Source organism: Hyperolius riggenbachi, chromosome 1 (genome assembly GCF_040937935.1).
Source record: "Hyperolius riggenbachi isolate aHypRig1 chromosome 1, aHypRig1.pri, whole genome shotgun sequence".
Lineage (NCBI taxonomy): Eukaryota > Metazoa > Chordata > Amphibia > Anura > Hyperoliidae > Hyperolius > Hyperolius riggenbachi.
Window position 1 is genome coordinate 112,467,136 of NC_090646.1, and position 288,358 is coordinate 112,755,493.

The window sequence follows — 288,358 nt, forward strand, 5'->3', positions numbered from 1 at the left end:
TGGACTTCAGTTCTGCCATGCTATGCACAGAGGGGGATACTGGTTGCTTGACTGTCGGGTAAAAGGCCTTATTTCCCACAATGCAATGAGTTTCACAGACAGCAAACTGTCAGGACCTTGGTCATGACATTACACTGTGGGAGGGGTTTCAACTTAATATCAGCCATACAATCTATTTGAGAAAAGGTAAAGATTTCTCATTGGAAAGGGAGTATTAGCTACTGATTGGGATGAAGTTGAATTCTGGGTGTAACATTCCTCTTTAAATATGCTTTTTGTGTGTGTGGCCACGAAAGAAAAAAAGAAAGAAAGAAAGAAAGAAAGAAAGAACTCGGTGGCCCTTATTCAATTCACCTTTTCTCCTAGGGTATTTATTAATATTATTATTATTTAGTATTTATATTGTATAGCGCCAACATCTTCCACAGCACTGTACCGAGTATATATAGTCTTCTCACTAACTATCCCTCAAAGGAGCTCACAATCTAGTCCCTACCATAGTCATATGTCTAGAGCCAATTTAGGGGGAAGCCAATTAAAGGGGCACTATGGTGAAACATTTTAAAATTTAAAATATGTGCAAACATAGACAAATAAGAAGTACGATTTTTCCAGAGTAAAATGAGCTATAAATTACTTTTCTCCTATGCTGCTGTCACTCACAGTAGTAGAGATGGACTAGTCCAAAACCTGTTGCTTCTGTCAGATTTATACTACCTACTGTAAGTGACAGCAAATTAGGGGAGAAGTAATTTATGGCTCATTTTACTCTGGAAAAAACGTACTTCTTATTTGTCTATGATTGCACATATTTTTTTTTAAAAAATCCGCCATAGTGCCCCTTTAACTTATATGTATGTTTTTGGGATGTGGGAGGAAACTGGAATGCCTGAAGGAAACTGACGCAGACACGGGGATAACATACAAACTCCTTGAAGATGTTGACCTGGCTGGGATTGGAACCGGGGACCCAGCGAGAGCGCTAACCACTACGCCACCAATATCATTATCCAGCTTCTGTTTTAAATAACTTTTCAGCACTCTGCAATTGAAAACGTACCAAAAAGCAGGTAAAAGGTACCGTTAAAAGTATTTTCTTGCTTGCTGGTTGCATAAAAGGCATTTTATTGATTAGGTGTAAAAATATCACAAAGGAGAAAAATTAGGAGAAAAAGTGAATTGAAAAAGAACCACTGTGTTCAGTTCATCTCTTCATATTGTAAGGATTAACTACAAACATTATTTCAGTATGATTACTTTATGATGTGTGCATAAATTATCACAGTCAATTCACAGTGTAAATATCACTAGGAGCAATATAGAGCAATTTATACATACAGTGGTGTGAAAAACTATTTGCCCCCTTCCTGATTTCTTATTCTTTTGCATGTTTGTCACGCTTAAATGTTTCTGCTCATCAAAAACCGTTAACTATTAGTCAAAGATATCACAATTGAACACAAAATGCAGTTTTAAATGATGGTTTTTATTATTTAGTGAGAAAAAAAAACTCAAAACCTACATGGCGCTGTGTGAAAAAGAAGTTGCCCCCTGAACCTAATAACTGGTTGGGCCACCCTTAGCAGCAATAACTGCAATCAAGCGTTTGCGATAACTTGCAACGAGTCTTTTACAGCGCTCTGGAGGAATTTTGGCCCACTCATCTTTGCAGAATTGTTGTAAATCAGCTTTATTTGAGGGTTTTCTAGCATAAGCCTCCTTAAGGTCATGCCACAACATCTCAATAGGATTCAGGTCAGGACTGACTAGGCCACTCCAAAGTCTTCATTTTGTTTTTCTTCAGCCATTCAGAGGTGGATTTGCTGGTGTGTATTGGGTCATTGTCCTGCTGCAGCACCCAAGGTCGCTTCAGCTTGAGTTGACGAACAGATGGCCGGACATTCTCCTTCAGGATTTTTTGGTAGACAGTAGAATTCATGGTTCCATCTATCACAGCAAGCCTTCCAGGTCCTGAAGCAGCAAAACAACCCCAGACCATCACACTACCACCACCATATTTTACTGTTGGTATGAGGTTCTTTTGCTGAAATGCTGTGTTACTTCTACGCCAGATGTAACGGGACACGTACCTTCCAAAAAGTTCAACTTTTGTCTCGTCGGTCCACAAGGTATTTTCCCAAAAGTCTTGGCAATCATTGAGATGTTTTTTAGCAAAATTGAGACGAGCCTTAATGTTCTTTCTGCTTAAAAGTGGTTTGCGCCTTGGATATCTGCCATGCAGACCGTTTTTGCCCAGTCTCTTTCTTATGGTGAAGTCGTAAACACTGACCTTAATTGAGGCAAGTGAGGCCTGCAGTTCTTTAGATGTTGTCCTGGAGTCTTTTGTGGCCTCTCGAATGAGTTTTCTCTGCGCTCTTGGGGTAATTTTGGTTGGCCGGCCACTCCTGAGAAGGTTCATCACTGTTCCATGTTTTTGCCATTTGTGGATAATGGCTCTCACTGTGGTTCGCTGGAGTCCCAAAGCTTTAGAAATGGCTTTATAACCTTTACCAGACTGATAGATCTCAATTACAGTACTTTTGTTCCTATGTGTTCCTGAATTTCTTTGGATCTTGGCATGATGTCTAGCTTTTGAGGTGCTTTTGGTCTACTTCTCTGTGTCAGATAGCTCCTATTTAAGTGATTTCTTGATTTAAACAGGTGTGGCAGTAATCAGGCCTGGGGGTGACAACAGCAATTGAACTCAGGTGTGATAAACCACAGTTAAGTTATTTTTTAACAAGGGGGGCAATCACTTTTTCACACAGGGACATAACCTTTTTGGAGTTTTTTTTCTCACTAAATAATAAAAACCATCATTTAAAACTGCATTTTGTGTTCAATTATGTTATCTTTGACTAATAGTTAACGGTTTTTGATGAGCAGAAACATTTAAGTGTGACAAACATGCAAAAGAATAAGAAATCAGGAAGGGGCAAATAGTTTTTCACACCACTGTATAATAAGTACTTATGATTCTGAAATCAGGATAATTAATGTTGGGTATCCTAAATAATGTAGTGCATTTTACTATATATCGTTGCAGTGCCTCTTTAACCATTTCCACACTGGGCGCCGTTTTTAAACGTCCTGTTGGTCCCTCTTAACAGATCAACAGATGTTTTAAAACGCCTGTGCCGCTTCTGCCGTGCACGTGTGCACGCCTCCGCCACACGTACCCATGAGAACCAGGAGAGCTGTGATTGGTAAAAGGGAAGAAGTGTTATCTGAACCAATCAAAGTGTCTGTAAGAGAAAGATCATGGCTTCAACGAGAAAGCCAATGATCTTTGCTGTAACAACAGTATCTGTGTGTTTGTTTAAAGCACATAGACTAGTGCCATCCAGTGGTAAACAATAAAATACATACAAAAATAAAAATACACATTTTACACTTCATCTTACACTTACTACATTAAATAAAAATAAATGAATACCTCCTTCTTCTGCCATAGTTATTAAATTAAAACACTTGTAAACAAAAAAGACAGCATTTAAAAAAAGATACATAAATAGTTACGTTAGGGACTATGCTTTTTTACTTATGTAGGGCATGAGGGTATATTATTGTTATTTTTGCATATATGGGCTTGTAAATAGTGATGAAAGGAAAAAAAATGCACCTTTATTTCCAAATAAACTATTGTTGCCATACATTGTAACAGGGACATAACTTAAAAGTTGTAATAACTGGGACAAATGTGCAAATAAAATATATGGATTTTATTCACAGTAGCATGTTTTATTTTAACCTGTTTCCGACCGCGTCACGCCGATGAGCGTGGCCGTGGCAACAGCCCCAGGACCGCCTAACGCCAATTGGCGGAAAGTCCTGGGGCTGTAATTTGCATGAGATCGCGAGCATGCTGCGCGCGCATCTCATGCTCGGAGGGCGGAGCTCCGCCCCCTCTTCAGTCTCCGAGCGGCTATTGCCGCTCGGGAGACTGTTAAACGGCGTGATCACCGTCTATTTACACTGTGCAGCGCTGCGATCAGCAGCAGCGCTGCACTGGGGACAAGAGAGCGATCGGCTCTCATAGGCAGAAGCCTATGACAGCCGATCGCCGTAATTGGCTGGCTGTGGGGAGGGAGGGAGGGGTTTTAAAGACACAGTTTTTTTTTTAAGGCAGGAACAATAATATTTATTAATAAAAAAATAAACATGGGGGGAGCGATCAGACCCCACCAACAGAGAGCTCTGTTGGTGGGGATAAAAGGGGGGTGAATCACTTCTGTGTTGTGTTGTGCGGCCCTGCAGCTTGGCCTTAAAGAAAACCTGAACTGAAAATTAAAAGTCAAAATAAGCATACACAGGTCACACTTACCTTCCATGTAGTCTACATCTCAGTGTCTTTCTCCTGTCCCGCGTCCTATTTGTTCACTGTGATCAAGGGAATTTTCCGTCCTCCATTTTGAAAATGGCCATTACCCATAACAGCTTTCTGATCAGCACACAGTTAAACTGTAACATCGCCCACTTGAGCCATAGGGAAACATGGACATTACCTGGTACATCAGTTTTCCTCTCAGCTATAACTGACAGCAACTGATATTTTACTGACAGCAACTGATATATTTCAGATCTGACAAAATATTTTCAGAACTGGAAGGGATCATTGTCAGAAGAAAATGGTGAGCTTCTGAGAGGAACTGATGGCAAGGTAAATATGCAATGTTCATTTGAAGTTACCTCATGTGTTTGTTTTAAATATTTTTACTCAGTACAGTTTCTCTTTAAAGCTGCAGTGGCCAATTTTACCAAAAATGGCCTGGTCACTAGGGGGGTTTAGCCCTGCAGTCTTCAAGAGGTTAAAAAATAAAAAATTGAGAAAAAAATAATATTTTCATTTTTTTTCTCATTATTCCTGTTAAAATGCATTTCAAATAAAATAATTCATAGCAAAATGTACCACCTGGAGAAACCTTAATTGGTGGCAAAAAAACCCCCCAAGATATAGATCATTTCATTGTGACAAGTAGTGATGAGGTTATTGGCAAATGAAAGGGAGGAGCGCTAACAGGTTAAAATTGCTCTGGTCCGTTAGGGTAAAAACCTTTCGGGGTGAAGTGGTTAAACACATCAGTCACTAATTAAGGAAGACATTAGAAATGCTCTTCTCTGACACCTTTGGATTATAGTGCCAGTTACAGGTAGTCCCTGGTTAATTAATGAGATAGGGACTGTAGGCCCATTCTTAACCTGACTCTGTTCTTAAAGTGTACCAGAGAGAATAACTATAAAGAATTGATACTTACCCGGGGTTTCCTCCAGCCCCATAAGCACGTGTGAGTCCCTCGCCGTCCTCCCACGGTCTGCCATTCAGTGGCAATCAGCCCCCGTAACTGGCTCGGGCGGGTCCAGTCTCGGTCTTCTGCGCATGCGTGGACCTCCCAAGCATGCGCAGAACACCTAGACTGACGTGACTGAAGATGTAACCAGGGCTGATCGCAGCTGAACAGCAGACCGTGGGAGGACAGCGAGGGACTCAGACGTGCTTACGGGGCAGGAGGAAGCCCCAGGTAAGTACTGATTCTTTATATTTATTAGTCTCTGGTTTACTTTAAGTTGGAACAGGTATAGTTAATTAATAAATGAGAAAGGGACTGTACATTTGTTCTAGTTTTCCCCCTTCCTCCCTGGTTCCTCCTAGCTTCCCTGGTGCCTAGTGCTTCTTCCCCTCCCTACCCAATATAGCTTCCTTGGTGGTCTAGTGCCCCCTCCCCTATAGCATCCCTTGTAGTCTAGTGTTACCCCCAAATATAGCTTTCCTGGTGATCTTATGCTTCACCCTTCCAGGGCTGTATTTAGGGTTTGGGCTCCCCTAGGCACCCCAAACCTATGGCGCCCCCCCCCCCCCCCCTTCCCGAGGAGGGCGTTGGCGGCGCGTGAAAAATGGGCATGGTCACGGTCTGCAGTGGGCATGTCCATAACATACAGTGGGTGTGGCCAATTAAAATTTCCTAGTAAGAGTGCAGCCCAAAGTCGGTGGGGCCATGTTTTCTCCCTGGGTATAAGTAAAGTGACCCTAAAAAAGCAAGTAGGAAATGTCCCCCCCCCCAAAAAAAACCCCCACACATTAGCCAGTGTTCTCTCGCACAAAATAGTGGTAGGTATTAGATTGTGAGCTCCCCTGAGAAGTCAGTAACAGAACTATGTTCTCTGCAAAGTGCTGCAGAAGATGTCAGTGCTATATAAATACATAATAATATGGTAGGACATTAGAATATGGTAGGATTAGATTGTAAGCTCCTTAGAGGATAGTCAGTGACATGATGACTACATACTCTGTGAAGTACTGCTGAAGATGGCAGTACAATATAGTACAGTAGTTTGGCAGCACGGTGGCGTAGTGGGTAACGCTCTCGCCTTGCAGCGCTGGGTTCCCGGTTCAGATCCCAGCCAGGTCTAAATCTGCAAAGAGTTTGTATGTTCTCCCTGTGTCTGTGTGGGTTTCCTTCAGACACTCTGGTTTCCTCCCACATCCCAATACCATACGATACAGATAAGTTAATTGGCCCTAGACTACGATACATACATAGACGTATGACTATGGTAGGGATCAGATTGTAAGCCCCTCTGAAGGACAGTTAGTGACAAGACAATACATACTCTGTACAGCGCTGCGTTATATGTTGGCGCTATATAAATTAGTATAAGTACAGTATAAGTAGCCAGGTCTATAGGTGTCCCCAGTATAGATAGCCAGGTCTATAGGTATCCTCAGTTTAGATAGTAGTCATGAGCATAACTAGAAATCACTGGGCCCCCTTGCAAAAATTTGGATGCTCCCCCCCCCCCCCCTATAGGTGCCAAATAATCGTAAAGGGGCAGCGTTTTACTATAAAATAACTGTAATGGGGCAGCATTTCACCATAAAATAATCGTAAAGCAGCAATGTTTCACCAGAGAATAATCGCAATGAGGGCCACATTTCACCAGAGAATAAGCGCAATGAGGGCCACATTTCACCAGAGAATAATCGCAATCAGTGCAACATTTCAGCAGAGAATGATCGCAATGAGAGCCACATTTCACCAGAGAATAATCACTATCAGAGCAACATTTCAGCAGAAAATGATCGCAATGAGAGCTACATTTCACCAGAGAATAATCGCAATGAGTGCAACATTTCACAAGAAAATAAACGCAATGAGTGCAACATTTCAATAGAGAATAATCGCAATGAGTGCAAATTTCACCAGAAAATAATCGTACAGTGGGCAGCATTTCGGTGAGAGTTGGAAGGAGGGTTAGAGAGGGTGGGAAGAGAGAGACATAGGGTAAGCAGATAGACAGGTACAGAAAGTGTTAGGGCTGGTTCAGACGGACGATTGCGGAACGCTTACCTCAAGCATTCGGAACGTCTTGTTAAACGTTTGCACCGAGCTTTTACACGCATTTACACGAACCCGGCGTTCGGGTCTCGATTTTCGCTTGCGTTCGCGGCCGCCCTGGAAGCTACATGTAGCTTCCAGGGGCTGCCAAACGCGCCGGGTAATGTCCCCCTTGGGAGATACAAACGCCGACCGCATCCAGACGCGACGGCTGTTGAAAGCCTGACCGCGCAGCAGCCACCGCACGTCATCAAACGCGACGCCGCGCAGACGTCCGTGTGAACCAGCCCTAACAGTATTCAAGAGAAGAGTATGGGCAAAAGGAACACAACAGAGCATTGTACATTACCTCCTCCCCTTCTGTCATGTGTCTGGCTGGCAGGCTCTGTCTCTGTGCACTCTGCTGGGCTGGCTATGGCAGCTATGTCCTTCTGGGTGTCTGTGAGGCAGGCTAGAGGCTGTCACTGGCAGGCTTGGGCTGCAGCTCCTCTCTCTGCTGTCATGGCTGGCTGCTCAATCATTCACTCGCTCTGTCTCCTCGTCTCTGTCCAGCTCTGGTATTTCCCACCGGTGCCACACATGGTGAAGATGCAGAGACGTCAGGCCAGCGTGAATACGCCTGACGTCTCTCTCAGCATCAGGGAGCTGTAGGGGGAGCCGGGGAGGAGGCCAAAGCCTCAGAATTTCGGCTGCTCTTTGAGCCTCAGGGTCTTTCTCAGTTATGTGGTTGGCAGCGAGTGGAGTTCTAGGAGCCTCTGTGACCTGGGCTGGGTAGCTGGTGGCCTGCTGCCTAGGCTGGGTGGCTGGGGCCTGCTGCCTGTGGCCTGCTGCCTGGGCTGGGCGGCTGGGGCCTGCTATCTGTGACCCTGGGGTAGCTGGTGGCCTGCTGCCTGTGACCCTGGGCTGGGATAGCTGGTGGTGGCCTGCTGGCTGCTGCCTGGGGCCTACTGCCTGTGACCCTGGGCTGGGATAGCTGGTGGTGGCCTGCTGGCTGCTGCCTGTGACCCTGGGCTGGAGTAGCTGGTGGTGGCCTGCTGCCTGGGCAGCTGGGGCCTGCTGCCTGTGACCCTGGGCTGGGGTAACTAGTAGGTAGCTGGTGGCCTACTGCCTGGGCGGCTGGGGCCTGCTGCCTGTGACCCTGGGCTGGGTAGCTGCTGGTGGTCTGCTGCCTGAGCGGCTGGGGCCTGCGACCCTGGGCTGGGGTAGCTGGTGGCCTGCTGTGCTGCCTGTGACCCTGGTCTAGGGTAGCTGGTGGTGGCCTGCTGCCTGGGCTGGGCGGCTGGGGCCTGCGACCCTGGGCTAGGGTAGCTGGTGGTGGCCTGCTGTGCTGCCTGGGCCTGCTGCCTGTGACCCTGGGCTGGGTAGCTGCTGGTGGCTTGCTGTGCTGCCTGGGCAGCTGGGGCCTGCTGCCTGTGACCCTGGGCTGGGGTAGCTGGTGGTGGCCTGCTGTGCTGCCTGGGCCTGCTGCCTGTGACTCTGGGCTGGGGTAGCTGGTGATGGACTGCTGTGCTGCCTGGGTGGCTGGGGCCTGCTGCCTGTAACCCTGGGCTGGGTAGCTGCTGGTGGCCTGCTGTGCTGCCTGGGCGGCTGGGGCCTGCTGCCTGTAACCCTGGGCTGGGTAGCTGCTGGTGGCTTGCTGTGCTGCCTGGGCGGCTGGGGCCTGCTGCCTGTGACCCTGGGCTGGGTAGCTGCTGGTGGCCTGCTGTGCTGCCTGGGCGGCTGGGGCCTGCTGCCTGTGACCCTGGGCTGGGGGTAGCTGGTGGTGGCCTGCTGCCTGGGCAGCTGGGGCCTGCGACCCTGGGCTGGGGTAGCTGGTGGCCTGCTGTGCTGCCTGTGACCCTGGGCTGGGGTAGCTGGTGGTGGCCTGCTGCCTGGGCTGGGCGGCTGGGGCCTGCGAGTGACCCTGGGCTGGGGTAGCTGTTGGTGGCCTGCTGTGGTGCCTGGGAACTGGGGTCTGTGACCCTGGGCTGGGGTAGCTGGTGGTGGCCTGCTGTGCTGCCTGGGCGGCTGGGGCCTGCTGCCTGTGACCCTGGGCTAGCTGGTGGTGGCCTGCTGTGCTGTCTGTGACCCTGGGCTGAGCGAGGGTGCTTGCTGGGTACCTGTCTGCCTGGGTGAGTGGGCAGGCTGCCACCGAGAACTAGCTGGCTGGGCTAGGTAGCTGGGGCTGGGCTGCTGCAGCAGCTGCTTCACGTGGCTCCCGACCGAGTCCCGACCCGACCATCTCATGCGTTGCTGTCCTCCTCCTGCGTGATCTAAAATGGCACCGAGGAGGAGGCGGAGTCACTTTTCCAGGGCTCGGCTAGTCCAATCAAATGGGTGGGGCGGAGCATAGGAGGCCAATGTATTTCATAGCCTGCCCTGCTGCCTCAGACTCAATTTCAAGCCACGCCCCCGCCCCCCCCTCCCCGTACGTGCAAGTGGCTCCCTCTGCGCTGGCTGGCTCATCACTGTGCAATGAGAATCAGTCAGAGCGCACAGAGACGAGACCAGAGGAAACCATTGTGGATGGTGGCGGCGGGGGGGAGCGCTTGCAAACTGTAAGAACTGTAAGTAACTGCTGCCCCCCCCCCCCCCCCCCCGCCCCCCAAAAAAAATTAACTAAAAAAAAATAAAAAAATAAAAGTCAGAAGGGGGAAAAAAAAATTATTATTTGAAACAGTGCCCACGGGTGCCTCTTAATAGATACGGCCCTGCACCCTTCATCCCTAATATATATTCCATTGTGCTTATATAGTTTCCCTGGTGGTCTAGTGCTTTCTCCCTTCATCCTCAATATAGATTCCCTTGGTGGTCTAGTGCCCCCCTCCCCAATATAGCTTCCTTGGTAGTCTAGTGCTAGCTCCCTGGTGGTCTGAAGCTTCCCACCTCCTCCCCAATATAGATTCTCTAATGGTCTAGTGCCCCCCCCCCCCCCTCCCAATATATATTTCCTGGTGGTCTAGTACTTCCCCCCTTCCTCCCCATTATAAATCCCCTGGTGGTGCTAACCCCCCCCCCCCCCCCCCGTGCCCCTGCAACCCCAGCCCAAAGTATAAGCACAGTTAGAAGCTGTGCTTATCTCATCTGCTTCAGAGACCAGCACTGTGCATCTATTCACAATATCCACTTCTTGCTTTAGTGCCCGGCATCTCCTCCTGAATACTGCGCAATTACACAGGTCATGGGGAGAGTGAGAAGCAGCACTAGGGCGAGAGGTGAGCAACACGTATAGATGCACCATGCTGGACATCAGCTGGGAGGTGAGAGAAGCATGGCTTCCAATGACGCCTAAGCTCAGCATTATACACTGGGCTGGGAAAGCATGCTGGCCCGGAGTTTCCTTCCGCCTTTTCTCAGCAATGGCCCCCGAAAGAAGAAGTCATCGCGATGGGATCAGTGGGCTGTTCGTATTGGTGGGGCATTTGTATCTTGGGCGTTTGTAAGTCAGGGTCAGAGGAATCTTCTCCAAATAGGACGCAAACAGTGATAAAAGCAATAGAGGGATTCTAACCCTTCCCCACTTTAATACATAAGTATTTTTATTTCAGTCTGCTCCACAGTTTGAAATGTTCTCTTTACTCTCTACCTTAAGGACACCTGTCACTGGAAAGAGAGAAAAACCAGCACCTGTGTCTCACACAGCAATAAAAGAAAAACAAACTGGACAGAGGCTCTGGCCTTTCTCTGTGAAAAAAAATGCTCTTGGAAGCTTCGAGGGGCTCAGAAAACTAACAATGCACCATAAAAGGTTTATTTGATTGTCAAACAAATTAATGGCCAAAAAATGATCACACTGCTCCACAATGTTGTTTGCTCTGCATGCGGATACCGAGTCTCGGCCACATTTGTTTCTGATTAAAACTTTACTAAAAATGGATTACAGTATCCCAAAACTGCTACATTTCTGCGCTCATCCCCAGGAAAATGTGAGGCTTTTTTAGTTTTTTTCCTTATAACACTTGGCAGCAGCAAACCAAGTGTAGCAAATTTTGCTAATAATTGGGCCCCAGTCCCAGAGAACAATAGGCAAAGCAATAAAAGTGTGGATTGGAGAGCAGTAATCCATTTTAGTTCTAAGGATCATGTTGACTTAACTCTAAAATGAAAATTGTATAGCGAAAAATGTGCTTCTTGTCTTCCTTCCTAGAGACGTGGTTAACCGATATGTATCCTGTGTTTATAAAATTCCTGAAGGTTTGTATCACTCACTGCAACTGTAGTAGCAGAATTAAAGCCAGGAGAAGAGGGAAGAAATTCTCTGAATGCTGAACTGGATCCACTCCCTGAATCCAGAGACACGACAATCCCATGGAGCCAACAGAGTGGAGGGGGAGGGGGGCAAACCTGGGATATCCAAGGGGGGATTCCTGAAAGGTCTCTCACAGCCACACACAATATAATAATATGGTAGGACATTATTATTATTATTATTGATTTATAAAGTGCCAACATATTCCGTGACGCTGTACAAAGTAACATTAAACTATGACTGTGGTAGGGATTAGAGTGTGGGCTCCTCTGAGGACAGTCAGTGACATGACTATGTAGTCTGTAAAGTGCTGCAGAGGATGTCAGTGCTATATAAATACATAATAATAATAATAATATGTTAGGGCATTAGAGAATGACTATGGCAGGATTAGATTGTGAGCTCCTCTGAGCACAGTCAGTGACATGACTATGTACTCTGTAAAGTGCTGCAGAAGATGTCAGTGCTATAAATACATAATAATATGATAGGACATTAGACTATGACTATGGTAGGATTAGATTGTGAGCTCCTCTGAGGACAGTCAGTGACATGACTATGTAGTCCGTAAAGTGTTGCAGAGGATGTCAGTGCTATATAAATACATAATAATAATAATAATAATAATATTTTAGGGCATTAGAGAATGACTATGGCAGGATTAGAGTGTGAGCTCCTCTAAAGACAGTCAGTGACATGACTATGTACTCTGTAAAGTGCTGCAGAAGATCTCAGTGCTATAAATACATAATAATATGATAAGACATTAGACTATGACTATGGTAGGATTAGATTGGGAGCTCCTCTGAGAACAGTCAGTGACATGACTATGTACTGTGTTAAGCGCTGCTGAAGATGTCAGTGCTATATAAATACATAATAATAATAATATGTTAGGGCATTCGAGAATGACTATGGCAGGATTAGATTGTGAGCTCCTCTGAGGACAGTCAGTGACATGACTATGTACTCTGTAAAGTGCTGCAGAAGATGTCACTGCTATAAATACATAATAATATGATGGGACATTAGACTATGACTATGGTAGGATTAGATTGTGAGCTCCTCTGAGGACAGTCAGTGACATGACTATGTACTCTGTAAAGCGCTGCAGAAGATGTCAGTGCTACATAAATACATAATAGTCTTTAGAATGAGACAATGTTGAATTCAGTATTTATTTTGAGGGGTGGAAGCATGGGAGAGAGATGGTGACACAGAGACAGGAGAGTGGGAGAAAGAGAGAAGAGAATGGGGGAAAGGCAGAGAGAGGAATGCGAGAGACAGTAAAGGGGAAGAGACATGAGTGAGTGTCCGTGGGGAAGTAGAGAATGGGGAAAAGAGTGGAGAGGGAAAGAACAAGAGACAGGAGTGGGGGAGGCAACACAGACACATACAGGACAGACTGAGTGGGGGATTTGGGCAGCGATAATCCCCCCCCCCCCCCCCCCAACTTTCCTATGGAGGAGGAGACTTCTATCTGCAGCTCATACACAAAACCAGTTTCCTAGATAATGTTTTTCTTTGGAAGTGATTTTTCAACTTTGTTCAGTAGCAAAGCAGCCCTAGCATTTCAAATTATATATTACGAAAGGGTTTTTTTGGCAAATATTATTTCAGACTTCTTAGATTGGCTTTATAGGACATGCCATTCCACATTATTGCTAACAGTAAAATGCCAGATGAGGTCTAGGAAGAATCGGAACGTTTACTTCTCTGTGTAGATAATTATTCATGCAGGCAGAGGAGACTTACTGGGCAGTCCACACTTTACAGAGTATATTAAAAGAGTTCTGACTTTGAGGGGCATTTTAAGGAATATCTTAAGGAATACCTGCATAAAGGTGGCCACACACCATACAATGCTTTAAATATCTGTTCAATTTAAGAATTGCAATCAATTTTTCTGACTGATCGTAACATTTCAAAAATATGACCAATGTGCCACACACATATGTTTAATTTTTCCCCAATTATGATAAAAAATGATTGGAAACTCTGACAAAATTGCTAGGGTGTTTATATAAATAAAATGACAATCTAACACACACCATACAATCCTTAAGGAGGCCACACACGATACAATAAAATGATCCGATTTTACGACAATTCGATAAAAACGATCGTATCTCCCGAAAAATCGAAAGCTTTTTTTCATTCGACTGAAAAAATCCGATCGGATTTCCCGTTTTTTCCCCCGAATTTTATTGATCCGGAATGCCAGATATTATTCTTTAATCCTTCAAAAGATTGTATGGTGTGTGTTAGATTGTGAATTTATTAATATACATAACCTAGCAATTTTGTCAGAGTTTTCAATCATTTTTATCATAATTGGGGAAATATTGAACATAGGTGTGTTGTACATTGGTCATATTTTTGAAATGTTACAATCAGTCAGAAAAATGTATTGCAATTCTTAAATTGAACAGATATTTAAAAAATTGTATGGTGTGTGGCCACCTTTAGTAAGATTGAAGAACAATATCTGGCATTCCGGATCGATAAAAATCAAAGAAAACGGGAAATCCGATTAGATTTTTCAGTCGAATGAAAAAAAAGCGTTCGATGTTTTCGGGAGATACGATCGTTTTTATCAAATTTCCGTAAAATCGGATCATTTTATTGTATCGTGTGTGGCCACCTTTACCCTGCCCCTCCCCAGGGAGCACACCACTGAGTGGGGGAGGTGCTATGTATATGACCTGTCGGCGCACTCTGCTGCAGGGTCATATGTTGGTCATTTTTTTGCATTGCGGTGGGATGCAGCAAAAGCATTCCCAACGCAACAGAAAAAATACGCGTAAGACTGACCTCAGGTGTCCTTTTAGTTAGACAACAAAACAGAGACATCCCAGAAAAAACAGGACACTTGGAAGTGTTCAGTATGCAATAGCTTGTCTAATGTATGCATGGGTGGAGCAGTTCTTTTCTATATTAAATTCATGTACGGTTCTACCAGTTCAGCGATCGCACAGTTGTTATTTAGTCTATTAAATGAACCATGATTATAAGGTGAGTGCTCTGCCACATAGTAAACAACTACACCTTATACACATACTGCACAGTGCTATACTGCCCAACCACAGTTCATTACAGAACCTCGACTTTTCTCTATGTGACCTCTGCCAAGTTTAACAAACCTAAATAAACTCATGCTGGGAACACACCATACAATTTTCTGTAAGATTCTCTGTAAGGCAAGTAGAATGACATACAATAAAATCCTGTCTCCCAGCTCCTTATTGCCTGTACAGATATCTGCCTTTGTCACACAATCTAATGTCACCTGGATAAGGAATAAAATGTAGCCCCAGGTTATTGCAGAGCAAGCACTGGCGGCAACCGTGTTTAAATGTGCTGTCATATATAGTTCAGACAGAGGAGTGCTAAGTAAGGAAAAATATAGCAGTCTACTGCTTGCAATCAGTGTAGCTATCAAACTGTTTGTCCTCTGCTTGAAGAAAACAGCCTTATATCCTGCACTTGGTAGATAAAAATACAAATTCTCATCAAGGGAGAGAACTAGCTGCAGCAGTTTTCCAGAGAAAAGTGAAAGTGTGCCTATTAAGTACACCTGAAGTGGGGCGGGGGGAGTAAGATACTTACATCAATAGTTGTAAGACTAGTATCCCAGATCCTCATAGAGCCCACTGTTCCAGCACAGAGTTCCTCTATACCTGTTTCACTCAAGACAGAGTCAAACAGGTTTATTGTGGCTGCCCTGACGGCCGACGATGAGCAAATGCAGACTGAGCATGTGCTAGGAAGGTTTGTGCATGTCCAATAGAATGAAGCTGTTCATGCATAACTTTCTTCCTAAATGCATGCACTGTCTGTTCTCATAGGCCTCCCATGATTCTGTCAGCATCCGCAATCAGTATCTGGAATTATAATGCACACCACACAACCCATTGCTACGAATAGGATCCGTTCGTGATAACTTATTTTTACGGGAGTGTGAAACCAGCCTCAAGTGGCTGGATAGTGTACTGGTTAAGGGCTCTGTCTCTGACACACAGGGCCGGCGCTACCATAGAGGCAAAGTAGGCAATTGCCCCAGGGCCCCAGAGCCTGTAGGGGCCCCCAGTGGCTACAAAAGGAAAAAAATTTCAAAAAGACCTTATAGTTTTTGAGAAAATTTTAAAGTTTCAAAGGAAAAAAAATACACATTTAAAAACCCGCCAACTTTAACGGTTAGTAGCAAATCCACCTTAAATGCTAGAAACCCTAAATTTGCAGGATATGTTAAGAAGATCATTGGGAATAAGAAGAAAAAACAATTTTTTAAAAAGACCTTATAGTTTTTGAGAAAATTGATTTTAAAGTTTCGAAGGAAAAAAGTATACTTTTAAATGCGGTAAATGTCACTTTTAGTAGCAAATGGTAGTGTAATTTTACATGTATCAAAAGTAAGAGCAATGAATTTCCTGACGGGGTTTCCAGGGGGTCCATACGCAGTACGTAGCCGCAGCGCTTTGGCCAGGGATCGCTATACAGCCGCAATATGGCTGTATGAAGATACCTGGCATTTTTTCCTATTTTCCCAATTTTTTTTTTTTATCTTTAGAGTGTGAGAAATTTAAAAAAAAAATTATGTGCAGTCCCCCCTCCTGAAACTTTTTAACCCCTTGTCCCCCATGCAGGCTGGGATAGCCAGAATGTGGAGCTCCAACCAACTGGGGCTTCACACCCTGACTATAGCAGCTGCAAAAAAAGGTCCTTTAATGACGATTTTTGTTCCAAGGTATCTGTTGGGGGGCACCCCAGGTTTATTTTGCCCTGGGGCCCCATTGTTGCTAAAGGCAACCTGGGTTCAAATTTCAGCTATTCAAAAAACACCTATTCAATAAGGAATCCTTGGGCAAGACTCCCTAACACTGTTACTGCCTACTGAGCATGCCCTAGTGTCTGCAAGTCAAGCGCTTTGAGTCCACCAGGAGAAAAGTGCAATGTAAATGTTATTTGTCTTGACATTGTTTATTCCTTATTTAACCTTCCTGTCGGTAACCCCGAACGTAGTTCGGGGTAAGCCACGCAGGAGGTTTTCTCAGGCCCTGCTGGGCCGATTTGAGTAAAAATTTTTTTGCTGAACGCAGCTAGCACTTTGCTAGCTGCGTCAGCACTTCGATCGGCGCCGCCCCGCGCTCGATCGCCGCTATCCGCGTCGCAACACAGCCCCCCCCCCCCTAGACCCCTGCGCTGCCTGGCCTATCAGCGCCAGGCAGCGGCAAGGGGTGGATCGGGACTCCCTTAGACGTCACGACGTCCATAACGTCGGTGACGTCATCCCGCCCCGTCGTCATGGCGACGGGGGAAGCCCTCCAGGAAATCCCGTTCTTTGAACGGGATTTCCTGATCGCCTATCGCCGGAGGCGATCGGCGGGGCTGGGGGGATGCCGCTGAGCAGCGGCTATCATGTAGCGAGCCCTAGGCTCGCTACATGATTTAAAAAAAAAAAATAAAAAAAACGGCTGCGCTGCCCCCTGGCGGTTTTTAATATACCGCCAGGAGGGTTAACTAAAAACAGATTTTGAATTAGTGTTTATTCAATAGAATATTTTAAATAATAACATGAATGAAAATGGCATGGACACACCCCTACCTAGTATTTAGTTACACAGTCACTGCAAACAAGTGATAACTGTGACTCAATGAGTAAAATAATGTGGAGCTAATGTGACTTGTCAGAAAGCTCATCTTGTCTCATTTGTCCGAAGGATATTTTTACAAACGCATTGTGTTTTGTCAATATACATTTTAGCAAATTCTTTGGCGTTCCACTTATTTTTAAAAGTTATGCATAGTGCTTTGTTTACGTTTCTCCATATCCTTCTGCTCTTTCTGGGGTGGATTGTCCACTTATAGTAGTGGTCATGGGGGTTGACAACAGTCCCGTGTACCTTAACCTCCTAGGCGGTAACCTCGAGTTAGGCTCAGGGTGGAAAAAAGAAGAAGCTAGGAGCGGTAATCCCGAGCCTGACTTTGGGTAGCCACCAGCAGGAGGTTTGTGCAGAGCCTGCAGCGCAGCGAGTGTTTCAATTCACCTCCCCTGGGATCCAGACGCTAGCATCCATTCTCCTTCCGGTCCTCAGAGGCTCTGAAACTCTCAGGTGAGATCGCTGTTTGTCCGCATGATGACAGACAGCGAACTCACTATAGGGGTACAGCGCCACCCAGAGGATGCAGGGAGAATTACAGCACTGAATCCCTGGAGTAAGTGCAGGGGCTGCTGCAGATCTCTCTGAGGTTTTTTTCCGGTTTTAAGTTCCAAAATAGTGTTAAAACATTTCACCACTTTTAGACCCTAAAATCCATAAATAATCAAACCGCCAGGACCACTATCATGAAAAACTTTAAAATGTAAGGTACATACGGTACATATAAAATGTACATTTCTCACAGAGTAAAATGCACTGTAAATTATTTTTTGTATGTTGCTGTCCTTTACATTAAGTAGTAGAAAACCGACAAATCTGACAGAATTTGGATTAGTCCATCTTCTCATGGGAGATTCTCAGTATTACCTTTATTCTGTACAAAAGCTCTCCCTGGAAAGGATATACTGTATTCAGAGATGTTAGCCAGCTTCCCTACTTATTTGCACACTATGTTGGCAGTAGGACTGAGCCACCTCAATTCAGGAAGTTAATCCACAAGAGGTAGCGCTCTCAGTATTAAAGACTATTTTGCAGAAACACCTGTTCGCCTCCTCTTAACTCCAGAAAACTTTAATTCCAAGAGGTGGCGCTCACGGCATATATTGACACTGTTAAACCTGTTACAAATCACAATTCAGGTTAATATTCAGATAACATAAATGCATGCCAGAGAGACCACTTCCTAAAAAATCCCTTAAAGAGAACCCGAGGTGTGTTTAAAGAATGTTATCTGCATGCAGAGGCTGGATCTGCCTATACAGCCCAGCCTCTGTTGCTATCCCAAACCCCACTAAGGTCCCCCTGCACTCTGCAATCCCTCATAAATCACAGACTTGCTGTGAGGCTGTGTTTACATCTGTAGTGTCAGTCTCAGCTGCTCCCCCGCCTCCTGCATAGCTCCGGTCCCTGCCCCCATCCCTTCCCTCCAATCAGCAGGGAGGGAATGGATGCAGGCGGGGACTGGAGTTCTGCAGGAGGCGGGGAGAGCAGCAGACTGACACTATAGAGATAAATACAGCCAGCTCTGACAAGCTGTTTGTCAGCAGCGTGGCTGTGATTTATGAGGGATTGCAGAGTGCAGGGGGACCTTAGGGGGGTTTGGGATAGCAACAGAGGCTGGGCTGTATAGGCAGATCCAGCCTCTGTATGCAGATGATATTCTTCAAACCCATCTCGGGTTCTCTTTAAAAAAGTCCACAGAATAAACTTCAACGTTCCTTCAGCTCCCATAAATTGGCTTCAGCAGATATATTGCTTCAAAAGACAGAGATGGCCACCAGCAGCACCCTTTGTGTGCCACTCACCACATCCACTGACCAGAATGGCCAGTATGAGCCTTGGGACAGTTCCTGGGTCGTCCCCCACCTCTCAGATCAAACCAGCAGTACCTCCTCACAGGGAATATTCTTCTATGTTAAGCCACCTCAAAGGAAAACTCCACATAGTATAATACCGTTTAAAAACTGTTTATTAAAACATCCAGTTACACTCACATGGTCCAGCAGGGTAAAGTAGCTCAGGGTTTTACAACGGGCTCTCCCCCGTATAGTTGGCCTAGGCTGGCAGGCTTTCGTCCCGTCGGGCTCACTCCTAACACCACCGTGCGCTCGGTGCACTGAGGATTCCCTTCCTAGGTCCGTCTCGCCGCCTCCACGCCACTTCGTAGTGTGCTAGTCCCGCTTCCGCATCAGGCTCCGCTCTATCGATTTCGTCACACAGTGACTTATCAGGGGCATGATGCGGTGAGTGGCACACAAAGGGTGCTGGTGGTGGCCATCTCTGTCTTTTGGAGCAATATATCTGCTGAAGCCAATTTATGGGAGCTGAAGGAACGTTGAAGTTTATTCTGTGGACTTTTTTAAGGTATTTTTTAGGAAGTGGTCTCTCTGGCATGCATTTATGTTATCTGAATATCAACCTGAATTGTGATTTGTAACAGGTTTAACAGTGTCAATATACGCCGTGAGCGCCACCTCTTGGACTTAAAATCAATTCAGGAAGTGCTTTTGTAAATAAAGAAATAATCCCCCAAGGGGAGATGCACTATTTCAAAGCCTGGCAGATCATTTAGATTTTCACTACCTACTGTGACAGAAACATAGGTTAAAGAAAAAATAACTTACAGTACATTTTACTTTTGTTGATCCTTTAAGTGCTCACAGTAGCATCAAGCTGGTCCACATTCAGTGTGAAACACATGATGACAGCAAACAGTAGTGACTATTTTTCTGCATTTAAAACAACTGAATGGCGGATTGCACTAATGGAGACATTTGTAATACTAATTAAAGAAATAAATAGGTTGATATATCGCTCCAATACATAATCCCTATGGAAGCATTGGCCCTTTATTTCCCTGTCATACACCACCTAGCTACTTTTTTATGCCACCTGCCTGTAAAAAACAATCCAAAGAACACTGTGCATACAGGAATAATGGGACAATTGCTTTTCTGTTAATTGTTTCTCAGGCAGCATATAGAACTTTTTCAGGTACCTGTAAGCTGGGTTTTGATAAAAAGTTCCTCTTCTGACTTCTTATCTGTCCATAAAACATTACCTCAAATGGGATAATCCAGTTCAGGTGCGTTTTTAGGCATAGGCATTCCAGGCCACTGCCGGGAGTGCCAATGGTCCTGGGGAGCGCCATGCCTCTGATTAAACCCCACCACTGAAATAAGACACACCCAACCCAAACTAAGCCGTGCCTCTTGAATGAAGCCACACCCCCACAAGTTTTTGTACTTCTTCAGTCCCCCTGTGCCATCTCTGCCCTCCCCCATGTGTCCCTCTGTCCCCCCTTCTGTCTGCCTTTGTGACTCCTTCTGTTTCCTTGTGCACCTTCAGTCCCCCTGTGCCACCTCTGCCCCCATGTGCATCCAGAGATGGCTTAAGGTAAAATGGTGCCCTAGGAAAGCAACGACTATGGGCTCACCCTTGAGGGTCACCTTGCTTTTTGACAAGATCCCTATTTTTTCCCGTCCCCCTCCTACGCTCCCCCAGCTTAGTGTGTAATTGCAGAGTATAGTGCAGCAGAAGCTGTGTGCTAATATCCCCTTTGGAGTCCAGTGCTGTGCCTGTGCAACCATCCTGTCTGTTTTCTGCTCCCTCTAATGCCGGCTCTCCTCATGTAGCGTATAATCACACTACATGCGTTAGGAGATGCTGGGCACTAGGGTGAGTGGCGAGCAGACTGGTGGAAGCACAGCACTGGACTTCAGCAGAGAGGTGAGAGCATAGTTTCTGCTGCGCTATACAGTACTCTGCTAGGCTAGAAACGGCACTGATCCAGGTTTTTTCTGGGGGGGGGGATGTGAGGCAAGAACGTATGTTAGGAGACCTGAGTTCAAATCTCGGCTCTTCCTGTTCAGTAAGGAGTCCTTGGGCAAGACTCCCTAACACTGATAATGCCTACTGTGCGCACCCTAGTGGCTGTAGCTCAAGGGCTTTCAGCCCGCCAGGAGAAAAGTACAATATGAATGTTATTTGTCTTGTCTTGTCCTTCTCTCCTGTGAATACAATGTTGGCCCATCTTCTTTCTTATTGTGGAGTTGGCTGAGGGTGTGGGAGGACTGCTGTTCTTTGAATGTTTTTTTGCAATGTCTTGTGACTTGCTGGATAAGTTGTCACTGCACCCCTGCAGTCATTTTGGCAGGATGGCTTCTCCTGTGAAGATGCAAAGCTGTTCCAAGTGTTCTACTTTTGGAGATAACAGCTTTCACTCTAGTTTTGTGGATTGGCTTTCTAACCTATTCCAGACTGATATACAGTAGTTCTACAATAGTTTATAATTTAATCTCATCATGGTATCTTTGTAGAAATGTTATGCTTCATTGTAAGGTTTACTGTATAGTAAAGTTTAGATTCAACATGGATAGTGGCATTTCAGCCGCATACCAATAAAAATGGCCCATGATAGAAATCGTAGTAGAATGTTGGTAAAATTACTGATATTCTACTATTTAATTCCTATGGTAATCTTTGCCAATATTTTATTATGTCCTATCCTAACTCTTAAGCAGCGTACACACGCCGGACTGTCGCTGGCACGCCCACCCAGCGGGAGGCAACGACGGACCCGTCGTTGCCTAAAGTCCGGCGTGTGTACGGACCTTTACACAGAACCCTCCCTCTACATATGCCTACCCCCTTGGTGCTTCCTAATCTTAACCACCCCCCCACTGGTTCCTAATCTTAACCAATCACCACTGGAGCCAAACCTAAAAGTGGATCCGAGATGAACTTTTACTCATTGCATAATAGTGTTCCTTTCCTATTGTTTATAGGGCATTCCTCAAGCCAAATACTTTTTTTGTTTTTGTTTTAATACTCTAATTCCCTATAAACTAAACAAGACACGCCCGCAGGTTTTCAGAGAGCCAAGGCACTTTCAGACAGTAGCAAGGGCTCTTGGGAGATCAGTCTGGGCAGGAGGAGGGGGAGGTATTACTAGCCAGAGATTTCAGAGGCAGAGGGCAGGAGGGAGGAGGAGGGGGGATTAGGTTTTTTGCTCAAGATGCAGATAAGCCTGCCTCTGTGTAATGTTTACAAACAACATGGCTGCTGTCATTGTATCACAGGAAGAAATAATCCTTTTCTATTAAAGCTGTTTGCAGCTAGATTTGCTGTGTAAACTATCTAAACTTTAAATAAGATATATAGACAAGTTACTCGTTATAGTTAGTTTTTCATCTCGGATCCACTTAAACTACCCTCTTCCCTCATATCTAAACTTAAAGGGTTACTGTAGGGGGGTCGGAGGAAAATGAGCTGAACTTACCTGGGGCTTCTAATGGTCCCCCGCAGACATCCTGTGTTGGCGCAGCCACTCACCGATGCTCCGGCCCCGCCTCCAGTTCACTTCTGGAATTTCTGTCTTTAAAGTCAGAAAACCACTGCGCCTGCGTTGCCGTGTCCTCGCTCCCGCTGATGTCACCAGGAGTGTACTGCGCAGACACAGACCATACTGGGCCTGCGCTGTGCGCTCTTGATGACATTAGTGGGATCGAGGACACGGCAACGCAGGCGCAGTGGTTTTTAGACTTTAAAGTCTGAAATTCCAGAAGTGAACCGGAGGCGGGGCCGGAGCATCGGTGAGTGGCTGCGCCAACACAGGATGTCTGCGGGGGACCGTTAGAAGCCCCGGGTAAGTTCAACTCATTTTACCCTGACCCCCCTACAGTATCCCTTTAACTACCCCGTGCCTGATCTTAACTTACCCCTTCAACCCTGCCTAACCATAACCCTCTAAACTACACAATTTGCGGCAATGAACAGTAATTATGGAGCCCGTATAAATAGCGCGTGCTACTACTTGTGGCTTTTACTATTGCCGCCTATGGCTGCTCCATATTTAGCAGTGCTGCTCCTGTGCCATTTCTTCTTGATCCGATTCCAGCTTAGCTACATTCAAACAACTGGTTATGAATTCAATTTGTTCACATGACTGTTTTGTGTAACGAACAGGAGGTAACTAAGGTGGCACGCTCTTCCCATGGAAGATATGCATGTTGGAATATTTAAAGGGATACTCCAAGCTTTGAGAGAACCTCATATATACAATACTCTCTGACTAGGTCCACTTTCAAACTATTTAAAAAGTAAATCTTATAGATACCATAGAATAGTTTTGAATATCCTGATATTATTATTGTAGCTTTGCTGTGCTTTCTTGCAACTCGGCTACTGGAAGGAATCAATGTGCTGTCTTCCTATGATCCCTCTCTAGTATGGACTGTTAGCTGCTACAACTGAGCAGTGGTGCTGAGTGGATAATTTAAGTGAGAATCCAAAGTGACAACTGGACACTGTGGGGCTGATGATCCAATTCACTTTTTTTTCCTACGTTTTTTCTCCTGGGAGACAATGTTTCATCTTCTGTTTAAAATACCTTTTCAGTACTTTGCAATTGAAAAAGTACCAAAAAGTAGGTGAAAAAGTACTGTCAAAATTATTCTGAGTATTTTCTTGCTTGCTGTTGGCTTAAAAGGCTTTTTATATTTATAATGTGAAAATATTACCTAGGAGAAAACGCAGGAGAAAAAGTGAATTGGATCGGACCCTGTAAGACTATGGAAGGAGTGGAGGAGGCACAGTGTGGCAACCTCATTTATTTCTCCATTGTTTTGTAACCCATAACTCAATAGAGACATTTTCTCTTTGCCTATTATCAGCTCAAACACCTAATCAGACTGAGAGAAATATCTATTTTCTTAAACCCTCTTGAACCTCATTCAGTATTGGAAGTCAATAAAGGCAAAGTCATACTTGTTTTCTGTTACAGCAGCCAGAAAATATTTGGTACATTTTCTCCTCTGTTGCATTATATGCTGTGTTTAAAGTGCATTCTCTATATATTCCCATATCTTGTACGTACAATTATTTTTGGCACTTGGTGTTTTCAGTAAACTTCAGGACATATTAGTATTATTGCTTTCGTACAAGTTTTCATGCTGACACAGTCATCCATTTTTATTGATCTCCTTCTTCATGCTAATTCACTGCTGCTTCTGGGGAATAACAGTTGCTTATTTCTGTATACATGCTGGTTTTTTTGTTTTTTGTTTTTTTACAGGCTTTATTGAGACAAATTGGTCAGTTGACCATGATAGAAAAAAAGAAAACAAAACTTTTGCTTATTTCTGTATAGATGCTGGTATTTAACATGTTTTATTTGGATTTTTCATATTTTAACAAGAAGACTAAACGATCCAAGTAGTCAGCCAAGACATAAAATCACACTGATATTAGGGAACATTGCCCACTTTGTGCAACATGCAGGCTGAGTCCTTGGGACTGGGAGGTGCTATTCTAGGAGCAGCTACTTGATAAGAGTCAAGGTCAAGTCCAGGTAACAAGAGAACTATAAAAAAAGGCAGCTGCATTGGGATCAGAGTTCCTTTAAGGTGCCCCATACAGAACCAGGGATTACCTATTTGAAGGGATCAACCAAAAGTTGAATTTACTCCCGAGAAAAGACGAGTTGAATGAAAAGGTTTCCGTTTTTTTTAAACGTTTGTTCTTTTTTATTTGTTTAAAGGAGTACTATTAAACTTAACCACTTTCTGTCCGTAGCATAAATCAAAATTGCAACAGCAGTCGGTGCGAAAACAGCATATCTTTCTGCTGTGCAGTGTAGCTTTTTTTTTTTAATTTACCTTATAGACGGCATCTGACACACTGACGGCGACGGGGAATGGGGCAGCTCATTACGTGAGAGGGGATTCCTTTTTTACAGTGCGGCAGTGCATTATCCTACTTTCATGTTCCCCCACATGAGTGATTCTTCGCGTTCCCAGCCAGAATATCGCCCCCTATGCTGCTATTGCAGCATAGGGAGGCCGCAATAGCAGCATAGGGGGCGCTATTCTGGCTGGGAACGCGAAGAATCACTCGCGTTTCCAGTCTGTCGGCCGGTGACGGCGAAACCGGAAGTCACTGCCGGCCGGTTCAGGGACATCTGATGGAGTCAGCGTGGGCACCGATCAGCTTCAGGGGGCTGAGGGAAGCCCCAGGTGAGTTAAACTCATTTTTTCTTCCTGACTTTAGGGTCACTTTAAGGAGCAGTGACGCGCCCTCCTCCAGCTTATGCTTGCCGTTGCGTAGCATAGGCAGCCCGACACACAGAAGTCTCCCTCTGGGGCGGATTGGCTGGGCAGAATAGGAGCGGGAGCGGTTGTCTCTCGCTCCTCATAGCAGGCTTCGGCGGGTCACTCGCTGTATAGTGCGCTCTGATGTGGGGGAACATGAAAGTAGGATAATGCACTGCCGCACTGTAAAAAAAGAATCCCCTCTCACGTAATGAGCTGCCCCATTCCCCGTCTCCGTCAGTGTGTCAGATGCCGTCTATAAGGTATATTTAAAAAAAAAAAAAGCTACACTGCACAGCAGAAAGATATGCTGTTTTCGCACAGACTGTTGTTGCAATTTTGATTTATGCTACAGACAGAAATTGGTAAAGTTTGATAGTACTCCTTTAATAAAAAATAAGTTTTATCCGTAACAAAGAGGTCAAGCAGTCCTTCTTTAATATCTTATATAGTGGGGGCTGTGGGGTATATCGAACCTATTAAAGATGGCTTTTTTGGCTACTGCCAGGGCCAGGTGCAAGATGTCAGGTGTTTTAGTACCAGAGGATCCTGTGAGAGCTTCAGCAGCAGCAGGAAGTAGATACAAAAGTGGATCTCTCTGATGGCCTCCACAATTCAGTCAATAAAAGAGACACTGAAATGAAAAAAAAATTATGAAATAATGATTAGTATGTGTAGTACAGCTAAGAAATAAAACATTAGGAGCCGAGGCATAAGTCTAATATTGTTTCCAGTACAGGAAGAGTTAAGAAACTCCAGTTGTTATCTATGCAAAAGAGCCATTGAGCTCCACGACTTTCAAAGTTGCAGAGAGCCCTGTCTTCTGAAGCTTGTTATCTCAAGTGTCAGTCATTGTAATGTTTTATTTTTCAGCAAAGGACAGGTCAATAGTTCACTGGCCTGATCTGTAAAATCATTTAGAATGCTGAGTAGTGTGTAAACTGCAAATATTAGAGAATGATGCAATGTTATAAAAATACCATATAACTGAAAATAAAAATGAGAATATTTTCTTTGCTACTAATGTTCTAGTAATTATCCGTACTACACAACCAATTCATTATCTCATAATTTATTTATTTTTTGCTTCAGTGTCTCTTTAAGAAACCAAGAGACGTGGTCCCATTTTTCTCTATTTTGGAGCAGTACCATGCACAGTAAATCATATCTGCATTGGGATGTTTGCATTTGGGGCATTCGGCTTGATAATTTGGGGGAGAGTGATTACATTTTATCTTAAACACATATTTGCTGTGATAAATAAAGAACAGGTGGGATTCCCTCCAGGATTCATAAATAATAATCTTAGGATACGTACATAGACCCTCTAGGATCTATTCTGGTAATTGGGTGTTCGAGAAGTTCTTTCTCCACCATTGCATGCTATGGGAAGCCATTTCTTGGGCCTTATGGCTCTGTGTAGCATGGATAAGGATAGTCTCTCAGTTTCAGGTTGAATAAAATAATCAAAAGGGATGGGGCCTATTATACTTGAGATATCAGGAAGATTTAAAAAAAACATGATTTTAAAAACGCAAACGCTATGCAAAACGCTGGCCTCTTTCAGACTGATGGCTGAACTGTGCTCGTGTCAAGCAGTTAAGCATCCGGTCTGCCACCCTCAAGTGGCAGCGTTTAGAACACTTTGTGTGTCATTACCTGGCAGCAAGAACCCATAGCCATGACATGTCACATCTAAGCACAGCTGCGGCCACGCTCATATGCTACTCCATGGCGGGGCCATCCGTTCAGCGCTGGTACAGAGCGCTAACAAGCACGCGACCGCTGCAGGACAGCGGCCAAATGGCTGTGAATTAACTTCCTGTCAGAGGCCTTAGGAGAAAACTCAGGAGAAAATGGTATTTGCTTATTGGCCTATGATTATAATTGTGTGTTTCATCATGTCATATACATGTTCTGAAAATAAAGTGTATTGCTTTTAATAATGTTATGATTGTTGAACTATCAGGTGGCATCTACTTAATGCCCGGTGAAATCCCTGGGTTCCTTTTTACTTCTCTACCTCTATAATATGATTATTTAAAATGAACAAAAATCTATTCTGTCTGCCTGGGTGGTATAAATGTGTGCATGACATCATGGCTCCACAAGCGCAATGACCTTATTGTCTCTTCTTGCCCACAGCTGCAATGAGAGTAATATTTGGCAGGACATTGAGGTAGCATGTCCCCATGCTAGGTGTTACTAATTACCTCGTGTTGTACTTTCTAATTTTGGCCTCACTTGAAAGGAAAGCGGTATTGGCTGAGATGAACAATGACCATAGAGATCAGCCCTCTGTGACAGAGTTGGAGAGATGGATGCAGTCCACCTAGTCAACTGGGAAATAAAAGATTTTACGGCGAGCCTGGCGGGGCTGTAAAATAAGCTGCTGGAGGTGTCTTCACTTCACACAAATATTCACAGTTCATTTTATTTGGCTTTGCTCAGTGGCAATATCAGCTACATTTTCCTGCCTTGTAAATGTATTTGTTAAATGCATAATTCATGAATTTTACCTCAAGGTGTTTACAGCAATCTACCTACTTCAGTAGTGCTTGGTATAGTGTTTATTTTGGTAACAGCTTAGTCATGACTGCTGACAACTTCCTGTAACCATGGATCTAATGCGAATTTTCGGGCAAATAATGCGAAAATTCGCATTGCCTATACAAAGCATTGTACGCGAATACGCGATGTCCGAAAAAATTATACAGGACTTCAGATTTTTTTCACGCATACGAAAATTCACATTGAGTGGAAACAGCCCCACTCACTAACATTAGTTGCAAAATCAATGCAAATTTTCTCAGACAAAAATATGACACAAAACGCACAAGTGGAAACTTAGCCTTAAACAGGAACTGAGCTAAAAAAGCAACAGCTTTGAATATACAGGTAGTCCCCAGGTAACAAAGGAGACAGGGACTGTAGCATGGGCGTAACAATAGACCCTGCAAGGGATGCATCCGCAGGGGGGCCCAGAAGCTGCAGGGGGCCCAGTGGGGGGTGACGTTTTTTTCCCCTGACAACTAAGAGCATAGGGAGAAAAAAGCTTTCTGCTCTCTGCACAATTGCTCTGACTGCATCTGCTCAGCCACTGATAATGAATCATACAAAGTTTTGTACACAAAGATTTGTAGACAGTCCCTATTCACTGTGCAGTAGGCTCTTGTATACAGTGCCCAGCCCCCCAACCTCTTCACCCCCTCCCCAAGTGCTCTGTACTGTGTGATGCTGGAGGAGTCTGCAGAGCCAGTTCTGCTCCATCAGAGATGGACAGAGTAGTGTAATAAGCTGAAGCTGTTACCACACTTGTCTGTTGGTTTTCTGTATGTGTTTTCTGCACACCATGGGCTTGATTCGATACTTCACTTGCGGCCGCTACTGTATTAATTTACATAGCAATGTAAATGTGTGCAGAGCATCACTGCTGTCTGTGTTTATCTGCACGGGGAAAACACATTCAAGTGTGCACTAGCCAACTGAATAACATTGGTTCTCAGTTTACCTGTGCAGAAAGCAAGGAAGGGGTGGGGGTAGGAATTAGGGGGCCAATCCAAAGTTCCGCAGGGGGGCCCTGTGATTTCTAGTTACACCCCTGGGCTGTAGGTTTGTTCTTAACCTGAATCCGTTTTGAAGTCAGAATGAATATAGTCCTTCCTGGTTAATGAACGAGATAGGTACTGTACGTTTGTTCTAGTTTCCTCCTCTCCCTCCCCATATAGATTCTGTGGTGGTGATAAATAACGTTTTACAAGCGGTGCCCGGAGACTTTTAACCATCTTAGCGGTATGGACGAGCTCAGCTCGTCCATCACCGCCGATGGCTGCCGCTCAGGCCCTGCAGGGCCGATTTTGATGAAATAAAGAGCAGCACACGCAGCCGGCACTTTGCCAGCCGCGTGTGCTGCCCGATCCCGCCGCGAGCAGCGGCGAAAGAGGGTCCCCCCAGCCGCCTGAGCCCTGCGCAGCCGGAACAAATAGTTCCGGCCAGCGCTAAGGGCTGGATCGGAGGCGGCGGACGTCAGGACGTCGGCTGACGTCCATGACGTCACTCCGCTCGTCGCCATGGCGACAGGAGAACCCAAACACGGAAGGCTGCTCATTGCGGCCTTCCGTGTTAATTTTGGCCGCCGGAGGCGATCAGAAGAACGCCTCCGGAGCGCCATCTAGTGGGCTTTCATGCAGCCAACTTTCAGTTGGCTGCATGAAATAGTTTTTTTTTTATTTACAAAAAACCCTCATGCAGCCGCCCTGGCGATCTTAATAGAACGCCAGGGTGGTTAATGTTTTATAACTGCTTCTCATGGTTACACATTATTTAATGATTTATAATTTTTTAAACATTATTTTTAAACGAAAAACAGCACAATATTTTTTTAAAACGTTATTAATGCTTATCACAGGGAGGTCTTAGGTTTAGGCACCACCAGGGGGGGGTCTTAGGTTTATGCACCACTAGGGGGGTCTTAGGTTTAGCCACCACCAGGGGGGTCTTAGGGTTAGGTACCACCAGGGGGGTCTTAGGTTTAGGCACCACCAGGGGGGGGGGGGTCTTAAGGTTAGGCACCACCAGGGGGGGGTCTTAGGTTTAGGCACCACCAGGGGGGTCTTAGGTTTAGGCACCACCAGGGGGGTCTTAGGTTTAGGCACCACCAGGGGGGTCTTAGGTTTAGGCACCACCAGGGGGGTCTAGGGGTTTGGGGTAGGTACAGGGAGGGTTCTGTGTGAGAGTAGGGTTAGGTATAGTTTTAGTAAAATTCTTATTAATCTTTTATAAAATGTTATTATACATTTCACTTTTTAAACAGGGAAGATTAAAGTTTTTACAATTGCCGATTTCATACACATTATTTAATGATTTATAACTTTATAAAACATTATTTTTAAACGAAATATAGCACTTTTTTTTTTTTACGTTATTCATGCTTATCGTTTAAAACCCTGCGCCCTTTTTTCCCGACGCCCTTTTTTAACGTACGCAGGGTTGCTGGCAGTGGAGAAGATCCTTTAGGTCCTAGTGATGGAAGTCTTGGAGGCCCAGTGGTTTCTCTTTGTGGATGTGTTCTGCCCCTCTGTGATGAAGGGGCAGGTGGGGGAAGTTGTGCAAAACGTTTGTGCAGTTCTGTCTGACCAGACAAAGATGATAAAGTAAAAGAATGCAGTATATAGTACAGAAGTAGTGATTGATGCTATTGGATTAAGCTCAAGTGATTTTATTGGCCAGCTTTATATCCAGTATCGTTGGATCATAGAACACCTATAGCTAAACAATAAACTAAACACTACCTTTACTTGTCTGAACAGGAATAGGCGGGGTTGAAGATCTGTATTATTTAAAAATCCTCAAGATCTACTTTTAGAGAAGAATGAAACTCCCACTAGAAAACATTTGTACCTATTACAATGTAATACAATTAGAATAAAATGGTTTCAACTCACCAAAAATGTTTGTGTTTTTTTATATATTAATATCATTATCTAGCTGACCAGGCAGGCTAAAGCATATCCTCACACTGTGCCCCGCCATCTTCCTTTTTAATGACGTTTTGCTGCGCCACAGACAGTGTGTTCTGGCCAGTGAAAGCAACGCAGTTTGGTCCACTTATAAGTGACATATCGGCAGTTGCCAAACAGGCATAACACCTTTACATCAACAGTAGAGAGAGCCTTCTGTAGATCCCATGATGACATTTTAGGGTTTTTGGAGACTGCTTGTAGCATGTTGCCGACTGCTCTCAGGGTTAACTTGCTTAGAAAATTAGACCTGAGCATGCTGGTAGTGGTTTTGAATATTCTTCACTTTTTTCCAGACAGTAAAATGGCTGATTTTAAAGTCTTTTGGGATCTTTTTCTTTCTAAAGGCCACAGCTCTTTTGATCTCACCTCAACAATCAGGAGCACACCAAACTGCGTACATTTGAAAAGGGCGCCAAGGCATTTTGGGCACCTAGTGAAGCCGTTAATAGATTATCAGTAAAATTACCGATATTCTACTACTGGACAGTGATAATTCCAATAATAAAATATTGGTACATTTTACAGATATACTACAGTATCACGAAACCTCACCATATTATCACACAAGCCCTTCTTCAACTGATGCCAAACCTTAACCGACCCCCAACCCTAATGGTTTCCACCCCCCCCCTCCCAGCTGCAAAATATTATATTTAACATGAAACCTAACCGTATCCTCACACAAGCCTTCCCGCTATCATTGTCTAACCCTTACTGATCTACCCAGCCAATGCCTAACACTAAACAACCCCCCGATGCCTAAACCTAACCACGCCCCCACAGCAATCCCCACTGATCTTCACACCACCTGAGCTGCTAAATACACCCTCCCCTCTGCTATTTATCGGGTGTGTGTCACAATGCCAATATTTTTATCAGGTGGGCCCCATTATAGCCGCAATTAATATTTCCATCTATGCAGCACCCATTTTTGCCATAGCGCAACTAGTGCCCAAATGACCTGCTTTTTACCAAACTAAATATCTGAAGTTTAAAGAGGGAAAATCTTCAAAATCTAAAGTTACGATTTTCAAAACATGTGCACCTGATAGGCTACACTTGTGTGTGATTCGTGCTATTTTAAGTGCGAACAAATGTGGGCTTGTCCTGACTTTATTATTCCCAGAAATGGCAATTTTGTAGAATTACATATCACAAATGATTTTGAAAAGTCTTTTCTGCAGTTTGAATTGTTTAGCTATATTACTTGGATCTCCCAGTCAGGGTCGGACTGGGACAATAAGGGCCCACCAGGAAAGCTTCAGCCTGGTCCCCCCCCCCACCCCTCGATTTAGGTAGGCAGGTATATAGGTGTTCTCAGTTTAGGTAGCCAGGTCTATAGGTGTCGCCAGTTTAGTCAGGTCTATAGGTGTCCCCAGTGTACTTAGCCAGGTCTATCAGTGTCCCCAGTGTACTTAGCAAGGTCTATAGGTGCCCCCAGTTTAGCCAGGTCTATAGGTGCCCCCAGTTTAGCCAGGTCTATAGGTGTCCCCAGTTTAGTCAGGTCTATAGGTGCTTTCAGTTTAGTCAAGTCTATAGGTGTCCCCAGTTTAGCCAGGTCTATAGGTGTCACCAGTTTAGCCATGTCTATAGGTGTCCCCAGTTTAGCCATGTCTATAGGTGTCCCCAGTTTAGCCAGGTCTATAGGTGTCCCCAGTTTAGCCATGTCTATAGGTGTCCCCAGTTTAGTCAAGTCTATAGGTGTCCCCAGTTTAGCCAGGTCTATAGGTGTCCCCAGTTTAGCCAGGTCTATAGGTGTCACCAGTTTACCCATGTCTATAGGTGCCCCCAGTTTAGTCAGGTCTATAGGTGTCCCCAGTTTAGCCAGGTCTATAGGTGCCCCCAGTTTAGCCAGGTCTATAGGTGTCTCCAGTTTAGCCATGTCTATAGGTGTCCCCAGTTTAGTCAGGTCTATAGGTGTCTCCAGTTTAGCCATGTCTATAGGTGTCCCCAGTTTAGCCAGGTCTATAGGTGCCCCCAGTTTAGCCAGGTCTATAGGTGTCCCCAGTTTAGCCATGTCTATAGGTGTCCCCAGTTTAGTCAGGTCTATAGGTGTCTCCAGTTTAGCCATGTCTATAGGTGTCCCCGGGTCTACATGAAAAGGGCGCCGGTAAAAAAGGGCGCCTGGTGGAGCCCATATATACCAACTTCGGCTACAAAAAAGGCGCCTGGTGTAGCCCATATAACAACTTCGGCTACAAAAAAGACGCTTGGTGTAGCCCATATAAAAACTTCGGCTACAAAAAAAAGGTGCCTGGTGTAGCTTATATAAAAACTTCGGCTACAAAAATACTCCGGGATGTGTTAATTACTATTCCCCCTCCAGGCCGCCATGGGTAGTGGGGGAATTAAATAATTCGGCTTCCAGCACTTGTAGCCCATATAAAAACTTAGGCTAGAAAAAAAGGCAATAATATGGGCTACAAAGGGGCACCTTACTGTAGCCGAAAACCTTGTAGCCGAAAAAAATACAGGCTACAAAGGGGAGCCCGCTTGTAGCCGAAAACCTTGTAGCCGAAAAAATATGGGCTACAAAGGGGAGCCCGCTTGTAGCCTATATCAAAACTCGGGCGCCCTTTTCTACACCTTGTAGCCCATTTTACCAGAAATAACATTGATGTCTATGGCGGCGCCCTTTTCATACAGGCAGCTCAGGCGCCCTTTTCAACCGATACCGGTGTCCCCAGTTTAGTCAGGTCTATAGGTGTCCCCAGGCTAGAATGCGCAACAGCAGAGAGCGGGCAAAAACTTTCTACTTACTATTTCCAGCATCCCGCTCTGCCTGCCGCTGCTCTAGTCTTCTCTGCTGTGCTGTCCAATCACGCTCTCACAGGAAGCATAGTGAGAGCGTGATTGGACAGTACAACAGAGAAGACCAGAGCAGTGGCATGCAGAGCGGGAACCAGGAAGTAGTAAGTTGATCGATTCCCCGCTCGCTGCCGCTCTGGTCTACCACATTGTAGCTTGGAGGGGGAAGTGCAGAAGGGGGGGCTCCCAGGTGAGGGAGGGGGGGAGACTGCCCCCCTCCCCACTGCTCTGTGCCCACCGCTGCTCCTCCTTCCTGCACTGTGCCCCCTCCTGCAGTGCTTGGGGCCCACGGGGGCCACTAAAAGGGAGGCCTACTGGGCAAAATCCGGGCCTGCTCCCAGTATTGTTGCATATCCATTTGCCGAAGAATGTTACAAAACCGCACAGTACTACTTTACACAGGGGCGTAGCAATAGGGGTTGCAGCGGTAGCGACCGCATCGGGGCCCTTGGGCCAGAGGGGCCCCGAAGGGCCCTCCCTCAACTGCAGTATTAGCTTTCTATTGGTCCTGTGCTCATAATAATCATTTCTATAGATACATTGAATAGTGGTAATCAATAACACACTGTTCCCCATCCTTTTCTTGCACCTCAGACACTGTGGTTGCCATTGGCAGGTTTTGGAGCGCCGTATCAATTGTTATGTATAGAGTGCTGGGGGGGGGGGGGGGCATGTAAAACTTGCATCGGGGCCCACAACTCCTTAGCTACGCCACTGCCTTTACAGATGATATTTCCCACAGTATTACTGTACAGCTGATGTAAAGTAAGATCATTGCAATTGACATAATGTCTTTTGTAATTCAATGACACAACACTCTTCACTTAGTCTTATTTTTTAGAAACTACAACAGGTAGATAGCCATTGTCCTGTGCTGCACACTCTTAGGACTTGAGGTAGTCTATGAGAAATAAATTGCAGGCAGTTAGATGGAGGATTCTTGCAGCCGTGGTATGTGCCTTAAAGGAGTTATAAGCCTTTTATAAGTAAAATAAGGGCTACTTACCCGGGGCTTCGTCCAGCCCCAAGCTCCCAGCATGTCCTTCGCCGCAGCTCTGCACGCAGCCGTTCGCCGTCGCTGCTTCCCGGTCCGCGGTGATGACATCAGGCCAAGCTGGAGGTCGGCCTTTACTGCGCCTGCGCGAGCGGCGCTGTCAATCACCGCCACGTGGACCGGAGCGTACTGCGCAGGGAGCTTGGTGGTGAGAGCTGTACTGCGCAAGTACCAGGCTATGGAGTCGGTACAAAAATCATCCGACTTCTACTCCTCAGTTTATGAAATCACCAACTCCGACTCCAGGAATTCTCCCCCTCAGCTTTCCTGCAGGCTCTGTATCAAACACTGCCCCACTGCTGTGACTGGTTGTCACGGGAGACAGGATGGGAACAAACTGGGCCTCCAACTGCTCTTGGGCCTATGGCAACTACTGTGGCTGCTATGGTTACTGCTATGACCTTAAACATCACCAAATAAGCTTATAAGCTTTCAAGTAGAGAAAGGTATTCTTTACTGTATGTTTGTATCGTTCTTTTCTATTTGTTAAACTATTCATTATTACAATTTTTATTCCATTACAAACATATTTCACCTATTCTTACTCGGGATTACTATTTCCATGAAACAGTCTTCGTTTTAGTTATACTTGATTAATGACCTACCTGGCCTTTTTGTTAGTACTGTGGAAATAATACAAAAAATGTAAACAGTCTACAAGCCGTCATACTCTATGAATAGAAAGTGATTTCACAAAGAATGTTTATGCAGAAAATTGGGTGGAACAGTCCTTAGCGGGTGTCAAAGGCTGATAACATGAATCTTCAGCCAAGAAATTAAACCCCCTGCAGGGATGGGAAAGCGAAGCGACTATGGGAGATGCGCAGTTCATAGGAAAGCAGTCGTGCTGGATATTTTTGCACACATTTTGTCCTTAGGCTCTTAGGTTCCATTTAAATGATCCACATTGTAGGCTTTTGCTGACACAAGGCCTAAATGCAGAGTCAGAGCTTGCAGACATGAATATATTGCACCGTGTACACAAGCGAAGCACTACCCCAGGCACCTGGAGCTATGTCCTCACTTGCTTAACTTCTCTGCTACATTACAGCAAGTCTCAATAATATCAGCCTTTACTTGAGGCCACAGGACATCATTTAGCAAATCTCTGTAGCTCAGATGTTTTCCCGGTGTACAGTATAGGGTAGATCATCGTAATATAAAAGAAAGTTTCTTCTAACTCAAATATGTATCATGTAATATGTCAGCATATGTGTAGTGGGAATGATATAAATAGATAATAAATACTATTTTACGATGCTAAAAATGAACCTTTGTATGATTTTACAAAAATCCAGCAAGTTAACTGAAACTAGGAGTGTCCTGAACTCTCTCCAGAATCCCGTCAAGACTTATGCTACGTACACACTTGCGATAACGATTGTTTTCAAGGAACGATAGTTACCAGACAAACAATATTGGAACGATTGGAATGCAACGATGGGATGCAGCAATCATCATACACATATTAACGATCATTCTCGCAGAAAAGAACAATCAGAGCGAAATGTTGCATACATATTTATTGGAAATTTAAAAAAAGAATCAAACATGGCGTTACAATAGATAAGAATATATGATAGTTAACTTGCAAACAAAGTTTGATTGAAATTTATATTGTAACAATCGTTACCGGCCGTGCTACGCAGGAAGTACGGAAGCTGGGCAAAATCCAATGCAGGCGCATTGACTCTTGTAACGATCGTGCTCGGCAGAGAACTGTACACACTATAGTTTTATAACGATTGTCGTTCAATATGATCTGTCCTGTTGGATTTTCTCATTGTGCCAATATCATTCGTTTGTCGTTGTACTTAATGATCGTTTGGTAAAGTTCTTTTCCCGATTATCGTCAGACTGATCGTTAAGCTGCTGTTTCAAACGACCATAGTCGCAAGTGTGTACGTAGCATTATTTGCAATCTGATTTCAAATAAACCATAGCTCCCAACTGTCCCTCTTTCGGAGACAGTCCCTCTTTGGGAACCAAATCCCTCAGTCTCTCTTTCTTCCTCATTTGTCCCTCTTTCAAGACTGATGTACAGATCTGTGTAAATAGACAGTATGTATTTAACTGACTCTTAACTTTATTCCCATCAATTATATTTATGTATTTCTTGTTATTTTCAAATGTTAAAATGGAGGAAAACTAAAGACTAGAAACTAAAGACGAATGGTGAGGGGTGCAGAGGGGGCGTGGTTAGAGTTTGGGCAGGAATGTCTTAAAGTATCCCTCTTTCTTATCTCAAAAAGTTTGGAGGTATGATAAATATCTGTTGATTAATCCGTTATATCTGCCAGTTCACAACAAGGAATGAAGTTAAAGCCACTCCATACTCATGGCAAGTAGAAAACAGCATAATGTTGATAACAGGCATAAGCTTAATGGGGACTTTTACCATCTACAAAAATGTGAATACAATTATTGTGTTTTATAATAGGTACAATATATAATTATATATAGGTACAATATATTTTATTAGTTTAGGTTGTGCATCGTCCTTAAAGAGAACCTGAACTGAAAATAAAAAGTCAAAATAACCATACACAGGTCATACTTACCTCCTTTGTAGTCTACTCCTCAATCTCTTTCTCCTCTCCTGCGTCTCATTTGTCCTCTGTGATCAATGGAATTCTCTGTTGTCTAGTTTAAAAATGGCTGCTACCCATAACAGCTTCCTGGTCAGCACACTGTTAAACTGTAATATCACCCACTTGAGCTATAGGGAAACATGGACATTACCTTGCACATTCAGTTGTAACTGACAGCTGCTGATATATAACTGACAGCAACTGGTATATTGCAGTTCTGACAAAATATTGTCAGAACTGGAAGGGATCACTGTAAGAAGAAAATGGTGAGCTTCTGAGAGGAACTGACGGTGAGGTTAGTATGTAATGTTCATTTGCAGCTACAGCTTGTGTTTATTTTCAATAATTTTACTCGCTTCAGGTTCCCTTTAAGACATGTTACAAATGAAAGGTTTTAAAAACTGCAGATATGAATATATCGCACTTTGGGCTTGATTCAGAAAAGGGTGCTAAGTGTTAGCACGCCAGTGAAAAGCCACTTTGCATGTGCTAACATGCTTTGCACGTGCTAAGTAGTTAGCACATGCAAACTACTTAGCACCATAGTTAGCACATGTAAACTACTTAGCACCCTAGTTTTTTTAAAAAAAAATCAGTGTTTATTCAACAAAGAAAAGGAACATATGACAGAATATGCAGTGTAGCAGTGCGCCTCCTAACTTTTCCAACAGTAGCTTCAGCATCAATTATCACTGTGGAAGATGAGAGGTATTGTTAACAATAATATAATGATCGTCACATAATATATAGAGCTCAGAATGAATTTAAATTTCCAAATATTCTATCTTTTACAAGATCATAATTAGCAAGACCAGGGGTATCTAACCATGGAGCTTACCACCCTAGTTAGCACGGTGCTAAGTAGTAGTTTGCATGTCCTAACTACGGTGCTAAGTACTTTGCATGTGCTAACTACGGTGCTAAGTAGTTTGTATGTGCTAACTACTTAGCACCCTAGTTAGCACGCTCAAAGCCTTTAGGCATGCTAACTGGGTTAGCACCGTTTACTGAATCGAGCCCTTTGTGTCTCAAACAGTACCTCAGGCATCTGCAGATGTATTAACCAGGTAACACATTTGTTTACAGTGGCAGTGAAGCATACTTTCATAGTACTGTATGCCTTACCGTATGGTCATACGGCAACACTACCCCAGGACAAAAGGGCTGTATCAGGTGACACTGAGTGTAGCGTTTTAATAGATTTTCATTGATTGAGCATGGAGTAGCAAGCTACACTGATTGTAAGCTGCACACTGCTTTTTTCCCGATGGCAAAGCTTTCTGTTTCAACTGGATAATAACAGTCCCTTTCTTACAAATGACTTCAGTCTCCAGAAATGGAACCAATTTCTAATTAAAAGATGTATTCAATCATTATGTAAAATGGCTGCTTCAAGCACTAGCTTGTGACCAGGGGATACTGTGATTTTTTTTATCCAGATTAAATTACATTGGACCAAACTGCTTGTGCTATTGCAGTCTCACGGCCACACAAACCCAACCACCTAGGCCAGGGGTAGGGAACCTATGGCTCGGGAGCCATATGTGGCTCTTTTGATGGCTGCATCTGGCTCACAGACAAATCAGTAGGGGTTGATTCACTAAGCTACATTGCTCAAACAGTGCAGCTTAGTGTAAAATTGTAAAAGTAGGCACGCTACTGCTGTAACGTGCACTGCTAACTTACTCGCGCTCCTCCAAAAGGAACGGCTGCTCCAATTGTCCCACTCTGTACCCTGTCAGGGCCAGTGACTTTGTAGGACGAGATCCCTGCAGTTTGATTGGCCCAATTGGCTACCTTTCACTTGACAGGCAGCCTATTGGGCCAAAGTGCGGGGATCTTGTCCTACAAAAGTGAATCAACCCCCAAGTCAGCTAGCTAATTAGACAGCAGAAATACCGACTAACAGCTTGTACAACTCTCTGGGAAATTGCTGATGTTGCTGAAACCCAAGAGAAACTGAAGACGTGTTTGACACTTCTGCTGCCCTGGCGGATCAACTGTATACACATCACCATGGCAACAGGCACGTGAGCCCTTTGCTGCGCATGCGCACTTTACCAGTTTGAAACATATTGTATGGCTCTCATGAAAATACATTTTAAATATGTGGCGTTTATGGCTCTCTCAGCGAAAAAGGTTCCTGACCCCTGACCTAGACTATTCCCTAATAAATCCATAATAAAATCAGGAAGTCTTATATTTACAGGAAAAAAATAACTATGGTTTCTCACTGCACTTGCACATAGCTGCAGTCATACAACTGCCAATATTGTATCATTTTAACAGTCCTTGCAATGTTCTGATGTGACCCAGGCAAGCATTAAAAATCTTTGTCACCTAACAGCAATTTGTGAAACCTGCAATCCAGGTTTGCAGGATCCCACATGTTCTAACAGCTTTGTAAATCAACATAATAATTTGCAGGACTGCCGGGCCAGAAAACCGTTCCAGTCCTTATACAACACGTTCCCCTCCTTATATAACACAGGAAAGCAGGGAAAGTGGATCAAAACTGTGCATGCATTACTTGACCAAGCATTCAAATATATAGTTAGCAGGTTTGTAGTTTAAACAAAAGGTTTAAAATCTTAGAGAGGTCACAAAGCCCTGTACGGAGGTATTTGTGGGTGTTCTGTAAAGCTTCCGACAAGGGACATTAACTAACAGCCGTAGAGCTGGAATATTAGCAGGAGATAGTGAGGTGTGGTTGTATTCAACAGTAGCACAAATACACTGGGGTTTCTATGGTGATAATTGAAAACAAAACATAACAACCAGCGCTGTACCTCAGTTTCAGAGGTTACACTGAGATAGCATTTTATTTGATCTGAAAAAAAGAAAGCTACTATCTGGAGGCCCTCTTGAGTGATATGGTTATGTAGGTCATGACCATCCACAACAGGGGTGCTTTGCCAGCACCATATTACCTTACAGCACCCCTCACTCCTGAGGTCGGCTACAATGAGTGTAAATAGAAATGATGAGGACCACCCTATCCGTAACAGCCCCCTACCTTACTGCAACAAGTTCAGTCATCAAAACCACCCTTCTCCCCATAACAAGTGTGGCCAACACTCCTCTGTCCCATCACAAATGCGGTCAGTGGTCACCTTGACCCCCTTCTCACCAGTGGCAGCTCTAGCTTTATTTTTTTTTTTGAGGGGGGCACGATGGCAGACTGGTGTGGCCCATTTGGGTGATGAAAATCGATGCTTGTGTGAGATGCTTTTTAGATATTTTTTGCCTAACTTCAGTGATAAAATTAAGTTTAAAGTAGATCCGAGATGAAAAACTAACTACAACAAGTAACTTGACTTATATCTAGCTGCAAACAGCTTCAACAGTATATGATTATTTATTCCTGTGATACAATGAGAGCGTCCATGTTGTTTGTCACATTACACACAGGCAAGCTGATCTGCATCTCCAGCCCTCAGCCTGTGAAAACTTCACTCCCCTCTCCTCCTCCTGCCCAGACTGAGCTCCCATAGGCCCTTGCTACTAAGAAGTGAGTGATCCAAGCTACAAAAAAAAAAAGATCCACTTACTTGGGGTTTCCTCCAGCCCATGGCAGCCGTCCTGTGCCATCGCCGCAGCTCCGGTGGCTCCCGGTCTTCTCCGCTGGCGCAGCTGACCTCTGCACTCCACCGCGCAGGTCACGTGGTCTCTCCAAAGTCATCAGGACGGTACTGCGCAGGCGCAGAACTACTGCGCAGTACCGTCCTGATGACGTCGGAGAGACCATGTGACCCGCGTGGTGGAGCGCAGAAGAAGCCGACCCGGAACCCGATCTGGCGAGGTCGGCAGCGCCAGCGGAGAAGACCGGGAGCCACCGGAGCTGCGGCGAGGGTACAGGACGGCTGCCACGAGCTGGAGGAAGCCCCAGGTAAGTGGATATTTATTATTTTTTCGTAGCTTGGATGTATGCTTTAAAACAAAAAAGTATTTGGCTTGAGGAATGCCCTATAAACTAGATATAGCTTAGGTTTGCGCGCGTAAAGATTTATGCGTGTGCGCTAACTCGGCAAAGTGTGTGTATTACTGCAAACCTTTGTACGCGTCACATTGCATGCTAAATGCATAGCACGGTCATGCTAAGCATTAGCACGGCTTTGTGAATCAACCCCAATGTGTGATGCTTTTCCAATTCTGTTGCATTCCAGTTTTTGCAGGCAACACAATGCAGCTCCAGCCGCGGCCCGCCCATGAGGCAGGGTGAGGAAGGTTCCTCAGGCTGTGGAAGTGGAGGGGGCGGAGCCCACCTGGCCATGGGTTGGGGAAGTCGCTGATCTGCAGGGAGTAGCAGCCAGGAAGGGGGAGCAGTGTGCACAGCGGTTGGGAGAGGGGTCAGACCCCCCCCCCCCTCACCTGGGGCACCCCCATCCGCAATCCCCCTCCAGCTACATTTAAATCAGCCAGCAGCGAGCGGGCAAGCAATCACTTACTTCCTTACTTGTGTTCCACCACTTGCCGTGTCACTTCCTGCAATGCTGCCCACTGCTGGCTGCTGCCCCCACTTGCTGCTGGCTGATTTAAATTTTGCAAAAATAGCTGGAGTAGGAGCGCGGACGAGGGAGCCCCAGGTGAGGGGGAGGAGTCTGACCCCCCACCACCACAACTGTACCCGCTGCTCCCCCTTCTTGGCTGCTACTTCCTCCAGGCTACCTATCAGGGGAGGGGGGGGGGGGCATCCTAACAAGTTTGCCTCGGGCGGCAAAAGGTCTAGACCGGCCCTGTGCAGCTCCTTACTGGGAACTTAGCCTATCGGCCGATAATGAGCACCGGAGCCGAAAGTCAGACATGTGTACAGCGGCCGCTGACCCCCAAGCGATTCACCCGGCATATCAACTCACCCCCACGCATTGTCTCTGCCGCTCCCTCGCCTGCCATCATGCACACACCCCTCAGTCGCCCCTCCGCATAGCAACAGAACGTGCCGTCAGCTACATGGGCCACCGTCAGCGATGTCGCCCAGGGGGATCGGGTCCTGATCCACGACGGGTGACCTATCAAAACGTGTGTACGCACCTTGAGGAGAAAAATGTGCTATAAAATTGTATTAATAACAGTAATAATCTATTCATGGAGACATGTATAAATCATATTATTACTGATAATAATAGAGACATGTATAAAATATATAATTACTACTAGTACTAGAGACATGTATAAATCATACTATCACTACAATGATTGTTAATGATCACATGTGTATAAATGTGGCCAGCCAGTTGAACTAAACTTGGGTTACAAAAGACGTAAAATGCCAGGCATTACTGCGATGTTTGTACACTGTAGCCAGCCTGCCTTCGAGCTATGAGCCTACTACAGTACACTACAGTACTCTGCAGTTCTAGTCTCTGTCTCGCCATAATCTCGCGAGATGTTCTCAGTCTGCAGTGCAAAGCCGAAGTTCTCGCGTGATGGTATAAAGTTCCCACGCCTGTTGTGTCTGAGACTGTGAGAACTCTGCAGCCCTTCCCCCTCTCATGTCCTGGAGAGCTGGCTGCAGGCAGGCAGGGCTCTGGTGCTCGCCTGTCTGTGATCTGCAGGCTAGAGTCAGGGGCTCTGCTATGGGGAAACTCACTGTGTAGTGCCTCACTGATTTCCCAATGCAGGAATGCCTTGATAGACAAGCACACTGGAGTGGATTGCATATTACATCATCAAGATTATAAAATGATGAAGCAACACTCTAGGCTACTTTCGCACTGGGAAATTGTGTTGCATTCCCTGGAAAAGCAGGATTGGCATGGAAGGGACGTGTCGCATCACATGTTATGCCTGCATGTTATGCATACAGTGAAACATAGTACATATAAAGTATACTTCACTGCCATTATCAATGCATGCAGAGCGGGCGCCCCAGGCCCCCAACCACTGGTGGGCCCTCGACTTTCCCCTTAACTGTTATGCGCTCCCTGGGGCCCCTGCACAATAGCCGTATTGGTATCTCACCTGTCCCAGCAGCCAGCATGCTGTTCTGTGCCTTCGTGCTCCTGGTCTTCTTCCTGCTGCCTGCCTCTTGTGAGCTGGTCTTCTTCCTGCCTCTTGTGACCGGTGCATGTCATTACACATATGCATAACATGCGCTTCCTGGTCTTCTTCCTGCCTCTTGTGACCGGTGCATGTCATTACACTTATGCATAACATGCGCTTCCTGGTCTTCTTCCTGCCTCTTGTGACCGATGCATGTCATTACACTTATGCATAACATGCGCTTCATGGTCTTCTTCCTGCTAGTGTTGTGCGAACAGTGTTCGCCACTGTTCGGGTTCTGCAGAACATCACCCTTTTCGGGTGATGTTCGAGTTCGGCCGAACACCTGATGGTGTTCGGCCAAACTGTTCGGCCATATGGCCGAACTAAGAGCGCATGGCCGAACGTTACCCGAACATTCGGCTAGCGCTGTGATTGACCGAACGGGTCACGTGGTTCGGACCCGAACGCGCTCTGATTGGCCAAACGGGTCACGTGGTTCGGGTAAATAAATACCCGATCCACGTCATTTCTCCGCCATTTGTCTGTGGGTTTAGCTTTGGGTAGGCAGGCAGGGTAGTTCTCTCTCCAGCCAGGCTAGCCAGGGTTCCCCGGTCATTGTGTCGCTGCTGGGAATAGTAGTACACCGCTCACCCACACTATATAGCATTGTGTTTACTGCCACTCTGTGTGTCTGCTGCGAACAGTAGTACACCGCTCACCCTGTATAGCATTGTGCTCTGTGTCGCTGCTGGGAATAGTAGTACACTGCTCACCCACACTATATAGCATTGTGTTTACTGCCACTCTGTGTGTCTGCTGGGAACAGTAGTACACCGCTCACCCTGTATAGCATTGTGCTCTGTGTCGCTGCTGGGAATAGTAGTACACCGCTCACCCACACTATATAGCATTGTGTTTACTGCCACTCTGTGTGTCTGCTGGGAACAGTAGTACACCGCTCACCCTGTATAGCATTGTGCTCTGTGTCGCTGCTGGGAATAGTAGTACACCACTCACCCACACTATATAGCATTGTGTTTACTGCCACTCTCTGTGTCTGCTGGGAACAGTAGTACACCGCTCACCCTGTATAGCATTGTGCTCTGTGTCGCTGCTGGGAATAGTAGTACACCGCTCACCCACACTATATAGCATTGTGTTTACTGCCACTCTGTGTCTCTTCTGGAAACAGTAGTACACCGCTCACCCTGTATAGCATTGTGCTCTGTGTCGCTGCTGGGAATAGTAGTACACCGCTCACCCACACTATATAGCATTGTGTTTACTGCCACTCTGTGTGTCTGCTGGGAACAGTAGTACATCGCTCACCCTGTATAGCATTGTGCTCTGTGTCGCTGCTGGGAATAGTAGTACACCGCTCACCCACACTATATAGCATTGTGTTTACTGCCACTCTGTGTCTCTGCTGGGAACAGTAGTACACCGCTCACCCACCACTGTATAGCATTGTGCTCTGTGTCGCTGCTGGGAATAGTAGTACACCGCTCACCCACACTATATAGCATTGTGTTTACTGCCACTCTGTGTGTCTGCTGGGAACAGTAGTACACCGCTCACCCTGTATAGCATTGTGCTCTGTGTCGCTGCTGGAAAAAGTAGTACACCGCTCACCCACACTATATAGCATTGTGTTTACTGCCACTCTGTGTCTCTGCTGGGAACAGTAGTACACCGCTCACCCTGTATAGCATTGTGCTCTGTGTCGCTGCTGGGAATAGTAGTACACCGCTCACCCACACTATATAGCATTGTGTTTACTGCCACTCTGTGTGTCTGCTGGGAACAGTAGTACACCGCTCACCCTGTATAGCATTGTGCTCTGTGTCGCTGCTGGGAATAGTAGTACACCGCTCACCCACACTATATAGCATTGTGTTTACTGCCACTCTGTGTCTCTGCTGGGAACAGTAGTACACCGCTCAGCCACCACTGTATAGCATTGTGTTTACTGCCACTCTGTGTCTCTGCTGGGAACAGTAGCACACCGCTCACCCACCACTGTATAGCATTGTGCTCTGTGTCGCTGCTGGGAATAGTAGTACACCGCTCACCCACCACTGTATAGCATTGTGCTCTGTGTCGCTGCTGGGAATAGTAGTACACCGCTCACCCACCACTGTATAGCATTGTGCTCTGTGTCGCTGCTGGGAACAGTAGTACACCGCTCACCCACCACTGTATAGCATTGTGCTCTGTGTCGCTGCTGGGAACAGTAGTACACCGCTCAGCCACACTATATAGCATTGTGTTTACTGCCACTCTGTGTCTCTGCTGGGAACAGTAGTACACCGCTCACCCACCACTGTATAGCATTGTGCTCTGTGTCGCTGCTGGGAACAGCAGTACACCGCTCAGCCACACTATATAGCATTGTGTTTACTGCCACTCTGTGTCTCTGCTGGGAACAGTAGTACACCGCTCACCCACCACTGTATAGCATTGTGCTCTGTGTCGCTGCTGGGAATAGTAGTACACCGCTCACCCACCACTGTATAGCATTGTGCTCTGTGTTGCTGCTGGGAATAGTAGTACACCACTCACCCACCACTGTATAGCATTGTGCTCTGTGTCGCTGCTGGGAATAGTAGTACACCGCTCACCTGTCACTGTATAGCATTTCTGTACTGCCACTGTACTGCTGCCAGTCAGCGTGTACTTTAAGGATAAGTGAAATGAAGAAGAAATCCTGTGAAAGAGGGAGGGGCAAGGGAAGAGTTGTTCCCCCTGACGGTTCACGTACAGGCCACAGTGGAGCACCGAAGAAAACCCACTCAATACCGCCCATGTTGTCCAGGAAATCAACCCTCACAAATCCAAAAGAACAGGACCAGATAATTAATTGGATGACCTCTCAAGCGTACAGCAGTGGGTTAAGCAGCACCAGCACATCACGCACGAGGTCCGAGTCCTCAGCCAGTTACAAGGAGCCAGTGGGCACAAAGCTGACACAACCGGCAGCGACACCACGCACACAACTGCCAAATAACCAGTCCGAAGAATTTCCTCAGGACACAATGGGGTATTCGCAGGAGCTATTCCCAGCCCAACAAACTTCCACCTTTCAAAGGTCAATGGAACAGCCAGAAATTTTGTGCCCGGATTCACAACCATTGACTGTGGGAAATGCACCGCGCACTGAAATGCAAGGCGAGTCCGAGGAGGACTTTGAAACCCAAATCCCAGAGCAAGTTGGGCAGGAGGGGTTTCAATTGCAGGAGGTCGGCCGAGAAGATCTTGAAGACGACGTTGGAGTGTGCTGCGCAGAGGTTGTTGTGGGGAGCTCTACTCCACGGCGGCGGCCCACAATCACATATGACGAGTTTGAGGAGATGGAAGAGGAGGAGGGTATGGACAATGTTGACAGAGACCCAGATTTTGTATGTGAAGGAGAACATCGCCGTCGTAGCAGCACAGATGAGTCTGTTGAAGAACCCACTGCTGCACGAGTTCGCCTTGTGCCACAAGGTAGGCGGCGCGAAATTTCAGGCACCACAAGCGTGGAAGTTCAAGTGAGACGCAAAAGAGGCGCAAACAGAAATCGCCAGCAAGGCAGGTGCTCCAAAGTCTGGCCTTTCTTTGAAGACTGCAGTGAGGATGGTACCATGGTGATTTGCAAGGTGTGCAAGACCCGCCTGAGCAGGGGGAAACATATTAACAACCTCTCCACCACCAGCATGACCCGCCACATGGTATCCAAACATCCCACTCTGTGGCCGCCAGGACAGGGTACCAGCAACACTGCCTCCCTTGGGGTCACCAGACTCACCACCAGACCCTCCTCAGCAGCAGCAGTAGCCCAGCCATTGCGTGGTTCACAACAACATTCACAAACATCAGACGACGCTGACACTGTCACTTTCCGGAATAGTGCTCTTGAGGTCTCCCAGTCTTCATCAAACACAACAACCAACAGCCGTTCAGTGTGCAGCCCTACGGTTCAGTTGTCTGTCTCGGAGATGCTTGAGCGCAAGAGGAAATTGCCAGCAAATGACCCCCGGGCCGTGGCACTAACAGCCAGCATAGCCAAGCTTCTGGCCTGCGAAATGCTGCCATATCGAGTGGTGGAGACAAACAGCTTCAAGGGCATGATGTCAGTGGCCATCCCACGTTACGTGGTTCCCAGCCGCTACCACTTTGCGCGCTCTGCAGTGCCTGAGTTGCATAAGCACGTGGTCAGCAAAATAACCCGAAGCTTGAAGAATGCCGTTGCCTGCAAGGTTCACCTCACCATGACACCTGGACGAGTGCGTTCGGCCAGGGTCGATACATCTCCCTTCCCACGCACTGGGTGAACCTTGTGGAGCCTGGCAGCGATTCCTCACCTGCTACGGCACGGGTGTTGCCCACGCCGCAAACAGCTGCACCGCCATCCCTCCCACTGGATAACAACAGCAGCACCTACCTCTCTGACTCCTTCTCCTCCAACGCATCTCAAAGCTGTACCTCATCCGGAAACGCTAACCCAGCAGCAGTAGGATCGTGGAAGCAGTGCAGCACAGCTGTTGGCATGCGTCAGCAAGCGTTGCTGAAGCTGATCTGCCTTGGGGATAAACAGCACACGGGAGGAAATTTGGAGGGGAATAAAGGAACAGACGGATTTGTGGCTGGCACCGCTGGACCTGAAACCGGGCATGGTTGTGTGTGATAATGGGAGTAATCTCATTCGCGCTTTAAGGTTGGCTAAGCTGACACACATCCCTTGCCTGGCGCACGTGATGAACCTAGTAGTTCAGCAGTTCCTGAGGACATACCCAGGCATGGCCGATCTTCTGTTGAAGGTGCGACGAGTGGCCAAACATTGTAGAAATTCCAGTACTGCTTCGGAGGCACTCGCCAAGATGCAGGAGCGCTTCAATCTCCCCCACCATCGCTTGCTGTGTGATGTCCCTACGCGCTGGAATTCTACGCTGCACATGCTAGCCCGCTTTTGCAAGCAGAAGAGTGCAGTGGTCCAGTACATGACGGCGCAGTACCGAGGCGCATCCGGACAGCTGCCAAGCTTCTGTGGATCCGATTGGGCCAACATGTTGGACCTCTGCCAAGTCCTCCAAAATTTTCAGCAATCCACGTTGCTTGTGAGCAGTGACAACTCTTCAGTCAGCATTACCATACCACTGCTGTGTTTACTGAAGAAGTCAATGTTGAAAATCAAGGAAACAGCTGTCATGATGCAACTGGGGGAATCTGAAGGAGAAAACGATCAGCATGATGATACCAACATCAGGCCATCTGCCTCAGGAAACGCTGGCCCCAGCAGCTATGACGAAGAAGAGGAGGAGGAACAGCTGGAGTTGGAGCAGGAATTTCATGCCACCACTGACGAGGGCCAGAGCGGTGCACGTTGGACTTCCACAATTCAGCGCGAATGGTCAGCAGAAGCAGACCAGGAAGAAGGTGACGACTATGATGCATCACAACTATCACAACGCTCACAAGAGGATGATGAGGATTCTGGCAGGACTCTGGCACACATGGCTCAATTCATGCTAGACTGCATTGAACGCGACCCACGCATTGTGCGCATTCTGGACAACACCAATTACTGGGTTTATACCCTTCTGGATCCACGGTACAAACACAATGTTCCAAAACTGCTTGAAGAAAGAGTCAGACAGGTCAAAATGGAAGAATACCAGCAGGCCCTTGTGGAGACTTTAGAGAGGAGATTGACATCCTCCCCCTCCTCTAGCCAGTTGTACGCCGACAGACTGACTTCCGCAAACCCAGGACGACCAGGAGGGCAGCAAATAACACAAGCCGCAGCTAGTGCCCAAAAGGGAATGGTATCGGCAGTGTCTTTGGAGTGGGAAAATTTTCTGACACCCATGCAGCAGCCCACAGAACAGCAAGCGTGCAGATCCACCTCCAACACTGATCGCCTGGAGAAGATGGTCAAGGACTACATGTCAGATGGCGTAGCTGTGTTGAACAATCCATCTGCACCCTTCAACTATTGGGTATCGAAGCTAGACACCTGGCACGAACTGGCAATGTACGCAATAGAGGTGCTGGCTTGCCCGGCAGCCAGCGTTATGTCGGAACGCTGTTTCAGTGCTGCCGGAGGCATCGTCACAGATCGGCGTATCCGCCTCTCCACAGAAAATGCAGACCGTCTGACTCAAATTAAAATGAATCAATCCTGGATTGGAAACGACTATGCAACACTCCTGGACCCCAACCAAGTAACATGAACAATGACCATCTGTGATGGGTTAGCGTTTCCGGTCCCTGTTTATTGAACCTCTTATCTGTATTACATTTATGACTGCATGGCGGCAAAAAGCATGCTATCTGCACGCTTCTTGTCCTCATGCAAGGCCTGGGTTGTTGTGTCTCAAAGCGTGGCCTTCTCCTCCTGCGCCTCCTCCTGTTCCATCACGTGTGCTGCTGCTGGGTTAGCGTTGCCGGTCCCTGGTTAAGGAACCTCTTATCTTTATTACATTTATGACTGCATGGCGGCAAAAAGCATGCTATCCGCACGCTTCTTGTCCTCATGCAAGGCCTGGGTTGTTGTGTCTGAAAGCGTGGCCTTCTCCTCCTGCGCCTCCTCCTGTTCCATCACGTGTGCTGCTGCTGGGTTAGCGTTGCCGGTCCCTGTTTATGAAACCTCTTATCTTTATTACATTTATGACTGCATGGCGGCAAAATGCATGCTATCCGCACGCTTCTTGTCCTCATGCAAGGCCTGGGTTGTTGTGTCTCAAAGCGTGGCCTTCTCCTCCTGCGCCTCCTCCTGTTCCATCACGTGTGCTGCTGCTGGGTTAGCGTTGCCGGTCCCTGTTTATGGAACCTCTTATCTTTATTACATTTATGACTGCATGGTGGCAAAATGCATGCTATCCGCACGCTTCTTGTCCTGATGCAAGGCCTGGGTTGTTGTGTCTCAAAGCGTGGCCTTCTCCTCCTGTGCCTCCTCCTGTTCCATCACGTGTGCTGCTGCTGGGTTAGCGTTGCCGGTCCCTGTTTATGGAACCTCTTATCTTTATTACATTTATGACTGCATGGCGGCAAAAAGCATGCTATCCGCACTCTTCTTGTCCTCATGCAAGGCCTGGGTTGTTGTGTCTGAAAGCGTGGCCTTCTCCTCCTGCGCCTCCTCCTGTTCCATCACGTGTGCTGCTGCTGGGTTAGCGTTGCCGGTCCCTGTTTATGGAACCTCTTATCTTTATTGCATTTATGACTGCATGGCGGCAAAATGCATGCTATCCGCACGCTTCTTGTCCTCATGCAAGGCCTGGGTGGTTGTGTCTCAAAGCGTGGCCTTCTCCTCCTGTGCCTCCTCCTGTTCCATCACGTGTGCTGCTGCTGGGTTAGCGTTGCCGGTCCCTGTTTATGGAACCTCTTATCTTTATTACATTTATGACTGCATGGCGGCAAAAAGCATGCTATCCGCACTCTTCTTGTCCTCATGCAAGGCCTGGGTTGTTGTGTCTGAAAGCGTGGCCTTCTCCTCCTGCGCCTCCTCCTGTTCCATCACGTGTGCTGCTGCTGGGTTAGCGTTGCCGGTCCCTGTATATGGAACCTCTTATCTTTATTGCATTTATGACTGCATGGCGGCAAAATGCATGCTATCCGCACGCTTCTTGTCCTGATGCAAGGCCTGGGTTGTTGTGTCTCAAAGCGTGGCCTTCTCCTCCTGCGCCTCCTCCTGTTCCATCACGTGTGCTGCTGCCGGGTTAGCGTTGCCGGTCCCTGTTTATGGAACCTCTTATCTTTATTACATTTATGACTGCATGGCGGCAAAAAGCATGCTATCCGCACGCTTCTTGTCCTCATGCAAGGCCTGGGTTGTTGTGTCTGAAAGCGTGGCCTTCTCCTCCTGCGCCTCCTCCTGTTCCATCACGTGTGCTGCTGCTGGGTTAGCGTTGCCGGTCCCTGTTTATGGAACCTCTTATCTTTATTGCATTTATGACTGCATGGCGGCAAAATGCATGCTATCCGCACGCTTCTTGTCCTCATGCAAGGCCTGGGTTGTTGTGTCTCAAAGCGTGGCCTTCTCCTCCTGCGCCTCCTCCTGTTCCATCACGTGTGCTGCTGCTGGGGTAGCGTTGCCGGTCCCTGTTTATGGAACCTCTTATCTTTATTACATTTATGACTGCATGGCGGCAAAATGCATGCTACCTGTGCAAAGAAAACAGACATTTCCCGCATTTAAAAGACAGTTTTCCCTTTGAAAGTTTAAAATCGATTTTCTCAAAAACTATAAGCTCTTTTTGCTAAAAAAAAATTTCCTCTTGTACCCACTCCCAAGGTGCACAAACCCTGTAAATTTGGGGTATGTAGCATGTAAGGAGGCTTTACAAAGCACGAAAGTTCAGGTCCCTATTGACTTCCAATATGTTCGGAGTTCGGCGCGAACACCCGAACATCGCGGCCATGTTCGGCGAACGTTCGCGAACCCGAACATCCAGGTGTTCACCCAACACTACTTCCTGCCTCTTGTGACCGATTCATGTCATTACACTTATGCATAACATGCACTTCCTGGTCTTCTTCCTGCCTCTTGTGACCGGTGCATGTCATTACACTTATGCATAACATGCGCCTCCTGGTCTTCTTCCTGCCTCTTGTGACCAATGCATGTCATTACACTTATGCATAACAAGCCCCTCCTGGTCTTCTTCCTGCCTCTTGTGATCGATGCATGTCATTACACTTATGCATAACATGCGCCTCCTGGTCTTCTTCCTGCCTCCTGTGACTGGTGCATGTTATTACACTTATGCATAACATGCGCTTCCTGGTCTTCTTCCTGCCTCTTCTGATCGATGCATGTCATTACACTTATGTATAACATGCCCCTCCTGGTCTTCTTCCTGCCTCTTGTGACCGATTCATGTCATTACACTTATGCATAACATGTGCCTCTTGGTTTTTTTCCTGCCTCTTGTGATGATGCATGTCATTACACTTATGCATAACATGCACTTCCTGGTCTTCTTCTTGCCTCTTGTGACCGGTGCATGTCATTACACTTATGCATAACATGCACCTCCTGGTCTTCTTCCTGCCTCTTGTGACCAATGCATGTCATTACACTTATGCATAACAAGCCCCTCCTGGTCTTCTTCCTGCCTCTTGTGATCGATGCATGTCATTACACTTATGCATAACATGCGCCTCCTGGTCTTCTTCCTGCCTCCTGTGACCGATGCATGTCTTTACACTTATGCATAACATGCGCCTCCTGGTCTTCTTCCTGCCTCCTGTGACCGATGCATGTCATTACACTTATGCATAACATGCCCCTCCTAGTCTTCTTCCTGCCTCTTGTGATTGATGCATGTCATTACACTTATACATAACATGCGCTTCCTGGTCTTCTTCCTGTTACACTTATGCATAACATGCACCTCCTGGTCTTCCTGTCTCTTATGACCGATGCATGTCATTACACTTATGCATTACATGCGCCTCCTGGTCTTCTTCATGCCTCTTGTGACCGATGCATGTCATTACACTTGTGCATAACATTCGCCTCCTGGTCTTCTTCCTGCCTCTTGTGACCGAGGCATGTCATTACACTTATGCATAACATGCCTCTCCTGGTCTTCTTCATGCCTCTTGTGACCGATGCATGTCATTACACTTATGCATGACATGCGCCTCCTGGTCTTCTTCCTGCCTCTTGTGACCGATGCATGTCAATACACTTATGCATAACATGCGCTTCCTGGTCTTCTTCCTGCCTCTTGTGACCGATGCATGTCATTACACTTATGCATAACATGCGCCTCCTAGTCTTCCTGCCTCTTGTGACCGATGTATGTCATTACATTTATGCATAACATGCCCCTCCTGGTCTTTTTCCTGCCTCCTGTGACCGATTCATAACATGCGCCTCCTAGTCTTCCTGCCTCTTGTGACCGATGTATGTCATTACACTTATGCATAACATGCACCTCCTGGTTAGAGTTGGGCCGAACGGTTCGCCTGCGAACGGTTCCATGCGAATTTCCGTGGTTCGCGTTCGCGTCCCGCAGGCGAACGTTTGCGGAAGTTCGGTTCGCCCCATAATGCACCATGGAGGGTCAACTTTGACCCTCTACGTCACAGTCAGCAGGCCCAGTGTAGCCAATTAGGCTACACTAGCCCCTATAGCCCCACCCCCCTTATATAAGGCAGGCAGCGGCGGCCATTACGGTCACTCGTGTGCCTGCATTAGTGAGAGTAGGGCGAGCTGCTGCAGACTGTCTCTCATAGGGAAAGATTAGTTAGGCTTAGCTTGTTCCTGGCTGCATACCTGTTCTGTAAACCCACCACTGCATACCTGTTCATTGAACCCACCACTGCATACCTGTTCATTGAACCCGCTACTGCATACCTGTTCTGTGAACCCACCACTGCATACCTGTTCAGTGAACCTGCCAGGCTGCCACTGCATACCTGTTCTGTGAACCCACCACTGCATACCTGTTCAGTGAACCTGCCAGGCTGCCACTGCATACCTGTTCTGTGAACTCAACACTGCATACCTGTTCTGTGAACCCACCACTGCATACCTGTTCAGTGAACCCACCACTGCATACCTGTTGTGTTCAGTGAACCCGCCACTGCATACCTGTTGTGTTCAGTGAACCTGCCACTGCATACCTGTTCTGTGAACCCACCACTGCATACCTGTTCTTTGAACCCACCACTGCATACCTGTTCAGTGAACCCACCACTGCATACCTGTTGTGTTCAGTGAACCCGCCACTGCATACCTGTTCTGTTCAGTGGACCCGCCACTGTATACCTGTTCAGTGAACCCGCCACTGCATACCTGTTGTGTTCAGTGAACCTGCCACTGCATACCTGTTCTGTGAACCCGCCACTGCATACCTGTTCTGTGAACCCACCACTGCATACCTGTACTGTGAACCCACCACTGCATACCTGTTCTGTGAACCCACCACTGCATACCTGTACTGTGAACCCACCACTGCATACCTGTTCAGTGAACCCACCACTGCATACCTGTTCAGTGAACCCACCACTGCATACCTGTTCAGTGAACCTGCCACTGCATACCTGTTCTGTGAACCCACCACTGCATACCTGTTCTGTGTACCCACCACTGCATACCTGTTCAGTGAACCCACCACTGCATACCTGTTGTGTTCAGTGAACCCGCCACTGCATACCTGTTCTGTTCAGTGGACCCGCCACTGTATACCTGTTCAGTGAACCCGCCACTGCATACCTGTTGTGTTCAGTGAACCTGCCACTGCATACCTGTTCTGTGAACCCGCCACTGCATACCTGTTGTGTTCAGTGAACCCGCCACTGTATACCTGTTCTGTTCAGTGAACCCGCCACTGTATACCTGTTCAGTGAACCCGCCACTGCATACCTGTTGTGTTCAGTGAACCCACCACTGTATACCTGTTCTGTTCAGTGAACCCGCCACTGTATACCTGTTGTGTTCAGTGAACCCGCCACTGTATACCTGTACTGTTCAGTGAACCCGCCACTGTATACTTGTTCTGTTCAGTGAACCCGCCACTGCATACCTGTTGTGTTCAGTGAACCTGCCACTGCATACCTGTTCTGTGAACCCGCCACTGCATACCTGTTCTGTGAACCCACCACTGCATACCTGTTCTGTGAACCCACCACTGCATACCTGTTCAGTGAACCCACCACTGCATACCTGTTCAGTGAACCCACCACTGCATACCTGTTCAGTGAACCTGCCACTGCATACCTGTTTTGTGAACCCACCACTGCATACCTATTCTGTGAACCCACCACTGCATACCTGTTCAGTGAACCCACCACTGCATACCTGTTGTGTTCAGTGAACCCGCCACTGCATACCTGTTCTGTTCAGTGGACCCGCCACTGTAAACCTGTTCAGTGAACCCGCCACTGCATACCTGTTGTGTTCAGTGAACCTGCCACTGCATACCTGTTCTGTTCAGTGGACCCGCCACTGTATACCTGTTCAGTGAACCCGCCACTGCATACCTGTTGTGTTCAGTGAACCTGCCACTGCATACCTGTTCTGTTCAGTGAACCCGCCACTGCATACCTGTTGTGTTCAGTGAACCCGCCACTGTATACCTGTACTGTTCAGTGAACCCGCCACTGTATACCTGTTCTGTTCAGTGAACCCGCCACTGCATACCTGTTGTGTTCAGTGAACCTGCCACTGCATACCTGTTCTGTTCAGTGGACCCGCCACTGTATACCTGTTCAGTGAACCCGCCACTGCATACCTGTTGTGTTCAGTGAACCTGCCACTGCATACCTGTTCTGTGAACCCGCCACTGCATACCTGTTCTGTTCAGTGAACCCGCCACTGTATACCTGTTCTGTTCAGTGAACCCGCCACTGCATACCTGTTGTGTTCAGTGAACCTGCCACTGCATACCTGTTCTGTGAACCCGCCACTGCATACCTGTTCTGTTCAGTGAACCCGCCACTGTATACCTGTTCTGTTCAGTGAACCCGCCACTGCATACCTGTTGTGTTCAGTGAACCCGCCACTGTATACCTGTTCTGTTCAGTGAACCCACCGCATCAGTGCACATACCTGTGCAGTTAAGTGAACCCACCTACCTACGTGAGTGCACGCAGTGTGATATACCACTCCGTGCATACCCGATATGGACAAAACAGGTAGAGGAAGAGGTAGTGCCAGAGCCAGAGGAAGGCCACCCGGCAGGTCTGCGCGAGGTCGTGTAAATGTAATTTCGTGTGGACCTGGCCCACAGTACAGTGCTCGGAAGAAGGCACGTCCCATCACCTCCCAAGATTGTCAGGACGTGGTTGAGTATTTAGCGACACAGAACACCTCATCTTGCTCAGCCACCAGCGCTACTACTAGCACCACTTCCGCTGCATTTGACACTGCGCAAGAATAATTTAGTGTTGAAATCACTGATGCACAGCCATTGTTGTTACAGCCAGATGAATTTTCACCAGCTCATATGTCTGAGTTACGCGGCAACACTATGGATGTAACGTGTAAGGAGGATGAAGGACCTACTGATGGTGCATGTTTGGATTTTTCTGAGGCAAGAGAAGCTGGGCAGGATGATTACGATGATGACGATGATAGGGATCCTCTGTATGTTCCCAATAGAGGAGATGAAGAGGGGGACAGTTCAGAGGGGAAGTCAGAGAGTAGTAGGAGGAGAGAAGTTGCTGAAAGAAGCTGGGGCAGCTCTTCGTCAGAAACAGCTGGTGGCAGTGTCCGGCACCATGTATCGCCACCTATGTACAGCCAGCCAACTTGCCCTTCAGCATCAGCTGCTGAGGTCTCCATAGTGCCCACATCCCAGGGTGGCTCAGCGGTGTGGAAATTTTTTAATGTGTGTGCCTCAGATCGGACCAAAGCCATCTGTTCGCTCTGCCAACAAAAATTGAGCCGTGGAAAGGCCAACACTCACGTAGGGACAAGTGCCTTACGAAGGCACCTGGAGAAAAGGCACAAACAGCAATGGGATGGCCACCTGAGCAAAAGCAGCAGCAGCACACAAAAGAAAAGTCACCCTCCTTCTCCTCTTCCTCCTTCAGGTGCATCATCTGCTTTTGCCGCTTTCTCCCTTCCACCTTCACAGGCACCCTCCTCCACTCCGCCTCTGCCCTTGAGCGCTTCCTGCTCCTCTGCCCACAGCAGCAGTCAGGTGTCCGTGAAGGAAATGTTTGAGCGGAAGAAGCCAATTTCGGCCAGTTGCCCCCTTGCCCGGCGTCTGACAGCTGGCGTGGCGGAACTGTTAGCTCGCCAGCTGTTACCATACCGGCTGGTGGACTCTGAGGCCTTCCGTAAATTTGTGGCCATCAGAACACCGCAGTGGAAGATGCCAGGCCGCACTTATTTTTCGAGAAAGGCCATACCCCAACTGCACCGTGAAGTTGAGAGGCAAGTGGTGTCATCTCTTGCGAAGAGCGTTGGGTCAAGGGTCCACCTGACCACGGATGCCTGGTCTGCCAAGCACGGGCAGGGCCGCTACATTACGTACACAGCCCATTGGGTCAACCTGGTGGTGAACGATGGCAAGCAGGGCGCAGCGGACCAAATTGTGACACCTCCACGGCTTGCAGGCAGGCCTCCTGCCACCTCCTCTCCTCCTGCTACATGCTCTTTGCTGTCCTCCTCCTCCTTGGCTGAGTGGCAGTTCTCCTCTCCAGCTACACAGCCCCAGCTCCGCAGGGCCTATGCTACATGCCAGGTACGACGGTGTCACGCCATCTTAGACATGTCTTGTCTCAAAGCGGAGAGTCACACTGGAGCAGCTCTCCTGGCTGCTCTTAAGAAACAGGTGAATGAGTGGCTGACCCCGCACCACCTGGAGATAGGCAACGTGGTGTGCGACAACGGCAGCAATCTGCTTGCCGCTTTGCATATGGGGAAGCTGACACACATACCCTGCATGGCACATGTCATGAATCTAGTTGTTCAAAGATTTGTGGCAAAGTACCCTGGCTTAGCGGATGTCCTGAAGCAGGCCAGGAAGTTCTGTGGGCATTTGAGGCGGTCTTACACAGCCATGGCACGCTTTGCGGAAATTCAGCGGAAAAACAACATGCCGGTGAGACGCTTGATTTGCGATAGCCCGACTCGCTGGAATTCGACCCTGCTCATGTTCTCCCGCCTGCTAGAACAGAAGAAAGCCGTCACCCAGTACCTCTACAACTACAGTAGAATGAAACAGTCTGGGAAGATGGGGATGTTCTGGCCCGACAACTGGACACTGATGAAAAATGCATGCAGGCTCATGCGGCCGTTTGAGGAGGTGACCAACCTGGTGAGCCGCAGTGAGGGCACCATCAGCGACTTAATTCTCTACGCTTACTTCTTGGAGCATGCTGTGCGTAGAGTGGCGGATGAAGTTGCGAATGAGCGTGACCAGGAACCGTTACGGCAGGAACAGGCATGGGACCAATTTTCATCAGACCCAGCTGTTTCCTCAACACCTGCGGCAGCACAGAGGGGGGAGGAGGAGGAAGAAGAGAAGTCGTGTGCAGAAGACGAGTCAGACTCAGAGGATGATGAGCAAGGTGTTTCTTTGGGGGAGGAGGAGGAGGAGGGGACGGCGGCAGGAGAACAACCGCAGCAGGCGTCGAAGGGGGCTTGTGCTGCTCAACCTTCCCGTGGTATTGTTCGCGGCTGGGGGGAGGAGGTTGACTTACGTGACGTCACTGAGGAAGAGCAAGAGGAGATGGAGGGTACTGGATCCGACTTTGTGCAGATGTCGTCTTTTATGCTGTCCTGCCTGTTGAGGGACCCCCGTATAAAAAACCTCAAGGGGAATGAGCTATACTGGGTGGCCACACTACTAGACCCTCGGTACAGGCACAAAGTGGCGGACCTGTTACCAACTCACCTGAAGGTGGAAAGGATGCAGCACATGCAGAACCAGCTGTCAACTATGCTTTACAATGCCTTTAAGGGTGATGTGACAGCACAACGCCAGCAAGGTACCACTGCCACTAATCCTCCTCCCGTGTCCACGCAGTCAAAGACAGGACGCTCCAGCGATCTCATGGTGATGTCGGACATGCGGACGTTCTTTAGTCCAACGCCTCGCCGTAGCCCTTCCGGATCCACCCTCCAACAATGCCTGGAACGGCAGGTAGCCGACTACCTGGCCTTAAGTGTGGATGTAGACACTGCTGTGAACAGCGATGAGGAACCCTTGAACTACTGGGTGCGCAGGCTTGACCTGTGGCCAGAGCTGTCCCAATTTGCCATCCAACTTCTCTCCTGCCCTGCCGCAAGCGTCCTGTCAGAAAGGACCTTCAGCGCAGCTGGAGGCATTGTCACTGAGAAGAGAAGTCGCCTAAGTCACAAAAGTGTTAAGTACCTCACCTTTATCAAAATGAATGAGACATGGATCCCGGAGGGCTGCTGCCCGCCCCAAGACTAAGTCAGTCCCCGCGCACACAGCATCTCTGCCTGCACGCCGTGTGACTGGCTACCTGGCCTGCCCCAAGAAGACTAAGTCGCTCCCAGTCCCTCCACACAGCATGTCTGCCTGCAGGCCGCTTGACTACCTTCTCCGCCACCACCAACAGGGTCCGGGACTCCAGGCGGATTGCTGAATTTTTTAGGCCGATGCTAGCAGCGGCCGCTGTAATAATTTTTCTGGTGCGTGTACATGACTGCCTAATTTTTCTGGCTGCACTGCGGGCAGCTGCAACAACAAAAGAAAAGGCATGTACATGCGCCCATTCCCCTTCGTGATCATTACCTTGCCGTGGTGAAGGGGCTTGCGTATCACAATGAAGCAATGACCGGCGCCTAGATGAGTGTCTCGGGGGGCACACAAAAGATAATAAGGTCGTTGCTTCATTGTGGTCAGACCAAATTTGATCAGCTGGACAGTCACTGTTCTGTCATTCAGCTACATCAGCCAGGCGACCATATGGGCTGTAAAGCCACCAAAACCTGCACTCTCGCCATGGTGCGCACCAGTCCAGCACGGCCGTCACTACACAAACAGCTGTTTGCGGTGCGTTACACTGTGAGTTTGGTGTGTCAGTGTGAAGCAGTACCTTAATTACACTACCTGATTGATGTATACACATGCAAGATGTTTTAAAGCACTTTAGGCCTGTCATTTAGCATTCAATGTGATTTCTGCCCTTAAAACGCTGCTTTGCGTCAAATCCAGATTTTTCCCGGGGACTTTTGGCGTGTATCCCACTCCGCCATGCCCCCCTCCAGGTGTTAGACCCCTTGAAACATCTTTTCCATCACTTTTGTGGCCAGCATAAATTTTTTTTTTCAAAGTTCGCATCCCCATTGAAGTCTATTGCGGTTCGCGAACTTTAACGCGAACCGAACTTTCCGTGGAAGTTTGCGAACCCGGTTCGCGAACCTAAAATCGGAGGTTCGGCCCAACTCTACTCCTGGTCTTCTTCCTGCCTCTTCTGACGATCCATGTCATTACACTTGTGCATAACATGCCCCTCCTGGTCTTCTTCCTGCCTCTTGTGACGATGCATGTCATTACATTTATGCATAACATGCGATTCCTGGTCTTCTTCCTGCCTTTTCTGATCGATGCATGTCATTACACTTTTGCATAACATGTTCTTCCTGGTCTTCTTCCTGCCTCTTGTGGCCGATGCATGTCATTACACTTATGCATAACATGCGCATCCTGGTCTTCTTCCTGCCTCTTGTGACCGATGCATGTCATTAAAGTGTACTTCACTGCTATTATCAATGCATGCAGAGCGGGCGCCCCAGGCCCCCAACCACTGGTGGGCCCCCGACTTTCCCCTTAACTGTTATATGCTCCCTGGGGCCCCTGCACAATAGCCGTATTGGTATCTCACCTGTCCCAGCAGCCAGCATGCTGTTCCGTGCCTTCGTGCTCCTGGTCTTCTTCCTGCTGCCTGCCTCTTGTGAGCTGGTCTTCTTCCTGCCTCTTGTGACCGGTGCATGTCATTACACTTATGCATAACATGCGCTTCCTGGTCTTCTTCCTGCCTCTTGTGACCGATGCATGTCATTACACTTATGCATAACATGCGCTTCCTGGTCTTCTTCCTGCCTCCTGTGACCGGTGCATGTCATTACACTTATGCATAACATGCACTTCCTGGTCTTCTTCCTGCCTCTTGTGACCAGTGCATGTCATTACACTTGCATAACATGCGCTTCCTGGTCTTCTTCCTGCCTCTTCTGATCGATGCATGTCATTACACTTATGCATAACATGCCCCTCCTGGTCTTCTTCCTGCCTCTTATGACCGATGCATGTATTTACACTTATGCATAACATGCACTTCCTGGTCTTCTTCTTGCCTCTTGTGACCGGTGCATGTCATTACACTTATGCATAACATGCGCCTCCTGGTCTTCTTCCTGCCTCTTGTGACCAATGCATGTCATTACGCTTATGCATAACAAGCCCCTCCTGGTCTTCTTCCTGCCTCTTGTGATCGATGCATGTCATTACACTTATGCATAACATGCGCCTCCTGGTCTTCTTCCTGCCTCCTGTGACCGATGCATGTCTTTACACTTATGCATAACATGCGCCTCCTGGTCTTCTTCCTGCCTCTTGTGATCGATGCATGTCATTACACTTATGCATAACATGCGCCTCCTGGTCTTCTTCCTGCCTCCTGTGACCGATGCATGTCTTTACACTTATGCATAACATGCGCCTCCTGGTCTTCTTCCTGCCTCCTGTGACCGGTGCATGTCATTACACTTATGCATAACATGCGCCTCCTGGTCTTCTTCCTGCCTCTTGTGACCGATGCATGTCATTACTTTTATGCATAACATGCCCCTCCTAGTCTTCTTCCTGCCTCTTGTGATCGATGCATGTCATTACACTTATGCATAACATGCGTATCCTGGTCTTCTTCCTGCCTCTTTTGACCGATGCATGGCATTACACTTATGCATAACATGCGCTTCCTGGTCTTATTCCTGCCTCTTGTGACTGGTACATGTCATTACACTTATGCATACCATGCCCCTCCTGGTCTTCTTCCTGCCTCTTGTGATCGATGCATGTCATTACACTTATGCAAAACATGCCCCTCCTGGTCTTCCTGCCTCTTGTGATCGATGCATGTCATTACACTTATGCATTACATGCGCCTCCTGGTCTTTTTCATGCCTCTTGTGACCGATGCATGTCATTACACTTGTGCATAACATTCGCCTCCTGGTCTTCTTCCTGCCTCTTGTGACCGATGCATGTCATTACACTTATGCATAACATGCCCCTCCTGGTCTTCTTCCTGCCTCTTGTGACCGATGCATGTCATTACACTTATGCATGACATGCGCCTCCTGGTCTTCTTCCTGCCTCTTGTGACCGATGCATGTCATTACACTTATGCATAACATGCACCTCCTGGTCTTCTTCCTGCCTCTTGTGACCGATGCATGTCAGTACACTTATGCATAACATGCGCCTCCTAGTCTTCCTGCCTCTTGTGACCGATGTATGTCATTACACTTATGCATAACATGCCCCTCCTGGTCTTTTTCCTGCCTCCTGTGACCGATGCATGTCATTACACTTATGCAAAACATGCCCCTCCTGGTCTTCCTGCCTCTTGTGATCAATGCATGTCATTACGCTTATGCATAACATGCACTTCCTGGTCTTCTTCCTGTTACACTTATGCATAACATGCACCTCCTGGTCTTCCTGTCTCTTATGACCGATGCATGTCATTACACTTATGCATTACATGCGCCTCCTGGTCTTCTTCATGCCTCTTGTGACCGATGCATGTCATTACACTCGTGCATAACATTCGCCTCCTGGTCTTCTTCCTGCCTCTTGTGACCGATGCATGTCATTACACTTATGCATAACATGCCCCTCCTGGTCTTCTTCCTGCCTCTTGTGACCGATGCATGTCATTACACTTATGCATGACATGCGCTTCCTGGTCTTCTTCCTGCCTCTTGTGACCGATGCATGTCATTACACTTATGCATAACATGCACTTCCTGGTCTTCTTCCTGCCTCTTGTGACCGATGCATGTCATTACACTTATGCATAACATGCACCTCCTGGTCTTCTTCCTGCCTCTTGTGACCGATGCATGTCAGTACACTTATGCATAACATGCGCCTCCTAGTCTTCCTGCCTCTTGTGACCGATGTATGTCATTACACTTATGCATAACATGCGCCTCCTGGTCTTCTTCCTGCCTCTTGCGACCGATGCATGTCATTACACTTATGCATAACATGCGCTTCCTGGTCTTCTTCCTGCCTCTTGTCACCGATGCATGTCAGTACACTTATGCATAACATGCGCCTCCTAGTCTTCCTGCCTCTTGTGACCGATGTATGTCATTACACTTATGCATAACATGCCCCTCCTGGTCTTTTTCCTGCCTCCTGTGACCGATTCATGTCATTACACTTATGCATAACATGCACCTCCTGGTCTTCTTCCTGCCTCTTCTGACGATGCATGTCATTACACTTGTGCATAACATGCCCCTCCTGGTCTTCTTCCTGCCTCTTATGACGATGCATGTCATTACACTTATGCATAACATGCACTTTCTGGTCTTCTTCCTGCCTCTTGTGACCGATGCACGTCATTACACTTATGCATAACATGCGCTTCATGGTCTTCTTCCTGCCTCTTGTCACCGGTGCATGTCATTACACCTGTGCATAACATTCGCCTCCTGGTCTTCTTCCTGCCTCTTGTGACTGATGCATGTCATTACACTTATGCATAACATGCCCCTCCTGGTCTTCTTCCTGCCTCTTGTGACCGATGCATGTCATTACACTTATGTATAACATGCACTTCCTGGTCTTCTTCCTGCCTCTTGTGACTGATGCATGTCATTACACTTATGCATAACATGCCCCTCCTGGTCTTCTTCCTGCCTCTTGTGACCGATGCATGTCATTACACTTATGTATAACATGCACTTCCTGGTCTTCTTCCTGCCTCTTGTGACCGATGCATGTCATTACACTTATGCATAACGTGCCCCTCCTGGTCTTCTTCCTGCCTCTTGTGACCGATGCATTTCATTACACTTATGCATAACGTGCTGGTCACAAGGCAGATAGTAGGAAGAAGACAAAAAGTGCAATATACAAATGGTGGTAATGTGCAAGGGCCCTGGGGAGCACTTAGGAGTTGAGGGGAGATCTGGGGGCTGAGTTTGCTGGAGGAGGGGTAGGTTACTTTTGCTTCGGGGCCCCATTAAAGCTTAAAGGAAACCAGAGCTGTTGAGACACAAAAGTTTTATACATACCTTGTTTCTTCCTCCAGCCCCATAAGTTCGGATCGCTCCAACGTCACCATCCTCCAGATGCAATACTGGGTCCCGTAACTTCAACCAGTCACGGCCAGTCTGGCGTAAGAGAAGTGCGCTCTTTGCATATCTCTCCAGCAGCCTCTAGAGAGATACGTAGAATGTGCACTTCTCATGCATAGACTGGCCCCGACTGGCTCAAGTGACGGGACCCGGTACTGGAGCAGCGGGCAGCGGAGGACGGTGGCGTGAGAGCGATCCGTGCGGATGGGGCTGGAGGAAGCCCCAGGTATGTATAAAACTTTTGTGTTTCATCAGCTCTGGTACACTTTAAACCGTTCCTAAACGCATGTGTTATGTAGTACTATACTGCATATAGTGTGTTATTGACAATGGATCAGTTGGACCGCACTTCTAACGAGCTGATGTGAGGATTACCATTACAATATAATTGCATCACAATAGCTGAAGTGAATTAAGAAAAAGCAAACAAAAAAACAAGATACCTCAGTACTGGGAAGCTGTGGCTAGTCCACCCCTCCGATCCTGCGCTGGGACCAATCTGATCCACATGTCTGATTTTTCCAAACGACCGGTCATTCAGAGCGGTTGTTTGGACCTCAAGTCAGACGTGTGTACAAAGGATCGTTCAGATGATAAGATTGATGGATATGCTTGGCGGATCGGTCTTATCAGCGGAACGATCGTTTGTACACACGCCTGACTTGACGTCCAAACGACCGGTCTGAACGACCGGTTGTTTGGAAAATTCAGACGTGTGTATGTACCTTTAGACATTACTGTTGGATGCTCGCAGCTGCTCTCTGCTCTGTCTATGAGCACAGCCAACTGTGCAGCTGTGAACACTATTGGCGCCTGCGCAGTGCAGCTGCACTTGAACATGGAAGGGAGCGCGGCTGCAAAGAAAAGGGTCCCGATGAACATCAGAGGAGTGGAGAAAAGGGTGAAAGTGCATAAAAACACATCTTAACTGATTAGATGTTCTGAGCCTTCATTTTCAGTTGCTAAACATTTTCATGCGCTTTTTTTATGTTGCAGGTCCACAATGTTCGAAGGTGTTCAGAGTTTGAAAAAGCTTTTGGGTTAAACACATGCATGGTACAATTAGAACTGCGCAAGCGCAGAATGCTTGCAGAGGCGGGAGTGCAAATGAGGACGCGCGCGGATGGGACCATGCATGCGCAGTAGCTGCGACTACAGCTCCAGTTGCAGATCTTTGCAGCAGCACAACAAAAGTGACTGGAAGGTCACAAAGGGACTTTTACATGTAGCGTCCACTGTCAGCTGCAGTTTTGTGTCCTCCTAGGGGCTTAAAGCAAGGGATGTTGGGAAACAAATCAAACTGATGCCAAACGCTTCTCTGGGTGGTAGCAGAAAAGGGTTCAGCATTAGCTAAGCAAGATACCAAATGTCCCTGAGTGCTCTCAAAGACTGGTTTACAGGTGTAGTGAAGGATACTCTATGTCAGGGGTCCCCAAACGTTTTGGGTCAAGGGCCGGGTCAACATACTTCAGACTGCTGGGGGGCCGGAGTATACATAAAATGATGTACAAGTCTTTGTGTGCCAGACAGTGAAGCATACCCAGGTGACAACCTGCAGCCCAATTGGACAGCAGTGTCACCTGATGTGGACTTTGATTGGAAACCAGCGAATTACTGCTTTCTGGCTTCCATGTGGCTGTCTGGCTATTCTGTATGTGGACAACCAATATTTAAAGATATAGCTGACCGCATCTATAAGTAATACATTTTGTGTGTGGGGGCCGGTAAAAAAGCCTCAGGGGGCCACATTCAGCCCGCGGGCCTTAGTTTGAGGACCACTGCTCTATGTACTGTGTGGTTCACTGTGTGCATAGCAGTGCATTTGTACCGCTTGGTGTGAGCACCCCAGTGTAAAGCTGGCCTAAAACCAATACTCTGGTTTCAGTTTTCAAATGAAAGGTTGTGTGGTTATCATACTTTATTTTGAGTGGACGCATTTTTCATATCTTGGCCTCGATTCACAAAAGCGTGCTAACTTAGTTAGCACACCTAAAAGCTTTGGGCGTGCTAACTACAGTGCTAAGTAGTTAGCGCGCCCACAGCTTTTACTCATTTTGTGCAAAGTTTAGCGGAGTGCGCGGAACGTCGTACCGGGTGCCCCTATAGCGTCGCACCGGGTGCGCCCGAATCGTTGCACCGTGCGATGTTTCGGGCGCACCTGGTGCGACGTTATAGATGCACCCAGTGCGCACTTTTCGTCGCACCCGGTGCGCCATTCCACGCGCACCGCGTGGCACTAAACCTTGTGTGCGCTAACGTAGTGCGCGAAACTTAGCGCGACCTAAAGCCCTTTAACTAACACTTAGCACGCTTTTGTGAATCGAGCCCCTTTTGTGTTAGAGTCCCATTGCAATACTTTTCTGGTTGTTCAGGGATAGGGTTTACAACTGGGATTGACTTAGAAAGCTTGTTGCTAATGATCTCGTTTTCAAACACTTGACATTTACGTTTACATGTGTTAAACCGTTTGCATCTACTTGTAATACATTCACATTGTAAACTGGCGGCAACGATGCGGTGCGTTGCTCCCGCCGCTTTGCACCGCCAGAAACAGGTCTTCGAGGAGTACCACGTTACTACGCGGTATTCTCCATCTGGCATTGGGCCAAGCGGGAAGTTATGAGCGCTTGCGGTCACTTCCTGCTTTGGGGTATGCGGAAGTGCATGTAAGCGTATTGTAAAAATACGCTTCTGCGCATGCGCCCCGCGTCGTTGGGTCAGTAATTTTTTTTAATCCCAGCGTCGCCATAGACTAACTTGACTTCCGGACGAACGCAGATCGCCACAGAAGATGCAGATCGCCACAGAAGTTCTTGTGAAATGAAAAATAAAGGAAAATACCAGCTGGCTGCGCCACTTTTTCCTCCTGAGCAGGTCTAGCTCCCTAATCAGTCCTCTCCCAGTTAGGGCTGGTGCACACCAAGAGCACTTCTGAGCCCTTTTAAAAATGCCAGCGCTGTGAAAAGCGATTGGCTAATGTATATGAATAGGATGGATCACAACAGAGCAATGTGATTTTTCCCAAATGTAAACGCGGGTCCTGCAGCATTTCTGCTGATTTCTGAGGTGATTAAGCCTCAATGTTAAGTATGGAAAAGTGGAAAATTGCTCTGAAAAGCGCTAGATCACAGCGATTTTTGTTACAGAAGCTGTTCAGTTACAGCTCTACTGTAATAAAAAATTAAAAAACGCTACACAAAAACACTCCTGAAATTACTAGGCATGATTAGAAAATCGCTAGGCACATGCCTAGGATCGCCTGGAAAAATCACTTCAAAAAGCGATGAGTGTTTGCGATTACGCTAGTGTTTTTTGGTGTGCACTGGCCCTTTAGCTGGGTACAAACACAAGACTACTGTTGCTCGACAGGGAACGGGACACAGTCTCTTGAGCGACGGTTGGTGGCTGAGGCTGTACAAGCATGTCAATAGCCAGCAGGCTAGTGACATGTTCTGTCACTATGGAGAGCAGCAGACAGATGATCTGCGGAGGAGACAAAGCGCAGGAGAGAACAGCTGTCTTCTGGCAAAATGATCAGACATGCTGAATCTCTCGATGATGTATTGTCAAGGGTCTATGGCTGCTATAAGACACAGTAGATTCTTGGCTGAGGCAGTCTTTAGCAGCCACCTTGGCCAAGGTTAATCTGTTTGTACAAACCTTGGTTAGTAGAGTATGGTCAATGAGATGCAAATAATTTTGAGTTGATGCAGCATTATGCAAATTTAAGCTGTTTGAAAATGGATTTATCAGAATCAGAATACTTTATTTCGCCAAGCACAACTGGGTCGTGCCCGGAATTGGATTTGGCAAATACAGGGCTAGTGTGCAAAGAAACAAGACATACAATACAAATACATAGTAAGCAGCAAGACAATATAAAGGATACGAGTTACGTCGATTGGATACATTTGAACACGTATACATGTAGTGTGCAGCCATGCAGTACCAGTAGAGAGACCTAAGAGTTCAGATAGTTTAAGGCTGAGGGGAAGAAACTGTTCCTGTGCCTTGTGGTCCTGGTGTAGATGGATCGGAATCTCTGGCCTAAGGGAAGTCTACTGAAGAAGCGAAAGCCTGGGTGGGATGGATCATTAGCGATTTTATGAGCTCTGGAGTGCAGTCTAGAGATGAAGATTTGGTCTAGAGAGGGGAGTGGTTTCCCAATGATTCTCTCCGCTGATCTGATGACCCTCTGCAGTTTGTGTCTGTCGCTGGCGGAGGAGTCGGCATACCAGACCAGGATGGAGGAGCAGAGGACAGATTCAATTGTGGCAGTGTAAAAGCTCGTCAGAAGCTCGCGGACCATACCGAACTTCTTTAGTTGGCGTAGGAAAAATAGTCTCTGCTGGGCTTTTTTCTGGGTGAAGGTTGTGTTGGCTTTCCAAGTCAGGTCCTTAGAGATTGTCGTGCCGAGGAGCCGTGCGCAGGGAACGTTCTCAACTACTGTGCCATCAATGCTGATCGGGGGTGGAGTGGTAGCATGTTTCCTAAAGTCAATGGTCATCTCAACAGTTTTTGCAGTGTTGAGGACCAGCCCATTCTCCCTGCACCAGTGGCAAATTCTGTCAACCTGGTGGCGATACTCCTGCTCATCGTTCCCAGTGATGAGGCCAACTATGGTGGTGTCGTCAGCGAACTTAATGACTTTGACGGAGTTCGCAGTGGACCTGCAATTGTTAGTGTATAGGGAGAATAGGAACGGCGACAGTACACATCCTTGAGGGGCCCCTGTGTTGGTGGTCCTTGGTTGAGACATGATCGTATCCAGCTTGACGGCCTGGGTTCTGTTACTTAGGAAGTCTGTGATCCAGAGGCGGAGAGTAGGGTGGACCCCAAGGGCAGCCAGATTCTCTTGAAGTATTTGGGGGCTGATGGTGTTGAAAGCCGAGCTAAAGTCGAGTAGAAGGATCCTGGCGTATGAGTCAGGTCTATCCAGGTGTTCATTTACGAGTTCCAGGCAGATGTTTAAGGCGTCGTCAGTAGAGCTGTTTGCTCTATACGCAAACTGAAACGGGTCCAGCCGAGACTCAGTGGATAGCTTGAGGAGAGGCAAAACCAGGCTTTCAAAGGATTTCATGATGACCGATGTGAGAGCCACCGGCCTGAAATTGTTGAGGTCTGAGACACCGTGTTTTTTGGGGACAGGGATAATTGTGGACCTCTTGAAGCAAGCAGGGACCCTGCCTTCCTGGATGGATTTGGTGAAGATGGATGAGAGAACTGGAGCAAGCTGCTGCGCGCAGGTCTTCAGACAGGCTGGTGACACTCCATCTGGGCCTGAGGCTTTCCTTGCATTTATCCCTGACAGGTGTTTCCGGACATCGTCCTCCTCCACCGCTAGAGGGGGTGGGCTTGGATGTGGGGGTGCCAAGTCGGAGGAGGTGACAGGAGGCTCTGGGGGCCTTGCTGGGGCTGGCAGGTTCTCAAATCTGCAATAGAACTCACTGAGGTTCTCAGCGAGCTCGGTGCTAGGAGTTGCATGCTGGGGTGGGGGCTTGTAGTTCGTGGCAGCCTTGAGCCCCTTCCAGACAGTACGGGTGTCCCTTGAGGAGAGGTTCTGTTCCAGTTTAACAGCGTAGTTCTTTTTGGCGGCCCTCAGTTCCTTGTTTAGCGTGTTTTTAGCCCTCCTATACTCCTCATGGTTGCCAGACTTGAACGCCAGTTCCTTGCTTCTGCGCAGGTGCCGAAGTTTATTGGAGAACCATGGTTTGTTGTTCGGGTAGTGTTTGCAGATTTTTGTTGGTACACACTGGTCCTCACAGAAGCTGATGTACGAGGATACAGTGTCTGCCCACTCGTCTAAGTTCGGTGCTTCCAGAGCCTTCCAGTCCGTACAGTTGAAGCAGGCTTGAAGTTGTAGTTTAGCCTCCTCCGACCATACTTTGCTGGATCTTAGGACTGGTTTTGCAGATTCCAGGCATCTCCTGTAGGTGGGTATCAGGTGAATGATGCAGTGGTCTGATGAGCCGAGTGCTGCCCACGGGGTTGCCTTGTATGCGTCTTTCAGGATCGTGTAGCAGTGATCCAGAGTGTTGGCGTTCCTAGTGGGGCAGGTGACATGCTGGTGGTAGCGCGGCAGTTCTTGGCGTAGGTTGGCCTTGTTGAAGTCCCCCAAGATAATGAATAACGAGTCCGGAAGGGACGACTCCCACTGTGTGATGGTATCACTGAGCACGCGCAGGGCCGTTTTGACATCAGCGTCTGGAGGAATGTACACCCCGACAAGGACATAGGAGGAAAATTCCCTGGGCGAGTATACTGGTCTGCAGTTAACAAGAAGGAGTTCCAGATCTGGGGAGCATCTCTTGGCAAGAACAGAGGTGTTGGGACACCACGCAGAGCTGATGTAGAAACAGATGCCGCCCCCTCTCCTTTTCGCAGAGAGCACGCTGTCACGGTCTGCCCTGATGATACTGAAACCAGGGAGGTGGAGGGCATTGTTGGGGATGTTGTCGTGTAGCCATGATTCTGTGAAGCAGAGGACTGGGGTGTTGTTGCCAAGTTCCCTCTTGTTGCTGAGGAGCCGCAGTTCGTCCAACTTGTTTGGGAGAGAGCAGACGTTTGCCAGGAGGACCGCGGGGATGGCAGAACGCAGACCCTTCCTTCTTAGTCTCACGCGTGCGCCGGCACGACAGCCTCTCCGTCGCTGGCCCCAGCGGGGCCCTGACCTAGGGGCAGTGATTTTTTGGACATGGCTCCAGACGGAGTCAAACAGGAGCCTGTTCTCTGGGTGCAGGGCTGCGCTGGGCTCCCATTTTAGTAGCTGTGATCTGGTGTAGGTGGAGCGTGTGGGTTGAGGGGGCATGGGAGGCAAGGATATGGAGCCGCCACGCGGTCGCTGGGCCTCGTGCAATAATAGTTCAGCAGTACAACATAGGCCGTCAACTGACCTCACAGTCCATTGCACCATAGTCCATATTGCGGCCCAGCTACAGTACAGAGCAACCCATTTCAGATATTGTGGCAGCCACAGTCCTCTACGGTAACAATGGGACACAGCCCATTGTGAGATCATAAACAGTGCACAGAGTCCATATTTAACACGTTACAGTAGCAATTTGTCACAGGTCATAGGTCATCCCCCTCCTGCGGTAACAGTGCAACAACCATTTGTGACCAGAACCAGTCCTACCCAGTTCTGTATTGTGACCCAGACGCAGATCAATACAAATGAACAAAATTATGACCACGTAGACTCCTTCGCAGTGGTCAGAACAGTAGTGTGTGGCAAATTGACCAAAGGCAGTCATTAGGGAAGTAAGCAAGTGGCCCTTCAGCGGTGCAGATGATGGAAGGTATGGGACACAGGGGGGCATGCAGGCAGCTTCTCAGCAGCAGACAGCAGCAAGCAGAAAGCACATAAAACTCTCACCTGGTCAACCCAGTGTGCATGGATGGAGCAGTGGGCTGCCCTCTGTCCCAGTCCTGAGGCTTAGGGACTTGTGGAGACTGCAGCTGGTGGTGGAGGGGCAGGTCTGCAGTGGATGTTCCTGGCCACGTGTTCAGGCAGAGATGGCACGTGGGGAGTCCTAGAGTGGAGGCCTCAGATGGTGATGCGGTGGAGGAGCGGATCGGCCTGTGCCTGGCAGCATATAGTATTTATGGTCAATTTTAACATCTTCCAGACCTTGCTAATTGAAATCTACACCCTGTTTGGGACATGTTATCTCCTCCAGAGCGTAGATTTCAATAACCGCACCGCGCGCTCCCGCCACTACTGCTGATCACGCCACTCTGCTGCTGCTGCAACCCACTCGCTCTGCTGTCCGTAAGCCAGTCAGGAGCTGATTTCATTGGTTCCTGACCCTGTGATCACTGTGATTGGCTATGATAGGCTCACAACTATCACAGGGTCAGGAGCCAATTAAATTGGCTCCTGATCAGCTCATATTGTTACACTGGCAGCAGAGCAAGTGGGGTTCAGGGATGGGCGAGCGGCGTGATGTTGGTGAGCCCTGTTTTCAGACCAAAAAGTCTTTGGTTCTTAAGGGGCCAGAGACTGCTGGTCTGGGAGCAGTTAAGCTGCAAACATTTGTTTACAAAATTTTAATAATCCTGCATCAACTCGGAATTATATGCACCTCATTTACCATCCATTCATGCTTTTACCGTCCATTCATGCTTGCTTTGAAGGAAACCTGAAGTGAGAGTAATATGGAGGCTGCCATATTCTTTCTCAAATAAACAATGCCAGTTGCCTTAGCTCTGTGCTAATGCTCTGCCTCTGATACGATAAGGCTACGTTCACAGTGGGCCTTACAGGAAACGGAACGTTAAAGTGGCACCACACGTTTTCTGTGCATTGCTTCGCACACAGTCAATGAAAGTATTCTTCACTGTTTCTGTGCACGTTTTGCGGTAACACACTGCATACAGCGTGTTGGGAAGCCACACGCCGGTAGACTGTACTGAACTGACCCCACTGTGAACAGGGCCTAAGTCACTGTCCCAGAGTAATGTAAAAAAAAAAGCAGATACAGTATTTGAAGCACTGTGATGGTTAATGCAAGTGAAAAAGTTTAGATCTCACCATGGCCTCAATTCACTAAGCTTATCTCCTGTCTTTAATAAGGTTTCTAGAGTTATCACCATGGTGATAAGGCATATAATATTTAGGAAACATTTTACCTCAGGCAAACCTAAATTTAACTCTTTTATCTTTAAGTTAAGGTGAGGTCTCTAAAGTTAACTCTTCTATCCTTAAAATAACTCCAGAATTCTAAAGTTAAAGACATGCTAATTAACTGCATGTGAAAATAACTACAGAGGAGGTAATTTAAGGATTTGGCCTCATATCACTAAGATCATGCTGGAGATAATAAGGCAAGAGAAAACTTACCACCACACAGTGAGAGAGTTAACTTATCTCTTCATTCCTTTAGTTATAAATTGAAAAGAGTAGTAGCGCAATGGTAGACAAAAAGTAGCCAAGGTGAGCTCAGGGCCAGTCCTCAAGCCCTAAATGAAGAGTACAATGAAAACAATAGGAGCACCTGGCGCTGAAAAACAACGATTGCTAATGTAGCTAACGATCAGTGTGATCTGTTAAATCAGTCCAGGAATGCTGTCTAATACAAAGGCATATGGACTAGCCGTATAGCTGAATCAGTGTTCCGGGAAAAAATAAATAAATAAATAATCGGAAAAAAATGTATGTAAATCAGTACCTCTAGGGAGTATATGCAATATCTCCCTACATGTATGTGCTGTCCTCCGTGCTGTGGGATGAATGGTCCGGGGTCCGCTGTGGTGGAGGAGCTCTATGTGCTCAGGAGATCGCACGGAGACGCCAAAACCGTCTCCTTCCCTTCCGCCAGTAGTGACATCACCGCCTGTCTTTCGCATGCGTTCCGGGACTCTGCTGACTGTTTCCTGGTTACGGGGAGACAGAGGGAACAAATCACAATAGTGCAGACTGCGCCCAAGGTTGACAGAACCCACATAAAGTCGCACTTACGGACAAATTCTTGAGTTTATTGCATATCTAAAAACATATTCCCGATCCGGATTTCGGCCATTTGCATTCGTCAGGGGATTACATAATACATATTGCACAAGGTATATATGGGGTATCAAACTTCTCCCACTTCCCATGCAATTAGCAGCCAGCATTACAGGAAGCGTGAAGGGACAAACAACAATTCAGTACAACATTATTGCATAGCTCTGCAACACAATATAACCAATAAATATGTATAAAACAATCATAAAATCATACATATGAATCTATTACAACAATAAATATGCAAATTCACAGTGTTGTGACCAACATAAAGATGCAAAAATGAATAAAAATTATAAGAATACAAAATTATGCAAATCAATTACCAGTGTCATTCATCTTTTATGAAGCAATTGAGATCTATATGGGCATTTAAACCCCCTGGACTTAATGTGTCGAGTTGGTAAATCCACCTTGTTTCCAACTGGGACAAGGTTTTAATGGTACTACCACCCCTCCAATGCGGTTTTACACTGTCTATAGCAAAACATCTGATACCATCTGGTGATTTTTCATGACACTGAGCAAAATGTTCTGGAATACTATGCTTTTTATCTTCAGGATTTTTAATATTATAAATATGTTCAGAAAAACGTTTCTTTACCATCCTGCCCGTGCGGCCCACATACTGTAGACCGCACGGACAGACAACCAAATAGACCACCCATTTAGTAGTGCAGGTGAGGAATTGATTGATTTTAAATTCCCTATCATTAACATGAGAGGTAAAGGTCTTGGTACTCCTGCCCCCAAACTCACATATCTTGCATATCTATCTTTTTTACAGGGAAAAAACCCTTTAAGGTTTTTTTTTTCCGGAACACTGATTCAGCTATACGGCTAGTCCATATGCCTTTGTATTAGACTGCATTCCTGGACTGATTCAATAGATCACACTGATCGTTAGCTACATTAGCAATCGTTGTTTTTCAGCACCAGGTGCTCCTATTGTTTTCATCATTCCTTAAGTTACCGCCTCTGTAGTTAAGTTACCTCTTCTGTAGTTAAGTTACCTCCTCTGTAGTTATTTTCACACGCAGTTAATTAACAGTCTGTCTTTAACTTAAGAATTCTGGAGTTATTTTAAAGACAGAAGATTTAACTTTAGGTTTGCCTGAAGTAAAATGTTTCCTGAATACTCCATGCCTTATCACCATGGTGATAAGGCTAGAAATGTTATTAGAGACAGGAGATAAGCTTAGTGAATTGAGGCTATTGAGATAAGATAACTCTCTCACTGTGAAAACTTATCTCTACACCTTAACCATTTTAGCCACCCGGACTGCTCTGCTGCGGTGCCACGCTTCGGCGCACTCCCGCACACGATTGCGGGCGCGCCTCCGTGTTGTCCCCCAGTAGCCCTGGGATCAGTGAAGGGGAACATGGTTCCCAATCACCGATCTATGTCCCCAGCAGAAAAACCGAAGCGCTCTTACTAGAGGCTTCAGTCTTTCTGCCAATAAAATTTTCCCCATCCCCCTTGTGCTTCCGGTTAGCGAGAAGCACAATGAGAAAAAAAAACTCAAGGTGGCCATCTTGTGGCCAAATAGTAAAACTACATCTACATATTTTCTACATTGCAAATTAAAACATATAATAACATTAAAAATGAACTGTTTATTTTCCACACCAAAATATTACCCAAATACAATTTTTAATGGAAAAAAAAACATAAATAGTTACCTAAGGGTCTGAACCTTTTAAATATGCATTTGAAGGGGGTATACTACGAGCATTTTTTAAATTATAAGCTTGTAAATAGTGATGGACGCAAAACAGAAAAATGCTCCTTTATTTCCAAATAAAATATTGGCGCCATTCATTGTGATAGGGACAAAATTTAAATGGTGTCATAACCGAGACAAACGGGCAAATAAAATACATAGGTTTTAATTATGGTAGCGTGGATTATTTTAAAGCTATAATGGACGACAACTGAGAAATAATGATTTTTTCCCATTTTTTTCTTATTAATCCTGTTAAAATGCATTTATAAAAAAATGATTCTTAGCAAACTGTACCACCCAATGAAAGCCTAATTAGTGGCGGAAAAAAGAAGATATAGATCAATAAATTGTGATAAGTAGTGATAAAGTTATTGGCGAATGAATGGGAGGTGAAAATTGCTCTGATGCATAAGGTGAAAAATCCCAGTGGGCTGAAATGGTTAAAGAGTAACTGTGAAGGCATAAAATCTAAAATCAATTCTTTAGTATTAGCTGTTCTACAAGTGAAATGGATGCTAAACAGGCAATTTAAAAGTTTAAAATCAATCTTACATTTTTCCTAATTGATTTCTATTCCTCATGCCCCCTGGCTCTCATCTCGTACACAGACGCAAAAGAGAAGTTGCGTCACATGCTAAATCAGCCTTGATTGGCTGAAGTCTCTGTCCATCTCATTTATCCCTCCCTCACCTCTGTGATTGGCCACTTAACGGTGGCCACTGGCAGCTGTCCTCCATCACTGTCCTCGGCCCCCCTGCAGTGTGCCATTTCCTCTCCTTCTCCACGCTCCCGCTGCATCTATCTCCCCCGCATGCCCCCTCACAATCCCCTCTTCTCCCCGCACTATTATAGAGCAGAGCGGGGAGGGATAAAAGCAGCGCACACAGACTCACCAACTTTTGGTTCCAGGCGCTGGAGTTCCCATCTATAATCTCTGCACTACTGCCGGTGGTAGTGCAGAGATTATAGACGGGATCTCCAGTGCATGGAACCATTAATAAGTGATTCTGTTTGCGTTGCATTTATCCCTCCCTGCTCTGTAATAGTGTGGGGAAGAGAGGGGATGCCGGGGGGATTGCTTTTCCCTATGGGACCCAAGATGGCACCTACCAGGAACAGAATTCTCCGGATTTCATTAAAGAGACACTGTAACATCAAAAAGTTCCCCTGGGGGGTACTCACCTCGGGAGGGGGAAGCCTCAGGGCCCTCTGTCCCACGGGGGTCTCGCTGCAGCCCTTCAAAGCCGGCCTGACAGACCTGACAGCCTGTTTAATATTTACCTTTCCAGGGTCCAGCGGGGGCGCTGTTGCGGCTTTCGCTCCGAGGTAGATGGAAATACCCGATCTCAGTCGGGGCCTCTCTACTGCGCAGGTGCCAGAGACTTGCACCTGCGCAGTAGAGCAGACCCGACGGCGATCGGGTATTTCCGCCTATTTCGGAGCCGAGAGCCGCCACAGCCCCTGCGCAAGAGCAAGGAAGGTAAATATTTACATCACCGCTGTTCAGGGGGCTGCAGCGAGACCCCCGAGGGAAGGAGGACGGCGTGGGAAGCCTCATTGGGACCCTGAGGCTTCCCCCTCCCGAGGTGAGTACCCCCCAGGGGAACTTTTTGATGTTACAGGTTTTCTTTAATGTTTTCAACTTGGGGTGAAAACGTGGACAGTGTAATACATCTGTTATGTAAGTAGAGCAAGTAATTATCCACTTGCTTATGTGTTTTTTTTTGTTCAATCCATTGTTTGGCTAATAGTTCCTCTTTAATAAAGCAAGATCGATGTGTGGAGGTAAGTTTTTCTCTTGCCTTATTATCTCCAGCATGATCGTAGTGAATTGAGGCCCATGTCTTTTGTACTCTGCATGAACTCATTATACAGGAAGTGCATTGCGATGTAGCTCAGTACGGCTGAAGAAAGTATTCCAAGTGACATCAAAGTACCAAATAAGCGTGCACCTTCCGTTACATTGGTTTATTGTGTTGACAAACAGATCACATAGGGAGAGGTGCGCACCTAGGGATGGTTGGAATTTCCAAATTCCTAATCTGACAGAATTCTGAATTCCGCCTGGTAATTCCGTTTTCCAAACAGATTCCAAACACAACGTAGCACCCCCTTAGAACCAAGCCTTGCACGAGTACCTTGCAAATTTCTGGTTCCCATAATGCTGGAATTTTCAAAATCAGCACATTTTTGTAACAGCATTGTACATTGTACATCATGCTCTCATGTTTTGCAGTCCATACAGTCTTGATAAAAGTCACGTTTTGAATAAGGCAGGTTTCATACTTACTAAAAATCGTGTGCCTAGTGTGAATACACGTTTGTTGCACACCCAATGTAAGTCAATGGAGAATTGCACTTCTGTTTAAAAATTGCAAAACTATGTTCATGTTTTCGCATGCACAAAAAACTCACATCTTTCAATACAAATTTGCACATCGTATGCAAATGCTTACTGGCTTTCATTACCGTCTCTCTCTAAAAAAAAAAAAAAAAAAAAAAAAAAACATTTGAAAAATGCATACTAATGGGTATATGAATGCAAAAAACAAAGAAAAAAAATCGATAAGTGTGAACTGTGCCCAAATCATAAAAATTATTTTGATCTGAACCAAGGCAGGGGCCACGCTCAGAAATCGGAATTTATTTGCATTATGTTCCGATTCCACCTTTTAAAATCGAACAGCTGTTTTTTTCCACAGGGCACAAGAGCATTCTCAATTGTATTTTGCCACAGGAAAATAGCAAACGAACGTGTACAATGAGAAGGGCCACTATGAATAATAATAGGCCCTACATGGAACTGTGGTAACCTGAGCTAAAGTATAAGGGAGCTATTTGATTTTCCCTCTGTGAGGTGGCTAGGATCCTGATTGGTTAATAAGTTACTGCATAGAGGTGGTGTTTTGATCTAAGTACTGATTGGTCGCTACAGGTGTGAGAAGAAATCTGCCAGGTGTTGCTGGGGTCAAACATTGTTGCAACAACCAATGGCAGCTAAGTTAGGTATATATTAGTAGGGTCCGTCGGCAGGTTAGCTGCCTTTGTTCCTGAGTGGTCTGGGCGAGCTTCCCTCCTGCCACTCCCGGAGGATCAAGAAGACTTCGTCGTGGTCAAATCTTTGTTCGTGAAATGTCACGTTTGAAGACGTGGATGAGAATTGCCGTTGGGGTCCTTCTGGAGTTATTTCAGTTTAAGTTGGTCTGAACCGTAATGGTGGATCATATAATGAGTGGTTTTTATGTTAATTTTAATAAAGTTATCTTTTATTGAGTTTATTTGGACCTCAACTAGTTTTAACAGAGTTTATCCAATAAAGATGGCCAAGGCCATTAAACTCAAGCCTGGGGTGTCAATGTGTCCTTTATTTATGTTTATTCTGTTGTTTAGCCACTTCGGTACCAGCTGCCTCTGCCCCCTTAAGGACCAGAGGCTGCTGGTACACTAAAACGCGCAAAGCGACGAATCGCCGTAATAATCCGTCGCTCCCGCCGCAGGCTGCTCTCTCTGCCGTCTCTATGACGGCAGAGCGCTGTGCGCCGGTCAGGATCCGCTTTCATTGGCTCCTGACCCTGTCACTCAATGTAAGCCAATGGGATAGGCTTACAGGAATGACAGGGCCAGGAGCCAATGAAAACGGCTCCTGCCCGGCTCACAGTGCTCTGCCGTCATAGAGGCGGCAGGGCAGCTCATTGAGGCGGGTAGAAAGTGGCTGGATCGGGTGGTGAATGGGACATAGAGTTTACGTCCGGTCAGAACTGCAGCGCCACCCGCCTGACGTAGATTTAAACTGCGTCGGTCCGAAATTGGTTAATTTGTAATTAATCTATCCAAACAAGTGTTGCCTACAGTTCCATAGTGGGCTTTAAAATGCAGTCGCAGAGTGCAGGAAAACCAAAAATCGCAAAAAATGTGATCAGAGTGCAGGAAAACCAGAAATTGCATGGAAGCAGAGCCGGCCTTTTGGGGGGGGGGGGGGGGGAAACTGGGGCAATCGCCCCAGGCCCCGCGCTTGGAGGGGCCCCGCGCCACTTGACCGCCCGCTGCCTCTCCCAGCCGCTTGCCCATGCGGCCAGCTGGAGGAGAGAGCAGCACAGAGAAGAGGGAGAGCTGTGAGCAGCGGTGGAGAAGGGGGGGGGGCATCTCCCCCCTCTTCCCTCACCTTAGGACTCTCCCTCCCTAGCTCGCTCTCCCCTCTGAACTAATGTGCGGGTAGCTGGCAGTGGGCGGGACTTACCTTCCGTCTCACGCCAGCGCCGGAAGTTCTGGTGCCACTGCTCTGGTCTCGAACAGACCAGAGTAGCGGCAAATCCATCCCGCGCCGGCCCTGCATCGAGACGGAAGGTAAGTCCCGCCCGCTGCCTGCCAGTCACCCGCACATTAGTTCGGAGGGGAGGACGAGCGAGGGAGGGAGAGCCCTAAGGTAAGGGGGGAGATGGCCCCCCCTTCTCCACCGCTGCTCACAGCTCTCCCTCTTCTCTGCGCTGCTCCCCTCCTGCTGGGGGCACACCTGGCTACCTATTCTGGGACATATACCCCTGACTACATATACTGGGCACATATACTGAGCATATACCCCTGACTACATATACTGGGCACATATACCCCTGGCTACATATACTGGGCACATATACCCCTGGCTACATATACTGGGCACATATACCCCTGACTACATATACTGGGCACATATACCCCTGACTACATATACTGGGCACATATACTGGGCATATACCCCTGACTACATATACTGGGCACATATACCCCTGACTACATATACTGGGCACATATACTGGGCATATACCCCTGACTACATATAATGGGCACATATACCCATGACTACATATACTGGGCACATATACCCCTGCCTACATATACTGGGCATATACCCCTGACTACATATACTGGGCACATATACCTCTGGCTACATATACTGGGCACATATACCCCTGACTACATATACTGGGCACATATACTGGGGACAAATACACCTACCTACATATACTGGGCACATATACACCTGGCTACATATACTGGGCACATATACCCCTGGCTACATATACTGGGCACATATACCCCTGGCTACATATACTGGGCACATATACACCTGCCTACATATACTGGGCACATATACCCATTGGCTACATATACTGGACACATATACCCCTGGCTACATATACTGGGCACATATGCCCCTGGCTACATATACTGGGCACATATACCCCTGGCTACATATACTGGGCATATACTGGGGACATATACCCCTGACTACATATACTGGGCACATATACCCCTGGCTACCTGTTCTCGGGACATCTCTACCCCTGGTTACCTGTTCTGGGGACATCTATACTGCTGGCCACCTATTCTGGGGACATCTATACCGCTGGCCACCTATTCTGGGGACACCTATAGACCTGGGGCTACCTAATTTTGGGGAACCACTGCTGTCAGATTGAGTGTATTTTGAGGAACTGCTGCCAGGTGAGAGGTGTCTACCATATTAAGGGTACAATTCCTCCAAAACGATCCAGCACAGCTCTTTTAATCAGAAGATTATTTTATTGGATCATAAAAATACAAATATTAAAGCTGCATAGTGGCACTATGCAGCTTTAATAGCCACTATGCAGCTTTAATATTTGTATTTTTATGATCTAATAAAATAATCTTCTGATTAAAAGAGCTGTGCTGGATCGTTTTGGAGGAATTGTACGCTATACCCTGTGGGTACAGGGGTGGATCCGCTGCACGCCTATTCCCCGACATCGCTAGTGTGCGGTCTTACACATCTTTGTGGCTGTTACCATATTAAGGGGACATTCTGCCTATTTATGTGAAATGCTGTCTGTTTATGTGCATCATGACTGCTGCATTTGTCTTGTTGGGGGCATCATGGTTACTGAATTTGTCTTGTTGGGGGCCTCATGATTTGTTGGGGGCCTCAAGATCGCTGAATTTGTCTTGTTGGGGGCCTCATTATTGCTGAATTTGTCTTGTTGGGGGCCTCATGATTGCTGAATTTTGCAAGACAAAAGTTACTACAACAATGTGAATTTTGTGAAACGTGAACCTTAGAATTTCCAAATTTATTGAAGCATGAGCTCCCCCACCCCCGCACTTAAAACCACCATGCAAATGTTTGTTTTTATATTGGTTGGCTTAGTGGCTTTTACCTGACATAATTGTTTTCAAACAATAATAATAATAAGGAATACTGCATTAAAGGTGGACAAGCCCATGAATGTGGTGATACGATATATGGCCTACACTTATGGCTCTAGGCCCCGCATGTGACACTCGCCCCAGGCCCCGCATACTCTGCATGGAAGCAAGTGTGATTCCAGCCTACAGATCTGATTCCTACAGGCAGCAGCTTCAGGAGAAATAAACGTGTGTGTGTGTGGAAGGGGGAGTTCATTGCATTTGTACTGTAACAACTGCATACTGTAGCCAGCACAGCTTCTAGCCAAGTAGCCATGAGGCAGACTCCGCCCCTCGCACGCCGCAAGCTGGAACGTCATCCGCAGATAAATACAGAGCCAGCAACAGCAGCAGCGTGGGAACGCTGTCGGGGGCGTGTCTGCAATCCGTGGCAAGGACGAGGAGGGCGTCTGAAGGGTGTGGTCATATCCCAGAGGGGCGGGGTTGAAAGCCGGTGGGCGTTCTACCAACAACAATCCGAATCTCGCGAGCTTTGGAGTTTTGGCGAGAGTTTGTGGAAGATGGCGCCTGTTGTGACAGGGTAAGTCTGGAAGTCGGGGCAGCTGAGAGGGGAGCTGGGCGGGTGGGGGAGAGCTCTGGGGCACGAGAGGGGTGCTATGGTTTGTTGCAGGAGGGGCGGAAGGGCTTCAGAAGGATCGGCCGTCACAGCGGCTCACTAGTTGCGGCTCCCTCGTCCGGGTCTGCGGGAGAGCAGTCTTTGTCTGGCCGCCTGACTGTACGGAGGGCTGCAGTACGCTGTGATATGTGGCTGTACAGTGCTGATGTGTACAGTGTCCCATGTGCTCCCCTCTGTACAGCACTGACCCTGCTAACACCTCCTGCTGTGATGCCTTGCTCTGCTCCTTCTGTGCCCTCTCCTGCCAGCTCCACACATTACTGTGCCCTCTCCTGCCAGGTCCATACATTGCTGTGCCCTCTCCTGCCAGCTCCATACATTGCTGTGCCCTCTCCTGCCAGCTCCATACATTGCTGTGCCCTCTCCTGCCAGCTCCATACATTGCTGTGCCCTCTCCTGCCAGTTCCATACATTACTGTGCCCTCTCCTGCCAGTTCCATACATTACTGTGCCCTCTCCTGCCAGTTCCATACATTGCTGTGCCCTCTCCTGCCAGTTCCATACATTACCGTGCCCTCTCCTGCCAGGTCCATACATTGCTGTGCCCTCTCCTGCCAGCTCCATACATTGCTGTGCCCTCTCCTGCCAGCTCCATACATTGCTGTGCCCTCTCCTGCCAGCTCCATACATTACTGTGCCCTCTCCATAAATTGCTGTGCCCTCTCCTGCCAGGTCCATACATTACTGTGTCCTCTCCTGCCAGCTCCATACATTACTGTGCCCTCTCCATAAATTACTGTGTCCTCTCCTGCCAGCTCCACGCATTACCGTGCCCTCTCCTGCCAACTTCATACATTGCTGTGCCCTCTTTTGCCAACTTCATACATTGTTGTGCCCTCTCCTGCCAGCTCCATACATTACTGTGCCCTCTCCTGCCAGCTCCATGCATTGCTGTGCCCTCTCCTGCCAGCTCCATGCATTGCTGTGCCCTCTCCTGCCAGCTCCATGCATTGCTGTGCCCTCTCCTGCCAGCTCCATGCATTGCTGTGCCCTCTCCTGCCAGCTCCATGCATTGCTGTGCCCTCTCCTGCCAGCTCCATGCATTGCTGTGCCCTCTCCTGCCAGCTCCATGCATTGCTGTGCCCTCTCCTGCCAGCTCCATGCATTGCTGTGCCCTCTCCTGCCAGCTCCATGCATTGCTGTGCCCTCTCCTGCCAGCTCCATGCATTGCTGTGCCCTCTCCTGCCAGCTCCATGCATTGCTGTGCCCTCTCCTGCCAGCTCCATGCATTGCTGTGCCCTCTCCTGCCAGCTCCATGCATTGCTGTGCCCTCTCCTGCCAGCTCCATGCATTGCTGTGCCCTCTCCTGCCAGCTCCATGCATTGCTGTGCCCTCTCCTGCCAGCTCCATGCATTGCTGTGCCCTCTCCTGCCAGCTCCATACATTGCTGTGCCCTCTCCTGCCAGCTCCATACATTACTGTACCCTCTCCTGCCAGCTCCATACATTACTGTACCCTCTCCTGCCAGCTCCATACATTACTGTACCCTCTCCTGCCAGCTCCATACATTACTGTACCCTCTCCTGCCAGCTCCATACATTACTGTACCCTCTCCTGCCAGCTCCATATATTGATGTGCCCTCTCCTGCCAGCTCCATATATTGTTGTTTCCTCTCCTGCCAGCACCATATATTACTGTGCCCTCTCCTGCCAGCTCCACGCATTGCTGTGCCCTCTCCTGCCAGCTCCACGCATTGCTGTGCCCTCTCCTGCCAGCTCCATGCATTGCTGTGCCCTCTCCTGCCAGCTCCATGCATTGCTGTGCCCTCTCCTGCCAGCTCCATGCATTGCTGTGCCCTCTCCTGCCAGCTCCATGCATTGCTGTGCCCTCTCCTGCCAGCACCACGCATTGCTGTGCCCTCTCCTGCCAGCACCATGCATTGCTGTGCCCTCTCCTGCCAGCTCCACGCATTGCTGTGCCCTCTCCTGCCAGCTCCACGCATTGCTGTGCCCTCTCTACTTCCATAGGCTGCTGCCCCCCCCCCCCTCCACGTCTGTAGGCGTCTGCCTCCGCCTCCTCATCTCTAAGCTGCTGTCCCCTCTGCCTCCACATCCATGGACTGCTAACCCCCCCCCCCCCCCAATCCTTAGGCTGCTGCCCCACCTCCACATCCGTAGACTGCTTGCCTCCACGTCCATAGGCTCAGGCCCCCCTCTGCCTCCACATCCATTGGCTGCTGCCCCCCCCCCCTGCCTCCACATCCATAGGCTGCTGCCCCTCCCCTGCCATCCATAGGCTGCTGGACCCCCCCCACCTCATCATCCATAGGCTGCTTCCTTCCTCTACCACACATGCCCCCTATGACATCACATCCATAGGCTACTGCACCCTCCACGCCCATAGGCTGCTTCTCTCATCTGACTTCACATCCATAGGCTGCTGCCCCCTCTGTCTCTGCATCCATACGCTGCTGTCACCCCTTCCTCTGTAGCCATATGCTTATGCCCCTCCCCCCGTATCCATACGCCGATTCCTCCGGCCACCCTGCATCCATACACTGCTGCCTTCACATCTATACTGGGCAGCAAGGTGGTGTAGTGGATAGCACTACGCCAGATTGTGAGCCCCTCTTGAGGGATAGAGGAATTGTAGTGAAAATACAGTAGAATAATGAATACAATTGCTAATTGTTTACAAATTTATATATTTAGTCAGTGTTTGCCCATTGTAAAATCTTTCCTCACCCTGATTAACATTCTGAAATTATCACAGGCGGTGACATTTTTAGTTCTGCCAGGTGATCTGTAAGGAATGTTTGTTACTGGAATTTCCTTGCACAGAGGGAAATGTTGCTTGGCAACTGGAAAAAGTTATTTCCCACAATACAATGAGGTTTACAGACTTTAAACTGTCTGGACCTTGATTATGACATCTCAAATAGACCGATGGTCTATTCGAGAAAAGGTAAAGATTTCTCATGGGAAAGGGGGTATCGGCTACTGATAGGAATGAAGTTGAATCCTTGGTGTAAGTTCCTCTTTAAAGGGAACCTTAACTGAGAGGGATATGGATGTTTCCTTTTAAACAATACCAGTTGCTTGGCACTCCAGATGATCTCTTTTGCTGCAGTAGTGGCTGAATCACACACCTGAAGGAAGCAAGCAACTAATCCAGTCTGACTTCAGTCAGAGCACCTGATCTGCATGCCTGTTCAGGGGCTGTGGCTAAAAGTATTAGAGACACAGGATCAGCAGGGAAGTCAGGCAAATGGTATTATTTTTAAAGGAAAAATGCATATACTTCTCAGTTTAGGTTCCCTTTAAGGGACAAGACTATATACTCTGTACAGCGCTGAAGCAGATGTCAGCGTTATATAAGTAAAGTAATACAGTGTTCTCCCCAGAATTTTTTTCCAGCCGGGTGGCATGAAAAAGTAGCCGGGTGGCATAAAATGGGCGTGGCCATGACGTGTCAGAAAATGGGCGTGACCATGACAGGGTGTAGCTAACTGTAATGTAACAATGTAATGCAAAAGAGCCCTATTTTTTTTCCCAAAACACAGTTAGGCAAATTGTCCATAAAAGTAATTACACCGTTTTCCCCCAAAAAACACATATATAAGAAGGCAGCATTTCCCCCACAAGACACACACACACACACACACACACACACACACACACACACACACACACACACACACACACACACAACAATGCAGCGTTTCCCTCAAGATGTGGTGGTCTCAGGATGCTATCATGCCAGCAAAAAGGGGTCTAACTCAGTACTAGCAAGAATCAGAATCAGATACAATAGAACAAACATTATGCCACATATAAAATCAAGAAAACCATTACTCAAAATGTCCAATCCATAAACCATTACTCAAAATGTCCAATCCATAAACCATTATTAAAAATGTTAAATGCAGAAACGATTACCCCAATGTCAAATGTAGGTCAAGCTGATGGCTAGTGGAGTGGGCTAGTCTGTTAGGTAGGTCAGGCTGCGCGCTAGTGGGGTAGGTAGGTATGCAAGGCTGCTGCCTAGTGGTATGGGTAGGTAGGTAGGTCAGGCTGGTTGTTCGTGGGGTGGGTGGCAAAGGTGGTCAGGCTGGTGGCTAGTTGGTTGGGTGGATGGCAAAGTAGGTCAGGCTGGAGGCTAGTGGGGTGGGTGGCAAAGTAGGTCAGGCTAGTGGGGTGGGTGGGTGGCAAAGTAGGTCAGGCTGGTGGCTAGTGGGGTGGTGGGTAGCAAAGTTGTTCAGGCTTGTGGCCAGTGGGGTGGGTGGGTGGCAAAGTAGGTCAGGCTGCAGGCTAGTGCGGTGGGTGGCAAAGTAGGTCAGGCTAGTGGCTAGTGGGGTGGGTGTCAAAGTAGGTCATGCTGGTGGCTAGTGGGGTGGGTGGGTGGCAAAGTAGGTCAGGCTGGTAGCTAGTGGGGTAAGTGGGTGGCAAAGTAGGTCAGGCTGGTGGCTAGTGGGGTGGCAAAGTAGGTCAGGCTAGTGGGGTGGGTGGGTGGCAAAGTAGGTCATGCTGGTGGCTAGTGGGGTGGGTGGGTGGCAAAGTAGGTCAGGCTGGTAGCTAGTGGGGTAAGTGGGTGGCAAAGTAGGTCAGGCTGGTGGCTAGTGGGGTGGCAAAGTAGGTCAGGCTAGTGGCTAGTGGGGTGGGTGGGTGGCAAAGTAGGTCATGCTGGTGGCTAGTGGGGTGGGTGGGTAGCAAAGTAGGTCAGGCTGGTGGCTAGTGGGGTGGGTGGGTGGCAAAGTAGGTCATGCTGGTGGCTAGAGGGGTGGGGTGGGTTGCAAAGTAGGTAAGGCTGGTTGCTAGTTGGTTGGTGGGGGGCAAAGTAGGTCAGTCTGGTGGCTAGTGGGGTGGGTGAGTTTGTAGGTAGGTCCCCTCCTCCCTCTCGGATAGCATGGCAGCAGGTTGCTCCTCACATTGTATGGTGGGAAATCCTCCGCTGCTTCCCGAAGGTCTCCCCCAGCTTCTGCACCTGATGTCAGACAGGCAGGCAGGCTGCCGTACACTCTGCTGATAGCCCGGATTCCTCCATCCGTCTCGGTACAAAGCCCTGCTGATTGCCCGGATTCCTCCATCCGTCTCGGTACAAAGCCCTGCTGATTGCCCAGATTCCTCCATGCTTCTCTGCCAGCCAGCGGCATGCGTGCCAACCACTGTGGGCGGCTCCGTGGCTAGGCAGCCTTCTATTGGCCGGTGGGCGGTACAGACGCGCCTTGATTGGTGGGGGGCGCTGACTCATCCCGCCCAGTTCACGCATCACTGCGAGACTGGTAGAGTAACTTACTCTACTAAAAAGTGTCCCCGGCTCGAGGCTGCGCGGCCGCCATTTTTCTGGAGGATCGACGCGCAGAGTAAAATACTATAAAAAATGATGCCTGAAGGGTTCAAAACAGGCGGGCGGGGTTTCAAAACCAGCCGGGCGGCCCGCCCACTTGATTAGTCCTGGGGAGAACACTGTAATAATTGTTGTCCCCCTGTGTTCTCATAATAAACAGTCTCATAATATTTGCTACTAATGCGTCTAATGTGGCTTTCTTTTTCACATCCATATATTACTACTCTCCTGTCAGCTCATATTCAAATCGCTACCCTCTTCTGCTACCTCTATGTGCCTTGTACTCCTCACTGCCCCATACATTTTCCACTTATGCGTCACTGACCCTATTCTATCTTCCCCTAACTACATCCTCCCAGTACTGCCCCTATTGTTACCCTCCTTCCCTTATGCTGGGCATACACGGCCCAGATTCTTATCTGATCAATCGATCCGCTGATGGCTCGATTGATAATTTCCGACATGTCCGATCACGCGGGGGATCGATGCCCGGCTTGATCCCCGTGGGCGGACAATAGACAAAAAAAAGCGCTGAGAAGGAAGTGCCCGCGGGGATTGATCCGCGCGGGTGAGCAGTGACGCGCCGGCATCGAGCCGCTGGCTCACTACCGCCGCAGAAACGAGCCGTGTATGCCTAGCATTAGATACATCCACGAATCACTGCCCCTGCTGTCTTTCCTTTCCACAAGAGTTGGTGTTTCTTAGTGGCAGAGTTCTAAGATGCCTTGAGCTCTGCCTTATCTTGGGGCATGTAAGACATTTAGACGTATTAAGAGCCCAAACCGTTGTTTGTGACAGTTTTGTCCAATAAGTTCAAGACTCTGCGGGATGCCTTCTCTTTTTCACCTGTCTGAGCTGGGCAACAACATTTTGGCAATGTACAAGGAGAGTGTGGTTGGCACTACAGCTGGAGAAGCGAGCTAAGGCAGGGAGCTGGCAGGGCCCACTTTGCTTCACTCACTACGGTGAGACTGCATGCTCTGAATGTGGCAGCAAAGCTGTATCAAGAAAAGGAGAGGAGGAGAAGTTCGGCAACAAAATTTTGGCTGCTTGCTTTGAACCTGTGGGGAGTCTTTCTTCTCCTTCCTGTTCATAGGACAGTACTTGCCCCTGAACCAAACATGCATAAACTATCACTGATAACCAGGAAACATGTTTTAGCACCATAAAAGTGACGGCGCTAGTCTATTTTAGGGAACCCAGCAGGAAAACTTGTAGAGAAATTCCACTCACGTGATTGGGTGGACAGCAAATTCTAGGTTTCTGATTGTTTGTAGTAAAGTAAGCCTACACTGTTCGGCCAATCAGAACACTTTGTGCTGTAAGAAAGTACTGTGATTGGAGGACTGTTCCTTATAAGGTTTCCTGCTGGAAACCAGAGCTGATGAAAGCTAAGTTTTATACATACCTGGGGCTTCCTCCAGCCCCGTGCACAGGGATCGCTCCCACGCCACTGACCTCAGCCTGCTGCAGCTCCGGTACCTGGTCCTGTAACTTCTGCCAGTCACAGCCAGTCTGATGTAAGAGAAGTGCGCTATTTACGTATCTCTCCAGCAGCCACTGGAGAGATTTGTAGAGGGCGCACTTCTCGCACTTACATGTGTAGAGGGCGCACTTCTCTGGTTAAATGATTTACTTTTGGAAAACTCAGGATTTAGGGCTGGTTCACACGGGCTTCTGCTGAGCTTTCACTGGGCCATATGCCAGCGTTTAGACGTTCGCTTTTGAAGGCTTTTGGGAAGCCTTCAAGGCTAGCAGTTTTGGGTTTCTGCAATTGTTTCTCTGCGTTTACCGCCTCTGAAAGCAACATGTTACTTTCAAGACGAGACACAACGCTGGGACCTACTGCCAGACTTTCATGAAATCCTGCTAAAGCCAGCTCTAAACGCTCCCATTTACTTGAATAAGACATCGGTAGATCCTCAAAAACGCAGCGTTAAACACCGCAAAAATGCCTGTGTGAACCAGCCCTTAGACATGTTTGGTGGTTTTCAATGTGCTTTTGTCACTTGCAACAGTTTATACAATATTGTATTATGTAACAGCAAAAATAACAAAAATTGATGTACGTTAATGAACTATTTTATACAATAGGACAATTTTGTATGTATTATTGTAACACAAGTCATGTGTAAGTAGGGAACTGTCTGTATTTCCAATGCATAATGTAATGGCTAACCTAAAATGTGCTTATATTGGGGTAATACACAGAAATGTTGGACCCAATCTGTATGTACCATATCTTTCTGTGATTGTGGTGTGATAGAGTAATGGGGCTGGTTACATAAGGTGCAGTTACATACTGGAAAGTGATTATGTAACAGTATGCAGACACAGATCATAGTTACAAGCACTAGCATGGAGAGTGTAAACAGACTGGTGGCTCTTGAGGAAAACAAAAATAAGGACACTTTTCAAAGGCTAAATGCAGCAACATCTATATCAGAGCTTAGTGGACACACACTACATTTTGCCTAAAACATGTAGTGTGTCTGCTTAGCTCCAATACAGCTTGTTGCTGCATACAGCCTTTGAATGCTATGTCCCTATTCTCAGTATTGTTGATTGGGGTTACAGGAGTGGCATACTTGTTGGACGCTGGTCACCGGTTGGCTGGATACTCTCAGCTTCTCTACCCTACTTTGGCTCTTGAGGAAGTGGCATTGCACTGTGTAAAGCATAGTGCATTTTTGCTGTGCAGATCTGCTTTGGTATGAAAATCGCAATGCATTTTGTAAGCATTTCAGACCAAATCTGCATTGCACTTATGCGTGTTTTTGATAACGTTTGTGCGTCTTCTTGTGTTCTCTGTTCTGTTTTGTAGATATCAAAAACAGTATGGGGATTGTTTGTGTGAATATTTTTTTCTTATACAGTATCTGCCTCTATTGACTATAATAAATGTGCAGATTGAGAAAATGTATACACTTGCACACCCCAAAAAACTTGCATTTTGTAATACGTGCAAGTGGGAGCAATCGGAACAGTCCATTATACTGTATGGACCTGTCAAAGGTAATGGACAGCCACTGGGTAGGGGCCACTGCTAGAAATCATAAGCCAATTTAGATACAGTATGTCAAGCGAGCCATATGCAGGGGTCAGATGACTACCAATCCAACACTCAGCATTGGGCACTAGTCTAGTATAGGGACCCAGTAGGAAACCTCACAGGGAAATTCCACTATTATGTGATTGGGTGCACCCTCTCCTACTGCTAGGTTTTCGATAGGTTGCAGTAAACTACACCCACACTATTTGGCCAATCAAAACGCTTTGTGCTGTGATCGGGGAACTGTACACTGAGGGTTACTGCTGGGGTGCTTAAAAATAGACTAGTGACCAGTCCATCATCCATGATTGACCTATAAGATATTGCTCAAGGAGTAGAGCCTGGCGCTGACTGGGTTGTCTAGACTCCAGACATAAGAATGCTTGGGCAGGCAACACAAGTGTGTAAACATAGCATGCAACTTGTGTCCTGCAATATATGGTACCACTCAGGGAGTTATCCTACAGGCTTTTTGCATTGGACACTGTAGGATGACTTCCCCATTTGCGCAGGTACATTATACCTTTACATTCCTGCAGTGTGATATCTGAGAGGATGTTGCTCTAATGTGTAATTGTTTGATCCCTGTACTCACGCTGGTTATCGTATAACTGAGTCTATATTAACATAATCTGTCCACTGGTCTGTGAATAAATGGCTTAGAAACTTTTTGTGCAACCCCAGTCTCATAATTAAGCAGTGCTGTGTACAACATTATCAATGCAAAATGTGTTTTAACCCATGAATTGTAGTGTGAAATAATGCAGCAGATGTGCATGGTGTCCACTATCGTCTAGCTGAATTCAGTTTTTCAGGGTGGTGAGACTGATAAAAGCAGATTTCTGATTACTTCATCTCGATATATATCAGTCATATTTTCATGCTGTAAAGTTTGACGCAGGGTTGCTGATAAACATATTTCAAGTTCTGTCAAAACTGTATATTGTTGGATTCTTACAAGTAACAATTAACCTATTGTGTCAGTTCCAGCTGAAAAGCTTATTGCTTTTCATGAGATGCCATTAAAAGCAGACCAGAACTTTTCTGTTGGTTTGAATTCAAGGAATCCCCTCAATATACTACTCTTATGTCTGGTTAGAACACCTAACGCTCTACCCCTGACATTGTATGAAGGAAACGTAGATGTTCCCTGAGATATGTTCTGTGCTCTCTTCCAGCCCACTGACAGCTTGTCTTTTCTGTCTTTTTATCTTCTCTGTTCTTCTCTTTCTTTCTTCTTAATGTACCAAGGTTGATATGTTGTGGTATCCGCTTCTTTTCAATGTTTTCAAGAAAAGATTGAGGGAGCCGTTATTTGTTAATATAGCAGGTTCCCGGTTGTATGATCCCTGCAGGGCGCCGGGATACCCAATTATACGGGTTTTTCTAGAATTAGATGGTTCGTAAATACTAGCATAATACAGGTATGTGTTGTAATGTAAAGCCCAATCTACACGATACGATTCGATTACGATTTGATTAAATCCGAAATGTCCGGGATTCGATTCAGTTCGATTTGCAATTCAAAACAATGGCAAATCGAATTGCATCAAATCCCGATCGGACATGTCAGATTTAATAGAATCGTAAATAGAATCGTAATCGAATCGTACAAAGAATCGTATCGTGTAGATTGGGCTTTATACTTGAGTTCACCATGATGTTGTTATTGAGCTTATCTGACCCTATTTCTTGTGAAGATACAATCTGCTGGACGGCGATGGTAAGCTGTCCAGTTCTTGCTGCTTAGTTATCAATGGGTCAAACAAGACCTTGCTTTATGTTGTTCTTTGTCTTTTATATGTTGAAATAAATAAAGAATCTTTACAAAAAAAAAAAAAAAAAGCGGACCAGAATTCAGAACTTCTTCTCTACTCTAATGCTGGGTACACCCGATGCAATTTCCCGCCCGATCGATGGGAAGCGATCGATTATTTCCAACATGTCCGATCTGCACTCGATTGATAAAGCGCTTGATTTTACACACTTATCATTAGAAAATCAATTGCTTTATTTATTGGGTGCACTTTGGAAATGTACACACTATGCAACTTCCCGTTCGATCGCCTATCGATCGGGCGGGAAATTGTATCGTGTAAGGGGCTACAAAGGGCCAAAAGCTGTTATACGAAGGATACACTTGTTTTTTGTCCCTGTAGCATGCCATGTCTTTAAGTATTTATATAGCGCTGACAAATTACGCAGCGCTGTACAGAGTATATTTTCTTGTCACTAACTGTCCCTCAGAGGGGCTCACAATCTAGTCCGTACCATAGTCTTATGTCTATGTATGTATCGTGTAGTGCATGTATTGTCTTGGGCGCAGACATGTAATTAATGCAATAATATGATCACGTGTAAAGCAGAAACATGTCACACTGTGCTTACAAAAGTCCCGAAATTAATTACTGTCCCCCTCCAGGCCGCCATTGATTCGGGTATAAGATGCTATTGCTGGCGGCTGAATTATGATGTTTCAATTGTAAATTGGGTTCTGTCTTTTCATCCCGCCTAAATTACAAACTGAGCGCCACTATGCAGTAGCTGTAATTCACATTACGACCTATGGGGGTGCCAGCTGCGCCCAAATCTCCAGCGTTGTTTTTGCCTGATTCGGTCTTGGACACCGACTAGAGCCTAGGCATTTGCCCTGCTGGCCTTGTGGGCGATACTGCTCTAATGTTTATAACGTGTCTCTGTTGTGCTTTGCTGAGTCTAGGGTGCTTGGCCAGTGCATCTAAACTGCATCCAGTAAAATTAAATCATTTCTTCTGATGAAAGTCTTGGGGCATTACCTAGTGTGAGTATAGGTCAAAGCAAGACACAGAACATCTATATTGTGTTTTTCTTCAGGCAGACTCAAAGCACTTCAGTGTTGCAGCCACTTGGGGTGGTCTCTGGCCAACCAGGGTCATTAGGGAGCTTTGCCCACAGACTCCTTACTGTTTCATGTACGGGCTTGAGCTAGGAACCCTGGTCAAAGGCTCAAATCCTACATTGAAGGCAACAGCCTTATAAGTATGCTATCCGGCTGATGTTTTTTTATGCCTGTACTGGTGTTTTTGTTTTTTGTCTGTCTGTTTTTTTTTTTTTTTTTTTTGATCACTAAAATACTGATGCTTCTTTTACGTGTAGACGAGGCAGCTATTTTTCATCCTCTCCATCCTTTCCATAGGACAAAGCTACTGCTCATGTTTGTACCTGAACTGTCACCCAAAGCTATCACTAAAGTTGCTTATACACCTTTCTGTGGTTAAGTGCCTTTATTTGATATCAAATAAATTACTCTGCCTGGTGCACACCTTGCAATTTCCAGTCACAGACAGGTCAAATTGATTATTTCTAATTTTACAAAATCTATCAGAAAAATGATTGGAAATCAGATTGGATTTGTCAGAAATAATCGATTCGGCCTGTGTATCTGATGGGAAATTGACTGGTGAGTAACAAGCATTAAATTATTGTTGTGGGGGGGTGCGAGGGGGGGGGGAAGGAGGAGGTGCGCTACAGCGAGGCTTGCAACGTGACCAATAGGTCCCTTGCAAGCTCTTTGAAACTCAGGGCAGACGGCGGCATTATGGGTAATTAACCCTGCCGCATACAGCCGCTCAGCTGCGGCAATTACAACTCATTTGAATCAGAACAGTCATTTCAGGTGACACTTAATGAAAATCTGCTTAAAGGGAACCTGAGATGGGGGATTAGGAATCAAATATTCATACCTGGGGCTTCCTCCATTCCCCTTTGGCCTGATCGCTCCCACGGCTTCCTCTTCTTCCTCTCTGTTCGTTCGCCCGCAATTGGCCATGGAAAGTCCTCTAAACCGGGGACAACTGCGCATGTGTGGCTGGCCGCATTCCTGTTGCCTGGAGCATTCTGCACCTGCACAGTACTACTGTACTATCGCCGCAGGTGCAGAACGCCTTAAGAGAACATTGGCTTCAGCACATGCTAATCCCAGCTTTCAGCCGCAGACAGATTGCTTTGAATCTAGAAATGATCATTTATGGCCTGATCATTGCATCTTACCTCTATCACTGGGCACTGGTTCTTAGATAAGTGTTTTTCATTATGCTTTGTGCAAATAAGTGGCTTGAGGCTGTCATCAATTAAAGGAATACTGTAATGCCCCTAAAATAGTTTCTTACCTAGGGCTCCTGTCGGCCCCCTGCAGACGTCATGTGCCTGCGCTGGGACACAACGATCCACCCCCCCCCCCCCCCCCGGTCCCCTGCCGCGGCTCACTTCCAGTATTTGCAACTTTAATGTCACAAGCCACTGCGCCTGCGCATCCTCGCTCCTGCTGTTAGTTGCAGACGATTGTTTTGTCCTGGTGCAGGCACAGGACGTCGGGGGGGGGTGGGGGGGGGGGGCGGTAGAAGCCCCAGTTAAGTTACTAAGTTTTAGGTTTTTGGGTTTTTTTTGCAAATGACGTCCTGGCAAATGACTTTCCTATTGATTAATGTGATTAGCAGGTGTAAGGGTACTTTTCTCCTGCTGTGTCTCATACATGTATAAAAACTCCCTTGTGTGTATGACACTGCCTACTGACTCAGACATGTCATGTTGTGTATTCCTGGTAACAGGCGGGGGCTTTCCCTTCTGTCCTATCAGGTAGCACAGTGCTCTCTATAGGATCTGATTGCAGTTCAGGTAGTTTGTATCTAGTCACATTTTTATTTTGTAGGTGACTATTATATACTTTATTATAGGAGTGATGACTTTTTTTTTGTGATTTTTGCTTTTTTTTTTTTAAGTTTGTAAATGTGCCCATTAATGGTACAATTTTTAGCAAAGGATTATAGTTTCCATAAGATTATTTCGATTGAAAGAGAAGATGGTATTCAATTGATCCATATATTGAAAGATTCCAACTCTCAATCATTGCTAATCCAGTTATGATCATATCTATAAATTTAAATCAGGAAACGATCAATAATGCAATCATTCAGTATTGATAGGGCCCATCAGCTTCTCTGTCTTCATGCAATACGATTGGAACAGTCTGAAAGAAAATAAAATCATTCACTAACCGTTGAACTGTTAATGGTCACCTTTATACCAGGGCTGTGGAGTCGGCACAAAAATCATTGTTTATGAAACCACCGACTCTGACTCCAGGTACCCAAAAATGTATCTGCAGAATACAGTCCATAATTTTTTATGCATTACGATACATTCAAAAATTTGCATTCTTTGGAAATTACTCCAGTGACATGCGTTGCTTTCAGTTTTAATGTGAATAATTGTGTTGTGATTTCGCACTTAGTAGAAACTGGCCCAGTGTTCTCCCCAGAATTTTTTTTCCCAGCCGGGTGGCATGAAAAAGTAGCCGGGTGGGGCAAGTTGAGAGAATGCAGGGCCGGTGGTTATGTGTGCAACTCTGCTTACAGAATAGCAGGAGGTGAGCCGATGACAGCCGGGTGCTCATCAAAACTTAGAGCCTGGGAAGAACACTGTGCCCCCAAATTTTTTTAACCACCCTGGCGTTCTATTAAGATCGCCAGGGTGGCGGCGCAGCAGTATTTTTTTTTTAAAACCATGTAGCTAGCCTAGTGCTAGCTACATGATTCCCCCCCCTCCCGGCGGCGTCTTACTCACCTTTCCGATCGCTTCCGGCGCATTAGCCCATCCGGAAATCCCGTTCTGAACGGGATTTCTTGGAGGGCTTCCCCCGTTGTCATGGTAACGACCGTGATGACGTCACCGACGTTGTGATGTCATTGGGAGTACCGATCCACCCCGCAGCGCTGCCTGGCACTGATTGGCCAGGCTGCGCAGGGGTCTCAGGAGGGGGCCCTTACGCGACGGGTAGCGGCGCATCGGCGGCGATCGTCCCCCACACGCAGCTAGCAAAGTGCTAGCTGCGTGTTTAAAAAAAAATGGTTAAAATCGGCCCAGCAGGGCCTGAGCGGCGCCATCTAGCAGTCATTGACGAGCTGAGCTCGTCCATACCGCTAAGATGGTTAAAGCGGACCTCAATGCAGAACTTCCTCTCTTCTCTAAAGCCCAATCTACACGTTACGATTCTTTGTGCGTATCGATTACAATTCTATTTACTATACGATTAAATCCGACATGTCCGATCGGGATTTGATTCCATTCAATTCAATTTGCCATTGCAAAACAATCGCAAATTGAATTGAATCCCGATCGGACATGTCGGATTTTAGATGTTTTGCAGGATTTGTATCTACTTCCTGCTTTAATGGAAGCAGACATGTTGTAAACATCTTATTCTTTCAAATTGGCCTCTCTGCCGTGGCAATCAGCTGACATAGCTGAGGGATCAAATTACAATTTTATTAGACACAGATGAGGAGGGATTAGACAGGCTAAACGCTCTAAATACAGGGTACATTTGTCTGTTTTCCTTCTGTCCTGTGCAAGAGTTCCTGGGACAGTTCTCACATTTACTCTAGTTGCCTTAAGGTAAAATTATGTTGTGATGTCACACAAATAGCAGGCACCATTATTGTCTGACGAGGACAGCTTGTATCTGTCTCACAGGTAGAGCAATTATACTGGTGTGAAAAAATGTGCTTCTGTCAATAATTCAGTTGAGGTGAAACTGGAATTTGTACCATTGTATGTGTTCGCTGAGACAATTAGACCTGTCCCTTGAATGTAATAATATGTTAAGTCTATGTGATGCTGGCTGTAGGTTCAGGAGACCACATGTAAATATATGCCGCTAAGTTAGGAACTACAGTAAAACGAGGTGCAGCAATGTTTAGAAGAGTTCTGACTGAAATAGCCACTTGTGGGAAATGCAGCCTGGCAATGTGGCGGCATCCTGCCTATTATCTTAGTCATGATTATCCAATGCTTCGCCTAATTCCAGTCTGCAGCAAGCTCCACCTGTACTACATTGTATTTGGCCTACTCATCCCCAGCACTGCATCAGGTGCTGCCCATACTCTGTGCACCGTACACCAGGCCCAGTACTGACAGTTCATGCTGAACTCAAGGTCACAGGACAAAACTAGACTTTATATGTTAAACTGACCTGAATAGGACCCTACCCTCCTTCTTGCATTATGAAGTGAATTTGGGATGCCCCAGGGTATGGAAGCTTTTAATCAGGGTGATTTGTGTAGGGATTATGAATTAAAAAAGTAAACACAGTTGTCTGTCAAATGGCTCAGCCAACCACTAACCATCAGCAAAAGAAAAGTTTTTGTTATTAATATTGCAAGAAAGATGTATAAGAAATCATAAATCTGGCCTGTGAGCACTACTGTATAGTAAGCCACAGGTAAGGCTTGGGAAACATGCTTCAATATTTACTCCAAAGCCTAGATGGCATTTTTAGTCATCCAGAAGAAATTGAGATAAGGTGGCCATACACTGATAGATTTGCAGCAGATTCCACCTGACAGAAATCTGATGGTAGAATCTGTCAGGAATCTATCTGATGTGTGCCACTAGCCTTGCTCATCACGAGTAACCACGGTGGTTACTCGTGATTCAAATGAGTTGTAATTGCCGCAGCTGAGCGACTGTATGCAGCGGGGTTAATTACCCATAATGCCGCCGTACTCCCTGCGATTCAGAGCTTGCAAGCGCATTGCAAGCCTTGCTGTAGCGCACTTCCTCCTTTCGGCTTGAAGGAGACAGTGCGCCATAGCGAGGCTTGCAAAGCGACCAATATGTCGCTTGCAAGATCTTTGAAACACAGGACGGCGGCATTATGGGTAATTAACCCCGCCGCATTCAGCTGCGGCAATTACAACTTATTTGAATCACGAGTAACCACCATGGTTACTCGTGATTAGCTCATGATGAGCAAGGCTAGTGGCACACACAAGGAACAGAATGAAATCTATTGGAAATCAATCTAAATGCATTACTGCACCATTAGATCCAATGCAACTCTATGGGCCATCGATCTGCTGCCAGCAGCAGATCGACCTAGATTTTCAGATCCTGTCAGATAGATCAAATTGGCCACAAATCGATCGGGCGTTTCTATAGAATCGATTGCTGAAATCGACCTGTGTATGGGCCCCTATAGTTTTGGACCACATTCCAGCATGTCTACAACGGTCCCATCATGTTCCAACTGGTGATTTGATTGGGCATGCTGGGAAACCTCCAGACCAGGGTTTCTTGTCTGTTGCTTCTGCTGCTCATTCACTCTCCCCTCTCCACAGACAGAACAGGCTGCCCAGCAGAAATCTGTTTCGTAGAACTATCACGACCGTTTGTTTTGCAAAAGTGGCAAGTATGTGCTGAGCTTTCGTCTTATGCCAGAAAGTAGTGTTCTACACCCTAGGTTCTCAACGTGTGGTACGCGTACCCCAGGGGGTACGTCTGATGGTTCCAGGGGGTACTCAGACTTGCTATACTTAACCAAGAATAACAAATTTAGAGTTTTAGAAAATTATAAATTCCATTTAAACAACACCAAATTAGTATTTTAGCTAAATAAAAGCAATAGTAAATGCTTGTAAATTGTTTAGATCCAATTATCATGTAATATGATACATACATACATTTGTCAAGGGGTACTTGCGATAAGGTTTACTATGCTAGGGGGTACTTGGCGAGTACAGGGTTTTAAAAGGGGTACATACTAATAAAATGTTGAGAAACACTGTTACACCAATCTTTAGCAAACTTGCCTGATCAGGCTTGATTCAAGGCAAACAAAATGTGTGCTCACTTGAAAATATCTAATCTAAAGATTTTTATGCGGATATGGAAAGTCTAACTAAAGAAGTCTTGTTTCATAAATCTGTTTTTACTTTATTATGTGTGAGAAAGTATAACTGGTCACTTTCGTACCAGGTGCTCTGCAGTCCTTCTAATCTCTTTGCCTTCAGTAGTGTCTGAATCACACACCTGAAACAAGCATGTGGCTAATCCAGTCATACATCAGCCAGAAACATCTGATCTGCATGCTTGTTCGGGGTCTATAGCTGAATGTGTTAAGGGGCCCATACACTGGTCGATTTCAGTGATCGATTCTATCAAATCTATCGATTGATTTGCGTTAGATTTTGATCGATTTGATCTATCTGACAGGATGGAGAATCCAGGTCGATCTGCTGGCAGCAGATTGATGGCCCATAGAGTTGCATTGGATCTAATGGTCCAGTAATGCATTTAGATCGATTTCCAATAGATTTAATTCTGAAAGCTATTGGAAATCTGTTCCTAGTGTGTGGAACACATCAGATAGATTCCACCTGACAGGCATCTGACATAAATCTATCTGATGGCCGAATCTGCTGTAAAAGTTATAAGTGTATGGCCACCTTTAGGCTAAGCAACTGGTATTGTTAGAAGGAAATAAACATGACCGCACCATAGCTCTCTCAATTCAGATGTCCTTTAAAGCCAGGCATGTAAGTTGCGCTGTAATATTAAGGGTAGGCATGGTGGCAGAGATACGGGAGTAATGTGGGACTTCTTGGGATGCATTGGTGGGACGCAGCACTGATTGGAGCTGAAGCAGCTCAGAGGTACCACCACACTGGACTGCCCAGCTGGATGGACTCCGTAGATGAAGATCTTTGGAGTAATAGGTTTGGAGAGTGCAGTGTGGGCTCCTGCAATCACTGTCGCATGCAGGGATTGGCAATAATTCCCTTGTGTGACCGTTGTTGGCCCGGTGCTGTATAGGTGTCATGCTCGGCTGCAGGCTAGTGACACATTTTGCTTCTATGGAAGGGGGTGGAGGTACGGTGGCCAGCTCACAAAGGGGCAAGAATAGTGGTGTTAGGCAGTGCTTAGCTGAGATGTCAGAACTGAAATATACCAGTTGCTGTCAGTTATATATCAGCCGCTGTCAGGCCTGGTGCACACCAGAGGAGTTTTTCTGAGCGTTTTTAAATCTGCTGCTAATGTTGTCCTATGTAACTGTGCACACTGGAGCACAATGTGGTTTTGTAAAAAAACCCATAGCATTACATTGGGACGCTAGAGGTTTCAAAAGCTCTTCCCAATGTAATGCTTTGGGGTTTTTTACAAATCCTCATTGTGCTCCAGTGTGCACAATTACATAGGATAACATTAGCAGCAGATTTAAAAACTCAAAACGCTCGGAAAACCCCTCTGGTGTGCACCAGGCCTCAGTTACAACTGAATGTGCAAGGTAATGTCCATGTTCCTCTATGGTTTAAGTGGGTGATATTACAGTTTAACAGTGTGCTGACCAGGAAGCTGTTAAGTGGTAATAGCCATTTTTAAAATGGAGGACACAGAAATCCATCAATCACAGTGGACAAATGGGACGCAGAGGAGAAAGAGATTGAGGAGTAGACTACACTGGAGGTAAGTATAACCTGTGTATGGCTATTTGGGCTTTTTATTTTCAGTTCAGGTTCTCTTTAAATGCTAGAGTTGTAGTTCAATATTGCATGCTCAGGCAGTGCTGCTGACTTCACAGGGACTCAGAGTGGACCATACGGCGCCGTTCACACTCGGCGATTGCGAATTTGCATTGCGGTAGTCCGTGATTTTTTTTCACCTATTGCGTTTAGTGATTCTCATTATAGTGATTGAGAATCGTATACAATCACTGGGAAAATGCTGCACGCAACACGTTTGCAATCATCGGAAAACGCAAACCCTTCTCAGTTGCTTTAGTGTAATTTATCCCATAGGATTACTAGTGCAGCAGCGCTTTGCTATCTCTGGCGATCAGCAAAGCGTGTATCGCTGGCAAAAAGCCCCCAAGTGTGAATGGGGCCTTAGCCTAAAAGATCAGTTTCCTCCTGACGGAGCTCTAAAAAACAGCGCTGGCACCGCCATAGGCCATAATAGGAATTACGGCTATAGCAGCGCTCAGTGAGTAATTTCTGCAATGTCAAAAGACTGAGCTCAAATTGCTATAGAAACACTGTAATTTGGCAGTCAGCAAAAGCTGGAAGCGGAACTGCATCTTTCTCCCACTCTCTACGGCGACCTGGAGGGGGAATAATTAGTGTCGCCGGGACTTGTGCAGGAGCAGGGTAAGCCATTTTTCGGCTTTACCCTGCACCCAAGTCTCCCGACGGCTTAATCATATGTATGCCTCCTGAATGGGTGCAAGCAATGTATGTAGACTTCTTTGTAATTGGTGCATCATAGCTTTTTGTTTACAAATGAGTTTGAGTTGTTTTTTTTTGTTTGCCTTTTATGTTCCTAAACCACAACTGTCACCTGTGTGGAAGCAATAGTGTTGTGCCTGTGCTGTAGTGGTTGGCTTGCAGACTATGACATTATTGCTTTGTTCACATGGCTCTATGGAGGGGTGGCTGACGTTCTCGGCTATTGTGGTAGACAGGGAGTGTATCTTTCTGCCTTTTTATGGATCACTACACTTGAAGTAAAAGTACAAGCCAAACTGTTAGTTGCTTCTGTATATAGTTACATGTTGTATAACGACATACACAGTGCTTATTTACCACTGCATTACTGACACGGGCGGTTATAAACACACTACATGGCATTCTATGTCCAGCAGTTGTTTTGCAGTTCTGTTACAGCTTTTCATGTTTACATGACATTGATAATGACCTAGATGGGGCATTTTGCAGTGTTCATTCGTGTCGTAATTGTGTCTGCTCTTGTTGCCACTCACTTTGGGTATGAATGCCCCAGTTTGTGCTTATGCTTTTTTCATAGGATGCAGGATTGGAACTGGCGGCTACTGTGCCCTCTAAATTGTATAAATGGGGGACATTTATTAAGTGTTCTTGGGTGGGCTCTCAAAAGTCCCTTGCGACAGGCCAGCCTTAAAGAAAACCTGAACTGAACATTAAATGTCAAAATTAACATGCACAAGTCATACTTACCTCCTGTGTAGTCTACTCCTCAATCTCTTTTTCTCCTGCATCCTGTTTGTCAATGGAATTCTCCGTCCTCCATTTTAAAAATGGCTATTACCCCCATAACAGCTTTCTGGTCAGCACACTGTTAAACTGTAACATCGCCCACTTGAGCCATAGGGAAACATGGACACATCAGTTCTCCTCTCAGCTGTAACTGACAGCAACTAATATATAACTGACAGCAACTGATATATTTCAATTCTGACAAAATGTTTTCAGAACTGGAAGGGATCACTGTAAGAAGAAAATGGTGAGCTTCTGAGAGGAACTGATGGCAAGGTAACTATGTAATGTTCATTTGAAGTTACCTCATGTGTTTATTTTAAATAATTTTACTCAGTACAGGTTCTCTTTAACTTAGACCAGCCTTTTTGTGGTTATTGTAGTGCATTGTTTTGTTGAGAGGGGTGCCACTGTGCCCCTTGTTATTTGTTGTATGTTTACTATACCAATTGGTGAATAGTATTCTGAGATATTTGGCAATTTTAGGTCATGTATTCTTTAATTGATACTGTTTGGTTGTGTAAGCTGTGGATACCCAAGTGTGGGTTCCGTTGTTTCGACAGTTTGTTGTACACATACAGCAGTTTAATTTATGAATATTAATTTATTTTTTTATACAACTTCTTGGGCTGTATAGAGCCCATTGCCTTGAATTTTTTTTTCCTCGTGGGTGGGGGTGTAAAAAAAAAAAAAAAAAAAGCAGTTATTAAATTAGTTGTTTCAAATTTTAGAAGAAAGGATTGAACTATTGAGATGATATAAATTCTTTATTTTTTTTAATTGTATTTTTTGTGTGTAGCTAAAATCAATGTATTGAGGTACCCATACACTGATTTGTGTTTTTTTTTTTTTTTTTTTTTTTTTTGGTTTATTTTTTTTGACCTATCAACTGACAGCATTGAATGGGCAATATTTACAGTGGGAGAGCTCTACAACGTTTGACATTACCACTGGACTGACTTCAGAATTACCGAATAAAGCCATAGTGGGCTGCATTACCCGCTTCCCATTCCTGGTCCTTTTCATATTCCATGGCATCTTCCAGTCAAATGCATTTTCTCTCACGCAGCACTGCATGACTGATAAATGCGAAGATGTGATCCCAAATTATGCAAGCAGAGTGAGTAAGCACTCGTTTATGTGAGCTTTCTCTTACTGCGCCGTCCAGAACCGGCGCCTGCGCGGTCCAGAACCGGCGCCTGCGCGGTCCAGAACCGGCGCCTGCGCGGTCCAGAACCGGCGCCTGCGCGGTCCAGAACCGGCGCCTGCGCGGTCCAGAACCGGCGCCTGCACGGTCCAGAACCGGCGCCTGCACGGTCCAGAACCGGCGCCTGCACGGTCCAGAACCGGCGCCTGCACGGTCCAGAACCGGCGCCTGAGCTTTCTCTTACTGCGCCGTCCAGAACTCGCGCCTGCGCGGTCCAGAACCCGCGCCTGCACGGTTCAGAACCGGCGCCTGCACGGTTCAGAACCGGCGCCTGCACGGTTCAGAACCGGCGCCTGCACGGTTCAGAACCGGCGCCTGCACGGTTCAGAACCGGCGCCTGCACGGTCCAGAACCGGCGCCTGCACGGTCCAGAACCGGCGCCTGCACGGTCCAGAACCGGCGCCTGCACGGTCCAGAACCGGCGCCTGCACGGTCCAGAACCGGCGCCTGCACGGTCCAGAACCGGCGCCTGCACGGTCCAGAACCCGCGCCTGCGCTTGCAATACGTTTTCTCGATTCAAGGATACTTTAGCTCTGCTTCTTATGCTTCATACCAACATTAGACTGGTTGCCTGAAACTCTTTCATGATCGAATGGAAACCTGATATCTGTACAGGCAATTTGTCATTCCATGCTTCATAATATGAAAGATGACCAACCGTCCATACCAAATTCAAGTTTGATTGCAATTTTTCCATGCAGGCTAGCAATTAGTCTAAAACGTTTATCTGTTGAGTCAAAACAAAACAAAATAGTTTAATGGGAAAAAAAATCAACATAATAAACTCTATGCTTTTATGACCGCTTAGATTTCCCCCAGGGTGCCACGTTCTTCGCTGTGCATACTTCTCTTCAGCACATAAATGCTTGGAGGCATGTTTCTGCGTAGACTGTAGAAATCTATTTTGACTTATGTGTAGTTTGTTAGGGAGCAAATGCAACTGACACCTAGGTCTTTGCATGCAGGTAACTCCTTGCTCAGTGACAAGGTCACCGGCTGGGAATCGCTTGTATGAACTTTGTATGTGTTAGCATAGCCTCATATCTTATGCTAGTTGCCTCATGCTACCAAATGCATTTTCATTCAGGCCAACGCTGGGCAAACTGGGCCGGAATAGTACCACTTGCGCTGTTACTCCGGCCTGCCAACAGGCGACTCCCCTCTTACCCCCTCCTTCCCTGCAGAGTTGTGAGCAAGCGGTAGCTAGGGGAGACTTAAAACTCACCTGATCGCCGTCCAGCGTCACGTCTCCATGGCAACAGGGTGTCACATGACACGTTGGGATGTGCCAGCCCGGGCTGTGAAGCCTGATTTAGGCAGTTCCTCTGTGTCTGTCTGGTTGCCTCGCCGTTGTTCCCTAGTGTATAAATGTACGTTTGTGCGTTTATACATTACCAGTCCTGTTTCGCAGGGCCCATTCGTTGTCCGAATATGCTGCTCTTCCATTAGCCGCATACATGCTGCTGGCGTGGCATTTGTGTGACATCACACACACGCACTGGCTTGCTATTCATTGGCAGGGTGTATGAGGTTAATGGAATAGCGGCAGACGTGCACCGCGGCACAGGACAGGTAATGTAAACCACACATTTACACATGTACATTTATACACTGGTGGGACAGTGCCGGAGGTTTCGTTGCTCATCCTGATATCGATTGCCGTTATTGCCGCACACCCGATGGAGCAAGTCTGCCCTGCATCATGTCAGACCAATTCATGTGCCTGAAATTGATCGCATCGTTGATCGGGCATGCACTTGGCAGCACAGATTTTCATCCAATTCCATTATAATCGAAATCTGAATTGGCGATTGGCTTCGCCTGATATATGGCCACCTTTAGTGGCTTGCTGATTGATGCAAATTTACTGTCATTTGCATTTTAAATAATGGGAGGTTGAGCTAGCGCTACAAGCCAGCCATTCACTTCAAGACGCATTACCATGATTGGGTACAATCAAATGTTTCCATGATCAAAACTTGTTTGGTTAATAAAGCTTAAAAAATGTTTCTTTTAGTAGATTTTGTTACATTCGGTGTTTGTATTGACTATGACTATGTCTACTGTATAAGAAAAAACTATATTGCATGCCTAGCTTGAATCCTCAAGCAATGCATGCTCGGTTTTGGGAGGGTTTAAAGAGTACCTGAGCAGAGATGGGCTTTCGGGCAATTCCGAGTAGCAAGCTACTGAATTGAAATGCTAATGCCCCGCTGGTTACACAAGTGTTACCACAGGATATGGGGGGGGTTAACTTACCCAGAAGTTTTCACAATCGTCTCCGCTCCATTCCACATCATAGGCAAACTATTTGTCGCATTTTTTCATGACTCACTACCGCACATCCTCCTTCTGGCTTCAAGGAGGTAGTGAGTCAAGGAGCATGGCTCACAGTTCGCCTATGATGTAAGCATCTCGGGTACCATATGATGTGAGCATCTCGGGTGCCATACTTACCTGGGGCTTCCTTAAGTCCCCTTGAGGCCGCTCGCTGTCTCCCGGGTTACTCCTGTCACCCACAATAGTTCCAGAAAGCTTGGCTGAGTTGTGTTTCGTTGCGCAGTCCGGCCAGGCGAACGCTCCCGCAGCTAGGAGCATTCTGCACTTGTGCAGGCACAGACCACTCCCAGGGACTGGAGTGCGACTGGTCGGTCCACGCATGTGCGTTGAAGCGCGACTCGGCCAGGCTTTGGGGCACTACTGCGGGTGACAGCTTAAGGAAGCCCCAGGTAAGTATGGAACCTGAGACCCTTCTGGGTCCTTATTAACCTTTTTACTTAGAAGTTTACAAAGTCATGTAAATGAAACTTTTGATAGAACGCGGGTCATGTGACCTTGCACATACTTGTCTGATGTATCCCATTTTTTTTTGCTCTGGCGATTAACGTGAAAAAAAAAATCGCCTTTCACACTTGCCGATTAGCACTTCTATAGCACTAAAACGCGATCGGCAGGAAATTGTCTGAAAATGGTGCAGAATACAAATTTGTGTTTGGCGATTTGCGTTAATCGCCGGCAATGAATGCAAATCGCCCAAGTGAGAACGGGCCCGTAGGGTATTATGGCACTAGCGCTTTGAAAAGTGCTAGCGCTTGAGCGTTTTGTCAATCTCCGGCAAAACTCTGAGATGTGAACGGGTCCTTCTAGAGAGCACACATTCCAGCTTGCCATGGCATTGGCCTTGTCATGTCTGCACACCTCTGAATTGTAGGGGCCACACATCACAGCATCTTTAGTGTCACGCTGATGTGTAGTGAAGGTATGCTGCCCTTATCGCTGTTTCTAGATATGAGGTGATCAATAGCCCGGTACTGCCCTGGCCACCTGCATTCTTCCCACACCAGGTCCTTGCTTCTCCGTCATCTCCTCATCACCAGAGCCAATAGCCAGGCAGGAACCACTCCGGTTATCCAGACAAACAAAATTAATCATCCTTTGCGTCAAAAAGGCAAATATATTTTTAATGTGGAGAAAAAGGGTTGAAAAATATTGAAATTGCTTTTCTGCAGTAGTGTTGGGATATTTCTGCACTTCGTAATACTTAATAGCCTGGTTAGGAATTGTGTAGATGTCACAGGCTTGTCCTAATGATAGCATCCCCCATGCACACTGAAAGAATTAAGTTAACGTCTAATTCTAAATAATGCTACTTTACTGGCTGTCTTACATGATGTTCCTCTTCTCGACCTTTAACTATTTAATCACTGCATGTAGTATGCAAACATGTTTTATTTGGCTGTATATAGAACACACATACTTAGACCCGCTATATCAGGTCTAGACTGCTCTTGTCTAAACTCATCTAGTTTATTGATGCCAAGTATTTAGCCATAATCACTATTCTTTCTAGATACAGCTCTTTAAAGCGGACCTGAACTCAGAACTTCCTCTATGCTCTGAAAGATAAGCAACAGAATAATAACCTTTAAAGAAAAGCTTTTTTTTGTTACAATAAATCTGCAGTGTATCTACGTCCTGCTTTCATGGAAGCAGAGAAAGGGTTAACATTTGTGTTTGCATATTAGCTGTCTGCCGAAGAATGCCGAATTTCTGTGCTGACACAGCTGAGAGAGCAAATTACACTTGTGATTACTTGAAGATGAGGGCATTAAACAGGCTCTTCTCTCTAAAAACACACAGGGTGCATTTCTCTGTTTTCCTTGTGTCCTGCGCAAGAATTCAGGTCCACTTTAACCACTTAAGTACCAGCTGTCTCTGCCCCCTTAAGGACCAGAGGCCGCTGGTACCAGAAATGGTGGAACACCAGCAAATACCGACAAATCACTGCACATACCCGCTGTCCATGTCACACGCTGAGAACCCAAGGCCACTATGAGCCAGTCAGGAGAGGCTTTCATTGGCTCCTGACCCTGTCTATCAACGTAAGCCAATGGGAGTTGCTTACATTGATAGACAGTCAGGAGCAAATTAAATTTGGCTCCTGACCCACTCACAGGGCTCTGCTGGCAATAGTGAGTTGCGGTGGGGAGATAGCACGGCATCATCGAACGCATGGCGTCGGTGATATAAAATCTAGCTAGCCATTAAAACGGGGCGTAGATTTCAGTTAGCAATGTCCTTAAGTACTGAATATTCTGGCTTATAAGACCCAGGAAAATCTTCACAAAAGTCTGGTGTCATCTTATACGCCGGCTGTTGTCTTATAGGGCGTGTGCTGAAACTTCCGAACTGGACTGCCCTTGCCACATACGGTGGGGGGAGCTCAAATAATGTCTGCGGCCGCATCCCCACCATATGCGGAGACTGTATGAATGCAGCAAGGGTGCTGCTGTACAAGTATGGTAGAATAAAATCCACTCACCAGGATACCTGGAAAGAAGTAACTTAACGCAGTCCCGATGACGTGGTGAGGGGGCACCTCACTGGGAAGGTGTAAGTGAAGGGTGGAGCCAGCTGTAGGCATCCGGGGCACCCAGGATATGGAAAAAGAGAGCAGCGTTGTGCCCAGAAATACACGCCTCTTTCACCCATCTTGCCTGCCCTTGTATCCTATTACTGTACCTTCTTCTCTGCCTCTAATGCTGGGAATACACAGGTCGATTCTGGCGCTCGATTCCTAGCCCCATCGATATGCCCACTCAATTCTCTATCTTCCACTCGTTTTTCTTATCTTTTCTTTCAATTCACTTCAATGAGAAATCGAGTGGCGAAGCGATCGGGCAGTAGATCGGACATGTCAGAAATGATCTATCAAGCCATCTTAATGTATTCCCAGCATTAGATCTCACTCCTGGGGACTGCAGTGAAGTGGCACAGGCGCGCATGTGAGTAGGCTTAGCACCCTCTTCATATCCTGTTGCCTGCTTAAAGGACAACTGAAGCGAGAAGGATATGGATGCTGCCATATTTAGTTTTTTTTTAAGCAATACCAGTTGCCTGGCTGCCCTGCTGATCCTGTGTCTAATACTTTTAGATATAGACCCCAAACAAGTATGCAGCAGATCAGGTGTTTCCGACATTGTCAGAACTGACAAGATAAGCTGCATCCCCGGTTCTGGTCATATTCAGACACAACTGCCGCCAAATAGATGGGCAGGACTGCCGGGCTACTGGTATTGTTCAACCACTTAAGGACCGCAGTCTTAAACCCCCCCCCCCCTAGTGACCAGGCTATTTTTTTACAAAATGGGCCACTGCAGATTTAAGGGCTCGCTGCAGGGCCGTACAACTCGGCACGGAGTGCAGATTGTACCAGTAAATGCACTGCCGCGTGCCCTTTGATCCTGGGGGGACTCTGGAACTCTGCTTCAATTCTGCTTTCATAAATGTCAAGGAGTTTATCTTTGTTTCACTTTTACTGTAGAGAGAGAACCCCCCCCCCCCCATTCCTATCTACATACATATTTCCTGTTCAAGTGACACTGTGTGATGCAGTTTCAGTTGTGAGAGGGGAGTTTTGAATATAATGTATGGCATTAAGCTGGTGTAATTAAAAATATTGTTTTAGTTAAAAAAAAATTCTGTAAGGGGCCCGCCACTTTTTCATACATCCCTTCTCCATTCCAATAGCAACGGTATGCGCTGAATGCCTGTACAACGCTCATTCACAGAATCAGGTCCTGACGGCCAGCTCAGAGTGTGTGTGTGTATGCAGATGCACCTTTTAACCCTTGTACCTCATGGTAGACCATTCCTGGGGAGGCGGCTAGTTGAGACTTGGTCGCCCTCCTCCTCCTGCATAGCAACACAACCCCGCACTGTTGCCTGAGGGATCAAGTCACGATTGCTGTCACACAAAATGCCTCATAGGTGTCTTCAGATGTGGAGCTTGTCTGCCATTATATGTGGTGTGGTGGGGCAGTGTCACGGACTGTAGGGCATACTGAGTTGAGGACCATCTTAAAGGGGCAAAATATGTGCAAACACAGACAAATTAGAAGTGTGTTTTTTTTCAGAGTAAGGGCTCTTTCAGACTTAGACGTTGCGTTGCAGGGGACGTTAAAGGGATACTGTAAGGGGTCGGGGGAAAATGAGTTGAACTTACCCGGGGCTTCTAATGGTCCCCCGCAGACATCCTGTGCCTGCGCAGCCACTTACCGATGCTCCGGCCCCGCCTCCGGTTCACTTCTGGAATTCCAGACTTTAAAGTCTGAAAACCACTGCGCCTGTGTTGCCGTGTCCTCGCTCCCGCTGATTTCACCAGCAGCATACTGCACAGGCCCAGTATGGTCTGTGCCTGCTCAGTACGCTCCTGGTGACATCAGTGGTAGCGAGGACACGGCAACGCAGGCGCAGTGGTTTTCAGACTTTAAAGTCTGAAATTCCAGAAGTGAACCGGAGGCGGGCCGGAGCATCAGTGAGTGGTTGCGCGGGCACAGGATGTCTGCGGGGGACCATTAGAAGCCCCGGGTAAGTTCAACTAATCCCCCCCCCCCCCTTACAGTATCCTTTTAAGGTCGCATAACGTCCCCTAACGCAACGCTTGCTGGTGGCAAAGGTAGACTCTATAGAAAGCCGCGTTATACGGCTCTCGGTGCGCCGTTAAAATGACTGTGGAGACCACGTGATCGGAACACTCCGCATCACGTGGTCCCGCCAGCCAATAAGCGGTCACTCCAGGAAGTAAACACTGCAGTAGTGATGGGAAGTCCGGCTCTTTTCAATGAATCGATTAATTGAAAAGAGCCAAACTTCCCATCACTACATTGCAGTGCAGTGAATATTAATTAGCCATGTGGCTGGCCACAATAGCGGACTCTCCCCTCCTGCACGAGTAAATAAAAAAAAAACATGTTACTGAGCATGTGCAAACAGTCTAAAACCGCTATGACGCACAGCATGCTGCACTTCCATTCAACGTGTAGCGTTACAATGTAACGCAACGTGGGCACTGTGAGCAGCCCATTGATTTTTCATTACTGACTGCGTTACAGACTGCTTTAACGTGCGCCTGTAACGTCCCACTCTGAAAGCAGCCTAAAATGAGCCATAAATTTATTTATTTTCAAAAGCCCTCATTGAATGGCAGTTGCTCTGTCCAACTGCCAAAAAACTGTGTAGCGAGCAGGGAAGCAGGTCAGCATCATTGTGTAAATCCTTTTTAGGGAATATCTTTACAATGATGCTGGCCAGATTCCCTGCTCGCTACAGTTTTTTGGCAGTTGGACTGAGCAACTGCCATTCACTAAGTGCTCTTGAAAATAAATTCCTGAGAATCTCCCATGAAGAGATGGACTAGTTCAAAACCTGTCACTTCTGTCAGATTTCTACTACCTACTGTAAGTGACAGCAACATAGGAGAAAACTAATTTATGGCTCATTTTACCCTGGAAAAAAATGTACTTCTTATTTTTGTTTGCACATATTTTACATTTAAAATGTTTTCGCCATAGTGCCCCTTTAACCACTTAAAGACAAGCAGGCATATTAAAACGTCCCGCTGGAGCCTCTTAAAGAAGAACTGTAGTGAGAGGTATATGGAGGCTGCCATATTTATTTCCTTTTAAGCAATACCAGTTGCCTGGCTAACCTGCAGATCCTCTGCCTCTAATACTTTTAGCCCTAGCCCATGAACTAGCATACAGCAGATCAGGTGTTTCTGACATATTTTTGTCGGATCTGACACGATTAGCTGCATGCTTGTTTCTGGTGTGTACACACTACTGCAGGCAAATGGCTCAGCAGGGCTGCCAGGCAACTGGTATTGCTTAAAAGGAAATCAATATGGCAGCCTCCACATACTTCTCACTACAGTTCTCCTTTAAAGTGTACCTAAACTCAGAACTTCCTCTCTGCTCTAAAATAAACACAACATCATGCCGTATTTTTCGCACCATAAGACGCTCCTGACAATAAGATGCACCTTTGGTTTGGGGGAAAAACCAGGGGAAAAATATATACTAAACCTGGTGCGTCTATGTTGCAGGGGCATCTTGTGGAGCTCCCCCCAAGCTGTCTCTAAGCTGCACTGCCCAGCTTAAGTAACCCCCACTTCCCCCAGCCCCACTAAGCCTCCTGCAGCCCTGGCAGTGTGATCTGTGTGAAAAAGGGGGCGCTTGGTAGAGGCATAGAGATCATGAACTGCAAGGTGAGTGGCCTCCCATACTTTGATCTACCTTTGACACTTTGACGCTAAGCCTCCATGGCCGCGGCAGCTAAGCGGCTCCAAGCTAAGTTTCATGTGAGTACGACACCTAAGCTGCGCCCCGCTAACTTTCGACACCCCCAACACCTGAACAGCCCGGCCCCCAATTAAGTCTCCCGGGAACCTAAGCTGGGAAACTCTAATCTGATCCGGCCGTTTCTGTGTTAGTCCGCTCCTACTTGCATCCGCCCTGGCAATCCAGGGTGGCGTCCTCTCTTGGCGTGACCACATGATGGGTCACATGATGGTCACATGATGGGTCACGCAGAGAGAGGATGCCAGCGGGGATGCGAGCAGCCAGGATTGCAAGCGCCAGAGAGGATACAAGCCGGAGCGGACTGAGGACCACGGAACAGCCAGATCGGATATGAGTTTACTCCGAGAGCTGCCGGGTGTGACGGCTAACTTCACGGGGTGGGCGCTTAAGTGCCGGGAGACTTAGCGAGGGGCCGCTCATGTGTTGAGGGAAACTGGGCGGGAGCCGTTCAGGTGTTTGGGTCACATAAAACCTCTCGGGGATCTGCTTAGGTGCCGGACGTCATGGGAGGCTTTGTGGGGCAGCCACTTAGCTGCCAGGGTTATGGAGGCTTAACGGGAGGGCGGGACAAATGTTAAAGGTAGATGAAAGTATGGGAGGCCACCCACCCACCCTGCAGTTTGGGATCTCTCTGCCGCCACCTTTTTTCACACAGCCGGCTGCTAGCCAAAACGTACTATTCAGACCATGAGACACACTGAGTCTCCCCCCCCCCTACTTTTGGGGGAGTAAAAGTGCATCTTATGGTCCGCAAAATACAGTAATAACCTTTGAAGAAAAACATTTGTTACAGCTGAGAAGAATTCTGCAATAAACCTGAGTGTGTCTACTTCCTGCTTTCATGGAAGCAGACATGGGGTTAACATCTTGTGTTTACAAATTAGCTGCTTTGCCGAGGCAGCCAGCTGACACAGCTTACAGTGGTGATTAGTCACAGATGAGTGGAAATTAGGCTAAACTTTCTAAATACATACAGGGTGCATTTCTCTGGTTTCCTTCTGTCCTGTGCAAGAGTTCAAGTCCACTTTCAGGGACGGGTACAAAAAGCATTGATAAAACCATATTCACTGTTGGAGGCATGCACATAGTAGACCTGAGGTTATTAAAAAATAAAAATTGATAAATAAAACATTCTAAAATTAGTAATCGGAATGATTTAGTTTTAAGAGCCTTCGGGTCTCTTCACTTTACAAAACAAAATACGGTAGTCCCTCCTTGCAGTGATCCCACTCTGCTATTTCAGCCTCCAGCACCACAAAGCTGGGAACTATTTCAGTTTACTGTTTCCCTCGGGGCTTATTGCACACTGTTAATGAACTAGCTCATCCATTCTTCCTGAAATATATATATTTTCCCTCCCCTCCACATAAAGGAAGCCATATGTGTTTGGAAGAGTTGAACGTCAGATCTTGGAATCTAGTCAAGTCTCTTCTCCTCTGATTATCATGTGACTTTCAGGCTAGAGCTGGAAAACAGAATAGAGTCATCATTTCCAAAAAATGTGCATACTTCATACCTCTGTGCTGGCTCCAAACATCTTCCGAAGCCTTCATGCATTCAAAGGGCACCGGTCCCAAATAAAGAAAGCAAACGTTTTGGCAGTTCCTGTCAACCACCTTTCCGTTTAGACCGGCTTACCAGTGCTGGAAAGTGTAGCAGTGGCCCTTTGCCGGCGTTTGCTGTGATTGGACTGTGACTAATTTTGTGGGGCGCTTTCTCAGCCTCTGGCAGCTCATACATAATCATGTAAGTAGTTTGTATGAAAGAAGCTTGTCCTCCTCCTCTGTAGATGCTCTGACATGTCAGGCATGGGCATATAAAGAGGGAAACCATAGTTATTGGAAACAACTTTCTAATACATCCATTTCCCTCTTGACGCTTTTCGGCAGGTGTCTGGAGCCACAAATAATAGATGCGGATTTTCCACTTTATTACAAGATCCACAGATTTAGTGGCAGCTGCAACTTTTGTAGTGTATATACCGTACCTTTAATTTTATTATATAGATTTCAACACTGCACTGATCGGCTACTGGCTGGGGGAGTGTGGTAGCTTTATATTAGATCATTTAGATTCAATGTTTATATCAAGTCTAACTATAGTGGGCACCATTAAAGTGGCCATCCTCGCCCGATCTGCCACTAGTTTGACTATTAGATGGCTCCAATCTGGTCAGAGAGGGATCTATTGCCTACATGCCCTGGTGTCAGGTGGTACAGGTGCTCGCGGTGATGCCAGGCATCAGAGGAGGCAGGTAGTCGTGTCAGCTGACGGGTGAGCCTTCAGCCAGGTGTCCATCTGTCATCGGCCAATCAAAAACTATTTCTGCCGTGCATCTGAGCGAGTCCATGCAACAGCTTTTTTGATTTGCTAGTCATGATCATGCATTAAACCAGGAAGTCATCACAGCAAATCAGAACCTTACATATCTATCAGCTGATCAAACTGATCACATGCTTCTCTGTGCGTTCTCCTAGACAGGGCCATCCCTACTTCACTGTACACAGGCTGGAGTATAGTCAGGATGGACATTGGGCTTACATAATGAAACATGGGTGCAGAAGGTCCTATTGGGGCCCTCTGCAGCTACCAACACATGCATAGAATTCAACTTGTAGGTTATCGCCTGTTTATTTTCTTTGCCCAAGAGCATTTCTCCACTGCATGCGCTTTGATCATTTTGAGCTTATGTGATTTTGGCCATCACAAGGTCACACCCTGTGCCTTTTCCACTCATGTGATTCTGTTATTCCCAAAACACGATCGCAGTCCTTGCTGCATTTTGCAGTGAGGAGGACCTGAACAAAAGTGCTAGAAAAATTGCGTATCAAACGTGATGCTGTGATATTTTTTTCCTCCCTAAATGTCCTATGTAATTTTTCTAGCAAAACTATCTTTGATGGTGCAAGTGCATTCCTCTGATCAAAGTCTGTGGAATTAGGCCTCGTTCACATCATACGCGCTTCCGTGCGCATTTGGAAGCGCGTATGATGTGCTGAAACGCAGGAACGGCAGAAGGGCATAGACTGCCCTTCTACCATTCACATCTACCGCGCTGCGCAGCAGTACGATGCGCTATGAAGCGCTTGCGTACTGCTACCTGCATTTTGCCCGGAAGCGCAGAGCTGATCCCATCACTGTCAATAGATGGGATCAGCAGCGCAGTGGGTAGTGGCGCAGATGGCGTGCGATCATATGCGTTGCGTTCGGATCGCACGGCCATCTGCGCTAGGTAGATGTGAACGAGGCCTTACTCCAGAATAAAGTTATCATTTCAATCATCAGTGCTATTGTGATCACAGCTTTCTGGGGTGCTGAGTCTAATAACACCTCTTAGTATACATAATTAAAGGACCACTACAGCGAAAAAAAGGAAGTAGTTAAAATCTGACAGAACCATTAGGTTTTGGACTAGTCAATCGTCTCATGTGGGATTCTCAGGATTTTCTTTGTTTTCAAAAGCATTCCTGAACAGCATTTGCCAAGTGTAACTGCCTAAATAGTATGCATGTGAGTAGGGATCAATTGCACACTGGTATCATACTTATTTTGGCAGTTAAACAGCCATTCAGGAAATGCTTTTGAAAACAAAGAAAACCCTGAAAAAAATCCCCCATGAGGAGGTAAACCAATCCAAAACCTTCAGTTCTGTTAGATTTTAACTGCTTGCTTTTTTCTGCTTCAGTGGTCCTTTAACCTTCCTGGCGGTAAGCCCGAGCTGAGCTCGGGCTATGCCGTGCAGGAGGATATCTCAGCCCCTGGTGGGGCGATTCGCCCCATTTAAAGTGCTGTACACGCAGCTAGCACTTTGCTAGCCGCGCGTACGGCTTGATCGCCCCCGCTCTGCGGCGATCGCATGCAGCCGCGGAAGAGCTGGATCGGAGGCGTCTTGACGTCCATGACGTCATTCCGATCGTCGCCATGGCGACAGGAGAAGCCAAACAGGGGAACACGTTATATACGCGTTCCCCTGTTTGCTATCGATGCCGGTGACGATCGCACTAGAGGGACACATGCGCCCTCTAGTGGTGTTTCATGTTGCCACCACTCTGGTAGCTTTACATGAAACATATTTTTTTTTTTTTTTTTTTTATTATGGATTTCTGCCTATTTGGCAGAATAAATGAACCACCAGGAGGGTTAAAGTGATCCTCTGGACTCAAAATCTAATCAGCAGAAATCAAAAGGCTTGGTGTTTAACAGTTTCACAGCATTAGAACTTTGTTTTTCTTACCAAAGCATCATTTTTAGCTGCGTTTTTAGCTAAGCTCCACCCATCAAAGAAAACTGCCCGGGCTTTTCCCCCCTGATGCAGTGCAAAGCATGATGGGATTTCCTATGTTGTTGTTCACGTTGCCTAGCAACTGGGAGGGGTGATCAGCGCACAGGACAGTTGGAAAAGTGTCTCATGCTCCATTTCACCTCCTTTCAACCAAAAAGATGGCTGCCCTCATGAAATCAAACATTTGCCTGTTCTTTTAAAACAGGGTGGGTAAGAGATTATATTACCTATGTATTTTAATTAACATAACTAATGTAACTTAATGACAGTATGTTTGTTTAGGCTGAAGTTCCTCTTTAACTTGTAAGTGGGGCTTTGGTAAGATTCTGAAGAGCAGTCAGTGGGTAAGCTGAGAGAAGGGGTGCTGTTGTATTTTAAAGGATACCCGAAGTGACATGTAACATGATGAGATAGACATGTGTATGTACAGTGCCTAGCACACAAATAACTATGCTGTGTTCCTTTTTTTCTTTCTCTGCCTGAAAGAGTTAAATATCATGTATGTAAGTGGCTGACTCAGTCCTGACTCAGACAGGAAGTGACTACAGTGTAACCCTCACTGATAAGAAATTCCAACTATAAAACACTTTCCTAGCAGAAAATGGCTTCTGAGAGCAAGAAAGAGATAAAAAGGGGAATTTCTTATCAGTGAGGGTCACACTGCAGTCACTTCCTGTCTGAGTCAAGACTGAGTCAGCCACTTACATACATGACATTTAACTCTTTCAGGCAGAGAGAAAAAAAGGAACACAGCATTGTTATTTGTGTGCTAGGCACTGGTACGTACACATGTCTATCTCATCATGTCACATGTCACCTCTGGTATCCTTAAAAACAAAAGAACCTTCCCAGGAACTTTCTGAAGATGTGCTACGTCAATTTTGGGTAACAGAAAATGGAATTTAGATATTCGTGTAGGGAAGCCGACCAAGGCACCGTTTAACCTAAATGTGCTTTCGGGGCAACTTTGTAAGCCTACAGAAGCCTATCGCCACATCCATGCAGCTGTTTTTGCTTGTTAATGCTCTTCAGTGCCAGAGAGGGAATAGTACAGGGCTCGCTGGCCGGTATAATGGCAGCTGTTGACGTGAAGCATTTTACCATTTGACCTCTGCCAGCAGCTTATTGTTTGTCAGCTCTGAGCTGTGTGTTGTGTAAATGTCATGGAGGCAGAATGAGGTACAGTCTTTCAGTTGCACAACCATTTGAAAGTCTGTGTACAACAAAGGCCCTTGTCGTGGAAACCACACAGTGCAGGGCCTCTCCTACTGTGGTGGACATCTTTCTGATGCTTCTCCATACTTCTAATTACAGTAGTTTTGGAAGCAGCGGACATGTTTAAAGCACACCTGCACTAAGTGATATGAAGGCTGACATTAATTTCCTTTTAAACAATGCACATTGCCTGGCTGTCCTGCTGAGCCTTTGCCTTCGATTCATTTAGCCATAGACCCTGGATAGCATGCCAATCAAATGCTCTAACTTAAAGGGAACCTTAACTGAATGGGGGGTAAAGAGTTTCACTTACCTGGGGCTATTACCATCCCCCTGCAGCAGTCCTGTGCCCTCGGAGCCGCACTGGAATCCTCTGGTCCCCCGCTGTCACTTAGTTTCGTTTTTGTGTATTATTGGACACATTCCCTACTGCAATTAGCGCTGTTGAAGACCGCAACGTGTACAAAAATATGCGTTGCCACATATCTACGCGTGCGGAATGCGGCAACGCAACAGCGCTAATTGCAGTAGTGAATGCATCCAATAATACACATGGCGGCTGGCTGACTGGTGAGTCGTCAAAACGAAACTAAGTGACAGTGGGGGACCGGAGGATTCCAGAGCGGCTCCGTGGGCACAGGACTGCTGCAGGGGGATGGTAATAGCACTACTAGAATCATTGTCCTGTATGCCATTGGCAGGAATGATTAAACATTCAGGCATAAAAGAATGGCTTATGAGAAGGTGTTTATGCATCACACTTTCAGAAAACAAGTGAAAAAATGGTATTGATCCTTATTGAACATTCACTCCAGGCACAATCGTTTCCTAGATCTGAGTATGCATACAGATGCAGATCAGAAGTTGCAGCACCACAGAATGTCTGTGCTATAGGCTGAGACCAGTTCAGCCTGCATCCTCCCCTTTGTAGTCTGAATAGTAGGGATGATGTCATCAAAGCATCAGCAGCCCCTCCCACACAGCCTAAAAAACCCTTCTTGTCATGTAATGAAATTTCAACACCTATTTATCTGCAGAGCCCTTAACCATGTACTTCACCATTTTTTCCATTGATTTTCAGCAGATTCGATCAGTCAATTGAATCTGCTAGAAATATATGCCCCAACATGCCAGATTGATCACTAGTACGAGTTTTGAGCGAAATAGTTTGTAAAGGTCGATCTTTCCGGATGGAAGATGCTGGGGTGGCTGTAGATAGTCGGCCCATAGCGCTGCACCGAACAATGCACAGCTGCATTGCTGAAATCTATTAAAAAAATCTTTGCGTCGGATGTGTTTTTGGTTACATCGAGTAGCCATCTAAGAGTATAGGTGGCCACACACAACCTACGATAAATGGATCCAATTTTATGGCAATTCGATAAAAACGATTCTCCCGAAAAAAATTGAAAGCGCTTTTTTTCCCCCATTCGGTCGAGAAAATTGAATGGTGTAGTGTAGAGTGACAATTTCTTGATGTACAGACCCAAGCAATGTTTTCTGGGGGTTTCAATCCTTTTCATTATTATTAATATTATTAGGGAAAAATTGAATGTGTGTGTGGGTACACTGATCAGATTTTTGAAATGTCACAATCAGTCAGAAAAAGGAATTGCAATTCTTAGGCCCCGTTCACACTGCACGCGTTTCCAGCTGCGTTTTGGGAACGCGTGCAGGAGGCTGACACGCACAACATCAGACAGTGCAATGTCTGATGTTCACACTGCATGCGTTCCACACCAGTGCGGTCCGTGAACGCATGCTGCACGCATTTTCTACAGAAATGCGCGACTGACCCATACACTTCAGTGAATGGGATCAGCCACGCAACGCATACAAACGCGGATGGCGTGCGTTCATATGCGTTGCGTTCCAAACGCACGGCCATCCGCGTTTGTAATGTGAACAGGGCCTTAAATTGAAAATATATGTAAAAAATTGTATGGTTTGTGGCCACCTTATGTCTTGCTTTATCACAAAAAACCTAACATCTGAGTACTGTAATTACCAATATCTATTAATGGTTTATTAGGATTTGTGCCTGGGCGTGTAGGTGCCACTTATTTCCTTATGTCCCAGGGGCAGCAGTGCATCTAAAATGTTGTGTACAGAGTGCGTACAAACATGACATCACAGAGCCATTTATTCAAATTTGCTTGCGGTTTTTTGTAAAGCGTGCATAGAGAGTGCTGGTAATCGTCGTATGATGTGAGGCAAGAATAAAAAAAAAAGCATCAATCTTTTTTGCATTGCTCCACCAATCATTTTAGAGATGAGGAATCTACCCTGTTTCTTTCTTTCATTATTGAATGGATATCTGTTGAGGACATCAATGCAAGACTCCGTAAACTGTCGGGGAAACTGTCGTCAGAACGGCCGCCCCGCGGGCGGGTCTAACGACCAGTATTTTTAAGAAATCTGGCGTGTGTACGCGCCTTAACACGGCTACTGCCTATAGAGCGTGCCCTTGTGGCTGCAGCTCAAGCGCTTTGAGTCCGCTACGAGAAAAGCGCAATATAAATGTACTGTCTTGTCATGAAAGTGAAGTACGCCACTGACCTACAGGATGTGTGAAATCATAACCACATCTTGTGACAGGACCAGAGCTCTCTGTTTCGGTTTACTACTATGGGTAAAATGGGAAGTGTGTGATTGGAAAGTCCCTACACACTACAGACGATGAATGAATTGTGTCCCCACTTGTCTCTCTAACCACAACACTTTCGAGGAGAATGATGTAAAACTGTGTTGCTGCACACCGTACCATAATGACTGACATTTCCTGTCACACTGTGCATGGTTACCTGCTTTGCACTCTACTCTATTGCTTCGAGGCCTTTTGCTGTTTATCTTGTGATGCTTTTCTAAAATGCTGTTTAACATTGTTTTTGCCTTTTTTTAAGGGATGTGCTTCTTGTTTTGTTTATGTATTTATCAATTCAATTCTAGCTTACTTAGCAATGCAGTTAATCCATTTTTATGAGAGGTGGTTGGTGCGATCTGTTGCTAGTGATAGGGAGACAGGAAAGGTGTGTGTGTGTGTGTGTGTGTGTGTGTGTGTGTGTGTGTGTGTGTGTGTGTGTGTGTGTGTGTGTTCTAATCTTGCTTGCTGCAAGTTGACGTGTAGTAGAATGCAGTTAATTATTCAGGATACCCATTTTCATGGTAGTCTTCCTGATCCCAGCATCAGAAATACTTTCTATTGTACAGTATATCCATATTGCTGTATATTGGTATGTAACACCACCCTCTTAGTGGCTAATTAGATGCGTGGCATGCCCCCCCCATTGGTATTTTGGAAGATGAGGTATATTTTCCCAGGCTTGGGAATTCTCAAACGAACATTCGCATAGCTGCACCTGACTGGACCAAAGAGGTCACCACCTGTCCTAAAACTGTAAAGCTCCGTACATACGCTTGATTGGAGTCGGCTGAGATGGCCGATAACGGCCCCCTCAGATGATAATCCGGCATGTGTAGAGTAGCCTCTCACCTCCGCTCCGCAAGTGATCCCAGGCAGATCTACTTGGCCGAGCAACGAACGAATCCTTTGTTCCGCCTCTTGACCCGGCTGCCCTGTGACATCAGGCACACACCCCTCCGTCGCCCTTACATAGCAACTAAAGCATCGACAGCCATACAGCTGACTCTGTGTCTTTACAGTGTTGGCCCAGCGATGTCTCCCAAGGAATCCCGTCCCGATCCCTGACGGGAGACATCAGTCATAGGTGTATACTGTCCTTAAAGAGACACTGAAGTGGAAAAAAAAAATGATTATTTATATGCAGGGCTGTGGAGTCGGTACAAAAATCTTCAGACTCAGTTTATGAAACCACGACTCCGGGTACCCAAAATGACTCCGACTCCTTAGTCTAATACTTAACAGGGATGTGGACTTTGTACAAAAATCATCCGACTCCTCAGTTAATGACATCTACGACTCCAACTCAGACTCCGGGTGCCCAAAATTACTCCAACTCCTCGACTCCAACTCCGACTCCACAGCCCTTTTTTTATATGTATAGTACAGCTAAGAAGTAAAACAGAAAAAAAGAGGGGTCCGCTTCAATGGCGTACAAAAATGTATTAGGGACTTATCCCAGAACAGCAAAAGGAACACTCCGCTGACAGGTTTCGGACCTTGTTGGTCCTTAATCATAGCACTGGTGCTATGATTAAGGACCACTCCTGGTCCGAAAACACAATCTCTGTCTGCTTTCAGTTCTGGAATTAATTGCACACACAACACAAATGTAGTGTTGCACATAATGTGGACCTCTGAGAAACTACACATTAACTTGCATAAGGTGTGCGTGGCAATTTGTGTTTTCTGATGTGGAAAAAGTGCATATCACCTTGGCCAAGCATGCATCCTGCCGTTGAGATGGTACAAGGAAGACTAAAAAAGGCTGTGTGGTCCAAGCAGGCATGTGGGAAACTGACACTAGTATCCATTTCTGCAGGGACACTGGTGCTGGCATCTGGGACTTAGCTGACTTTATACAAATAAGAACTGCATCCCCAATGAAGACTGAGCATCTATTGCTTTCGGTAGCAGTCCTTGGGGAATGGCCTGGTTGTCACGAATGATTTTTCAGTCCTTAGTCTGTCCAGGATGTACCTAGTTCTGATGTAGGAAAGAGGCAAAATGGTATAGTATATTCTGCCTCTGAAGAAGCTGGTTTAACCAGCGAAACGGCTGTCAGGCACTAGAATACCCCCACTGCTTTGTACCTTGCTCTCCCAAACCGGAATAAAGGGATTTTTATTGAAGTGGTGCCCCACTTTGCCTCTATACTACATCGGATGTTCGCAGACGATTGGATGTGCACGCTTCTTGTCCCTGCTCTGGTTTTCCGCCCTGAAGCGTTTGGTGCCATGATATTTTTCTTCCTTTCAGTTTACATATACCCAGTTCTGTGGCAAATGATGCAGAAATATAATTTTTTTTATTATTGTATTGTGGTGAAGTGTGTAAATCCTGAGAGATGCAAATGTCTTTCAGCTTTGTTTGGAATTTTTGATAGTATTGCTGTTTCATGCGCAACATAGTACATAAGTTAATCGGAACTCTACCAGCAGTTTCAACCAACAAACACAAATTGCCAGCAGTGGTGAAGACTAACTTCTTAGGCTGTTAATGTGCTCTGCTGTCCTCAAAGTAAACCTGAGACTGGGGCTTCCTCCAGCCCCCTTGAGGCCGTTCACTCCCGCCCCCTTGAGGCCGTTCACTCCCTCACCTTCCTCCCAGGAGACTCTGATCCTCCGCTGGCCACCGGGCTGTGCATTTGCAGTGCGATTGGGGAGAAGAGACCGGGCTGGCCATCGGAGGATTTAAGCATCCCAGGTAGACGGCAAAGGAGCAGTGAGGATCACCGGATGAAATGCAAATAGGTTTTATTCGGATTTCATCCAGATAATTAAAGCACCTGTAGACAAATGGCAAAAGAAAGACACGGCACTCAGGAGCTGTGTGCAGCAACAAGCTGTATTGGAGCCAGCGATAGCACTACAGGTTTCAGGCGGAGCCCTTCCACACTCCGCCCGAAACATGTAGTGCTATCGCTTGCTCCAATACCGCTTGTTGCTGCACACATTTCTTGAGTTCCTGTGTCTTTCTTTTGCTACCCGTCTGTGTCCGCTCGCCACCCCCGCATATGTCCGCTCCCCTCCCTGCTTGTGTGTGTGTCCGCTCGCCACCTCGCATATGTCCGCTCCCCTCCCTGCTTGTGTGTGTGTCCGCTCGCCACCCCGCATATGTCTGCTCCCCTCCCTGCTTGTCTGTGTCCGCTCACCACCCCGCATATGTCTGCTCCACTCCCCGCTTGTCTGTGTCCGCTTGCCACCCCGCATATGTCCGCTCCCCTCCCCGCTTGTCAGTGCGATTTCATCGGCTTTTTGTATCGCAGACCTGGTCTCCTCTCTGTCGCTCCTCTAGTGATGAATGTACTGATGACGCATATTGCAGAAGTCATCACTAGAGGAGCGATAGAGAGGCGACTAGGTCTGCGATCCCGGGAGCCGCTGAAATAGTAAGACTGTGGCTATGCTGACACACGGGAGAGTGCACAGACAAGTGAGGAGGGGAGAGGACATATGCGGGGTGGCGAGCGGACACAGACACAAGCAGGGAGGGGAGCGAGGGGCAGCGGACCTTACACAGGGAACCAGTATATGGGCTGCATATTCATACATGCCAGTACAGGAAGACGGGGAGGGCAGACCACACAGGTAGCGGGGCACCACACTGAGCACTCCTGAGAACACCTGGGGCCTCCGAAGAACACATGGGGGACACCTGGGGCATCCTGAGAACACATGGGAGACATCATCTACAAAACGCTCCTGAATATAAATGCACCAGATTTAGTATATATATATTTTTCCTGATTTTGGCCCTCTAAACCCGGGTGCATCTTATATTCCGGAGCGTCTTATACGGTGGAAAATACGGTAAAACCTATTCGCATTTTATCCGGTAGTCAGCACTGCGAGGGAGCCCATGACCTAAAAGTTGGCTGGAGGAAGCCCCAGGTAAGTATAAATGCTTTTACATTCGCAGTCTCAGGTACACTTTTAAAGACTAGGTTCAACAGCTCCCCCAAGGTTAGTTTACTTTCGATTACTGTATTTTACCATTCAATATAGTATGTATGTAGCGTGGGGTTCAGTACTGTGCCTAGGCCTGTTTTTGACATGGAGTCTCAAGCAACCAGAAAGAACACTTAATGTGTAACTGTCGGGCATAAAATCTAAAATCAATTCTTTTTTTTTTATGTGGTAAACAAGTAATAAGTATGCTAACCAGGCAATCCAAAAGTAAAAAAATCACTCTTAATTTTGTATCCATAAAACATTCCCCAGTTTCCCTGGCTCTTATTTGGTACATTGCCACACAAAGTAAGTTGCAGGGCATGCTGGGTTGTCCTTTTATTTTATTTTATTTTTTGCTTCTTTACTTTCCCTTCAGACTGAACTAATGCAGCCTAAATGGCTGAAGCCTCTTTCCCTCCTGGTTTCCCCTCTCACACCTCTGTTCCTCTCTGATTGGCCAATATTTCTCATGCTGAGACAATGCACTTTCGATTGCAGAGCTGGGTGGGAGTGTCTGCAGACTGGTAGGAGGGCGGACAAGGCATACACAATCGGGCAGAGTAGAGTAAAGGAGGAAATTACATCAGGATTGGCCTCAAGATAGACACAGTTTAAATGGAGAATCTTAAGAAGGATTTTTTTTACTATAGAAAAAGTCAAAACGCGGACAGTGCAATACATATGTTATGTAAGTAGAGCAAGTATTTATCTACTTATATACCGGTATGTGTTTTTTTTTCCCCGAGATAGTATGGCTGACAGCTCCTCTTTAAAGAGACTGAAGTCTCTAAAAATTCAGGTTTTTATTTTAAAAATCTCTTTAATATCAATGCCCTAACTAAAACGCTGCATCCCCACGGCTGCACACTAAGTAAATCCCCCCCAAACTCCCCAGAGCAGACTGCAGGGAGCTCTTCCGTGAAGAGGCAGAGCTTTTGGCTGCAGTCTGCTTTCACTGAGAGAGGCGGAGATGCGCTCGGATTGACGCGCATGGAGGCAGAGCTACAGCCCCAAGAAAGTTGTAGGTTTTTGCTGGGGAGTTTAGGGTGATTTAGTTATCTGCAGGGATGCTGCGTTTTAGTTAGGGCATTGATGTTAGAGATTTTTAAAATAAAAATCTTAAGTTTATTAGACTTTCATTGTCTCTTTAACCGGCATCAGCTGATCCCCCATCAGTGCTGGATAACAGATGCTCTAATGCAGTGTTCCCCAACCCTGTCCTCAGGGACCACCAATGGTGCATGTTTTGTGGAAATCCACACAGGTAGTTAATCAGCTCTGCCAAGATACTAATTACCTCACCTGTGATTGTGAGTGGTTTTCTGCAAAACATGTACTGTTGGTGGGCCTTGAGGACAGGGTTGGGGAACTCTGCTCTAATGTATTACAGTGAACTTATGTGAATTGGGTGTAATGCGGCCTGTAGGTGGTGCTGTGCCATCTTATTCTGACAGCCCATCTATACCAGTGATAGATCTAACCATTGAAGTGTTATAGCTTCACTGGAAAAACGTTATTTTATGATCCTCTTGTTGTCCAGGTTGTTTTAGTTTTGGTGTCATCCCTTTTTAATAGTCACGGCAGCAAGCTTGGACAGTACCTTTTTGTTTGACTTGGTATTTGTTTTGGTGAAATAGTCCTTTAATAAATGAGAATGTTGAAGCAGCGTGTGTAGAATAATAGGCAGGTGTGTCAGGCCATGTAATAAAGTATTCCACCCTGTGCTGCTTCATGCAATAAAATGATTCTTCCCGGTCACATCACCACAGAAACATGTCCTTGAAAGTGGGTCACTGTGTCATTTCACGCTGCTGTCAGGCTGTGGCTGCGGCTTCAGCTGCTAACATGCTGCACAACGCTCAATCACATTTCTTGACTTTTATAAGTGAACTCCGTGCTCTGATAAAATGAGTCCAGATTGTCCCCCACCTTCCGTCTTTGTTTCAACCTTTTACAGTAGAAACGAAAGAATAATAAAATATACAAAGAGGAAAGTCAGCCAAAACCTAAAGGAAACCAGAAGTAAAAACAAACAGATCACATCGTGTGTGTGTGTGTGTGTGTGTGTGTGTGTGTGTGTGTGTGTGTGTGTGTGTGTGTGTGTGTGTATATATATATATTTTTTTATTTTATTTTCCTCATCCCAGATAGGACTTTGGGTTGGCACACACCAAAAACCGCTAGCTCATCCGCAAACGCTAGCGGTTTTACAGAGCGATTCTAGGCATGTTTAGAGATTCTCTAAACATGCCTAGCATTTTTGGAGTGTTTTTGTGTATCAGATTTTATATTTTGTTACAGTAAAACTGTAACTGAACAGCTTCTATAACAAAAACTCTTGGAAAATTGCTCTGATTTAGCACTCTTCAGAGCAGTTTTTCACGTTACTATAGTTTACATTGAGGCAAAAACTCCTCAGAAATCTCAAAAATGCTGCAGGACCCGAGTTTGCGTTTGGGGGAAAAATGAGCCACTCTGATGTGCACCATCCCATTGAAATACAAGATATAAGGTTAAAAGTTTCCTTTTTTATTTTATAATAAAAAGATTCACTGTTGTATATGCTCCTATAGAGCTAGAAGCAAAAAAACATTGTATATATATTAATCCACCATGCACTCATTTGCTCACACACATGCTCACTACAATTTTTATGAAGGACCCTTTTCTGACTGCAGTGTGATATCACTACATGTACTGAACATCTAAATGGTGGTATATCAGAAGATAAGTCTCTCTATATATGTGGAAATCCCCTGAGTATTCTTTGAAGAAATAAGCCTTATTTTTCTTATAACCTATATTTTATATATTTTTTATTGTTTATTTATACATATTTTTTCCCCCAAAGGGTCACCAGTGGGCTTGTAGTGAGCATGTGTGTGAGCAAATGAGTGCATGGTGGATTGATATATGTACAATGTGTTTTTGCTTCTAGCTCTATGGGAGCATATACAACAGTGAATCTTTTTATTATAAAATAAAAAAGGAAACTTTTAACCTTATATCTTGCGCTCCTTATTGTATATTTAGATTGGTTTACTCTTGGTGGAGGGAGGAGGTACCCCCACAGTGTAAGGTAGCAGCAGGTGGTAATTTATACTCTTCCATCCCGTTATTAGGGTATTTTTTAATATACAGCGCCTCTTAATTTCTTTTTTAAATCCCATTGAAATACATTGGCCAAGCGTTTTTCAAAGCGCAAGCGTTTTTAAAAACGCCCAGAACCGACCACTGGCTGCTAAGAGGGATATGGAGAAGGGGATGTTGTTTCCTTTTAAAGCATGCCTGAACTGTGCACAACCTTTGGATTTGAACTCACCTAGGCTTCTTCCAGCCCCAGTAAGTCTGGCAGGTGACTCTTCACTCTGAAATAAAAAAAAAAAAAAAAATAGTTTAACATATATGTTCCCCATATGGTAAACTAGTTTTTTTTTTTTTTTTTTTTTTTTTTTATCACTTGAGAAACCTTAATCTACAGAAAACTTAACAGATCCTAAACTGTAACCAAAAACCATCACAAACCATAAAAGGCAAACATCTCACTTATAGGCATATAGAGTCGCTTTAGGATGCTACCATGGCACCCCAAGTTGCACTGTAAACAGTGTGTGTTTATTAAGAAGGTCCATGGCATCACCTAGGCAACAACAAATTGTTGAATCTTTTACAGTGTTTCAGATTCTGAAGCTTCCTCTTCCTGTGTCAGAGCTAAAATGAGCTCAATTGCGGGAGGAAAATGGTGTGATAAAACTCATCTTTACCAGCTACTATTGACCACTTTTTTATTGGGGGAGGGGGGGGGGTGTATTTGACTTTTTTTTATTATTATTAGATCTACCAAATGTGCAAGCAAAGTAGATGGTTTACTGCATGAAATGTGTAGTGTAGCTTCACAGTCATGCAGTGGGATGCGACAGTTTGGGCACCCTTGTTAATCATCATGATTTTCCTGTATAAATCGTTGGTTGTTACGATAAAAAATGTCAGCTAAATATACCATATAGGAGACACACACAGTGATATTTGAGAAGTGAAATTAAGTTTATTGGACTTACGGAGAGTGTGCAATAATTGTTTCATCAAAATTAGGCAGGTGCATAAATTTGGGCACCACAAAAAAAAGGTAATTTGGGTACTTTTGTTTTTTTTTTATCGATTGTCGTCCGATGTGGCAATATCTGTTGTGCAGACGTTTCAGTCCTAGTCTATCCAACCTCTATACTGTACTGTACAAGGCTTTATTCCACAGGCCTTTTTTCTGATTCCTCCCAGAATGGCCAGACAGAAGCTGTCTCACCACCTCCAGATGTCAGATCACTTGTTTCCTTCTATACTGTGCACTCCTGACTTTGTTTTGCCATGTGTTTGGGTCAGTTAGAAACTTTCAATACATTTGACTGTCACAAGATCAAGTTTCATAATACAGCAGGTGTTATTGTAGGCCGGCATTCCATTGCAGCCTGCTTTTACTCTCGTTTGCTATAATGACCGTTTTATTGGCTTAAGAGACTCGGCATGACCTGCCCGCCATCAGCATCCCATCAGAGGACAGAGCAGTGCAGCAGGCTGGTCATACACTTACAGTATAACACAGCCTGAAAGGCATTCTCTGCATAGCCGCACATCATCTATCAGACTGTGTAGGAGGAAAAGGAAGAGTATATATAAACTCAGGCACCACACTTCCACTACTTCTCTGTGGGCTGCCTGGCTGCAGCGCTGTACACATGCCAGAATAATCCCCGCACTGTCTGGGTCAGTACAATGAGCCAGGGCTTTCCCCTGGTGGATTACATCTTCATTCCTCCGCTGAGACTGAGCTTTATTACATTGGCTGCAGTTCAAGCTCAGAGAGGGATTGTGTGTTTCCCTTTCACATTCAGCTCTGCACCATAAAGTTCCTCACGTAGTCGTCTTCCTTGTAAATGTGTGGCATTTCTGAATATTTCCATTTTATTTAAAGCTGACAAATGGATTTATAAGAAGTGTTATTTTTCTCCTCTTTTCTGTAAAGCATCTGGTGGTGCACAGAACAGTCCAGTCTGAGAACTCTGTTTATGCCCTATTGCCAGCTCTGGTTACTTGGCAGTGAGCACTGCTGAGTCATTCAGCCAAGTAAATGGGCTAGACTATCTGTACAGTGTTTATGTGCCTACCCATGTACAATGGTTGTCACATGAAAGTATCGGTACTCTGTCCATCTGGCAACAGTTTGAAGGCTGTGTGGATGCCTCATTCTGTTATAGCAGAGCAATATTTATTGGCAGTGCAGCACTTAAAGGACTACTATATATATTTTTGTTTTACAGTCAGCATTCTGACAGGTTTTGGACTAGTACATCTCCGCAAGGGGGGCTCTCTGGGTTTTATTTTTAAAAACATTTCCTGAATGGCAGTTGCTTAGCCAGAAACTGCTGAAATACTGCGCAAGCAAGCAGTGAGGTTGGCCAGCATCTTTGTATAGATCCCTTCCAGGGAATGCTTTTGAAAAGAATAAAGGAAATACTGAGTAATCCTCCATGAGGAGATGGATTAGTTCAAAACCTGTCAGAATTTTACTGCCTACTGTAAGCAACAGTAACATGGGAGAAAAGTAATTTATAGTACATTTTACTGTGAGTAATGTACTTATAAGTGTATTTTAAATTTTACTTTACTTTTTTGTTGTTGTTGTTGTTGCAATGGAGGTCTTTTTAATGGGGCTGCTTTTGTCAGGCAGGGTGAGGAGGGAATGATGTGCTCAGGGGGTTGCTGTTCTTCTTGATCTTAAAGTGAGCTTGAGACACCTGTATACATTCTCAGCCAAGGTTAGTAAAGCTTGAGTACTTGCCTATATTGAGGGTTATCTGCGCACTGTTTACACTTGTGATTTAGTGCAGCTTCAAGAGCGTATAAACACCATAACTGTCACCCATAATACTCAGGACTGGATTGCTAGCGTGATGGTTCTGGGCATGAGTGTTGCACAGACAGGTGGCTATATACAAGAATGTAAGCACTATTAATAGCATGCACCTCTGTGCAGTCAAATAATGCCCATTGGCCGTGAAACAATTACCATAAGGACAAACAAAAAAAGACAAAGCCAATCAGGGCCACTATTATGTATTAATCATATCAACTCAGGTATTTCATGAAACAAAACATCTTTATTGTACACAAGCTACATCCATAGAAACAATTAAAACATGAAAGTCTCCCGGAGTTCACCGAAAATAATCGGCGCTCCCCCTGCCATCTCTAAGTATTTCATAAGCATAACAAATTGATTATAGGTAAATCGTCCACTCTGATAATACAGGACCACAGTGAACAATCGTATAATTAAATAGCCACGTGGGTAGCTTGTGTACAATAAACATATTTGGTTTCATGAAATACCTGAGTTGATATGATTAATACATGATAGTGGCCCTGATTGGTTTGTCTTTTTTTTTTTTCTTTGTCAGCACAGACAGGTGGCGACAGCAAAGTAATAATCGGAACATTTGTATAGCGCTTTTCTCCTGTCTGACTCAAAGCGCTCAAGAGCTGCAGCCACTAGGATGCGCTCAAGAGGCCACCCAGCAGTGTTATGGAGTCTTGCCTTGAACTCCTTACTGAATAGGTACTGACCCTAGCCAGGATTCGAACCCCGGTCTCCCATGTCAAAGGCAGAGCACGTAATCCGTACTCTATCCAGCCACTGCTAAGTAACATGGACTCCTCAATGCAGGAGGAGGTGGGACGACCTTGCAGGGCATGACCGAATCTGCTTCCAGGGTGTAGGATAATTAGGGACGCAGCGTTCCTGTTCATCGCAGTCATTTAAATATCCAATGTGCTGGAAGTAGTAGTGAATTTTAAAATGGAAACTGACATTGATTTCCTATTGCAAACCAGCATCGTGAAAAATTGTATAACTTAAAATACACGTGTACACATTATTTAGTACTAGATAAGCCCGCCCGTTTAAAAATGGGCGCTAGGGCTCGGCCACGACCCCCCCCTTGCAACACCCAAACGGTCAGCACGCAAAGTGTGCACGGCCCGCCCCCCATGAACCCGTGCTGTCCCAAGTCTGCCTGCATGCCGCCCATGTGTGCTGGCCAAAACGCACGGACACAGATATTATTATATAGGATTTATATAGCTCAGAAATCTGCATAGTAGCACATCAATGCTCTTAATGACCGTTTGGCGGATGCAGCATGGCCAAGCTTTTGCGTGAAGGGGAGCACGGTCATGGTCAGAAGTCTGACAAGCTCTTATCGAGTGTCTTCTGTGCGTGCAGGGTTGGGGGCACGTGCTGCAGTGGTTAGGGCCAGGAGGACATAGGAAACCTCTGCAGGAACTCAAGGCTTTCCTTTTCTTATACAAGTATCAGGTTTTTTTAACCTTACATTTGCCTCAGGTAAACTTTTTAACACTTCAGAGAAACCGCCATATCAGTTTTACTGAGGAGATGTGGTTAAGGCTTTGGTAGGGGGTTGTTTGGGGGAAATGGGATTAGCAAATGTATCTTTTTAACCACTATATTAGTATCATTACTGAAGGCTTCAGTTTTATTTGTTTAGCACACTTCTGGTGCTCTTTAATCAACTAGCACACCAAAAATAAATAAATTGTGTGCTGCTCTGGGGGACAACTGGTGACATGAATTGTGCAGTGTCACTGCAATTGTGTGGCGATGCAGGAGGTACATAACGTAATTATGACTGTTACTAAGACAGAGGAAGGACTCCTAGCCTCTTTAGCTTCACTAGTTTTGTGTCATGTTTAAAAAAATAAATGCAATATCTGAACTTCCCCTTTAATGGTTAATTCTGTGTCGCATGACAAGGTTACAAAAGAAACACTCTGAATAAAATACATAGTAAAGCCTACATTTCTCCTCTCGTCATAGACACGGTTTGCCTTGTGACCGCAGTGCGGAGTGGCGTTTCAGCACTGGAAAAGCCGTAAATCACAATATTTACTTATGTCTCAGTCTCTATGCACTAGTTAGCGGATGACGTCAGGACTATTTCCCCGAGACAAACAAGGGGTCCTGGCTACCAACTCCACAATAGAGAGGAGCCGGAATCAGAGGCTAGAACTGGCCTGGCATTGACAGTGAACAAACAAGATAAAGATTACGCACTGTACAGATACCTTTGAATCAACACAGAACAGAAATTGGATGTTTGAGCGTTCTATCCATCACACACCTTTTATCATTTCATAGCTTGTCTTTCAACCACACTAGAAGAATAGCAAATGCCATTTTCTCCACTCTTCCCAGCCAGGAAACTGGCAGTTCATTACATCTCATTGTATTTGAAGTGTATATCCACTTACCAAAAGAGAGAAAACAATAACCCTCATCTAATCACAGTTCAAGTATTTTAACAAACAGTATTAAACGTGACAGGTTAGCTGCACAGTAACACCGCATGTTTTATTGTGAAAGCTACTTTAGGTTCAACGGTTGAAACCAGAAGGATTGTTTTGGACTTTTTATACAAACAGCCATCATAGAAAAGGAAGAGAGATACAATTGTTTATCTCATTACTTTATTTTCACCTCAGATGTCCTTTAATGCATGCAAAGTACATTTGTTCCACAGTGTACCTGAAATAAACTCTCTCATGTGGGCTAATTGTCTAAGAAATGCAAATTTCCTTTGTGTGGTTTCCCACTGACAATCATTGTGCCAGCATAAATATATTGCCTGTGGTACAGAGCACAGTAGAGTGGAGCATCTTTTTGTTTTGGAAAATGAAAGTGAAAGCAACTCTGAGGAGGGGACCTGACAGAGGCTACTCTGCCAAAAGACATGTGACAGTAGTACGGAGGTGTGCTGTGCTGCCCCCTCCTGGGAATAGCGGTACAGGCAATCCCCCTACTTATAGACAGGTTCCTGGAGGTTGTTTGTAAGTTGAATTTGTTAGTCATTTGTTATACATTGTCAATTTATTTTCGTTTCATGTACGCTTGAAAGCACATCTGACCTAAAGAAAACTCAATAAAAGAAACACGTAAGCTTAATACGTACCTCCTAGTGGAGTGAAGGAGAACAGACAGCATATCTGTGCTCAGTTCACGTAATTGTGTTCAGGTCAGGTATCCTGAAGGCTAACGGACAACTGAAGTGAGAAGAATATGGAGCCTGCCGAATCTATTTCCTTTTATAACCGTACCAGTTCCCTGGCAGCCCTGCTGATCTGTTTGTTTGCAGTAGTGTCTGAATAACACCAGAAGCAAGTCTGCAGCTAATCTTGTCAGATCTGACAATAATGTTAGAAACGCCTGATCTGAATATGCTTGTTCAGGGTTTAAAGAGACACTGAAGCGAAAAAAAAAATATGATATAATGAATTGGTTGTGTACTATGAATAATTACTAGAAGATTAGCAGCAAAGAAAATATTCTCATATTTTTATTTTCAGGTATATAGTGTTTTTTCTAACATTGCATCACTCTATAATATGTGCAGATTACACAACACTCAGCATTCAAAATGAGTATTTCAGAGCAGTCTGTGAAGTAATGAACTCTCCTCTAGCAGAGGAAAAGTAAACAGTTCAATTACAGTTGAGATAATAAAAGTCAGATAACAGCCCTCTCCACGACTAAGTTAGTCGGAGAGCTTAATAGCTTTTTTGCATAGAGATAACAACTGGAGTTTCTCAACTCTTCCTCTACTGGAAACAATTAGACTGATGTATCTGATCTTAATGTTTTTTTTCTTAGCTGTACTACACATACAAATCATAATATCATAATTTTTTTTTTCGCTTCAGTGTCTCTTTAAAGCAGGATTGTCAATTTGTCACCATAAAATAAAATTTCAATAGCAACTGGTCTGAGTGTATTAAGTGATAAAGATGCTAATCCTGCATTCAAAACTTTCAAAACTTTTTCTGCTGTTATGGTTTGGAGTTATCACATACTTAAAGAGACTCTGAAGCGAGAATAAATCTCGCTTCAGAGCTCATAGTTAGCAGGGGCATGTGTGCCCCTGCTAAACCGCCGCTATCCCGTGGCAAAACGAGGGTCCCTGACCCCCCAAAACCCCTCCGAGTAGCAGGGGATATCTCCCCCGCCCCTCTGTCTCCCTTCACTGGGAGGGGCGGGGGAGAGGCGACGATGCGCCGCTGATAGACGCGACTGGAGGCAGGGCTGCCCAATTTGGTCGTTGATTTTACGGGGGGGGCGTTGGGGGTGAAGGGACCCCCGTTTAGCCGCGGGATAGCAGCGTTTTAGCAGGGGCACACATGCCCCTGCTATGAGCTCTGAAGCGAGAATTATTCTCCCTTCAGTGGGCCATATGCAATTCACTTTTTCACCTGAGTTTTCTCCTAGGTGATATTTTTAAACTTGTCAATAAAATGCCTTTTAAGCCACCAGAAAACAAGAAAATACTCAAAATACTTTTTATAGTACCGTTTCACCTACTTTTTGGTACTTTTTTTAGTTGAAAAGTGCTGAAAAGTTATTTTAAATTGAATTGCATATGGGCCAGTGTCTCTTTAAGGAGCACTGGCCCTTTTTGTAGTCAGTGCCAAACAGTTGCATGCTGCGGGTTCTTTTTATCTATAATCCATTCCTTCTCTTCCCTTTATTTCCCTGCCTAGCCTCTTATCTGAAACACAATCTCCTGCTCACTTGTGTTTACAAGCAAGGCTGAGGTGGCTCAGCGATTGGAGGAGATAAGGAAAAAAAAAGCAAAGGGCAGAAATGACATCAGGATTTAGCCTAAACTGTGGGCAAAAGACATGGTTCCCACCAGGAACAGAATTATCTTCATTTACTATATAACATTCACTGAAATCAAAACGTGGACAGTATAATATATGTGTTATGTAAGTAGATCAAGTATTTATCTACTTACATAAGGGTTTTTTTTCCTTGGCATAGTATGGCTGATCCTACTGCTTTAAAGTATTTGAGGCAGAGGATCAGAATGATAGCCAGGCAACTAGTATTGCTTAAAAGGAAATAAATATGCCAGCCTCCATATCCCTCTCACTTCAGTTGTCCTTTAATTCACAGTGCTTAGTTGTGCTGCAGAATAATTCTGCATGTCAACCTGCCCATACATACAGTTATATCCTCGGTACAAAAATCATCCGACCTCAACTCAGACTCCTCAATTTATGAAACCACCGATGCCAACTCTAGGCACCCAAAATTGCTCCGACTCCACAGCCCTGGTTACATCACAGTACTGCGTTGTAACTGAGCACGTTATTTGAACTTGCTGCATGCAGGCTTTGTATTAGTCTGTCACCAGCCTTCATTGCAGTGTACACTCATTATGGCGTATGCATTATGCAACTGACCACAGTGAATCCAGCTTCAAGGTATTCTCCATCAAAGATTGGTAAGGAAAATCCATGGTTTCTGCAAGCAAAGCAAGCATGTTGGGAAGCTGCAAGTGGGGGTGTATGCTGTAATAGTTTCCCCTAACTTTGACCAATATTATTTACCTGATCTAAGGCCTCACCTAATAACGTATGGCGGTCAGTGGATTAGACTGACTCGCTCTTGAATTACATGTCACTTTATCCACACATGATTTAAGGAGTAAGGGCTTGTTCACACTATGAGCATTTCCAATTATTTTTATTTTTTTTTTAAAGCGCTGGCGATTTTAGAAATCGTCCTAAAAGCGCTTGTACAATTATTTCCTATGAGACTGTTAGCCTGTGCTACATGTACCATTTTCTGAGCGCTTTGACTAAATGGAAGGTATAGGGAAATCACAGTTTGAAACCTCTTTTTATTGCGATTTCCTGAACGCTTTTATGAATAAGTACATTGTATTCATTTTTGGGTCAAAGAGTTCACTTCCTGACTGATTTAAGAATTAATAAAAAAAAACGCTTACAAAAAAAAAACGCTTTTCTAAGCGCAGGGAAAAGTACGTTTACTCAATAATAATAATTCTTTCTGTTTTAGGAAAGCAAACTTTTGTTTTTCTTAACATCTTAACCTCCCTGGCGTTCTATTAAGATCGCCAGGGAGGCTGCGGGAGGGTTTTTTTTAATAAAAAAAAAACTATTTCATGCAGCCAACTGAAAGTTGGCTGCATGAAAGCCCACTAGAGGGCGCTCCGGAGGCGTTCTTCCGATCGCCTCCGGCGGCCAGAAGTAACACGGAAGGCAGCAATGAGCGGCCTTCCGTGTTTCGCTTACCTCGTCGCCATGGCGACGAGCGGAGTGACGTCATGGACGTCAGCCGACGTCCTGACGTCAGCCGCCTCCGATCCAGCCCTTAGCGCTGGCCGGAACTTTTTGTTCCGGCTACGCTGGGCTCAGGCGGCTGGGGGGACCCTTTTTCGCCGCTGCATGCGGCGGATCGCCGCGCTGCAGCGGCGATCAGGTAGCACACGCGGCTGGCAAAGTGCCGGCTGCGTGTGCTGCTTTTTATTTGAGCCAAATCGGCCCAGCAGGGCCTGAGCGGCAGGCTCCGGCGGTACTGGACGAGCTGAGCTCGTCCAGACCGCTCAGCAGGTTAATAAGGGGGCATTTAGGACCATTGTAGTCCCTTACACACTCCAATAAGTTCTGGGTCACCATGAGCTTGCTGGTTAGTCTGTGCCTCTCGGATTCACAAGCCCTACTCCATAGAGCCAAATTAATCCATGCCATGCACTGATGAGGATCAAACAATCCGAAACAGTCTGTATGCATGTTGGATTATTATGGCTCTGTACAAATTAACAAGCTGACACATCATTGCATTCCAGCGGTTCTGGAGGTGTGTTTAGCTTCTAAGGGTAGAATGGTTAATTTGCATATATTCAGCATTGTTGCTCTGGGAGACATCTCAAGCTCACTCCAACCTGAATTATCGCAAATTCTTTCTGTTTTAGGAAAGCAAACTTTTGTTCACTCAATAAAAGCTCAATAAATCGCTCAGCGCTTGCGATAATGTGAACAAAGCCTAAAAGAGTCTTCTGTGGTTCATTTCAGAATTGCAGTTCCTAGAAAAATCTATCTTTTTTTTTTTATTTTAATCTATACAAATGTAGGAGGGGATATCTCCCATGACATGTGTTCATGCATAGTATTTGTTCAGTGGGGTTCTCCTTTAATGTCAGTGCAATTTATGTGCTTTCCCTTTATGAAAGTGGTGGGCATTTACTCTCTGCAATTTAGTACATTCGTGGTGAAGACATCTGAGGGGTATTTGTTTTGTATTGAGCTTCAAAACAAAAAGCATTTAGTACTAGTGAAACTACTTTTTTTTCAGAGGTGTCAGAATAACTTTCCAACTCCTTCAAATTTTTCTTTTGACAATTTTACAAAACCAGTCACCGCTGCTGAGCCCACTTACCAACCGCAGAGAGAACCTTCTTATCCAGCTTCTAACCAGTAGTTCTTGACCTTTCTGCTTTCGTCTGCTTGTCTTGTGAGTAGTTGCCTTTATTCTGCGTAAAGAGGAAACGCTTCCACCTACAAAATGTGGTTAGATTTCTAACTGCGCTGGTGAAGCTGAGCTGCATTTCGAGTTTGACCTTCGTAGATGGATTGGAGGCAGGACAGACGTGCGGTGGCAATGGACTGGAGGCTTCATTGCTTGCTAAGGAATGGCTTCAGGTAGGATGGGCTTTGATTTGGAACCGGGAGAACTTGAGGTTTGTGGTTGTTGCTTTGTGTTGCTCTTATTCTTTGTTCTTAACTTCTCGTAATTGTTTGTTTTAAGCAAGTTTCAGCTGCCAGTCTTTCCTTCCTATTAGCCAGCAGAATAATTAAAGCATACCTGTCATAATAGAAAAGTCAAAGCTCCGTTTTTTTATATAGTTTTTCTTTTTAATTCTGCCAAGTCACTAGCTCATGGGTTGCTTGCGCACCAGTGGTAATTTTTAAAGGGTCTTTGATAGCTGGCTCCTGGGATTATTCCTACTCAGCCTGTAGGCTCTCGTGTTTCAGACCTGAACAGACGAGTGAAGATGGTCTTGCCTCTGGGGTGGTTCTGCTCAGTAAATCCTTGCGGGTGAGTTATTGATGACTTTGATGGGTACGTTTCTAGGGTTAAAGTCTTGTCCATACACTGGATCTTAAAGCTATGGGCAAGCAAACTTTTTCTCTCCTTACCTCACCCACCAGTATCCACTCCATCGTGTACCCACGCCGCCGTCCCTATGCCCCTCCCCATAACAGTATGCATCACTCGGCTGTAGCCAAAGGATGCATCTGTATGAGCTCTTTGCAAGAACTGTTGCTCTAGAGCCTAGGTTCTCAACGTGTGGTACGCGTACCCCAGGGAGTACTTCTAATGGTTCCAGGGGGTACTCAGGCTTGATATACTTAGCCAAGAATAACAAATTTAGAGTTTTAGAAAATAATAAATCGTATTTAACCCCAAACCCAATTTAGTATTTTAGCTAAATAAAAGCAATAGTAAAGGCTTGGAAATAGTTTAGAACCAATTATAATGTACTATGATTAAATATATATTTGTCAAGGGGTACTTGTGATAATGTTTACTATGCTAGGGGGTACTTGGTGAGTACAAGGCTTTAAAAGGGGTACACACCGATAAAATGTTGAGAAACACTGCTCTAGAGCATAGTTCCCCAATGCTGTCCTCAAGGCCAACCAACAGTGCATGTTTTGGAGGAACCGATAAACATTCACAGGTGAGGTAACTAGTGTCTCAGCAGAGCTAATCAAACCCCTCTGGGGACTTCCACAAAACATGCACTGTTGGTGGGCCTTGAGGACAGGGTTGGGGAACACTAACCTCCTTAGCGGTAATCTCGAGTCTTTTTTTAGAGTCTAAAAAGCTTATGAAAAAACTGCATTGCTTTTAGACCCTAAGGCCTCTTTCACAGTGCGACGTTAAAGTCACACGTTAGAAAATGTTTCAACGCAGAGTAACGCACAGCAATACTAAGTCTGTGCGACATTCACAGTGCACACATTGCGTTCGTGTGTAACGTGTAGCGTTATTAGAATGTGCTGCATACTATGCGTTAAGCAATTAATCTGCTGCGTTATTTGTGTTGCACATGCTCAGTGATGTTGTTTTTTTTTTTTTACTGTAACGCATGCACATATACGTACAAAACCTTACATGGAAATGGACATCCTTGTGTAATTAAAGAATTTTGAGGAGTCCAGCAACAAATCAGGGTAAAAAGGGTGTGATGATGCCCTCTTAAGGGACGGTCCACAAGAAGGGGATGGACCCAAAACTGCCTCCTTCGACAAAGAAGACGCATGAAAAATAGCATGCCCATGCCACCAAGCACCATCTCTTCCTCCACATCCATGCTTGATACACCAAACAGCCCACAGTACTAACCCAAACATTTTTTAATTTATAGCCTTCCCTGTGCGACGAAAACGGCGCACCAAGAGACTCATAAAGAAACATGTCATAACACTTAACGCACAATGTCCAAGTTAAAGTCTATATGTGTTGCGTTAGAGCAGCATTGTGCGACCTTAACGTCGCATTGAAACCAATCTAGAAATAATCATAACGTCAGGGAGGCTAAGAGACTAAGTCCAGATTTCTACAGGTGACAGTTCAAGTGGGTATGTATGCACCTTAAAGTAAAGGTCCTAGGGAAAAAAAAAAGATCCACTTACCTGGGGCTTCCTCCAGCCTGTGGCAGCCATCCTGTGCCCTTGCCGCAGCTCCGGAGGCTCCCGGTCTTCTCCGCTGCAGAACCTAACCTCGCCAGGTCGGGTTCCGGGCCGGCTTCTTCTGCACGGTTCTGCGCCTGCGTAGTAACGTCCTGATTAAGTCGGCCGGACCACGTGACCCGCGCGGTGGAGAGCAGAAGAAGCCGACCCAGAACCCAACCTGGTGAGGTCGGGTTCTGCAGTGGAGAAGACCGGGAGCCTCCGGAGCTGTTCATAGGCTCTCACCCAGGACTGAACTTTAACTTAACTTTGCACACAAAAAAATACACACTCATGTGTTGCTATATCAGCATTGCATTTTAATATCAACATCAGAAAGTGCAGTCTCAACACAGTCTGATGTCCATGCTAAAGTGCTGTTGCAATCATCTCAGTGCGTTGTCCAATGTAACTGAATGGGATCGGCAACACATGCGCTGCACGTTCGTAACCCCCAAGCATGCAGCTAATCTAGTCATATTTGTCAGAGACTTGTGATCTGCATGCTTTTTAGGGTCTCTGGCTTATTAAGTATTAGAGGCAGAGGATCAGCAGTGTAGCCAGGCAATGTGCATTGATTATTTAAAAGGAAATAAACGTCACCCTCCATATCCCTCTCGCCTCGGGTACCCTTTAAACAATGCCAATTGCTTGGCTGTCCTTTCTGGCAACAGTAGTCTGAATCACACACATGAAACAGGCATGCGACTTGTGCAATCAGAAATCAGACTTCAGTCAAAAACATCTGATCTGCATATTTTTTTCTGGGTCTATGGCTAGAGGCGGCCACACATTACGTGATTTGGGCAACAGCTTGATCTGTGGTTGAATCTGATCCGAGCAAGATCTGATGGCCGCCATAAACCGCAGGCCTATTCACGATCGATTACATAATTGAATCTTTCAGGAATCAGCTTAGTGATGCCCACTCGCCCCCCTCCCCGGACGCACTCTACGAACTTGAACTTCTTTGCATCTCACTGACTTTCCCTACAGAGGAGTCGAAGGATTTATCTATGGACTCCACTGCCCTGCTGGTCACAAACGTTTCAACAGTAGTCATTCAATAAATAGGGCACATGTATACAGAATCAAATGGAAAGTTTTTTTAAGAACAATACATTTTGATTACTTCCTGTGCAATGTGATAATTAAGTGAGGAAGCTGGAAATGTTTTATCTAAATCAAGCCTATGATTTAGAAACTGTCAAACAATTGTTTGTGTGCTAGGAATACACGGCTTGATTCTGAGCCATTTAGATGGCTCGATAGATAATTTCCGACATGTCCGATCTCCGGCCCGATCGTTTCGCTGCTCGATTCTGCATTGAGGACAATGCAAAAAGATAAGAAAAACGACCAGAAGATAAGAGAATTGCCTGCGGAATCAAGCGGCAAAATCGAGCCGTGTATGCCCAGCATTAGATTGATAGCTTTAAGGAGATTGCATTGATATCGGTGTGTAGCCAGCATATTAGGTCTTCATTAGATTAAAGGTGGCTACACAGCTAACAATTTTTTAAATATCTGTTCAATTTAAGAATTGCAATGAATTTTTCTGACTGATTGTAACATTTAAAAAATCTGACCAATGTACCACACGTATGTTAAATATTTCCCCAATTATGATAACAATGATTGAAAACTCTGACAAAATTGCTAGGGTGTGTATAGCAATACTTTGACCATCTAACACACACCATACAATCTTTAGAAAGATTGAAGAAAAATATCTGGCATTCTAGATCGATAAAAATCGAAAAAAACGGAAAATTTGATCGGATTTCTCAGTCAAATGAAAAAAAAGCTTTCGATTTTTATTTTGGGAGATCCGATCGTTTTTATCGAATTGCCGTAAAATCTGATTATTTTATTGTATCGTGTGTGTGTGTGGCCACCTTAACCACTTGAGGACCGCCCCCAGCCGATGGGCGGCGGCAAAGACCGGGCCCAAACGACCGCAATACGCCCATCGGCGGGGGCGGCTGCGGGAGTGGCTGTGCGGCGATCGCGTCATTCGTGACGCGATCAGCCGCCGGGGACTGGCTCCGCCCACCGCTCGTAGTAACCCGCCGGCCGTTCGGAAGCGCCGGCGGGTTACTAGCACCCGGATCGCCGCATGTAACAAGTATAATAGGCTTTGTAATGTATACAAAGCCTATTATACTGGCTGCCTCCTGCCCTGGTGGTCCCAGTGTCCGAGGGACCACCAGGGCAGGCTGCAGCCACCCTAGTCTGCACCCAAGCACACTGATTTCCCCCTCCCCTGCCCCCTGATCGCCCACAGCACCCCTCAGACCCCCCCCTGCCCACCCCCCAGACCACTGTTTGCACCCAGTCACCCCCCTAATCACCCATCAATCACTCCCTGTCACTATCTGTCAACGCTATTTTATTTTTAAGTCCCTAATCTGCCCCCTACTCCCTCCTGATCACCCCCCCACCCCTCAGATTCTCCCCAGACCCCCCCCCCAGACCCCCCCCCCCCCCGTGTACTGTATGCATCTATCCCCCCTGATCACCTGTCAATCACCTGTCAATCACCCGTCAATCACCCGTCAATCACCCCCTGTCACTGCCACCCATCAATCAGCCCCTAACCTGCCCCTTGCGGGCAATCTGATCACCCACCCACACCAATAGATCGCCCGCAGATCCGACATCAGATCACCTCCCAAATCCATTGTTTACATCTCTTATCTCCTCTAAACACCCACTAATTACCCATCAATCACCCCCTATCACCACCTGTCACTGTTACCCATCAGATTAGACCCTAATCTGCCCCTTGCGGGCACCCAATCACCCGCCCACACGCTCAGATTGCCCTCAGACCCCCCCTTATCAATTCGCCCGTGCAATATTTACATCTGTTATTCCCTGTAATAACCCACTGATCACCTGTCAATCACCCATCAATCACCCCCTGTCACTGCCACCCATCAATCACCCCCTGTCACTGCCACCCATCAAACAGCCCCTAACCTGCCCCTTGCGGGCAATCTGATCACCCACCCACACCAATAGATCGCCCGCAGATCCGACATCAGATCACCTCCCAAATCCATTGTTTACATCTCTTCTCTCCTCTAAACACCCACTAATTACCCATCAATCACCCCCTATCACTACCTGTCACTGTTACCCATCAGATTAGACCCTAATCTGCCCCTTGCGGGCACCCAATCACCCGCCCACACGCTCAGATTGCCCTCAGACCCCCCCTTATCAATTCGCCCGTGCAATATTTACATCTGTTATTCCCTGTAATAACCCACTGATCACCTGTCAATCACCCATCAATCACCCCCTGTCACTGCCACCCATCAATCACCCCCTGTCACTGCCACCCATCAAACAGCCCCTAACCTGCCCCTTGCGGGCAATCTGATCACCCACCCACACCAATAGATCGCCCGCAGATCTTCTCTCCTCTAAACACCCACTAATTACCCATCAATCACCCCCTATCACCACCTGTCACTGTTACCCATCAGATTAGACCCTAATCTGCCCCTTGCGGGCACCCAATCACCCGCCCACACCTCAGAACGCCCTCAGACCCCAGCCCTGATCACCTCGCCAGTGCATTGCTTGCATCTATTTCCCCCCTCTAATCACACCTTGAGACACCCATCAATCACCTCCTGTCACCCCCTAGCACACCTACCCATCAGATCAGGCCCTAATTTGCCCCGTGTGGGCTCCTGATCACTCGGCCAAACCCTCAGATCCCCCTCAGACCCCCTTCCGATCACGTCCCCAGTGCATTTATTGCATCTATTTTCCCCTCTAACCGCCCCCTGAGACACCCATCAATCACCTCCTGTCACCCCCCCTAGCACTCCTATCCATCAGATCAGGCCCAATACATCCTGTCATCTAAGAGGCCACCCTGCTTATGACCGCTTCCACAAAATTTGCCCCCTCATAGACCACCTGTCATCAAAATTTGCAGATGCTTATACCCCTGAACAGTCATTTTGAGAAATTTGGTTTCCAGACTACTCACAGTTTTGGGCCCGTAAAATGCCAGGGCAGTATAGGAACCCCACAAGTGACCCCATTTTAGAAAGAAGACACCCCAAGGTATTCTGTTAGGTGTATGATGAGTTCATAGAATATTTTATTTTTTGTCAAAAGTTAGAGGAAATTGGATTTTTATTGTTTTTTTCACAAAGTGTCATTTTTCACTAACTTGTGACAAAAAATAAAATCTTCTATGAACTCACCATACCCCTAACGGAATACCTTGGGGTGTCTTCTTTCTAAAATGGGGTCACTTGTGGGGTTCCTATACTGCCCTGGCATTTTAGGGGCCCTAAACCGTGAGGAGTAGTCTAGAATCCAAATGCCTCAAAATGACCTGTGAATAGGACGTTAGGCCCCTTAGCGCACCTAGGTTGCAAAAAAGTGTCACACGTGGTATCGTTGTACTCAGAAGAAGTAGTATAATGTGTTTTGCGGTGTATTTTTATACATACCCATGCTGGGTGGGAGAAATCTCTCTGTAAATGGACAATTGTGTGTAAAAAAAATCAAATAATTGTCATTTACAGAGATATTTCTCCCACCCAGCATCTGTATGTGTAAAAATACACCCCAAAACACATTATACTACTTCTCCTGAGTACGGCGGTACCACATGTGTGGCACTTTTTTGCACCCTAAGTGCGCTAAGGGGCCCAAAGTCCAATGAGTACCTTTAGGATTTCACAGGTCATTTTGCGACATTTGGTTTCAAGACTACTCCTCACGGTTTAGGGCCCCTAAAATGCCAGGGCAGTATAGGAACCCCACAAATGACCCCATTTTAGAAAGAAGACACCCCAAGGTATTCCGTTAGGAGTATGGTGAGTTCATAGAAGATTTTATTTTTTGTCACAAGTTAGCGGAAAATGACACTTTGTGAAAAAAAACAATTAACATCAATTTCCGCTAACTTGTGACAAAAAAAAAAAATCTTCTATGAACTCACCATACTCCTAATGGAATACCTTGGGGTGTCTTCTTTCTAAAATGGGGTAATTTGTGGGGTTCCTATACTGTCCTGGCATTTTAGGGGCCCTAAACCGTGAGGAGTAGTCTTGAAACGAAATTTCTCAAAATGACCTGTGAAATCCTAAAGGTACTCATTGGACTTTGGGCCCCTTAGCGCAGTTAGGGTGCAAAAAAGTGCCACACATGTGGTATCGCCGTACTCAGGAGAAGTAGTATAATGTGTTTTGGGGTGTATTTTTCCACATACCCATGCTGAGTGGGAGAAATATCTCTATAAATAGACAATTGTGTGTAAAAAAAATAAAAAATTGTCATTTACGGAGATATTTCTCCCACCCAGCATGGGTATGTGTAAAAATACACCCCAAAACACATTATACTACTTTTCCTGAGTACGGCAATACCACATGTGTGGCACTTTTTTGCAGCCTAACTGCGCTAAGGGGCCCAAAGTCCAATGAGCATCTTTAGGCTTTACAGGGGTGCTTACAATTAGGCACCCCCCAAAATGCCAGGACAGTGAACACACCCCACAAATGACCCCATTTTGGAAAGTAGACACTTCAAGGTATTCAGAGAGGAGCATAGTGAGTCCGTGGCAGATTTCATTTTTTTTTTGTCGCAAGTTAGAAGAAATGGAAACTTTTTTTTTTTGTTGTTGTTGTCACAAAGTGTCATTTTCCGCTAACTTGTGACAAAAAATAAAATCTTCTATGAACTCACCATGCCTCTCACTGAATACTTTGGGATGTCTTCTTTCCAAAATGGGGTCATTTGGGGGGTATTTGTACTATCCTGGAATTTTAGCCCCTCATGAAACCTGACAGGTGCGCAGAAAAGTCAGAGATGCTTGAAAATGGGAAAATTCACTTTTGGCACCATAGTTTGTAAACGCTATAACTTTTACCCAATCCAATAAATATACACTGAATGTTTTTTTTTTTTATCAAAGACATGTAGCAGAATAACTTTCGCGCTCAAATGTATAGGAAATTTTACTTTATTTGAAAAATGTCAGCACAGAAAGTTAAAAAAGTCATTTTTTTGACAAAATTCATGCCTTTTTTGATGAATATAATAAAAATTAAAACTCGCAGCAGCAATCAAATAGCATCAAAAGAAAGCTGTATTAGTGACAAGAAAAGGAGGTAAAATTCATTTAGGTGGTAGGTTGTATGACCGAGCATTAAACCGTGAAAGCTGCAGTGGTCTGAATGGAGAAAAAGGCTCTGGTCCTTAAGGGGCGAAAAGACTGTGGTCCTGAAGTGGTTAAGGGACAGGATTTGGTTTTGTCTTGGTTTCTGGCTAGCGTCTCTAAAGGGAAACGATTGCCGTTAGGCTAAAGTGTAGTGTGAGGTCTGGGTTGGACATGGGCCAATGGGTGCAAGTTGGTGTTGGAACAGGGAAAAAGTCACTTTGGGACTTTCTTTCTTTTCTTTTTTTTTTTTTTTTTTCCCCCCCCATGTTGATTACTTAATGGCGCAGATATTTCAGCACCAGAATAGTGCACAAATTAGAGTTCAAAATACTAAAGCTTCACTAGAGCGATGTACTTGTGAGCAGTGACGTGAATTGATGTTCCCTGCAGACACTGTCCATTATTTTTGAGGTATAAAAATAAACTTAGCAAATTCTCGCCTTGATTTAGCTAAATATTCTGCTTCTCAATTCTGGCTACTTTTACAGGTAGTTATGTTCCGTAGCTAGCGGCCCATTGATATTAGCTGAGGTGCAGACTGCTCTGCACTGCCTCCACCTCACCATGGCTTGCCATTACCCTTCATGCGCATGGCACCCACTCACCAGTAGCAGTATAACACTGTAAACAAAAAAAGATTAAAAAGTGGCTAGTAGCATTTTGATGTGCTGCTCCATGTGCTTGTGCTTTGTATACCATCACGGGCAATATGTGAACTGCACTGACTTTTTTTTTTTTTTTTTTTAAACAATTGTTGCATTTTTAATTGGGACTGGAGTCTATAAATTTAAATTACCTGTTATTTTAGTTATATATACAGGTTGGCCCGGTTAGCGAATTAGATAGGGGACTATAGGTTTGTTCTTAACCTTAATCTGTTAAGTCAGAACACTATGCAATCTCTGTACCTCATCTATGCCCCCCTGTGCCTCCTGTGTCACCCCTGTAGCTGCTTATCTACAAGTTCAAAAGCCATTTTTCTTTAAATCTTTTAAAATGAATTTTCTCAAAAAGCAAAAACTTTTGATTTTTTTTCCACTTATTCCCACAGAATCCATGCCGTTCGTATCGACAGGTCGTTTGCAAGTCGAGCATTCATAAGTTGGGGACTACCTGTACATACCCTCTTTCATTGAAAATAAGCTGTAGGATTTTTCATGGTGCTCAGTGTATAAGCACTACTCCCAAAAAAAACAAAACCCTAGTTTGCCAGTCTGCTTGCACCCATTGAGAAAGAACACTGTTGTTCGAAACAATGCTGCCTGCCTGGGTAATACTTGGCGGGGTTTGCCCCTTCATCATGCTGTGTTGCACTATCTAAAATGCTTCATGCCATTTGCATTTGATTATCCTAAGGACTTTTTACATGCAGTGTGCCCACAAATGGATATTTGACTCAGATTGCCCATATACGCTGCATCTCTATAGGCATAGAGGTTCAGATTTTCTCCTGATCTTTGCATATGTTTGTATTTAAATGTGGACATTGCTGTATTTATGAACCTTATACTGTATTTTATACACGATTTTGATTGTATAGTCCATCTGACTGATTGTGTCGCCGTGTTATATCTTTTGTACAACCTAATCCCTTTTTGCAACCAAAATTGCATGGTATGCGTATCTTATTGTATACATTTGTTCAGAACTCCACCTGCTGGTTTTACTGTGAGGTTTAGTAAGAACAAGTCGTGTTTTGCTTCATTGCTAGAATGCTAGAATCTGAGTATCAAAGGTGCTAAATACACTACATGTGTGCTTCAAAATGGCAAAGGATTTGTTTTCCTCCAGGCGAAATTTTCACCCTTGTGGTGGAAAACAGGCAAATTTTGAAAAAGGTCTTTTGAGTAGACTGTAGCTTGTTTTCTGTTCAAGAAACCTCTTCATTTTCAGCCGTGATTCGCAACTTTGCCTCTGATAAGGCTGTTGCAGAAGCTGTATGCTGGTAACTTGAAGCATGACATCCTGTGGTTACCCCCAACTAAGGTGCACTGTTTTCATGGTTGCCTTTATTTCACCGATGAGAGGAAGCACTGTTATGAGCGTAGCACTTTGTCTGTTTATGTAAATATTTATTTACAAGTACAGTTGTGGCCTCACCACCTGAAATGCCTCTATTTGAGGGGTGGTAGCCCTTGCAGCGTACATCAGCATGGAAATGTAAAGACCGTTGGTATACACAAAGGACAATTGACCTGAGATGGATATGGAGGCTGACCTATTTATTGCCTTTTAAACCATGAAAATTGCCCGGCAGCCCTGTTGATCCTCTGCCTCTAATACTTTGTCATAGACCCTGAACATGCATGCAGATCAGATGTGTGACTAAAGGTGGCCACTAATGGTCCAATTTCTAACGAAAAATCGTTTGAGTGATCAGAAATTCTGATCGGACGAAAAATCGTTCACTGCACCATCAACTAACCAATCTTTGCTTGCGATCTATCACGACCAACAAGAACATCCAATTTTTGGTTCGACAAAAATTCAATCTGATTGTTTTTATAATCGTTCATTATCAATTGTGCCCATCCACTGAGATTATTTACAACCAACCCGATCAGAATTTCTGATCGCTCGAACGATTTTTTCGCTACAAATTGGACCGTTAGTGGCCAGCTTAAGGGCTGGGGCCCACTATGTGCGCTTTTGCAGCACCTGCCGATCGGCAAATTGCTTTCCCAGTGGACCCCGATGGGGGTGGTCCCTTTAGCAGCATTGGGATTGCTTCCTCAAGGAGCCTGTAGTGCGTCCAAGCCCTTGAAAGGGATCCGAGGTGTTGATTTTCCGGGTCAGTAGTGTCTGAACCACACACCTGAAACAAGCATGTAGCTAATCTTGTCAAATGTTTGTCAGAAACATCTGTTCTGCATGCTTGTTCAGTGTCTATGCCTAAAAGTATTATAGACAGTGGGTCAGCAGGAAAGCCAGGCAAAGTGCATTGTTCAAAAGTAAATGTCAGCCTCCATATGTCTCTCACCTCGAGGTCCATTATTATTATTATTATTATTATTATTTTTATTGATTTATAAAGCGCCAACATATTCCGTGGCGCTGTTCCCTTTGGTTTGACTACATTTGCCGCATGCTTGTTTTAGGTGTGTGACTCAGATATTACTGATGCATGAAAGATCAACAGGATGCCAGGCAACCGGTAATGTTTAAAAGGAAATCAATATGGCAGCCTTCTCAGTTTAGGTGTCCTTTAACTTAAAGCGGATCCGAGATGAAAAACTAACTATAACAAGTAACTTGTCTATATATCTTATCTAAAGTTTAGAATCAGAATCTTTATTTTCGCCAAGCACCACGGGGTCGTGCCCGGAATTGGGTTTGGCACGTACAGGGGTACTGATACATGAAATAGTTACACTTACAGTTACAGGACATGCAGTAGGAACAGAACATTATATAGTATTTATACAAAAGGAGACAATGGCCTCAATTCACTAAGATCATGCTGGAGATAAGGCAAGAGAAAACTTACCTCCACACAGTGAGAGAGTTATCTTATCTCTTCATTCCTTAAGTTACCTCCTCTGTAGTTAATTTACCTCCTCTGTAGTTAATTTACCTCCTCTGTAGTTATGTTACTTCCTCTGTAGTTATGTTCACACAGAGTTAATTAACAGCCTGTCTTTAACTCTGGAGTTATTTTAAGGATTGAAGAGTTAACTTAGACAGGAGAGTAAGTAACTTTAGGTTTGCCTGAGGTAAAATGTTTCCTGAATACTACATGCCTTATCACCATGGTAACAACTCTAGAAACGTTATTAAAAACAGGAGATAAGCTTAGTGAATTGAGGCCAAAGTGGCATAAGTACCACACAAAAACCCAGCAAAATAATACTTAACCTGGAGCATCGTCTATGTGCAGAGTGCCTCAGTGCGGGCATGATATTTGGGGTGGGGAAGGGCATTTCCATGGAGAGAGTTCAGAAGGTTGACAGCCGAGGGAAAGAAACTGTTCTTATGTCTTGAGGTCCTGGTGAAGATGGATCGGAACCAGGGCCTTCGTCTCGAGGGAAGCTGACTAAAGAAGCGGTAGCCTGAGTGTGAGGGGTCGTTGGTGATCTTTAAAGCTCTGGAGTTCAACCTAGAGTGGTAGAGGAGGTCTAGAGTGGGAAGGGATCTCCCGATGATCTTCTCCGCTGATCTAATGACCCTCTGCAGTTTGAGCCTGTCGCTGGCGGAGGAGCTGGCGTACCACACCAGGATGGACGAGCATAGACTTAGATAGTTTACACAGCAAATCTAGCTGCAAACAGCTTTAATAGAGTATGATTCTTTCTTCCTGTAATACAATGACAGCAGCCATGTTGTTTGTAAACATTACACAGAGGCAGGCTTATCTGCATCTTGAGCAAAAAACCTAATCCCCTCTGCCTCTGAAATCTCTGGCTAGTTATACCTCCCCCTCCTCCTGCCCAGACTGAGCTCCCATGAGCCCTTGCTACTGTCTGAAAGTGCCTTGGCTCTCTGAAAACCTGTGGGTGTGGTTTCTTTAGTTTATAGGGAATTGGAGTATTAAAACACAAACAAAAAAAGTATTTGGCTTGAGGAATGCCCTATAAACAATAAGAAAGGAACACAATTCTGCAATGAGTAGAAGTTCATCTCAGATTCACTTTAAATGTTTTACTGGCATGCCCATTTTCACTGACATTGAGCTGACTATCTAGCTGGGGCAGCTTACCCTCAATGGGAGGCTTAATTGGTTGGATATGATGCCTTACTGGTGTAAATGAATATTTGAATTGACTGAGTTCAGGCAGTGCCCTACTTACACACAACTCGAGCCACAATTTTTCATACCAACAAAGTGGTCTCCATGTTTAAAATGTACTATACTGTTTTTGTTCTTCTTTTTGTTGCTACATGTTACAGTATTGTAACATAAACGCTTGCAAGTAGTTTAAAACTGCTTAAACGCACATTGAAAACCACCAACAAAACATTGTTAATGCTATATGTCCAAATCCAGAGTTGTCGGAAAGAAAATAATTTAATTCGTGTTCCACCATGTTTAACATGACTTACAAACAAATTCAACCTACAACGTCCCGGAACATAACCTGCTTGTAAGTAGGGGACCACCTTCACTTTGAATAGTTCATGTCACAGACTGTCCCTCAGGCCCCATTCACAGTGTGGCAGTGTAACAGCCGCTTCAGAATGCAGCTTACTGCAGTGCACCACCGATACGGCGTTCACAGTAAGGCAGAGGCGTTGTGATATAATAGTATTTAGCATGGTAATGCGCTAAATGCTTTTTCCCTTGTTAAAGGACAAGTGACCTGCATGCAGTGCGCTACCTCAAACTGCGTGTTAGTGAAGCATACTTTTCATTGAACTGCTCTACTAACTGTGTGCGACACAACACATGGGTAACATGTCGGGCCGGTTTCCCGATCCGTTGCTTTCCTGTTTCAGGGAACACAAGTCGCTGTAAATGTGGCCTCAAAGGAGCTTATAAGGTTTCTGTGCTTTCACTAAACCAGGATTGCTTTTGGTGCTTGAAAACATGATTTCTTGGCTTTAGAATGTTTTTGGTGTTTGAATTATTACTGAAGGTAATGACCTCATGCATTCGAAAGAGAGAAAAGTTGAATACATCCTGTCCTTGGGCACAGAAACGTCACCAGTTTAAAAGCGAACTACTTTCAGTCCTTGAATTAGAAACAGCGCTTGAAAGGGTCTTCAGGATGAAACACTGGCCCTGACCGAGGGGATGCATGAGTGCTTGAAAGGGTGTTCAGGATAAAACACTGGCCCTGACTGAGGGAATGCAATAGTGCTTGAAAGGGTCTTGAGGATGAATCACTGGCCCTGACCGAGGGGATGCATGAATGCTTGAAAGGGTCTTCAGGATGAATCACTGACCCTGACCGAGGGGGATGCATGAGTGCTTGAAAGAGTCTTCAGGATGAATCACTGGCCCTGACCGAGGGGGATGCATGAGTGCTTGAAAGGGTCTTCAGGATGAAACACTGGCCCTGACCGAGGGGGATGCATGGAAAGGGCTCCCTAGCATTTCTGGTAAACCACTGTGGGAAGATGCAGTAATGGCTGAGCCATGCTATTATGATAGCGGTGGGTGTATCTCTCTAGTCTGTGCAGTGCTGATGGATTTTATTACCATGTATGTGTTACGGCCAGAGCGGGTACTGGCAAGAAGCAATGTCTGCAGTGTTCTCGTTCTGCTTCCCTGCTGCAAGGAATGACTCTGGGTGTGAGGTGAAGGGGGGGAGGGGGTGAAACGTGTGTCCCAGGCTGCCAGAACTCATTAGGAGGGGGGCGGAGGGAGGAGCTAGAGCTGGGAACAGAAGGAGCTGGCAGGATTCAATCCGTTTTGCGCATTGGCCGCAGTGAGATGGCCACTTCTACTTCTAGTTTTGCCCGTCCAGAACCCAAAGTGGCCAGACTTTGGGTTCTGGACGTAACGTATAAATAAATCATTGGCTTTCAGAGCCAGTGTGAAGGATAGCTGCAAGTGACAGACCATACAAGACACATGTAATTTCCACCCAGTTAAGAAGAAAGGAAATGATTATAGGGTAGTGAAAATAAAAATAACTTTCTAAAAGCTTCCCTTTTGTGTTTCAAAGAAGAGCTTTTCTTCATGTATTTGATATGTTTGAAGGAAATCCGCATGTGACAGTAGCTGGCTTACTCTGTAAAATGGCCCAGTTACAGTGAAGAAGGAAGGAATCGCATGCACAGAAAAAATGGACAACTGACCTGAAATGGATATGGAGGCTGCCATATTTATTTCCTTTTAAATTATGCAGATTGCCTGGCAGTCCTACTGATCTTTTGCTAGTTCTAGCACTACAGGTGCATTTGCACTAAAGACCTTTTTACACTATGCATGATTCAATCAGAAAATCTGATCGCTGACGCTTAGCATATCAGTACAGCACTGCGATAGAAGGTTCTGGATAGTCAAGACTAGAGGCTTTCTCCATTCTTGAGCCCACAGATTCAGAACTGGGACTTTCAGTAGCCAAGGGCTTGTTTGTTTCTCTTGTGGCCATACTTTCTTCCGTGTATGAGAGAGTCCGTACTACACATACGCGAGTAAGGTCAGTGTCTGACCAATAGCACAACGATGCTTACGCGGCTTCCTGCTATTGGGCATGTTTGCATCATACTCACCAAGCAGAGTACGGCTGCGCTTGTACACAGGCAGGAGTGTGGCCGGCAGTAGATCAACTTCACCCCCCCCCCCCCCCACGTTTGACCTGCCTTTGCAACACCAAGAATAACAAGGTGGGGTGGTTTATTTATTACTGCTTTAGATGCATTTACCTACTTCTGTAACCCTCAGATAAAATCATAGCAATAAAATCGAAAATCAGTTTTAACCACACCATATCAGAACTTTCTACTAACTGTTATTGAACGCAATATGTACAAGTGTATGTGTGACGTGCATTGTAGAAAGCAGTATCTAGCCTTTGAATGGGAACTCGTGGAACATTATGGCCTCGATTCATAAAGCATTCCCGCATGTGGAAATGCTGAAAACAGCTGACTTTACCGAGCACATAGCAAAATGTGTATTCATAAAGGCTGTTTCCGCATGAAAAGCCAACATTCCTGAGCAGAGCGATAAATCACCGCCTTGTGCGGTGATTATCTTAACAAAAGTAACAAAATGTCCATTCATAAAAATTAGAGGAAGCGGTATGCGGATGGGGATTACCGCTACCTCGGACGTGGCGAGAAGCGTGCGGAATACCTTGCAGTGAATGGGACAGACCTCCCAAGCAGCAGCAGAGAGAGCAGCGCACTGAGGAACTCGGCCAACTCCTGTGTTTCCGCAAGGCTCCCGACAGCCTACCGCCGGCCTACAGCGGGAAATCTCCGCTCTGCTATCGCAACTGGCAACATTTTATGAATGACCACTCAGAAGTCTGAAATACCGAGCGCGGAGTTTCCCTGCACTGATTTACTTCACCGAACACACTTTTATGCATCGAGGCCTATGAAGTCATAAATGGACTTTTTGAATTTGGTATCTTAAATGGAAAATTCCATTTCCATTATAAAATTGCCATGAACATGGATAAAGTGTACATGGGGGGACCTGAAGAGATAGACTTACCGTATGTACAGTTCCAAGCATACAAATAAGTAGGCTGAGTTATTTTTCTGCCTGAAAGAGATAGGGCCTGCTCACACAGGACATCTCGCTTAGCCAGGGCTAAATGCTTTTCTGCAGACAAGCATTTGGCATCAGTTCCTGTCGTCTGGTTGTCGGATCAGGTTTTGAGCTACCGGGGGACACACTCTAGCGGCAAACACAGCCGACCGAAAGAAACAACAAAATCAAGTGCAGCATTTAAGGGAACAGAGGGAAGAGTTTGTACCATCATTAACAAAAAAGTGTTTCCATTCATTTGAATGGACCGCACCAAACACTGCAACAGCCATGTGTGAACCTGCCCTTAAATTTGCATTCACAATAGAATTATTTGCGTCTCATTGACCATCTCTGCTAACCAGGCAGAAGAGACCTGAATGTATGGGAAGGCTGTAATAGATACGGGTATGGCTGCAGGCAAACACAGCTATACAAAAGTTTTTTAACTTTGAGTTTAGTTTTAAAAAGTAATGCTTATACATTGCACAAATTGCAGAGATGGCGTTGAGAATCTGCCTTGCTTCATTGTGGAGTTAGATTTGATGGCCTCCATAAAATAGCAATGGAGATTTGAGCCTGGTACACACTTTCAACTTTTATTGGCCAACCACTGACCAATTTTACAACTTCCATGTAGTATCTGCTCATAGTAGTCAAAATCTGTTGACAGATATATTCCGGCGTATAAGATGACCCCCCCCAACTTTTCCAGTTAAAATATAGAGTTTGGGATATACTCGCCGTATAAGACTACCTCTCTTCCAATGCACACCAAATAAAAAAAAATAAAAATAAAAATCATATACTGGTGATATGTATGAACAGATACTGGTGCTGTACTGTATGTGGTACCCAGTATATAACAGTATACAGGCGATTGACTGGTTGGATTGGTCAACTCTCCCTCTCCCTAAGTGGATTGGTCACCTTTCCTTGTCTCACTGTTTATCAGAGCGGTATGGAAGAATAGATTGCCCTGTGCACATAAAACACGCCTCTTTCACCCTTCTGGCTCACCCTTGTATCCTATTTTCCTCCTTCTCTGCCTCTCAGATCGTACACATGTGCGCCTGCGCCGCTTCACTACAGTCCTCAGCAGTGAGATCTGAGAGTGGGTAACAGGATAGGGCTTATCACCAGGCATCAATGACACCCGGCGTATAAGACGACCCCTGACTTTTCAGAAGACTTTCAAAGGTTATAAAGTAGTCTTATATGCCAGAATATACAGTACATAGAAGTGATAAAATTGACCAATCATTGGATATGCTCTGTACCAGTACTGTACGTATGACATGGATGTGGTGGCAGGCCGATGCTCTTAATCAGCACTGTAGTTTTGGGTTTGCGTTCCGTTTACAAGGAAATACTGAAAAGCCAATGAGTGGCATTTGCGTTGTTAATGGGAGGTATGAGAGTTTTTCATGCATATGTATTAAATGATTCTCAGTTTCTCACTGTTGATGGATGTTTTTCTGTTTGTTTGCAGGAAGTTTGGGGAGCGGCCTCAACCCAAACGCCTCACAAGGTAAGGTGCAAACTGCTTCCTATTAGTCCAGGAAAGGGCATGAAGTTTTCAGAACACACTGAAGCGAGACTCTTGGCTCTGTGATAAGATCACAGGTGGTGAGGGCTAGTGATGAGTGTGCATGTGAATTTTCAGGTTTGGCTTTCACACTTTGGTGCGCACAGCATCCCGCCCAGGTCTTCCTGCTCCTAGAGCTGGTTTAGAAATCAGTAGCCAGGCTGTCGCTGTAAGCAAAGCTTATGTGTCATGAAACCACAGCTGAAGAGAGCGCATAACAGATAGATCATGTATGTGTAGTAGTCACAAGTTATCACTACAAGCGTGAAAAATGTGCACATTTTGTTAAAAATGTTATACAAACTTTTGGATGTGGCTAGTTTTAAATGATATATGTGTACGTTTTCTAGTAAAATGTGTGCAGCAGTGCGTTGTGCGCTGCATCGTAGAAAGTGTTGAAGAATTCATTTAAAATGATGGGTCCGTTCTACACTGTGCACTGCTGCATGCTTTAGAAAAGGGTAGGGAACCTATGGCTCGGGAGCCAGATGTGGCCCTTTTGATGACTGCATCTGGCTCACAGACAAATCAGTAGGCGTTGATTTCACTAAGCTACACTGCTCAAGCAGCGCAGCTTACTGTGGCAGTGCAAGTAACATTTTCAAAGTAGTGCACATGCACTACTAACATACTCGCTCTGCCCCAAAACGAACGGCGGCTCCAATTGTCCCACTCTGGACCCTGTCAGGTCCAGTGACTTAGTAGAACTAGATCCCCGCACTTTGATTGGCCCGATAGACTGCCTGCCACTTGACAGGCAGCCTATTGGGCCGAAGTTTGGGGATCTCTTCCCACAAAGTGAATCAATCCCTCAAGTCAGCTAGCTAATTGTACAAGCTGTTAGTCGGTATTTCTCCTGTCTGGCTCTCTGGGAAATTGCTGATGTTGCTGAAACCCATGAGAAGCTGAAGACGTGTCTGACCCTTCCGCTGCCCGGAGTATCAACTGTATACACATCACCATGGCAACAGGGATGTGAGCCCTACTGTCCCAGTTTGAAACATATTGTATGGCTCTCACAGAATTACAATTTAAAATATGTGGCATTTATGGCTCTCTCAGACAAAAAGGTTCCTGACCCCTGCTTTAGCATGTATAGTGTGAAAGGAGCCTAAGCCATTAGTATGGTCTTATTTTTGTAGACTAAAGGCCCAAACCCACGCTGGTTTGAAATCATCCGTGGTAGACAGTAACGACTGCCATGGCCGACAATCGGGCTGTCAGATCAGCTGGTGTACAGAAGTGCAAAGATGATCACTAAAGATCCAGCATGTCTGATCTATAGCAATGCCTAATACCTGATTGTATTGTTCTCGCCACTCCTCTTGTTTCCCGGAAGCCGCTCATGCTCATTGTCTCCCTGTCTCCCGCATAGCAACATCGACACCGTCAGCCAGAGACTGATGACCCACATGTACAGTGTTGTGGCTGCTTTGTTGCTCAGCAGAGAACAGTATCCGGTATGGGCAACAGAGCTCGGCTACATCTGCCCCCGAGGGTATGTAGCTTAAAGCAGACCTGAACTCAAAACTTCCTTTTTGCTCTAAAATTTAAGAAACAGCATAATCTTTAAAGAAAAACATTTTTGTTACAGCTGATACAAATCTGCAGTATTTCTGATTTCATGGGAGCAGACATAGGGTGATGGTAGTCATACATATAGTGATTCTCATTCAATCGACAAAGTGATTGAATTTATTGTGCTTTCAAGTTCAGTATGGTTGAACGAAAGTCAATCGACTAGTGGCTCACTCACTACAAGCGGTATCCTATGCAATTCACCTTCGCTAACCAATCTTACTGATGTCTCCATCCAGGGGTGTAACTAGAAATCACTGGCCCCCTGCAAAACTTTGGATAGGGCCCTCTCCCGCCAAACCTCAAACCTGCTGAGAACAGAAAGCTTTTTCTCTCTGTGCCCAGACTCCTCAAGCATCACTTCAGGACACAGCACTTGGGGAGGGGTAAAAAAGGCTGGGGGTAGAAAAGAGCTGAACACTGAATAGGTACTGTCTACAAATCTTGGTCTGCAAAACTGTGTATGATTCCTTATCAATGGCTGAGCAGATGCAGTCATTAGAACAATTGTGCAGAGAGCAGAAAGCTTTTCCTCTCCATGCCCTTAGTTGTCAGTCTCTCAGGACAGGGCCCCTGTGGCCTCCCTGCGGCTGCATCACTTGCAGGCTCTATTGTTATGCCCCTATCTCCATCCATGCTCTGAATGCAAAATATCAATCCAGAATTGATTGAATGACATGTGAACTGTAGCTGATTCCTGTGCGATCGACCGATAGCTTCCATCCTGCTTGATTGATTTTAAGCTGGTCGATTCGACATATCAGCCACTTTTCATTAATTGGGTATACTGGAACACCCTCTATTCTAATCTCAGTTTTGAAAAATGATCAAATCATGGTCGATCATACAGCCAAAATTGCTATATGCATCGCCACCTTTACCATCCTGTGCTGAGGCAGCCAGCTAACACAGGTGAGAGATCAAATTACAACTTGTGATTAGTCACAGATGAAGGGGAATTAGACAAGCTAAACTCTCTAAATACACACAGAATGCAATTCTATATGTTTTCCTTCTGTCTTGTGCAAGAGTTCAGGTCCACTTTAACGTGGACCTGAACTCAGAAGTCCTCTGTGCTCTAAAAGATACACCACAGCATAATAACCTTTAAACAAAAAACATTTCTTTATTACAGCTGATACTTCCTGATTCATGGAAGCAGAAATATTGTTAACCTGTGCTTTCAAATGGGCTTATCTGCTATCTCTGCCATAGGCAGTCGTGACACAGGGGAGAGCTCAAATTACAACTTGTGATTAGACACAAATGAGTGGGAATTACAGGCTAAACTCTCTAAACACATACAGGGTGCATTTCTCTGTTTTCCTTCTGTCCTGTGCAAGAGTTCAGAGCCACTTTCAAACCTGCACAAAGGGAATAACTCAAACCTACATGACATACAAGCACTGGTGCACATGACAGGTGGGGGCCCCGGGCTTTGTCACCACTCGGGACTCCCAACACCCCGCATGCAACACCAAAGGAGAGCACAGGCGAGCCCCAGTGCTAAACCTGCACCACATAGAAAGGGTGCCCAGCAAAAATGGACTTTTCTTACTAGGCAATACTGCCAACTGGAAGACAAACTAACTAGGATTCAAAATTGTAACATGCAAATGCAGCATTGTTAGTGTCCAATAGCTCAGGTCACAACAGCCCTTTGTGTTCCACTGTGACTACTGTGTGCTGGATTCATTGTATGTTCAAGCACTGTCCAGCTTGCTGAACAATGACCACTGTAGGCCCTTCACAGTAATGCCATACTATGCATAATGTAGGACGGTAGTGGGCCTTTCAACCTGCTCTTTTAGTATAATAGGCTTCTGTTGACGCAACGTCTTTGGCATTGAAGTATTGCATAGGTCTCCATGTTAGCTTCTGCAAGATTTCACTAGACCTGCAATAGTGTTGAGTTGAGCAAGGAACATAATGTATAGCAGTGTCTACAATGATCATTCCTGAACAATCTCTTAAAATGATCACAAATTGTTATTTTGGATGACTGTTCTCTAACCCCACCACTCTGTTAAATTGGACCTGAACTCAGGACTTCCTCTCTGCTCTAAAAGATAAGCAACAGCATAATAACATTGAAAGTAAAACATTTCTTTGCTACAGCTGATATAAATCTGCAGTGTGTCTACTTCCTGCTTTCATGGAAGCAGACATCGTGTTAAAGGGGAACTGAAATAAGAGGTATACGGAGGCTGGCATATTTATTTCCTTTTAATCAGTACCAGTTGCCTGGCAACCCTGCTGATCCTCTGCCTCTAATACTATTAGCCATAGCCCCTGAACAAGCATGCAGCAGATCAGGTGTTTCAGACTTTAAAGTCAGATCTGACAAGACTAGCTGCATGCTTGTTTCTGGTGTTATTCAGATACTACTGCAGAGAAATAGACCAGCAGGGCTGCCAGGCAACTGGTATTGATTAAAAGGAAATAAATATGACAGCCTCCGTATACCTCTTACTTCAGTTCCCCTTTAACATCCTGTGTTTACAAATTAGCTGCTCTGCTGAGAGATCAAAGTACAGTGGTGATTAGTCACAGATGAGGGGGAATCAGACAGGCTAAACTCTCTAAATACATACAAGGTGCATTTCTCTGTTTTCCTTCTGTCCTGTGCAAGAGTTCAGGTCCACTTTAAATGCCTTCTCCACTGTTGCATACGTGTGGAAATGCGTCAACTAGAAATTGTAATCCATACATGAATCATGAGACTGCAGTGGCTAGTTTAGTCTGTGTTGGAATGCCAGTATTATCCTGTTCTTTGCGTTTTCCCAGTTATCCCTTCAGGGCATGTGGTGAGACTAGACTTCTTCCCGAGAGTGGGGAAACCCTCTATAAATGAATCCTAGCTGGTTCATTCCTTGATACTGTGGTTTCCAGTATCCAGGGCATGCCAGTTTCTTGCCTGGATGTTTATTTAAGCTAGTTACACACCATGTAATGTTTGGTAGAAGTCAATAATACCTGTAAGGAAGATGCCACGTCACCTTTTACCAGATTTCAGGTTCACACTGCTTATGTTTTGCTGCAATCCTTAAAGGGACACTTAAGCCAGGAACAAAAAAATAAATTTTGCTTGCCTGGGGCTTCTACCAGCCCCCTCCAGCCGTCCCGTGCCCTCGCAGTCACACACGGAGCCTCCGGTCCAACGCCACAAGCTAGTTTTGTTTTTGCTGATAGGGAGTCGGCTGGCTTTCTGCGCCTGCGCAGGCCTGGCCACTCGTATCCTTCATGTTCCCATACTCAATAGCGTCCTGCACAGGGGCAGGACGCTATTGCAGATTGGAACGCGGAAAAAATACGCGTGGGCGGGTTTGTCAGCAAAAACGAAACTAGCTGGCAGCGTGGGACCGGAGGCTCTGTGAGTGACTGTGAGGGCACAGGACGGCTGGAGGGGGCTGTTAGAAGCACCAGGAAAGTAAAACGGATTTTATTCCTGGACTTAAAGGGAACCTAAACTGAGGGGGATATGGATTTTTCCTTTTAAACAATACCAGTTGCCAGACAGTCCTGCTGATCTCTTTAGCTGTAGTAGTGGCTGAATCACACACCTGAAACAAGCATGCAGCTAATCCAGTCTGACTTCAGTCAGAGCACCTGACCTGCATGCTTGTTCAAGGGCTGTAGCTGAAAGTATTCGAGACACAGGATCAGCAGGAGAGTCAGGCAACTGGTAGTATTTTAAAAGGAAAAATCCATATCCTTCTCACTTTAGGTTCCCTTTAAAGAGAAACTGTGACCAAGACTTAAACTTCAACCCATACAGTAGCTGGTACCCCCCTTTTACATGAGAAATCTATTCATTTTCACAAACAGACCATCAGGGGGCGCTATATGGCTGATATTGTGGTGAAACCCCTCCCATAGGAAACTGAGGACCATGGTCCTGGCAGTTTCCTGTCTGTGAACCTTGTTGCATTGTGGGAAATAGCTGTTTACAACTGCCAAAAAAAGCAAGCAGCATCTCCTTCCTGTGACATCACCTGCCATCAGTAAAAATGTCACCATGTGATAAATGTCAGAATGTAAATCAGGGAGATTTACAATGAGCAAACACTGACTAAATCATTTTATAGATAACTATTGTAAAAATGAAGCACTTTTTTATTACATTATTTTCACTGGAGTTCCTCTTTAAGTGTCCCTTTAAACTCATTGGATTCATTCACTGTTTTAGATAGTGATTATGTCAAAAATAAGTGCGGATAAGGACTAGACTTCTTATCACCTGTTTTACCCAGTTAATGAGACCTATTCACGTTAGAATGGTGCTTTTTGTGCACAACATGTCTAAAGGTGCGTACACACGCCGGACTGGAGGCAACAACGGGTCCGCCGTTACCTCCCGCTGGGTGGGCGTGCCAACGACAGTCCGGCGTGTGTACTCACTGTCGGTGGACTGATACGGCTGCTTCTGAGCGATCTGCCCGGCGGATCGCTCAGAAGCAGCCGTATCAGTCCGCCGATAGTGCGTACACACACCGGACTGTCGTTGGCACGCCCACCCAGTGGGAGGTAACGACAGACCCGTCGTTGCCTCCAGTCCGGCGTGTGTACGCACCTTAAGGCTTGGTTCCCATCTATAGACTGATCACATGCAGCCAGCAGGAGTGGACTGTGTAGTGTCCGCTGAGGTTGGGCTGCAGCCCGGGGCAGATGCGTTATTCCCATAGGCTATGTGGGGAATGCATCCGTCTGTCTCATATACGAGTAGGCTATATACCAGGCATGGGCAAACTTGGCCCTCCAGCTGTTAAGGAACTACAAGTCCCACAATGCATTTACCTTTGTGGCTGTAAGACTCCTGCAATCCATTGTGGGACTTGTAGTTCCTTAACAGCTGGAGGTCCAAGTTTGCCCATGCCTGCTATATACATTAGGCTAAAATTATTTTCTTGGGTGTTTTAAAAGCTAGCACGGTAGATTTTGGTCTTATTCTCACCAGGCCTTCTCGTGAGCACTGAATCTGATCAGCTGTGTTATGAATGTATCATAGTCTGTGAAGTGAAGATCATATTTTAAAACTGCTGAACCTTTCATGGCTTCTTGTTTAGCCAGTCTCTCAGTAGGGAACCAGGATTCTTCCTTTACTACTCAAGGGAGCCTGCTAAAATGCATACTGACTTTTATGGCTGAAGTAGTAAAGCTACATAAGCACGCTAGACAGAACTCGGACAAGGCAGGCGGTTGGAGCCATCATGGCTGAGAATCCAGCACGTGTACAGGTGTCCCCTGAGATCATTTAAAGAACCAGCATGCTGGGCCTTTAAAGGACAACTGTAGCGACAGGGATATGGAGGCTGCCATATTTATTTTCCATTAAAGGATACATCCGAGCAAAAAAAAAATAAAAAAAAATTACCTGGATCTTCCTCCAGCCCGTGTCAACCCATCTGTCCCTCGCTGTGACTCCGGGTGTCCTCCGATCCCTTCCGTTGCAGATGCCAACCTCGCCAGTTCTGCATCTACTGTGCGAGCACGCTCCTGTAGCTAGCCCAGAAAGCTTCAGGCTACGCGAGCGCCATGCTGACCTAGAGAGGTCAGCATCTGCAAAGGAGGGGATCGGGGACATCGGAGCTGCGGCATGGGAGCTAGAGGAAGCCCCAGGTAAGTAGATCATTTTTTTTTCGGACGTATCCTTTAACCACTTAAATACTAGTGGTCTCTGCCCGTTTAAGGACCAGAGACCGCTGGTACAGAAACAATCTTGACAAATCGCCGCACATAACTGCTATCACCGCCGCACATTAGGAACCTGGGCCACCCTCTCTGCCGTCTCTATGATGACAAAGCTCCTGTGAACCGGCCAGGAGCCGCTTCAATTGGCTCCTAGCCCTGTCTTTCAATGTAAGCCAATGGGAGTTGCTTACATTGAAAGACAGGGTCGGGAGCCAATGAAATCGGCTCCTAACCGGCTCACGGGAACATAGACAGGCAGAGCCAGTGAGCCAGAGCGGGAGACGGCAGGGATTCAGCGGCGAGATTGGCGGGGATTCAGCGGTGAGATTGGCAGGAGCGACAAAAACAGCGGATGCGCCGTTCCAGACACTACTTCACTTCAGTCAAATAGATCAGCAGGACAGCCAGGCAACTGGTAGTGTTTACAAGGAAATACATATGGCAGCCTTCATATCCTTCTTTCTCACTTCAGCTGTATTTTAAACAATAGCGGCCACAGATAAAATAAAACTATCCAATTTCATGGCAATTTGATAAAAACAATCAATTGCACAGAATAATCAAAAGGTTTTTTTCCTTTTTCCCCATGTTATAGTGTGAAATGTAATCTCATTTTTCATTTTTATTGACACAAGTTGATCGAGTGGCTGATTCTCCAGCCTCTCCTTTTTTTGTGAGAATTTAATGGTGTAGAGTAAATTTCCTGATTTATTGACCCAATTCTTTCAGAGCTCACAAACCCGTTCAAATGTTTTTCTTGGAATGCTGTGTTTTTTCCTCTATGCATAACGCCTGTTGTTATGCCCAAATAACTCAATTTTAGTTTCATCAGTCCACTGCATCTTGTTCCAAAATGCAGCTGGCTTGTCCAAATGTGCTTTAGCATACCTCAAGCGGCTCTGTTTGTGCTGTGGACGGAGAAAAGGCTTCCTCTGCATCACTCTTGCATACAGCATCTCCTTGTGTAAAGTGCGCCGAATGGTTGAACGACGCGCAGTAACTCCATCTGCAGCAAGATGATGTTGTAGATCTTTGGTACTGGTCTGTGCGTTGACTCTGACTGTTCTCACCATTCGTCGCTTCTGTTTATCCAAGATTTTTTCTTGGTCTGCTACTTCAAGCTTTAACTTGAATTGAGCCTGTGGTCTTCCATTTCCCCAATATGTTCCTAACTGTGGAAACAGACAGCTGAAATCTCTGAGCCCGCTTTCTGTATCCTTCTCCTAAACCTTGATGGTGAACAATCTCTGTCTTCAGGACATTTGAGAGTTTTTTTTGAGACCCCCATGTTGCTACTCTTCAGAGAAAGTTAAGAGTAGGGAAACAATTGACCCCCTTAAATACTCTTTCTCATAATTGGATTCACCTGTGTATGTAGGTCAGGGGTCACTGAGCTTACCAAGCCAATTTGAGTTCTAATAATTCGTTCTAAAGGTTTTGGAATCAATAAAATAACAGTGCCCAATTTTATGCACCTGCCTAATTTTATTTAAACAATTATTGCACACTTTCTGTAAATCCAATAAACCTCTTTTCACTTCTCAAATATCACTGTGTGTGTCTCCTATGTATAACAACCAACGATTTTTACAGGGAAATCATGACGATTAACAATGCAGGAGAACAGAGGCGCCAAAAGGATAAAAGGAAGCTAAATGAGCTTAAAAACCAAATTCTTGGTAAATAGAGGAGGTAGTGGTAGACTTACCTCCTCCAAGTAGACACACAACGACTGTAGTAAACACAGTCAATATATTTTATTTATGAACTCCAAATATGCAACGCGTTTCGCAGGTTTGATCCCGCTTCATCAGGCAATAACAACGGAGCAATAGCATATGTGGTCAGTAGAAGAGCCAGGCACCTCTGTGAATCACAGAACTGTGAGTTCATAAATAAAATATATTGACTGTGTTTACTACAGTCGTTGTGTGTCTACTTGGAGGAGGTAAGTCCACCACTACCTCCTCTATTTACCAAGAATTTGGTTTTTAATCTCATTTAGCTTCCTTTTGGCGCCTCTGTTCTCCTGCATAATATTGAGTCCACCCTGGGTGGAGGGTTGAACCCCCTTTTTCTCATCTACAGAGAGCAACTTCTTATTCCTGAGTGGGGTCAGGAAAATCTCCCCACCTGCCTTTACAGTGGTTGCCTAATGGTAACCCTGGTTTGTGAGTATTAATATTTACTCTATCTAGTAACCATTTACCAGTACATATTACACTATTGGGGCTCTTGGTGTTCCTTGTTTTTTATGACGATTAACAAGGTTGCCCAAACTTTCGCATCCCACTGTGTTTGAAATTATGGCTTTTCTCCTGCTATGGCTTTTCTCCAAGCCATATTGGCTTTGCTTTGAGTTTAAAGGGGCACTATGGCGAAAAATTGTAGAATTTAAAATGTGTTTAAACCTACACAAATAAGTTTATTTTTTCCAGAGTAAAATGAGCCATAAATTACTTTTTTCCTATGTTACTGTCACTTGCAGTAGGTAGTAGAAATCTGACAGCAGCGACAGGTTTTGGACTAGTCCATCTCTTCATAGGGGATTCTCAGCAAGGCTTTTATTCTTTATAAAGATATTCCCTAAAAAGGATTTAAACAATGATGCTGGCCAGCCTCCCTGCTCACTACACAATTTTTGGGCAGTTGGACAGAGCAACTGCCATTCACTAAGTTCTTTTGAAAATAAATAAATCCCTGAGAATCCCCTATGAAGAGATGGACTAGTTCAAAACCTGTCGCTTCTGTCAGATTTCTACTACCTATTGTAAGTGACAGCAACATAGGAGAAAAGTAATTTATGGCTCATTTTACCCTGGGGAAAAACATACTTCTTATTTGTATATATTTGCACATATTTTTCATTTTACAATTTCTCGCCCTAGTGCCCCTTTAAAGGACACCCAAGGCGAAAATAAACTAATGAATTAAACGATTGTATCTATCTTCATTCTCCTAAAAATGACTTTTTAAGATATTCTACAGTTTTATTTTATGTTTAAATCTACTTGTTAAGTTTTAACGGTTTTATTGTTTTTGCTCAATGACACATTGATTGAAGTATGTCAGAGCTAAAATCTATGGACTATTGACCCTTTTATCTCTTTCCTGCTCTGATGCCATTTTCTGCCTGGAAAGTGTTTTATAGTTGGAATTTCTTATCAGTGAGGGTCACACTGTAGTCACTTCCTGTCTGAGTCGAGACTGAGTCAGCCACTAGCATACCGATATTTAACTCTTTCAGGCAGAGAAAGAAAAAAAGGAACACATAATAGTTATTTGTGTGCTAGGCACTGCACATACCCATGTTTATCTCATCATGTCACCTTGGGTATCCTTTAAACCAGTGATTTCAATTGGCAAGGGTTTTTTTTTCCTTTTACTTGGGAGTGGAAACCGATTAGCTGACAACTGCTTTTCAATTAACAGGACAGCAGTTAGCATTATGGGTGCATTGGAGATGTTCTGTTTAAATTGAAACAGCTTTCTTTTACTCAGAATGGTTAGAAATTAAAAGTGCCACAAAAATTACCTCACACAGTTGAACTGAGCCCTAAAGTGAAAGAATACAATTTCTCACATTTGCCTAGTGTTCTTTGAGGACAGTTTTACTCTAGAGATAGGAGGCTTCATATGACCCTACTCCTCGGTGCGGCAACAGGGTCATATGCATAGCGCCACCCCGGCTAGTGATGTACCCCCGGCTGGGCAGGAAGTAAGTCACTGGGATTCCCCTTGGTCTGTGTCACGCCGTACTCCCATCGTGCACACCTACTGCATCTCCCATTACCTTGCAATACTGCATAATCCTTGCAGTATGCATGGATCATGTGGTAACGGGCAGCAGCCTTTGTGTCGGCATTGCGACGGATTGGATACTCCCGACTCATCGCATGTAGTGTGCAAGTCTCCATAGACTTGCATGGCCCTTGCTGCAAGGAAGAGTGACGCAGTGTTTAAGTGTGCAAGGGGCCTGAAAGTTAATTTTTTTTTTGGGGGGGGGGGGGGGGGTTGTCTGTGGGATTTGTGATGAGGTGCAAAACCTCATGTTTTTAGGAGGAAAACAAGGAAACTGTGAGGCACTGCTCAGTTTTGGCATCTTCAGAAGAGCTACTTCCCATATTGACAAATGTTTTCTTTTGTTGCTGTGTATTTGGTTGCCATTTCCGATGCTGGGTATTGTGTAACTTCTGCCTGGGTTCAGCAGTGCACTGGGCAGAACATCACGAAAACAGGCCAATTCAAGTCTAGATACCGTAAGCTGATTTTAGAGGATCTCCAAAGAGCAGGTTCATTAAAGCGAATAGCATGCCACTAGAAGTACTGAATGAATATATTAGCCTTAGATTCACTGCACAGTATCGGCCACTTTTTTTAGATGGTCAGAGTAGATTTTAGTAGCAGGTTGGTAGTGAGATTCACAATCTTGTGGTGGGTACACAGTGATTAATAGCAATAGTTAGGACTCGTTTCCACTGGGAGCATTTTGCACCATTTCCTCTCAAGTAAATTCAGGCAGGAATCGCAGCCTGTTGAAATCAATATGCTGCTTCCGAATTTGCGTACAGAAAAAATTGCATACTGCGTTCATATCCCCATAGCGGTGCATTGCACTGTTTGATACAATGCTATGGGCCGTCAATATACAGCTGCACGGCCCTTAATCAATCTAGATTTTCCATCCTTTTCTCGTTCGTGCATTTTGGGGAATCTCTTCCTAGCAGAACAATTAAATCTGCCAAGAATCAAGTGAGAAAATCAATACATGTATGGGCACCTTAACACAATATTGTTTTGCAATGGGGAGAGCACCATGGATTTGGGATAATTATATCCAACATGGCCAATTGCTAAAGACCTAAAGGATTGGTGTCTGCCTATACTGAATTTGGGCTTTTAACGAACGATCACAGATGATTATTTCTCATAAGAATTATAATTTGATTGTTTTGAATGAAATACTCGTATGTACACACATGTCCGCAGGTAATTAACTTCCTCCACAGAGAGGAGCAGAGCTGAAACTTGGCTGACAACTGCTGGTGTCTCCTCCATTGCTCATAGGACAGAATATACTGCTCAGCAGAGGACCAAGCAGTGCATCTGTAATCTAATTGTTGGTAATAAGTAGCACAAAACGATCCTAAAACTAATAATGACAGCAACACTCCTCTACAGGTCTCTTTGTTTCATTTTCACCACAGACTGCAAAGTGGAAGCTTGTTGGTACCAATATGTCTCACTAGTGAATACTAAGTCAAGCTCTAATCCCTTGCAGGAAAGCTATCCACCAAAGGACTCCTTCATGCCAGTGGACCACTCTTACTACACACTGTGTAGCAATCAACAATAGGAGGCACGCCACAGGCTTGAACTTGCATTCAGTTTAATGCATTGTCGGCACACTACCTGTTTCGGGCCTTGTCCATCATCAGGTGTGAAGGGCAAGGCACTGATGAAGGCAAAGGCCTGAAACATGTATTGTGTTGACACCATATCATGCCTGTAGTGTGCTGCCTACTTGTGTTACTACCACATACTACCGCTATGCTGATAACACCCAGCTATACTGCATATGTAATTCAAACACAACATGACAGACCGCATCCCAAAAATAGATGCATGCTTAGCTGAGCTTCAGGAGTGGATGAACGAAAACTGGCTTAGGGCCCGTTTCCACTAGAAGCGGTGCGATGCGGCTAAATAGCCGCATCGCACTGCGTGTGTCCTGATCCCAATGCACGGCAATGAAATAGTTTCCACTGTGTGCATGTTGTGCGGAGCTATCGAAGAATCTGCAGCATGCTGCAGATTCTCACACGACCCCATCCGCTCACAGCCGTGTCCCATCACTTCATTTGACTTCCGCATCGGGAGGTGCGGAAGTGACGCGGGCGCCCACGGAAGTGATGTGATGTGGCTAGTTAGCCGCATTCGCATCACTATCCCGGTGGAAACGGGCCCTTAAACTCAATGCTGGCAAAACTGAGGTTCTTGTCATTTGAGGCCAGCACCTAACAACAAAGCCGCTTCAGACACAGTCAATGCCACTGAGGTAATGGAACTCTGGCCTTACTAGCTCCAACACTGTGCGCAGCTTGGGTTTACTGATTCATGGGGGATTAAACTTCAGGAATCAAATCTCTGCTGTGGTGAAACATTCCTTTTTTCACCTAAGGAATATTGCAAAAATGAAGTACCTCACTCCTTCAGAGGATCTTCCAAACCTAGTTCACGCCTTCATCACATCACAGCTGAACTATTGCAATGCCCTCTATGCCGGCCTTCCAAGTAAACACCAGCAGTTGAGAATTTACACAGCATGGACATGGGAGGGAAGGGGGATTGGAGACCTTTTACACGAGGAGGGACAGTGGCCAGGGATCTGTTGCATATGCGGATGTCTTAATATTGAACAATGCTACCATCGCACACCCGTTCAAGCACTTGTCTACCAAGATTTTCCAGTATGCTTGATGGAGGCATTCATTTGATTTCGGCAAGGGCTGTACCTCATGAGGCGTGCGGTGTCACATAAAGGTACAGGCACTTAGTAAATGGTGACGGTGTAGGAAGCTCATTACGGGGTGACGGGGTCACGCAAGCGCATTAGGTGGGGGGTTTAGTCCTGTAGACCTTTTACACTTTGGGGTGGGGGTACATCGGCCGGGGTTCAGTTTGGTACGCGGCTGTTGCAATATTGAATGTGTACCTGATTGAGTACAATCGACCGATTTTCCCGCATGTTTGATCAATTTGGGGTTGAAATTAGCTGAATGCACAGTTATGGTATCGTTTTTATCCAATGCGATAGAATTAACATGTTGCTTGCACCTTGTGTCACACACAGTGTCATTTACTAGCCCACTTCTCCAACAAGTCTCCAGTGGAGTGTATTCGATTACCCAAATAGCTCAGTACAGAACAGAGGCACTGAATGCTCTCCACCCAGAACCACCCATGTAAACAAGGTCTAAATGAGGCTTGCACATTGCAAAAAGGACTTTTTATTCTTAGCTTGTTAGTCTGAGATTTGCTCCACAGATAAATACTTACAAGCACAAAGTGGTTTTATAAGCACAGTAAACCAGAGTAATGGAAGCACCCGTTATTTTTGTGGTAGTTCATGTGAGAAGATCTCTCACTGGGTGAGAATCTTGGGAACCACAAAGCTGTGTACAAGAAAAGCGGCGTGCGCTGGAGAGAGACTCCGCAGCACAAGGTGGTGGTGGTAGAAACCACAGCAAAGATGTGGAGATTGCATCTACTACTTTTCTACACTGCGCTGTATGCTGCTCAGCCACAGCCAGCGATTCTCCTCAGTGTACTCTCTGAGCAGCAGTCAGCAGCACAACCCCTCTCTGATGAATGTAATTTCTTTACATCTACTGTCTTTCTACACTGTGCTGTATGCTGCTCAACCACAGCCATTGATTCTCCTCAGTGTACTCTCTGAGCAGCAGTCAGCAGCACAACCCCTCTCTGATGAATGTAATTTCTTTACATCTACTGTCTTTCTACACTGTGCTGTATGCTGCTCAACCACAGCCATTGATTCTCCTCACAGTGTACTCTCTGAGCAGCAGTCAGCAGCACAACCCCTCTATGATGAATGTCATTTCTTTAGATCTTCTGTCTGTCTACATTGTGCTGTATGCTGCTCAGCACAGCCAGTGATTCTCCTCACAGTGTACTCTGAGCAGCAGCACACCACCTGTCTGATGAATGTTATTTCTTTACTGTGTGCTTTCTGCTGCTCTGCCTGCAGGTTGCTCATGCTTTCACTCTTGTGTTTTAGGGAAGCGATGCGGAATTATTTAAAAGAACGAGGCGATCAGACCGTACTTATCCTTCATGCTAAAGTTGCACAGAAGTCCTATGGCAATGAAAAGAGGTACGGATTTTATTTTTCCTTTGTGTTTTGCTGCTGCATGAACTGAATTTCTTATTAAAACCCGAGTTTTCTATGTACTCTTTATAGTCTCAATTTTTTTTATTGCCTCCCCCCTCCCATGTTTCATTATTGCGGATTCACTCATCTTTAACCTGAATTTATTTGAACACCACCGGTTAAATAGCTGAGGAACGAAATAGCTTGTCCATAACGGCCAGGTGTGAACCGTGCAGGTCATAGCGTCCTCAGCAGAAAAGTAGGCAACTTATTACAGTGACTTAACTTGATGACAGCAAGCACCGAAATGTGCCAGTACCCATGTGTTATAATGTGACATTATCATCCTAAACATTTTAACATTCAAATGGAATATAATATTTGAGTTACTGTAATGAAAGTTGGATTGTAGTGTGCTAGAGTAAACTGAATCTGGCATGTAGAGCACCGTCTTAAAGCTGACCTATACTCAGAACTTCCTCTCTGCTATAAAAGATAAGCTACCACACGATAACATTTAAATAAAAACATTTCTTTGTTACAGCTGAAACAAATTTTGCAATACATCTGCAGTATGTCTACTTCCTGTTTCTTGCTCATGGAAGCAGACAAAGGGTTAACGTCCTATGTTTGCAAATTGGCTGCTCTGCCACGGCAGCCAGCTGACACAGCTGATAGATCAAATTACAGTTGTTCACAACATAGATGTATGAAGATCCGGCACTGCTTCTAGCTTTAAAAAGAGCTTTATTGCCAGCGGCTCTTTCAATATGCAAAAAAGTTTCCAACAAGGTAATCAAAAAATATTCATGCGGTAAAAACATGCAAGGTGCACATACCCGTTGTGGTTAGTAAAGGCTGTGGGGCATGGTGGTAAGAACGGCCCGCCTAACGTCCGTTTCGCTTCAGTAGCGTCTTCAGAGGCAGTGTGGCAATTCACGACTGTCCGTTTCCGGGTTAAATACTGTATGGAGAATCATTTCCGGGTCGCATCGTCGCTTCTACGCGTACAAAAGTACGCATGCTCCCACTAACGTACGCATGAATGTCGCTGTACCCTCCATTGTATACCAAATTACAGTTGTGCTTAGTCACAGATGAGGGGGAATTAGACAAGATAAAGTACATACTGAGTGGATTTCCTTCTGTCCTGTGCAAGAGTTCAGGTTCTTTTTATTTTATTTTTTTTGGGGGGAGGGGTTTGGCCTCATACCTGATCGCCTGGAATTAACTGTGATGATGCTTAGCCCCCGTCTCAGAAAAGCAGCCTGTGTTTGTTTTTTTCTTTCAAAAGACTTCCGAAACTCTGGTCACCGTCACCTGAGTTGCTTTGGCCCGCCCCATCTCTGCAGCCCGGCCTAATTGGTGGTTGCCAAGTTGGGCAAGCTGTGACAACGCAGGTGGGGGAGGTCACAGTGTTACGGAAGACTTTGGAAAAAATGGCTATGACGGCAGCATTAAATAGACACTGAAGTCTTTTTTGCAGGTTTTGGATTATGCTGCCCTGCTGAGACAGAGCTTTGCGCAGTAGCTCTGCCTTCTCCGCAATCAATCTCCGCCTCCTCGCCGCCTCTCTGTGTAAGAAGACCGGGAGAGGCCAAGATTGCGCTGTAGCTCTGCCTCCTCCGCAGTCAAAGCTCTGCCTCTTCCCGGAAGAAAAGCCCTGCGAGTCCTACAAATTTGCAGGGCTATTTCTTGGTAATAAATCACTCGTTCTGCCGCGGGAATGGGGCAATTCCACTTGGAAGTTAATGCTGAAGATGACTTTATAACAAAATAAATAAAAAAAACGTCTTCAGAGGCTCTTTAACCTCCTTGCCGGTTATCCCTAGCTCAGCTCGGGGTAACCAACGTAGGAGGATTTCTCAGGCCCCGCTGGGCCGATTTTCAAATTTTTTTTGTTCCCTACACGCAGCTAGCACTTTGCTAGCTGCGTGTGGTACGCGATCGCCGCCGATTCGGTGACGTCATCCCGCCCTGTCGCCATGGCGACCGGGGAAGCCCAGCAGGAAATCCCGTTCTGTACGGGATTTCCTGCTTACTCTGATCGCCGGAGGCGAACGGAGTGGGTGGGGGGATGCCGCTTCTCAGCGGTTATCATGTAGCAAGCCCTGGGCTCGCTACATGGTTTAAAAAAAAAAAAAAAAAAAAAAAGTTGCTCTGCTGCCCCCTTGACGCGGGAATTGGACTGGCAAGGGGATTAAAGGGACTCCAAGCACCTCTCATGGGCATGCCTTTAAGACTCCGACCAGTACTGCAAAGTATTTAAAGATGCCTACCTTTCTGTAGCTTGTGCTCTCCTCTTCCATTTGATGCCTGAATCGCCGTTCTACACCAAATAGTTTTGTTCTATTTCAATTTAAATATCGCGGCTGCCATCTTGGCTATGTTATAACTTCCGGGTCACCCCTGTCTTCTCTGTTAGAGAAGTGCATCACTGAATGAAGCAGGAAGAGGAGGTGCATGGCCATTGCAAGAGTCTCCTCCAGAGGAGTCATAGCATGACTTTGTTGGAAGTCGTCTGGCTTAAAGGCATGCGCATGAGAGCTGCTCGGAGTCCCTTTAACACAGAGCCTGACATGACGGTGGAAGTACTCTTTATGGGAGGGATCAAACTTGTGTCTGCATAAACCGCACACGACTCCCCACAAGTGTTTGCCACAGGATATGTGCGCTTTAGTGAGTGTTTTTTTTTTTTTTATTACAGTAGCCAGCCATTAACCATTTCAGCCTTCGGGTTGTTTTCACCTTATGGATGAGAAGAATTTTCACATTTCAACACTCCTCCCATTCATTCCCCAATAACTTTGTCACTATTTATCACAACAAAATGATCTATACCATGTTTTTTTCGCCACCAGTTAGGCTTTCTTTGGGTGGTACATTATGCTAAGAATTACTTTATTCTAAATGCATAATAAGAAAAAAATGGAAAAAAAATCATTTTTTTCCCAGTTTTCGGTCATGATAGTTTTAAAATTAGACATTCTTCTGTGGAAAAAAGCCACACATTTTATTTGCCCATTTGTCCCGGTTATTGCAACATTTAAATTACTGGTTTATCCCTAGTACAATGCTGGGCTGTGGAGTCGGAGTCGAGGAGTCGTAGTCGGGGCAATTTTGGGCATCCGGAGTCGTTGATTTCATAAACTGAGGAGTCTGAGTCCGAGTCGGATGATTTTTGTACAAAATCCACAGCCCTGTTAAGTATTAGACTAAGGAGTCGGAGTCGAGGAGTCGGAGCTATTTTGGGTACCCGGAGTTGGAGTCGTTTCATGAACTGAGGAGTCTGAGTTGGACTTGGAGACGGAAGAATTTTGTACCGACTCCACAGCCCTGGTACAATGTATGATGACAATATTTTATTTGGAAATGAAGGTGCACTTTTTTCAGTTTTACATCCATACCTACTTACAAGCCCATAATTATAAAAATATACACTCTTGTCATGCATATTAAAAAAAAAATTCAGTCCGTAATGCCTGTAGGAGTAATTTTACTATTTGGCCACAAGATGTTCTCACACAGGACTACCTATAAGTGTACAGTAAGTAACACATAAGAAGCATTGTAACTAAGGAAGTGATGCAGGAATTCATTTATACCTGCAATCACGGTGGCCTGGAGGGGAGATGAATGAATGGGAACTTTGTTCCCATTCATTAATCTAATGATCGGCGGCTGAAACGAGCAAGCAGGAGGCAGCGCGGCGGTTGTATTTAAGAAGAATCACTGCTTTTGATCAAAAACAGTAATTATTCTCGGTGGACAAGAACGGATTGGCTCGTCCCCTGCAGCCAACGTCCCCCCCCCTGTTGCTGGCAACATCGCGATTGTGGGCCTCTGCCCGCGCATTCACGCACACAGCCCCCCAAACTGCAGACACATGACTAGTGCGTATCTGCGGCTGTAACAGCTGACGCTGCGGACGTGAGTCTCGCGTCCCAGCGGCAGAAATGGTTAATTATGAGGAATTTGCATGCCTTTTGCAGTTAAGTAGTGCAGGCTGTATCTTTTTTGTTTTTTCTTCTTAACACTATGCAGAATTGCAGATGCCTCCTAAAACCGGCAGTTGTCCCATAGAAAATCATTACACGTGCTTTCGCATTGCGGCCAAGCACCGCTCAACTGCGCAAATGTGACCCCGCCTAAAACATAAATATTTGATGTAAGCATCACATTTTGGCACCACCAAGAAAAATCTGACTTGTGAATCTGTATTTGGTCATGGTTGAAAATTAGTTCAACATCATAGAATCTGTATGACTATTAAGCAGCTCCCACTATGCACAAGAGCTCTGCAATGAGCTGAGTGGGCGGAGCTTCATAATGTAGAGCAAATACTATTTAAAGGGGCACTATGGCAAAAAAGTGTAAAATTTAAAGTACAAATAAGTACATTTTTTTTTTCCGGAGTAAAATGAGACATAAATTACTTTTCTCCTATAATGGAGAAATATGACATTACTGACAGGTTTTGGACTAACCCATCTCCTCATGGGGGATTATCAGAACGGCCTTTATTCTTTATAAAGACATTCCCTGAAAAGGATTTATACGAATATGCTAGCCAGCCTCCCTGCTCGCTGCACAGTTTATTGGCAGTTGGATGGAGCAACCGCATTTACTAAGTGCCTTTGAAAATAAAGTGAATCTTGAGAACCTCCATGAGAGAAGATAAGCAGGTCTAAAACCTGTCGGTTCTGTAAAATTTCTACAACCTACTGTAAGTGACAGCAACATCGGAGAGAAGTCATTTGTCTCATTTTAATTTGGGGAAAAATGCACTTATTTGTATATGTTTACTTGTACTTTAAGTTTTACACTTTTCCGCTAGAGAGCCCCTTTAATGCAACCCTGAGCTGAAAAATAAAAGTCAAAATAAACATACGTTATACTTCACATGTAGTCTAATCATTAATCTCCTTCTCCTCTTCCCACTGTGATCGATGGAATTCTCTGTCCTCCATTCTGAAAATGGCCATTACCCCATAACCGCTTCCTGGTCAGCACACTGTTAAAATGTAATATCGCCCAGTTGAGCCATAGGAAAACATGGACATTAGGTTACAAATAAGTTTTTCTTTCAGTTATAACTGACAGCAACTGACAAAATCTTGTTTTATTTAAAATAATTTTACTTGGTTCAGGTTCACTTTAAGCCCTCCTAAATCAGCTGACACATACCAACTGATGAAGCCAGGAAGTACTGGCAATATATGTTGTGGGAGGGGCGAGTGATCCTGCTGAGCTGTGCATAGCTGGGGTTTCACATGGCTCCAAGTGCTATGTAACGGCAGCGGTCCTCCATAGTAGACTGGTACAAGAGTTTTGGCTTTAATCAACTGGAAAGTCGTTGATACAGTTCTTTTAGATGTGGCCCTAACAGTTGGACTCACTCTATACGCTGGCACATGGAAGGACTGGATAGGCAGTGACAGCAAGCAGCCCCGAGAGGGTGAGAGTCTCTGAGGCAATGCTGACTGGAAACACTTCTATATAATCCATACCACCGCTTGATGCACATTGACACGGGAGCTTCGTATGCAAATATCTGACGTATACAAATGCATTCATTGGCTTGCAGGCTGATACATTAACAGTGTTCTATGCTTTGTAGAAACCGCTGCGCTCTCCAAACCTGCAATAACACATAAACTCCACATAGGGTAATATTGTATGATCAATACAGTCTCTCCACACCCCTCGTGACTTGTGCTCCCCAAGCAGCAATTCTTGGTGCTCCCACTTCCCCTTTTCCTAAATGCTCACCAGATGTATACCACCCCAGTTTTCAGGTGGATCTTAAGCAGTGATTGATAATCAACTCTCTTGGCTCTGTAGGGGAAATAAAAGGAACTCCACATAGGGTAATACAGTTCAGATAACAGGACAACTTTTAAAACAGCACTATCTTCAATTCCCACAGTGTCACCAGGTGAATGTGTCACTCCACACTACAAGCCACACTTCTCACCAGATGGAGCCCACCTCTCAATTCAGGTGGAGACTGCGTTATTATTGCTTCCAATCAAGCCACGAATGATGCCTCTTTAAGATAACTCGTTTAATCCAGATAAAATTCTCCATAAAACGATAAAACAATAGAAAACCACATAGCGTAATATAGTCATAAAAAAGAAGCCTCTGCGCGATCAATGCATTACACTTACGCGTCCAGAGCTTAAATCAGCGTATCACATAGTAAGCATGCCAATGCCCATCCGCCGTCCGGTGTGCTATTCAGGTAGCCACGCTCTCATCTATCCGCGCAGTCCCGCTCCGCTCCTTTCCCCGGAACAAGGTTTTCCGCCGTGCCTTTCTATTGTTTTATCGTTTTATGGAGAATTTTATCTGGATTAAACGAGTTATCTTAAAGAGGCATCATTCGTGGCTTGATTGGAAGCAATAATAACGCAGTCTCCACCTGAATTGAGAGGTGGGCTCCATCTGGTGAGAAGTGTGGCTTGTAGTGTGGAGTGACACATTCACCTGGTGACACTGTGGGAATTGAAGATAGTGCTGTTTTAAAAGTTGTCCTGTTATCTGAACTGTATTACCCTATGTGGAGTTCCTTTTATTTCCCCTACAGAGCCAAGAGAGTTGATTATCAATCACTGCTTAAGATCCACCTGAAAACTGGGGTAGTATACATCTGGTGAGCATTTAGGAAAAGGGGAAGTGGGAGCACCAAGAATTGCTGCGTGGGGAGCACAAGTCACGAGGGGTGTGGAGAGACTGTATTGATCATACAATATTACCCTATGTGGAGTTTATGTGTTATTGCAGGTTTGGAGAGCGCAGCGGTTTCTACATAACATTTACTCCGAATTGGACTTTATCTGCAGCGATCCCAATACCGATTGGACAGTGAATATAAGTGTCATATATGAATTGTGGACTTTAGACATATGTGCAGTATATAGATTTTGGCGCAGTGTGTGTTTTAATATATTTTTTATAGTGTTCTATGCTTGGCACCTTTTTGACAGTTCATGGCACAGACCCCTTTGGACTAATTCAGTATCACCCAGCAAAATACATTGATATTCATTAAATGAACAGGATATTCGTGTATTGGGATCCCAAGTACAGTATGTGTGTGCATTGCATGCAAGTTGTTTGCAGTGATTGAAAGCCGACTGTGCTTTTTTTATAGCTAGCTCAGTGATCACCTGCATTGTTTTGAATGGGGTTTTTATGACACTGGATGTGCATAAAGATTTAACTCTGACTCCAGGTACCCAAAATTGCTCCGACTCCACAGCCCTGGGAAAAAAATGTTCTGGAAGGACCATCAGCCACTTTGGGGAGATCTTAAATGTGCAGTTTATGCAAGACAGTCTGAGAATTTACAGGAACTGGAGACTTTTGAATGGACAGCAGAATGGGAAGCTTTACCACCTGAGAAAAGTCCCTCATCCACAACTCACAAAAGCCTACAAGTCGCTCTGTCGTTGTGCAACACCCTCTTCTCGGTACTATAACACCGGCATATCTGGACTGTAGTCGAGGGATACTTCTGTATGAGCTTGTGGCCACAACTTCACCCTAGGGATCGAGTCCCAATACCTACGGGTGACCGTTATCCTGTGTTTATGCACCTCAAGTTTCTTACCCAGCCAGTTGACAGTCCAGTGGTGGCTGTCTGAAGTCATCAGACATCTGAGTTATTCAGAAGATGATTTATAGGGGCATTCCACGGAATAGTGAAAAATAAGTCATCCCAAGTTTGCTTTCTATAAATACTGGCACTTGTTAAAAAAAGGAATAAAGAAGAATTAAAGAAGCGGAAATGTTCCACAGACTTTTTCCTTTCATTTTCAGGCTCAAGTGAGTCAGTGGTTCGACTTGCACTTCTTCCTTTTCTGGTGCACCATCGATCTACTTAGGCAGAAATCCATGGCTTGACTTTCCACTCATTCCTCTTTCCCTCATATCAGGATGAATGTGCATTGAAAGGTGTAGTTTGGCTGTCCACCTTATCATGTTGTGCAAAACAGGGCTTTGGCGTTCTGTGACTACTGCCTAAACAACAAATACAGTAGAATATTGTTATAGTAAACTCTTGTATAGTAAACCTCTGCATATAGAAAACCCAGTCCTCAGGCCCCAGTAAATGTCTGCATAAATATACAATTTATGACCAATTTCTGATATAGTAAACTTCTGATATCATAAACTACTTTTCCCGGTCTCTTTGGAGTTTACTATAAAGGGATTCTACTGTTTGTTGGAAATGGACACATTTGCATGGACTCGATAGTGTACCTGAGATAATGGAAGTGTAAGCATTTATACTTTGGCTTTCCTCTAGCCCTTAGCAGGCAATTGGCCTGCTACTGTAGCAGACTACGGAAAAACAGAGCGGCTTGGGAGAATGGCGAGGAAGCCCAAGGCTTACATGCAGTTGGAGGAAGCCCCAGACAAGTATAAATTCTTGTGCTTTCATTTTCTCAGGTTTTCTTTAATAAAGAATCCATTGACATGTCCGTTTATCGGCTTGTCTCTGCTTTGTAAATATTTGCAACCATTACTAGGATAGTTTTTAAATTTCAAGATTTATTCATTACATTTAAAATTCTTTCCTACCCAAACCTTTGGCTCTGATAATGGACTAAGTCACTTCATAGTCATAGGAAGGAAATGCTAGAAGCCTTGATGATCAGAGCATCTTGATAAGTGGACATCTTTGGCTTGGAACCTTGGCTGGTCCAAAACAGCCCCATTGGTGACATTGGCCTCAATTCACTAAGCTTATCTCCTGTCTTTAATAACTCTTCTAGAGTTGTTAACGTGGTGATAAGGCATGTAGTATTCAGGAAACATTTTACCTCAGGCAAACCTAAAGTTAACTCTTCTGTCTTTAAGTTAACTCTTTAATCCTTAAAATATCTCCAGAGTTAAAGACAGGCTGTTCATTAACTGCATGTGAAAATAACTACAGAGGAGGTAACTTAACTACAGAGGAGTTAAATTAACTACAGAAGAGGTAACGTAAGGAATGAAGAGATAAGATAACTCTCTTACTAGTGGAGGTAAGTTTTCTCTTGCCTTATTATCTCCAGCATGATAGTGAATTGAGGCCATTGGCCTCAATTCACTAAGATCATGCTGGAGATAATAAGGCAAGAGAAAACTTACCTCCACACAGTAAGAGAGTTATCTTATCTCTTCATTCCTTATGTTACCTCTTCTGTAGTTAATTTACCTCCTCTGTAGTTATTTTCACACGCAGTTAATGAACAGGCTGTCTTTAACTCTGGAGTTATTTTAAGGATTAAAGAGTTAACGTAAAGACAGAAGAGTTAACGTTAGGTTTGCCTGAGGTAAAATGTTTCCTGAATATGCCTTATCACCATGGTAACAACTCTAGAAGAGTTATTAAAGACAGATCAGCTTAGTGAATTGAGGCCTTTGTGTGTTTACTGAAGCTGTTGCTAATCAAGATTCTCTGATCATCAAGTCTGCTAGAATTTCCTTCCTATGACTATGTTGCGACTCATACCCAAAATCCATGGGCTTGGTGATGGGTGGAGGGAAGATTATAAATACCAGTAGGAAAGAATCTTATCTTGACATTTTAAATGTATCCTGGTGTGTTTTGCATGATCTCTTTACCACTAGAATCCTTCCTTGTGTATAGAGGAACAATCTGTGCACTGCAGGTTTCGGTGGTTTGCTGCTAACACTCTGTTTTGGGAAAAGAGGGACCATGCACATGCTGCTTCTAGGGTTCATTCATGCCCTTTTGACCTTGCTCATGGATGCTATACTGCCAGCCTGGGCAGCCCTTCACAGTACAATATAAAGCACTGGCTTGACGGCTCCATAAGGACTGGTCCACATAAGGCCTCTTGCACACTGCAAGTGATTCCAATTCAGATTCTGCTTTTTAATCAGTTTTTACATCCGATTCAGATTCAGATTTGCAGTTTGCTCCCTGCACACTGCAAATCGGAATCTGAATCGGATTTAAAAACTGATTAAAAAGCGGAATCTGAATCGGAATCGTGTGCAGTGTGCAAGAGGCCTAAAAAAGCCAATTTTTCCCAGAACGTCTCAGGACAGCAACCCTGAGACTTGTCTCCATCCACATTCACTGGACAGGAACTAGATTAAAAGATTTGCATAATTGATTAGGCAGAGAGCACATATAACAAGCATCATGTCCTTACCCCTTCAGTTGTTTTCCTGTCCAGCAGGATCTAGATGTGGGGGATGGCTGGCCACCCATGCTAGTTGCAGGAGCCGCGGGCTGTGTGATCCCCTGAGTCTGCGGCAGCTAGTTGTCTGGCGCGGGGTCATGCTACTCGCTATCTTCCTCCCCCTGAAGTGACTGAGCGGCGAAGAGTTCGGCGTGCAGGAAGTCCCGCCCGCGGATCACGTGACCGGCGCCCACGTGACCAGACGCCGGAAGCAGGAAGTTCCTAGCCCGGCGTGCGCTCCAGAGCGATACAGCGTGGATCTCAGCATCCAGGCTGCCTATGCAGGCGCAGCAAGCGATAGCGCTTCTGGGATCAGTGGTCCACCGGATCAGCACTGGAAGGATGGGCGGGCCAAAGCTAAGGTGAGCTATATAAAGCTTCGGTTTTTAGTCACTCTGACATGCTGTGACTATGGAGGCTGCCTCCGGATCTTCCTCCCAGGGCTCTGTGGAGTCAAGCTCCGTACCCTCTCTGGTATGTTTCATGGTGGATATTGTTACATATCTGTTTGGGGGGGTTATTAGGCTTAGTCGGGCTAATGGCTGCTATATCTTTATCTCATTTCAGCCTAAAATGGAAAGATCAGACTCTAAATCATCTGCTTCAAGACAGGAGAGAGCTGATAAACCTGATAAATCTGTACAACACTCAGGTTCAAAATCTACACATAAAGCTGGAAAGAAATGTGCTGTTTGTGGAAATTATATGTCTTCTACTTCAAAAATGTTGTGTCAAGATTGTACTAAGAAGGTGGTCAGGGACGAGACCTCCACTATGATGGAGTTAAAAGGATGGATAAGGTCAGAAATTTCATCTGCGGTGCAGACTATTAAGGCCCCAGAGGTGGTGGTATCTAATATAGAGACTGCTCATACTCCTGTGTCAGTTCCTACTCCTCCGGCGGGTTCGGATATAACGGGCCCGTCGGGTTCAGCTCCTATAGAGAACCCCAGCTTAAAGAGAAAGAGAAAGGGGGACGAATCCGAGGATTCAGAGATGTCAGATGGGGAATTAGAAATTTCCTCTCTGGAGGATATCCCCTCAGAGACTGAAAGGTCTACAGATAAGTCTGTTAAAAATCAGAAGTTTGCTTTTTCTACTGATTTTATGAAGGAACTGTTAGAAGCTATGCATAAAGCTATGGGAATTACGATAGAACGTAAAACCTTATCCCCCCTTGACCAGATGTATGAAACCCTGTCAGAACCTCAGACTTCCTTTATACCGGTACACAGCAGCCTTAAAAATATTATCAAGAAAGAATGGGAAAATCCTGATAAAAGGGCGTTTTGGCCAAAATCTTTAAATAAGAGATATCCGTATAGTCCGGAAGACCAGAAATTTTGGGGTTCTGCACCTAAATTAGACCCGTCCCTGTCAAAGGTTTCTAGAAGATCAGACCTTCAGTTTGAGGACTTTGGTAGTCTCAAAGATCCATTAGATAAGAAAATGGATAATATTCTGAGGAGAGCCTGGGAGGCAACATCTTTGAACTTTAAACCTTCTGTTGCTTCTACAGCAGTGGCAAGATCCTTGAAACTGTGGCTGTTGGAGGTTCAATCACAGATCGCCTCAGGGGAGCCTAGGGAGGAGATTTTAAATTCCTTTCCAAAGATTTTACATGCGACTAATTATTTGTCTGATGCAGCAGATGACTCTGTGAGGCTCACAGCGAGGTCCACGGCCCTAGTGAACTCAGCCAGAAGAGGGATCTGGGTGAAGACATGGCAGGGGGACATTTCATCTAAATCTAAGCTGTGTAGTATTCCGTGTGAAGGAGGTTTGTTATTCGGGACAAAGCTGGAAGAGACTCTGGAAAGATCAGCTGATAAGAAAAAGAATTTTCCGTATAAAAGAAAGGTCTTTCGCCCTAACCGTTCCTTTCGTGGGAAAGGTGAGCAAGAAAATAAAGGGAACCAGAGAAGGAAGTGGCTCCCCAATAAGTCCCAACGATCCAAGACCAACCCTCATTACGCCACTACAAATCAACAGCCAAAACAATGACGCCAGAATTCCAGTAGGAGGCAGACTGGCTCACTTCTACGAACAATGGCAGGTAAAAATCACAAACAAATGGTTATTGGACATTATTCTGCAGGGTTACAGAATAGACTTTGTAGCTCCACCTCCAGCTCAATTCTTTGTAACCCCCTCCCCAAGAGTTCCAGCTCAGGCCCAAGCACTCCAAAACGAAGTCCATTCTCTATTAGAAAAGAGAGTCATTCGAAGAGTCCCCAGATGTCAAGAAAGACTAGGATTTTACTCACCGGTCTTCCTCATAAAGAAACCTCAAGGAAGCTACAGATTCATCTTAAATCTGAAAAGGCTAAACAGAGTGGTCAGATACAGAAAGTTTCGGATGGACAACATCCGTTCAGTGTTGAACCTTCTGCAGGAGAACTGTTACTTAACGTCTCTGGATCTCAAGGATGCCTACCTTCACTTGCCAATTCACCTGGAATCGCAGCAGTTCCTGAGATTCGCAGTGAGGTTACAAGGAGAGGTAAGACATTTCCAGTTTGTGGCTCTTCCCTTTGGGTTGTCCTCGGCCCCTTGGCTATTCACAAAAGTCATGGCCGAAGTTCTAGCAGTGCTTAGGCTTCAGTCTATTCACATTATGTCTTACCTGGATGATTAACTTATATGGGGACCTTCTGTGCAGTTAAGGCACAAACAGATTTCACCTTAGAATTTCTTCAGACCATGGGGTGGTTAATTAATTGGGAGAAATCATCCTTACAGCCTCTCCAAAACATGGAATTTTTGGGGTTTGACTGCTGACAAAAGACTGTTCCTACCTAAAAGAAAATCTTCTCTGTTATTAAAGTCTGTTCTCTCTTTTCAGAGCTTGAAGGCAATATCTCTGAGGAAGGCTATGGCTTTATTGGGGACAATAACATCATCTTTCCCAGCGATTCAATGGGGTCAACTACACTCAAGAGGCCTGCAGTGTTGGATACTTTCCAAATGGGACAAGCATCTCTCATCGCTGGACAAGAGATTCATGATTCCCTGGAGTGTCAAGCAGTCACTACTCTGGTGGACAGAGCCACAACATGGACTAAAGGGGAATCTGTGGGAGTTTCCAACGCAAATTGTTATCACAACGGATGCGAGCTCTTGGGGATGGGGAGCTCATCTGGATTATTTCACAGCCCAGGGGCAGTGGTCAAGCAGGTTTCAAAATCGTTCATCAAACAGCAGAGAACTGCAAGCGGTCTGGGAAGCTCTACAAGCCTTCAGTATACAGATTCTTCAGTCACATGTGACGATACGCACGGACAACAGTACAGTTGTAGCGTACATAAACCATCAAGGAGGCACGAGGAGCAGATCGCTACAGCTTCAGGCGTCAAGAATTCTGCATTGGGCAGAACGGAATCTGAGATCCCTAAGGGCAGTTCACCTAAAATGAACTCTGAATTGTCTGGCAGATTTCCTGAGCAGAGGAGTTCTTTCCCAGGACGAATGGAGTTTGAACGAACAGGTGTTTCAACAGATAACGGAACACTTGATGGTTCCGCAGGTAGATTTGTTTGCCAGAAAGAACAACGCCAAATGCAGTCTGTTTTGCTCTCTATGTCCCCAGGACAAGCCCTGGGCGGTGGACGCTTTTTCGATCACCTGGAGTCATCACAGGATGTACATCTTTCCTCCTCTACATTTGATATCAAGGGTAATAAACAAGATTCATCGAGACCGTGCTCAAGCAATCTTGATTGTCCCATATTGGCCCAAAAGACCATGGTTTGCTCTGCTACAACGGTTAGCTACGGAACATTTAATCCTTCCAGAACAGAGAGACTTATTGTCGCAGGGACCAGCAATGCATCCCAATCCGAACCTGCTTCACCTTACTGCATGGAGCCTGAGTGGCAATTATTGAAGAGTAAAGGTTTCTCAAATAAATTATCAGAGACACTTTTGCAATGCAGGAAAAAAGTAACACGTCAGATTTACTATAAAGCCTGGAGGGTATACAATACCTGGTGTGAATCCAACACTAGGGACACTTCCCAGTCTAATTCAGTTCTAGAATTTCTCCAAAGTGGATTTCAGAAAGGGTTAAGCACTAGTACTTTAAAGGTGCAAGTTTCAGCCTTGAGTGTGTTTCTTGATAGGAAATTAGCTGAAGAAGAGTATATAATCAGGTTCTTTAAGGCAATTAAAAGACTGAGACCTACTATTCAGAACAGAGTGCCTCCCTGGGATCTAAACACAGTGTTACAGGGCTTATGTGAACCCCCCTTTGAGCCAATGGAAGAGAGTTCAGACAAACACTTGTCCCTAAAAACAGCGTTCCTCTTGGCAATAACATCGGCCAGGAGGGTGGGGGAGTTACAGGCATTATCTGTTCTGGAGCCTTACTGTATAATATCAGATGACAGGATCACTCTTAAACTGGATACTACTTTCCTTCCCAAGGTGGTCTCAGAATTTCACAGGTCTCAAGAAATCTTCCTTCCCTCTTTTTGCGCCAACCCGGCAAATCAGAAGGAGGAGAAGTTACATTGCTTGGATGTCAGAAGGTGTGTGTTGGAATATCTCAATCGGTCCAAGTCCTGGAGAAAATCTAATGCACTGCTAGTGCTATTTGCGGGAAAATTCAGGGGTAAACAGGCCTCAAAAGCAACCATAGCCAGATGGATCAAACAGGCTATTACAGTGGCCTATACCCAACAAGGCAAGCAGCTTTCATCTTCAATCAAGGCACATTCGACCAGGGCAGTTTCGACCTCTTGGGCAGAGAGGGCAGGAGCATCTGTTGAGCAAATCTGCAAGGCAGCCACCTGGTCGAGTCAGAATACTTTCGTAAGACATTACAGGCTGGACGTAATGTCTAGTACTGATTTAAGTTTCGGCAGAAAAGTATTGCAAGCTGTAGTCCCCCCCTAAAAGTTATGTCTTGTATATCATCTCAGGGTTGCTGTCCTGAGACGTTCTGGGAAAGCCAAAATTACTTACGGTAATTTCTTTTCCAGAAGTCGGAAGGACAGCACCCTTATAACCCACCGCTGTTTCTATTAAAATTATTTGAAGCATCATATGGTGTGGAGTCTTTTTCATTAACTGAAGGGGTAAGGACATGATGCTTGTTATATGTGCTCTCTGCCTAATCAATTATGCAAATCTTTTAATCTAGTTCCTGTCCAGTGAATGTGGATGGAGACAAGTCTCGGGGTTGCTGTCCTTCCGACTTCTGGAAAAGAAATTACCGTAAGTAATTTTGGCTTTCGCATTTTGCTGATTTCTAGCAATCCCCAAAAAGTTTTTGACTACGTAATCCTACCGCAGACTTCATGCTAGAGCGATTTGTTTTTTTCTTAAAATCACAAAAGCGGTGCATGTAGCAGTTTTACAGCAATTGCGTTGAAAGCAAAATGCTGTAAAAAGCAAAAAGACTGTGAAATTGCTTTGTAATTGCGTTTGGTCATTTTCAGTGTGGAACAACCCTAATACAACATCTCATTAGCTGCAAGTGCTCTGTGATAGTGCCACTAATACCTGTTCAGAGCCTTCAATCTATATCTGTGCTGTGGGGTTTAGGTCTGTAGCATTATACAGAGGACCTTGCCTTCGTGTCTAGTGCCACCCTGATAGCAAGCTCCCATGTCAGAGCTTCTCCAGGCGTTGGAGGTCTTGCCCATGAACTATCGCAACTGACTAGGGTTAGCTTCTAAAAGGGAACGTTTATATTTGAGGGGTAGAGGAGAAAAAACACAGACAGCGGGAGCCCAGTCTGGCGCAGTACCGTTGTGTAGGAGATGTTACAGATAATACACAAAATGGAGTGATAAGTGAGAGTTGCTAGCCAGGCATCCACTTATTGATACGTGTGGGGAAGTACCGTCTCCACTTAACCTCAAAACATCAAATCTGGTCTCGGGTATCAAAAAATTAATTTTAAGTAAGTAAAATTTGAACCCCACTGGGGTAAAAACATGCAATGAAAAACATGATGCCCAGAAAGTAAAAACTATTAAAGAGTAACTGTTAGGCAAAAAAAGCAAATTTTAATCTCTGTTCTCCTGTGTTAAACCGTTTAGAAGGTAGCTAAAAATGCAATCATGAAGTTAAAAATCTCTCTTACTTTTTAGTTGGCTAAATAGGATTCCTCGGTATTCCCAAGGTCCTAAGGAGACCGCCAGGCCGCATAACAGATGGTGCAAAGCATTCTGGGGCTGCTTCTTCTCCCTACTGGCCTCCCTGGTCCTCCCATTCATTTCCCTATCCCGCCCTAATTCTTTACTGCAGCCTGATTGGCTGCTTTCTCTCTCCCTCCTGGTTTCCCCTCCCACCCTTCTGTGCATCAAGGTTTCCGTAGGTGAACCTTTGGCAGGATCCCCCGCAGAAGCAGGCTCCCATGTCTGCCCGACCTCCCGCAGAAGCAGGCTCCCATGTCTGCCCAACCCCCCCCCCCCACCTCCCGCAGAAGCAGGCTCCCATGTCTGCCTGACACCCCCCCCCCCCCCCCTCCCGCAGAAGCAGGCTCCCATGTCTGCCTGACACCCCCCCCCCCCCCCTCCCGCAGAAGCAGGCTCCCATGTCTGCCCGACCCCCCCCCTCCCGACCTCTCGCAGAAGCAGGCTCCCATGTCTGCCCGACCCCCCCCCCCCCCCCCCCCCCAATCTCCCGCAGAAGCAGGCTTCCATGTCTGACCCCCCAAGGAAACAGGCGCGTTATAGCCATATGCGCCTGTTTCTTTGGGGGGGTCAGGCAGACATCCGCACATGTTTGGAGGGAGGCGGGGGGGGGGGGGGGGTACGTTATAGACATCTGTGCCTAGTGGGAGTGTCTGAGGGTTGGGAGGGCTAATGCATACTAAATCAGGAGGAAGAGTGGAAGCAGGGTGAAGGGTGAATGAGGATATTACATCACGATTGGCTTGTCAGGAACATAAATCTCTGTATATTCAAAAAGAGTTTGTCAATTGCGCTCCCCTCCTCTCCCACTCCCCTCTACCCTAGGGCCTGCTGCAACTCAAACACAGATGCCACATGTACATCAAAGGATCAATAAATTACACAATATGGAGTGCGCTACCCCCTCCCAATGTCCAAAACCTGTTCCGACAGTCCTTATAACCACTTCTTTTGCTGTTCAGCATCCACTATCCAGACACTCCAGGATGTATGTCCGTGATGGAAGTATCACATGTATGGAGAGAAAACCAAAAAGAAAATCATAGTGCAATCCTGTAGGTATCAGAACGCAGGGACCTTCACCCCATGGGGCCCGATAGTGCGACTTATATTACGGGTTCACCTCTCTGTGAGTGACCATCAGCCAACAATTGGCACGCTCACCTTGTTGTAAGGCTGCCCAGCCCTACAGACAGCAACTGCACTTTCTGAGGTTTACCCGACCTCCTCCCAACGCTCAGGTCTTATCGGATCTCAAATAAACCAATAGAAAAATATCATGGTGCAAGTATGTTTGTAATCCAGTTAATTTATATAGCAACACATCTACTATTCTCCTGCTCACCCTTTGCTGCTGCTGCCCACACTCACAGACAGCTGTCCTCACTTAATGGGTGTACAGGCTCAGCCACAATTCCTGCAGGTATCATCCACCTTCTTATAACACGATATCAAGCACACATCTAAAACTGAAAGGCTTCTGATAGTGTAAAAACCCACGATTTATTTATAAAAAGCAAGTATTGTACTCACAAACATAAGTATAAAAAGCGCATATAAGTTTAAAACGATCAGGGGACGTCTCCTCCTGCTGCTGGTCGCTTCCCTTCCAGGCTCCGCCCTACGCGTTACGTCATACGACTCATCAGGGGCTATTGGTCAGGAAGCGACCCAGCAGACTCATATAGTCACATATCTCATTTGCATATTCCAATCTCAAAGTTAATAACAGAATGCCGTTCCTAAAACTCTGTTCTAAAATTGCCATTCCTCTACACATCACATATACCTGTTATGGCCATATTATATACTAATTATGCCACTATATATACCTACTCTTCCTATCACGATCTTGCAAATCCATTTCGCATTATCCCCAGGACTACATTACCCATAGACCTCTCCTCTCGCCCTCTCGCGAGACTTCAGGCCACCCAATGCGTGTGACTCTCATCAGCCTCTTGCGCATTCATCCTGGGCCACTCCCCACGCCAGAACTCCATTTCCCATAGTGCCCTATGCCTCTCCTCTCGCTCTCTCGCGAGACTTCCGGCCGCCCAATGCGTGAGACTCTCACCAGCCTCTTACGCATTCATCCTGGGCCAATCCGGAACTCCATTCCCCACACTACCCCAAATCTCGCTCTATCGCGGGAACACGGGCAGACTCCATTAACCATAATCCTCCACAACCCCTGCACAGGCCGTGCGCTTAGCCAATGAACAGGGTTCTCATTCCAAAATACCACCCTCAAACTAAATCCCCCTTCTCTCACCACCCATCCCACTATATCTCCTTCCCTACAACCCCTTCCCCCACTCTTTTGTTTGTAATCCTAACTAATATGTATATATATAAATACGTGAAGAACCCCCAATAACATTGTACCCTTTAGTATTATGTGCATATTCATCAAAATTGCATCATAGATGCTTCAAAAAATGCATATCTTCCCCATATCTTATATGTGATATCAACCTGTGCATCATTTTACATTAAATTGATACCATCTTACTTAGTAGATTATACCACCACACCTATTTAGTATTCCTACCATATTGTACCCTCACTCTCATATTAAGATGTGCCTTCTATTATTCCACCCTGTGCTGGTCATTAAAAATCAACCCTCCTTTTAACATGTATTCCATAACACTATCAACTTCTCATAACTCTTAACCACAAACCACTCCCACTAAAAATGCATAACTCAACCATATCATCTTACCCCACCTCCACCAACTCATTGAAGGCGCACCCCCTATGTAGCCTACCCCCCATTTAACATACTGTGATACACATTCAACTCTATGTGTCATTATACTTCATGGTGCCAATTATACACTACTCACCCAACCAATCTATATAGGATCCAAAATATTAATCATTAATCCTAAATGTGTACTAAAACATTATTAATTATTATATCCAGAACACAACCAGGTCCCAAACACCTCTACAGAGACTCTTCGAAGGGTTCCCCCAATCCTTATGATGTGGATGACAATCGCCATCCGCCCGTTAATCCTCATTGTACTAATCATCCGATATAAAGCAATTTAGGTCCACTTCCACATTTAGACCACTAGGTGTCATTGTCTTCATTTCAAATATCCACTTCATTTCCATTTTCGAGATTTCCCTTGTCTTATGACAACCTCTCCAATTTCCTGTTAATTTTTCTATTGCACAAAATTTCATTTGCCTCGGATCTTTCTGATGGCATAACTTGAAGTGTTTTGACACACTGTGTCCCTCAAATCCACGTTCAATATTATACACGTGTTCAGATATCCTTTTTCTAAGTAATCTAGTTGTCCTTCCAATATATTGGTATCCACATGTACACCATAATAAATATACCACATGCGTTGAATTACATGTGGTACAATCCCTCATTTTATACGTTCGTCCGGTCACCTCAGACCTGATCTCATACTTTCTTTCTGAGTGCGTTATCTCACAAGGCCTACAATTTCTACACGGGAAGAAACCTTTTCTCCCCAACATATCCCCCCTTCTTTGCCGGGGACCATCCACATATGAGGGTACTAGAATGCTCTGTAAATTACGAGCCTTTCTGTATATGAATTTAGGTCGGGGTGGTAGGTGCTGTCCTAAAATATGATCACTTCTTCTTCTTCTTCTTTTTTGAAGCATCTATGATGCAATTTTGATGAATATGCACATAATACTAAAGGGTACAATGTTATTGGGGGTTCTTCACGTATTTATATATATACATATTAGTTAGGATTACAAACAAAAGAGTGGGGGAAGGGGTTGTAGGGAAGGAGATATAGTGGGATGGGTGGTGAGAGAAGGGGGATTTAGTTTGAGGGTGGTATTTTGGAATGAGAACCCTGTTCATTGGCTAAGCGCACGGCCTGTGCAGGGGTTGTGGAGGATTATGGTTAATGGAGTCTGCCCGTGTTCCCGCGATAGAGCGAGATTTGGGGTAGTGTGGGGAATGGAGTTCCGGATTGGCCCAGGATGAATGCGTAAGAGGCTGGTGAGAGTCTCACGCATTGGGCGGCCGGAAGTCTCGCGAGAGAGCGAGAGGAGAGGCATAGGGCACTATGGGAAATGGAGTTCTGGCGTGGGGAGTGGCCCAGGATGAATGCGCAAGAGGCTGATGAGAGTCACACGCATTGGGTGGCCTGAAGTCTCGCGAGAGGGCGAGAGGAGAGGTCTATGGGTAATGTAGTCCTGGGGATAATGCGAAATGGATTTGCAAGATCGTGATAGGAAGAGTAGGTATATATAGTGGCATAATTAGTATATAATATGGCCATAACAGGTATATGTGATGTGTAGAGGAATGGCAATTTTAGAACAGAGTTTTAGGAATGGCATTCTGTTATTAACTTTGAGATTGGAATATGCAAATGAGATATGTGACTATATGAGTCTGCTGGGTCGCTTCCTGACCAATAGCCCCTGATGAGTCGTATGACGTAACGCGTAGGGCGGAGCCTGGAAGGGAAGCGACCAGCAGCAGGAGGAGACGTCCCCTGATCGTTTTAAACTTATATGCGCTTTTTATACTTATGTTTGTGAGTACAATACTTGCTTTTTATAAATAAATCGTGGGTTTTTACACTATCAGAAGCCTTTCAGTTTTAGATGTGTGCTTGATATCGTGTTATAAGAAGGTGGATGATACCTGCAGGAATTGTGGCTGAGCCTGTACACCCATTAAGTGAGGACAGCTGTCTGTGAGTGTGGGCAGCAGCAGCAAAGGGTGAGCAGGAGAATAGTAGATGTGTTGCTATATAAATTAACTGGATTACAAACATACTTGCACCATGATATTTTTCTATTGGTTTATTTGAGATCCGATAAGACCTGAGCGTTGGGAGGAGGTCGGGTAAACCTCAGAAAGTGCAGTTGCTGTCTGTAGGGCTGGGCAGCCTTACAACAAGGTGAGCGTGCCAATTGTTGACTGATGGTCACTCACAGAGAGGTGAACCCGTAATATAAGTCGCACTATCGGGCCCCATGGGGTGAAGGTCCCTGCGTTCTGATACCTACAGGATTGCACTATGATTTTCTTTTTGGTTTTCTCTCCATACATGTGATACTTCCATCACGGACATACATCCTGGAGTGTCTGGATAGTGGATGCTGAACAGCAAAAGAAGTGGTTATAAGGACTGTCGGAACAGGTTTTGGACATTGGGAGGGGGTAGCGCACTCCATATTGTGTAATTTATAAATCTCTGTATATACTATATAAAAGTGGACTGAAATCAAAACGTGGACAGTGCAATGCATATAATGTGTAAGTACAGACAGTATTTATCTACTTATTTATGTGTTTTTTGTCTCTGAGACCCTATAGCTAACAGCTCCTCTTTAACCTCCTTGCCGGTTATCCCGAGCTCAGCTCGGGGTAACCTGCGCAGGAGGATTTCTCAGGCCCTGCTGGGCCGATTTGCATAATTTTTTTTTTGTTACATGCAGCTAGCACTTTGCTAATCGTCGTTGATCCGCCGCTACCCGCCGCGCTGAGCCGCCCCAGACCCCTGCGCAGCCTGGCCAATCAGTGCCAGGCAGCGCTGAGGGGTGGATCGGGATTCCCCATGACGTCAGTGACGTCATCCCGCCTGGTCGCCATGGCGACCGGGGAAGCCCTGCAGGAAATCCCGTTCTCAACGGGATTTCCTGCTTACTCTGATCGCTGAAGGCGATCGGAGTGGGTGGGGGGATGCCGCCGCTCAGCGGCTATCATGTAGCGAGCCCTGGGCTCGCTACATGATTGGAGAAAAAACATTTTTTTTTAAAGTTCTGCGCTGCCTCCTTGCCGGCGAGAATTAGACCGGCAAGGAGGTTAAGGGAAGGTAAGTATAGTCTTTATAGGCTTACCTTCAATGATTCACTGAATTTAAGATTCAGACTTTTTATTCAGCTCTGAGCTTCGTATTGCAACGTAATTTGCAGTTTAGTGTCCTGACAAAGCAGCTGCTAGCCGTGAAACATGTTATATTTTGTGCAGGATAAAAAGTCTGAATCCTATGTTCGCTGAAGCCTATACTTACGTTTTATACTATTGATTTTCATAATTTATACTTTTGGGGGCCTCATGTTTTTTTCCATTGCCTTAAGCTTTTGACTAGAAGATTTAGGTCTACCCCTATTCCCCAGGCTTGTCTGCTGTAGGGTCTCCAGATGTTGCCAGCAGCCCATAGACCGATCTGCCTGCAATGACACAGGGATTGGATGTAGTCTCCCGTTTATGGGGGAAGAATTTGAAAGCTCTGCTCTAGTTTTGCTGAATTAGCTGGGTTGCTATCATGACCAGCTGAGTTGCTATTCTGCTGGAGATATGTGAGAGTATGAGGAGTGGGGGGGCTGTGTATTTGCAGCACAAACCGGAGTGTAAGATGTAGAGGTATGAAGCTTGCTTTGTGCTTCCCCAGTATTAGCAGTCTTTTACATTTCCCTCTCCAGACCAGTCTGCAATAATCATTTTTATCCTCTTCTAAACTAATTGGACCGTGCAGTTTTACTGGAAACTCGAGGCAACAGAGGCCCAGTGAAAAGCTTTATATAGAGAAACCTCTAAATTAAAAGTTTATTTTGTCAGAACGATTGTTTAATTCACATTGCTCCAATTAGAACTTTTTTTTTATTTTCGTCTTGTGCAAAGCATTTCTTAATGGTTCGACCCCCAGGGACATATTCACTGGTTCAACATCGCCGCCTCTACATTCCACAGCTCTGCTTAAATGCTTCTTATTGAAATGTGTTTTTGTGAGCTCGGCATCCTCTGGAGCATTGTGTCCGCACTGTAAGAGCTTCTGCACAGACAGACAGCCGTTTCCCTGCTATGTCTGCTCGCTTATTATAGCTTGCTTTCAGAGGCCAGGGGACTTATTTATGAAAACTAGTGCAAGCAGCCACATTTAATGCCTGTCTGAAATGAAATGTAATTGGTGACCCTGGCAGCAGCTTCAAAGTTTTCCTCAGCTCTTACATTTGTTCTTTAAGATCTCAGTTCTGGTGTCTCCCCCTTCCAACTTTAAAGTGAGCCTGAACCGAGTAAAATGATTAAAAATAAACTCATGATGTACCTGCCAATGAATGATACATACTTACCTCACCATCCGTTCCACTCAGAAGCTCACCATTTTCCTTCAGGTTCCAACTATTCAGCAAAAAACAAAAGCTACCTGATGAGGGGTGAAGCTAGCTGGATCAGGCAGCCTCAATTCCAGCCGCTCCAGTGGCCAGAAATCCTTAACTTTAACTTTTAGTGACCCCTGGGATCACGACGCTGCAAGCCTTGCTCTGTGTGTCTCATCACAGCAGAGCGTAGGGAGGTGGGGAAGTGACTGAGCTACCCAATGAGAGCTGGGAAAGGGGTGTTTTGCAGGAGTTCCTCTCTTGCAAGTGACGCCCCTTCCTTTAAAAATTGCTGACAAGCTGCAAGTCGGCAGTTTCTGGGGGGAGGTAGTACGGCATGTGTGTCTGACGACACAGAGGCATGTCATGGGCCAGGGAACATATCTCTCTGTCCCATGTGACCTTTCCCCCTGCACCACCTTTGATACACTTTATATGTACCAAAATCTATTGATTATTGAATGGAGGATGTGAGATATACTCCATACCCAGAGAAATTGGTGCGTAGTATTTAATAGCTCTTCTGGTCAGTGGTTACTCACCGGCAGGCTCGCCTGACCTGAACTGAGAGGTTCTGCTGAGGAAGTGTTAGGCACGGGACTGAGCGACTTTTAAACTTCCTTCACAGTATTTCACTTTGTTTCAAGGTGAAGTGCCCGAGCTTTACAGTGTCTGGCACTTGCCTAATGTTAATGGGTGCTAACAAGCTCTTAAAAGGAAGTTCCTAGTATGGGCAGGCCCCTCCCCCCCCCTCTGAATTATCAGATGCTCACTTGCACTAACCGATGCTTTGTACTACTTGCACTGGCAGACACGCTCCTTTTTTTGGAGGTCAGATCACTAATAAGTGCTAAAAAAATGCCAGCAGTAGGGTTTGTAGCCACTGCAAGGATTTTAATGTGGAATGAGCTTGCTGAAGAAGGCATTTCGCATTGTGTCATCATGAGGACAGACGGTGATCTCACCAGGGAAAAGCAAGAGACTTGGAGGAGAGGAAGAAGGTCGGCCGACGTCTGGATCCCCCGGGAATGGGGTTAAAACGCATGCTGTACTCTGCAGTAACCTCCCGTCGGCTACCACGAGTTCAGCTCCTCGCATGTTTTTTGCCACCCCGAGCTAAACTCTTGATTACCGCTAAGGAGGTTAAAGAAAGCCTGACGCGGAAAAACTTATAATGAATTGTATGTGTAGTACGTACAAGAAATATAACATTGGCCCTCATATTTTTATTTCCAGATTTTTAATAACGTATCATTCTGTTGCAGTTTTAAAAGCACACTCTTTTAAACTGTAAAACACAGAAATAATGACCCTTTGAACTTTATTGCAGTAAAACCTTATCTGAAGCTGTCTCTCACTGTTTCTTGGCGGTTTAAGTGCTTCAGAAAACAGGACTGTATCCGTCCTAGTGGGTAAATAGCTCAGAGAAGCTCTTTTGCATAGAGAACAACTGAAGTTTATTAACTCTTTCTGTACAGGAAAACAATATGAGACTCTTTTCTTTGCTACCAATGTTCTATGTCTTAGCTGTACTACGCATACAATTCATTATCTCATAAGTTTATTTTCGCTTCAGGTTTGCTTCAAAGTCTGCACTACAAGCAAATATGTGGTTGCCATGGGAAATACCTACACTCCTATTCATGTATCTGTTCCTTGGTACAAAGACTCTTGAATAGTGTGTTGCTTGCTTTTTTTTAGACGTATAGAAGTCATAGTTCAGAGTTGGCTTTAGTATACACATCTCTAACACAAAATTGTTTAACCTCCTCCCGACCGCCTAACGCCGATCAGCATCGGGAGGGTGGCAGCCCCAGGACTGCTCCGCTCCATCATCGGTCTCCCAGCAGCGATCGCCGCCAAGAGACTTTTAGATGACAAAACCGCTGTCGTCATTCACATTGTAAAGCGCTGCGATCTACAGATGTGCTGTACTGAGGACAGCCGTGTCACTCGGCTGTCCCCTACAGAGGATCAAGAGCGATCGGCTGTCATAGGCTAATGCCTATGACAGCGGATCGCTGTGATTGGCTGGCGGGGGGAGGGAGAAAGAGGGGGGGGGAAACACATTTATTTAAAAATAATAAAAAATTGCAGGAGCGATCAGAGCCAACCAACAGAAAGCTCTCTTGGTGGGCAGAAAAGGGGGTGGGGATTTGTGTGCTGCATGGTATGGCTCTGCAGCAAGCTTTTAAAGCTGCAGTGGCCTGAATTGTAACAAATAGCCTTGTCACTTGGGGGTGTAAGCCTATGGTCCTGAAGTGGTTAAAGATGATCTGTATATACACACCACACCACTCTACACTGCTCAGGATACCCACTTTTACGGTAATTTAACTGGTTATAGCATCAGAAACTCTTCCCATTTCTTCATACTACTGCACGTTGTATGTTACCCCACACTCCCAGTGATGCTTAAAGTGAATCCGAGATAAACTTTTACTCGTTGCATAATTGTGTTCCTTACATATAGTTTATAGGGCATTCCTCGAGCCAAATACTTTTTTTGTTTTGTTTTAATACTCTAATTTCCTATAAACTAAACAACCCTTGCCCACAGCTTTTCCAGAGTACATTGGCACTGTAGCAAGGGTTTATGGGAGCTCAGTCTGGGCAGGAGGAGGAGGTTACTAGCCAGAGATTTCAGAGGCAGAGGGGAGGAGGGAGCAGGAGAAGGGAGTATGCTGAGGGCTGGAGATGCAGTTGAAGCTTGCCTGTGTGTAATGTGACAAACAAAACATGGCCGCTATCATTGTATCACAGGAATAAATAAACATGAAACAGTTGAAGCTGTTTGCAGCTAGATTTGCTGTGTAAACTATCTAAACTTTAGATATGATATATAGACAAGTCACTTGTCATAGTTTGTTTTTCCTCCTTGATCCACTTTAAAGAGAAACTCCGACCAAGAATTGAACTTTATCCCAATCAGTAGCTGATACCCCCTTTTACATGAGAAATCTATTCCTTTTTACAAGCAGACCATCAGGGGGCGCTGTATGACTGATATTGTGGTGAAACCCCTCCCACAAGAAACTCTGAGGACCGTGGTACTCCTGGCAGTTTCCTGTCTGTGAACCTTGTTGCATTGTGGGAAATAGCTGTTTACAGCTGTTTCCAACTGCTAAAAAAGCATGCAGCAGCTACATCACCTGCCAACAGTAAAAATGTCACCATGTAATGTCAGAATGTAAATCAGGGATTTAAAAGATTTTACAATGGGCAAACACTGACTAAATCATTTATACATAATTATTGTAAAAATGAAGCACTTTTTTATTACATTATTTTCACTGGAGTTCGTCTTTAAGGTACACACGTACCAACAATCTGTCCAACTATCTTCTAAACTTGTCTGTTGGAAGACAAGTTGGGCTTGTGTGCGGCTGGCAAACAACCAGATGACCAACTGATAACAGGTTGTTTGTCAGATCCAACCGATGGATCCATCTGCCAAACTATCCGGCAGGTTGGAACGTGTGTACACGTGTGTAGTAAGTCTTTGAACAACTTTGTTGTTTTTGAATGCAGACATGTTGTGCAGTTTGTCATTTAGCTTGCGTGCATGGTATTTAAGGAAGTTGGTTGGTGTATGCGTGTGTGCGCGCGTACTTGTCAAGTAAATAACTTGTTGTGTGGTTGGTCATGTTGTGCATTAAGTTGGATGTGTGTATGAGCCTTTAGCCTAGGCTGTTAACACAGAGCATTCTGGGAGACCAGGTATATTCTCTTGTGGCTTTGTAATTCTCAGTAAACAAACATTCAACAGAGATCACCTGACAGGGCTAAAGATGTTGCCCCCTGTGAAATATCAGAAAGTAAATCTGGGTGAAGAAAGGTTTAATAGTGCGAAAACACTGAACTAAATATTTAAAATTTATGTTGTAAAATAAGCAATTTTATGTATTACATGTTCACTACAGTTCCACTTTATCACAGATTATATAGTTACTAGCAATGGATGGTGGTGTTTTTTTCTTGTTTGTTTTTGTTTTTTACTCTGGTAACAAATCTGTTGTCACCATTCTTGGTATGTACACTTGTGGTGTTTGCAAGCCGATGTAATAGCTTGGCAGGAGATGGCTATCTCTGAGGTCACGCTAGTTCTGTATGTAAAGCTGTTTGTGTTGGTATCTCAAACATGAATGCACTTTCTAAATTTCAGATCTCCATGCAGCAAAAACACACACAGACATCTGTATAGACTGTACTTGTGAATCATTAATCAAGTTTGCCACCTAGTGGACATTTTGGTTGTCAAACATTAATATACTAGAGATTAAAAACAGCAAATAAAATGCCCCGCGACGGATGTCTAAATAAAAAAAAGTATGGAGTGTAGTTTACCGTAAGTGATTATTGTAAATATGACCCACTGGTAATTTGGTAGATGTTCCCCTATTTCTGCCAGATGGATGTGCTTACAGCTCAACTAAACCCAAACAAGACAAGTTCAGAAAACAATCCTCATGCTGGTTAGTGTATATTCTAAGTATTCCCTTTGGAACTGATCTATTCACATTCATTAAAGGGAACCCGAGGCGAGAGGAATGTGGAGGCTGCCATGTTTATTTCCTTGTAAACAATACCAGTTGTATGGCAGCCCTGCTGATCCTGCGTCTAATACTTTTAACCATAGGCCATGAACAAGCATGCAGCAGATCAGGTACTCTGACTCAGGTTTTACTGTGTTAGCCATGTGCTTGTCCCAGGGGTTTGACTCTGACACTACTTATGCCAGGCAACTGGCATTGTTTACAAGGAATTTTCTGGCAACCTATAACTGGGGTCACTCTCAGGCTAACTATACTTAGCACCTGATTCTTTCCCAAAAAAAAACATTGTACCGCTTTTTTTTAAATCCACCTAAAGTTTATTAACTATGATTAGCGGCTTCTTTCGGGACAATACAAATGTTATGTTTTAGTTTTTTTTAAGCAGGACTATGGCGTCGAAGTTGAAGAAATTTTTAAGTACATACAGTCAGTTAAGCTCAACACACACCATACAATCTTGGTTGTACAGATTTACCAATTCTATGTAGTATAAGGGCCAACAGATTGAAAATACCTTGAATGATTGATTGGATAAGCTCTTATACTACATGAAAGCGGTAAGATTGAACAACCAAGATTGTATGGTGTGTGTTGAGCCTTATGCTGGACATAGACGGCAGGGCTGTGGAGTCGGAGTCGGGGAAGAAATGCTCCGACTCCTAATGAATTTGTAACTGTAATTAAAATAGAAAATATGATAAAATGTTCTATTTCTCAGATAATAGTCATTAAAAATAATGTATATATACAGTAATAGCTGTGCTCAGTCCACAAAAATGAAATAAACCAATCAAAATTAGTTACTTGTGCTGCTTCAATAAAGCAGTCCCCGTATTTTTAAAGTCAGATATTCATATCTGATTGTGACTGTATATATGATGTGTACACAGGAATCTCTCATATATACTGAATAACGTCTATGCTGTAAGAATAAAGCCTGATGTGTAGCCCTGTCACTAATAGAGATAGTCAATGAGATGGAAATAATTCTGCATTGATGTTGATTTATGCAAATGTATGCACTCCCTTTGCTCATGAAATCAAATAATTTGATATATTGTTAAAATTTGGTTTGGTGACTACAAATTAAAGGGTACCTGAGACGGATGAAAAGTAAAGTTTTTTTGTTTTTTTTTATACATATCTCCAGCCCCCTTCAGCGCAATCAGTCCCTCGCTGTCCTCCTCCACCACCTGGATCTTCTGCTATGAGTGGTGGTAATCCAGCCAGTCAGCGCAGTCCGGCCACGTGCCGCTCCCACAACCAGGAACATTCTGCACCTGCACAATAGTGCTGTGCAGGTGTAGTACGCTTCCGGCGGCGGAGTGTGTGCATGCGCACTATGCCAGACTGGCTCAAGTACCTGGACTCATAGCAGAAGATGCAGGTGGTGGAGGAGGACAACAAGGGACTGATTAGCCTCAAGGGTGCTGGAGGAAGCCCCTAGTATGTATAAAACTTTAATTTCATCTGTCTCAGGTTTACTTTGTTACACAGTAGTACTATACTCTACATATGCACTCCCCACAGAGCTGCAGGGAATCCACTGCGAATGTTGTGCACATTGAACACAGAGGTGTTGTCTGTCACCCATAAACCTGGTTCAGATTGTACATGAATAATGTGTAATAGAGGAAGAATCTCCTTGTTCCCCTGCAGAGTACCTGCACATCATTCTTACATGCACCCACAGTTACATTGCCCAGGGCCTGATAGATGTTCTTTGTTCTGGTTTGTACCTTTTACAAGTACTCTTACCAAGGACTAGTTTTAGTCTAAAGGGAATAAATATAGTCTACATATCCTTCTCACTTCAGCTGTCTTGTAAAATTCCTAAGCGTTGGCAGTTAAGAGACGAATTTCACGTTACATACTTTTAATAAACAAACTTGTAATATGCAAATTAGAGGAGTCGGAGTCGAGGAGTCGGAGTCGGTGGAATCCTAAACTGAGGAGTCGGAGTCGGTGGATTTTTGGACCGACTCCACAGCCCTGATAGACGGTAAGTTTTTTGTTTTTTTTTAGAACCGCTGATGGCTCGATTGATAATTTCCGACGTGTCCGATCACTGCGTGGATCGATTCCCGGGAATCGATCCGCGTGGATGAGCGGTGTCGCGCCGGCATCGAGCCGCTGGCTCGATTCCGGCACATAAATGTACCGTCTATGCCCAGCATTAGAGTCGGAGTGGTGGTTTCAGAAACTGAGAAGTCGGATCATTTTTTTATCTGACTCCACAGCCCTATTTTTGAGACCCCAGATCTGTCTGGAGCGGTTAGCTGAACTGCCAAATTGGAGATTTTTCTTTGACTCAGATGGCATGAGTCAGACAGCTGACTACTTAAAGGATAACTGTAATGAGAGGGATATGGGGGCTGCCATATTTATAATTTGTTTCTTTCCTTTTAAACAATACCTGGCTATCCTGCTGATTCTCTACCTCCTAATGCTTTTAGCCATAGACCCTGAACAAGCAGATCAGGTGTTTCTGACTTTATTGTCAGAATTAGCTGCACGCTTGTTTCTGGTGTTATTCATACACTACTATTTATAAACCAGTAGGGCTACCTGGCAACTAGTATTGTTTAAAGAGAAATAAATATGGCAGCCTGCATGTTCTTCTCACATCAGTTGTCCATTAAGAGTTTAAGCAGTATTAAAGTTGTTGTAGTGGATAACTTTAGAAGGGCAACATTTTATAAAACAACCACCTATAAATTCCCAATCGGTGTTCAATCCAGTTGAATTTCATAGATCTCCTTTAAAGCGTGCTTAAACTCTGTACATGATGAATAAAAAAAAAACATTTGGCACCCTCACAAGCATCAGGGGTTAGTGTAGTTTAACCTGGCAGTGCAGTTTAACATCCCTGACGTTTTGATTATTTCCAAGTTTAGGGTCTAAAAGCTGTGCAATTTTTTCACAAGCTTTTAGACCATAAAAACAAGGGGGAAAAAAACTACCACAGAGAGAGCTGCAGCAGTTCCTGCATATAACTCACTCAGGCACGGAATTACCGCTCTGAGCTGCGGATTTCCATCCCCAGCCTGACTTGGGATTACCGCTAAGGAAGTATAGCGACAGTTTAGGAGGAAAAGGCCCTTAAGATGCACCTGCACCACGGATGCACCAGGTTTAGTATATTTTCCCCCCTTGATTTTTGCCCTCTAAACCTAGGTGAATTTTATTGTCCCAAAAATATGGTAACTGCTGGGAAATCATCTTTGTGTATGTGTGTGTAACTACAAAAGAGGACATTTATAAGATCATGTTGAATACCCTCCGTAATTCCCCTAAGTAGCTCCATCTTGTTGGCCCTAGTGGTTCTAGTTTTTGGGATATGGTGCTGTCTGTTTTGGGGAGCCATACCAGTCTTAAGCTAAGTACACACGTGAGAATTGTTGCACATCGGAGTTCAGCAAACAATCCCTCTGCAACAATTCAGGGAACAATGCTGTATGGACACATCCCTAGCCTTGAGGCTAACAATCAGGAGGGCCGACAATCAGGGGCTGGCGGAACGGCTTCAATTGGTCGGCAGGGGTTGAAAATAGCATTGCGATTGGTAATGCTTGTGGATCGTAAACCATTATCCTACAGCAGTGTCTTTGCTAAGAACTGCAAAAGCCCTTCTCTTCTGAATTTGGAGGTCTACCTTGAGATACTGCTCAATGTGTCGAGCGTTGTTTATTTTGGTGTATTGTATTCGCCAATGGAGTAGACGGTTGTAATGTATTTACATGTATTTACAGGTACACTGTAAGACTCTGCCACCTTTAGTAATTGGTATCTGATATTTAGACTTTACATGAACAAGCACAATTTTTTTTTTTTTTTTGTCAAAATCCAGAATTGTCAAAGTAAATCACAACCTCCTGGAACTGAGCAGTTCTGTTCAGATTTTATTGACCTGCAGAGCAAAGCTCAGCAGCCACTCTTCAACCCAACGCCAATGGCGAATTTACCACTTGCTTAGATCACTAGTCCAATCCCAAACTGTCCAGTCTATGAAAAAGTTGACCCATGTGAGACCATCTGTGTTTTTGAGAACTGTAATAGAGAATCTTTGTAAAAAGCAAATGTAGATTGGCTTTGAAAATAGAAACTCTGTCTTGTACAATAAAGTCAAGTCTCTTACTGGTCTGTCCTGTTTGTTGTAGGTTTTTCTGCCCTCCTCCCTGTGTTTATCTCATGGGTAGTGGATGGAAGAAAAAGAAAGAACAGATGGAAAGAGATGGCTGTTCGGAGCAGGAGTCTCAGCCTTGTGCCTTCATAGGCATCGGGAACAGTGAGCAAGAAATGCAGCAGCTGAACCTGGAAGGAAAGGTTAGTTTTGTGTATGCTGGGTGTTCCTGCGTAAGCAACCTGGAGAATATTACATTATATACAGTCCTGCCACACCAGTGTATTTGTTTCAGTTTATCTGTTTGCTAACTATGTATATAATGTCATATTGGTCATGATTCACAAAGCTTTTTCTCCTGTTTTTCCTCTGTTTTCACCTTATCTATGTTACTTTTTTAAGCTTCCAAAGAGCAAAGATGCAATAGAATTAAGGTACATACATTCGTCTGATTTTTCCAAAAGACCGTTCGTTTGGACGTCAAATTGGGCGTGTGTACAAACAATCGGTCAGCTGATAAGACTGGATTTGACCGTTCCGCCAAGTGGATCAGTCAAAACGACTGTTTGTACACGCCCGATTTGACGTCCAAATGACCGGTCGTTTGGAAAAATCAGACCTGTGTACGCACCTTTAAGGTAACAAAAGTAATACTGAAATGATATTAATCAAGAACAACTTACTTTGAGTGTTTATTTTGTTTGTAAATGTGCCGGTTATTTTTATCAGTTCGGTGATAAATAAGACATTTGTTATGAGAAGCATTGTGAATAGAGCCCAGAGTGAATCTGTAGTCCACTCACTGTCACTTACAGGAACTCACAATCTAATCACTACCTTAGTCATAGTCTTATGTTACTATCGTACATTTATGCTGGGAATACAGCATGTGTTTTTCCAGTAGATAGATGGTTCAATAGATCATTTCCGACATGTTCGATCATTTTACCGCTCATTTTCTCATAGAAGTGAATGGGAAAAAAATAAGAAAAACGAGCGGAAGATAAGAGACTCGAGTAGGGAATCCAGCGGCAAAATCGATGGAGCAGAGAATCGAGCTGATTTTTTTACACTGTGCAAAATATGCCTCCAAAAGACGCAGCAGCACCATAGACGATCATGTGATTCTGCATGTGTTTTGTTTTTTTTGTATGTGGCAAATGTATTTTGTATGTATTCAGGCGGTGACCCCTGCCTGAATACACACCTGAACTGAAAAAAATAAGTGCCCATACCTGGGGTGGCTTGATGTCCCCCATAATCTTTCTGGCCGATCCGCCCCTCGGTTGTCCTGCTTTCTACCCTAGTTAAAAGCTGTGACTGGGCTCAGTCATAGCCACGGCGCATGCTCTGTCTGCGCGCTCTTCTTGTGCATGCTCCCGAACAACACACTCAGCACTGCATCAAACGCCCCCTACTGCCGTATACCAATCGAACCTTTACGACCAAGATCTTTCTGGCATAACTGATCAATCCATTCGACTGAATTCGGAAGGTACGTAAATGAAAGATTGATTGGCTGACCATATTGTGGCTCCAATTCGATAAAATTATCGACTCTGAAAGTCGAACGGACCGCAATTTCAAGTGATGTATTAACACGCTAGCTGTCCTTTAGAAGGCCTAATTCTGGCAATACTCTGGTCGATTCTAAGCTGATAAGATGGTTAGATAATTTCCTAAATGTCCGATCACCGTTCGATCATTTTGCCACTCGGTTTGTGATTGAAGGGAATTGAAAAAAGATAAGAAAAACCAGCGGAAGATAAGAGAATCGAGCAGTCAAAACAAGCGGACGCAGAATCGAGCGCCAGAATAGACCCGTGTATTCCCAGCATTACAATCTAATCCCTATCGTAGTCCTATGTCTACCCTAGTCTCTAACCAATTTCGAGGGAAGACAATTCACTTAAATTGGCTGGAATTACTGGAACTGGAATTATCTGTATGTTTTTGGGATAAGTGCAGTTTATCACACCTCCCAATTAAGTGTTTGGCCAAGGACAGCTTTCATAAAGGGGCGCATTATTCCTAAACTGTCCATTGATAAAAGGTATACTGTAGGTGGATGTCTGATGTATCTTTACTTTTTCTTAACAGAACTATTGCACTGCCAAAACATTGTACATATCCGACTCAGACAAGAGAAAGCACTTCATGTTATCGGTGAAAATGTTTTACGGGAATAGCGATGACATCGGCGTATTCCTAAGCAAGAGGATTAAGGTCATCTCCAAGCCATCTAAAAAGAAGCAGTCACTGAAGAATGCAGACTGTGAGTACAGGCCACACCTCTGACCCTCATAGTGTCGTCAGAATCCAGACTTAATGGTTTTACTTCCATGGTGTACTGAGTCTGTAAGGCGGGTACACACACCGTACTTTTTCAAACAACGCGGGGCGGTCATTCTGCCGACAGTTGCACGTGAGTACCAGCTGTCAGCAAACTGATAAGACTGTTTTTGACTGATCCGCCAAGCAAGTCAATCAGAAACCGTCGTCTGCCAACAGCTTGTACTCACGTGCAACTGTCGGCAGAACGACCGCCCCGCGGGAGGTTCTGTCGGACCCGTTGTTTGGAAAAAGTACGGCGTGTGTATCCGCCTTATTAGGGTTACCTCCCTGAAGCGATCTGAGAACGGTTATGCGCTTCTTATTCTTTTTGTTTGCTAACTTTAACACATATGCCACTATGATGACTCCCCCATACTGCTGGCTCTGCAGCCCACTTACATTCCTTTTCCTCCCATCCTTTCTACAGCAGCATCACTTACACATGTGAACTGAATCCATGAAAGCTCTAGTTCAGGCATAAATCTTTCTAAATCTGGGCCTGTTTATATCAGTGCAGAAGTTCTTTTAAAGTTGGTGACCTTTAATGTACCTGGCCAGAATCACAGATGCTGGTCACTTTTGTGATTCAATCTAGGCTTAATTTTATATACTTTGTGCAGCGCCACGGAATATGTTGGCGCTTTATAAATCAGTAATAATATTTACATATTTAGGTGCTCCGGCCCCGTTTAAGTATCATATATTTACAAGGTTTCAAATCTTTTTTTTTTTTTTTGTTTTGTAGCAGTGACACTCCTCACCTATGAGTTGGTGTAACTGAGGGGAATTCAGGTTCATGTTAATGCTGCTGAGCAAACTGTTATTGCCATTCTGCAGTCACATGACAAGCATCACAGGGAGATGCAAGTTTAATTACACTAAAAGAATACCTTATTAGGCAGATAAAAGCAAACTGCAGTGACTTCATGAAAGATCCCGGTATACAGAAAAGATCATATTATTATTATTATTATTTATTGTATTTATAAAGCGCCAACATATTACGCAGCGCTGCACAATAGATAAATGGGTTAGCATACAAGGTAGAACATACGGAAACTCACAACAAAACAAGATCATGCAAATGATTTGATAACAATACAGTGTCATAGGTCAAAATAGAGACTGTTCTAGTCTACAAGAGGGGTGATTGTCAGTAAGATTGCATAATCAAGCTGGAAACACTAGGGAGGAGGGCCCTGCCAGAGGCTTACAATCTAAAGGGTGGGGTGGAGACAATAGGTACATCTTTTGAGAGGGTGTCTAACAGAACATATTATAGTGCTGGTGTAGGGGGGTATGCGAGCGTGAAGAGGTGAGTCTTGAGAGCTTGTTTGAAGGTATTAAAGGTGGGGGCGAGTCTGACGGCTGGTGGGAGCGAGTTCCAGAGAGAAGGGGCAGATCTGGTGAAGTCCTGCAATCGTGCATGTGACTGAGTTATGCATGGTGCAACTAGGCGCAGGTCATTGGAGGATCGGAGGGGGCGGGCTGGTATGTGCCGGAGGACCAGATCAGAGATGTAGGTCGGGCAGGTCTTGTGCACTGATTTGTAGGCCAAGCACAGGTTTTTGAAATTGATCCTAAAGCTGATGGGGACCCAGTGTAGGGCTTTACAGAGCGGAGTTGTAGAGGCGCTGCGGTGAGAAGAATGCATCAGTCATAGAGGTAGATGTGATTGCCTTGAGCTTCCTAAAGTGTCGACATGAACTTTCTTGGTTATTGGTATGTGGAAGTTGTCAGACTGGATGCCGTACAGTACCATAGTTGAGTTTGATGTGCTGCAGTTGTTGAAAAGCCCATGTGAATATTAGGCAGCCAGCACATTCTTAGATCTCTTGCATTATTATGGTGATGAAGACTTAGAGGCTATGCTGCATGTTTATAGCTGCAGTTATCCTTTCAGGTTAAAGCCCAGAAATTTGGGGGGTTTGTTACTTTGTCAGCCTTCTGTCACTTCCTGTTCCTGAAACACCATGGAACTTGTTGGCTTTAATATGAAAACTAGCAGGCTGAGGACAGGAAATAGTTAGGTTAAGGCATCGCTCCGGTTGGGCCAATAAGCATATTGGAATAATGCTATTTCTTGCCCAGAGATTTAGGTTGCATTTTTCACACTTAGGCCTGTTTCAGATAAGCATTTAAACTAGCAGTGGTGTCTTATTTTGACAACCTTTGGCGGTGCTTCCCGTTGCATTGTTGTTGCATAGTTTTGACCCCTGTAGGGGGGACATGGAAGCGCTGAGCATAGCCGATCCTGGACATTACATAAACGAGATGCTGGGATTGAGTGTGGCCCTTGTGTAAACAACAGTATTGACATTTAAAAAGCGCTGTCCATTCAAAGTGCTTGAGGAATGAATACCGCAACCACGAATTTAACGCCGTGTGAACAGGGCCTTAATAGGCACTGTTGATCTCTAGTGAATGGAGTTGTCCTTTACACTCAGCACTGTACAGTACTTTAAAATATACCAGGATAGTGTTTTTTATGGTTTCCCTAAGCTATCATCTGCGGCCTCTACACATCTTTTAGCCTCAGTATCTGAGCTCAGAATTCCCTAACTAGCATGATTCTAATTTATGGTTGTGTTCGTATAAACATTCCACTGGCTGTTATAAAATGTGGTTTTCCCTTAACTAACCATGACATTGTCTCCCTTCCAGTATGTATTGCGTCAGGGACAAAAGTGGCACTATTTAACAGGCTGCGGTCACAGACGGTCAGTACGAGATATTTGCACGTAGAAGGTGGAAACTTTCATGCCAGTTCGCAGCAATGGGGAGCCTTTTACATCCACCTCTGTAAGTGATATATTTTCATAATTCACATTAACAGACACATGTTTATTCAGTATCTCACATAAGCGAGTACACGTCTTACATTTTTGTAAAATTGTTATTCTAGCTTTTCATGAGACAGCACTGAAGATGGGACACTGATGCAATTTACAGCTTGTGTAAATTTGTTGTACCATCAAAATAAAGCCCTTCTATAAACATTAGGGCTGGTTCTTCCATAGGGCCAAACTTGGGCAATTGCCCTGGACCCCAAGATCCTTAGGGGACCAACCAGTCAGGGACCATTAAGTTCACAAGTGTACAGTATGAGAATGTAAAGGGCCTCCGGTTCATTTTTGCCTAGGGCCCTGTTTTACCTCAAGCCGTCTCTGATAAACCTGCTAGCCGGCTCTCTGCCTAGTGTTCAGTGAAGAGGCATAGTGGTAGAAAAGTAATGTCACTGCTCATTGGTATCGATGGTCAATAAGATGCAAATCCAAGTTAATGCAGGACTATGTATTTTTTTTTTTTTATTTAAATGAATGACGCTTGAAATTGGTCCAGTGAAGTCAAGGTGGAATTTGATTGGTTTATTTTCAAGCTAAATGCATTTGTGTTAAAAATATGCATAATCCTGCACTGACTCGGAATGATTTGCAACTTATTGACCATCCCTGTGTATTAGTGATTCACCCAAATGTTAAAATTATTGGGGGACAAGTGTACTCTTTTTAGAGTTATGCTGAAACTATCACAAATTACTATTGTTTTAAGCAGTTTGTACATGGTGTTCAAAGGGAAAGGCCAGATTCTCTGCAGTTTAGCTACACAAATTGCAAGACTTTATAGGACAATATATTGCATTACTTGTTTTATCTCACATTGCTTTTAGAGCCCTTTTCCACTACCAGCGTTTTGAGTTTCGATTTCAATCGCTTGCAAAATGCTGAATACAGTGAAACTAATGAAAACTGTGGCAACCATTTCCATCAGTGCGATCCATTTGCGATGTGATTTTTCTCCATCATGGGGCATTTTCCATGTGATTGAGCTCCTATGCTTTGTACAGGAGCACAGGAAAGTTGCATATCCATCACACCACTATGCAATTTTACTGTGATATGGCAACTGAAAATGTTTTTTCGGCTCATTTTTTCCATCACCAAACATATCGCAATCATGACAAGCACCCGACGGATTGCAGAAGAAACATGATTTTAGTGTGGAAAAGGGCCCTTAGTTTGGATTAGTCGCTGTGTCATTGTGTATCTGTTCCCCACCCTAGCATATGTGTTTGTACATGTCAACATATCAGGGTTGTATTAATCTGCACAGTCTGGCTGTAGAAGTAATACTGACATTTCTCTTGTTCCACTTGTGTATTACACCTCTAGTGGATGATGAAGAGTCAGAAGGAGAGGAATTCACTGTGCGAGATGGGTACATTCATTATGGACAGACGGTGAAACTTGTCTGTTCAGTTACTGGCATGGCACTCCCAAGACTGGTAAGCTGACATTGTCACACATTTAGTACTAATCCTTTAGGCCAATATGCTCCTGCTTCTTCTATTTTCCATTTAGGATTGCCCAGCTAATGTATGCACTGATGCAATACACATTACACATCAGTATGTTCAATGGAAACGCTTTTATGAAAAAAGGGCACCTGGTGAACCTGAAACAGGTTTTTTTTTGGCATTAATAGCTAAACATAACCCTGTTCTCACACTGATCCCCCACCCGCTACTGATGCCTAATCTTAAAGTGGATCCGAGATGAACTTTTACTCATTGCATAATTGTGTTCCTTTCCTATTGTTTATAGGGCATTCCTCAAGCTAAATATTTTTTGTTTTTGTTTTAATACTCTAATTCCCTATAAACTAAATAAGCCCCACCCACAGTTTTCAGAGAGCCTTGGCAGTAGCAAGGTCTCATGGGAGCTCAGTCTGGGCAGGAGGAGGGGGAGGAATTACTAGCCAGAGATTTCAGAGGCAGAAGGGAGGAGGGGGGATTAGGTTTTTTTCAGTCTGAGTGCTGATGGTGCAGATAAGCCTGCCTCTGTGTAATGTTTACAAACAACATGGCTGCTGTCGTATTACAGGAAGAAATGATCATATTCTATTAAAGTAGTATGCAGACAGATTTGCTGTTTAAACCATCTAAACTGTACATAAGATATATAGACAAGTTACTTGTTATAGTTAGTTTTTCATCTCGGATCTGCTTTAAACCCCCCTGGCTTGTTGCAGGTGCGTGGCTCAAAAATAACAAAAGTTCACCCATGCTATTGACATGCTATTATAACAGATTGAAGATGGCAGCCTCATATTCCTCTCACTTCAAGTTCCTTATAAGGATTCAGTGTGGGGAGGAAATTTTTCCTCCAGCAGTTTCCTGGATCAAGAGGAGGGGGAAGATGCTTCACTGGAATGGTCCTGGGAATTGATAGCAGTCTACCACTTTAAAATCAGTCGACTATTCTATACTTCTTTCTCGTCTGTCTTGAGAAGAATAAGTTCCTCCATCTGAGCAATAGCATGTAAGTCCAACCATCCAGGTCCAGGTTATGAGGTTTTCAATTCTTTTGCAGATCATCCGGAAGGTGGACAAACAGACAGCATTACTGGATGCAGATGATCCTGTCTCCCAGCTCCACAAATGTGCTTTCTACCTGAAAGATACAGAGAGAATGTACTTGTGCCTTTCTCAGGAACGAATAATCCAGTTTCAAGTGAGAGATTTTTTTTTTTTTTTTTGTGTGTGTTGAGATGATCTTTAAAGGAACACTGAGCACCTTTTCAAAACACAATTTGCACTTACTTGGGGCTTCCTCCAGACCACCGTAGGCTGCAAGGTCCCCCAGCGTCCTCCTGGCTCCTCTCCCTGAAGTCGCCACTAGGCATCCCCGCACGATACGCGTCATCAAGTCGGCGTTAGAGTCCTGCGCATGCGCAGTTCTCTAACCCTGAACCGCATATGCGCAGGACTCTCACGACGACGTGATGACGCATAGCGGGGACTTCAGGTTGACGTCGCAGAATAACGGCGCCGCCTGCAGGACCAGGAGAGGAGCTAGGACGAAGCTGGAGGAAGCCCTAGGTAAGTGCAAATTGTGCTTTTAAAAGATGCTCAGTGTCCCTTTAAAGAGAATCTGTATTGTTAAAATCGCACAAAAGTAAACATACCAGTGCGTTAGGGGACATCTCCTATTACCCCCTGTCACAATTTCGCCGCTCCCCGCCGCATTAAAAGTAGTCAAAAACAGTTTTAAAAAGTTTGTTTATAAACAAACAAAATGGCCACCAAAACAGGAAGTAGGTTGATGTACAGTATGTCCACACATAGAAAATACATCCATACACAAGCAGGCTGTATACAGCTTTCCTTTTGAATCTCAAGAGATCACTTGTGTGTTTACCCTCTGTCCCCCTGCAGCTCTCATGCACTGAATACTAGTGACAGGCTGATCGTTTCTTCCTGCAGACAGCTCTGCCCTGTCTCTAATTCCTCAGCATGTGTCAGCCAGCTTCTTTCACAGCCTAACAGAGGAGGATTTTTATCCAGCTCTCTTTCACTGATAAGAGAGCAGAGATGCTGCTGGCTTATGTAAATAACACACACACTGGAGTGTGCATAGAGGGGCCTGGAGAGGGGTGTGCATAACAGATCAGCACAGAAGAGTTGGCAGCCTTCCAGACACAGGGCGACAAGTCAGACAGGGAAAAGATACATTAATTTATTACAGAGACAGTGATAGTAGAAAGTGCTGCAGTAAGCCAGAGCACATTAGAATAGATTTAGGAACTTGTAGGATGGTAGAAAAAAAGGATGACATTTTTGTTACAGAGTCTCTTTAATGTAACACATTCAGTCTGCATGCCACTTGGGAAGGTAAGGAGGTAGCAGATTTAAAATGACTGCTTCATGTCTAGTGTTAAATACACAGGAAAGAAGACACTTGGCCTAGGTGGGGTTCAGAACGGTCTATTCCCAGGATGTCCCCAGTGTCGCAGGAAGATCATTATGTTGGCTAAGGGATTGAGTCCTGATCCTGGTGGTCAACAGTCAACACTAGTCTGCTTTAGGTGAACCTCAGGAAACCTCGTAGGGAACAGCTCTCCATTCACAGCACCCTCTACAGCACAAAGCGTTCTGATTGGCCAAATTATGTGGTCGTAGTTTACTGCAACCTATCTGAAACATAGCAGTTTGAGAGGGTGCGATCCACCCAGTCATGTTAGTGATTTCCCTATGAGGTTTCCTGCTGGGTCCCCTAAAATAGACTAGCGCCCCAACAATCTTCATGCATGTGTACGTCCCTTAAACACGTTAAAAGTTAATGTTATAAATGCTGTGTAAACCTATTAACATTTCAGCAATCTTGTTACATATATGACCTGACCTAAAAGTCACAACATTTTAATGGAATTAAAATGCAAATCTATAATAAAAATATTTTGTTCAAACACCCCATTTGACAGTGGATGGGTCTGCGATGACTTAATGTTCTCTCACCTGGTCTGTGATGTCAAAATAGGTGAAATAAAAGTTCAGCCTGAAAGGTTGGGGTAGGTAATCGGAGACGTCCGTAAGCAGATTTGAATGCATTTTGAAAAGTATCTAGTATCTTTGGTTTTGCAAAAAGTACTTGGGACATTTTAATATTGCTGTAGAATGTTTATTCCTTCTCTTTGTGTAGTGGGGGAGCAGATGTGCTTAAAGGTAACCTTATGTGACATGATGAGATATGTATGTACAGTGCCAAGCATACAAATAAATATGCTGTGATGAGTTTCTTCTTTTTCTGCCTGAAAGAGTTAATATTCAGCTATGCAACTGACAGTTTCTGCAGTCTGGACCCAGTCGGACTACTCATAATGAATTACAGCCATAAAATACTTTGTTCCAGTTCTTTGCCAGGCGAGGATAGATAAAAAAGGTCAATAGTTTATATATTTGAGCACGTTGATGCCCACAGACTATTACATTCAGCTGAGACAAAACATCGGCCTTTTTCTTAAAGGGAAGGTTCAGGGAGGGGATTCAAAAAATAAAAATAAATTTCCACTTACCTGGGGCTTCCTCCAGCCCGTGGCAGGCAGGAGGTACCCTCGCCGCCGCTCCGCAGGCTCCCGGTGGTCTCCGGTGCCCGACCCGACCTGGCCAGGCCGGCTGCCAGGTCGGGCTACTGCGCATGCGCAGTACAGCCCGGCGGACGTCCGATGACGTCAGCGCGCCGTCGTGGGACGCAGAAGTCCCAGGAAATGGAGCGCAGAAGAGCCCGACCTGGCAGCCGGCCTGGCCAGGTCGGGTCGGGCACCGGAGACCACTGGGAGCCTGCGGAGCGGCGGCGAGGGCACCTCCTGCCTGCCACGGGCTGGAGGAAGCACCAGGTAAGTGGAAATTTATTTTTTGAATCCCCTCCCTGAACCTTCCCTTTAAATTGTAACTACTTTCTGCCCCATGACGAGAAAATAAGTCACTGCACTTTCCTCCCTACAAAATTCTAGATAACACTGTTTATATCTGAGCTGATAAAAACACTACATAATTGAAAAGGAATGATGGCAAACCCCTCTCCTCCCCAAGGAAATTCAGCTGCAGGGCTAATGAGTAAACAAGTGTAAAATACATTTTCCAGGAGAAGACAGATGTAACAAGAGAGTAGGGTATATACAATGTATTATTAATACATGCTGAAAACAAATGAACTGTTTAAATAGGAAAAATGGACAAATACAATGTGTGGGTTTAATGTTTGAAAGTGGATAAATTGTGTAGTTATTCGTTTTTTTCCCTATTTTCCTTCTCCAATGCATAGAAAATAAGGTAATTACTAAATCAGCCACAAAAAGCCTAATTTTTTCTGGAAAAAATGATATATAGATCATTTCGTTGTGATAAGTAGTGATAAAGTTATTGCCCAAGTAATCAGAACTGATCTGAACTGTGAAAACGACCAGGGTAGGGAAGTGGTTAAACATAACCTAAAACTGTGTGCTATCTAGTGCTAGGTACACACGATGCAATTTTCTGACAGATTTACTGTCGGATCAATTATTTCCAACATGTCCGATCTGATTTCCGATCGATTTTTCAAACTATTTTTCATTCACTTCTTTGAAAAATGGTTCAAAAAGTCGATTGGAAATTAGATCGGACATATTGGAAATAATCGATTTGACAGTAAATCTGTCAGAAAAATACATTGTGTGTACTTAGCATAAAAGTCATTTATAGAAGTAGGAGGATAGATGGTTATTTATGGTTTCACTTTATTTTCACTTGAGTTTCACTTTTAAAGGATAACTGTAGTGAGAGGGATATGGAGGATGTATTTTCTTTTAAACAATACCAGTTACCTGGCAGACCTGCTGGTCCTCTGCCTCTAATACTTTCAGCCATAGACCCTGAACAAGCATGCAGCAGATCAAGTGTTTGACATTTTTTTTTTGTCCGATCTGACAAGATTAGCTGCATGCTTGTTTCTGGTGTTATTCACAGACACCACTGCAGCCAAACAACAACAGGGCTGCCAGGCAACTGGTATTGCTTAAAAGGAAATCAATATGGCAGCCTCCATATGGCTCTCACTACAGTTGTCCTTTAAGTGAAAATAAACTGAAGAGATAAGCAATTGAATCTATCCTCTTCCTCCTAAAATGACTTTTAGATATCCCACAGTTTGCTGATGTTATGCCCACAGGGACAACAATGAGTAATTTGCATATTTCAGCAGTGATGCAATGGGAGAAATCTCAGGGTGAAACTCAAACCTGAATTAATTAAAATACCTTTTTTTAAGAAAGCACATTTTTGTTTACCATAGCATTTTAGTAAGAGGGCTTTTTGGTCCAGTGTGTAGCCCCTTACACACTCCAATGAGTTAGTCTGTAACTGTTATGTATTTAAAAACTTAAACTAGATTTGTTATGTTAGCTCAATGGAACAGTCTGACTTGAGTCTGAAACCTAAAATATGTAAATGATTGAGGGCCTGTTTTCACTACATGCAGATTGGATGCAGAATGGATGCAGAGAAACTGACTCCAATGAATTTCTATGGGCCTGTTTCCACTAAACGCGATTATTCTGATGCAGATTTTCCCATAGGCATTCATTGGAGTCAGTTTTTCTGCATCCATTCTGCATCCAATCTGCGTGTAGTGGAAACAGGCCCTTACCTTTTTATCTCTTTCCTGCTCTCAGAAGCCCAGTTCTCTGCCAGTAAAGTGTTTCTGGCCTAATTCCTTATCAGTGAGGAGCACCTATAGTCCAACTCGGTCTTACTGGAGAGAAAGAAGAAAGGGAACACAACATATTTATTTGTGTCTTAGGCACTGTACATATACAGGTCCTTCTCAAAAAATTTGCATATTGTGATAAAGTTCATTATTTTCTGTAATGTACTGATAAACATTAGACTTTCATATATTTTAGATTCATTATACACAACTGAAGTAGTTCAAGCCTTTTATTGTTTTAATATTGATGATTTTGGCATACAGCTCATGAAAACCCAAAATTCCTATCTGAAAAAATTAGCATATTTCATCCGACCAATAAAAGAAAAGTGTTTTTAAAACAAAAAAAGTCAACCTTCAAATAATTATGTTCAGTTATGCACTCAATACTTGGTCGGGAATCCTTTTTCAGAAATGACTGCTTCAATGTGGCGTGGCATGGAGGCAATCAGCCTATGGCACTGCTCAGGTGTTATGGAGGCCCAGGATGCTTCGATAGCGGCCTTAAGCTCATCCAGAGTGTTGGGTCTTGCGTCTCAACTTTCTCTTCACAATATCCCACAGAATCTCTGTGGGGTTCAGCTCAGGAGAGTTGGCAGACCAATTGAGCACAGTAATACCATGGTCAGTAAACCATTTACCAGTGGTTTTGGCACTGTGAGCGGGTCGTGCTGAAAAATGAAATCCTCCTCTCCATAAAGCTTTTCAGCAGATGGAAGCTTGAAGTGCTCCAAAATCTCCTGATAGCTAGCTGCATTGACCCTGGCCTTGATAAAACACAGTGGACCAACACCAGCAGCTGACATGGCACCCCCGACCATTTCTGACTGTGGGTACTTGACACTAGACTTCAGGCATTTTGGCATTTCCCTCTCCCCAGTCTTCCTCCAGACTCTGGCACCTTGATTTCCGAATGACATGCAAAAGTTGCTTTCATCCGAAAAAAGTACTTTGGACCACTGAGCAACAGTCCAGTGCTGCTTCTCTGTAGCCCAGGTCAGGCGCTTCTGCCGCGGTTTCTGGTTCAAAAGTGGCTTGACTTGGGAAATGCGGCACCTGTAGCCCATTTCCTGCACACGCCTGTACACGGTGGCTCTGGATGTTTCTACTCCAGACTCAGTCCACTTCTTCCGCAGGTCCCCCAAGGTCTGGAATCGGTCCTTCTCCACAATCTTCCTCAGGGTCCGGTCACCTCTTCTCGTTGTGCAGCGTTTTCGGCCACATTTTTTCCTTCCCACAGACTTCCCACTGAGGTGCCTTGATACAGCACTCTAGGAACAGCCTATTCGTTCAGAAATTTATTTCTGTGTCTTACCCTCTTGCTTGTGGGTGTCAATGCTGGCCTTCTGGACAGCAGTCAGGTTGGCAGTCTTACCCATGATTGCGGTTTTGAGTAATGAACCAGGCTGGGAGTTTTTAAAAGCCTCAGGAATCTTTTGCAGGTGTTTAGAGTTAATTAGTTGATTCAGATGATTAGGTTAATAGCTCGTTTAGAGAACCTTTTCATGATATGCAATTTTTTTTGAGATAGAAATTTTGGGTTTTCATGAGCTGTATGCCAAAATCATCAATCTTAAAACAATAAAAGGCTTGAACTACTTCAGTTGTGTGTAATGAATCTAAAACACATGAAAGTCTAATGTTTATCAGTACATTACAGAAAATAATGAACTTTATCACAATATGCTAATTTTTTGAGAAGGACCTGTACATATTTATCTCATCAGGTCACATGTCCCTTAAGCTTCCCTTTAAATACATAGGGAATTAATGTATAACACTATAAGTATGGATTTTAATTCGAAATGTCTATTTTGATTTTATAAAGGCCACTCCTTGTCCCAAAGAGCCAAACAAAGAAATGATCAATGATGGTGCATCATGGACAATCATTAGCACAGATAAAGCAGAATACACTTTCTATGAAGGCATGGGACCGGTTCATGCCCCCGTAACGCCTGTACCCGTTGTAGAGAGCCTCCAGGTATTGTACCCCAGTTGTGATTTCTCTTTGTCTTAACTGGTGTGTATGAGAAGAGGGCAGTGGCTTTCTTAAACTGAAGCAGAACAAATAGGCGCTGGCAAATTTGGGTGCACCATGCACCGCCCTAGGCCATAATGTGAATTACGACTATAGCGACGCTCAGAAGCTAAATTGGGCGTCAGCAAAAGATGGAGCCCAAATTACTTTAAAAACAGTACAATTCATCCACCAGCAATAGCTGACAGCCGAATTACGTCTTTCCCTAGTGTCCATGACGACCTGGAGGGGGAATGGTAATTAACGCTGCCAGGACTTTTGCAGCAGCAGGATGAGACGTTTTTTCAGCTTCAAACTGCGCCAAAATTTACCAGCGCTGTTTTTACATGTTTCTTGACGGCTTGCCACCTTCTTATTTTACATTTTTAACTTTGCCTATCCTACCACTCATCTTTTACATCTGTTTTCAGCGGAAACTTAGTGGAGCTTTACTTGGAAATCATTTTAATCTATCCAGTTGTTCCTCTCAGCTTCTCAGTTGGTGTACACACAGTGCGTGCTTGTATGTGTGTATGCCCGTGTGTGCATCTATATGTGTGCTGTAGTAACTTTATGTTGTTATTTTAATAGCTCAATGGTGGTGGAGATGTAGCAATGTTGGAATTGACAGGACAGAACTTCACTCCAAATTTACGTGTTTGGTTCGGCGACGTGGAAGCAGAAACTATGTACAGGTATTTATTACATCGTCTGTATTTGTACATGTCTCTCATGGACATGAACAATATTTGTTCTTCTACCTACCAGTGGATGAGAAAACTTGTGCAACATTTTCATCATTGCCTGCCTGGAAACATCACCTAGATGTTTTAATCTCAATTTCCATCCTACTGATCTATTAACAATTGTTGAAACTGAGGTGTTGTGGTTTAATACTGTATAGACAATTTTTTTTTTTGAAAGAATATTTTTTATTGAATTTTAATTGGCACCAGTGCCACTACAACAAGGAACAGATTCAATACAATAACATTAGTACAAAATAAAAAGTAAGAAATCTTGGCCAAAGTTTGACCTGTCATATCAAGTCTGCCTACCTCCCCATCAGTGCAGAGTATACAGTGGAACAGGAGACAGATCATGCCATGTTCCTCTGTCGGTGCATGTTTAAGGGGGGTGCACACCAAGGTGCCAGCAGCAGCAATGCAGTTCCCAGTTGTTTATAATTGATGGACTTTGGTCTACTAGTTGCTTATAATTGAGTCAACCATTTTATTTATTCCCTTAAAGTGAAAAGGGAAGGGCATGGTTTATTGTAAACTTTGTCACCTGGTGGTGCTGTTAATAGAAAAATATCGGTAACTTAAATAACTGATGCCCAACACCTATTCTACCCTTAAACCCCCCCACCACCAACACCAACACCACCACCAACACCACCACCACCAACACCACCACCAACAACAACAGCACACATACCCTAACAAGAAGCCTCCCAGTAGGGGATTAAACTAACCCAAAACTCTGGGCACCCAAGCAACCATTAAATGCTATGAAGTAGTTCATCAGCTACTAGCTGCATTGGCCACCCAAATGACCACCTTGTAGCCAGATTACTAGAAATGAACTTCAGAAGCCTGCTGATCCCCACAATTGACCTGATCTGGTATCACCTTCTTGCAAAGCTTACATAAATTGAAGTATGAAAACCCTAGACTTCCCATCACCCTTCATGATCATGAGGGCTTCTTTCTCATTTATAGTGGACTAATGCAGTGACTGAGAATCAGTCTGGAGTAATTCCTTATTTGATTTCCCCATCCTTTGTGCTCTGTACACACGAACATAATAACGGATGAGTAGATGCATTAAATACGGTCTGTAAAATGAACTAAACCAAGATATTCATCACACATTGTGCAATGTCATCCTCCCTGTGGGTGCATCAGATAGTCTGCTACTAGCTATCTTTAGTAGCTGGTCCAGTTATGGCCAGGTTCTGCTTAGCCGTATGTATAGCTGTTTCCTGGCTATCTGCTTTATTCAGAGGTAAGGGAAGGATAATCTGCATGCAGTTCTGTTCCCAATGTCTGTGATGGAATGTGTATACAGTTTGGGTTGTTTTTATTGTAGAATAGGACTACCGTTATAGAGATGACCTGTTCATAGTTCTTCCTGATGAAACCACACAAGGCTCTGCAGTGTTCTATCTAGAACACACAGTGCTAGCACCGTAGGAGCTACCTTTGTCAGTCAACTCATTATAATACATTTTGTGATTAAATAGTATTTACATTTTTTTTGTGTGTGTAAACAAACAGCGATCAATACAGTCTAGTTCTGAGTTACCTTGTGTGTAGACTTTCATGTCTTAGATTAGCTGTGGCTTTACATGTAATGTGGGTAAATGGCAGATGTGTTGAGAGTGTTCCAGAGGATCCTCTCCCCTCCTCTGGAACACACTCCCTCAACACATCTCCACTCACCCACACTTACTCTTTTTAGGCGCAATCTGAAAACTCATCTCTTCAGGCAGCCATAATCTCCTACCTAGGACACTTCGGCCACGGACCTCCATTTCTACCAACTCTTACACAGCTTTCCCTTTTACCTTCTGTCCTATTTCTTAAATGTTTAGACTGCCTTATGTCCAGGGCTTTCTTCCCCTTTTGTCTCACAATGTTGTGTAATGGATGTACATACCTCCCACCCCTGTGTGTGTAAAAAAAAAAATGTATTTCATGTATTAACTGTTGTATTTTGTATAGTCACACCCCGTATGCTGTTGCACAGCACCTCGGAAGATGTTGGCACTATATAAATCAATACTAATGTAAATGTTAATATTTCATGTTAGGGAAATATGAAAATAAGCAAAGCACATTTCATACTGCATTGGTTTTTTTCTTCCCAGGTGTGCAGAAAGTATGTTGTGTGTTGTTCCTGACATTTCCGCTTTCCGAGAGGGCTGGAGATGGGTGCGCCAGCCAGTGCAAGTGCCAGTCACATTGGTCCGGAATGATGGCATCATCTATTCCACCAGCCTTACTTTCACCTACACCCCGGAGCCTGGACCTCGGCCCCACTGTAGTGCAGCGGGAGCAATCCTGCGAGCCAACTCTAGTCTCCTGGCCTCCAACGATTCAAGCATGAATAGCGAGGGAAGTTACACGAACGTCAGCACAAACTCAACCAATGTCACATCATCCACAGCAGCGGTAGTGTCCTAACTACAAACTTTCCAGCCTGGACTTCAGCTGACTTTAAGTTTTTACATGAAAGGACATGTATAATGAACTTTTTCTTTTCTTTTTTTTTTTTTTTTTTTTGCCTTTTACAATTTTTTTTGTGTGCTTTTATGGGAAATTACAAAAACCTTCTCCATAATTGTTCATGTCGCCTGAACATTTTTGAGCTGCAAGTGCCGAGTCAGTTTCTAAGCCACAGAAAAAAAACATAAGTAGGTCTAACACCACCACTGTACATCTATTTTAGCCATATTATCTTTATTTTTATTTTATTTTTTATTCAAAGAAAAAAACAAAAAAGGCAGAAATAGAAAATGTGGTTTGTGGGTAAAACCTTCAGCAAACTTGTATGCATGTGCATAACGTAGTTTTTTATGGACCAACAAACTTGTATAAGCTTTAGTAAAAGGTACATTTTCACCATACCTTTTTTTTGTATCATGACATAGAATCCACTTTTGTTACCAAATAGTTTTTCCCCCCTATTAAGGTATAATCAGGCTCCAGCCTGACCATACTTTTGTATTTTAATTATCATACGCTTCCAGTTACAAAAAATGATATATATATTTTTGGTCAAAGGCTGTTTTGTTTTGGTTTTTTTAACAGAACCTCTTTACTTTTTATATATAATTTTTTTATTTTATTTTTTAGTTCCGCATGTCAAACCTTGTAAAGGCCAGCATATATATATATGTATATTTTTATTTTTTACTTTTTTTTTTTTTTTAGATTATATGAAGTTTGTGCAAAAGCTTTAAAAAAAATGCCTCTACCTTGCCTGCAATACAAACTGTGTATGTGGATAGATCTCTCTGTTCAGTCATTGTCTAGTATACCTGTTGCCTTTGTTTTTCCCCATTAAGTGTAGTTCAGGAACACCATGTGGCTCTACAGCTGGGAAATTGTCTTCACCTCAGTCTGCTTACTTTTTTTTTCCCCTGGAAGGATATTGCAGCCCCTAAAGTGTGAACTTGTACTTACAGTACTCTGCTGTAAAGATTTGTTGCCTTTTTTTTTATTAACCTATTTGTATTAAGATCCTCTCTGTGTTCTTGCCATAGTCACCAGTAGGTATTTGGCTGTGTTCGCATTTGATGCGGACCACGTGTGGACAGCGGGAGCTGATGGTCCGCCATGGTCCGGCTGTAGCCCGGGCAGATGCGCTCCCTCATATGCTGTATGAGGGAACACATCCATGTTGCTGGGATTATCACGGACCAGATAGAAGTGCGGTCCGCTTACTGCATCGGATCTCACGGAATGTGAACGGCTCCTGTTCATAAAATAGCAGCTGTTCAGTCGATGAGCTGAGCTGACAAAAAAAAGTCTGCTCTCCGATGTAGTGGGAACCGAGCCTTAGGGAAACGCACTGCTTGAGAAGTGGTGAGTTTGATGCCGGAGCAGTTCATTGGCAGGTTTTGTAGGTTAGTTACGCACGTGAGAGGTAGTATCACTTTCAGCCCAAAGGTAAAGTAAAATTGTGACGGCAGTGATACACATGCAGCTACCAGACTGCCTAGTATCTATACAAATTAAAGCTCAAGCCCAGACAAAGGAAAAAAAATCTTTATGTACCTTGTCTCATCCCACTACTCTATTCGAGCTGCTTATCATGGTGTACTTTGTGAGATTAAAAAAGAAAAAGAAAAAACCTTCTGTCAAAAAAAAATAAACATGATTAATATACATTTGGAAGTGACTTACAAAGCAAAAATGACATACTTATCTCCAGTAGTGAGAAGCCTCTGGATAGTAAAGGCTTCCTGCATCCTCACACCGCTCCGGTGCAGAGTACCTCTATACCATACTTGTCACACTGCGGCCTGTGGGCCAAATCTGGCTCTGAGCCATTACATTTGTCCCGCAAGTGGGTTCCCTGCTTTGCATTATGTTTGGACCACTCTAGACCATGAGGGAAGCTATATTGGAGTTAAAGCCCTAGAACACCAGGGCAGCCATATGAGGGAGGTAGCGGGAAAGCACTAAACACTAGGAAACTCTGTATGAGGAGGGTGGGGGCCTCTGGACACCAGGGAACTTTATAGGGGAGGAAGGACCACTAGACACCAAGGAACTGTGTGGGGGCGGGGGGGGGGGGGTCATTGGACACCTAGGAACTTCATAAGGGAGGAAGGTGGCCAGTAGACACTGAGGTTGGCCCGCGACTAGGTCCCAGTATACAATTTTGGCCCTTTTTTGCATTTGTGTTTGACCCCCCCTTCTCTATACCTATTCAACAAAGCAAAGCAAATATGTTTTTATGGCCACAAGCTTCAGGTCCGAGCATACTCAGTAGAACAAATCACTTGTGCATGAACAGTTTCATTGTATGGAATGTACACTCGCATGCCCAGTTTAGATCTGCTCTTTCATGGTTGGGAGCCCATATACAAGATGAAGAGGGACCCAGCACTGGAACAGTGGGCTCTGCAAGGATATGGGAAGCCTCTTTACCATTAGGCTGCAAACTACTGATAATGGTCTAGCTTCCCCTCACCACTTCACGTTTGCTTGAACAAGGATGACAGGGGTGCAAGTTCTGCTTCTTCCTGGACTTGGGCTTTAATGTTCTTAATCTGCCAATCTTTGCTATTTTTATCTTCCCTTTCAGGGGGCAAGTCTAGTTGTTCAAGTCACTCTGTAATCCAACCATATGGAGGTAGAAAGGACATCATACATTTTCTAAAAGAAAAAAAAATGATTTTCCTTTGCTAAAGTGGATCTGAACTCGCGCAGGACAGAATGAAAAGAGAGAGAAATGCCCCCTGTATGTATTTAGGGAGTTTAGCCTGTCTAACTCCCCCTCACCTTTTACTCCAATCACCACTGTAATTTGATCTCTCAGCTGTGTCAGCCGGCTGGCTCGGCAGAGCAGCTAATTTGTAAATACAGGATGTTAACCCTATGTCTGCTTCCATGAAACCAGGAAGTAGACATGCTGCAGATTTTTTTTTTTTTTTTGAAGGATTTCTGGTCTTTAAAGTTAATGTAAAGTGAAGTAAAACAAAACAGGTACATATGGAGAAGGAGGGCTCTGGGTCCTATAGAGCCTTCCCTGACCTCTCACGGTCACCTCGTTTCAGCGCAGTCACCCCCGGTAGCAGTATTCGACCAATCAGTAGAATACTGCTCTGTGCACCCACAGGAATCTTTGGGAGCTCTTGTGCTCTCAAAGACTTCTGAAGCGCCTCCCTGCGGGGGATTGAAATGCCGGTGAGGGTACTGGAACGCGAGGACCATGAGCGGAATAGGAAGGCTCTGTAGGACCCAGAGCCTTCCCTCTCCATAGGTAAGTATCTGTTTGTTCGGATTTTTTTTTAAACTTCGCTCTTACATTAGGACCGTAAGCTTACACCCCCCTAGTGACCAGGCTATTTTTTTTACAATTTAGGCCACTGCAGCTTTAAGGCCTCACTGCAGGGCCGTACAACTCAGCACACAAGTGATTCGGCTGTCATAGGCTTCAGCCTATGACAGCCGGCTATCGCTTCTGTGCCTCCCAGGGGGGCAGCCTTGTCACATGGCTGTCTCCAGTACAGCACTGCTGTAGATCGCAGCACTGTAGAGTGTAAATAGATGGCAGTTTCGCTGTCTAACAGCGATTGCCGCTGGGAGACTGATGGCGGAGCTGCGAGCGCGATCTCCTGCAAAACACACCCCCAGGACTTGGCGGCAATCGGCGTTGGGCGATCCTGGGGGAGCCACCACATTCACGCCAATCAGCGTGACGCGGTCGTTTAGAGGTTGAAGGTGGTTATGCTCTTATCTTTTAGAGCCAAGAGGAAGTTCTGAGTTCAGGTCTGCTTTAGGCTACCTGGTATTATACCATATGCTTGGTGTACAGACTTGGATTTGGGCAGCTGCATCTAAAGCCCTGTGAGAGGTAAACCTCCAGAGGGTGAGTAGAGTATGCAGATTTACTATAACCGTAAGAGGTTCAACTACTTAAAACACTGGACAGTCTAGCAACTCGCACATTCTTTCCAGTTGCACTTTGTTTCAGGTGGAGTCCTTCTTTATGTGACCACTGCTGTTATATGACATTGTACAGAGCAGATAGAGGTAGTGCTCTGAGGGCACCAACCCAAGACCCACAGTTTGTCATCACTGTTGTATGTAAATATATATGTAAATGTTTTCTTACCTATAGCCTCTTCATTGACAAGAAACCGTAAGTGTTCTCTTCAATGAAGAAGCTAATGTATTTATAGAGACTATTTATGGTCCTCCTAACATAACCAGAAAAAAAAAAAGAAAAAAGCCAATTTGCAAAATATACATGGCATTTAAGCAATCACGTTTATATCCTACAACTCCTTGCGTCAATTATGAATATTTTATTTAATTCCTTTTAAGTAAAAAGTAGCAACATTTTTATGTTTTGAGGTTCAGGTATTTTAAATCTTGTACATATCTTGTATTATGTGTAAGTTAACTTTTTGTATTATTTTTTTCCTTATTTGATTCTTCCCTATGGCTTATGCTTATGTTGCTTCTTTTACCCCCACTTTCTTGGCACTAGTTGCCTTTTTTTATATTGCGTATTAACTTTAATTTCTGCTTAAAAGTGTCCGTGTCCTCTTGATATAGTAGAGGCATGCCTTTAGGTGGATCCAAAAACGTGTTATTACTGTTTTTAAATGACAGGGCAAACCAGAGCGCTGTGTGTGTGTGTTTGTAAGCAACAGGTACATTCTAAATATTCTTAACTCCTTTGGGACGGGTGCCTCAGGTCCCTTTTAAGGACCAGAGGCTATTTTTCATTCTTTCACTTTCTGATTACTGAGACATAGAGGCTTGCTACACAGCTATAGCAGTTAAGGCACCTGTTTTTTCACCAAGCTGAGGAAGTGGGCAATCACCCGCGAAACGCGTCATCAATTTTATGTGCTCGAATAAAAGACCTTTTTTTCAATGAATTGGTCCAAATTCTTCAAGAGAGGTAAGATTACCTCTCTGTTTATAAGATTAACAGCTTATCAGCCTATCTTTTATGCATTAGGCGCCTCCACCCCTATTTTGAGTGTTCTGACTACTGTGATTGGCTCACAGTGATCAGGAGGTCGGGAGCCAATAAAAACTGCTCCTCCTCCAAAAGCAGGAAGCTTGGCTGTCACATGACAGCTGAGTTTACTTCCTCCATGTGCAGCGATTGGCTTAGGACTGCTGTAAAAATTTAGAGTTAGAGAGCGATAGATGCGGCATAGATTCTACTTACCGCAGTCCCAAACCGGTTAAAGTAACCCATTTTGAGGATTCAGATATCTAATTTGAAAAAGTATCTGTCACTCTTAAATTATCTTCTAGACCAGTTTGGCACACATAATGCTTAAAGTGTATTGCCACTTTAAACAAAGTGCTACAAACTTGTATCAATGCTGCTCGGGTGGTTTGGTCATTTAATGTTATAAGAAAAATTCTGCTTGCAACCAGCTAATAGTTTTACAAATTTGATGGTAAAGGTGGCCATACATTAGAAGATTATGGGCAGATTCGACCAAGAGACAAATTTATCTCTAATCGAATCTGCCCATACACTACAGGCCGATTCCCGTCCGATTTCAGCATGAAATCATCAGGGAATCAGCTGAGCCGCCGCTGCCCCCAAAATGTCTAAATATATGTTGTGTGTGCATTTATACACTACCTGTCCTGTAGCAGCTTCCGCACGGAGTCCGTCCATCTTAACAGCCGCATACCCCGGCGTGTATGCGGAACCCGGCGAGATGGACGGAAACCGCATGGAGGCTGACTCCGGACAGGTAGTGTAAAAATACACTACATACATTTATACATTGCGGTGGCAGGGGTTTCGTCATCTCGTCGCTCATTCGCAATTCGGCCGCTGTACCGCCACACACCCGACCATCCATCCAACTTCGGCCCGACATCTTCCAGCATGCACAATCGACCGTGTGGCCAATTTCTGTCCCGAAATTGGTCGCTTTGTCGGTCGGGCATGCACTTGGCAGCACCAATTTTCATCCAATTCGATTATAATGATCAAATTGGATGGTCGATTGGTTGGTTGGTCGGCTAATGTATGGCCTGTTTAAAGTAAGCTCAAAGTGCACTTCTTTGCATACATAGCAACGGTACTCGGGACTGCAGACTGGCTACAAATCCCCATCTTCTTGTATGGGCAATAAAAGGGAACCCGACGTGAGAAGCATATGGTGTCATATTTATTTCCTTTTAAACACTAGCTGCCTGGCTGATCGGCTAATCTCTTTGGCAGCAGTATTGTCTAAATCGCACACCTGAAACAAGCATTCAGCTAATCTGGTCAGACTTTGAGTCAGAGTTGCTGATCTGTATGCTTGTTCAGGGTTTGACTTAAAGCAGTGTTCCCTAACCCTGTCCTAAAGGCCCACCAACAGTGCATGTTTTGTGGAAATCCACAGGTAGTTAATCAGCTCTACTGAGACACTAATTACCTCACCTGTGAATGTTTGTGGTTTCCTGCAAACCATGTACTGTTGGTGGGCCTTGGGGACAGGTTTAGAGGCAGATGATCAGCAGGACACCCAGGCAATTTGCATTGTTTAAAAGTCAGCCTCCTCAGCCCTCTCACTTCAGGTGTGCTTTAAGAGCTGGAACCCTTTTTACCCTTTTAGCATATGTTGGGATTATAGCATTGTTTGTCACTCTCATTTGGCATATAAGGAACTATTTGAAATTGCTGGCTTTTGAATATGCATATAAGTAGTATTTAAGACAGCCAAATTATGTTTTTGTAATCCATACAGCTGAACCGAGAGGACTGTTAGGTTTGTTTGTTTTTTCTTACCCTTCCCAACAAAATTGGATTTTTACTTTGTATAAGTTGTCTGCCCCTTCTACAAAGCTTAGATGGTACCTGGTAAGTTTTTTTTTTTATTTGTAAGCGGACATTGTTGGGTTAGTGAAGATACAGCAACATGCCCATAGCTTTGTTCATGCCCCTGTTTTGGCGAAGTTAGCCTTTATAGACTAGAGGCTTTGACTTCTGTCATGGTGACCTCTCTCAAACCTTTTTCTCAGTCGCAAGCAAGCCTGGTGCTCTGATTGCTTTGAACAGGAAAGGGCGGAGCAGTGCAAGCCTCAGATTTGTCAAAGCTTCCTGGCTAACTTTAGGTGAAACTATAGCGTGGAATATGTTTAGGGATGTCCAAAACTTTAGACTCTTAGGCATAACTGAGAACATATTAAAAGAGCTCTTTGGCAGAAAAATGTTATTAGAATTAATAGTACCGGTACTTTTCAGATCCCCACATTTCTAAAAGTTTCAATCGCCTAAAAATACTTCATTAGTGCATTTTATTCTTAAACTGCCCAAAGTATGACATTCTGAAATGGATTTTAAACGTAAAGGTTAATGCATTGTGCCTCCCTAATTATTTGCCAAAGTATGCTACATTTTCTAAAAAGAAAGCCCAGCGCTACTGTCCTATCTTCCTCTGTGTAACTGAGTAAACCTGGCTACTCCCATCAGTGAGTGTCACAGCAGATGTTCTATAATCTCATACAAAGCTGTTGATCACATACCTGCTACTTGCAAGTATTTCTGTGGATTATTCATCTGCCTGAATAGAAATAATGTTGGCTTGTTTTAGTATTGAACATATACAAAATACTTTTTTATATGGATAAGTCTATATACATTCCTGTAAAAAAAAAGCATTATTTTCAAATACTGCCTCTGAAAGCAAGTTTGGCCATTTTCTGTGTTTTTTTAAATCTCATGAGACATTCAGGAGTAGCAGACCCTCTTAACTCATTAGAAGCTTCAATAGAGTTATCTCGTTTGAGATAAGTGCACTGCTTTTGAACTCAGTCGGCAGAACGTGTTCTGCTGTAAATTCTTGGAATGCTTTGATGCCTCTGTACTAGCAGAAAACACCGAAATTGAAAGCAGAAGTCCTCTGTTATCTCACCCTGCCACCTAGTGACAAGTAGCCATAAATACACATTACAGCAGTACTAATTAGAAGCAAGGAAAGAACAAAAAATTAAGAAAATGTGCTCAAACAAATTGGCCAGGAGCACTTGCAAGCCTCTAGATAAATTGGCCGCTAAAGGGTTAAATGGCTAATATGGCCACAATATTGATAATATTGTGAAGAGACCTGTATAATACCCTGATTTGTTAGGGTGTTTTTTTTGTTGTTGTTGTAAATTCAGACACCAATTGGTTTTACATATAGGGGACGAGATGGTTTGTAATTCAAGTGTGATCTAAGAGTTGAAGGCAATTCTGGAGGAGGACATATGCTTCCATTGGGTAGAATAAATAAGAATTACGCTTTATGCACTAGTTGTGAATTTTTCAATGCTCTGGAATTTGTCCAGTTGTGACTTTGAGCTATCATTAGGGCAAATTCCTACTGAGAAGTGGTGCACCGCGCTCCGTGCTGCCACTAATTGGGCTTCCCCTTTACATGATTGTGCCTGTTGCTGCCAAATGCAAAATAGTCTGGCAAGCAATAATGTGCTGAATGATAGTGCACCACATTGCAAACTACTTCAGCCGAGCAGCTGTTCTGAGCAGTACTGCTCTTAGTGTGAATAGGCTCTCAAGCCACGTACTCATTTTCTTGCTTTCTCAAATGACTGTTAATGGCCAGTGCAGGTGATAGTTAAGGAACTATTTGCATATAACAAGTTAGAAAGCTGTTCGTGGCACCCAACAAAAGAAGTTTATAGTGAAAAAGGATAAATCTTGCCACGTTCCCATCTTCTTTATGGTCCTTCTGTTCCTGCAAGTGCTTTGCATATTGTAACAGAAGAAAGCCAAAATTGGTTTCATCGTCTTTCGGGTATGCTCTTGGCAGCACCGATTTTCATTCAATTATAATAATCAAATTGGGTGGTCGATCGGCCGCCACGTTGCCTCATGTATGGCCACTTTTACAGTTTGAATTCCTATCCATCTCTCTTCTTAAAAAATAACAAAAAAACAGGACATTCCTGTCCCTTTCCAGACCACTATAAATCTTCCCTTTTTATATGAATGCAGAGCGATTTGGCTTAGGAACTGCAGCCAAGATAAACTACAGTTTTTTGCTCACTAATCTGATTGCTTCGTTATGTATTAAAGCAAGAGTGCCTAAAAAATTAAGCAACCAATTTTTTGGCTTCACTTTTTGAATGAGGTGATTCAGTGGTTTGTAGCATTTTTAGGGCTACGCACTGCTATAAAACATGCATAAAATTAAAGCACTTAACGTCTAGAAATGCTTTTCCCACATTTACGCATTGTATTGTGTAACTTACCCGCTTAGAGTCAGTTACATGCCGGATGTGGGCCAGCAACTGATCGTTGTGGTTGTTTTGTACTGTTTGTTTTGTGTTAACACAGCGCGGGTATTCTTGGAGTGCACTACAGATTTGCATCAAACAAATCATGTTGTTAATGCTTGGTTCACATGGGCAGTTGCAGAGCAGTATTTAAGGCATTTCATGGAGCAGTGAAATGGTGACTGTCCACATCCCCATTGAATGAGCACGTTCATGACAGAGTGTGGGAATCGCATTGGTAGATCTGGCTATCGCAGCTTTTGGGAGGTGATCGTCTTTTCACCTGTCTGTGTAGAATTCAGCAATTGAGAACCACTGGAACATCCCTTTAGCGGCAACTGTGTAGTGCCCAGATGAAAGCCATGCAAACTTTATGCAGATAGTGTCCTGGCCAAGTTTAAAACCTGAGACTTCAGTATTGCATGGGAAAAGTGCCATGCACTAGGCACCTTGCTGTCAGTGTTTACTGGTTCCACAAACATAGTTTTCTAAACACAATGGGCTCTAGTCACAATCAGCAGTTCTGTAAAAGCATTTTGGACGGTAACATACCTTCTGCGGTATTTTACACTTTTTTTTCTAAATTCACAAAAGTTTTCCCCCATGAGGCCGAAGTTCAATAATTTAACGAACAACCATGCGTCAATTCACTAAGTCCTGCTTGGTAAGTGTCACTTACCAGCCTTCTAGCAGGGCAGCAGGCCGACAGGGAGTTGTGTGTGACTCAGAGGTTTTCCAGACTGTGCATACGGTCAGCCCTTTAGATATGCTGCAGCCACCAGGGGGAGCTCTTCTATGTGCTAAAATACAAATTTGCACATCTCAAGGGATGCAGGGATGCCCGCAGCATTGTCAGTTTCTTCTGCATTGATACACTGAAAGACCCACTGGCATCCCTGTCGCATCCAATCAGTGTGAGAAGCAGGCTGTGTGGCTCTTGGCTGCCTGGCTCTCCCCAAAGGCTGTCTGTCAAGTTACCGCACAGACAGCAGGGGGAGAGCCGGTTATCGGCTGCTGTGAGCTGGAGAAAAATCCTGGACGCATTTGGCCGGTAAATGACATGCGGAAATCTTTGTGAATTGACATTTCCAGAGGTAATTGCCGCACAAGTCGGTAATTTACCTCACTAGTCAGGAACAGTGATTTTCTGTGCGGTGATGGGTTTAGTGAATTGTAACTTGGAAAGGTGATCGGTAAAATCAGCTGTTCTGAGCATTACCGAATGCGGTAATGCTTTGTGAATAGAGCCCAATGTAAGGAAACCCTACAAATAAAGAGGCCCTCAACCCTAACTAACCATTAAAGAGAATGTTTACCGTTTAAAAAAAAGAAAAAGTCAGATACTCACCTAAGGAGAGGGAAGACTCGGTCCTAATGAGCCTTCCCTCTCCTCTCCCGGTGCCCGGTCCCGCGCAGGATCCCCCGTGGCAGTATTCGACCACTTCGGTCAAAAACTGCCACTTCCGCATGCTGAAGGGAGCTTTCGGAAGCCTTCGGGAGCACTCGGGCTCCCGATGACGCGGCCGCTCCATACTACGCATGCGCGAGCACCCTCTATGACGCGCTCGCGCGTACGTAGTATGGAGCGGCCCGTCTTCGGAAGCCCGAGTGCTCCCGAAGACCTCCGAAGTCCCTGCGGCGGCGGCGGACGCGAACGGGGGAGCCAGCGCAGCACCGAGGGCATCGGGAGAGGAGAGGGAAGGCTCATTAGGACCGAGCCTTCCCTCTCCTTAGGTGAGTATCTGACTTTTTCTTTTTTTAAACGGTACCCATTGGCTTTAAGCAAGTAGGGTATGACTTGGTAAACAAAAACTTATCTCCTCTTCCCAATACATTGAAAGAAAATCTCCTGTGTGTTAGTGGTGGGGGATGGGATGTACAGTATATAAAAAGGCTGTATCGGCACAGTTCCTGCTTACGTAATCACATGATTAAATTTCAGGGCTAGAGAAAGCAGATATTTAATCCCCTCCCTAAAATACCATTGCTAATCTATTTTTGGCAGAGCAGAAATGTTGTTTGCAGTTTTGTTTAAAGTATAACATTACACGTAGAATTGTCTAGCACTCCATCCAAAGTAATTGAAGCTGTTTTATTTGCTAGTGTATAGACTTGAATACTTCAGGATACAGACCTGCTGAGCTGGATATTCACTTTGCTCTGTATTCTTGATATGTTTGTTCCCATCACCCCCAGCTTATTAAAACCACTGAGGTTTACAGGCACCTGTATGTTGGAGGTACACAGCTTACCTAAATGCCATCTGTGTTTGTCACGGAGTGTAGCCTTACCTAATCACTGTGCCCATCTCAAAATCCTTTGAGAAGAAGCAGATTATAAAGGTCATCCTTATGACTGAGCCTAAACTTCTTTTTTTCTTCTTCTTTACTAGACTACATAGAGCTCAATTCACAAAGAGTGATCAATAAAGTTAAACTGTTTCCATATTACAGACTGTTTCCCAGCCACCAAAAAAAGCTGTTTAATTATTTTATATAGAACTGCCTGGTGATTACTTGATTTTTAATCCAACTTAAATTTGATGAGTGAGATAAGCTGCTGTCGTTTCTTTCCAGCTGTCACTTTTTATGAATGGAGTCCATATCATCATGTGCCTTCTAAGTATGCTTCTCTATAACCTTAACCAGCAAAACCCAGGCCTCCATAATCACTTTTCTTTTGCCCTCTCTGCCTTTTACTGCTTTTATTGTTTATTCCTTACTCCATCCTAGGTTTGTAATAACCCACAAGCTGATAATTCCCTGAAGATCTAACAGTGACACCTTGCCGCTGTTTTTTCAGGCTCCACCTCTCTTAGCAGCCGCTATTCACACACTTGAGATTGCCCTTGCAGAGCCTCACTATGTTTCCCCTATGTAAAGCATGCCAATGGTTGCTGCCACAACTTTAGAGTTCAGTAGCTGTAACGCAAACGACTTGATGCTGTCGTTAGACTGTTATAAGTGATGAGGCTGGGTACCTACTGGTAATCACTTATCGCAATTGCTCAGCATTTTTGCAAGCGATTTGTAGCGATTCCCAGCTGTCTTTGTAGCGATTTTATTTTAGCTATTGCGATTTGGATTTCATTTTTTTGTGTTTTGTGGTACCGGTAGTAAAATCCCTGCAAAATCACTTTTGTACAGCAATGGCAAAGCAATTTTGCAGCAATCCTATGTTGAACATGAAATCACCAAAATGCTGTATGCTAACCAATTGTAATTTTTCAAATTGCAGCCGCTCCAGTGGGCTCACCGCTATCCACTTTCATTGGCATAGCGATTTTTGGAATAGCTGGCGATTATCAGCAATTCCAAATCGCTGCTGTAATCGCTCTAGTGAGCGATAGCCCTGATTGAGCGATTCAACATACTGGCATCTACACCAATATGGACTGTCAGTTTTGAGTAAACATAGACTTTAATGATGTTCTGCGTCTTTTTCGATGTGTATCCTAGCCAAAACACTACCCAACATGTCAAGTTCTGATGAATGAAAAGGAGAAAAGAAAAAAAATCCTTCCCGACGGAGGACAAAAACAGAAAAATATCCATTTTAATTGCCTTTCTTGATGTCTTGTATTTTTATATACTCTTTGTATAGAAAGTGAAGCTTTTCTCATGCTTTTAGACAAATTGCATTGCCTCATCTCCGTCTGTGACCAAGAACTTAATCCATTGTGGCCTTATATTTGTTTTCTTTACTCCTCTTGCTGTGAATAGTTTACTGGAATTCATGTTTTTTTTGTAGGGCTTTTTGTTGCATCCATATCATGAATGAGCTTCGTGTTGTCATTCAGTCGTGAGGAGGTTGTTCGTATGTAAGCTTTGTGTCTGATTAGCCAGCCCTGCAGTTTGTTCACATGCTTTTGATTGTCGGCAAAGATAATATTGCAATTACCAAAGTTTACTTTGTTGTGTGTTTTTTAATTTTTTTTTATTTTCCTCCCTCTAATGAAATAAAATGGTCAAACCGAGGGATAGACCAGCATAGTTAGTGTGGTGTTTATTGTACATATCAAGCGCATTTACCTGCATCACCAGCAAAATAACCCATACTTTGACCCAAACACTACAAGACGTCAATGTATATTGTTGTGCCTACCAATAGACTTATGTCATAATGCTGTATCTCTAGAGCTGTCTTCCATAGTTAAGTGTCCTCGGTCTGGAGACGTATACCTTGTGTTCCTGTGCAGTGTGTTCCTTGCACCTCTACTCTGCCGCACCTCTTTCACGTGTGTGGAGTTCTCTGTGTTGAGTCTGTGAAACTTTATGCTAAGCAGCTAACATGTTTGTTTTTGTTATTTTTTAAATTTTCAAGCTGGACAGATGGTCATTTTGTATCTAACCATGTTTTCCACCAATGCTGCTGGATTTATGGTGTTAAACGTACTCTTGTCTATTTTAAGGCCTTTAAATAACCCTTTGCTATTCAACTGTCCACATTTTTCAGTGTGTACGTTTTGAGTTTTTTTTTGCCAATTATGCCAGCGCCAAGGAACGTTTTGTTCTCGTTACTGTTCTTTTGCCTAACCTAGGGCTGCAGGTCCAGATGTATTAATGTGAGCAGTTTTATGTGCAAATTTCACAAAGGTGATACCAAATATTTTTGCGGATACTTTGTTTTTTTGTTAGAGATGGCGGGTCTTAATTGAATACTTGTATGTGACTTTGTTACAAAAAAAATGCAAATACTGTACTTTTGTGCCAGATGTTTAATTTGCAATGTGACTTTCAATTGCAGTTGATTCAGTATTCAAGAGGGTGCGGCCTGTCTACAGAACTAGACATTAGATGCTTTGAAGTGGACGGAAATAAGTAGCTACATGCTAATAAAACTAATACAAAAGGGTTAAAAGCACGCTGTGGTTTTAATCCATACCTGGCTAATAAACCTGCTCCTCTAAACCTTGTAACACCTCATTGTTCTGGGTATTGACAGGCAATGAGATGCTAATTTTGAGTTTATATAAATGTATGGAGCTTGGAATTGGTCTATTCAAATACAGTAGCTGATTTTGATTGGTTCCATTCCAAGCAGCATAAGATTTACATTAAAGTGTACCTGAGATGAACAACAAGAAACAAATACATACCTGGGTCTTCCTCCAGCCCCCTTCATGCTAATTGGTCCCTTGCATTCCTCCTCTGCCTCCTAGGTCCCCCGGTAGATGCCCTGTTATCTTCGCCAATCGGGGCCAGATGTCGCAGTCCGGCCCTGCACTCTCCCTCGTTGCGCTTCCACGGCTGAGAGCGTTCTGTGTCTGTGCAGTAGTACCAACCAACCACAGTACGGTCTGACTGGCGAAGATAACCGTACATCTATCGGCGGATCTAGGAGGCGGAGGAGCATGGCGAGGGCCCAATTAGCCTGAAGGGGGCTGGAGGAAGCCCCAAATATGTATGATTTTTTTTTCACGTTGTTCATCTCAGGTTTCCTTTAACTCAGAATTAGTAGCATCTCGCTGACCGATTCTAGTTCTGGAGCATATCTACATTGGCTGTGGTCATTTCTTGCCTTGGTGTGAATGAGGAGAGGATGGTGCAGAAGTCCAAGACTTCACAGCCAGGAGAGTACAGTCATTACAATCCCTTCAAACCAGAACTTCATCTGAAATTCTTTTTGGGCTGGCCCAACACTGTTATGTGTTGATAAACGTACAGATATGCGAGGAAAGTCATTGGAAATAAATTCTGTTTGACAAATGGGTACGAGACTACCAGACACTATTCATTCTTCTGTAGACTGATGATCAATATTTGAGGAAAATGTCAAGCAAGGTAGATTTTCCACCCATGTGCCTTTTTCACGAGTTCATATCATAAGATTTGTCTCAGATCATCAACAGTCTATGATCGCTTTTGCATGTACGGCATTCAATTGACTGTCTATATTTATGTAGAATATGTATTTGCATTGGAAAGTGATCTAGGCATATGTACCCTCTGATGTGATCGTAACATTTAGGAGGATGACTCCTCATGTGGACAGTTGAAACAGAACAGCTTCCAGTGACGTTTCTCCAGTGTCTGTAGTTGACTTTGTGGGTTGGTTTATACTTTCCAGTGTAGCCCTATTGTGAAAATTGTCCATGCTAAAGTCCCTCCAGCAAGCCCCTCCTTTACTTGACCTGTGAATTCTGATAACTCCATTTTCAAGCTTGGCAGAGTGAAGGCAAATAGACATAGCCAGATGCTGATCATTTGGAGTTGAATAACAAAGACTAATGATTCACTCCACAGCACATGCTATTAGCCACACCTTTGTTCTATAGGAGGATGTCACAGGTCAAGTTAATCAATTTATGCTTTATAGTGATGGATCTTTACAATAGTGCGCTCACCTCTCCCAAACCTGAATGAACAAATGGAGGTGTGGTTCTTAACTTCCTTGGCGGGATTGTTATTTCCTGATTTTAAATTCTAAAAGCTGTATATTTTTTTCATGTGCTTTTAGATCCTAAAAACAGGAAAAAAATCATACTGCAGTGAGATCTGCAGCAGTATTACTCACCTCCTCAGGATACAGTGCTGCAGTTCTTCCTCCTGTCCTCTGGGTGGCGCTCTGACCCATGGTGAGATTGCCGTCTGTCATGTGACAAAAGACAATCTCACCCAAGGGATCGAGAGCCGCGAGGACCGGAAGAAGACAGCTGCATGCGCCTGGATCCTGGTGGAGGTGAGTTCTAACTGCCACTGCGTCCCCATATGTCCTGGTGGCTATCCTGAGCCAGACTCCGTATTACGGCTCCTGTCTTCTTTTTTCCACCTAGTCAAGGAGGTTAAATCGCCTTAGGATTGTGGAATTAAACCTAAAGGTCCTTTTTACATTGCCACTCTTTTGAAATGAAATTGCTACTGTTCTAGTGATTCACTTGATTAGGTAGTCCGTGTACTTCCGTGTATGTTGTGTGCAGAAGCCAGCCTTGTTTTCACTCCTCGAAGGGTTATGTTGTGTAATGTGCACCTGGTTTCTTAGCAATAAAATAGTTCAACTTTGAATTACCTTTTTCTATCAATATCTGCTCAGATCAATTTCCATCGAGTGACAGGAAAGGAAAAGAAAAAAAAAAACTTCCTGCAACCTGGGCAGTAATAAAAAGAAGAAAAACATGAAACGCAAACCATTTAAGAGTGTTATTACTTTGTATGCTTTTTTAATTCTTGCCATTGCATAAAGCACAGTTTATAGAAAAGAATGACTAACCGTTGTTAAAAGCTTGCAATCATTAGTCTTGCTTAACATAAACCAGATCTTTAATCTGGATTCAAGGTGCACTCTGTCTTCTTAAGCCTTGGTAGCAAGGTTACATTTTTATACCATTGTGTCTAATCCTGTAACTGTTTTATTTGTGTATATATTTTTGACAGTTTTTCACATTAAATTTTGTTAATGCTCTATTTCCACAGACACGTGTGTGCTATTACTTTTTGTTCTACTATTTATATTTTATTTTTTACTTTAAAGAATAATTCATGTGATGTGATGACCTTAAAGTGGGTTTAAACTCCTAACAACATTTTTGCCCTTGGCGGTATGGTTCTTTCCGGATTTTAGGGTCTAAAAGTGGTACAATTATTTTGCATGTTTTTAGACCCTAAGCCGGGGAAAAATCATGCTACTAGGGAGATCTGCAGCAGCCCAGCACTCACCTCCCTGGGATACAGCGCTGAAGTGTTCACTCTGTCCTCCAGGTGGTGCTGTAACCCTATAGTAAGATTGCCGACTGTCATCATAACGACAGACGCAATCTCACCAGGGGGAAGCAGAGCCTCAGAGGAGAGGAAGAAGAATGGAATCCCCCCGGGAGGTGAGTGAAAAACGCCCACTGCACGCATTGCTCTGCATAGACCTCCAGCGCTACCACGAGTTCAGCTCCTGACATGTTTTTTCCACCCTGAGCTGGACTCCTTATTACCGCTAAAGGGGTTAAAGCAAATCTGAAGCGAATAAAACTTATGACACAAATTATGTGTAGTACTGATAATAAATAGAGCGTTAGTAATAAAGAAGAGTCTCGTTGTTTTCCAGTAAAGAAGAGTTATCTATGCGAAAGAGCTAGTTGAACTTAGTCCTGTTTTATGAAGAGCTTAAAGGGAACCTGTTATGTGCTTATTACATAATTTAAATTGTGTAATAACCGGGACAAATGGGCAATTACATTTCATGGATTTTAATTACAGTTGCATGCATTATTTAAAAACTATAATGGCCGAAAACTGAAAAATGATTTTTTTTTCCCCCCACATTTTTTCCAATTTTCCCATTAAAACACATTTAGAATAAAATAATTATTGGCATAATGTCCCACCTAAAGAAAGCCTAATTGGTGGTGAAAAAAACAAGATATAGTTCATTTCATTGCGATAAGTAATGATAAAGTTATAGATGAATGAATGGAAGGAGCGCTGAACGGTGAAAATTGCTCGGATTGTGAAGGGGTAAAACCCCTCAGTTGTGAAGTAGTTAAATGGAAAAATCCATATCCTTCTCAGTTTAGGTTCCCTTTAACCTCCTTGCCGGTTATCCCGAGCTCAGCTCGGGGTAACCTGCGCAGGAGGATTTCTCAGGCCCCGCTGGGCCGATTTGCATAATTTTTTTTTTCCTACACGCAGCTAGCACTTTGCTAGCTGCGTGTAGTACACGATCACCGCCGCGCCGAGCCGCCCCCCACCCAGACCCCTGCGCAGCCTGGCCAATTAGTGCCAGGCAGCGCTGAGGGGCGGTTCACGATTCCCTTTGATGTCGGTGACTTCATCCCGCCCCGTCGCCATGGCGACTGGGGAAGCCCTGCAGGAAGTCCCGTTCTCAATGGGATTTCCTGCATACTCCGAAGGCGATCGGAGTGGGTGGGGGGATGCCGCCGCTCAGCGGCTATCATGTAGCGAGCCCTGGGCTCGCTACATGATTTAAAAAAAAAAAGTGCGGCGCTGCCTCCTTGCCGGATTTTTTAGAACGGCAAGGAGGTTAAAATTTATAATAGATAATTTTACTGCAGGAAAGTTAAAATGGTCATTACGTCTACTTTGTTTTACAGCTTAAAATACAGAGTGTGCATCAGACTATCACAGTTGCAGTTTAAGCTGCGTATACACGCACTACTAAAGAGATCGACGGGTCCGTCAGACCCTCCCGCTGGGTGGTCATTCTCCCTACAGTAGTGCGTGTGTACAGTCTGTCTGCAGACTGATAAGGCAGCTTTAGAATCCAATGTTATAAATATAGCTATATAACTGAAAATAATGACTTTTCTTTGCTACTAATATTCTATTTATTATGCATACTACACAATTACCTCATACGTTTGTTTTAGCTTCCGTTTTGCTTTAAACACAGTAAAAAATGAATATGAAACACTATAAGACTACTCTGATGTAATTTTAAATGCATATTTACACCTCATTACGTAATTTGTAAGCACATACAGGACAGAAAGTTATCTGGTTTCCCTCTGGATACAGCAGACAGTCCTCCTTGTCTACACAGTTTTACACCTCCCCAAAAATCTGATAAAGGTGCGTACACACGCACTACCGCCGGCAACGACGGGTCTGCCGGACCCTCCCGCTGGCACTTTCAGCCGACAGTAGCAAGTGTGTATGCACTGTCGGCTGACTGATAAGGCCGCTCAGCGGATCGTTCAGAAACGGCCTCATCAGTCTGCCTGACAGACTGTACACACGCACTACTGTCCCTGGAACGCCTGACCAGCGGGAGGGTCTGACGGACCCGTCGTTGCCGGCGGTAGCGTGTGTGTACCCACCTTAACCACCCTGGCGTTCTGATTAAATCGCCAGGGTGGCTGCGGGAGGGTTTTTTTTAAATAAAAAAAAAACTATTTCATGCAGCCAACTGAAAGTTGGCTGCATGAAAGCCCACTAGAGGGCGATCCGGAGGCGATCTTCCGATCGCCTCCGGCGCCCAGAATAAACAAGGAAGGCCGCAATGAGCGGCCTTCCTTGTTTTGCTTATATCGTCGCCATAGCGACGAGCGGAGTGACGTCAGCCGACGTCCTGACGTCAGCCGCCTCCGATCCAGCCCTTAGCGCTGGCCGGAACTTTTTGTTCCGGCTGCGCAGGGCTCAGGCGGCTAGGGGGGCCCTCTTTCGCCGCTGCTCGCGGCGAATCGCCGCAGAGCGGCGGCGATCAGGCAGCACACGCGGCTGGCAAAGTGCCGGCTGCGTGTGCTGCACTTTATTTGATAAAAATCGGCCCAGCAGGGCCTGAGCGGCAGCCTCCGCCGGTGATGGACGAGCTGAGCTCGTCCAGACCGCTCAGGAGGTTAAAGGAAACCTAAACCGAAAAAAAAGTTTCACTTACCTGGGGCTTCTACCTGCCCCATGCAGCCATCCTGTGCCCTAGCAGTCACTCATGGCTCTTCCGGTCCCCCGCTGCCAGCTAGTTTCGTTTTTGCCGACTGGGAGTCGGCCGGCCGCCATACATACCTTTTTACGCATTCCCGCTGGTGCAGGAAGCTGTCGCGGACATTAACCACTTGAGGACCTAGGGCTTTCTACCCCTTAAGGACCGGCCACTTTTTTTTCATTCAGACCACTGCAGCTTTCACGGTTTATTGCTCGCTCATACAACCTACCACCTAAATGAATTTTGGCTCCTTTTCTTGTCACTAATAAAGCTTTCTTTTGGTGCTATTTGATTGCTCCTGCGATTTTTACTTTTTATTATATTCATCAAAAAAGACATGAATTTTGGCAAAAAAATGATTTTTTTAACTTTCTGTGCTGACATTTTTCAAATAAAGTAAAATTTCTGTATACATGCAGCGCGAAAAATGTGGACAAACATGTTTTTGATTAAAAAAAAAACCATTCAGTGTATATTTATTGGTTTGGGTAAAAGTTATAGCGTTTACAAACTATGGTGCAAAAAGTGAATTTTCTCATTTTCAAGCATCTATGACTTTTCTGACCCCGTCATGTTTCATGAGGGGCTAGAATTCCAGGATAGTATAAATACCCCCCAAATTACCCCATTTTGGAAAGAAGACATCCCAAAGTATTCACTGAGAGGCATAGTGAGTTCATAGAAGATATTATTTTTTGTCACAAGTAAGCGGAAAATGACACTTTGTGAGAAAAAAAAAAAAAAAGTCGCCATTTCTTCTAACTTGCGACAAAAAAAAAATGAAATCTGCCACGGACTCACCATGCCCCTCTCTGAATACCTTGAAGGGTCTACTTTCCAAAATGGGGTCATTTGTGGGGTGTGTTTACTGTCCTGACATTTTGGGGGGTGCTAAATTGTAAGCACCCCTGTAAAGCCTAAAGGTGCTCATTGGACTTTGGACCCCTTAGCGCAGTTAGGCTGCAAAAAAGTGCCACACGTGGTATTGCCGTACTCAGGAGAAGTAGTATAATGTGTTTTGGAGTGTATTTTTACACATACCCATGCTGGGTGGGAGAAATATCTCTGTAAATGACAATTTGTTTATTTTTTTTTTACACACAATTGTCCATTTACAGAGATCTTTCTCCCACTCAGCATGGGTATGTGTAAAAATACACCACAAAACACATTATACTACTTCTCCTGAGTACGGCGATACCACATGTGTGGCACTTTTTTGCACCCTAACTGCGCTAAAGGGCCCAAAGTCCAATGAGTACCTTTAGGATTTCACAGGTCATTTTTGTTTCAAGACTACTCCTCACGGTTTAGGGCCCCTAAAATGCCAGGGCAGTATAGGAACCCCACTAATGACCCCATTTTAGAAAGAAGACACCCCAAGGTAATCCGTTAGTAGTATGGTGAGTTCATAGAAGTTTTTATTTTTTTGTCACAAGTTAGCGGAAATTGATTTTAATTGTTTTTTTCACAAAGTGTCATTTTCCGCTAACTTGTGACAAAAAATAAAATCTTCTATGAACTCACCATACTCCGTACGGAATACCTTTGGGTGTCTTCTTTCTAGAATGGGGTCATTTGTGGGGTTCCTATACTGCCCTGGCATTTTAGGGGCCCTAAACCGTGAGGAGTAGTCTTGAAACCAAATGTCGCAAAATGACCTGTGAAATCCTAAAGGTACTCATTGGACTTTGGGCCCCTTAGCGTACTTAGGGTGTAAAAAAGTGCCACACATGTGGTACCGCCGTACTCAGGAGAAGTAGTATAATGCGTTTTGGGGTGTATTTTTACACATACCCATGCTAAGTGGGAGAAATATCTCTGTAAATGACAATTGTTTGATTTTTTTACACACAATTGTCCATTTACATAGAAATTTCTCCCACCCAGCATGGGTATGTGTAAAAATGCACCCCAAAACACATTGTACTACTTTTCCTGAGTACGGCGGTACCACATGTGTGACACTTTTTTGCAGCCTAGGTGCGCTAAGGGGCCCAACGTCCTATTCACAGGTCATTTTGAGGCATTTGTTTTCTAGACTACTCCTCGCGGTTTAGGGCCCCTAAAATGCCAGGGCAGTATAGGAACCCCACAAGTGACCCCATTTTAGAAAGAAGACACCCCAAGGTATTCCATTAGGTGTATGGCGAGTTCATAGAAGATTTTATTTTTTGTCACAAGTTAGTGAAAAATGACACTTTGTGAAAAAAAACCAATAAAAATCAATTTCCGCTAACTTTTGACAAAAACTAAAATCTTCTATGAACTCGTCATACACCTAACAGAATACCTTGGGGTGTCTTTTTTTTTCTAAAATGGGGTCACTTGTGGGGTTCCTATACCGCCCTGGCATTTTACAGGCCCAAAACCGTGAGTAGTCTGGAAACCAAATGTCTCAAAATGACTGTTCAGGGGTATAAGCATCTGCAAATTTTGATGACAGGTGGTCTATGAGGGGGCGAATTTTGTGGAACCGGTCATAAGCAGGGTGGCCTTTTAGATGACAGGTTGTATTGGGCCTGATCTGATGGATAGGAGTGCTAGGGGGGTGACAGGAGGTGATTGATGTTTGTCTCAGGGGGTGGTTAGAGGGGAAAATAGATGCAATCAATGCACTGGGGAGGTGATCGGAAGGGGGTCTGAGGGGGATCTGAGGGTTTGGCCGAGTGATCAGGAGCCCACACGGGGCAAATTGGGGCCTGATCTGATGGGTAGGTGTGCTAGGGGGTGACAGGAGGTGATTGATGGGTGTCTCAAGGTGTGATTAGAGGGGGGAATAGATGCAAGCAATGCACTGGCGAGGTGATCAGGGCTGGGGTCTGAGGGCATTCTGAGGGTGTGGGCGGGTGATTGAGTGCCCTAGGGGCAGATAGGGGTCTAATCTGATAGGTAGCAGTGACAGGGGGTGATTGATGGGTAATTAGTGGGTGTTTAGGGTAGAGAACAGATGTAAACACTGCACTTGGGAGGTGATCGGACGTCGGATCTGCGGGCGATCTATTGGTGTGGGTGGGTGATCAGATTGCCCGCAAGGGGCAGGTTAGGGGCTGATTGATGGGTGGCAGTGACAACGGGTGATTGATGGGTGGCAGTGACAACGGGTGATTGATGGGTGGCAGTGACAGGGGGTGATTGATGGGTGATTGATAGGTGATTGACAGGTAATCAGTGGGTTATTACAGGGGAGAACAGATGTAAATATTGCACTGGCGAATTGATAAGGGGGGGTCTGAGGGCAATCTGAGCGTGTAGGCGGGCGATTGGGTGCCCGCAAGGGGCAGATTAGGGTCTGATCTGATGGGTAACAGTGACAGGTGGTGATAGGGGGTGATTGATGGGTAATTAGTGGGTGTTTAGAGGAGAGAATAGATGGAAACACTGCGCTTGGGTGGCGATCTGATGTCGGATCTGCGGGCGATCTATTGGTGTGGGTGGGTGATCAGTTTGCCCGCAAGGGGCTGGTTAGGGGCTGATTGTTGGGTCACAGTGACAGGGGGTGATTGATGGGTGATAGGTGATTGGCAGGTGATTGACAGGTGATCAGTGGGTTATTACAGGGAAGGACAGATGTAATTAATGCACTGGCGAATTGATAAGGGGGGGGGGTCTGAGGGCAATCTGAGCGTGTGGGCGGGTGATTGGGTGCCCGCAAGGGGCAGATTAGGGTCTGATCTGAAAGGTAACAGTGACAGGTGGTGATAGGGGGTGATTGATGGGTAATTAGTGGGTGTTTAGAGAAGATAACAGATGTAAACAATACATTTGGGAGGTAATCTGACGGCGGGTTTGCGGGCGATCTAATGGTGTGGGTGGGTGATCAGATTGCCCGCAAGGGGCAGGTTAGGGGCTGATTGATGGGTGGCAGTGACAGGGGGTGATTGACGGGTGATTGACAGGTGATTGACAGGTGATCAGGGGGGATAGATGCATACAGTACATGGGGGGGGGGGTCTGGGGAGAATCTGAGGGGTGGGGGGGTGATCAGGAGGGGGCAGGGGGGGGGGAGAGAAAAAAAATTGCGTTGACAGATAGTGACAGGGAGTGACTGATGGGTGATTGGGTGCAAACAGGGGTCTGGGGGGTGGGCAGGGGGGGTCTGATGGGTGCTGTGGGTGATCTGGGGCAGGGGGGGGGGGGGAAATCAGTGTGCTTGGTGCAGACTAGGGTGGCTGCAGCCTGCCCTGGTGGTCCCTCGAACACTGGGACCACCAGGGCAGGAGGCAGCCTGTATAATACACTTTGTAAACATTACAAAGTGTATTATACACTTTGTATGCGGCGATCGTCGGGTTAACATCCCGCCGGCGCTTCCGTATAGCCGGCGGGATGTTGCGGCGGGTGAGCGGCGCGAGGCGGAGGATCGCGTCACGGATGACGCGATCGCTCCGCCCATGCCCATACAAGGACCGCCGCATTTTGTCAATACGGCGGTCCTTGCGGCGTCCACTTCCCGGCCGCCAATTGTATATACGGCGGTCGGGAAGTGGTTAACACGTACATTTTTACACGTTACGGATGCAATGCGTAAAATTTTACGCATTGCACCCGTAACGCGTACAATGTATTTGTTAATGTCTGCGATGGCTTCCTGCACCAGCGGGAATGCGTAAAAAGGTACGCATGGCGGCCGCCTGACTCCCAGTTGGCAAAAACGAAACTAGCTGGCAGCGGGGGACCGGAAGAGCCATGAGTGACTGCGAGGGCACAGGATGGCTGCATGGGGCTGGTAGAAGCCCCAGGTAAGTGAAACTCATTTTTTTTTTTTCGGTTTAGGTTTCCTTTAATGCTCATTGGCAAAGGCAAGCTTATCAATTAAAAGTGGCAAAGTACGTCTGAGTCCCTCACAGTCCTCCCGCAGTCTGCTGTTCAGCCCTGGTAACTGGCTCAGTCGCTTCAGTCGGGGTCTTCTGCGCATGCGCAGAAGACTCCGAGTGACGCGACTGAGCCAGTTACCAGGGCTGATTGCCACTGAATAGAGGCACGTGAGAGGACGGCGAGGGACTGTGATGTGCTTATGGGACTTGAGGAATCCCCGGGTAAGTAAAAAAATCTTTGTTACACACCGTCTCTGGTTTCCTTTAAGAAAATGTGTGCATGTATTTTAATGACCAAATTTTAAATGTACAGAACAGTTTCTGGCCTAAAGAAGCAGAATTACATTAGTGGGTCTTGGAAGGTGAAACTTTATGCTTAATTAGCAATTTGTAGGAGGTACTGGCCTCTTTTCAAAGCAAGAAGCGTACAGAGAGCATCAGAAAACCAGACATTTTATTATATAAAATACAATTAGTTTTGGCAAAAATGTAAAATGGAGAGAGGAGCTCAGCAAAACTTTCTGCAGCAGTTTATGTACTTCCTTGTGCAGAGCTGCCATCAGAATTTTCTGGGCCCATACTGGGCAAACCCAGGGGCGTAGCAATAGGGAGTGCAGAGGTTGCGACAGCATTGGGGTCCTTGGGCCAGAGGGGCCCCAAAGGGCCCTCCCTCAACTGCAGTATTAGCTCTCTATTGGTCCTGTCCTCATAATAATCACTTCTATAGATACTTTGAATAGTGGGAATCATTACCTCCCTGGTGGTATATTAAAAACCGCCAGGGGGCAGCGCAGCCGGTTTTTTGAATTTTTTTTATTAAATCATGTAGCGAGCCTAGGGCTCACTACACGATAGCCGCTGTGCAGCGGCATCCCCCTACCCTCTTCGATCGCCTTCGGCGATCAGGAAATCCCGTTCAAAGAACGGGATTTCCTGGAGGGTTCCCCCGTCGCCATGGCATCAACATCGTGACGTCATCGGGAGTTCCGATCCACCCCTCAGCGCTGCCTGGCGCTGATAAGCCAGGCTGCGAAAGGGGTCTAGGGGGGGCTCTGCGGCGCGGCGATCGATGTGCTCACGCAGCTAGCAAAGTGCTAGCTGCGTGCAGCAAAAAAAAAAACAATTGTACAAATCGGCCCAGCAGGGCCTGAGAAAACCTCCTGTGCGGCTTACCCCGAACTGCCAGGAAGGTTAACAAGCTGTTCCCCATCCCCTTCTTGCACCTCTGACACTGCAGTTGTCATTGGCAGGTTTTGGTGTGCTGTATCAATTGTTATGTATAGAGGGCTTGGGGGACCCCATTGTAAAACCTGCATCGGGGGCCCACAGCTCCTTAGCTACCCCACTGGGCAAACCTACTGAACCCCCCTTACTCCCATGTGCCTCCACATGTCAAATCACAATTTGATAGGTAGCTTGTAATTTTGCAGGTAGATAGTTATAGGTGTATTGTAGTGGCCAGCACTGCGGGGAGCAGGGCCTCTTGGTGTAGCAGGCCTCCTTCACCATAATAGACTCACGAGAGGGCGGAGCCACATGCAGGAGCGGGGCCACAGCATGACTTGGCACAGCCACAATGCATTGTAGTCCTCCCCTCTGCATTGCTGCATGTCCTCCAGTCACAGCGGGGGGGGGGGGGGGAGTTAACATACAGCAGCCGGCAGCATTGGTGTTTCACTACACAGCTCATCTGGCTGAAAGGGGCCACAACGCAAGAGTGACTGACTGCTGGGGCCCATGCGGAACTGCCACTGTATGGGCCCCAGACTGACTTGGGGCCCCATACAGTAGTACCTTCTTTACTGGCCTGAAGGCGGCCCTGTCCTTGTGCTATGGCAGAGGTATGTTTCAGTATCCTTGATCACTGAGGAATTAACAGGTTTACAGTTTTACATGCATAATTGTCAAGGGGGTGTTCCTGATAACCATGGGTGGTTCTGTTATCACAGAGTGTATACATTGTGGGGTGCACATTGCACTAAACTGTCTGCACTGTTCTGTAGAAGGGGACCCCGCGTGGCCCTAAAACAATTGTCAGCATATGGTGTTTGACATATGATGGAAGAATAAACTTACACTTTGCTCTTTGAGAAGCTGGTGTGCTAACCAGTCCTTTTGACTACTTGCTTGATACAGGGTGTTGCTTTGCATACCTGGTTATGCACCCAAACTGACATGGTAAGGTGTGCCGCTCTTCACTTTGGTACCCTTATGTTGCTTTAAGTACTTCCTGTGTAGAGCTTTCCTTTGGTGACAACTGTCCAAAAACACGGAGGGAATGGAGTTTTCACAGGCGGGCTGGAGATGCTATTCGCTTGCCTGTGTGTAATGTGACAAACAGAAGCACGGCTGCTGCCATTGTATCACAGGAATAAATAATAATAAACTGTTGAAGCTGTTAGCAGCTAGATTTGCTGTGTAAACTATCTAAACTTTAGGTAAGATATATAGAAAATCAAGATCGTAAGCCTCTGTACACACTTCTGATTATCAGCTGAGGCGGTTATCGGCCGACTTTAGTCGCGCATTAGCATGCATTACTGCATGATCCGTGCTGTAGGTGCTTTGTGACAGTATTGCGGTGGAACCTGCATTTCTGCCGTGTCACATTGTGTCAGTATGAAGGCTTAGTGGCCTCTTGTGGCAACATTGCTTACTGCAACACACCAGTGTGCAAGGGGCCTAAAAATAAATTTGGGACCGCAGAGATCAATGCTACATCCTAGACCTTTGATCTTGATAAAATTACAACAGAAATCTGAGAATGGAATAGATCACCAGCATTACACTGATCGATGTAGCACAGAGGTACAAAGCGGACAGACAACCACTCCATCGCTGGCTTGATGTAGATGCTACAAAATCCCCTATCGCCCATTCCATAAACTGTTCTAAAGATTGAAAGTTGGTTGGATGGACATACAATGGCTATGAACACCTGTGGTTTTACTTGAAGTGATCAAATCAACCAAGAACATCAATAGGTGATTAGACAGGCAAGACATAGGGCTTTAAATGCTCCTAATCTAGCTTTCAACATCAGACTTTGTAAACCATCCATCATCATTGCTTGTAGGTTTTTTTTTTAAATCATTCACTGTTTAGTGATCCTCTCTGCATTTTGAAGGCAGTTCAGAGCCATAAGTTCCAACTGATCACAGCTCAGACATTTACTCCTATGTATATAAACACTCCTCGATGTCTCTGCAGCTGAACTTTGACTTAAAGCAGTTGATTTGAGGGATGATATCTCTGCTCACATTTCTGCCATAGATGCCTACCAATCATGGACAATCTTGTACAATCCCTCTGAGTGATTTAATTTATATAAATTGTTCCTGTGAACCACAGTGCAGGAGTATCACCTTGTCCCTGACTTAATGTTTTATAGGCCATGGCCTAAAGTCCTTCTTCCTATTGAGATTGCTTCTAGGCCTCTTTTAGAACATTGGCTGAAGTGAGTTTTTCACCCCTTGTTCTCCAAGACGGTTGACACTAGAGAGTGGATGTTGGTTCCTCCAACAGGGTAGAACCTTTCCCCTTCATCTTTACTTTAAAAATATGCACTTATTAGAGGGGCACTATGGCGAAAATTTTTAAAAATTAAAATATGTACAAACATAAACAAAGAAGTACGTCTTTTTCCAGAGTAAAATGAGCCATAAATTACTTTTCTCCTATGCTGCTGTCACTTACAGTAGGTAGTAGAAATCTGATGGAAGCGACATGTTTTAGACTAGTCCATCTCTTCACGATGGGATTCTCTGGGATTTATTTATTTTTAAGAATACTTAGTGAATGGCAGTAGCTCAGTCCAACTGCCAAAAAACTGTGTAGCGAGCATGGAAGCTGGCCAGCATAATTGTTTAAATCCTTTTTAGGGAATATCTTTATAAAGAATAAAAGCCTCGCTGAGAATCCCCTATGAAGAGATGGACTAGTCCAAAACCTGTCACTTCTCTCAGATTTCTACTACCTACTGTAAGTGGCTGCAACATAGGAGAAAAGTAATTTTACTCTGGAAAAAAAGTACTTATTTATATATGTTTGCACATATTTAAAATTTTACAATTTTTCACCATAGCGCCACTTTAATACCACCAGATGTTTAGCTTAACACATGGAAGGGTGATGTCACCTCAAAACAATACTTACAGTATGTGCAATGAAATTTGAGATCTTGAATGAGTGCTGAAAAAGAGAGTGAAGACATTTCCTGGCAAGCTTTAGAAACTGTAAGTCCTTTTGTGTAAAGTAACATTTTTATAATAAATTCTCCAAATTTGCGTGGGTTTACACGAAGGATAAACTACACCGGTCATGGGAAAACTCAATTTTTCAGTCCACTGGAAGGATATCTCTCTGAACCCTATTATTCTAAATCTAGTGAGTTTTGGTTACAAAATCAAATTCAGCATCCTCTCCCTAGTGTCAGCTGTCCTGGAGAACTTGCTGAAATACCCAACACATTTTTCCTCAATGTGAAAATGCACATACTGTTTCCCTATGAAAATGTGCAGTGAAGGGGGAGTGATGTGCGTTTACGTGTGTTACCCTACTGCCAACCATCAGTGAGCTGTCAGCCAAGACTGTAAAGAATTGTCTGTGGAAAAACACATCCGTTTTCTGCAAACTCAATTGTGACCCCTGACTAAAGTCTAACGATTTCACCACATTTCTCCTCGTGTTTAAGCACATCATTATAGAATCGCATGGAGGAGAGCACAGACAAGCAAATAGTAAAAAGCTGCGTACATAGACCCAAACCCCAGTTTCTCTTGGGGAGCACCAATGTAGTGAACCGGTTGGGTCAACACCACAGAGTGTATTTAAAGCTCTTTATTCCATAGGTGCCTACCTGTCTGTTTTACTAAGCACAACTTTATGCAGGTCTGAAACTAAGTGGCTACATAACCACCTGTTCCCTTCTGCTTGGCTACCAAACCCATTAGTCTTTCTTAGACCATGTATTCCATAATATCTATAGGGCCAGTGCATATTCTTATGATTCTTGTTCACAGTAGTTCCACCACAAAAGTTACTTCCTCAAGTGGTCCCTCCAAGCGCTGAATAATGTTCTCCACCATCCATGCTGCGATGCTCAGCAGGCGTTAATACATCCCTAAGTGCCCTGCCTTCCAGATAGATTAGCACAAAACTGGCAAAAGTTGATTCTGGTAATCCTTTTTTAATGTCTAACTGTGCAGGGTTTATTGCAAGCACCCTACAAAACGATTCTGATCCTGTACTGTGTAATGCCTGAAGAAGAAACTTAAAAAAAGTGCCCCTGGGGGATGCTTACCTCAGGAGGGGGAACACTCTGCACCCTAAAGAGGCTTCCCCCTCCTGCTCAGCCATCTGGATACAGCGCTGGCTCCCCTGACACAGCGGCAATAATATTTACAATTGCTGCTGCACACATGCGCAGTAGCAGCTCTCCGCTCAGTCTCCGGTGGTAATAGCCAAGCCCGATCAGGTTCGCTCTATTGCGCACACGCACGTGCCCCACACCTGTGCAGCAGAGCGGACCCAATTGGACGCGGCTATTTCCATTAGAGCCTGAGGGGAGAGCCGCTACTGCACATGTGTGCACTGCAACAAGGAGATCCTCCGAGGGTCTCGGCATACGATCCCCTCTTCTGAGGAGAACAGGGGAAGCCTTCTTAGGATCCGGAGGCTTCCCCCCCCCCCCCCCTCCTGAGGTAATTACCCCCCCAGGAGCTCTCTTTTTTGTTACAGATTTGCTTTAATGAAGTTTGCAATAAACCATGTACAGCTAGTCATTTAAGTTATTATCGGACTCGATGTTTGTTGGTTCGATATCTGCAGTTCTGCTCCTCGACTAACACCGACCTATACTTCACTTGCTTTACGAAACTGTCCTGTTCCTTCTGAGATATATTGTATAATGGCTACATTACTCTTTATGCTTCACATGCAGTCCGGTATTACATGTCCCCGGGTCACCACTATCTATGTGAATAGGGCCTTATTCATTTTTTAATCTTTATTTTGCTTTTTGTGATCACCTATCTTCCACTTCCCTAGCTGTAGCATGAACTAGGATGTTAGTTCTCTAACAGTGACACTAGATGGCAGTGTTTAGATGCAAAACCATCCAGCTGAATATTATATGAGAGTCATTAATCACTTTGGCAGTGTCATTTTCTGAGAAGTTTCTGTATAATTCAAAGGCATGAGATAAACAAGCTTCCCACAGTACTTTTTTCCCCCTAGTTTTAATGTGTTAACTAATACAGCAGCCTCTACAGTGGTGTGCAGCAAGTGTGAGCCTTGTCAGATAAAGCGCAGTGTTTGAAGGTTACACAGGTGTCCACAATCACACAGATGTTGGAACATGTTGAAAAAGCACAAACACAGATATACTTCCAAGCAGCGAGCAAGGACAAATAAAAAGCAAATAGGAAACAAAACATTTGTTGAAAACTGCGAGTTACTTAACTTGATGGGATGCTAATGGGTTAAAGGTTACTTACATTCTCATTGGTTAAATGTTTTGTGTTTCCCAGCATGTTTTATAATCCTGAAACAGCTGCTGCTTATCCTAGTAGGCAGCTCTTGTACTGGCCTCTCTTGTTGTATTACATTGGAGAAGTGTGGTATGGAAATGTGTTCCTGAGCAATTACATATCGCACTGCTAAGCTGTGTACTTCTCTCTGCAAGATTCTGCTCCTGAATTCATGTCGGTGTGCTGTGTGTTAAGAGAAGATTTACTCGGCCAATATAAAACGCCTTTTTTGCAAAGGTTTTTTAAAAGGAAAAATGTAGTGCACGTTGATTTTTCTTTCTTTAAAGGACAACTGTACGGTCCTAAAACAAAAAGTTATGTACTTGCCTAAGAGGAGGGTAGGCTCTGGATCCCTACAGCAGGGATGGGCAAACGTATCTGCGCCATTTGGCTATTTCATCCGGCTGGATGAAACACTGCTACATTATGTGTATTTTGAGGGAAACCCTGCCGCACGATGTGTATTTTGTAGGGTATTTTGGGAAGAAACGCAGTGGAATTATGTGTCTTGCTTTCTGAGGGGTCTGCCTGCTGTCCCTGGACTTCAGTTGTTTGATGCCAAAAAGTACTGGCTGCTGCCATTTTCTGTTTGTGGGTGGGGGGAACGTTGTCTAATTACCTTTATGGTCACTTTGCCTGTGTTTTGCGAGGAAACTCGGGCCCACGGTCTTTGCGTTACACTGTTACATTATAGATAGTGCAGCTTACATCCTGACATGGCCACACCCATTCCTCTCTGCTTCCCATGTTTCACTGCCGGGCCCCCTTTTAAATCTCCTGCCGGCTGCATCTTTGGGTCTCCTCGGAAGTACTCGGGTCAGCAGTATGGAGCCACTCGTCTTTAGAAGCTCTGTGAGAACCGAGTGCTTCTGTGGCCTTCCAAGGATACCTGAAGGTCTCTTTGACATTAAAGTTGAAAGCTGGAATAGGTGGCTTGGCAAGAATAGGAATGCACTAAGGGATCCAGATTCTTCCCTCCTCTTAGGTTAATATCTAAGTTTTTAGAAATTTACAATTGTCTTTTAACTACTTTTACGACTGCAATCGGCTGGGGTGAACAGCACAGATACAGCCAGACCGCTGCTGTGAAAATCTAAGTTGTGTCAGGCGATAACTTCAACAAATACGACATAGATTTCCAATAGCACAGTCCTGGAGTGGTTAAAGGCAGGTTGGTCGCTTATCATTGGCAATTATCAAATTATTGTCAATAGAAAATAAACTGTAACTTAGAGACACTGAAGCGAAAAAAAAAAATTATGATATAATAATTTGTATGTGTAGTACAGCTAAGAAATAAAACATTAGGAGCAAAGACATAAGTCTAATATTGTTTCCAGTACCGGAAGAGTTCAAAAACTTCAGTTGTTATCTATGCAAAAGAGCCATTAAGCTCTATGACTTTCTAAGTCGCAGAGAGCTCTGTCTTCTGAAACTTGTTATCTCAACTGTCAGTCACTGTATTTTATTTTCCTCTGCAGAGGACAATTCAAAAGTTCACTGGTCTACTCTGTAAAATCATTTAGAATGCTTAGTAGTGTGTAAACTGCAAATATCAGAGAATGATGCAATGTTATAAAAAAACGTATAACTGAAAATAAAAATATGAGAATACTTTATTTGCTACTAATGTTCTAGTAATTATCCATACTACACAACCAATTCATTATATCATAATTTTGTTTTCCCTTCAGTGTCTCTTTAAAAAAATAAATAAATTGCATGTCTGAATTAGTATTAATTCAACAGGTTTAGGCTGCAGAATGGTTGGTACCAGGGCCAGATTTATAGAAAGGCCATGAAGGCCCAGGTCTTAGGAGGATGCTGCCCAGGGGCGTTTCTAGGGTCCTTGGAGATCGGGGGCACCTGTGGGCACCAGGTGGGGAGGTGCGCGCCGCGGCAAAAATGGGTGTGGCCATGAGGTGAGTGGGTGTGGTCATGGGTGGGGCCAAATGTACATGAACTTAGCAGCGGTGTAAGCTACAGATAACGGGCCTGCCCATCGAAATATTGGATGGAGCCCCCTGTCCTTAATTTAGATAATTTACAATCAGTATAGGCATAGATCAAAGATGTATACGCACATACAATTTTGATTGGTCAATCGCTGACCCCCAATTTTACCACCCCCGTGCAGTAAGTGGGCCAACAGACAATGAATTTTATGAACAGAGCTAAAATTGGCTAATCAAAATTGTATGTGTGTACCAGGCTTTACAGCTAATACTGTACATACTGAAAGTAGCAGGGATCAGCATACAATATAGCTGGTTTACAATCAGTAAAGGCAACACCTTACACTGTACACACTGGAGGTAAATCAGCACACAGTGCAGGCACTAGAGAACAGAGTATACTGTACATACTGTAGGCAGCAGAATTCAGCACACTGCAGCTAGCGTGCCAAAAATATGAGGATCACATTGTGCGGTGTGCCTATCGCGCCGCACCGAAAAATGGGTGGGCCATGGACCAGAATATAGGTGTGGTAACGGGTGGAGACAAATTTACATGAACCTAGCAATGGTGGGACATTAGATTATGACAGTGGTGGTGAACCTTTTGGAGGCCGAGTGCCCAAACTGCAACCCAAAACTCACTTATCTATCGCAAAGTGGCAACAGCAATTTAAACTAAATACTGTACAAACGTTTTAACTCATACATGAACATTATGGAAAATCCAAGTTGAAAATAAACTGTGAAGATAAACAATTTCATCCATCCTACTCCTGAAAAATTCTTTTAGAACCTCACAGTTTAATTTTCTGTTTTAAAAAGCTAAAAAAGTAGGTTTAATGCTATTGTCTCATATAATAAGGATTTAGCTTTTCCCATAGTCTCGCAGTTAACAATCATGTGACCCCCAACAAGACAAATTCAGCAATCATGAGGCCCCCAACAAATCATGAGGCCCCCAACAAGACAAATTCAGCAATCATGAGGCCTCCAACAAATTATGAGGCCCCCAACAAGACAAATTCAGCAATCATGAGGCCCCCAACAAATCATGAGGCCCCCAACAAGACAAATTCAGCAATCTTGAGGCCCCCAACAAATCATAAGGCTCCCAACAAGACAAATTCAGCAGTCATGAGGCACATAAATAGACAGCATTTCACATAAATAGGCAGAATGCCCCCTTAATATGGTAGCCCCCCAAGTTAGGTAGTGAGTGACAGGGACCCCCAGGTTAGCTAGTGAGTGACAGGTGCCTCCAGTTAGGTAGTGAGTGACAGGGACCCCGATAGTGAGTGACAGGGAGCCCCTTTAGGTAGTGAGTGAGTGCCAGGGAGCCCCTTTAGGTAGTGAGTGAGTGCCAGGGAGCCCCTTCAGGCAGTGAGTGAGTACCAGGGAGCCCCTTCAGGCAGTGAGTGAGTACCAGGGAGCCCCTTCAGGCAGTGAGTGAGTGCCAGGGAGCCCCTTTAGGCAGTGAGTGAGTGACAGGGAGGCCCTTTAGGTAGTGAGTGAGTGCCAGGGAGCCCCTTTAGGTAGTGAGTGAGTGACAGGGAGCCCCTTTAGGCAGTGAGTGAGTGCCAGGGAGCCCCTTTAGGCAGTGAGTGAGTGACAGGGAGGCCCTTTAGGTAGTGAGTGAGTGATAGGGAGGCCCTTTAGGTAGTGAGTGAGTGACAGGGAGCCCCTTTAGTAGGTGAGTGACAGGGAGCCGCCGCCGCTCCCCCACCCCTTACCTCGCAGTCAGCAGACCTCAGGATCAGCGGCGACCCGACCAGTAGTACGAGCGGGCGCCAGACGCACCCGCTCTATATGCGGAAGTCATGTCACTTCCGCATATCAGTGCGGGTGCTGGGTCCGCACGATTGGTCGCCGCCTGATCGAGGTCTGAGTGATGCGGCGGCGGCTGGAGGGAGCCGCTGACAGAGGGGGTAAGTGGCGGCCGGGCGGAGATCCGTGGCACCCCAGGACAGATTGGGGGCACGTGCCCCCCAAAATAGGGCTAGCGACGCCCCTGCTGCCCAATGGGGTGACTGGAGATGGAACAGAGGCTGCTGCATATGGAAGAGAAGACTGCTAATGGAACGGGAGTCTGCAAAAGGGGAGCAACCCATGAAAGAGGGGAACTGCTGACAAAGGAAGCTGTACATGTAAGAGAGGGACTGCTGCACATGGATATTACACATGGAAGATGGGGCTGCACATGGATTTGCTGTATTACACATACATGGGGCTGCTGTATCTGAATGGAGAGCCACAACAAAGTTGGCCTAGATGCAGAAAAAGTATAAACCCAACAGGTATGCAGTGGCAGGTTCACTGAACAGGTATGCAGTGGTGGGTTCACTGAACAGGTATGCAGTGGTGGGTTCACTGAACAGGTATGCAGTGGTGGGTTCACAGTACAGGTATGCAGTGGTGGGTTCACAGAACAGGTATGCAGTGGCAGGTTCACTGAACAGTTATGCAGGTATCCAGTGGGCTCACTGAACAGAACAGGTATGGTGGGCTCACTGAACAGAACAGGTATGCAGCCAGGAACAAGCTAAGCCTAACTAATCTTTCCCTATGAGAGACAGTCTGCAGCAGCTCGCCCTACTCTCACTAACGCAGGCACACGAGTGAGCGTAATGGCCGCTGCTGCCTGCCTTTTATTAGGGGGGGGGGAGTGGCTCCAGGGGCTAGTGTAGCCTAATTGGCTACACTGGGCCTGCTGACTGTGATGTAGAGGGTCAAAGTTAACCCTCATGGTGCATTATGGGGCGAACCGAACTTCCGCAAAAGTTCGCCTGCGGGACGCGAACGCGAACCACTGAAGTTCGCATGGAACCGTTCGCAGGTGAACCGTTCGGCCCAACTCTAGTTCTAGCCTTGAGCTCGCAGCCAGCATTCCTTGTGTGATATTGATTCCTATTGTGACCTGGCCTGTTCCTGACTATTCTCGATCTTTCCCCCTCATTTACCTCGGATTGTGACCTGGATGTTGATACTTGCCTACCCTGACCCGGTTTGTGACCTGGATATTGGTACTTGCCTGCTGCCTGCCCTGACTCTGATTGTGACCTGGATATTGATACCTTCCTACTGCCTGCCCTGACTCGGATTGTGACTTGGATGTTAATACTTGTCTACCCTGACTCTGTTTGTGATTTCCAGTCATATAAATGGAACTTGTAGTAGGAAAGGTCTCACCTAGTAGTAGTATGGCTGGCACAGCGTACTCAGCCGCGGTTAGCATGCGTCCCTCTTAGCCAGCCGGGGACCGGGCTCTCCGTATCGATAGGGCGGACGTGACGTCACTGGTCCCAGCTCTCCTTGCGGCAGTTGCTATGGGAATCAGGACGCTTGCTCCAACACACGCGGAAGAGCGTGGTGAGCAGCGTCTAGTTTGCCATAGGGGGCGGGCATACAATAGGGGTAAAATATTGCAATGGTGCAAAGTAGCACACACGCATAGGATATCCTATGCGTGTGTGCTACTTTGCACCATTGCAATATTTTACCCCTATTGTATGCCCGCCCCCTATGGCAAACTAGACGCTGCTCACCACGCTCTTCCGCGTGTGTTGGAGCAAGCGTCCTGATTCCCATAGCAACTGCCGCAAGGAGAGCTGGGACCAGTGACGTCACGTCCGCCCTATCGATACGGAGAGCCCGGTCCCCGGCTGGCTAAAAGGGACGCATGCTAACCGCGGCTGAGTACGCTGTGCCAGCCATACTACTACTAGGTGAGACCGTTCCTACTACAAGTTCCATTTATATGACTGGAAATCTCAGAGCTCTCCCCTTTCTCTTTCTTTTGTATACATGCTTAGTGCCTATGGGAGCAGCCGAGTGACTACTTGGGTGGCCAGATCGCACCTCAAGGGGCTCACTACCCCTAACCCTCCTTCTTTCCTGACTCTGTTTGTGACCTGGATGTTGATACTTGCCTGCTGCCTTCCCTGACTCGGATTGTGAAATGGATATTGATACCTGCCTACTGCCTGGCCTGACTTGGATTGTGACCTGGATGTTAATACTGGTCTGCCCTGACTCGGACTGTGACCTGAATATTGACACTTGCCTGCTGCCTGCCCTGACTTGGATTGTGACCTGGATATTGATACTTGCCTGCCCTGACTCGGTTTGTGACCTGGATATTGATACTTGCCTGCTGCCTGCCCTGATTTGAATTGTGACCTGGATATTGATACTTGCCTGCTGCCTGGCCTGCCCTGACTTGAATTGTGACCTGGATATTGATACTTGCCTGCCCTGAGTCGGTGTGTGACCTGGATATTGATACTTGCCTGCTGCCTGCCCTGACTCGGATTGTGACCTGGATATTGGTACTTGCCTGCCTCCTGCCCTGACTCGGATTGTGACCTGGATATTGATACTTGCCTGCCCTGACTAGGATTGTGACCTGGATATTGATACTTGCCTGCTGCTTGCCCTGACTCGGATTGTGACCTGGATATCGATACTTGCCTACCCTGACTCGGATTGTGACCTTGATATTGATACTTGCCTGCTGCCTGCCCTGACTCTGATTGATTTCTAGTACATCTCTCCCTAAATCTCCAGTGTGTTGTCACTGTTCTCTCGACCACTATCTGAGGTTTTCCCAGTGGCAACCTGGTGGGCACTTGGCTGGAAAATCCATCATCCTCTGCGGGGTGCGTTGGTGAAGACCCATGGTCACTTACATTCCACATCTGGGTAACCCCTCAGCCTTGGTGGAAGGGTCAGCAGCAGTTTCTGAAGACATAACAGTATGCAGCTTTAGAAGGTAAAATAGAACACGGCGGTGCTGCTGCTGCTGCTGGAGATACAAATGTCTCAGCTCTACCAGAAATGTCTGGGTCTGATTAATGTTATCCTGACTCTGAGTCCTGCCACAAGCTGAAAGTAACATTCTATTGGTGCCTTGATCATTACTATTATTATAGTTGACCTAAAGTGACAGCAAAGAAAAGCACAGAGTGGATTGTGGGAACTAAGCAGGCATTTATTACTGCCATACGTAAATGTACACGATGCATTGTCAAGAGTGTACATGGCTTTTCTGCTACATGTTTCATACATTCTTGATAATTTCCTAATCTGAACAATGTTTTTAGATACATACAAGAACAACCCGTTATTACCCTGTGACAGCACAAACAAAATAAATGTTGAATGAGCACAGACTGAAATTTGATAAATGATAAATTTCTCTTCAACAGATGCCAAAACAAAGCAGAACACGTGTAGCTGACAAACATCTCTGCTGCCATTCATTATGTACTTGTCTGCTGCATGCCAGCACAGTGTACTCTGCTCACAGATGGCTGAGCCCCCAGCAGCCACTGCTGTTTACTAGGCATCTCCTAAAAGATCCCAGACAGTTACCCCTTAGCAAGAACACCTCTCTATAATAAAACACTGGCTTTTTTCTGGAAGTTCCTGTCTGTTTCAATGATAGATCTCCTGTGGTCTCCACGCAACTGAGATGTTTCTTGTGAAAACCTTAAGAGCAACTGAAGTGCAAGGAATATGGAGGCTTCCATATTTATTTCCCTTTAACCACTTCAGGACCACAGTCTTTTCGCCCCTTAAGGACCAGAGCCTTTTTCTCCATTCAGACCACTGCAGCTTTCACGGTTTATTGCTCGCTCATACAACCTACCACCTAAATGAATTTTACCTCCTTTTCTTGTCACTAATACAGCTTTCTTTTGGTGCTATTTGATTGCTCCTGCGATTTTTACTTTTTATTATATTCAGCAAAAAAGACATGAATTTTGGCAAAAAAATGATTTTTTTTAACTTTCTGTGCTGACATTTTTCAAATAAAGTAAAATTTCCTATACATTTGAGCGCGAAAGTTATTCTGCTACATGTCTTTGATAAAAAAAAAAAACATTCAGTGTATATTTATTGGATTGGGTAAAAGTTATAGCGTTTACAAACTATGGTGCCAAAAGTGAATTTTCCCATTTTCAAGCATCTCTGACTTTTCTGCGCACCTGTCAGGTTTCATGAGGGGCTAAAATTCCAGGAAAGTACAAATACCCCCCAAATGACCCCATTTTGGAAAGAAGACATCCCAAAGTATTCAGTGAGAGGCATGGTGCGTTCATAGAAGATTTTATTTTTTGTCACAAGTTAGCGGAAAATGACACTTTCTGACAAAAAAGAAAAAAAAAAAAAGTTTCCATTTCTTCTAACTTGCGACAAAAAAAAATGAAATCTGCCACGGACTCACTATGCTCCTCTCTGAATACCTTGAAGTGTCTACTTTCCAAAATGGGGTCATTTGTGGGGTGTGTTCACTGTCCTGGCATTTTGGGGGGTGCCTAATTGTAAGCACCCCTGTAAAGCCTAAAGATGCTCATTGGACTTTGGGCCCCTTAGCGCAGTTAGGCTTCAAAAAAGTGCCACACATGTGGTATTGCCGTACTCAGGAGAAGTAGTATAATGTGTTTTGGGGTGTATTTTTACACATACCCATGCTGGGTGGGAGAAATATCTCCGTAAATGACAATTTTTTATTTTTTTTTTTACACACAATTGTCTATTTATAGAGATATTTCTCCCAAATATTTTTTGCACCCTAACTGCGCTAAGGGGCCCAAAGTCCAATGAGTACCTTTAGGATTTCACAGGTCATTTTGAGAAATTTGGTTTCAAGACTACTCCTCACGGTTTAGGGCCCCTAAAATGCCAGGACAGTATAGGAACCCCACAAATTACCCCATTTTAGAAAGACACCCCAAGGTATTCCGTTAGGAGTATGGTGAGTTCATAGAAGATTTTTTTTTTTTGTCACAAGTTAGCAGAAATTGATTTTAATTTTTTTTTTCACAAAGCGTCATTTTCCGCTAACTTGTGACAAAAAATAAAATCTTCTATGAACTCACCGTACTCCTAACGGAATACCTTGGGGTGTCTTCTTTCCTAAAATGGGGTCATTTGTGGGATTCCTATACTGCCCTGGCATTTTAGGGGCCCTAAACCGTGAGGAGTAGTCTTGAAACCAAATGTTGCAAAATGACCTGTGAAATCCTAAAGGTACTCATTGGACTTTGGGCCCCTTAGCGCAGTTAGGGTGCAAAAAAGTGCCACACATGTGGTATCGCCGTACTCGGGAGAAGTATTATAATGTGTTTTGGGGTGTATTTTTACACATACCCATGCTGGGTGGGAGAAATATCTCTGTAAATGACAATTATTTGATTTTTTTTACACACAATTGTCCATTTACAGAGAGATTTCTCCCACCCAGTATGGGTATGTATAAAAATACACCCCAAAACACATTATACTACTTCTTCTGAGTACGGCGATACCACATGTGTGACACTTTTTTGCAGCCTAGGTGCGCTAAGGGGCCCAACGTCCTATTCACAGGTCATTTTGAGGCATTTGTTTTCTAGACTACTTCTCACGGTTTAGGGCCCCTAAAATGCCAGGGCAGTATAGGAACCCCACAAGTGACCCCATTTTAGAAAGAAGACACCCCAAGGTATTCCGTTAGGGGTATGGTGAGTTCGTAGAAGATTTTATTTTTTGTCACAAGTTAGTGAAAAATGACACTTTGTGAAAAAAACAATAAAAATCCAATTTCCGCTAACTTTTGACAAAAAATAAAATCTTCTATGAACTCATCATACACCTAACAGAATACCTTGGGGTGTCTTCTTTCTAAAATGGGGTCACTTGTGGGGTTCCTATACTGCCCTGGCATTTTAGGGGCCCTAAACCGCGAGGAGTAGTCTAGAAAACAAATGCCTCAAAATGACTGTTCAGGGGTATAAGCATCTGCAAATTTTGATGACAGGTGGTCTATGAGGGGGCAAATTTTGTGGAACCGGTCATAAGCAGGGTGGCCTCTTAGATGACAGGATGTATTGGGCCTGTTCTGATGGATAGGAGTGCTAGGGGGGTGACAGGAGGTGATTGATGGGTGTCTCAGGGGGCGGTTAGAGGGAAAATAGATGCAATCAATGCACTGGGGAGGTGATCGGAAGGGGGTCTGAGGGGGATCTGAGGGTTTGGCCGAGTGATCAGGAGCCCACACGGGGCAAATTAGGGCCTGATCTGATGGGTAGGTGTGCTAGGGGGTGACAGGAGGTGATTGATGGGTGTCTCAAGGTGTGATTAGAGGGGGGAAATAGATGCAAGCAATGCACTGGCGAGGTGATCAGGGCTGGGGTCTGAGGGCGTTCTGAGGTGTGGGCGAGTGATTGGGTGCCCTAGGGGCAGATTAGGGTCTAATCTGATGGGTAACAGTGACAGGTGGTGATAGGGGGTGATTGATGGGTGATTAGTGGGTGTTTAGAGGAGAGAAGAGATGTAAACACTGCACTTGGGAGGTGATCTGATGTCGGACCTGCGGGCGATCTATTGGTGTGGGTGGGTGATCAGATTGCCCGCAAGGGGCAGGTTAGGGGCTGATTGATGGGTGGCAGTGCCAGGGGGTGATTGATGGGTGGCAGTGACAGGGGGTGATTGATGGGTGATTGACAGGTGATCAGTGGGTTATTACAGGGAATAACAGATGTAAATATTGCACTGGCGAATTGATAAGGGGGGGTCTGAGGGCAATCTGAGCGTGTGGGCGGGTGATTGGGTGCCCGCAAGGGGCAGATTAGGGTCTAATCTGATGGGTAACAGTGACAGGTGGTGATAGGGGGTGATTGATGGGTAATTAGTGGGTGTTTAGAGGAGAGAAGAGATGTAAACACTGCATTTGGGAGGTGATCTGATGTCGGATCTGCGGGCGATCTATTGGTGTGGGTGGGTGATCAGATTGCCCGCAAGGGGCAGGTTAGGGGCTGATTGATGGGTGGCAGTGACAGGGGGTGATTGATGGGTGGCAGTGACAGGGGGTGATTGATGGGTGATTGACAGGTGATCAGTGGGTTATTACAGGGAATAACAGATGTAAATATTGCACTGGCGAATTGATAAGGGGGGGTCTGAGGGCAATCTGAGCGTGTGGGCGGGTGATTGGGTGCCCGCAAGGGACAGATTAGGGTCTAATCTGATGGGTAACAGTGACAGGTGGTGATAGGGGGTGATTGATGGGTAATTAGTGGGTGTTTAGAGGAGACAAGAGATGTAAACACTGCATTTGGGAGGTGATCTGATGTCGGATCTGCGGGCGATCTATTGGTGTGGGTGGGTGATCAGATTGCCCGCAAGGGGCAGGTTAGGGGCTGATTGATGGGTGGCAGTGACAGGGGGTGATTGACGGGTGATTGACGGGTGATTGATAGGTGATTGACAGGTGATCAGGGGGGATAGATGCATACAGTACACGGGGGGGGGGGTCTGGGGAGAATCTGAGGGGTGGGGGGGTGATCAGGAGGGAGTAGGGGGCAGATTAGGGACTAAAAAAAAAAATAGCGTTGACAGATAGTGACAGGGAGTGATTGATGGGTGATTAGGGGGGTGATTGGGTGCAAACAGTGGTCTGGGGGGTGGGCAGGGGGGGGTCTGAGGGGTGCTGTGGGCGATCAGGGGGCAGGGGGGGGGGGAATCAGTGTGCTTGGGTGCAGACTAGGGTGGCTGCAGCCTGCCCTGGTGGTCCCTCGGACACTGGGACCACCAGGGCAGGAGGCAGCCAGTATAATAGGCTTTGTATACATTACAAAGCCTATTATACACTTTCCGTGCGGCGATCGGGCAGCTAGTAACCCGCCGGCGCTTCCGAACGGCCGGCGGGTTACAGCGAGCGGTGGGCGGAGCCAGTCCCCGGCGGCTGATCGCGTCACAAATGACGCGATCGCCGCATAGCCACTCCCGCAGCCGCCCCCGCCGATGGGCGTATTGCGGTCGTTTGGGCCCGGACTTTGCCGCCGCCCATCGGCTGGGGGCGGTCATTAAGTGGTTAAGCAAGCCATGCCAGTTGTCTGGCAGCCCTGCTGATCCTCTGATCACAAGCTGTGCCATTTTTTTGGTTGGAGACACAATGTTCTTTACAGCTGTCAAAAGGAAATATTCAAAACTTATCTCCAACCCAAAGTTTTATTTTAGTTTTGGATAGAGTGGAAAATGATTACAGTGGCCTCAATTCACTAAGATCATGCTGGAGATAATAAGGCAAGAGAAAACTTGCCACCACACAGTGAGAGAGTTATCTTATCTCTTGTCAGATTTCTGTTATAACCACACTGAAACCCTGTCTTCTATAATATTTTTTAGTTAACTAAGATGATTCAAATAAGCCTGATATGTATGCATTTCAAGAATTATTGTCAGTTATATGCTAGATTATTATTTTTTTTATTATTTAGTATTTATATAGCGCCGACATATTACGCAGCGCTGTACAGTATATATATATATATCTTGTCACTAACTGTCCCTGAAAAGGAGCTCACAATCTAATCCCTACTTAGATGGAGTTAATCCTTAAGTGCAAATAGTAAAATTTTCAGAATATATTTGAAACCAGACTAAGGGAAATTGTTTTTACTTTTATGGAGACTTAGCAGTTTCAGATAGACCAAGGTTGCCATGTTTTTTTTGTTTTGGGAAGAATATCTTATGTTGAAATTAGTGACGACAGCAAACATCATGTTATGGTTCTGGAAGTTAATTGTGACTTTTATAAAATGTCAGATAGATAAAGCATTTTTAATTATAAGTTTAACACATAATATTACACTGCCATTTGGTGTTTTTTTGTAATCCTTTATAAGTTTATAAAATTTAATGTTTTCTTCATAAAAAAATTATAGATTGAAATTATTTAGATAGCTGATCAGTATATTCAATATTTGATTACTCTTTAAGGATAGTATAGTTTTTAAATAAGTATTAATACTGTTGGTTACAGGCCTATGTATTTGGGTGGGCCAAGATGGCCGACAGCATTTCAGAAAGAAATGAGCATACCTCAGGCCAATTAAGACACAGATGTCATAATAAGCAAATACAGCATGGAAGATAGATATGGAAGATGTTTTTAATTCTGGAGACCCAGTGTCTCATGACATTTCTCTTATTGGGAGGTCATAACATAGTCAAGATGTCTACCTGCGTGTGTACCCAATTAATTACGATATCGCCCTCATTAGCTAAATCTCAGACTTTGTAAATAAGATACATTGAACGACGCACGAAACATTCCAAGATATGGAAAATACGTCAGTGGGAAATTCCGATTTTTCAGCCATTTTTGAAAATTGGGTATAAAAAGGGAGATAGAATGGGCAGGTTTTACACGTCTCGACAACAGCTACCTTGGGGTGAGACCTTCTACATAATTGAGGAGAGGTATGCCTTATTGATATTATATTCTGGTGATTCTTAGCATTCTTAGCACTTAATATTTAGCTAAGCCTATTAAGCATTGAAAGTTAGCATTTTTTATTAGCATTATTTTTGAATATTTTTTCTCTCAGCAACTACTAGAGATACTCAGAAATAGGCAACATTAACCAACCTTAGATCTACAATTCAATATCTGCAAGATAAAGTTTATTTCATGGAACTGTGAACTTTGAACATCTAGAAGATTCATATTTTTCTGCTGTAAATATATTGCTTTTTGAAAAATACAAATTTATATAAAAATCCACTTCAATCCATCAAACTGAGTGCTTTGAGATTATTCCAAGAGAAACCATCATCTATAACTTTTACTGTTGTAGAGGGAAGGAACTCCACTATACCCAATATTTTTGATCACAACGCTGTAAAAGCTATACCTTTTACTGAGTTAGTGATCTTACAGAGGTAGATACCGTAATGTTTTCCAACAACCTCCTCTGTAGTTAAGTTACCTCCTCTGTAGTTATTTTCACACGCAGTTAATTAAAAGCCTGTCTTTAACTTTAGAATTCTGGAGTTATTTTAAGGATTGAAGAGTTAACTTAAAGACAGAAGAGGTAACTTTAGGTTTGCCTGAGGTAAAATGTTTCCTGAATACTACATGCCTCGTCACCATGGTGATAACTATAGAAATGTTATTAAAAACAGGAGATAAGCTTAGTGAATTGAGGCCAAAGTCTTCCAGGTGTTACAGCGGTCAGTGTCCCAGTGCATTTTGAAAAATCACAAAACTGTAGGCGTATACAAAAACACGTATGAACGTTTATTTAATGGCCATAGGAATCAACAGAATTCAAACCCCCCTAATCCCCCAATAGGGCACTGGTTAAAGCTGAGATTTTTTTTTTTAACTATAAAGATTGCTGGATATAGCCCAGATTTTTGGGGAGCTATAAAAGGGCAGGTGGTATAGCTGAGATTATTATTTTTAGGTTATAAAAGGGCGGCAGATATCGCCGAGAAAAGTGATATATCAAAGTAAAGTGATAAAGCCGAGAAAAGTGATTACTATGACCTAACTTCTTGCTACTCACAGAACCCCCCCCCCCTGGTGGTGCCTAACTCTAAGCCCCCAGGGTGGTGTCTAAACCTTACACCCCTCCCTGTTGGTACCTAACCTAAGACTACATGATAGTGCTTAATCCTAAGACCTCCCCCGGTAGTGCCTAAAGACCCCTCCCGGCTATAAAAGGGCGCCCTTTTACAGCCCCCCCCTTAAAAAAAAAAACTTGGGTGCCCTTTTCACCCCTTATAGCTGAGATTTGCAACAAATAACATTGATGTCTATGGAGGCGCCCTTTTTCCACAGATGGCTCATGTGCTCTTTTCAACTGATACCGGGTCAGGACACGATTTGGAGCCTTTAGCCAGTAGTTGGAGGAAAGGAGGACACAGACTGCATCCCAAAAGGTTATTCAGCAAAATAGGGAATTACTTTTTTTTTTTTTAAGCTACTCACCTCTGATATCCTTTAAGCCTGAGACAGTGTGGTGGTAGCATATTGTTGCATGGCCAGGAAAAAGGGGAGTATGCCAAAACAGCGGGCTGTTGCCATTATGCAACTATCATGCTTTGCCACGACAGCATCTTAAAAATGCACCAATGTAGCTAAATGCATCTGCTTGACATGAATTGCTGTTTTAGAACTCTTTTTTTAACTACTTTACGACCGCCTCACACCAATGGGCGTGACCGCGGCGGCAGCCCCAGGACCGCCTAACGCCAATTGGCGTCAAGTCCTGGGGCTGCAGTTTCCCAGGGAACGGCCGCGCGCATGCGCGATCGTTCCCTGAATAGCCTGCTAGCCGCCGAAGGCTGCTTGTAGACGTAAGGGAAAATAAATCCCCATTGTTTACAAGCGTACAGCACTGCCGGGAGCCGCAGCGCTGTACAGATCGGCGATCCCTGGCCTCTGATTGGCCGGGGAGTGCCCTCCTCTCATCGGCTGATGCCTATGAGAGGCAGAACAGGACGGATCGCCGTCCTGTTCCAATCCCAGTACACGGAGGGGAGGAGGGAAGGGGAGGGAAGGGGACGGGGAGAGAGAGAGCCTCGCTGAGGCATGTGAAAAAAATAAAAATAAACAAAGTCTGCATCGGTCGGACCCCTCCGGCGGCATGTCCCCTTAGGGACAAAAAAAGGAGGTGAGTCCGATCGCTGGGCACCTAAGCTGGGCTGTGCAGAGGGCTGAAAAGCCTGTACAGCCCAGTAATGCAAAAATGAGCCTGGTCTTTAGGGGGGGTTACCACTGCGGTCGTCAAGTGGTTAAAGAATGGGATATTTTTATGGATTATAATATATATTGAGTTTTATTGAAAGTAGATCTGGTTCACTTTTGAAGTAATTCAGAGACTTACGAACCAGTGACCTAAAGAAATAAATCACACGGTTCACTATGAATTCTCCTCGGGTAGAGTTTATGTGGAGTAAATTGGCTATCTCTAGGCAGTGACATGTCCCTCACTGGCTCTGTGACTCAATCCCTCGAAAGTTTCTGTACAGATGCATCACAAGTCTGTAGGCTAGTATCACGTTAGTTACTATGGAGAGCAGAGGAGGGCCAAAGGCACAGCACACCATGGCCCTCCCTCAGAGACTCTGAGGGATCAACTAGCGAGCTCCCCTGAGGGACAGTCAGTGACATCATTATGGACTTTGCAAAATGCTGTGGAAGATGTCAGCACTATATAAACACACAATAAAACATCTGTAAGGAACTTTACCTTGCTTGCTCCCTTTCTTTTCCAATTTTAGACATCAACCCTGTTTGTGACATACTTACCTGTAACAGGCTTCTCTTGACAATTTACATTCCTTCATTGGTATATTAGCTACTCCCACTCAGCATTGCTAAGGAGGAGCATTCATCATGGGGTCTAGTAATCAGAGGCAACAGATGATGATCTATAATCCCCGGCTGTAAGCTATGCCGTGAATAGGGATAATGCTGTGGTTTTTGAAAACGCAATATCATGGCATTTGCTGAAATGTTTTGCATTTGCTGAAATGTTCGCAAAAAGTAAAATAATGTGCATTTTATTCTGGAACAAATGCACATTAGGGATGGCAATGCTTAGGAGAACTCACGAAGAAGCATTTGTTAGGCTCTGATTTGCTGGTCATAATCATGCGTTAAAGGGAACCTAAACTGAGAAGGATTTGGATTTTTCCTTTTAAAATAATACCAGTTGCCTGACTCTCCTGCTGATCCTGTGTCTCTAATACTTTTAGCCACAGCCCCTCAACAAGCATGCAGATCAGGTGCTCTGACTGAAGTCAGACTGGATTAGCTGCATGCCTGTTTCAGGTGTGTGATTCAGCCACTAATGCAGCTAAAGAGATCAGCAGGACTGCCAGGCAACTGGTATTGTTTATAAGGAAGCATCCATATCTCGCTCAGTTAAGGTTCCCTTTAAACTAGGAAGTCATCACAGCAAATCAGAACCTAACATATGTATCAGCTGATCAAACTGATCACATGCTTCTCCATGAGTTCTCCTAAACTCATGGATAGTGTAATGGTTAAGTGCTCTGCCTTTGACACAGGAGACCTGGGTTCAAATCTTGGCTCTGCCTGTTCAGTAAGCCAGCACCTATTCAGTAAGGAGTTCTTTGGGCAAGACTCCCTAATACTGCTACTGCCTACTGAGTGCGCTCTAGTGGCTGCCTCATAAGCGCTTTTTGTCCAACGGGAGAAATGCGCTATACAAAAAAAGGAATTATTATTATTGTAAACATTGCTATCCCTAATGCACATCTTATACATATGCATAGACATACATTTTACATTTTAAAATGTTTTCTGATAGTAGTCCTTTAACAAGTAAACAAACTTATATCTTTACTATGTTGCTGTCACTTACATTGGGCATTACAAATCTGACTGGTTTTGGACTCATTCATCTCCCCATGAGGTATTCTCAGTTTTTTGTTTCAAAAGCACTTACTGAATCAGTCAGGCCTGGTCCATATTATAAATCGCAAGCACTGAGCACTTTTGTGAGCGCTTTTCAAAGCGATTTTACCAGGCAATTCTTGAACGATTAGCGATTTTCTAAAGCACTTTTGTAATCGCTTTTGTTTGGCGATTAGCATTTTTTTTTTCAAAGACAATCCGGAAGTAAACTTTTTGACCAGGAGCTGAATCAATTTAATGTACTTTGTGAGAAAAAGCGCTCATAAAATCACTTAGCTAAGCGCTTTTTAAAGAGCTTAGCAATTTTCCTATATCTTCCATTGAAGCGCAAACGCTCTGAAAATGGTGCAGGAGCCGCGTTTGCGATTAGAAAGAAAACTCATCGCTCATGTGAGAACACTCACATTGTAATTCATTGCTCAAGCACTGTTAAAGGAGAACTGTAGTGAGAGGTATATGGAGGCTGCCATATTGATTTCCTTTTAAGCAATACCAGTTACCTGGCAGCCCTGCTGAGCTACCTGCCTGCAGAATCACACCAGAAACAAGCATGCAGCTAATCCATATCTGACAATAATGTCAGAAACACCTGATCTGCTGCATGCTTGTTCAGGGGCTATGGCTGAAATCAATATAGCAGCCTTTATATACCACTCACTACAGTTTTCCTTTAAAGCACTTTTTAAAATCGTCAGCGCTTAATATAATCACAAAGCACTTATAGAGTGAAAAAGACCTTGCTCAGTCCAGATGTAAAAATAGCAAATAGCATGCAAGCACATAGGGAGGCTGACTGGCATCCCTGTACAGATCCTTTCCATAGAGTGCTTTTCTAAAGAATAGAGAAAATACTGAGTGAGAATCATCCAGGAGGAGATGGACTAGTCCAAAACTTGTCAAATTTGTACTGCTTTCTGCAAGTGACAGCAACACAGGAGAAAAGTTATTTATGGTACATTTTACCCTGGTGCAAAATGTACATCTTATAATTATGTATGTATTTTAAATGTATTTATTTTTTATAGTGGCCCTTTAAAGTGAACCTAAAGCCTGTTAAAAAAAAAGGAGAATAACTCACCTGGGGCTTCCCTCAGCCCCCTGCAGCCGATCGGTGCCCTCGCAGCTCCGGTCCGATACTTCTGGACCCGCCAGCGAACACTTCCGGTTTGGCCGTCACCGGCCGACAGGCATGGGAACGCGAGTGATTGTTCGCGTTCCCAGCCTGTAGGCCGCCCCCTATGCTGCTATTGCGACCTCCTGGGTGCAATAGCAGCATAGGGGGCGATATACAGGCTGGGAACGCGAACATTCACTCGCGTTCCCATGCCTGTCGGCCCGTGACGGCGAAACTGGAAGTCGTCGCCGGTGGGTCCAGAGACATCGGAGCGGAGCTGCGAGGGCACCGATCGGCTGCAGGGGGCTGAGGGAAGCCCCAGGTGAGTTAATCTCATTTTTTTTAACCGGCTTTAGGTTCACTTTAAAGTGACACTGAAGTAAACAAAAACAAAAAAAACATATGATGTGATGATTTGTATGTGTAGTACTGATAATTAATAGATCATTAGTAGCAAAGAAAATAGTCTCATATTTAAATTTTTAGATAGTTTTTTTTATAACATTGCATAATTCTGTAATATTTGCAATTACAAGCCACACGCTGTATTATTAACTATAAAACTAGCAGAGTAGTAAAAATCTTATCTAAATCTGTCTCTGGCTGTTTCTTTGATGTATAAGTGCTTCAGAAAACAGCGACCCATGTTGGGTCAGAGAACTCAGAGAAGCTCTTTTGCATAGATAACTGAAATTTGTTAACTCTTCCTGTACTGGAAACAACAAGATACTCATGTCTGTGGTACTAATGTTCTGTTTCTTAGCTGTACTATACATACAATTCATTAATTATCTCATAAGTTTATTTACATTTCAGATTCCCTTTAAGAAACCTCACTTTCACTTTCAGGGGCGTAACTAAAAGGGAGCAGTCCCTGTGACTGCAGGGGGCCCATAGCAGTAAGGGGGCCCCAGCTACTACTTCACTCCCTCCGATAAAGGGCTCCATCCTGCAGATCAGGTGTTGTTATGGATGTGAAGATTATGATGTCCACACTTGTTCTATGACCCTTGTGAGATGGGCCCCTAGGCTGTCACCAGGGGTAGGAAAGGGAAAGAGGGGGAACATTGGGGGGCCCATCAAAGTTTTGCTGGGGGGGGGGGGGGGGGGCATGTTTTGTAGTTATGCCCCTGATCACTTTCATGAATAAAGACACTGATTAATGCCAATGGCTCCAGCCCAGAGGATGGTGATGATGCAAGATCACTGTGTTCCCTACTGATTATATTAGGGGCAGGAAAAATACTTAAAGGAACACTATCAAAGTTTGAGTTTTTGCTGAAGCCCTTTAGGTGAGACTTGGTAATTGCAAGAGAGGAACGCTGAATACATAAACCCTTTCACCCCTGCACTGTCCTCCAAGATCTGATAAGGCGATGGATGTTTTTTTTTTCTTTCTTTTACTATCATTATCTGCAATTACAAGTCTCTCCTAACTCCTAAAGGGCTTCAGAAAAAAAACTTAAACTTTGATAGAGTTCCTTTAAAAATGCCTTTCAAACTACGCCTGTTCTGTTGTGGTGCAAAAAACAATATAGTGCAGTTATGTTCTAATGGCACTTCCACACAGCTGCGTTTGTGTTTTGACAATTTCCGTTGGAATAACACAAGCATGCTATGCTTTACTGGTTGTTGACCATGGTAATGGTTGCCATGGAAGCATAAGGCTATGGACTATATGCTTCACTACATGCATCGCATCGTACCGGCAACATGCAATGCACCTTTTCAAACCCAATCCTAGTATTTAGGATATCCATTGCAACAGGTATAGTGTGAAGTAGCCTTATCTAGTATCCTAGCCTGTCACAGCATTCCCTTTAATATACTCTTTATACAAGTACTTCTAGGAACATCAGTGCCACCCCCCCCTCCCTCCCCTTTCCCCCCTCCCCTCTGAATCAGCCACTTTGTGCAGCAAGATCAGTATTTGTCCAACTAAGCTGATGCAATCTTTACAAACGTTTATTACAGAATTCAGTGGAATGATGTATAAAGTGAGAAGAAGGCATTGTGATATGTTACAAGAACGTGCAGTTGCAGCTTATCAGAGACTAAGCCGATGAACAAACACAAATGTCATTTCATACACAGCAAAAAGAAATCAGTTTAACGAGTCTGTAAAAAATAATCTTCATAAATCTGTGGCGGAGGCCTAGGAGAGTAGAAGAGGTCCTGTCCATGGTGCTGAAGGCTAATACTTGCTTCAGATTATCAGAGGAAACTGTTTCTGGGAGAGCAATATCACAGATTCACCATATGAGTGTGGGACTCTTTTCCAGTCTGTCTTTTTCCATTGTTGTACAAAGAGTTTACTTATCAAGCACTGTCCAATGATAACGCAAGTCCACCACAGCAATCCAAAAAAGTTTGCTTGACAAATGTGTTCACAGCACTGGGTGTGATCAGCCAAAATGTCCAGCTTCATCGCTGTGGGGGGCCGAAGGCTCTGGGCTAAAAGGAACTCCACCATCGGCCCACAGCTGCTGATTCAGATACTTTATTGCACCGTGCACCAGGCCAAAATACCCTTTTTTGGTTGGAATTTAAACAGTCTGACGGTTAAAACAGATTGTTCCTGGTAGAATAAAAATAAACGACATGGGAAGATTTGCAAGTGACCCTGGGATTTCTTTTCTCCTTACAGCATATACTCAAAATAAAGCTGCACATTTCATCCACAATTTTACTTAAAGGTTACACGAGGTGACATGTGACTTGATGAGATAGACGTGTGTATGTACTGTAATAATAATCCAAAACCAGTACCAAGCATACAAATAACTAGGCTGTGTTCCTTTTTTTCTTTCTCTGCCCGAAAGAGTTAGGGCCCGTTTCCATTATCGTGAATCTGCATGCATTTTCTGCACGCAGATTTGCACAACCAATACAACTTAATTAGCCTGTTTCCACTTGTCAGGAAAACAGTGTTTTTCTGTGCAGGAAAAACCTGCACAGCAGAGCCATCAGAACTCGCACACCGCAAGGCATTGTGCGATTCGCATACAAGGTAATTAATAGGAAATTTGCATGTGTTTCACTATGCGAATTTTCCATGTGATTTTGTATGTGTTCGCCTAAAATCTATTTAAAAGCACACAAGCACTGACATGGTTAAATTCACATACTTAAAAAAAAACGCAAAAATGTACACGAATTTGCAGTAAAATTTGCATCCGCATGCAAATTAGTTTTCACGTTTTTCGCAACGAATTTACACCGCACAAGTGGAAGCGGGCCCTTAATATTCAGGTATTCAAGTGACAGTTTCTGTCCGGGTCGGAATCCTGGACTATATCGTAACCTTCACTGATAAGGAATAAGGGCTGAGACACACCAGAAAAGCTCCCCAAACGCTAGAGGTTTCAAAAGCTCTTCCCAATGTAATGCTATGGGTTTTTTTTTCACAAAACCTCATCGCTCCAGTGTGCATAGACACATAGGATAACATTAGCAGGAGGTTTCAAAAACTCAAAACGCTCAGAAAAACTCCTCTGGTGTGCACCAGGCCTTACAGCCATAAAACACTTTCCTGGCAGAAAATGGCTCCTGAGAGCAGGAAAGAGATAACAATGTTTGATAGATTTTAGTTCTGGCATACTTCAAAGAATGTGTCACTGAGCAGAGGCAATGAAACAGTAAAAACTTAACAGGTAGATTTAAATATAAAATAAAACTGTGGGATGTATAAAAATAATAATTTTTAGGAGAAGGAAGATAGATAAAATTGTTTGTCTCAGTTTTTTTATTCACCTCGTGTTTCTTTTAAAGACTACTTCAGGTAAAAATGACAGAGCCTGTCATGACAGGTCTCAGGCTTAAATACTTAGCTGATCCAATGTCTTTGAGTCACAGGTGACACTCTCCTCCCCTCCTCGGCAGCAGTACAATCATGGCCAATTTTTCTAAAGACGGCCGAAGCTCTTCAGAAACCTCCACTTTCATTGCTGCCAGGGCCGGTGCTACAGGCAAAGGGGGCGAATGTCCCAGGGCCTCAGAGCCTATAAAGGCCCCACAAGGTGCTCCACCCCCCAACTTAGTAGTTGCTTTCTTGTGCCCCTGTAGAGTCTTCGGCAGAGCAGCGCCTCACCTGTTCTGGCGGATGTACAACTCTGTGGCTCCGTGCATTCCGGTCTCCATCCGCCGCTGGCTGCATCTTCTCTGTGACTGCCTGGCAGCATGATATTATGTAATAATATATGCTGGATCATGGAGAAGAGGCACCCCTGTGAGGGTGATATTGGGAAATGCACGGAGCCATGGACTGACAGAGGAGTGTGCCCACCAGCACAGGTGAGACACTACTCTGCCAAAGACTCTGCAGGGGCCTCAGGGAGCAACAGTTAACATTGGGAGGGGGGAGCAGCAGCCACCTCGGGCCCTGGGGGGAACTTTGCTTGCAACAAAGGGCCTCTCATGACACTTTCTGGTTTGGGGGTGTCTGTCAGGGGGGCCCCCAGATTTATTTTGCACGGGGGCCCTATTGTTACTAGAACCGGTCCTATTTGCTGCAGCCTGCCCCAACTCGGGAGGCCTAATTAGGCCACGGCTGCCAAGCTGGTGGTGGGCCACGGTAACACAGATGGCATAGCCAGAGCCTCGGCAACAATTTTGAAAAATAATCGGTATGGCACTGGCAGCATTACTGCCTGAAGGGATGACTCCAGAACAGGAAAGTATTTAACCCTAACAACCCCCATTTCTTAATCATTAAGGATTGAGGAAAAACTTATGCTTGCAACATGCTATATACTGTATTTTCAATATAAATTGAGTATAACATGGTAGATTTCTTTCACTCATACAGAGTGGTGCAAGAAAGCACATTAGCATGCTGTATACTTGCCTGTCACGTTGCAGGCTGTGCTCCTTCACCTCCTGCCTGTCTTGCTCTTCAGCCGTCTCACCTCACTTCTCCATCTTGTCCATCTGTCGGTGCACCTGTGATGTATCCAGATGCGTAACTAGAGAGGAGCAAAGCTATGGGGGCCCCAACTACTAACCTTATCTTCATCCTATACAATGGACTATAATTCAGATCAGGTGTTTTTGTGGCTAAACTTGTTTAGGGAGTGAAGATCATGATGGCCACATTCTTTTATGACCCTTGTGAGATGGCACCAGGGCTATGAGGGTCACCAAGGGTAGGCAAGGGTGTGAATATTGGGGGGGGGATCAACGTTTTACTGGGGGACCCCATGAATTGTCGTAGTTACGCCACTGGCTGTATCATGGATATCAATGGAGTGGGTGCAGAGGCCAAGGATAGCAAGACAGATGAGAGGAGAGTGAGTGCAACCTTCAATTTGAAGGGTAAGTATGACCCAGCCTAATTTACTTTCCTGTGTCACTGTGCAGGAAGAGGTGCAGGGCGTGGCAATGTTTATAAACTTTTGCAGGGGGTGATCATGGGAATACTTGTGAGCATACAAAGCAGTGGCTAGGGGGCAGAAAAGTCAAAACCTATGGAGCAACCTTATTTTGAGTATATTTATATGGTAACTATAAATCTTCTCTTGTGTTCTATGGCACATTATAGCGTTTTCCTTCGCCTAAAATAATTTTGGAATAACTTAACGTCCATTTAATGTTTTTAAAGGGAACCTTAAGTGAGAGAGATATGGAGACTGACATATTTATTTCCTATTAAACAATGCTAATTGCCTGGCTACCCTGCTGATCATGTTCCACTAAAACTATTAGCTATAGACCCTGAACAAACATGCACATCAGATGTTTCTGACTGAATTCTGACTAGATTTGCCATGTGCTTATTTCAGGTGTGTGATTCAGACACTGTTGTTGCCAGAAAAATCAGGAGTACTGCCAGGCATCAGATATTGTTTAACCACCTCCCAACGTCCTAACGCAGGAGTGAAGCAGGAGAGTGACTCTCTCCTTCCTCTGCAACGCACATGTGCATCAACTTGCGAGGAAGGAGATTTGACGGCAGCCCACACGAGTGCAAGCGTTCGTCACTGTAAACTGCAGGGCCCAGCAATCGGCCTGCCAGCGGCTGATCAGCTCAGGCAAGCTGGTTTTTGTATTTATTTAAATAAATGTATTTATATAGCACTGATATTCTTAGGCAGCGCTGTACAGAGAATAGCCTCGTCACTTAACTTGTCACTTAACTAGCCTTTGTCCCTTGCAGGGGGCTCACAATCTAATCCCTGCCATAGCCCTATGCCCGTGTATGTGTGTAGTGTATGTAACGTAGTTTAGAGCCAATTTAGGGGGAGGGGGTGAAGGGGGAATTAAAAAAAGCAAAAATTAGCTCTTTTCTTAATAAAAAAAAAACCAAAACTTAAAACAGCAGCACCAATCATATAGCACCAAAAGGAAGCTCTACTTGTGAGAAGAAAGGGAGGTAAAATTTGTTTGGGTGCTAAGCTGTATGATCAAGCAAAAACCGTTAAAGTTGTGAAGTGGTGAATTGTGAAAACTGGCCTGGTCACTAGGGGGTATAAACCTCTGGTCCTCAAGTAGTTAAAAGGAAATTAATATGGCAGCCCCCATGTTCCTCTCACTTCAAGTTACCTTTAAAGGCTTCCTTTCAAGTATCAAAATGCTACTTTCCTGAGTGTAATGTAGCTCCTCACTCACCTGCAACAAATAACCAAATCTGTTGTCATTACTGACTTGTTCTTCATACTTGTTTTAGTCAAGGAAAGCATCACAATTTGTGTATGAGTATAAAAGCCGGATATCTAACATTTTCAATGGCGCCCTGTCTGTGTATATAGTGTATTATACAATAGTCTTTACGGTGAAAGTTCATTTTCAGCTCATGTTGTAGCGCTGGCCGTTGCAGAGATGCTGATGTTGGTGTAGGTGTACCTAGACAATGAAGCTCCTGTGGTCCTCCCATCTTCTTCTGCAACACCAGGCACCATTCCTCTGCCTTGCACCTTCCTGCCTGGACAACAGGTGAACGTAGCCAGGAACCCCATCCGAAAGCGTTTGTTCATGAAGCAGTAGATGATGGGGTTGACACAAGCAGACGTGTAGGAGAGCAGATGGATAAAGGAAATCGGTGCTCCAGATAGGAGGATTCCAGCTGTGGTCATGTCAAAAGCCCTCCAGGCATTAACACTGAACACTGGAGTCCAGCAGATGAAAAATAATATCACAATGACAATTAACATGCGGATGACGCGTTTCTTGGCCATCAGGTTGGCAGCAGAGCTGTTGCTTCTCACCCTTTCGATCTTTGCATTGCTGGGAGTGGACAGCTGACGCATTTCAACCTTTTTCTTTTTCTTGGATTTCTGGAGGTAGGAGCCATCTCCGTTCTCGTACTGGTTACTGCTTATGCTGCCTGTACGTTCTGTTCAGCAGCAGGAGAAGAGGAGGAAAGCAGAATCATTTACTTGAATAATGGAAATAAACAGGAAAAACGAAAACATATTATTTTCAGTATCCACAATCAGAGACGGTCGAGCATCTGTTTAGGGAACAAAATAACCATGTTTGTAACACAAACTCAATAGAAGTAATGAGCCTGATATTTTGTAAAGAGAGCAGCATGACCTGCTCATAACTCTTATATGATTCATAGCAGTAATTTATTTTGGAAAAAGGAAAAACTAAGCACCATGGAATTATGAGATGGGAAGGACCTTGATTAGCATATACAAGGGTCCTCCAGAAAGTAACAGCCGTTTATCTGCCACTCAAGGTGTTCTTCCTCTGTAATTGAATTTGCATCTCTCAGGTTAACTCTTTCTATCCCTGCACCACTTGTCACATGACTGCCAAACGCAGATTACTGTTTGCTCAGCAGCTTTAACATGCCCCCCCCCCCCCCCACCCCCCTTCATGCCTCCAACCCACAGGTGAGAAGTGTGATGCTACTACAACAAAGGGATTAAAAGCCTTAAAACTAGTACGATAGATGCTTAACCTTTTAGCAGCTAAATAAAGTCAAACTTGATTTGCCTGCAGGGCCAAATTTTTCCTGCCGCCAGGGAAATGTGCCTTCCACAGCATGGCAGAGTATGCAGAATGGTGCAGGGAGCTTTTATAGTTATCTTTTCCGCACACTGGACTGGCTTCTCCTCTTCATCCACCCGCGGCGATATACTCCCGACATCCTCTTCTGACTTCCGATCACATGTTATTACCTGTGATCAGGACTCAGAAGATAGTGTCAGCAGTACAGTGCTGCCCGGTGGTGGAAGAGGGTTGATGGAAGAGGCTCTTCCATCACCACCATCAGAGATAAAGCCACTGTCAGGAAATAATCTGTTGTAGCTGACTGCTGGTCACCTGTGCACAGAAGATGTCTGTGCAGAAGCCAAACTGTTGGCTAAAAAAATCACAAATAATGGTCTTGGCCACCAACAAGCAAGTCACCGGGGGAACAGGTAAAGAATACAGACTATCTGGGACTCTTTGGCCTTTATCTACAAAACCGTTTCCAACCCTCTTGTTACAGCCGGTCAGAGCTCCTTTACATGTTCTGGACTAATGACTGGAGCTGGAGAAGCTGATTGGTTGCTAAAAGAGGAACACTATGTTTTGCAATAAGACATATCCTACATTTGGCCTATGGGGTCTTTCACTTGGACACGCTCAGCCTCCGATCTGCCCGCCATGGAGCTGCAATTCCTTGTAGCTGAATAGCAGTGCGTCAGTGTTTATCTCACTTTGCAGTTACCTGCTCATGTCACAGGTAAGTGCAGATGCCTCTCCACTGCCGTGCTGAGCGCTACAAGCACCTGGCCGGTGCATGGGGGCAGCTGACAGGCAGTGAATGCAGCCTGTTTCCATTAGCGCAAATCTGCTAGCGGGGAAACACAGCCCATTGTAATCAAAAAGCTGCTGCAGATTTACATGTGCACATGAAATCTGGACGGCATGCTACATAAAAACGTACATCTGAATCCTTGTAGCCATGCATGGCACAGCTAGAGGTATTCGGGTATGTCTTGCATCACAGCAGTGCCAACATCACGTCTCTCAAGATGCATGCTGCCACACAGTGAAAACAGGCTATTAAGGTTTTCAGCCGACTTAACTTAAGCATGTGTATGGGGCATTAATGCTAATTCACAACAAAAATCACTAGGCGTAATCGGAAACGCATATCGCTTTTTGAAGGGATTTACAGTAGCGACTCCTGGCATGTGCCTAACGATTTTCTATTTATGCCTGGAGATCTTGTAGTTCTTGTGGCAAAACAGGAAGTACACGTTGACCTGGAAGTGACCAGCTTTAGGCAAAAAACACTTTGAAAATCACTTTTTTTTTTTTAAAGCAATTTTATAGTTTTCCTATACTTTACATTGAGGCATAATCACCTTCAAAATGCTGCAGGACCCAAGCTCGCGTTTGGAGAAATAAATCACATCGCTCTGGTGGAAACCAGCCCATACAAACACTTTAACCCTTTTCAAAATGCTGTCGCTTTCAAAAGCGATCTTGGTGTGAACTACCCCTAAGAAAGGTTCCATACCTCCCAACAGTTTGAGATAAGAAGAAAGGACACTGAAACCACGCCCCTGACACCACTAAACACGCCCCACCATACCCCTAGTCATGCATACTATAAACATTTCATAAGAAAAATACATTGTTTTATAAGTCAAACCACACACTGGTCCTTTCTATCCTGGTTCATCTTCCTTCATATTAATACTTGAAAATAAGAAACATATCAATTTAAAGGATGGGAAAAATTTTTTTAGAGTCAATTAAACACATTTTTTCAGTAGAAAAATACATATATTTACATAGATCTGTACAGGAGTCCAAAAAGAGGTACAAATTAGAAAGAAAGAGGTACAGAGGGACATAGCTCCAAAAGAGGGACTGTCCCTCCAAAATAGGGGCGATTGGGAGATATGAGTAATAATATAATCCAAACATTTGTATAGCGCTTTTCTCCTGTCGGACTCAAAGCGCTCAAGAGCTGCAGCCACAGGGACGCGCTCAAGAGGCCACCCTGCAGTGTTAGGGAGTCTTGCCTTGAACTCCTTACTGAATAGGTACTTGACCTAGCCAGGTTTCAAACCCTGGTTTCCCATGTCAAAGGCAGAGCCCTTAACCAGTACACTATCCAGCCACTGAGTGGTTCTATGCAGCAGCAGTTGCTAAAGAAAGATGTCCTGCTGTCTTCTATATCTCCTTACAGGTGCCAAATCTGTAATATAGTAATATATACGTACATTAAAAACATGGACTATTTGTAAGATTCTGTGAAGCTGGCCCCCCTACAATCAGCACAAATAAGAATGCCATCATGCTTGGTTAGTGCTACGTTTGTGCCCATTTGTGCAACAAAAATTAAGATTTGTGCTGCTTTTGTTTTGAATATAATAGCACTTATTATTTCCAAAACAATACCATCACCCAGCCCCCATACAACAATCTAACAGACATAAAACTGGTATGGGCGGGTAGTGCTGCTGTGTATGTGCTCATTTGTGCTGCAAAATCATCTTTCTATCTTTTATAGTTTTTGAGATATTCACATTTTTATAAAGGTCAAAAGTTCACTCAGCCCCCTACATCATTACAAAGGCTGAGTGAGCCTGAGTGAACTTTTGACCTTTATAAAAATGTGAGTATCTCAAAAACTATAAAAGATAGAAAGATGACTTTAGCAGCACAAATGAGCACATGCACAGCACTACCCACCCATACCGGTTTCATTTTTGTAGGTTGTTGTATGGGGGCTGGGTATTGTTTTGGAAATAATAAGTGTTATTATCTTCAAAATGAAAGCAGCACAAATCTTATTTTTTCCAGCACAAATGGGCACAAATGTAGCACTAACCAAGCATGATGGAATTCTTATTTGTGCTGATTGTAGAGGGGCCAGCTTCACAAAGCTTACTTAAAAAAGCTTTTTGTTAGCTAAGACACAAATTATTCTTTAATGACAAATGTATTTATAATGGTTCTAATGTTTGTGCAGACGCTATTTGTTTAATTGAGCACAAAGTGCAAAGACAGCTGTTGATGTAAAGAATCTAAACAAAACTCCTAATTGTTTCATTAGTATCAGGTATGTTAAAGGAATGTATACCTTTCTTTTGATTGGCTTCAAACCGGATCCCTCTGTAGAGCTCCAGAGATATTAAGGCATATGCAATAGTCATTACAATCCCAGGCACCAGGAACAGAATTAGCAAGAGGAAGATATACCTATAGAAAGAGATACATCAGTACACTATTGGTATAGAAGCATGATCACAAAATAATACAGTAAACATGGCCTATACTGAATGGATTCCCTGTCACATGTGGAGGGAATCTGTAAAATTTTCTTAAAAGGAAATATGATTTTTTCCCAAACTATTTAGAACTAAACTCAGATCTTCCTCTTTGCACTAAAAAATTGGCCACAGCATGCTAGACCCATAGGGAAAAAAATCTTCATTACATTTTATAGAAGTACTTAAAAAATCTGAGGTTTTACTTGGATTCACATCAATAAAAGCACTGGAAGGGTTAAGCTTGTGTTAACACGGGACAGGGAGCTGCAGGGTGCAGCTCACACACAGCTACAGCTCTGATTCACAGTTGCTGATAACAGCTAACTGACACTCTGATCTAGCTAAACTAGCACAGAGCACTATCCAGTGAATTCAGCAATCATATGTGAAATAAAGATTTTTCATTGTGTTCGGTCCACTTTAAGTACTGAGGTCAATGAGGGATGCAAAAAGTAGTATTTAAGGGGTACTATAGGGTGGGGCCCCTTACCATGGTGTTTCAAAAGTTTTTGTTTTGTTTTATAACAACATAACATGACACACGTGACAAATATTGTAATTAAGTATTATGATATACATTAACCACTTCCGTACCAGCAGTCTCTGCCCCCTTAACTACTTTCGCCTCCTGGACGTAGAAGCTATGTCCAGGAGGCCATGTGCATTCCCGCGGCCGATCGCGCGTGTGCATGTGTGCTCCCGGCCCGCGGTTCGTTAGCCAGGGAATCAGTGAATCGGGCCATGGTGCCCGATCACTGATTCCTCTCCCCCGCAGAAAAAGTGACAGCTTCTCTCGGAAACTTCGCTTTTTCTGCTTCATACATCCCCATATGTCCCTCTAAGCGTACATGTTACGCTTACAGTGACGTCACTGTAAACAAACTCATGGCTGCAATCTTGTGGCCAAAAAGTAAAACTACATCTAAATGTAAAAAAATATACAAATACACATATATTTACAAAAAAAAAAAAAAAAAATTATTTCCATCCCACCCTCCCAAAAAATATCCACATAAAATGTTTAATAAAAAAAAAATTACAATTAAAAAAAAACACAAATATTTCCCTGAGGGTCTAAACTTTTCAAATATCCATGTAAAGATGAAATACATATTTTTTTTATTATAAACTTGTAAATAGTGAATAGTGAAAAAATGCACTTTTATTTCCAAATAAAATATTGTCGCCATACATTGTGATATGGACATAATTTAAATGGTGTAATAACCGGGACAAATGGGCAAATACAATACGTGGGTTTTAATTATGGAGGCATGTATTATTTTAAAACTATATTGGCTGAAAACTGAGAAATAATGAATTTTTCCGTTTTTTTCTTATTCTTCCTCTTAAAATGCATTTACAGTAAAGTGGCTCTTAGCAAAATGTACCCCCCAAAGAAAACCTAATTGGTGGTGGAAAAAACGAGATATAGATCAGTTCATTGTGATAAGTAGTGATAAAGTTATAGGCTAATGAATGGGAGGTGAACATTGCTCGGATGCATAAAGTGAAAACGATTGAGGGCTGAAGTGGTTAAGGACCAGAGACTGCTGGCACAGTAAAACCCGCTTCCCGACGAATTGCCACACATACCTGTCGATCTCGCCGTTTATGACGCTGCCCCATCGCTGCAGGCTCCTCTGTCTGCCGACTCTATGACAGCAGAGTGCTGACAGCTGGTCAGGAGCCGCTTTCATTGGCTCCCGACTCTGTCTATTAATGGAAGCCAATGTGATTGGCTCTCCGTGATCACACGGTCAGGAGCCAATGAAAGCAGCTCCTGACCTGCTTACAGAGCTCTGCTATCTAATACACCACAGAGCAAGCGAATTGCGGAGGGCTCAGAGTGGCGAGATCGGCGGAATTGGCAGTAACGACGGGGATGCATCGTTCATCAGGACGTTGAATCTACGTCCAGGCACAGTTCTGCTAATGTGGGCTTAGTTTGTGCTCCAGAAGACTACAGCCTACTTTCTGGAACATGTTACACCACATTTGATAGGCACCCCGGTGAGGGTATCCGTGTGCTAAGCTGATATGGCGCTGTAGTCCAGCAGCCCCCAAAGTATAGGTAGAAGAGATCAGCAGCACCACGTAGATGTATTCAAGCTCTTTATTGCATAAAGCATGATCCTTGTGAGCCTATACAGCTTGAGGAAGGAGCTTGTCTCCGAAACAGCGTCTGTTGCTGTCCCTGGGCGCTATCTTTATGCAATAAAGAGCTTGAATACATCTACGTGGTGCTGCTGATCTCTTCTACCTATACTTTCTGGAACATGCATTAGAATAGGTGGGGAAACGAATCCACCAGGAGGTGGACTGGTAGATTGTGGGACTTTGGTGAGCTGTCTGCTGAGAATAGACAGAACACCGAGAAGGAGTTGGGTCAAGTCTGTTAGTAGAACAAAGAGATGGGAGAGAAAAAGTAAGAAATAGAGGAAAGTAAGGAAAGAAGAGAAGGATCATACAGTATCTCACAGACATGTTATCAAAGTGTCCTCCAATGAAGGGTGTTCCATTTTAAGCCAGGGGTCCCAGACTTTTTCAGATTTCTTGTGTGTATCTTTCTTTTCAATTATTTCATTGATCATAAAAGAGTTTATCCTAGATTTGACTTCCTCAAGGTTAACCAAAGGATTTTTTTTCAACTCCTTGCAATGGTAGCTACCGAGTGGACCATAGAAGCCAATTCATTAAGTGGCTTACCCACTCAAAATTGTCTATTTTTTAAAGGATGTCCGAGGCGACAATGATGGATACAAGTATTTACCTGTTTAGTTGTTTAAAGATGATGGCACACAGACTGCGTCCTCCTTTATCCCCCCATTGCTTCCTTTGCCCTTGAAAACTGTGCCGACCAGGGCCCAACCCTCCCCTGGGTTGGCACCAATGCCCCAGAAGCAGTAATCCGCTATAGTTACTGTGCTTGCGCAGGTTGGAAGCCCTCTGCCGCTGTGTCCGCCCTCCTGGTGGTCTCCAGATCATCCTGCATGCATGCTCACATCAGGTGCAAGTACGTGCAGCCTTCCAAACTGTGCAGGCGCGGCGACTATGCCGGATCACTGCCTCTGGGGCATTGTTGGCAACCCAGGGGAGGGATAGTTTTCAAAGGAATAGATGGCAAACAGGGAAAAAGAAGGATGCAGTCTGTGTGCCAACAACTTTAAACAACTAAATAGGTAAATACTTGTTTTTACATGCAAATGTAAATGTTTGTCACCTCGGATATCCTTTTTTTTACTTACTACTTATGGGTCACTTTTTATTCTGGTTCCTGACTACTATTTCACTTAAACATCCCTCACTGAAGTAACTGGTAATCGCCTGTCTGCAAATCTAAATGTCATTTCTTCACACACATCCTCTCTGATGTTTACTGGGCCATATGCAGGAGCGGCACAATAGTAAATCTCCATAGCTTTGTACTGCAGTGAACATCGCTTGCACCTGCAGTGAGGAGAGGGAAATTATTGGATCTCTACTTACATCTGATGTAATATCAAATGGGATATTGTGACATGGGGGTGAACGATCAACACCAGGTAGATATATATCTTTTGCCCCATCTGGTATATTTTTGTCTGCCTAAAGCTAATATTACCAACGCTTTTGTATTATAGATCAACTCTGCATGATTATATGCACAGAATCTCCATGAGAAGAAGCATGGGAAGGCATGCCTAGACTCATAATTACATATGGACTGACAAACAGGTGGGACACGGGAGTCACCATACAACTCAAGAGAACACTGAGGCAGAAATCATGTGGTTTACTTCAGTCAGTTACAACAATGGCGTTCACCTTGCAGCTACACACACTGGCCATAGGTCACATGACCACTATTTGGAGTAAAAAAAAATCAGATATGTGAGATTTCTTACAGATTTACAATTAAAAATACATCTTTTGAAGTGGTTCGGGTAACAAATTTGCAGCAAAATTGTAAAAGGTCACGGCAATCAGCAAAAGGCAGATTTTACCATTAGTTAGTAAGTTTTCATTGAATTCAGGCAGCACAGTGATCAATAGCAAATCTAGATCAGTCATGTCTGTGGTGGGTCAAGAAATGATGCCTACCGGTAATTTTGTATGGTATACTGTATATAGAGATGGTCATTGAAATGCTAACAATTCTAGCTAATATGCATATTTCCTGCAAATTGTATGTAGTGTGGAATTGGGCCAAGCCAAATGAACAGAAAGGTCATTTGATTGACCCAGTGACAAGCTGCGTACAATTTGCATGTGAGCAGAGATGATTAACATGTTACTGGCCAACTCCATTGGCATCAAGCAAAACTGTGCAGAATGTGTGGTCGAGATTCTCATGTCTTTACAGGAGGGAAAATCTAGTAATGCAACACAATTGCATTATCTATTGGTGGGAAATGTAGGGATGATTCAATATCCTCCTCCTCATTCATTTAGTCGACTCTTTGTGGCCATGTAAACTTTTGCACGCCAAATGTGTCTGTCAGTAAGGCCCAGTGCACACCAAAACAGCAGCAGATCCTCAAAGCACTAGAGGTTTTTGGAGCAGATTTCAGAGCGATTCTAGGCATGTTTAGAGACGTTTTCTAAACATGCCTAGCATTTTTAGGAGCGTTTTTGTGTAGCAGATTACAAATATTGTTGCAGTAAAAGCTGTTACTGAACAGCTTCTGTAACAAAAACGCCTGAAAACCCTCTCTGATCTAGCATTTTTTAGAGTGGTTTGCGTTTTCCTATACTTTACAATGAGGCAGAAACGCTTCTGCAAACTGCTGGTGTGTGAAATACATTTGCCAAGCGTTTTCACAGACGGAAATGGTTTGCGGATCGCTGCAAAAACCGCTCGGTGAGCACCAGGCCTCACTGCTTTTTTCAGCTGTTGTACAGGCATGTTCATAGCGTCACATATGCTGTCTATCCATCTTAGCTTCTGCCATTCTATTTTTTAGGGATGTTCAGAAAAGCTGATTTTCTTTTCCACAGAAATGATTACCAATTCCGCGGATATCCGATTTTCAGATACAGATTACCGCAGAATTGTTTTTTTTTTCTCATTTTTGTTAATAAAGTTATGTAATTTTGAAAAAAAGTAGTTTTGCAGAATCCATACTGAAATTAGGAAATACTGGGTGTATTGGACCAATCAGAGAATGCGGTACAGCGAAAATCAGAATACCACAGAAATTTTAGACTAATTACAAGACTCGAATACTACCGCGTTTTTCCGATGCTCAAGACACGGATACTACTGAGTTTTACCAAGTCTTGTGATTGGTCTATAATTTCCACAGTATTCTGATTTCCACAGAAAAATTCTGCAGGCTGTCATTGGTCCAATGCTTTCGAGTTCTGTGATTAGGCTAAAATGTCTGAATTGCGGTAAATCGGTATTTTAGCAGAATACCGATTTCTGAGACCGATTTATGACTATTACTGCAGTAAGACCATTTCCGATCGGTAATGTGGTCTTTTCAACTCCATGGAATCTAAATGAGCATCCCTACTCTTCTTTTTTGCTCCCCAATTTTTCCAAGCAACAAGACTTTTTCCAAAGAATCCGGTCTTTTTATGGCCCGTATGCAATTAACTTTTTCTCCAGAGTTTTCTCCCAGGTTATATTTTTCAACTTTTCTATAAAATGCCTTTTACCACCAGAAAGCCAGAAAATACTCAAACTAATTTTGATAGTACTTTTTCGCCTACTTTTTGGTTCTTTTTTAGTTGAAAAGTGCTGAAAATTATTTTAAATCAAAGATGAAAAATTATCTCCTAGGAGAAAACTCAGGTGAAAAAGTGAATTGTATATGGCCCTATGTGACCAAAGTATCTGAGTTTTAATAGTAGTACCAACCCTTCTAGTGAACACCTGATTTCTTTAGGTATTGGCTGGTTAGATCTTGTAGCAGTCCAGGAAGCTCTCAGTAGCTTTCTCTACACCCACAATCTTCCTACGCTTTGCCTTATGGCTTTAACTATCCTGATCTTTGTTGGTAAAGTAAAATCTCTATCCTGTAGTATCTTGTCCAAAATCAATATACTTATAGTCAATAGATCTTTTCATGTAGAACGGGATGATGCATTATACAGTATTGTATCAGGCTATATTATTATTGACACTTACCATGACTGCTGGGTAAGATCGTTGGGCCACTCTAGCCGACACATGTTTCCTGTGATGTTGTGAGCCTTTGTAAAGGGTACCAGTGTGCTGTAAATTGGATAGGGGAGCATGATGGTGAAGGATAAGAACCAGGTGACGGCAATCACTTTTAAGGCATGTGACTTTGTCTGCCAGGCTCGTGACTGCAATGGCTTGCAAATGGCGCTGTACCGTTCCAGAGATATGGCAACCAGATTAAAAGTTGACACGCTCACGGAGATACCTAACCAAGGAAACAAGAAGACATCGTTATCTTCAGTGCTCAATTAGTGGCAACAAATGAGGGGGCTGAAAAACATACATGGTGCAGTGATAGCAGATGGTCCTATTAGCTGAAAAACCCTGGTCTGATCAAAGGACAGATGTGAACATTAATAATACATGCACTCTGGACACAAAATAATTATTTCTTCAGTCTCTGAAGATCAGCTAGGTGGCCGCATGCATAGATATGGATGAGATCGCAATGGTACCATTGCATTCGCTTAATAAAAGCTGGCTTCCAAGAACTGGGAAATAGATAGTCTGAAGTCCATATTGCTAGTACTACAAAGCTTCTACAAGCATGTTACTTCGAAAATTGTGTTCACAAAATGCTTTTTAGCGGCATATAAAGATCAGCCATATATTTTCACTTGCTTTCCCCCCTGGGTTGTTTCCAGCACTGTTTACATGGAATGGTTCTGGGCTGTGGTGGCCTCTGCCAAGAGTCAAGCGTTTGTACGGGGGCCAATCAACCCCACTTCCTTTCTCCAAAGTATCGGTGGGAGATCTGGTTGGTCATGTAGTCTGAGCGCAGGTTAGGTCCACTGCTCTTCTTCCTTACCCCTTCCGCTCTGTTATGTACCACAGGTTTTCACCCCATCTCCCTCAGCCCCTGGAGCCACAGAACACCAGGCTAGCAATGCAGCTATACAGTAATAGGTCAGGAAATGTCACCTGAAGGGTCACACCTGAAAATTAACCAAGCACCTTTTTTTAGTACCTAGGGCATCTCG

At 44.9% G+C, this 288,358-nt stretch overlaps 2 protein-coding genes and 1 long non-coding RNA gene across 3 annotated transcripts in view; 1 reads left to right on the forward strand and 2 right to left on the reverse strand.

Annotated features, from left to right (window-relative positions):
* Window positions 1-81,990: 81,990 nt before the first annotated feature.
* RBPJ (recombination signal binding protein for immunoglobulin kappa J region) lies at window positions 81,991-220,733 on the forward strand. The gene is made up of 11 exons (XM_068267918.1): window positions 81,991-82,037; window positions 155,685-155,723; window positions 170,851-170,946; window positions 203,139-203,304; window positions 205,202-205,376; window positions 208,100-208,237; window positions 209,608-209,720; window positions 210,808-210,948; window positions 217,289-217,444; window positions 218,072-218,175; window positions 220,356-220,733. Exons 1-11 carry the CDS (start codon window positions 82,018-82,020, stop codon window positions 220,669-220,671), a joined length of 1,464 nt encoding a protein of 487 aa, XP_068124019.1. The 5' UTR covers window positions 81,991-82,017; the 3' UTR covers window positions 220,672-220,733.
* Window positions 125,748-127,838, reverse strand: LOC137546007 (uncharacterized). The gene is made up of 3 exons (XR_011026149.1): window positions 127,785-127,838; window positions 127,561-127,606; window positions 125,748-126,186 (listed from the first exon to the last, which is right to left on the reverse strand). It is a non-coding gene; the product is annotated as an uncharacterized lncRNA (long non-coding RNA).
* A 55,262-nt stretch (window positions 220,734-275,995) lies between the features above and the next one.
* The window catches only part of CCKAR (cholecystokinin A receptor), a 68,556-nt gene continuing 56,193 nt past the window's right edge, over window positions 275,996-288,358 (reverse strand). Inside the window, exons 3-5 of the mRNA XM_068271766.1 lie at window positions 287,322-287,583; window positions 281,014-281,132; window positions 275,996-277,308 (exon numbers count right to left, since the gene is read on the reverse strand). Of these exons, the coding sequence (XP_068127867.1) occupies window positions 276,767-277,308; window positions 281,014-281,132; window positions 287,322-287,583 (923 nt within the window). The 3' untranslated portion in view covers window positions 275,996-276,766. The remainder of the gene's footprint in view (window positions 277,309-281,013; window positions 281,133-287,321; window positions 287,584-288,358) is intronic.

Coding starts and splice junctions, on each gene's coding strand:
- RBPJ (XM_068267918.1), top strand. CDS start 82,018: ATGGCGCCTGTTGTGACAGG. Junction 170,947..203,138: donor TCCTATGGCAATGAAAAGAG/GTACGGATTTTA, acceptor TGTTTGTTGTAG/GTTTTTCTGCCCTCCTCCCT. Junction 209,721..210,807: donor GCATGGCACTCCCAAGACTG/GTAAGCTGACAT, acceptor ATTCTTTTGCAG/ATCATCCGGAAGGTGGACAA.